The sequence below is a fragment of the Podarcis gaigeae genome (assembly GCF_964106915.1).
Source record: "Podarcis gaigeae genome assembly, chromosome: 6".
Lineage (NCBI taxonomy): Eukaryota > Metazoa > Chordata > Lepidosauria > Squamata > Lacertidae > Podarcis > Podarcis gaigeae.
The window spans coordinates 44,946,717-45,235,074 of NC_139682.1; the positions used below are offsets into that span (position 1 = coordinate 44,946,717).

General features: G+C 43.2%; 5 protein-coding genes and 2 long non-coding RNA genes across 17 annotated transcripts in view; 6 read left to right on the top strand and 1 right to left on the bottom strand.

The window, feature by feature from the left end:
• Positions 1-6,965: 6,965 nt before the first annotated feature.
• Positions 6,966-13,217, top strand: LOC310847372 (small ribosomal subunit protein eS10). The gene is made up of 6 exons (XM_083745118.1): positions 6,966-7,122; positions 8,439-8,588; positions 9,200-9,371; positions 11,316-11,393; positions 11,980-12,035; positions 13,122-13,217. Exons 2-6 carry the CDS (start codon positions 8,439-8,441, stop codon positions 13,161-13,163), a joined length of 498 nt encoding a protein of 165 aa, XP_083601244.1. The 5' UTR covers positions 6,966-7,122; the 3' UTR covers positions 13,164-13,217.
• Positions 13,218-22,831: 9,614 nt separating this feature from the next.
• On the top strand, positions 22,832-52,344 carry NUDT3 (nudix hydrolase 3). The gene is made up of 5 exons (XM_083745117.1): positions 22,832-23,555; positions 40,284-40,394; positions 41,201-41,245; positions 42,079-42,163; positions 44,551-52,344. The coding sequence occupies exons 1-5, from the start codon at positions 23,457-23,459 to the stop codon at positions 44,721-44,723; spliced, it is 513 nt and encodes a 170-aa protein (XP_083601243.1). The 5' UTR covers positions 22,832-23,456; the 3' UTR covers positions 44,724-52,344.
• Positions 52,345-56,497: 4,153 nt separating this feature from the next.
• LOC310847384 lies at positions 56,498-63,520 on the top strand. The gene is made up of 2 exons (XR_014565785.1): positions 56,498-59,137; positions 60,091-63,520. It is a non-coding gene; the product is annotated as an uncharacterized lncRNA (long non-coding RNA).
• A 1,945-nt stretch (positions 63,521-65,465) lies between these two features.
• On the top strand, positions 65,466-78,756 carry SMIM29 (small integral membrane protein 29). 5 transcript variants are annotated; one of them, XM_083745157.1, is made up of 6 exons: positions 65,466-65,627; positions 65,858-65,943; positions 69,964-70,139; positions 74,204-74,229; positions 74,698-74,803; positions 77,206-78,756. In XM_083745157.1, exons 3-6 carry the CDS (start codon positions 70,029-70,031, stop codon positions 77,266-77,268), a joined length of 306 nt encoding a protein of 101 aa, XP_083601283.1. In that variant the 5' UTR covers positions 65,466-65,627; positions 65,858-65,943; positions 69,964-70,028; the 3' UTR covers positions 77,269-78,756. The 5 variants fall into 5 exon arrangements, with proteins under 5 accessions (XP_083601283.1, XP_083601286.1, XP_083601284.1 ...); XM_083745160.1 differs by having other exon boundaries at positions 65,506-65,627; positions 69,968-70,139; XM_083745158.1 differs by lacking the exon at positions 65,858-65,943 and having other exon boundaries at positions 65,521-65,627.
• Positions 78,757-80,371: 1,615 nt separating this feature from the next.
• Positions 80,372-111,434, bottom strand: HMGA1 (high mobility group AT-hook 1). 6 transcript variants are annotated; one of them, XM_083745139.1, is made up of 6 exons: positions 110,971-111,388; positions 110,105-110,191; positions 102,174-102,282; positions 98,742-98,825; positions 87,752-87,802; positions 80,372-82,901 (listed from the first exon to the last, which is right to left on the bottom strand). In XM_083745139.1, the coding sequence occupies exons 3-6, from the start codon at positions 102,279-102,281 to the stop codon at positions 82,845-82,847; spliced, it is 300 nt and encodes a 99-aa protein (XP_083601265.1). In that variant the 5' UTR covers position 102,282; positions 110,105-110,191; positions 110,971-111,388; the 3' UTR covers positions 80,372-82,844. The 6 variants fall into 6 exon arrangements, with proteins under 6 accessions (XP_083601265.1, XP_083601269.1, XP_083601264.1 ...); XM_083745143.1 differs by lacking the exon at positions 110,105-110,191 and having other exon boundaries at positions 110,971-111,434; XM_083745138.1 differs by lacking the exons at positions 110,105-110,191; positions 110,971-111,388 and adding an exon at positions 110,402-110,542.
• A 6,650-nt stretch (positions 111,435-118,084) lies between these two features.
• On the top strand, positions 118,085-168,758 carry LOC310847392. Its single transcript, XR_014565793.1, has 3 exons — positions 118,085-118,201; positions 167,336-167,503; positions 168,634-168,758. It is a non-coding gene; the product is annotated as an uncharacterized lncRNA (long non-coding RNA).
• A 22,015-nt stretch (positions 168,759-190,773) lies between these two features.
• The window catches only part of GRM4 (glutamate metabotropic receptor 4), a 287,327-nt gene continuing 189,742 nt past the window's right edge, over positions 190,774-288,358 (top strand). Inside the window, exons 1-2 of one of the 2 annotated variants that reach the window (XM_083744949.1) lie at positions 190,774-191,800; positions 244,670-245,616. In XM_083744949.1, the coding sequence (XP_083601075.1) occupies positions 245,086-245,616 (531 nt within the window). In that variant the 5' untranslated portion in view covers positions 190,774-191,800; positions 244,670-245,085. Of the gene's footprint in view, positions 191,801-244,669; positions 245,617-288,358 lie in introns of those variants that run through there. The other variant, XM_083744950.1, reaches the window with a different exon arrangement.

A 288,358-nucleotide genomic window follows, 5' to 3' on the forward strand; every position in this document is an offset into this window, starting at 1 on the left:
ATTGGTCAGATTGTTAAGTATTTTTATTTATTTCCTTGATTTGAAGGAGGGCAGCTGCCCCTGGCTACACCCATGGAAAGGTTCACATCACCTCAAAAATGTTTGCTTCTGGCTTTGTTCTCTTTTGTGTCATGAGACAATGGTTAAATTGCAAAAACAACCAAACCAAACCAATTCAAATGACAGCCTGATATTTCCTGAGGCATATCAAAGCATTGACTATGTGGGAGTTGAGGAGATTTGATCCTGATTTAATCAAAGGTAAAAAGGAGGTTTGCTCTATAACATTTCCTGCACTCTTTACAGTCACCCAACTAAGTTCCAAACGGGAACAAACTTACCGTACTTAACTTGTCAGATATAGCTTCTGACCTTGATGGAAATGAGCTGCCTACTCTTGCCATTTCTTGCCATGACATCCACATTACTGCAGCCTTTCTGCATGAGAGTGGCTGGCTCATTTGCCATTAAAGACAAATGGCACCTGCCTCTCCACAGCTGCCTCTCCTTTTGACATGATGCTTGAGCAGTTCCTGTCTAGGCTGAAAGCAGTGGGGTTCTGTCTACCCAAGGGCCTTGTGTGCAGGCAGAAGTAATCTCCAAAACAATTTGAGGCAGAAAATGAACTCTGTGGGGTGTCCTAGAATCCAACCCACCGTACCTGTGTCCTAGCCTCAAAGGTCACTTCCAGACAATCTCTTTGTTATGTCTTCCTCCTCAATTTACGGTATTTGTTTATGGGGACGTTGAATGATGCTGGCTATTTAGTAAGCATTTATTCTGATTTGTTTGCAGGGAGGTTATGCAATAGTGCATGAAGCATTTGCTATCCTAATCCTGCACTTCCCAGTGCATTTTCCTGTCACTTTGGAGGTGGGGGTGGAGGAAGGTGGTTTGTTGCACAAGAAAACCAAAATTAACCCAAATTGCACAATCTGAATTTGGCAGTATGCGATTGAATGCCACCCCAAAATAGAGACAATCTGGAAGTTCCCTGAGGCAAAGTAAGGGCACTTACAGATGTGGCTCCCAGCAGTAATGATAGTGCTGAATCAGGAAGCACAACTGGAAGTACCTCAAAAAATGGTCGCTTCTATATATAGCATTTTGCAGGGATCAGCATTCTGAATCAGATTACGAGTCAGACAACCCACATTGAAGGTTCCAGCTCCTGTGCTGATTGCTCTTAGTCCAGATGGCCTGGCAGGATCAGCTCAGACAGCAAGAGTAAAAGCAGACGGAATAATGATGGTAGTTCTAAATTCCTTCAGTAACTGCATAGCCAGTGGGAAGCCCTAGAGAATACTCCCCACTGTGGAGGTTTAGAGGTACCACCACTATGTGAGGCATTACAGTAGCTTTGCCACCCATGCTGATCCTTCATATATGTCTGAACTTGCAACAGTTGGCTTAGGGACTGGCCTTGGGCATGCTTGTGACTCAAAGCGCTGCTTATCCACACAACACAATGCTGGGACATGCCCTAAATGTGCATTTCTAAAGTAGTCTGAGAGTTTGGGAAGGAACCATAGCTCAATGGTAAAGTACATAATTTGCATGCAGGAGACACCAGCTTCAATTCCTGGCATGCCCAGGTAGGGCTGGGAGAGACCCGTGTTTAAAATCTCAGAGAGCTGCTGCCAGCTCAGTGTAGACTATCCTGAGCTAGATGGATGAACAGTGTGACTCAGAATAAAGCAGTTTACTGTATTCCTATGCTCAGAAGCACCAGCAAAGCCCTTGCATCAGCTGATTGGTGGGATTTGAAAAGGGCAGCACATAGAACTATCATGCAAGACCCAACTATCAGCTGATGATCCATCCAGGCAGAATTGGGTCACCTGACATCACAATGACAGGTGTGTAGCACTACCCACTCGTCAACCTTGGCTTGTGTGGCTAGGTGGGGGTGAGGATAAGGATTTTGCCTACCAGTTGGATCCAATTCCCTATATGCGATTTGAAGTAAATAAAACATCCATTGGATAATGAAGATCCTTGCAAAGGTGAACATACAGTATTTGCAGGGAAAGGGGGATGTACATGTATGGCAACACCACATGCATTTTATCCAGAGGAGGCAAAAGAGGAGGCGGAAGGATTCACAGTAATAATTCTAGATGGGTGTAGGTGAATATATGAAGCAAGGAAAAGTAAAAGAGGGAGCACAGAACAGGACACAGATCCAAATGTGTTTTGCAGCCTTAGTCTGTGATGTTAATTTCTTCCTTTTACATTAGCATGGAGTATATACACTCACACCTGCCCTCTGGCATTGATTTGAGATGTTACAGACGTGGCTCTTTGTTGGTTGGTTTACATATGCCCCAGAAACAAGAGCATAGTTATTTGAGCTGGGACAGCATTGACAGTCCTCTGGAGAACCTCTCTCTCACTGTCTACTCAGCCAAAGCTGACTGCTACCCTTCTCCTGTATTATTCATTCTCTTTTACACAGTCCCTGATTGGTGGCATAGATGCAATGTGATATGTTAAACTGGTACATGGCTGTTGTGAAACTAGGCTGCTGTAGAGGAGCTCCATCTCTCCACTGCTCTGACTCAGACTTTTGAAAGGAGTTGCTTTTAAAACGGAAGGAACATGAATAGTAACTTTTAAGCATACCCCACACCATACATTTAAAGCACATTCAATGCTCATTTAAAGCACATGACTTCCCCCAGAGAATCCTGGGAAATGTACCCCTCACAGAGCAACAGCTCCCACCACCCTTAACAAACTACACTTCACAGGATTATTTGGGGGAAATTGGCTTTTTTGTCCAATCAGAAGGCTGAGCTGGATTTTAGGTGGAGCCACATGATGCTTGATTTGATCAGCAAGAAAATCTGCAGGTTTCCCTGTTGTCCTGGAAAGGTTGAGGAGTGGAAGCCAAAGACTATATCACTTAATCTGAAAGGTTCAGTGGCTTCTATTTAACATCTAGGGTTGCTACCTCCCCCCTAACACAGGTCTATCGCTCTTAAGAACTGCACAACAGACAGAAATGAGCAGGCACAGTTTTCGAAAGAGTGCAGAGGTGCTGGTATGTGGGAGAAGATTGGCTTACATGTACAAAACTATAATGAATAATGTTTTCAAGGCTTGGAAGGGCTCTTGTGAAGATACAGCTCTATGAATGCCATCCTCCAACTGAAGTGTGCTTAAAGTAGACTCTGATAACTCCCACCCTTAGGACCATTGTCAGATGTTGGTGTGGTTGCTCGAGAGCAAACAGGCAAGACTCCAACCTGTCTTTTCTAAGCTTTATTATTAATACAGTGCAGAACATCACACGTCCATGTCCGATCAGTCGCTAGCAGAATCTGGGCGTGGCCGGTCCTTGTACCTCCCCAGCAAAACAGTCGTGTGACCCCCATCCTTCTCCTCCCCTCTCTGCGCCCAAACCTCCTGCACAGAGTGGGAGTTGGCAAAGGGGTACTTCCCTCCTCTCTGGTTTGCTCAGGCTCGGTGTTGGGGCTCTCCCTAGCATCTTCTGGTCCCTGCACCCCATCCCCACTGGAGGCGGGGCTTTCCTCCTCACCAGAGGAGGAACTGCTTTGCAAGATCTTTGGAGGCTCCCTGTAAAACAACTGCTCTTTCACCTCTTGCCTCTCAGCTGAGTGCAGTTCCCTGACAATCATATGATTTATTTCATTTACGAAATGCCTCTGGTGAAGCAACCAGAAGCAATTAACAACAAAAACATGTAAATTACAATTTCTAGTCTGATGCAGATAAAGACTGGGATAAAAATGTCCACTTAAGAATGCTTGTTGGAAGAGGAAGGTGTTAAACAGTCACCAAAACGCTAATAGAGATAGTGCCTGTCTAATATTCCATGGGAGGAATTTCCAAAGGGCAGGTGCTGCTACATTAAAAGTCTGATTCCTACATTGTACAGGGCAGACCTATTGCTGGGATGGCATCTGCAGGAGCACCTCTTTGATATAGAAAAGGTGTAGAGGCTTCATACATTAGCACTAGTACCTTGAACTTAGCCTGGCAGCTCATTGGTAGCCAGTGCAATTATTTTAGCAACAGGGTTACATGATGGTGATATTCTGTGCCAACAGTCAAGCTTCTGGGTCAATCTTCTGGGCCAACCAGAAGATTTGGAGATGTTCTCAATCAAAGCTGGTAGAAGGCACTCCTACTTACTGGGCTCACCTCTAGTGACAGAGATGGATCAGTTAGCATCCCTAAACTACGAACCTCCTCTTTCAGAGGGAGTATGACCCCTTCCAAGCAAGTGATTAATTATCCAGACAGGGGTACTGCTCACCCACAATACCTGTGGCTTGCCAGAATTCAGAATCAGCTTGTTGGCCCTTATTCAGCCACTGGCTTGAATGGCTTCTCCTAATTCAAGGGTTACATAGAAATAAAACTGGATATCATCATCATCATCATCATACTGATGACACCTTGCACAAAATCTTCTAATGACAGTGCCCAATGATTTCATATACATGCTACATAGCACTGAGGAAAGGATGGTGTCCTGTGGCATCCCACAGCACAGCTGCCAGGGCCCAGAAAGAAAATACTCTGTGATATTCTTTGAAACCAAGATGATTCACAATTTTTAAAAAGCATGCTTTTAAACCTGTCACTTTTATTTTGAAGAAAAAGCAGTCATGGGGCCCTTATCCAGAATGTGTGCCTGAACTAGATCAAGACCCTGCACCAATTTCACTTCCTTAGCTTGTACTATTTGCAGTAAACATCTGTATTTTTATCCATTGCATTTCTTAATAACAATGAGGAAAAAATAAGTAACCATTGACTATGTATCTCAGTGACGCATTACACAAGTGTGAGAGTGGACCAGTAGAAAGAGGGAGGATACTGTATTTTGTTTCTACATCACTTTCTAAGAATCATTTAAGGCCCGCCTTGGTGAAAATTTCAGGAACCTAGTTTATTTTAATAATTACACTGCCCCCTTCTGGTCTTCTGTGGGCAGGACCATAGTTTATGAAAGTTTCCCATACCCCAGAGGGAGAAAAGGAACTTTTGTTTAATCTTTACATACAGAAAAGCATTTTCACACATATTTCCTTGGTAACTGTATTTGAACAATCATACCAAACAATTTCACCATGGCATCTCCATAAGAACTCGGTTAGGAAGTCAAATATGTTCAAGGGAGTAAAGAGAGCCAAGGTCAACTGGTTACCAGCTGTAGGTGGGAAACCTGTTCTTCATTGCACACAGCTACCTTATCTGAATAGCTACTCACCAGCAACAACAGGCCACATAACAGATATTTAAACCTAGGGATGAGAAGAGAATTTCAAAGACTACATTCCAGGGTAAAATTGTTGAATTAGAATATATTAAGAAATCAATAAAGAGTCACCTTTCCCACTACCAGTGTTAAATGATATAGCAAAGATGTTTGAGTTATCACCAATTATTGCTATTGTGAATGGTCAGTACTTAATTCCTTCAGTTCAAAACGTTGACCCTTGTAGGGATGCAGGATCTCATGCAGCTGTAGAGGCATAGACTCTGCAAAAACCTGTAGAGGCATAGACTTTGCAGACAATTTTTTGTTGCATTCTGTGTTTACTTGCGCAGCCCAATTCTCTGCATGCCCTGCATCCTGCATTTTTTCATTGTGTAATATAACACAGCAACCCTTCCATTACTTTTTATTTAAATGATTTATAGCCCACTTTTTAAGCACATGCTTTACAAAGCATCTCATAACATAAATGCAGATACAAAGCCAAACACAATAAAAAAACCATTTAAAATATTCATTTATAATAAGACTAACTCTGAAATGCATTGCCAAACAATGAAACTGTAGCAATAAAAATTCAGATGGCTTCAGCCTAGCGGCCCATTTATGACCCCAGCTTTTATTTATTTATTTATTTATTTATTTATTTATTTACTAAATTGACACCCCACCCTGCTCCCAAAGGCGCTCAGTTTGGCCCATCAAGAGCACCATGGAAAAAGTATGGTAGGTCTTCAAAGCTCACTGACAGGATATACGGGATAAGGCTTCTGAGCAGACTCTCTGATGTAGATTTTGAGGTACAGGTAGCCTGGCATTATTAAATGACGTTTAATGATGATGATGATAATCTAGGGTTGCCATATGTCTGGAATTTCCCAGACATTGCCAGGATTCAGCCATCGGAAACAGTGCCTGGGAGGAAAACACTTAAACGTCTGGAAAAATCCAGACGTATGGCAACCCATGTAGGACGTGTAGATTTTGGCGAATTTACTTAAAAATAGCTCAGAAACTTCTCTTTCCCTCCCTTGTGTCTGGATTTTCACTTTTTGAAATACGGCAATCCTAGGCCAGTGGTGAGAAACCTACCAGTTATTTCAGCCTGAGGGCCACATTCCATTCACAAGGGCCACATACCAGTGGTGTAGGCCTGGAAACGTGCTGGCAACCAGTGCAACTGACCAAGATAGGTGCAGCATGCTTTGACCACCTGGCACCCGTCAGGAATGGGAGCGGGGAGGGTGACATCTTGTGCCAGTTACGAGTTTCTGATCGGTCTTGAAAGGCAGCCCCTCGCAAGAGTGCAACTGCAGGAGCCCAATTGAAGGGCACCAGTGCGTGAATGCAACGTTGTAATTTATTTGCCGCACAAATACATCAATATAGAAAAAGGCCTCAGCAGCAGCCGGATTCTAAGCACAAAATTGATTCAAGCCCCAGTGCTTTCTTATCCCCCAGATTGCTTTAAAGCCGCAAATGCTAGGCCTAGCTGTCTTTTGCTAGGTAATGTATGAAATAAAGTGTACACAACACGTTAATTAGAGACATTGTTACTTATTACAGTTGGGTCTTCATTGTATATTTATGGTTTTTTTTAAAAAAAGAACTTTCACAATAAAATAAAGTAGCATACATCAGAGACAGCTATAATCACGGCTTCCCTGAGTAGCGATTAGACTAGTATTTCTAATCAGACACTTTCCCTATTTCCGGGTCCACGACAGTTGAGCAGGGACGCAGAGAACGGAACTCTCGGGCAGCGCAGTAGCCACCTCTTTAAACGCAAGGGTCCTTCTAAGGGAGGAAGTGCTCGCACTGCGCATGCTCCTTCCTTTCCAGCGTTCGAGCCTCTTGCCGCCGCCACGGTAAGGCCTTGCTCTGGCCGCCCCATCTTCCCCGTATCGCCCCCATCCTGTGTCTGGTCGGCCCGGCTCCTCACTCTGCTACGCCTGGGCGCCTTGCTCTTCCTCCCTGCCAGGCTCGTTTTGGCCGGAGGGGAGTCGGAGATGGAAAACGGGGCATGGATGCGGGGCGGGCATTGGGTGCCCGGCTGGAAGGCGGCAGTTTGTTAAGCCAGGCCGCGGCTCCTCTAGAGTTGGAGTAGGAGTGCGTGTGGGCTTGGGAGGCTTAACACTAGCTTAGCCCTCGCGCTCGTCTCCCTCGAGGACCATGTGCATGGTATATAATAAGTCGATTGTAAAATGGAAGTTGTGTGTCCCTGAATGTGTTCTGCGAAGAAGCAAAGCAGGGAGTGGTGAGAGGTCGTTTTAGGGCTTTAAATGAAGACAGAGTTAGGCTAATGATAAAAATGGGGACTTTGCTAGAGAAGCTTTTATGTGAAACTACCTTAATAGCCTGGTATTATATGCATATTTATTTGGAAGAAAGTTGCACTGAGTTGAATGGGGTAAATAGGTATACAGTATCCAAGATTACAGCTTTCAAGTCAAAAGTTCTCAATATCATCAAACTTTACTCTTGCTGTAATGGTTAGTGGAGGCTGCATAGAGCACCTGGTTTATATGGAACTTGCTTTTCTGAGTATTCTGCATGGATGTTGCCAGAGAAAGTGTAGGTCAGTGCAAAGGGTCCCATGTTCAATTCATATCAATATTTTAAAGAATCTGTTACAGATAGGTAGCCGTGTTGGTCTGCCATAGTCAAAAAAAAAAAAAAATTCCTTCCAGTAGCACCTTAAAGACCAACTAAGTCAGTTCTTGGTATGAGCTTTCGTGTGCATGCACGAAAGAAGTGTGCATGCACATGAAAGCTCATACCAAGAACTAACTTAGTTGGTCTTTAAGGTGCTACTGGAAGGATTTTTTTTTGTTTTAAAGAATCGGGTGGAAGATGATGAATAGAGAGAATACTTTCTGATGATTAGGGTTACTTCCTGAGACACTTCAGAGATGCTGCTACTGGACTAAATGGACAAAGTCTGATTTGGTATAGGGCAGTTTGCTATGACAGGTCTTGTCTAGCGTTGCTTAAAATTGAGGTATACAGCGTTTTAATGTAAGCTTAGTATGCATCTCTTCTTTCATACTCTTCAGCTTCCAACAGAGTAATATAATGTACTAGATTACTTTGTACCATTTTCTTGAGAAAACGTGTGTGTGTGTCTTAACTTTGAACTAAAAAAGGGGCGGCTCTTTAAAGTTTAATCTATAATTTCCTGCAGATGTTGATGCCTAAAAAAAACCGCATTGCCATCTACGAACTCCTTTTTAAGGAGGGAGTGATGGTAGCTAAGAAAGATGTCCATATGCCTAAACACCCAGAACTGGCAGACAAAAATGTGCCCAACCTCCACGTCATGAAAGCAATGCAGGTAAGGCACTGGCTTTCAACTGGTATGTTGCACCCTGACGTTAAGTGAGTTGCACCAGTGGTAGCATAACCAACATTTTCTGAATGTTGTTCATCTTTAAAAAAATAACTAACCAATCCAGGTCAAGGCTTCTGTGCTTCTAATAGTTGCATAGAAGAGGTGAGTGCAGGAAGTGCAACTTTGACCCCCCTGAAAGATCTTTGCAGTAAAGAATTTTAAATTGGGTCCTATGTTGCCAGTTGGAATTAAGAGTGAGTTCTGGATCTGAAAAGGTTGAAAGCTAGGCTAGTAAGATAGGGAAGCCTAAAGGTGCCTAACAGTTTTATTAACATTCTGGTAGGAAGAAAGGGAATACCAAATACTTGCCATATTTTGCAGAACACTTACATAAACATCTGCAATCTCATTATACAACATAATCCATCTTTTAAAACTGGTGATGATTCGTTCCCCTCTCCCCATCCCTAACGCTGAGCTTCCTCCCGCCTTTGCCACTAATGTTTGCATGTAGAGTTCAAGATGTAGAAACTTGTTAGTGTTAATTAATGTTAAGAATTGCTGTGAACAAATAAGTATTAACGATAATTATAACTAGACTTGTATCTTCTTAGTCGCTGAAATCTCGTGGTTACGTGAAGGAGCAGTTTGCATGGAGGCATTTCTACTGGTATTTGACCAATGAGGGCATCCAGTACTTGAGGGACTATCTCCATCTGCCGCCTGAAATTGTGCCTGCCACCTTGCGTCGCAGTCGTCCTGAAACTGGACGACCACGGCCAAAAGGTAAGCTTTAATTCACATTACTTGCTTGGATTTGCTGTTGACGTAGTGTCCAGAATTGCTTTCCTTGGATTAAGCATTTTGGCAAAAGCACTTCGATTTGTGAACGTGATTCTCACAAAGTCCTCTAACTCTTAAGACTAGGACACAAACATTTAAGTATTTCTGCTGGGATGTGCCTTCAACTGTGTGAATGCACCGTTACAGAAGGGCAAGTGTCTGATAGGTTGCAGGTACTATGAGTTCAACTTGTACAAATTACTAGGCCATTGACTTTAGGAATCAGAATTGTTGAGTTGGAAGGGACCCCAAGGGCCATCTAATCCAATCCCCTGCAATGCAGGAATGAACAGTTTATTGCATTCATTTGTATTTTGCTAACTAAGACTCCTTACCACTATTCATTTCTACATCCAAGACAGCTATATTTTATTGGAGCTAAATTAAGGGAGCATAGTGTTAAGAAGCCTGACTTTGCCAAATACATTCCAGGGCTGTAAATGGAGGTGTTTCATTATCCTTGTAGGTGTGAATCTGTTGGAGACATTGTATCTTAGAAAACTCTACATTTTAATGAAATGTTTCTAGCTTAATTTACCTCTAGCTTGTCCAGGTGAATCAGTCCTAAAAAGTCTCTTTGGTCATATAAGCACGGTCATAAGAATGATACTGGTCAGACTGCTAACTTTTGTTTTGCCTTGAAGAGAAAATAATTTAAACTTGCCACATCAAGGCCATGTACAGTTTTGAACTGTGACACATTCAACAGAGTTCTGTTTGAATTTATTTCCTATGGTTTTTACACATGCTTTGCACTCTCATGTTGACATATCGAATACGCTTACAGGCAGTTGTATACAGTCATACCTTGAAAGTTGAACAGAATCCGTTCCGGAAGTCTGTTCAACTTCCAAAATCTTCAGAAACCAAAGTGCAGCTTCTGATTGGCTGCAGGAAGCTCCTGCAGCCAACCAGAAGCCGCGGAAGTCCTGTTTAACATTCAGGTTCCAAAGAATGTTTGCAAACCGGAACACTCCTGGGTTTGCGGCACTTGGGAGCCAAAACGTCTTTAAGTACCAAGGCGTTCAGGATCCAAGGTACGACTTCACTTGATTAGGTGATTCTTACATATTTGATAGCACATTCAGTTATTAGCGGAGTGTTGCTGCTATAGATTCATCTGTCACAATAGCATAGGTCTCTTGGATCTGTTTTCAGGTTCATCCAGCTGTAAGCCCAAACATGTACAGAATTTTGACCATAACCGATACCCAATAGATGAAAATATAGTCTGGTTTTAAATGTACAAGGGAGGCAGCTGCTTGGGATACAACAGCCATGTACTGCCTTCTTTATGACAAGTGGCTTTGTGTGTATCAACTTCCCTTGCCAATAGAGAATTCACTGTAAGTTTAGCATTCAACACTACCAGGAATTCAGGCCCACAGGTTGAAGGCAGTGATGGTTGCTCATTCCTCAAATAATGCTTAGATCATAGTGAATGGTGGTTCTGTTTCTATCCACCTTCTTTCTAGTACATCTCATTTCATTCTCAGTTGTAGCCTTAGAGTAGTGCATTGAGTTGCCAAATTGTGTTGCTCAGGTCTACCTGGTGAGTTACATGTTTTGGTAGTTTGAAGCATAGACCTCCATTGAATTGAAAGAGGTTTTTTATTTTTTAGTTCAAAATGGTTAAGAGTGGTCCAAATGGATTTGCTTTCAGCTGAACTGTTAAAAAAATAGCGCTTTTCAAGGGAGAAATGTATTTGGTATTTTTGAAGTCCTTTCCCTTGTAATAAAAATGTTTTATCAACACACTGGTACACAATGTGGTTAATAAATACTACTGACTTAATTTTAAATAAGATATACATTTTTGAAGAACTTAAAACCCTATGACTGTTAAGCTGAAAGCTTGATTGATTTGTCCTATTTTTGCCTTTTCAGGTTTGGAGGGTGAGCGTCCTGCTCGCCTTACACGGGGAGAGGCTGACAGGGACACCTACAGACGCAGTGCTGCTCCTCGTAAGTGTTTAAAACAAGAGGTTAACCAGTCTCTGCCATTGTTTTCTTGTACATTTACCTAGCTTTTCATTTATTTAAAATGAGATAGTATTGAAGTTTGGAGGAAATATAGCACGTATTGGCTAGCCTTGGGAACCAGCCAAAACATGGTTGCTGGTACCTAAGAACCCTCCCGTATTGGGAGTTGGACAGTCTCTGAATATGAGCGCATGAGCAGGGTAGTGCAACATAGCCCTAATCCTGGGCTTTTGCGATAATCCCTCCAGTTGTGCTTTGGACTTGCGCTAAGAGAAAAAGTGAAGTGTGACATAATGGTACAATTCCCCTCTGCTTATATTCTAAACCGGTGGGAAGGTTGGCTGGGCTTGTCAAGCTTCCCAGAGTAGGAAAGGGATGCTGCCAGGGCAAGAGCATTTGTAGGGCAGGAATATTGTATTTATGCAATCAACTTGCATAAGTAACGTATGCCTAAATAATATCATGACTGTTAGCATTCTGATACATTAAAAATGCTTTCAAAGATTATAGATACATCTCTACATGGTACTCCTTGTCTTGAATAATGTGGAGTGTTTTTTCTTCTCAGCTGGTGCTGACAAGAAGGCAGAGGCTGGAGCTGGGTCAGCTACTGAATTTCAGTTTGTAAGTATATATAGAATGTTTAATTTTATGCAAATGCTTAAAAGAACATGTAAGCGCCTCTGACCAAAATCAGACACTTTCATATCTTCCTTGTTGAGTTGGCAACAGTATTGCAGGCACAATTACATGTATTTCAGGCTTCTGTTTATATTGCTGGGGTAATAATATGGATGGCACATGCTAATAAAGCTATCTTCTGAGTCCAATATGAATTCTAAAACAGCAGAGGGTGATGATGATTAGGCAGCATAGACTCCAGGCAAACTGTAGTCATGGGCAGCTAGTCCCACCCAGAAGCAGGCAGATGTCCCCATTCCATTGAAAAATGCATCTGGCTAGTTTGGGGTCACCAATGCAGATAGAAATGGGGAGCCAAATATTCATGGGCAGTAAGTGCAGGTGTCTTCCCATGTGAGAATCTCTCTTGCTAGAGTTGCTGGATTAGACAATGGGGACAGCTGCTGAATAATAAAATAATAGCAAAATAGCTGAATAATAAAAGAGAGCAAAATGTTGCCAGTGTAAATCTGGGATTAATATTGAGCTACCTAACTTTCTCCCAAGGTTTTTCATTTGTTGGTTTTTTACATTGTCACGTTGCACCTTGTAAACTCTTTATTTCCTGACCTAACACAATTTTATTTATGGCAAATTGATCCCTATGCAGTATGCATGCCCTGCCAGATAAATGCTGGTGTTTTTCAACTACTTGATAGCTTAAATGCATTGCTATGCAGTGTATTCACTTGTCCAATTTGGTGTAGAAATTTTGATAACACTTGATCTAGGCTCTCATTGACTAGAATAATTGAACTTGTGTCTGAGCTACAGCTTGCCTGCTTTTCACCTGCATGCTCTCCAGGCCTTCTTTATAGATAAGTGCCTTTGAATGGCCTTCTTGTTCATATAAATGATGTTTTGTTGCACTTTGGCCCCCATTTTGCCTATCTTAGAATTCAGGTAAATTCTGTTATTTTTAGCAGTGAGAAGAGGCAGTGATGAATCATGCCAATGAATGAAATGTGTTGTAGTAGTTGTTGTGGGTGCACTGATAATGTTTTCTTTTTCTTTTTTTTTTATTTACAGAGAGGTGGCTTTGGGCGTGGACGTGGTCAACCACCTCAGTAGAAATCTGTTGCTGTTTGGTTGCATCTTGTGTATAATAAATAGGTGAAAAATGCACTTTGTAGCTTTGAATCATTTAATTATGAAGCTTAATGGGTGAAATATTGCTTGTTTTAAAATGTGTAGGATAAACCCCAAAACATAATAAGAATGATGTGTAAGATGACATGTGGTATCTTGACTATTTACTTTAAAAGACAGATATCAAATTCTTGTGGCTCTTGCTAAGACTCCTAACTTGAAGAAAATTGGGAAAGGATTTCTTGATGTCAAAGGGATTAAGCATTAACTGTTGGCATACTTATCTTCCTTATCTTATGACCATTCTTCCTGATTATGTTCCCCATCTAACTGGAGTCTCCATATTAACCTCTTTGCATCTAGATGCAATCATCATTATCTTGCCTCCTGAAATTTGATTAAGTTGTGAAGAATGAATTGAAATTTTATATGCAATTTGTTCTGGGCTTAAATTTCAGGCTTGCATAGTTCACAACTTCGTGGATTGATGTGCCACTAGCAGTCAATGTAATCATAGTTGAGCACCATTGGCCCACAAAAAGTAAAAGCAGTCATTAACACTATTTCTTGCTTGACCTTGGTCCTGTTAGGGCAATAAATCATTAGAAAAAGTCAAACAATTTAACAATTTAATACTTGTAGGTATGTTTTGTGCATAGGATTGCTGTATTGGCTTGATAGTTGTTGTTTTTTTTATGAAAAGCTTTGATTAACAGGACAGGCTGCTATATTTAGCAAGCTTGTGATTCAGTCAACAAAGCATAAAAAGCTTTGCTATAGTATTGGGATGTATTTGTAATTGGGGGTTGTTGGAAGTATAGTCTCTCCTGTCTTGGTTCCATCCATTAAACTCCACAAAGGCTCACAGTCTCCACTTTACTGATGGAGAGCTGAAACTGAGATAGTGGACCAAGCATTTGCCAGTAACAACCATTTGGAGAGAACTGGAAGAAAAAGTGAGCAGCAAATATATGAAACCTTTTCTATTTATGAATTAGAAGTGTAAGGTACTATAGAATGCAGTTCTTAAATAAGGTTGCCAAAGATCTAGGCAGTTACAGATAGGTAGCCGTGTTGGCCTGCCATAGTCAAAACAAAAAAAATCCTTCCAGTAGCACCTTAAAGACCAACTAAGTTAGTTCTTGGTATGAGCTTTCGTGTGCATGCACACTTCTTCAGATACAGATACATCTAGGCAGTATATAGTTTCACCAGTAGATACTGAACAATGTGAAAGTAGGGTATGATTTTTTTATATATAAAATGAGTATAGCTGAGTTACGGCGTTTAGCATGCCAACTGTGTTTGCCTCTTACTATTAATACCCATTTTGCATAGAAGAGTGTGTGCTGTTGTAAAGCTGGAGGAAATAGGTCTAGTGCCTAATACAGTGGTACCTGTAGTTGTGAACATGATCCGTTCTGGGGTGCTGTTCGTACCCGAGAAGTCCGCAACTAGAGCGGCACTTCTGCGCAAGCACAGAGCGCGATAGAGTGCTTCTGTACACGCATGGACGGTGAAGGATTTGCCACATTTGCAAGCTGAAAAGACACAACACAACACAATGTATGACTGTACTGGGCAGTCCTTTACATGCTTCTTGCATATATCTCGAGAACCATGATACCATTGGTGCTAATGACCTGCTTTTTGCACAGTGTGGTGGTGATATCCTTACTTATAGGTGTTACTTTGTTCTGGGCTCTTTAGAAGTCTGGAGACATTATTGGAAATCCCCAGCTTTCCTTTTTGGTGTGACTTCTTCTGATATAAGGTGTTAAGGCGGAATGAGATCTCTGAAGACCATGCTCTCAGCCCTTCTGTTATTTTAACATTTATATTTCACATTTTCTCCAAAAAATTCAATGTGGTGTACATGGTTCTCCTCCCTATTTTATTCTCATAGCAACCCCGTGAAGGATAGGTTACGTTGAGAGACAGTGTCAGGACCATATGCTTGTGAAGATAGGCTTAAGTATGTGAGTAATGAACAGGGTTTTAGGACAGTAACAAATTTACAGTTGTGCATTGAGTACAGAATTTGGTGTCTTGAAGAAATTTGCATTGTCCTTTTAAAGGACTAGATAGAGGTTCCAGTGGTGAGGCAGGATTCTGCTGCTCTGCATAATTCCTGGTCCCTTCTCAAGACTTGCAAAAGCAGAATAAATTACAAAATGCATACAGTATATACCAGGGTGGGAAATGTAAGGTTATGGGGCCATATGCAGCCCTCCAGGCCTCTATTGGGAATCTTCCCAGGTTACGCCCCACTTTCCCAGACCACATCCCTCACAGACCATGCTAAGCTGCCTGATTAGAATGTGTCCTTAAACAAGCCTCCTGCTTGTCTGGGTGAACAATGGAAATATGCATGAGTGTAGAAATCTGACTTGTGTTGCTGGAATATCTGCTTTGACCCACACACTTTTTCTGTTAACCCTGTCCACACTGGCATGTAAAACCTAGAAGTTGCCCATGAAGGAATGTGGCTCTTGAAAAAGGTTTCCCATCTCTGATTCGCACATACACCTACCTCCCAGAATTCAGCTCTTTACTCTCCCCAACTTGCACAGAGCATAATAGCTCTGCTTGTTAACTTTTCTGTGGTTGGTAAGTAATGTTGTGCTCCAACGCAACAAATTTTATTCTTTTCCAGCATCATTACTGAATTGCAGTTAAACACAATATTAACGAGGCTATAACAAGAAGTCAAATATATCAGCAGGCAAACATGGTTTAATGTTTTCTCTCTGCATTTTGTATTAGGGCTAGTCAAAATACACAGTGAGCTGCAACTGTTTTCAGATTTGTGTTGCTAGTTTTAAAAATGTGCTCCCTGCTCAGATAGGGAAAGTTGGCATGCTTTCTAGTACTAGGTAATGAGATGGATGTCTAGAGGGCATTTCTTTTGCTGCTTTGTCAGTGACAATCTGGTGGTTTTAAGATTTTTTTCTAAATCTCAAAATGCTTTGAGCTTTTTGTGCTCATGGAATTGTCTACTGAATCAATATTGGGCTAAATATATATTGTGTGGATTGCATACTGTGGCGTAATGCTCCATTAGGAAGTGTTTCCACCCATCTCAGGATGTCACTGAGTTGCACTAGATAAACCCACACGTAGCATGATCTGAGGCAAATGAAAACATCCCCCACTTCCTGCAACACAACATTGATCTCCAGTTATTTTCAGAACAAGATGAGGGCCCATCCTATGCACTGGGTCTGCTTTCCATTAGGAAATGCTTCTCCCCCAGCTGGTACCTGGGCTTGTGGCCCAAAAGCCAGCTGGAGATGGAATTCAGAGGCATCCTTATCCATTAATGGAATCATAATCTGGAAATCACTTTGTTGGTGACAGCAACACTGAGCTTTCCAGATTATTTACAAGAACAGTCACAGTACTAAATTGAAACCCTGTTGGTAGGTTCATTTTGTAGACTCGGTATTATCACATCTCTTTTCCCTTAAAGGGACATGTGTTAGTGTGTTTCAAAACGTTTTTGGTACTTATTTCAAATTTAGGGGATATCTTGTACCTCCCAAGTTTACTGCCCTGTCCTGGCTAACATAGGGCTTCATAGTATTCAACAGTCTTTCCTTTACTCCTGGATCCTCAAGGAGGTAGCCTTTAAGAAATTTTACGAGGACTTCAGTAACTTTCATTTCCCCAGCAGTTCACACAAGAGATTCAATTACTGGACATCTCAGTTGCTTTCCTTTACCAAGTAGAATACACCACTGGATCCATTTGGCTACAAGACAATCTACACTCCAACTGCATATATTTTTCTTTCTTGGACAAGGACGTAAACTTGAACTCCTCCCACCCAAGTACTCTTAAAACTACACTGAATGATATTCAGTGAAAATGAATTTCAATGAAATGAACGAACAGACTGACAAAGCCAGATGAACCGAGGAGTTGCCTGCAACAGAACAGTCCCAAAGAGAAGGTGACAGAACACCATTAATCGCCTATAGCTTTCAGCTAAAAAGATTTTGACATCGGGAGCTCATTCTGTATAAATTACAGGTTTTGGGTTTTCTCACACACTCCCTTAATATTCTCACACACTCCCTTAATATAAGGTCAGGGTGGGGAACCTTTTTCAGCTTGAAGCCTGCATTCTCTTCTACATAAACCCCTTTCTATCCTCAGTCCAGGCAAGCAAGACATCAAAGTTAAAGGAGAAATTCAAGCAAACCAAAAACTTGAGTGTGTGAAGCAGGGCTGTAGCTTGGGGAAGAGATACCGACAGAGAGGCCTGGAGGGCTGCATTTGCTGACCCCCACACCCAGTCTGAGGTTCCCTACTGATGTAGGAGCTGGGCATTTTTTGTTACTTACTTTTTAATTGTGTACTGTTTTAAGCTATTTGTATGCTGCTCAGATATTTCATATGGTGGAAAGGCTGATATCAGTCTTGCAAAATGTCATACCATCAGGGACTCGCCTTCCAGTGTGAAATGCCACATCATCTACCAATAATGACCTTTTGCTTTCCTCACAAGTTACAAAACAGGTTAAGCTCTCTGAAAAAGAATGGACACAATAGTAATGTTCAGCTACCGGGGGGACATATTTAGGGTGGCCAGGGCACACTCGTGTCATGGGTGCTGTTTTAATTCAGTAATTCCTTCAATAGGAAGTTCTGGTATGAAATTGTTGAATTAGAATTTCACTAAATCTATTCAGACTCATTGAGGGTTGTGGGCATCATTCCTATTTAGGTGTTTGGTCCTAATGAAGGTATTTAGATAAAGTGTTTGGGGAAGTTTTTAATGTTTGAAGTTTTATTCTGTTTTTAATGTTTTGTTGAAAGCCGCCGAGAGTGGCTGGGGAAACCCAGCCAGATAGGTTGGGTAGAAATAATAAATTATTAACTATTATTATTCTTGCCCTATTGTAGATTACTGTTACTACCAGCTACTGTTGTTGTGACTGGATCACACTAGTCTTTCTTCCAAGTAAATCCATGTATTATTCTTTAAAGGTATACAAGCACACAATAGAAGTATTGTGGTATAACATACATAGGTAAAGGTAAAGGTACCCCTGCCAGTCTTGACGGGCCAGTCTTGACAGACTCTGGGGTTGTGCGCCCATCTCACTCAAGAGGCCAGGGGCCAGCGCTGTCCGGAGACACTTCCGGGTCACGTGGCCAGCGTGACATCGCTGCTCTGGCGAGCCAGAGCCGCACACGGAAACGCCGTTTACCTTCCCGCTGGTAAGCGGTCCCTATTTATCTACTTGCACCCGGAGGTGCTTTCGAACTGCTAGGTTGGCAGGCGCTGGGACCGAGCAGCGGGAGCGCACCCCGCCGCAGGGATTCAAACCGCCGACCTTTCGATCGGCAAGTCCTAGGCACTGAGGCTTTAACCCACAGCGCCACCTGCGTCCATAACATACATAGCTGACCTGAAATAGTCTCGCTGTCACTCAAAGGCAGCACTGCCTTTACATTGTGGTCAGCTAAATATAATTCTTAGTTCAAAAGTCTATTCTTACTTTACATTTCCCCTTTTGGTTGCAGGGTATACATGTATCATCACTCTAGATATAGTCTAGGATTTTAGTCATTAGTTATAAGTGCAATTGTTTTGACTGATGTTGTAGTTTATTTTTAGAATTCTTTGAGTTTCCCTAACAAGGTAAGCTGCTGTTCAGATAACATAGATATTATTAATGCTACCCATTTTGAACTTGCGCTTTATGAAGTCAACAAGAGGAACTGACACTTATAGGGCATAGGTAGTCAGCCCCTCTGACATGCATGGACACTCAGTGCTATGCTTTTGCAGGGAATTGAAGGCCTATGTGTATCCCTCGCATTCCTATCTCGCCTTCCCTGCTGTTCCTGGTTAAGGGACATGACATTCAAGCTCCTGTTCCTTGACTGAAAAGTAAAAGCAGGTTTAATGGAGAAATGGAGGGTATGCACAGGCTTCCCATTTAATATAACAGCATGATGCAGTGTCAGCATATCATGAAGGAAGGAGGAAGAAACACAGCTTTTACCTCCTATGCTATGGGAATCCCATCAGGTTTGGGCATTGTGTCTACAGTGGCAGAAGATTTCTTATTACTGGCAGAAGATTTCTTATTACTGATTTATATGGATGCCTGCAACAAAGTAAGGCTGCAATCTCACATACACTGAACCTAGGAGTAAATCCCATTTTATTTTAATAGGGCTTCAGGGTTGACACACTTAGGATTTCACTATAAGCCATCAGTATGTTAATGACACTCAGTTCTATATCTCCATAACATCTGAATCAAGAGCTTGTGTAGGTCCTGGACTAGTGTCTGGGTGCAAGGTGGGCTTGAATCCTGTCAGGATGAAGGTGCTGTGGGAGTGTGGTTCTTGTGATTCAGAAAGTGGCCAGCTGCTTGTCCTGGATGGAGTTGTATTTCCCCTGAAGGAACAGGTATGCAGCTTTTGGATCCAGCTTTGTCAATTGAGGCCCAGCTGGCCTTAGTGGCTAGGACTGCCTTCGGCTCGTATGACAATTGCACCAGTTGTGGGATAGCTTAACCACAATAGACAGGAACTACGGTAGATTTACTGCACAATGCTGCAGCCCAATTACTGACAGGAGTAATTCCTCCATCCACACTTGCTTGGAGAGCTACCTTGAACTCGACAGCTTGGGACCAGTTTACAAAGGATTGCCTTACCACATAAGTGCCCATTTTGATCTGTGGAAGTGATACATTTTGATAAATGTAACTACCTGCTTTCAAAGTTTTGAGTTTATTGTTATTAGGTATTTTTTTTGGTATTGCTTCAAGTAAACCGCTTAAGAGGTTTTTTGTTGATTAAGCGATATATAAATCATGTTAAATAATAAATAACGAAATGTTTGCAGGCTAGACAGTACATAAATCTGTACTTTAAACATGGGGCCATTGTTTCCACTTACATTTGGGGGGCCTTTTTGACCTATAAAGCCTTATGTGACTCAAGGACCACCTCTCACCAAAACCAGGCTGGACCTCAGAACCAACATGGACCTTGCAATCATCATCTGGGCCCTTCCTCATGTGTTCCCTCCTCAGGAACTCCATAGGGTGGCAACATGAGAATACGACTTTTCAGTGGTGGTAACCCACTTGTGGAATGCTCTCTCTGGGAGGCTTGCCTGGTGCCATTAATACATAGCTTTAAGTGCTAGGCAAAAGCATTTCTTTTCACCAGGCCTTTGGCTCTTATCCTGGCCCAACTGCACTGGCTACCAATTAGTTCCAGGCCAAATTCAAAGTGCTGGTTTTGACCTATAAAGCCTTAAATGCTTCAGGACTGCAAAAGCTCAAGGCCCACCTCTCTGCATATTAACTGACCTGGACCCTGCAATAATAATCTGAGGCCCTTCTTCATGTGCCTCCTCTGTGAGAAGTCTGGAGGGTGGCAACACGAGAACGGGCCTTTTCTGCGGTGGCTCCCCATTTGTGCAATGCTCTCCCCAGGGTGGCTTGCCTGATGTCTTCGTATACATCTTTAGTTGCCAGGCGAAAACATTCCTCTTCAAGGCCTTTGCCTAACTAAACAATCTATGGCCTTTTAAACTGTGTGTAGGGCGGGATTTTGTTGTTGTTGTAGTATGTTTCTTTTTTTATATTGTAAACTGCCCTATGGTTTTCAAATAAAGGGTGGTATAGATATTTAATTATTACCTGTAGCCTCCTTGAGTGGATGGGATATTTTAATCCTGCCTTTTAAAAATAGGATTCTCTTTTAGATTTGTCTTTGGTTTTCTTTTATGCCAGTTTTAATGTGTTTGTTTATATATTGAGTTACCTTGGTAAAAATGAACCAAAAAATTTAATAAATACTACTGATAATATAACTAATACTATTATTATTAACTGAGGGTTTAAAATATATTGCAGATATAATAGTAAACACATTGTTAATATTTTAAATTTTTATTTTATTACTGTTGTTTGCTGCCTTGGGCTCTTTTGGGAAGATGTGATAAAAATGTACTAATGCAAAAAAAAAAAAAAATGACATCTGCACACCTTAAGAAAATAAAGATACAAACTGGTAATAATACCAAATCCTGTCTCAAATTCTTTTATATGTGAGGACCATCAACCTCTGCTTTTAAAACAAATTCTTCTTAAATGCCTAGGCCATGCTTGTAACCATCTGCAGGTTCTTTCTTCATTATATGGCCTACACAGAGAGATTTAATAGTTTGTGTTGGAGATTTTCCAACTAGAGTGTTCTGTATTAAAGAAACTTTGCAAAGGAAACCCTTGCGAAGTTATCCTGTTTGCTACAGTGTGAACTTTTGGCTGTACACTCAGCTACTCCACACTAAATAGTGGTTTTCAATATTGGAACAGAGAACTGAATTGTACTTCTAACTATGTCCGCTCATGGCTTAGGGTAGCTTTTGCCTGAATGTTTAAGCAAATGAGAGGGTGGTTTGCCTGTGGCCCTGATGGATGCCAAAGAGGGAGGCACCTCAATTTGTTATGCTCTGTTGGGCTGCAAGAGTTTAAAACAAGCTGGCTTGGTGTAATTCAAAGTAAGTGCCATTTCTTCTAACTGTAGGAATGAATAGGGATCTGCAATGCAGTCTGAAGCATTTCATGATAACCTCTGATATCCCAATGTGTTCAGTGGGGCTTCCTTGCATATAGGACTATAGCTTGAAGATGTCAAAAGCAATACAGGGACTGAAATCACCCTTTAAAAAACAACACCATTCCCTACGGACAATGTAATAGAGGTCTGGTTTGATTTTATATGTCAGTAAAGAAGAGCACAGTTTGTCGCCATCCTTTCCTCCCAAGAACCAACCTGGACCTTGCGATCATCATCTGGGGCCCTGCATATGTGCTCCATCCTCAGGACGTCTCTCATTCAATTTGAATGTAATTAAATCTGTCCTAGTTGATGGAAGGTAAAATGCCATGCATTCTCTTCTTAGGGTTAGAAAGGAGTCAGTGTCCTGCTGCTTTTGTAAAATGCAGGAGAGTGTTAACTTTGTTCTGAGGGGAAACGTTTTTGTCAGGCCTATTATTTGTAATTGCATCCTAGGTATGTCAGCTCGGAAGCAAGTTCTATTGAGTTCTGTGTGACTTACCGCCTGCTAAGTTGTATAGACGGTGGGGGAGGCAGAAGAGAAAGACAACTTAAAAATAACATTTCACGCCGCTGCTCACCCATAGACATCCCTGTATCAATGACAGTCGCACAGAGCACACCTTGCAGTCAGTACTTGCTATATGCCTGCTCGTTCGAGGAGGGCGGGGACACACCATAACTGTGGCAAAATACTGCAGCCTGAGTGCTGGCAAAATACAGTATTTATTCGCAAAGGAGGCGAAAAATCCCTATAGTTTTACCTACTATGCGCCCTGGCTTCCAAGTAGGTGCACCTTTGGCTTAACTAAGAGGAGACTTATATTTTTTTTCTCTCCACCACCACATAAAGAGGAGACACCTCCTTCTTCAGACCCCTTTCATTTCACGCTCACAAGCCTGGCTACAAGACTTCTCCGCCGTTACGTTTTTGGCGTGCTGCTCCTCCTCACACAAGATGGGCATTGTTTCAGTCGGGCTACGCGTTTTACGCAGGGCCGCTGTCAGCCCTTGTGCAAAAACGTTGCGCCAGACATCTGGCTCAGTGTAGTTTCGGCGCGCGCAGGCTGCGTAAGGCTGCGATGGCGGCGGAGGGAGAAAGGCGCCCCTCCCCCTTGCTCTCGACACCGTTCCGCTTAGTGTGGCGGCGCAACCCTTGCGCTGGGAGGCGACGCTCTGTAACGGGTGTCCGGAACCGAAGGGCGGGGGGGGGTGCGCGCGCGCGAGAGAGAGAGCGAGCGATTCCCAACCCTCGGCTACGCCGCTTGCGCAGCGGCTCGTCGGAGGCGAGAAGCTTCAGCCAGCGCCTTTCTCCTCCCGCTGCCTCTGCGCCGTTGGCGTAGCATGTCCCAAGATGGCGTCGCGGTCGTCGTCGTTGGCGGCGGTGGCCGGAGCGCTGGCGGCAGCTGGGGTGCCGACGTGGGAAGAGCTGAAAGGGGGAGCGAGGCGGCGGACGGCGGGTGGTAGCATTAGGAGCGAGTAGCGGCTGCGGAGAGGGTTTCCCCCTCCCTCTCGGCTGGTGTGTGAGGCAGAGACTCTCCGGGATAGCGGGTCCCCGCGCCTCCTTCCCCCACCCCGCGGTTGGGAGATCCCGACCTTCTCCCGCGCGGAGCCGACACCCGTCCCTCGCCTGCCTCCCTAGTGGGTGCTCCCACCCCTTCTCCCGAGCGGAGGATGATGAAGCTCAAGTCCAACCAGACTCGCACCTACGACGGGGACGGATACAAGAAACGGGCGGCTTGCCTCTGCTTCCGCAACGAGAGCGAGGAAGAGGTGAGTGAGGGAAGCGGGCGGGCTGCGGCTGGAGGTGGGGGAGCCCAGCCGGGATGGGGGTGGTAGTGGTGGGGGGAACTGGGTGGCTATTCAGGGGGAGGGGCGCCAGAAGAAGAGGCTCCCTAAGTGTTGCAAGTGGGGGGGGGGCGGTTAGCAATGGCACACCCGACATGTAAGGGAGGCGGGGTATCAAACGGGAAGCTTCGAAGAAGCCGGGGGGAGATGGGGGAGGAGGCTAGATGGGGCTGCTGAAAGAGGGGCAGAGGATGAGGAGATGGGTGGAGCTTGTGTGGGGTGTCTATTCTTAAAGGATTCGTAGGGTGCGAACAACTCCCTTTCCCCAGACGGCGCTTCCCCAGACGGCGTGCCGCAGTTTGAAGGAGGACGGAGGGGCTTCCTCCTTAGTGGCTAGTAGCGAGAGTAACATGCGGTTGTTACTAGGCAAGAAGTGACATGACGCCTCTCATTAGCGCCTGTCTCCTGTCAGTGAATCGTTTGGTGCTGGGAGGTGGCAAGACACTTCCGAGAAGCAAAGCTTTCCGTTGTTTAAAAGCTCTGGCTGCACGCTTTGCGCCTCGGGCCCAGGGTGGCCAGATGTCCAGTTGCATGTTCGGTATCTGCACCTTTAAATAGTTATACAAGCTACACTTGATGAAATTCTCCTTCATAAAAGGTGAAAGAGGACTGTTCTCTTGTATCTGGCCATCTTTCCCGGAGCTCAGGAATGTGTGCAATGTAGACAACCTTAATCTCCTAGAGTAAGTTCCTGTGAAAACGAAGGGGGTCCTCATAGGAAGGGCTGAATTGTTACACGTCTGACCTTAAGTCTCCAGAGGCATCAGAATTAAACTCCCAAGACATAGACAGGCAGGTGGTGCAATAATTTATTTCTAGGGGCCAAAGCGAGGACAGTTGACCAGGGTTTCATACTCTTACCTCTACATCTTTTATGTGGGAAATGTGCAATCCCATGTATGTTTTGGTAACTTCCACAGTGTTCAGTTTGGGCTAACTTCCAAGTAGGTGTGCATGCACATAGGATTGCAGCTTGAAGGGGAGTGGCACAAAGAATCTGAAGTGCTAGCCTCTAGAAATTATGGTTAAAAGATCAAAGGTTGTGTGTGTGCGCAATTGTTGAAACAAAAACTGTTGTGGTTCTTTTCATGTAAAGAATGCTTTGCAACAAGTAAATGGTTTAGATTGCAAGTTTTTGGGAATATTGACCCACTTTTTCTGCTGATAAAGTTCCATGTGAATTGATTGGGCTGTATATCTAATCTGAACTGTTAAAAAGAATGATTACTAATCTTCTTGGTCTTTAAAAACTAGAAGCATGAGTAAGCAAAACATACTATGGTACAGGGTAAGTATATGATTTTTATAGGAAAGTAACAGGCAAAATCAAATTATCAAGAGCACCTCCTGATTTCTAGAGTCGCTTAAATGATGTGGATGAATGAAGGAATAGTTTTCTCAAGGCACAATTAAGAGGACAAGAGAGCTCAGTATTGTGATGGGATAGAAATGAGGAAAGCATGCAGAATGAAAGATTTAAAACAATGAACGGTGACATGAACTGGTGTGGCATGGCATGGCATGGGATTTGGCAGTGATCTGCTACCACCATGCTCAGCTAAGCACATCATATGACATGGCAGAAAGAAATTTGATTCTGGATTTATAAAAAGAAACTGGGATAAAAGGAACTGGTTACTTGCCAGAAATTGCCATTAGAGGGGCTTGTGAGAGAAAAAACAGGATTGAGAGACTGGTTATCCCGACAAGTCCCACCCCCTCCCCACATATTTAAGGGGGTAAACTTGCATTTAAACAGTTTATTTCAGTATAAAATTTATCACATATTTTAGGTTAAACATCAAGACATTCCTGTTAAACAACATGGCATCTTAGATGTAAATTTTATTTAAATCTAAAATTTATATAGTGTTGAAGTGTTCAAAGTGCTTAACATGCAAGTAATATATCATTAATCCTTTCAATAATTTTCTAAAGCAGGTTAAATTTGGTTATCATCATACTGCAGATAGGCAGCTGAGGTTAAACGAGAGAGCAGCTTCTCTTTACCTACATACTAACTTCATAACTGAGGTGAGATTAGAATTAAAGATTTATGGAAGTCCTAAGTAAATAGTGCAGTGTAGCAGCTTTCTTAGCTACCATTTAGAACTCCCTAAGTAAATTCTGTTGGATTGGGGTTGTCAATGCAGGTATTTCAGTAGGCTCCAGTAGACTTCCAGGTAGTCTCTTGCAGTTTGGACTGAGGAATTGGGTTGAAATCAGCAATTATAGGACATTGTTGGCCTCTCCAGTCACCTGATCTTCTGGACTAAAGCTTGCAGTATTTCTGCTGACCATCTGCAGGAAGGCTCTGTAGAGCAACAGATCATGGTCAGTAATTCCCTCTGCCTGCAAGCTGACTTGGTTGCACAGGGTATATGGTGCCTTGGCCTAGTTTCTGGAGGCTGTTGGTGGATAACAAGGCACCAATATTCTGTCAAGTTAGTTTTGCTCAGTTCTCTGTTACTTAAGTTCATTGTGTTGGATCCAGATTGCTGAAATTTATTTTCATTGAAATCAATAGGATTTCCTTTAGTCATAACTAACCAGGCCCTTTGATTTTATTGGGACCTACGTTAAACTAGAAGTTAGCTTGAATCCAATGTATTGTCATTCTCATTATATTTGTAAGTAGAAGAAATTGCCACCAGGAGGAAAATGAATTGGAGTATAGCCTTTTTAAGGCTTGTAGAAGCACTTACCATAGTTCTACTGCCAGAGTGTCTGTCTGTATATGGCTTGTATTTTTAAATAAAACGTGTACTGTACTATTATTTATTGCACTTATTAGCTGTTTTCTACTTTAGACGTTCCAAAGTGATTTGCATTAAAATCACAAAGCAAAATAACAACAAAATTAACATATCAAAATCTAGCATAAAAGTCAAGTCAAATCACAGAATCAATAAAAACCAGTATTTCTTATCTTACTTTATCTTTAATGAATTCAGCATGACTTACAGAAAATTATTAAAATAATTAAACTTCAGATTACAAACCAACAGAATGAAAGATAAGCAATAATAATAATTTATTAATTATAACCCGCCCATCTGGCTGGGTTTCCTCAGCCACTCTGGGTGGCTTCCAACAGAATATTAAAATACAATAACCTAAATTAGTATTAAATTTTCTATACTGCCCTTCATCTGAGGATCACAGGGTAGTTTATAATATAAAAACACAAAAATACATACCGTACCATAGTAATACCCGCCCACAGTTTAAAAGGTCATACATAGTTTAATTAACCAAAGGCTAAATAACCCCAGCAGAAAGAAAAGTGGAATGGCCTTTATTGTAGCAACTTAAAATCAGCAAATGTAAAATCAGTTTGTTCAAAGCCTTTTTGAAAAGGTTTTTGCTTGAGGCCAGAAGGTGAGCCTTCCTGGAGTGGTCATTCTATAAGGCTGACTTCATTTCAAGAAGGCACTCCTACACTTCAGTTGGCAGAGGCATTCAGAAGTCAATGTTAGAAACTGAGATATGAAAACTAGGAGCTAAATGGCTCCTTAAACCTAGATTATGGGCAGAACAATGAAATATCTAGGCACACTTTTTTATAATAAGAATACAATGCTGAAAAGGAATGAACTGCAGCTAAAATATTACCGTATGTTCATTTTTCACATGGTCTAGTCCTTCCCTTACCCACCCCCTTAATAATCTTGAGAGGGTCTCTTCTCCAGCCTTCAGAGAGTACCTGGAAGTGGGGAGGTAGAAAAAGGTCCTCCTTTCCTTCTACTTTGCAGTTTTAATCTGAAATCTTAGGCACAGTACTGTACCCAGAGATCAGAAACTGCTCACACTAAGGAAATTCCCTGTTGAAAAATGTGCAAGGGGAGTTTCAAACATTGACAGAAGTAGGACATCAGATGTTGAATGGAGTACATGTTCATTCATGTACAAGTGAAGGTGATCCTGTGATCCCAAATTCAGGTAGGTAGCTGTGTTGGTCTGACACAGTCGAAATAAAGAAAAAAAAATAAAAAATTGTCCAGTAGAATCTTAGGTAAAGGTACCCCTGCCCGTACGGGCCAGTCTTGACAGACTCTGGGGTTGTGCGCCCATCTCACTTAAGAGTCCAGGGGCCAGCGCTGTCCGGAGACACTTCTGGGTCACGTGGCCAGCGTGACATCGCTGCTCTGGCGAGCCAGAGCTGCACACGGAAACGCCGTTTACCTTCCCACTGGTAAGCGGTCCCTATTTATCTACTTGCACCCGGAGGTGCTTTCGAACTGCTAGGTTGGCAGGCGCTGGGACCGAGCAGCGGGAGCGCACCCCGCCGCAGGTATTCAAACCGCCAACCTTTCAATCGGCAAGTCCTAGGCGCTGAGGCTTTAACCCACAGCGCCACCTGCGTCCTAGTAGCATCTTAGAGACCAGCTAAATTTGTCCCAAGCCATACAGCAGCATAAAGTTAAGAACCAGCACTTTCAACTGAGCACAAAATAAACAGGCAATAATGGACCAGTCTGACTTTTTCAAGAAAAGGGTAGTCATTAAAAAAATTACTAATAAGGCAACCAAATACAGGTGATAGCCAAACAGAAAAGGGTATTAGACAGTATTTCCACCATTTGGTGGAGAGGTGGGTTTCATATTTAACAAACGCAGAAATATAATCAAAACTATTGTGACCATTATTCCTTTCTCTTGTTGGATAATGCTACAATGATTTGGCAGTGAACGGTTTTATACATTAGGAAACAATATTCCTTCAAGTGTTTTCATGAATATAGGTCAGCCGTTCTCTAAGAAACCTGCCTATTGGTATGCTATTCTACACAGGTTTACACCAGTAAAGTTGGATTTCAGTGAGCCCGTAACATTTCTGGCTTCATAACTGTTTATGTGGCTGCAAACACATACGGTTCGTTTTGCTGCTCCCTTACCTTTTTGCCCCTCAAATGCTGACATGGCTTGGAGATCCTGGTTTGTTTAAACCTGAGTTGCCTATTGGGACTAAACACTGGTTTAATGTCCATTTACTGAATAGGATATTAAGTCAGGATTTCCTTTCTGAAGCTGGTGTGTGAGAGGAAGAGGGAGGAGTACTTAGGCTCTATGCTTGTTCTCAACTTTGTGAGCCATAGATTTATGACTGGGATAGAGAACCTTCAGCCTCCATGCCATGTGGTTCACAGCCTAATTTTATGGTCCCACACTATTTTAGGATTATCCTTAACCTTCCTTTCACCATTTTTGCCTCTCAGGAATGACCCTCTTCTGTGAGCATGTGAGATGGCTTCCTCTTCTGCTTGACTAAGTGTGTGAGATGGCTACACACACAATCCTAAGGGACAAAGCAGGAATGGTGGTGGTGGAAGAAGGGCAAGTGAGCTCTCTTGGAAGGTGGCTCATTGTGGCAAAGAGCAGAACATTCCATTGAGTTGTTTTTTATTGCTTTCTCTCCTTGTAAGACGAAGAGCTTTGCAGAGAATGAGACAAATCATGAGGGATGAAAAGTGGGAGTAGAAACTGCTCTGTGGGAGTGGGAAATAGAAAAAAATTGAATGGCCCAATGCAACAATTCAAGGAGGCTTGGGTCATGTTTAAATAGATAGTGAAGCATGGGCGTAGCCGGGGGGGGGGCAGTTGCCCCGCCCATCAAGTAAAACAATAGAAATACTTAACTAACAGACCAATCACATCGGTTCTGCCACCCTAACAAAGTTCTGTCCCCCCCCCAACAAAAAATAAATCCTGGCTATGCCCATCTTATGAATTCATGGGATTCAGAAAAGGACATACTACCATGGTTAGCTATCAACAACTTTGGATAAGGGTCTGTTGGGTTCATGTCTCAACTTGAAAATAGGTCCAGTTACAGATAGGTAGCCGTGTTGGTCTGCCATAGTCAAAACAAAAAAATTCCTTCCAGTAGCACCTTAAAGACCAACTAAGTTAGTTCTTGGTATGAACTAACTTAGTTGGTCTTTAAGGTGCTACTGGAAGGAATTTTTTTTTGTCTTGAAAATAGGGGCAGCTTTGAAAGGGTTTGACATAATGAAAGGAAAACAAAGAGGAGGTAAAGGAGGAAATGTACCTTAATAGAAACTGCATCTATGCACCACAGCAACAGGGTTGAGTTTCACATGATCAGCTTTAGGACTGGTCCAAGCTAGGTCAAATGATATTCCCTCCCCTCCCCTCTTGATATAAATGGGTGGGTTTGAAGAGGTTCCCCACTTCTAGTTTATGAAGCCAGGAATGTTATGCCTGAATTAGCTCAATGAAGGCACATTTCTTAGGCATTTGTGCCTGAAATGGGTAACTAATATCATAACTGAGAGGTTGGCAATGCGTTTGGGGTGGGTCCAAGGTCTGTGTTATCACATTGTGGGTGGGGGGATGTTGCCATTAAGTGTCATTGATACTTATATACTTTCAAATTGGATTGTTCCTGAGACAACTCAGCACGTTACAAAAAAGTGATAAATTCTAATACACCCTAATGTAATCTTATTTTGAGCATTGTAGTGTTGGGAAGAGGAAGTAATCTTCTTAGCACTTAATCGTATGGTGAGATGAAGAATCCTAACCAAACTGAACTCATTTAAAATGTGTTTTTAAAGTGTGGGATCTTGAGATATTTCCAAATATGCATTTTCCCATAAATACGTTTAGTATAGTTTATCAATATCACATTTTTGATGACTAACCATCATGATGTTGCTAACACTAACACAGCAATTTTAACAATCCTAGCCAGTGGTGTCGGTGGACATGGGGTATTAGACTAGTACCCCGGGAAGCTTCTGCCCTGCTTAGGGAGGAAGGTATGATGCTTAGATGGGCCCAAGAGCCTTCCCACCACCTTCCCAAAGCCCACCCGGCTTTGAAGGAGTAAGATCCATTAAGTATAGTGGTGTTTACATGTGAAGAATTGTTCATAGAATTATGCTGTAAATATGCAGTTGTTGGATCAGGGTAGAAAGCATGCTGTTCAAAAGATAGTGAATTTGGAACTTTATTGAATTATGAAATGAAAAGTGCTTTTGCCAGGAAACCAATGAATGTAAGTGTATTCCGAAAAATGCTAGGAGGATGAGAAGTTGATCAAGCTTCATGGGAACAACAATAGCATCCATCTTTTTTCATCACAATGAATGAACTATTGTTATCTTATACTTCAAATAGTATTCTGCATTTTAATGTGTTATCTTTATAGCAGTTTTAAATCTTAAAACACATGTTACAATCAGCTTGAGTAGATACTAGAAAGCAGCAGTATCTACTGTAGAACTGGAGTACAAAATCCAAATGGAAACAGTCTAATTCATAATGCTTCTCCTGTAAAACATCCTGGACTTGTCAGCTGAAACTTCATTGGAATTTGTTCTTTGTTGTTTCAGTTCAGTCTCACACATGGTACTGGGGTGTAAGTATTCTTTTCTTGTCAAAAAGTATCTTCCCTAATATAGACACTGGAAAACAAAAAGCTTTGGAAATCTCTAGTGAAATGTAAATATCACAAATTTACATTGTTGCAAACATAAGCTATGGTCCACTTTCAGTCTTTTCAAATTGCTCCTTGCAAGTAAGTTCATAAAGTTGACTACGATAACGTGTGTTTTGACCACTCATATGCATGTACATTAAGACACTTTTGGAACATGAACAGTCTGAAAGTGGGGGCTACATTTTTAGCATCCCACAAAAAGTTTACTTGCCCCTGAGTTGGTGAGGCTCATCTGATAACACAAACTTGAGCCTTCAGTATCATTGGCCCAGTTGGATGAAATGTTCTTCCAATGAAGATTTGGCAGGTTTCTTGAGTATTAACTTTTTGCTGAAAACTTTTCTATGCTGCCAAGCATACATAGACAGTTAAAGAGGAAGGGAATCTTTTTTTTTAACAGTTCTGATCTGTGATTCTGGTAGTTTTTGTGGTTTTTATTTATATATGTTGTATGAGACTTCCTTTTTTTTTTTTTGCAAATAATGTTTATTCTGCCTATTCATAAGTACATGTGTTTGAGACATTTACAACGTAAAAGGAGGAGACCAAATATTATCATTTTCCAATTTAGAGGTCTTCATTTTTTGCTCACCTGGAACAGTTCTTAATTTTGACAGGCTTCCAGAGAAGTTGGCAATTTTCTCTTTCTTGAAATAAAAGTGCGTCAGATATGGGTACCTTATTTGTAAGCATTAAGCAAAAGACTTTTCCATGCTAGATAAACTATTCAGATTCTTAGTATGCAATCCTAACCATATCTCCTCAGAAACTTCACTGGGGCTTATTCCTAGGTAAATGGGATTAGGATTGAAGCCTTAGGGCTGTATCCAATGTTACATGGACACCCTCTTTTCTGTCCATGTGGCCCCAAACATAGAATGCATAGATGATGGCCCTAGGTTTGGGGGGAAATTGCCATGTAATAAACTGGCTGCATAAAACGTTCTATCTGATTTTAAGACCCTTGAAAGTTGAAGGTTTGAGGGTTTTCCAGAAAGTGGCATGTTCCTACTATTATATGATTTTTGAGAACTGAAGAACAATTGGAGCTTTTTGCTTTATAGCATATTCCGCAGTTTAAATATTACTTCAGAATGAAAAACATGACGCAACTCAATTGCTCTTTTAAAAAAACAAAACAAAAGAGGAAAGCAACTCCTTTACCCACCCGCTTTTCCATTCTGTGTATATCGTTCATACAAAGACCTGCTTGTTAAGCTGAAGGGAGAGAATCAAACTGTATTTTCCTCACTTTCCCCCCTTCCTTTGTTCCTCACAGTTCTTCAGTTACTTTTCATAATACCAGATACCTGAACTCACAATGGGTTTTAAGAAAAGGGAACAAAAAGAGTGGTGGTAGAATTGTTAATCAGTGTTATAAGAGAGATCCCAAAATAAATTGATTTCATGACCCTTTTTCTCAGAGTTTAGTAACATTGTTGGGAGGGACTTGGCAGATTGCTTTTACCACTTTCTCAAATGTGCTCTCTTTCTTTCCTATTTCAGTAAGTAGTAGTATGAACTGCAAGAAACAAGCCGCCTTATTTCTGCTATACCTATGTCATTTGCTATTGAACTTTGCCAGAAGCTCCTCCCCCTCCTTCACTCTTTCTGCCATTTGATCACTTTGCTGACAGATCATGGGAGTGAAGTGAGTATTAAGATCCAATTCCCGCTTGTGTTCTCACACAGTCAGTTGAGCAGTCTTAATAGGTTGTATACACAGTAGGATGCCTCTCACACTTCCCCTGAAGATTTAGAGAAGTGCTATTTGAATTTTTGTTCTGTGGAGCGTTTCAATTTAGCAGATTCCTCTAGGGAATGATCTATGCAAAATTAAAGTTTTTAAATAACTCTGGGTGAGATCCAACATCATGCCAGTGGAAGCAACCTGGGACTTCCTCATCCTCTTCTACCTTCTGCATCCGTAATCTGCTCTGGAGGAAGGGGAAGCCCTGTTTGTGCAGGCGAAAGTGTGTTGCACCAGTGGGACACCACAGTGGAATATCATCATTAACAGTATGCTGAGCACATACTTATTAATATGTATTGCATTTATTTGTTGCTTTATACAGAAAGATGGCTCAAAGCAACTTAACAACCAAATAAATTACAAAAATAGCTAAAAATTGATTTCTAACTATATAACAAACAACATAACGTACTTAACTATCTGCAGTTCATATCAGTGAGAAGTTAATGCTTAACTTAACTGGATCATGCCCTTGCTGTTTTCTGAATAATTACTTAATTAGAGCATTGCTTTCAGAATTTAACTGCTGAGTGGTTTTCACTGAGAAATAGCATATATGTTTAAACTTGTATGGAAATTTGAAAATGAGTTTTGCAACAAGCTTTTCTCACCCCATTGATTTTACCAATTTCAGAACTCTATTGCATGACCCTCATAGATGAAGAGACATCAGAGGGTTCCCCTTTTATAACCACAGTATAAGTTAGGACACAGGATTGTGACAAACCACCTAGCCATAAAGCATTAAGCTTTGATATGTTGGTTAAGAGTTCCTCTGTAGCAGGCTTTTACTATAGCCAACAAAATGAGAAAGGCTTCTTACTCTAGCAGGTTTTCTTATGGGCTGAAATCTTCTTTAGCAGTATATGCTCATGGGGGTGATTAGGAATATACTAGTAAAAATAGTGATGACAGGCCCCTAACAGTTATTGATTCACCATCTTCTGTAAATGAATCTAATTCTTTTTTTAAATTCTCTTAACTATCAAACTTTGGTTTAGAAATACTGCATGGTAGCATTTCCTGGATTATGTCAGTTCAGATTGCAGGGAGGTGGTCACATGTTTGAATGCTTCTGTAAGTAAAACAAATGCTTGCTGCAAAGAGAACAAATAAGTAAATGAGAAGGCTAGGCTGGAGTCCTTCTCCCCATGACAGCCTTTTATGTGAAGCAAGTTTTAACATAGGAGAGAATTCAAACAAATGAGCTGCTGCGCAACTTGGGACCTTTATATAATTCAGTCTTTATACCTGCATGGTTGGCTTCCTCCTCATGCACCCCTGACCTCACATTAGTCAACATTTTTTAGAAGGGGGAATGCTATTAAGTCTGGTTTTATTTTAGGGTCATGGTAGTGTAGTGTAGTGTAGTGTATGTAGTGTAGTGTAGTGTAGTGTAGTGCACTAGTCCAAAAGAGAATTTTTCTTTTACCACTTGGATCTTAAGTGTAGTTGGAAAATGTTGTGGACAGCATTTTGAAAATCAACTGAGTAGGCCATGTAACATTTAACCCTTATTTAGCAATTTGTGCATGAGCCTCTTTGAGCTCAAGTTCCCTTTCTTCTTCCTGCATGGGCAGGAAGACTTTTGCTGAGTTAATTTTCATTTTCATTTTCAAAGAATCTTGATTTAGTGTTGTGTACCAACTAGGGATCCTCCTTTACAACAAGTAATGGTCATTTGCAACCAGAGAACCAGACCATAGTTTTAACTGGATCTATGTGTCAGCATACCCGTTGATACTCCAGAAACTGATACTCTTGAAGATTGATGAGGCAATTTATTTTGCTTTAGAAATCATGCTGAGCATTCCATAGTAAGTCTTATATGAGAATTTGACGGCCTTACAGGCCTAAATGTTTTCTATGAATTTACCTAGAACGAGATTTAGGTTGACAAATTTGTGATCTTTGTTTAAATAACACAATTTTCATATTTAACAACTCCCAAGTGAATACCATGAGGCTTAGTGAGTTGTTACTTCTGATTCTTTTTCATTAGTTCCAAAACTACATCCTGTGCACTACATTGAAAAAGAAGTTTGCTGTATGTATCATATGACCATTTCTGCAGGGATAATGATGCAATGAATTCGTTCAGTTTCTCTTCTGTTCTATGCATTCTTCAGCATTCCTATTTTTAGCCACTTAGTTGTTTAACTGCTTCTGACTGATTTCTGCTTCTGCTTTCCTTATACTGTGTTCTCACAAAAACGAGTACCAGACAGTTGTATATAGAGTAGCTATTCTCTCACTCTACCCTTTTCTCTGCAGGATCCCATAGCAAAGTGATTAATTATACATAGGTGAACATCCTGTGCGCAATTTGTTTCATATAAATCAGTGTAGAATTGTATTGTATTTTGCCCTAGATAATGTTATTCAGTTACATAGTTTACAAGTGATTTTTTAAGGGCTTGGAATCTTGGAAACACTTTGGCTTAGTAAGGCTTATACTCATTTCATAAAGTTATCTGTGATCATCCAATTATTTATTGACTTTGTGCTAGTGCGCATTCTGAAGAGGTGGTGACAGACACTCTAGCTGAATGATAAGTCTGAAAATGGTTATCAAGCTTATCTAAAACCAAAACATAAATCATGCAGCGAGAGCTGACAACTGGGCAAGATAAATAACTCAAGAAAGAGAGGTAAAAGATAAAGGGACCCCTGACCGTTAGGTCCAGTCGCAGACGACTCTGGGGTTGCAGCGCTCATCTCGCTTTACTGGCCGAGGGAGCCGGCGTTTGTTCGCAGACAGCTTCCGGGTCATGTGGCCAGCATGACTAAGCCGCTTCTGGCGAACCAGAGTAGTGCACGGAAACACCATTTACCTTCCCGCTGGAGCGGTACCTATTTATCTACTTGCACTTTGACATGCTTTCGAACTGCTAGGTTGGCAGGAGCAGGGACCGAGCAATGGGAGCTCACCCTGTTGCAGGGACAAATGCAGGTGTCTGTATTGTAGATTATGGGCATGGCTATCAAATTGTGGTAGACGTTGAGACTATTTATCTGTTCTTTCATAGGGTTGCTACTGAATTATATCAATTGGAATTTGAAATAGATTGGGAGTTCTGTTGTAATGAGGGTTCAAATCAGTGTTGCCAAGAGGGTAGGGTACGGATAAAATTCTACAGGATGTGGTATTAGTGTGTGAAAACAGCCCAGATCCAATGATCCCCAGGCATGCACCTCCAAGATGGTGGAGAAGTAAGGCCCATCTTCACTTGGTCGCAAGTGGTTGATAGCCAGGTGCAAAATGCGCCCGGCATCTAGCTAATTTCCATTCCTGGATGGGAGCAGAATGAAATATGTGACAGATAAAAAATGAGATGGTCAGTATGTATGATGTAAGTCTGATGTAAGCATATCAGACTTGAGTACCTGAAGAATTCATAAGGCATTCTTATCTGCTGCTTGGGGAAGCCAATATGTAGAAATACAGTGCTCCAGTAGTAGGAACTGAACCCTGTTGTGCTACATTTGGGACTTGTGCAGCTCTTTCTGAAACTGGGAAATGGTGCTACAAGGGGGTGGTTCAAGTATGTGCTCTACTGGCATAACCCTTTATCCTGAAGTATGATGTTGGTTTGTAAACAGTTTAGATAGCAAGTGGGGCAGTGCTACATCAATGTGCTTAGTTTGAGATACTGCCTTAGGTAAAGTAGAACAACCGTAAACCAGGCTGTGTGGCATACAGATGGTTTTGTTACAGATCCTGATTTATGGTCTATAATGTGGAAAAATAACAAAATGTAAAGGTTATCCCTTTTTGTTGTTCTTGAATTCAGGACTTGAAAATAATGCGAATTCATTAGTGCCAGCATAAAGTTGTTAGGGCTTTCCTGCGCTTTTTGAGAATTTTCTTCACTCTAAGAACTTTCCATCCCTGTTTGAACTCATTATAAGCCTTACATTTTGCATTTTCACTTTTGTAGTCTGTGTTGTGACAGCTTGTTTTAACAGCATTCTGTTCAAAACATGCTTCCTCTTTAAGAAATAGTACCTCTTATGAATAGGCTGTAGGGTTGCAAAGAGATTTTCATTGTAAGTTGCTTCCTTCCTGGGGTTGCTTTTTTCCCTGGACTAGAAAAGTGGAACTCTTCCACCATACCAGAGGAAAACAAACCTATTTACAAGACCCTAGAAGAGGAATAACCAACTTGGTAGCCTCCAGATATTGTTGGACTAAACTCCCATCAGCCCCTACCAGAGGTCTAGGTGGGGGGGCATTTAAGGTTGGTCAGGGGGACGGATGGAGTTGTCTTAGTCTTCCATGCTTGCATCTGGCAAAGATTCCCACTCATATAAATGCAATATTCAACTTGGAATGGACATTCAGTGATCAAATAGTTCCAAATCTCATAGGTAAAATTGCCTTATAGAAGAGCTACTAGCCAAATAAAGCATCCTATGGAATTGAATGGTAGGATTCAAACACGCCTCTGCAAGGGCACTTGGATCAAGACCTAGTGCTGGGACCCTTTCCTAGGGCTGGTGCAGTAGCAGTTACTTAATACCACACTATCTCATATGCCTTGCACCCCACAGCTCAATTTGAACTTTTCAGATTCCAAACAGCAGTTCTGATTTGCGGCTGAATTTCTGAATTATATGAGGCCTCTTTTCTCTTCGAATTTTCTGTTTTAACTTGAAAGAGTTTCATATACTTATTTCCTTTAGAAGCTCTCCTGGAGAGTGTGGGATACAAAACTGTTGACCATAAAAAGTGTGCCTGCTGTCAGGACAATTAGTCTACAGAAAGAGAAAACACAACTTGTCAGTAAGACCAAACTTTTATGTAGCAAAACAAAAATGCAACAAGCCCGTGTTCTGCAGCATAAATTACTAAATTAATGTGCATTCTTCCATTGAAGGATTTTGAGTCAAAGTGATAATACAACCAAATACAACCATGTCTTTTGCTCAGGTGACATAAAGGCCTCATTCATAAAAAATGCTAAAGCATGGTTTAGCGTTATGAGAATGTGCTTGTGCATGCATCAGATTCTCACCCTCCCATCTTCAACGGCTGCAAGAATGAGTTTGGAAGGTTTCACTTCTGCTTTTGACTAAATGTGAAAGGGGACAAAATCTCCAACATTATGTGGCTTGGGCAAGTTCATTCCAGATCTTCAGTATGGACAAAGATATATGTATGTGTGCAGGATAAATGCTATGGAACTGGCACATGGATTTACTTTTTCTGAAGTGGTTGTTCTGAAGTGATTGTCTGAATCTATTGTAATCATATTGTCAATTTAATAATTTATGTTGAAATCCCCAGAGCAGCTATCTTCAATCCCTTTGATAATAGTTCTGATGGAGTTCAACATATTATAAGAGTCGTGGCAGGAGTTCGGAGTACCAAGTGCCAGCAGGAGTTTCTAGTTGCAGGGAATGGCTGGATGCTCCAACAATGCTTTTAGAGTCTCTAGTCAGGGTTAGGTTTACCACAATATTTTACTGGGAGAATGTGGAGGTAAAAGTGACAGTAAGAGTATTAATGTTTAAAGAATACTGTCATAGAACACCTCTTGAAAAAGGAGGTATCTTCAAGTTCCTTGGTGTAGTATGTGTGTTAATAACATGCAGGAGGTGAAAACAAAACAGACTTGCTTTTCCTGTTCAGATTAGTTCTTCTGAAGAGCCTGATGCACCCCTTGAAGAATGTCTTGCCTTTTGTTAAGACAGCTCAGCCAGATGCTCAACCAGCTGGTGTCCTCACATAGTGGGCCATGATGGAAATGGTTGGACTCTCGGGCTACTATCAGTGGAAAGGTGGATGTTGACTCCAGGAGCCTGCCCAGGCACTATTAATGAGAAACTCTCCCCCATTGCTCTTGGTAATCAGTAGGTGCATTCCCACTTGAGGAAGTCTCATACAAGCCTGTCCCTCTGGAGTGGTGAGTCAGGCTGTACTTCCAACATAGTGGTGGAGAAGGCGGTTGCCCTCCTCTGCACACATTCCAGCTTGTCAAGATCCTTCTTAGACTGTGGTGCCCAGAACTGGACACAGTACTCTAGATGTGGCCTGACCAAGGCAGAATAGAGCAGTACTGTTACTTCTCTTGATCAGGACACTGTTACTTTTTATGATGCAGCCTGGAATAGCATCAGCTTTTTGCTTTGCTGCTGTATCACACTGTTTGATCTACAAGCTCCTTTAGTACTCTTGGGTCAGCTAGCCAGGCACTGGTGATTTGAATTCATTTAAAGTAGCTAGGTGTTCCCTTACCACCTCTTTTTTTTATATTGGGCTTCAACTCCCTTCTTGCATTGTTTATTCTTTTACCACAAGGTTGGGCACTGCTTTTCTTTGGGGTGAAGAAAGAGGCAAAGTAGGTGTTGAGCAGTTCCACCATGTCTCTGTCACTGAGTAGCATTTCTCCTTCTCCCCGCGAGGGATCTGCTACTTGCTTATTTTCCCACTTACTTCAAACATAGTTGAAGAAACTTTAAAAATTATTTTTAACCTCTCTTGCAAGCCTGAGTTCATTCTGAGCTTTGGCCTGTTTGACCACCGGTACCTGCAACTGTCTTGGGACGCAGGTGGCGCTGTGGGTTAAAGCCTCAGCGCCTAGGACTTGCCGATCGAAAGGTTGGCGGTTTGAATCCCTGCGGCGGGGTGCGCTCCCGCTGCTCGGTTCCAGCGCCTGCCAACCTAGCAGTTCGAAAGCACCTCCGGGTGCAAGTAGATAAATAGGGACCGCTTACCAGCGGGAAGGTAAACGGCGTTTCCGTGTGCGGCTCTGGCTCGCCAGATGCAGCTTTGTCACGCTGGCCACGTGACCCGGAAGTGTCTCCGGACAGCGCTGGCCCCTGGCCTCTTAAGTGAGATGGGCGCACAACCCCAGAGTCTGGCAAGACTGGCCCGTACGGGCAGGGGTACCTTTACCTTTACCTTTTTACCTGCAACTGTTAACTACTCATGTATACTCTTCTTTCATGATTTCTCCTTTCTTCCATAGAACCACAGAATTGTAGAGTTGGAAGGGACCACATGAGTAATTTCTTATACATGCCCTTCTTACATCTCAGCTCATCTGTAAGCTTCATATGCAGCCATACAGTTTCTTTGGATGCTTACTTGTTGGAATTGTCTGCCTTTGTGCCTTCTGTATGTCACCTTTAAGAAACTCCCATCCCTCTTGGACTTACTTTTCTTTGAGTATTTCTGACCATGGGACTTGACCCAGTAGTTCCTTAAGCTTTTTCCTTTGCCTGTGTATAATGAAACTCAAGAGGACATGATGACTCCATAAGTATAGAGAGAAGATTAGCAAAAAAGAAAGTGAGAGATTTCTTATAGGAACTTAACCCCCACCCCCGTCAACAGCTTTCTTTTGTAGCAAGATTGTATTCTGAAGTTGGGCAACCATATAATGAAATAATGTATATATGCAAGTACTCTGTTTCCCCCTGGTAGGTGCTGTTAGTGAGCAGTAGTCGTCATCCAGATAGATGGATTGTCCCAGGTGGTGGCATGGAGCCTGAAGAGGAGCCTAGTGTGGCTGCAGTGCGGGAAGTGTGTGAAGAGGTAAATCTCCAAAACTTGCTTCGGACCTAAACTGTTCGTGCTGCTTATCAATTTCTTATTATTTTTTCTTGCTCTTCTCAAAACAGTCCCTCTATTGAAATTTTTTTCCAACCAATTAATAGTGTTGTGCTTTTGTTAACTCTTTATGAACAAAACTCATTGTTAGTTCCATCTGTGAGTTGAGATGGATACTGCTGTAGAATTTGCCCTAGTACTCATAGCTATAATAGTTATTATGATGCAGGGCAGGGATTTTTGAATACTTCACTGAGTACCTCTTTCAACAGATTGTTAATAGTATTGCCCGTTGACTTCAGGCACTGGGGTCTAGAGTTCATATATGTAGATATGTACTGTCTCTTGGTGATGTGCTTCCCTCAAATGTAGCTTTGAGAGGGTGTGGTGTGAAACACCAGATTACAAGCATACATATGTGCATTTAACCCCTCGTTTTCTTGGCCCAAATTTTCTCTCACCCCTCCCCTCCCCTGCTGGTTTTAAACACTTCATGATGTCCCTTCTCAAAGCCGCTTAACTCACAAACACTGGGGGACGGATAGCAGCTTTGGGGGCAATTGTAATCATGAAAATTACATGAGGAAAGGATTAAACATCCTCTACCCTAGTGCTGCTCTCAGAAGCCAATCCTCTCCCCCGACCCTCCCAGCTGTTTTTAAGCTTTGGATCTTCCATAAGCTTTTTCCGTCATAGACCTTCTACACCATGTGTAATTTGGCCCAGACTGAAATATTGAGCTGTAACTTAGAACATTAAATCTTTCTTTCTTCTCTTTGAATTTCTCACAGGCTGGAGTGAAAGGGACATTAGGAAGATTAGTAGGAATTTTTGAGGTAAGTATAAGCATTTTGAAGAGTTGATTAAGACTTTTCTCAATGGCCCTGTTCACACATGCCTGTAAGCTACAAACAGTGCTTGGAATGAACTACTGTGGTTTGGCAAAGTTCAATGAAAGTAGTTCCTATAATTGCTAGGTGAAGTGAACATGAATTAACAGTTGCTTTGCAAAGGAACTCTAGTTCAAGTTTGTTCTCTTATGTGTGTTTTTGACTCTTTAGACCAGGGATGCAAAACTACTTACAGAAGGATAAATTATAACAGGGTTCCTACCAATGCCAGTCAGCTGATGACTGCAGTCAGTGAGTCCCACTTACCAAGGGACAATCAGAAGCTGGCTATGTCTTTACCTGCCCCATAAGCCAGTGTCATATATGATGTTTGATGTCAAGTGTGGGACAGGTGGGTGTGATTTGAAGCCCTAGTGGGCTGGAGGTTCCCCTCCACCATCACTTCTGCCTTACTTTCACTTGCAGATGCAGCCATTGTGGTATCATGCATGTTACATTATTGCATTTTGAATACAGAGAGCATCCACTGAGACAGATTGTTCAATTTCCCTATGTTTTGTAGGTTTCTCAAGACTGAGGAGCTAGAAAACAGTAACGTTTGGCAAGATGTCAGGGCAAAATTAGTAAAATCTATGTTGGAAATGTTTTGACTTGTTTCGTGTTGTAACTACTTTTGAATCTTCATCATTTATCTTGGTAGGGCTTTGCTGTTGGTGGAAATGTTTTAACAATATACCTATCCCTACTTTCCTTAAGAATAAACTTTTGCAGGTATTATGAACCTTGGAACCTAACTTTAATGCTGCTCCTCCTTTTAGAACCAGGACAGAAAACACAGAACATATGTTTACGTACTTATTGTCACAGAAGTATTGGAAGACTGGGAGGACTCTGTGAATATTGGTGAGACACTTACATTCATCTGTATTCCTGATTCTCTGTAGGATTGTAATAGCAGAATCCTCTGTATTAGATTCAGCTTTATATCAGGTGTGGAGACTGCAATCCTCTCACCCTTTCTTTTTGGCCCTTGGGATTCGCCCCCAGGCCACACTTTTCACTAGCCCTGCTTCACACCCTCCTTTACTGCTTTTGCCTGGCTTCTTGAACTCTGGTAGATGTTGCTTAACCGGATGAATGTAGGGGTGTGGGTGGGTGTAGCAACCTCTGATTTTTGTGTGCCTGGAATGCAGCCTACAGTATAAGAATCGCATTTGATTCTCTGTCCACCTTTGTATCTGGCTCCACCCACCGCTGGCATGTGGCCCCTGGATGGTTGCCCGTGAGGGAATGCAGCTCTCAGGCTGAAAATATTTTTTTCACTCCTGTTTTATGTAGGTGATTGTGGCTGGGGTGGGGGGAAGAAAGTGTAAGAATTAGAATTGTACTGTTTTGTTTAAAGTAGAAAAGGACAACCATCAGCATACAGCTGCCAAAATACTCGTGACTTGGCAGCTCTTGTGAGACTCCTTTAAATTCCAGCTTCTTGTAAAAAAAGACAGATAAAGAATTCTAGTACTGATGATTTTAAAGAGAATTTGATTTAAAGAACTGAACAGTCACAAAGAGGGCTAAAAACCAGATTTTGGAAGTGGAAGAGTCTTAACTATCTGTTTCCATGATTATAATTTTTTTTTGCAGAATCACTGATTTTTTAATTTTTGTTTTCCCATGTATAGCGTGTGTTTTGAAAAGGAAATTTACTTTTTTTAAAAAAGGGGGAAAGGAAATTTACTAATTGCCCCTCCTATAGCAGTCTCAAATCATTGCAAAATTCATATTAATGTATTATTCTTTTCATCCGGTGCTTCTTCATGCCCATGTTTTGATTCACTTTTCTAAATAATAATAATAATAATAATAATAATAATAATAATAATAATAATACATAATTTTATTTATATCCCGCCCTCCTCAGCCAAAGCCGGGCTCAGGGCGGCTAACAACAATAAAACAGTACAACAGTACAACACAACACAAGACTCTAAAATCATTCATTATAAAATTAATTCAAAACAAACCACTGGCAACCGTTGGGCCAGAGCTCCGCAAAGATTGCCAAAGGAGGGAGTCAGGCTGTGCCCTGGCCAAAGGCCTGGTGGAACAACTCTGTCTTGCAGGCCCTGCGGAAATATGTCAAGTCCCGCAGGGCCCTAGTCTCTTGTGACAGAGTGTTCCACCAGATCGGAGCCACAGCCGAAAAAGCCCTGGCTCTAGTATGAGGTTATACATCCTGTAGAATAGCATATTACTTAGAAAATTGCTTCTTACCAAATTTATTTCCCAGCTTCAAACTAACCACAGTCCTAACCTTGTTTACTTAGATGTAAATCCTATTGAAATCAGTGGGGCTTATTCTCAGATAAGTGGGATTAGAATTGCTGCCTAAATTATTTACAGAATGGAAAGAGATGCATATATCTCTCAATGAACTTCACAGGCAACACAGTGATACACAGTTTTCCCTATAACTTTCCTTCTCCCATTGATTTTCTCTAAGAAAAGTGAGCAGCTGCATTCTGTTAGTCTCAGGAGCTTCCTTACTAAATGCACTATTTTCCAGCTCATTCTCCTTTAGAAGAAACAACTGAGATGTTGGTTTTATTTTAATTTTGGAAAATATTTGTTAAACTAAAGATTTGCTGATGTAATGTACTGTAGGGCTGAAGAACCTTCCTCCTCCAAGCGCCACATTCCTTTGGAGAGCTGGTTATTGGGGACAGCATATTGGCATGACTGGGGCCAAAGCCCAAAGTACACTACCAAAGGATATACATCCCATTCTCTTACCTTGCTTTTGGGCTTCTCATAAGCATCTGGTTGCCACTGTGAAAACACAATGCTGGAGTAGATGGGCCATTGGCCTGAACTAGCAGACTCTTCTCGTGTTCCTCCCATACATGTGCTGATCTGCTGGTAGGAGGGAAACTGCTCAAAGGTGGGGAAAGGAGAACCTGAAGAGGGTATGAGGTTCTAGGGAGAGGCTGGTGAGATGGTTGGGAAGGCCTAGCATTCAAAATTGAGCCCACAGGCTAGAGGTTGGTCCGTGTCCCGTCCCCGTCCTCCGGGTTGTATTGTGTGAAGTTAATTGTTACAATTGTATATTGAAGAAGTGAACATTCAGTGAGTCAACGTATCACAGGTGCCACTGAATTACTGTGTGCTGTTGCAGTGCATTTGCAGTAGGAATAGGCATACTATATGTCAGTGGAGATTATCTATAGAAGGAACTATAAAATCATCAATTGCTTTGCTGTGTTACTAATTTCCCCCTCCCTCTATTTCTACAGGAAGGAAACGGAAATGGTTTCAGATAGATGACGCCATAAAAGTTCTGCAGTATCACAAACCTGTGCAGGCTTCATATTTTGAAACCTTGAGGCAAGGCTATTTGGCTAACAATGGCACTCCTGTTGTGACCACATCATTCTCAAAGGAGAGTGAACTGTCCGACATCAGATGACTGAAGATGGCCTTTTGAGAGAAACAGATTTTGAAAAGTAGACTGAAACTTGGATTTCCCTTTCTCCCCTCTTCTTGCCTCTTTCACATGCTTCCTCTTGTCAGACACGACATCAGCGGCAGCCTTTGGCAGAGCAAATATTTGAGTGTTGCATTCTAGTGCAAAGTGGGGTTTTCTTGCTTTTTCTTGGATATGTATTTTGTAAAACACATATTGTGCATGAAGTGCCCCTTCCCTATTAACACAGTTTTGACAACCTGAAAGTCAAGGCTACTAGCTTCACCTCTGCCTTGTCTTCTGAAATGCCCCTATGTATGTTGTCCCAGCCATAGCTAGGCCTCTTTATGCTTTCAGTTAAAGAAGGCTGAAATGTGAGCTCAGTTCTTTTAAGTCTTAGATTTTGTACAGTAAGGTGCTGTTGAGATCTGTGTGGTGGTCACTTTCTCAGCGCATGCGTGTAACCTTTTTTTAGATGGAGAAGCCTAACACTTTGATTTTGCGGGATTTTTTTTTTTTAAAAATGAGCTGCTTCTGTAAAGGAGGGCTTCATAATCTTGTTTGCCTTTTGTTTTTTTAAAGAAACTTATTTTGTGACAGTGCTAGTGGCTGGGCCGGTTTGACTCCCTGAACCCCACTCCCTTACCCAAATTTAGAACAGTGACACATAGAGGAGGCGGCCAAGTTACAATACCCTGCAAGGCATTCTTGGTGCTCCGTTCTTTCTACAGGTTCAGTCAATATGTTGATCATCTTAACAATGAACAGAAATGCAAGGAATTTGGTCACCACTCACTCAACAGCATACGGCCTCAGAAACTAAATGAATTCCAGCCTCAATAAATAGGAATCAGGGATTCAAAATGAGTTTAAAAACTAGTGAACTGAAGCATCGAGCCACTGATGCTTTCTGCTGGTGTGGAATTCTTTCTCTACCTGCTGCATACTGCTGATATCTCTTCTTGTCCACATGCCTTACACCCTACTAAACTGGATGTTGTAATTTGTGCTACAACATTGGATTGTACTTTTGAGTGTCACTGCATGGTGGGACAGTTGCATTATGTCCCTGAAAAGAAGTCACAGGGAAAAGCTTCAGGTGTTCAATCTCCTTTGTAGCATTGCAGCACTTGTAAATGCACCACGGAGCATGCTCAAATGTAAACTTTATCCCTCAGTGGCAAAGGTACAACTGGCTCCCAAGCAGAAATGCTGATGTGGAGAACTGTGTCATTTAATAGGATACCTAACCTGATGCATTGGCACATGTCACATGTTTGTTTCTATTGATGTATGTTTCATGCTGTCTTGATTTGCCAACAGTGTTGTCTAGTTGGGAGATTTTGGAAAGGGTTGTGGGAGGGGGTGGGCCTGGGGAAGGTTTGGGGAGGGGCATTAGTTAATCCCTGGCTTGGGACAGGACCTAGTTGCTGTATTTGGTGACTTCTTCTTTGTCAGATTATAGCCAAGATGTGAAATTAAACCTGCAGTACTCTTATTTAATTTATCATTATCTCTTCCCATTATATACTTAACACCATAAAAAATATATGAAATAGTCATGCAGCATGAAGTAAAAGTATATTTTCTAATTTGGAAAGTTGCTGTCAAATTTGAGATACAATTCTGTTTATTTGCTTGAGTTCCCTATTTTTAGTGAATGGGATAGCATTCCATAGTGTGGGATCACAATGGCAAAAGTGAAGCCAGTGATCACTAATGCCAAAAGTTTTTACACAGGAGAAGGCTGAGAGGCATTATTCAATGAGTGGCTTAAACGTGAATGTCTAGAAAAAATCTGAAATTATGCTGCGCCACTTCGCTGCCCTTCATCTTAAAAAACAAAACAATAAAAATTTAATTCAAAGGGCTTGACTAGTGTCTTGAAGTGTACAATATAATTTCTCGTACTACGCTATATGTGGCACTTTCCAATATAGCAAACTGTTGCCTTCAGCTAAGGCGTTTTGTGTCTCATTGAATAGATTAGGCATGAAAGATTGAAAGAGAACTGAGATGCCTGTAAGGGTGACTGCAGTTTTAATATCTACAGCATGCACACTTTTATAAATAAATAAAAAACACTCTAAAATGTTTTTATAGGGCTGTTAAACTGACAGTTTAGAATAGAATATCGTTAATGATTTGCTAACGGCATTTTTTTTTTGGGGGGGGGGTGTCCAGGAAAAATAAATTGTGCCAAGAAAGTAGTTTAATGTGGGATGGATTTATGCTGTTAACTGCAGTGAGTGGCTGATGTTTGCCTTCTTAACTGGAAATGGAAGATGCAGCTCCTGAGGTTCAAATAGTCTGGAATTCTTCCCAGTTGTGTATTTTAACCCAGTCCTTGCTCCAGCTTATTAAGCCTCACCTTTTCACCTACTATTAATGCACTATAGAGATAAGTCTACAGCTTTCCCAGTATCTCAGGGTATTCTGTAATTAACAATTCATGAAACTTCCTTAGCAAGATAAATGAAAATGTCACCACATCAACTCACCTTTTCAGAGCATTTCTAATTACACTGGAACATTCTGCATTGGCAAACAATGCATCTAACATAGGGTAAGTTATGGGGTGTTTAGATTCAAGCACAACAGTACTAAGAAGGTAGACTGATCCTCCGTTAAGAGTTAAGAAGTCTTAATTTAGACTTCCTGCTGTGCTTTACCATAAAAATGCAGCTTTCTTTGGTCTCTAAATCCAAAAAGCTTTTAGATTTATATACTGTATTCAGGTACTGCTGAAAAGGGAGGTGAAAATGCTTAAGAATTATTTCCTTCCAATAAGCTTTAGATTTAATTTGAGGCTGAGCATCCAACATCCTGAAGACTGCATCTGCCCCTCCACCTAACCACCTGTGCATCCCATAGACTTTGGGAACCCCAGCTTTTATTTTATATGTAAATTTCTAGTCTTTAACAGTTGCAGAGAGGAGGTTAAATCTTTGATTGTGCACTTGAGTCAGACAAATGCTGGTACATCATGAGCAGTGTGATAAATCTGTTGATACATATTTACAAATAATTCGTTCTAACTCCAGATTTAATGCCAGTGTTTAGTGTATTGTTCCTCATTTAGGTGAGGTCTATGTTGGTTTTTGCATTGAAGCAGCCCTACTTAAATCAGGGTTGTCTTGCTGCTTAAAACTAGTTTTGGCAGCAAGTTTGCAAGTAACTGCTGGGTTTTTCCAGTATGGAGAGAGATGGATTTTCTTTGCTGGGAGGACAAAACCAGCTTCAGGCTCTCTGCAGTTTTATCTGTCATTCTGTTGCGAAAAACGCAATAGTGATTTTCTAATGACATCCCTTCTGTGGTTCAGTGTCATAGATTAGAAAGTGTGTGATGTAGAGTAAATAGAATATGCTGGAGTGTTTTGATGTATCTAATTAATATTTTTGGGTTTAACCTTGAATTAGCTCCCATTAGATCCTCTTGGAAATAGGGAAAAAAAATCTTTGTATGAAAGTTTGACCTGAAATTACCGTCATTATTTTAGATGCAGCATAGCTCTTATTTCCCAAAAAACTTTATACTTGTTGTTAGCCATATTCTTGTAATCACACCACTCTGTCGCCAACTCTCCTTTTTTCTAAGAAGCCCTCATTTTGTTAACTAGTTTAAAATTTTGCCAATAAAGAAATGGAGTGCCATTCTATCCTAGTTAGTGGTTATACTAGAACTTACAAAATAAGAGATTGTTGAGCTGCTTGTGTTCTGGAAAAAAAAAACCTTAGTTAATTCTGAGGCAATTACAATTTGGCTTACCCAGCCCTCTGAATACCCAGACTATCTTCTCAGCTACCACCTACCCAGCTCCTTCCCTCTCACTTAACCATCAGTCCCTCAGCCTGACTTGCTTTGCAAGTATGACAGGTAGCAGCAGTGGGCTGTGGAGTTAGGCAGGGAAGAGATTTCTTCATGTCCCCTTTCTGGCCTATGGTGCACTGCACAGCCACAAATAGCTCTGGGGTACAGAGTTTTCCCAAGGGCTGCTGGAAGGGTGGAATGCTTACCTCCCTTTCTTTCCTTAAAACTGTAGCTAGCTGCTGCCACCTATATCAACACCATAAAAAGGGCTGAAGGGAAGAGGGATTTTGGGGTGTGCATGTCTGTGGGCAGGTTCAAAAGACAGGAGTTGAGAGAAATTTGAATTAAAATTTGATCCAGAGAAGAAGTTGGGGGTTGCAATCCTTTTTGTAAATGAGCATTACACAATTTGGAGGATGAGCCTCCTAAACCTTGTTCTTCCGAGCCAAGAAGTACAAGCTCAGCAACATAACTTCTTCCAACTTGGGTGTCGTTTTTCATGAAAGTAAGATAATTGATGATTCAAATTCCTGCTGATTCTGAAATCAGATTCCATAAAATGAGTTACTCTTTAAGAATTAGAATTGGAGTATGTATTAGTGAAAAATTCCAGGAATCTTGTGTGGTGGTGACTGAATTCACCTGTTTTCTAACATTAAAAGTGCAACTTGCCTGAAACGGGAAAATAACAATTTAAATCAATATTGTGCGTATTTCATAATGCTTTGTTTTATTCATCTGTCAATATGGTTGTATCCAGACACCGGGCGTCTTTTGGTGGTGGGGTGGGGGTAGCGTGTGTGCGTGAGAGAGAGAGAGAGATGGCAGTGTTGTGGGCCTGTTTTACACTGGAGTGGTATGTAGGTATGTATGCTTTAATCTCTGTAATAAAGAAGCTGCTTTTGAGTACTATTTGCCACTTCTCATGACAACAGATTTTATTAGAACCATTAATACATTTTTTCAGTATGATCGTTTGCTAAGAATGAATGTTGAACTGTCCATGTAGTTTGATTGGCATTTTAGTCTTTCACATGTATGTTTGGTAAATAATGCAAGTTATCATTCAACAAATCTTGGTGTAATATCACAGCTACTTGCAAAAGCAAATAACCTCCTTGAAGGGGTATACCTTTAAAAAACAAAACAAAACCCAGACACACCTCCTACCATCAAAACAGTTTCTCCATGGTAGAATTGTGGAGAAATTTCCGTACAGTTCAAGCATGGTCCTCTACTTGTAAATTTAGGCAGGGTTTCCCAAACTTGGGTCTTCTACTGTTTTTGAACTACAACTCCCATCATCCTTAGCTAGCAGGACCAGTGCTCAGGAATGATGGCAATTGTAGTCTGAAAACAGCTGGAGACGTAAATATGGGAAACTCTGATTTAGAGGATACCAGTGCTGCTTAAGGCTTGTTAACTTAATGTCTCACATGACCATCAACAGTGGGGGATGCTTACTTTCGTTTGGCACTCTTTAAGAGGGAGGGGTAGGATCATTTATTTTGGCTTTGTTTGCTATAGTTAAATAGGAAGAGCAGCATGCTGGTGCACGTTGTTCAAAAGTTACAGTGATGCCAGTTCCCCTGCTTTGAAAAACAAGCCTGAGCTCGGCTTGTTGTGTTGTCAGAACCTGGGCATGTAGTTTGTTTCTCCTCAAATATACCATGAGCAGTAAGTCAGGAACAAACCTTGGTTCCACTTGTGTGTTTGGGGGATCAATCTGCAGGCACAGGCTTGGATGACATGGCAAGCCAGACAGGCTTGTTTTGTCAAGTGGGGGAGGAGCTCATTCACATTAAACCATAGGCAAATTGGGCCATTGTCTCAAATTTCTGAATGTTTGTGGATCTGTTGAAGAAAAGTTTATTTCCGAACCCTTACATCTCATGTTTTATCTATTGTCTTTAATTGCTTCCTGTGATGTAGGATGTGATAAAGTACCTGAGGACCATTCTGCCAAATGTCACCCGTGTCCCCTTTGACATGGCAAGAGGTAGCCTTTTATATTCTCAGTGCTCCACAAAACTCAACTTTACTGAGCAGTATAAAAAGAGGGTTTGCACAGTCTGACAATGTTTTTCATGTTCTAATTTGTACTTGCTGGTTCCCCTTTATTTTTGTTAAATGCATAGTATGAGAGATGGCTTCTTGAATAGTGACAGACTGCAGCTGAACTTGCGGCTGAATTCTGCCAAGCACTTGTCTCATGTTTGGATATTATATTTTAGTGTGCCCTCTGAGAAATGAAACTGTCAAAATGGGCAGCTAATTTGAGTATAGCAGGGTGCTGCTATTTTGGGACATGAAGTTCAATAACATATATGTCAAATGGCCCCAAGATGAACTCTTGCCCCATCCTTAATGTTACTGTCCTCAGCGAGGCACATCGGCTATGAGGCCATTGAGCTCTATGGACCATGTGATGTGTGAATAGAAAGAAATGAAATTGAACCTTTAATGGAAGATTTTTAAAATCATTGTTAATAATTGGAATTCTCCTATCATTAAATTAAAATAAAGGAATGAATAACTCCTTTGCTGGAGGTGAGGAAAGTAAACAACTTATCTGCTCTGTTTTTGTGCCTGCAAATGTGCATGGCTGCCCAACTGCTCAAGTTTGAGATAGGAATAGCTTCTGTTTTCAGCATAGATTTCAGGAGGCTAGGATTCTACTCCTAGTCCCAGATTTACATTAATTGTGATACTGAGTAGTTCACAACTATGGGCAGGATCCATAGTTACATTATCAAGGATATGCATTGTATGCAGAAAGTCCCAGATATAAAAGAGACATCTAGTTAAAGGAACTCAAGCCGTGAGACCTCTACTTGAGATCTGTTGCCAGAATAGAAAATACTGGGCTAGATGAACCAGTGGTCTGACTCTGTATAATGTATCTTCCTATTTGCTCTAACTCAAAATTTCATATGTATACGTAGCTATCTATGAAGTTTGTTCAGTTGATAAAAAGTTGCTAAGTGGGGATTTTTTTAGCACATATGTTTGTAAGTACAAGTATTATATTACAAAAACAAGAGCACTTTCTAGTTTAACACTGGAAGGAATATGGCTTAATACCATCTTTTGTAATAACTTGTTTCCTCTTAAATTACAATTCCTTTTATATGCTCAGCCTCTCTAACCTCCTTCCCCAATTCAGTGTAAAGGGCAATGCGTATACAATGCATTTATTGGAAATTATAGCAAATAATTCATTAAAACAACTAGTGTAATATTTACTGGCTGCTAAGGTAATCTTAATTGATCCCTTGAGACCATGGCCCATTTTAATGACCATCATTGAGGTTGAATAAAGGCTCTGACTGCTGCTGCTTCAAGCAATGCAATGATTGTTTGTCAAAAATATTTCAGGTTCCTAGCCTGGAGACTGTGAGACCATGGATTTCATTGCTACTATCAGTGGTGAAAAAAATACTAAAATGTGGGCTGAAATTGGTATGTAGTTAGGTTTTGTAGAGGGATTTCCTCTATTACATGCTAATGTATATTACACAGTGTCGTGTATTTAATGTCACAAACAGTGCACAACAAACACAGTATCAGAGTTAACTCGGAATCTTTAAAGATCGAGAATTCTTAAGATTTTAAAATTAAAAATGAAGATATTAATGAAAATGCATAATGAATCCTACTGTCATAAGCATTGCCTAAATGCCTAGGATCTGTAACCTGTTTTGTTTTTATTTACCACATAATCTCTAAAAGACCATGCACTTCTCTTAAGTGCCCAGCACAGAATGGGAAATGGCATCTGGAATATTTAATAAAATCTTCCCCATCCCTTTCTGTTCTGCAGCTCTTTCTTATTAGAGGTAAATCCTTTTGCGTATTCAGTGTCAATTGTAATTTGGGAAATAAGTTGATTCTTTACAATGGTGGTTCAAGAATACAATAGCTTTTAATACAAATGCGGTATACAATTGGTGGTTAGAGTGTGGCAAAAGAAGGTTTGTGCCTTTCACGTAGCACATTTAGGACCTTTAAGAGTTGGTCAGTGCTGATGCCAACCACATTTCAACCTGTGCATGACACACAAGTACTGTAGACTGGGAACTGTACAGCTGCCTCCCCCTGGTTTACAAAAGAACATATTTTTGCTGGGATAAGGAAATTTGTCTTGATGCTTTTGCTACACTAAAGACAACAGCAACATGGTTAGATGACGGTACTGGCACTGGAGCTGAATTGCTCCAAGTGTTAAAATGTTTAAAAGGTCACAAAATGGTGCAGCAAGAGGAAACATCTCACTCGTTCCATCACAGGTCATTCCCAGAAGGTGCTTGTAACACTTGTGAATCCATGACTAACAGTACTCTTTCTCGGGGAAGAATTGCATGTATCCAAAATATTGTAATGTGCCGATTGAGAAATGAAATGAAAAATCCCTTTACAGAAACAACATCTTGAGAAAAGGCATGAGAGTTGGGTATGGCAATACAGTTGATTGCACAGAGAGGCCTTTCGTGGTCCCATGCCAATCAAGGTGGAGGGTGACACCAGAGTCAAAAGTGGGTAGAGCAATGGATGGGACTCTAAACTTGTACCATAAGCTACATTGCAGTCATGCACAGAAGTCAGATTTCTATGCAGACACACACACGCACATAAACCTAAGCGGGCAAACGTCACATTTCAAAAAAACACTCCAGCCAGGCAAAGTACTTAAGGGCATGGAGCTGGGATGGTGGGAAGTGTGGCATGGGCAGAGGTTTCCCTATCTCTGATCTGTGTGTAGGAAAGCCATCACTTCATTTGGTGTCTTAAAACTACACTGCATTAGTGTTTTCAACAGTTAGAATTTGTACCGCTAGAACCTCGAGAGTTTTGGGTTTAGTTCTTTGTGGTTGTACCTCAATCACTCACAGTGCTTTGTGCTATCTTAAGGACATTTCACTTCATGGAAGTAACTCCCATGAATTCATTGGGGCACTTCCAAGTAAGTGGTCATAGTTTGTGGTGTGTGCATGCACTTGCTGTAAGACTTGGCTTGGAGTTGTATGTACCTTTTCCACTGTCCATATGGCCATGAGTTATATTTGGCTCTGGCTCCCAGGGGTGTGTGTATACATGCATGCTTATGATGAAATCAATGTGTGCCGCTGCTGCTGCTGCTTCAAACATTGCAGTGTGTGTAGCACTTTGTAATTTATGAAGCAGTTCTTGCTCAATTCATTACCTTGTGTGCTGTGCTTGAAAAAACGGTCTCCAAGCTCAAACAAAAGAAGAGTTCAAGAGAAAGTTTAAGGACAAAGGCAAATACAATACTGTATGAGGGGAAGCAACTGCACATTGTCAGTGGTTCCTGCTTGAGACACACAAACAATTTACATGTGTAGGACTAGCGCACTGCATTAATGTTGGAATCATGCCTGCCCTGAGGAATATATTGGCTTCAGTATTAGCATTCCAATGATTGGTTTTCAGTAATGGAGAAAGGAGTGCCTGGTAAATACCAATGCATATCAGAATAGGAACATGTTAGATGATACTGCTAATACACCACAGTTAGCCTTGGGCTGCATGGGACCCACAGCAGTTTTATTTTTAGCCATCCTGGTTAATAATAATTGATAGGTCTCTTTCCGATTAATTACTTCTCTCCATCAGTTAGGAGGGGGTGAAACTTGGGACATACAAACTGTGTGTATGTGTGAACTGGGAGAGGTTTTCAAAAAGTCAAAATCCTCTTGGTGATGCTGGTCCTATTTGAAAGCCAGGTTTTTCGGAGGCAGCACCTTAATAGAACTCTCCCTGTAGGCAAGTGCAAGTATTTTCAGTGCCACCAGAGGGCTGACACCTAGTACATAAGCTTTCCAGGGAGCATTCCTTGAAATTGATTGCCTTTATTTTTAGCTGCGATTAAATGGGAGGGAAAACCTCAGCTGTAGTTTTCTTCTATATGATGATAAATTGTTGATCTCATCCTCCTAGACTTGTTGGGTACTTGGCTGCAGTCCTCACCACCTCTTGACTATTGGCCATGCTGACTGGGACTGCTGGCAGCTGGGGGCCAACATCTGCAAAGCCACAAGTCATCCCTCCTCCCTCCCAGCCTTAACGATGGACATCTTCCCTGCTTTTCTTTAAGGGTGCATTTCCTCTGCAAACCTTCCTCTCCCTGTCCCCCTTTGCAGGTCTATTGACAGGCCTTCTGTTGCCCCTTCATGCCATATGCCTTAGGAATGGGGGCAGTCCCCAATCAGGGCACACGCCCTCTAGGGAGCCTTTTCAGGATCACCAGCAAGGGATGCCTGGCATGTTCCTCCAAACTTGGCTTCGGCTTCCAGCTGGAGAGCAAAGCTGGGGGAGGCCATCGAGAGGACCGGTGTGGGGAGGAGTTCTTTGGAGAGAAGAGTTAACTGCAAGTGGAGATCTGATTCCACTTAGGAGGTTGGCAAACTGTGTATATGGGCTGGGCGGGCTGAATAATACCTTTTCAGACAGAGCTGCAACTTTCGCGCCAAGACTTGTTGGCTCTTCCCTACTTTGTTGCCTGGATGGAGAGCAGAGGCTCTCTGCTGCCCAAACACTGGAGTTGAGAATTGGGTAGAGACTGCAGTGCTGGATTTACGTATAAGCTAAACAAGCTATAGCTTAGGGCCCCACTCTCTTGGGGGCCCCCAAAAAAATTAAAGGGAAAAAACCTGGATGTACATTCCAAAATATAAGTTCAACAATTACTTTGATAAAATACATATTTTGTTAAGTGCAAATGGCTTTAGATACCTGTTAGGTCCATAAATTATCATATAGCATATATTCAACACAAACAACAGTGACAATTTGTTGTTGACAAAGGACAGCTGGGCATATAAAGGGTCCCATTACCTTCAGTAGCTTAGGGCCTCATCAAACCTAAATCCAGTCCTGGTAGAGAGGCTGCTTACAACTTTAAAGCTGGGCACAGTGGATCTGGTTTTGATCTGAGCGACGGTGCTACAGGGTGGTTAGTCTTTCCCTTGTTTTTTCTGTTTCCTCGTCTGCCAAGCTATTAGTTACCCCGCTGCACTGGGGCAGGGAGGGGGAGGAAAGAGGAAAGAAAAAGATGCAAGCAGCAATGCCAAGCAGCTGTCAGGGCCACCATTGTTGGGGTTTGTGTGTCTGTTTGTCCAGCCTGCTAATCTATCACCACGTGTACGTTTATGTGTCCGACAACACCGCAACGTAGAGAAATGATCAAACCTTGCATCACTTCCACGAGGTCTTTGCGGTTTACAGCCTGACTTCTCAGTCAAACGATTAATGGATCTGTGCCCCAAGGTAATTTTCAGTTTAGGCGGGTTTCCCCACATATCCAGCACATACACATGTATAAATCAAGCGAGGTGGATGAGGAGAGTGGGAGGGAAACTACTGTAATTTGTACATTGATCATTGCTACTTTGGAGTGGAACGGGATTACTTCAGGTAGCTCAGCCAAAGATGTTTGCACACCAACCCCTTTCTCCAGAATTCCCTCTCTCTTCCTCAGAAGACTCCGTGCTGATGTGGGTAGTCCTCTGCACCAGGTTTGCAGGGGCTGTGGCTATTTCCTTAGTGTATCACATTTGTACTAGTGTTAAATATATCATGGGACGCAGGTGGCGCTGTGGGTTAAAGCCTCAGCGCCTAGGACTTGCCGATCGAAAGGTTGGCGGTTCGAATCCCTGCGGCGGGGTGCGCTCCCACTGCTCGGTCCCAGCGCCTGCCAACCTAGCAGTTCGAAAGCACCTCCGGGTGCAAGTAGATAAATAGGGACCGCTTACCAGCGGGAAGGTAAACGGCGTTTCCGTGTGCGGCTCTGGCTCGCCAGAGCAGCGATGTCACGCTGGCCACGTGACCCGGAAGTGTCTCCGGACAGCGCTGGCCCCTGGCCTCTTGAGTGAGATGGGCGCACAACCCCAGAGTCTGTCAAGACTGGCCCGTACGGGCAGGGGTACCTTTACCTTTTACCTAAATATATCATGCAACTAGGGCACCCCACTAAATGACCCTTGGGGTCCCTTCCAACTCTATGGTTCACTTATATGTGAACCAGCCTTAGCCACATGGATCATGGGTAGGGAACCTCAGGTCCAGAGTCCAAATGCAGCCCTCCAAGCTTCCTCTAGGTCACATAACTCACCCACCCTGCTCCATATTCCTAGGTGCTTTTGCCTGACTGGAATGCAACCTTGAACTGTGACAATGCCTCAGGCTTGCCCGAATGGAGAGATTTGTGTTTTGGGGAGGGGATTGTGACAAACAAGCAAAAAACTAAAATGGAATGGAACGGAAAGGAGGGGGAGATGAGGAGGTCATGACTCAAATGTTATCTACTTTATTAATGTAGAATTAACAGAATCATAGAACTGAAGAGTTGGAAAGAGGATCATCTTGTATAACCCTCTGAGATCAGCAGCTGAGGTGGGGTGTTCTCTGCCGCCGGGTGTGAGGCGCCTCACAGCCAGAGAGGGTGGGCGGCAGCATTGCCACCGACTCTCCTGCTCTCCTACCCTGGGTCATGCCTGTTTGCGCCCCCTCTCAAAATTGCGGCGCCACGGCACCCCCCACGCTACGCCTCTGCCTGCAATGCAGGAATCTCAACTAGATCATACAAGACAGGTGGCCATCCAAGCTTTGCTTAAAAACCTCCAATGAAGGAGAGTCCACCAAGTTATGAGGGAGTCCGTTCCACTGTCTTAACAGCTTCCTGTCAGAAAGCTCTTCCTGGTGTTTAGTCAGAATCTCCTTCCTTATCACTTGAAACCATTGGTTTGGGTCCTACTTTCCAGAGCAGGAGAAAACAAGCTTGCTGCATCTTCCATGTGACAACACATTTGTGTCTGTTGCCCCACTCATAATTGGCACTGACTCTGAAACCAGTGGCATGATGTGTCTTCTGGAAAGTTGCCCATAAAGAAATAAGGCCCTTGAGCTAAAAAAAAATTTCCCTACCCCTGTTTGTAGACAAAGGATCTCTACACAAATTTGCTGGGACACACAGCAGGACCTCCTCCAATTGAGTCAATACGCCTCTGAATAGCAATTGCTGGGAATCACAGCTGGGCAGTGTGCTGTGTGCGCAGGTCCTGCTTGTGTTGCTTCTCACAGGTATCTGGTTGGTCACTCTGAAAACAATGCTGCACTAGATGGGCCACTCGCCTGATCCAGCTGGCTTTTTTATGTTCTTTTGACCAGCATGTTCAAACAGAAGGAGATGGTTCTTTGTGCATGGTGGTCCTAAACCGTTTAATAAATGCAAGTAATCTGTGACTGAGCAAGCAGGATCCATGGTTGCCAAGTTAGCATGAACAAGCCCCTTGCGTGTTAATTCCACACTTGACAAATTTTGACTTTTCAGCCGCCAAGGAATCTCTGAAGCTCTTTCACAAGGCAGAGAACTTCCAAAAGTCCTTTGCTGTTCTGTAGCCTACAAATCATTAGGGGGTTCACAAATTCACTGGATTTCAGCAAAACTGTTGACTGATTTTACAAACAACAACAGCAACACTTTGTTTTCTGCTTTTATAAATGGAAAAATCTCTGTGCATTCTGTAAGTTTGGGCTTGAAGGACAAATGATAAATTTGGGATGATTTCTTTGGTGAATTGCCAATGGCTGCAGAAAAGTGAAGTCATTCTTTTGGCAGCAGAACCCTATTTGGGTATCCAAAGTGCTTCTGTCCTCTTGCTACATCTACCGTATATTGTCCTGTTGCCATGTACTAGCAATAAAGGCACAGTACTGTAAAATGCTTGTTTTTCCTGAGGATTTCTAAGGAGTTGTATAGAAAACACTGAAGGAAAGAAAACACTATGAGGAAATGTTAGATCTGTGCTAAAAGCATTAGCTGTATGCTCTGAAACCACTGCCAATGGATTTTTATTCTCCAACGCCATTGAGGTCACTGAAAAGATTAGATCTATTTCCAGTTCCCATGAATGCCTGTTGGAGGTGAGGAATCAACCCTGGTAAACAAAAAGCCAGTGACTGGGCTAGCACAAATTAGCCTGTGATGTTATATAAACAAGAGGCAGCTCATTTGCCTCCAAAGAAACCATGAGGTATGTTGGGAAGTATTTCCCCCATGCCGCTCTTTTGGACTATGAACACCAGATGATGTAGCTTCTATCCATGGACATAGGGGGCTGATTATGAACTTCCTGGTTGAATAACAGCAGCCAGAGTCTTGCCAGCCCATAGAATTAACTTATTTTAAAACTGGGAAAGGAAGATGTGTTTCCATTTCAGTTTTGCCCTAGGGGTTGTATACTTCCCTTGTTTCCCTCCTCTTTCAATTCTTCCTGTCAAGTACTAATTGCATTTACAATGTCAATTCTTATTATGATTCAATAGTTTTAACATTCTCCCACAGGAGCTGACAGCCTCCGCAACACGCTGCTGATTGGTGAGCTCACTTGATCCCTCAGCTTGGGCAAGGGAAAAACATCAGTAGGTCTTTAGGGTGTGGGGAGAAAGCCTTTATCACATTAACCTGGTTGGCAACTGTGCCTAAGATAAGCCACTGAAGTTATTCAAGGTGAATGCAGTTGGTGCTCAAGGAACTGAATGCCGCAACTGGCTAGAAATGTTAGCCAAGGACAGAATCTGCAGCCTTGTAATGAGCTTAGACTTATGTTTTTGCTGATAATACTTTGATATGGCAGTGATAATAACATTGCAAGCTGTACTTGTGGCAAAGTAGTTGCAGCAGTGTTTGGGTAATGAGAGACACAACTTTTGGGGCTGTTTCTCAGCTCTGTCCAAATGCTGCAACGCTGAAGCTTTGCATTCATAACGCTTTGATATGGTGATAGTAATTATGCTGTAAGATGTACTTGTGGCAATGCAGCTGCAGCAAGCTGGGTTATGACAAAGATCACCACAGAAGAAGTGTAATGGTCTTGGGCCGTTTCTCATCTCTGTTCCTCTGCTGCAATTCTGCAGCTTCATCATACCTTTCTTTTTCTCCCTGGGCTCTGCTCTATTCTCTCCAGTAAGGGAATTGCTGCTCCATTTCCTCTTTTCATTCTGTTGACACAACATGGGTTTAGTGCCTATGAATGTCACTTCTATGTTTATCAGGCAAGTAGCCATCATGACCATGTTGAGGAAAGGTGAAGTGGGTTGTTAGAGAAAGAGAGAATGTTGTGGCAATGATTTTTAGGTGTTTAGTGCCATCAGTTCTAAAATGCTGTGCTACAACCTTTTGAAACCCCGGAAGATTCTTTAAGAATTTGCTTGCACAGCTCCTGCCTGCCTTTTTTGTTCTTTTTCGTTGGCAGCACTAGGACACTTGACTGTTCAGGGAAGTTTAATGGATGGTATTCACCTAAGCTTTACTCAGTTTAGACTATCAAAATTAATGGACCTTAGTCATGTTCATTAATTTCAGTGGGTCTACTCTGAACAAAACTGAATACTACACAATGCTCCTAAGTAAGCTGCAGTCTTTAAAGGAATGCCGAGCTATGTAACGTTGGTTGTAAGCTATTGAGCTAATGGATCAGTTGAGATCATAAGTACTTGCTTTGGCTTCATCTAGCTGTGGTCTCATTTATCATGTTTTAGGTGTTGTGAAACAGGATGAAGCCCAGGCCAAACCCTACTCCCCTGAGGCTCCGAGGGTGGAGGAACTACCAAGAGGACCTCCTCAGTACTCAAGAGAGTCTGTAGGAAAGGATATGCTCTTTCAAATATTGGGGGCCTGAGTCATTTAGGGCTTTAACAACTAATGTGAGCACCTTGAATTGGGCTCGGAAACAAATTGACAACCAGTGCAGCTGTTTTAAAACAGGGGTTATAAACAGAACCCTAGCCAATAATCTAGTTGCTGCATTTTGGACCAGCTGAAGTTTCCAAGTCATCTTCAAGGGCAGCCCTACATAGAGAGACTTGCAATAATCCAATCTAGAAGTTACTGGGGCATGGAGTGCAATGGCCAAGCTAGTTCTGTCCAAAAGAGGTTGCAGCTGGGGAATCAGCTAGAGTTGAAAAAAGGCACTCCTAGCCACCGAGGGCACCCGAGCCTCCAGTGAAGTGTTGAATCCAAGGGCACTCCCAAACTGTGAACCTGCCCCTTCCAGGGCGGTGTAACCCCTGTTCAGGGCAGGCTGTCTCCTGGATGTGAAAACCTGAGACACATAGCACCTCTGTCTTTCACTCATTGGTGCTTTTGTATTTTCACTTTACTACTGATGTATTGCAGGAACAACCACTAGGAGTACTTTTATCACTGTGACAGCTGTACTCAAAATAATAGTACCTCTGGAAAATCAAGCACTTGTAGAACATTAAAACATGTGGTCCAGTCCTTATGAGACTGTACATTTCTCATATATGTAGGTGGATAACTGCTTGTTTGAAAGTGCTCTTAGCACCTCAAAGTTACCACATGCACATAAATGCTATGCACTTGAGAGAAGGTTACAGATGCTCCCCCCACTGTATACTTTGGGTGGTATATATAACATTTAACTAGCATTTCATTCTAAGCCTTTGCGGAAAGAAAATTGTAGGCAGTTGCAAGCTGTAAACAATTTTTGGCATTTTAGAAAGAAGCAACTTCCGAGTGTGTCCTCCTAAAACAGTATTCTGTACTCCTTTACTCGCTATAATAGAATGTGAGACACGATAATCAGCGTGGAAAGGGGGAATAACACCATATGGCTGAATCAGAAGCAAAGTAGTTACCATGGTAGTAGAAGCACACATAACCATTCCAGGAAGGAGAAATATTATGCAATCATATAATTAGAAAAAGTGGTTGGATTAAAAAAAGGTGCATATATGCAGAAAACTCAAGCATTAAATCCTATTATATAAACTTGCTTCATTGTTATAACAGAAAATTACCCATAACTTTTCATTTTTTAACTCCCTTATGACTGAGAAATTATTTATCTTATTTTTATTTGTTTACTTTTATATAAAAGGGCATCTACTATATGTATCATCCTGCTAGTGATATTTGAGGTGGAAGAAGAAGAAATAAACTATGTTGTTTTTATTGTAAATGGAAATAATATTTATGGCCATATGGCTAAAGATGTACTGTACTTTAGAATTGCCTTGTATGGTATGCATTTACCCTGTTCTTAGAAACAGACTTGTGGCTTCAAAGCTTGCTTGTTATCCTACCTTTTCTTTTCTCCTAGGGCCCCCTTTCCCCCTCCTAAGTCCCAAATTAAGACAGACGCATCCAGTGCTCTGTGCTACATTTGAATGGGTGGAGAAGGGTAGTTCCAAGTATGATCCATTTTTATCATTCTTGAAAAAACATTAATATTTTAATTGGGTTCTTCATTTTATCCAGCACATTGTAAACTGTACATCATGGCAATAAAGATCAAATTCCATTACACCAGTAAAATACAAATGAAAAACTTCAAAAACCAGAAATAACATTATCTGTGGTACACTACATACCAAGAGGGCAGATGACTGACAACCAACTGGAACATGGTGACTATTCCATATTTAGTGTTGCAGCAGTATGCTAAAATGTGCTTTTGTGTATGGAGACACTTATAAATGTACAAATGTTTCCTCACTATAAATTCACTGGGTTGTCTAAGCAAACCAGTCTCTGCATATATATTATTTGGAAGAAACTGATTTTCTGGATCCATTTCAATCGGGGTTTAGGCTTGGTTTTGGCACAGAAACTGCTTTGGTCGCCCTGTATGATGACCTCTTTACAGAGAGAAAAAAGGGAAACATGTCCCTGTTAATTCTTCTCGACCTCTCAGTGGCTTTCAATACCATAGACCATGGTATCCTTCTGGAACAACTCTCCAAACTAGGGGCGGGTGGCACCGCTTTGCAGTGGTTCCAGTCCTACTTGGATGGTTGTTCCCAGAGGGTGTTGCTTGGGAAATGCTTTTCAGCCCCATGGAACCTTCAATGTGGGGTTCCTCAGGGCTCAATCCTATCCCCCATGTTATTTAACATCTACATGAAACCACTGGGTGGGGTTATCCGGAGGTTTGGAGTACATTGTCAGCAGTATGCTGATGACACTCAGCTCTATTTATCCTTTACATCTGCAGGTGAGGCAGTGGAAGTGCTGGACCAGTGTCTTGCCTCAGTAATAGACTGGCTGAGAGCCAACAAACTGAAACTCAATCCAGATAAGACTGAGGCACTGTTAGTGGGTAGTTCCCTAGATCAGATGGGTGGGAGATTGCCTGCTCTTGATGGGGTTACATTTCCTTTGAAGAAGCAGAGTCACAGCTTAGGGGCATTCCTGGATCCTTTGCTGTTGCTTGAGGCTCAGGTGGCCTGGAGTGCCTTCCATCAGCTTCGGCTGGTGGCTTAGCTACGCCCTCATCTGGACAGGGATAGCCTAACTACTATTGTCTATGATCTGGTAACCTCAAGGTTAGATTACTGCAATGCGTTATACGTAAGGCTGCCTCTGTAGATGGTTTGGAAACTTCAGCTAGTGCAGAATTCAGCGGTCAGGTTGCTCACTGGAGCAAGACAGTTTGAGCATATTACACCAATCGTAGTCGGACTGCACTGGCTACCAATTAGTTTCTGGGCTCAATTCAAAGTTCAGGTTTTGATCTATAAAGTCTTAAAGGCCCAGGACCGCAATTCAAGAACTACCTCTTTCCATATGAACCTACCTGGACCCTGAGATCATTTTCTGAAGCCCTCCTTTGTGTGCCTCCTCCTCGAGAGGTCCGGAGGATGGCAACACGAGAATGGCTCTTCTCTGCAGTGGCTCCTTGTCTGGAATGCTTTCCCCAGAGAAAGTCGCCTGGTGCCTTCATTATACGCCTTTAGGCCCCAGGCAAAAACATTCCTTCTTAACCAGGCCTTTGGTTGATTTGATTGACATCCTATGCCCTTTTAAAATGTAGGGTTTTTTGGGGGTGGTTATTGGGTTGTTTTTATTTTGATGATATATTTGGTGGTTTTATATTTTAATTTTGTTTTGTGAACTGCCCTGAGACCTCCAGGTATAGGGTGGTATATAAATTCAATAAATTAACAACAACAACAACAACAACAACAATAATAATAATATTACATTATTTGACTTACCTGCCCTTCAGCATAAGGTCTCAGGCTGGGTTACAACAAATATAAAAATACAATATTAAAAGCCAGTGCAGCAATTTACATTCAGGAGGACAGGGTGCATCCTAATTATATTTTATATCTCAAGAGTCGCTTCTTCAGCCTCCAAGGAAAGCTATACAATGAAGGTGCCAGATACACCTCTTTCAAGAAGGAATCCTGCCCTCTCCTGGCCACAGCTCTTTCAGTATATGGAATATGGAGATAACAATAATAACCCACTCTGCACGGTTGAACATATTTTCAATTTAATGCATAGGAGGCGTGCTGAATATGACTTGAGACTTGCACCCTCTTGTGCCAGGGGGACATATTTCCTTTTTATAATCTGAAAATCTCCCTGTCCTTACGCTGTAGTCCTGTTACTCACTTACCTGGGAGTCTGCCTCACGGAACTCAAGGGAACTTCTGAGTAGAAACGCACAGCTGTGCGCCATTAATTCATTCTTTATTATTATTATTTTTTAAATACCATACTCTGTACAGTATACCCTGGCAGGTGAGGCTGAAAGGTCACCTGGCCTCTGTCTCCGCCGCATTTCTCTGCGCGCGCATTCCCCGCCTCCGGCTTCCTCGGAAGACAGGGCTGGGGCGGGACGAGGGGCTCGCGACTGCTCCTCTCCTCCGCCTCCCCTTTGTTGTACCGCGTATCCGTGGTGGCGTGGGGATGCGCGCGTGCGCGAAACGAATTAAGCGCCAGCTGCGTGAGAGAGGGGGCAACAGGGGGCGTGTCGTCTCGAATCCAAACCACCCCCCCCCCCCAAGAAACAACGTATTTTGTCTCCCGAACCATTGTTTTCCTGCCCCAACCTTCAGTCCTAGAATACGAGGAAGCGGAGACCACCGGCCTTTCCCCTTTCCCCACCTGCCTGGGACTGGGACTCACCTTGGCAGATACGTTTTCTTTGGTTCTTCACTTTTTTACGTAAAGCAACGACAAGTATGCATTTTAAATATAACCCTTTTTTCAGAGCCCCCTCTAAAGAAAATGCGTGCCTTCGCCCCTGTCCCACGCATTCACAGAGGCAGCCACCAACGATGCATAATTTCTAAAAAGAGGACCACGTGAGCTCTAGCGTAGGCTTTCCTCAGCCTGACGCTCTCCAGTTGTTTTGGACTACAATTCCCATCAGCCTCAGCTAACAAATGCAGGCTGAGGCTGATGGGAATTGTAGTCTATAACATCAGGAGGGCACTAAGTCAGGGAAGGCACTCTAGTGGCTGACAATGTGATAAACACACTGGGCATAAGAGATCCCAGAGTACTGTAGGAGTGTTTCAAAGCACTTAAAGGATTCAGGGCCCATGGAGGAAATGTCTAAAATACATCTGGGAAAATTAAGGTAGCAGGTGTCCCACTGGCACTGCAATTTGCAGCTGCCCTATGAGCAAAGTAAACAAAAGCACACACAGCTTGTTTAGAGATAAAAGCAAAGCTTTCAGGAAGGATCAGCTGGGATGGTGTTTAGGATAGCAGCAGCAGCAGCATCCTCTTCCGAATCCTCATTACTAGAGTATCATAGTAAATTGCCATAACCGAGTATAGTTGGATTACTATGTTAAGGTGTTAACTTGCTGGAGGCAAATCAGGAACGTTTTAAGGACTCCAATCCTTGTGAAGGTGGTTTGAGAAACAGCACATCAGGCCGTAGCACCTTCTTGCAAAATACGGTCTGCATACGCATTTCGGATAACATCGTTTGAACACGGATGAAAACGCAGTGAGTGCGCAGTAAACCGGAGTGTGAACACAACCTGAGTACAGCAATCTCAAAAAACCAGCCTGACGCTTTTCGTCATTACGGCCTTCCTTCGGGTTTATTCAGGCGCCTGCTGCCCTCTACCGTCCCCAGTTGCCCATGGCACGTTGTCCGGCCCACGCTTGCCCGGGCCCGGCTCCTCCTCGCCCCTCGAGGATTGGCCGCGGCTCTTCTGGCTCTGATCTACGCTGTCAGTCACGCGCTTCTCGGCTCTTCCTGGTGGCAGCTGTAGGGGCGTGAGCGGCGGCGGCGGCGCAGGTGAGGAAGCGATTGATCGCCTGGCCGGGGCGGGTCTGTTTGGAGCGATCGGAGGCGGCGGCGGCGGCGGCCGGGGTTGCGGTGGGACGGGGCTTGTAGCAATGAAAGCCAATGGAGAGGTGGATTAGACGAGAAGGAAGAGCTGGCGTGGGAGAGGGGACGGCGGAGGAAGCCTGGCGAGCAAACACCATAACCGATTCTTCGGCGCGCGGTCCTTTTCTCTTTCTTAGGTTCGGGAGAAAGGAAGATGGATCCCTAACTGGGGCCGTGACAGTTCCCGGAGCGGTTGTCGTGGGCCTCTGGGAGTGCTGGAGGGGTAAGCTGTGTGGCGCTCTTACTTGGAGGCGGAGAAAGGGGTTTAAATTTGCTGGGCAAGGCTTGGCCCTCCCCGGATTTTGGCCCCAGTTGCCAAGTGACGCTGCTGGGATTGCGCTCTCGTTGCGAATCGCTGCTCCGCGTCCCTGCGTAATTATGCAACCTAATCCTCTGTGCTGCTGCATGTTTTTACTCGGTTGCATGCGCCAAAGAATTAAGGGGGGCTTGTTCCCGAATAGAAAGGCGCACAGCGCGGGACTGCAGCCTTGGAGCCTGATTCTGAGCATGCCTACTCGGGAGGAAGTTGTTTGTTAAACTGAGGTTGCTTCTTTGCGTGTAGGATTGCAGCCTGAGAGCACTGGGAAGCTGGACGTGAGCTGGGGTGGAAGGAAGGCTGGCTGTAGGGGTGCCGTTTCTGAAATGAACTTCGATGGGAATCAACTAGCTAGCTAGCTGCACGTTGGTGAATGCAGATTTAAAGCCCAGGCCTGCCATAGTTCAGGGCAGGCCAATGAACCTGTGCTCTTGAGAGTGTAGTGGAGTTCTTTAGTGCGAACAGTTTAGTTCCTTTGGGAAGCAGGGCCTTGTTGCTCTTTGGATATACTGTTGAGGGACCTTCTACAGTCCAAGGGCCATATTCCTTCCTAGGGAACCTCCTAGGGATGCCAGTGGCGGGTGAGGAGAGCATATATAAAATATATATTTGCACAGTAGGCTTGTTTCTGCGCTGCACACACTCTCACTCACATCCTTCTGGTTTCCCCAATCCAGACAAGCAAGAAGCATTATCAAAATTCCATGAAGTGTGTGTGGGAGGGTGTTATTGGGGTGGTTTTTTTTGTTACTATGGTATGTATTTGTGTGTGTTTATATTGTAAACTGTCCTGTGATCCTTGGATGAAGGGCGGTGTAGAAATTTAATAAATAAGTAAACAAACGAATTATATTTTGTCACACTCGAGAGTGCAAAGAAGGGCTGGGGGAGGTTTTAGCTTGAGGATTATTATTAAACCAGCCTGCAAATTGTAGCTTTGTAAGGGGAATAGGGGTCTCCTAACAACTCTCTCTGCACTCTTATCAAACGGCAGTACCCAGGGTTCTTTAGGGGGTGCCATGGCTGTTTAAAGTGGTATGACAATGTTTGAAATGCATAGTGCAGATGGGGCCATAGTGAACTAACAATTTCCCCTGGGGAGTGAGTAGCTTTCCAGACATACGTTTCTCAAGCCACTCTGCATCACACTGGTATACGTGCAGGTCGGCTGGCTTGCAGGTTTTTGACCTCTGATAAGCCTTATAGAGTTATCTGCAATATTTTACTTGGGCGATAGCACATTACCCCTTCCCCAGTTTTAATCTCGTTGCACAACTGCCTGGTATTGATAAGGAGGAATGATCATCAGCACCAACGTTTGATGTGATATTTCCCTCGTAAAAATGTACTTGGGCTGGCAGGCTAGGACCTGGGTGACCAGATTTCAAACCTCCACTCAGCCATGAAGTTTACTGGATTGGGCCAGTCAGTCCCCAGCCTACCCTACCTCACAGGGTTGTTGTGATGATAATATGGAGGGCGGAGGAGAGGCATGTATGAGCTCCTTGGGGGGAAAGGTGGGATATAAATGGAGCAGCAATCATCATCATCATCATCCTCTTGAGAACTTACTCCAAAGTACCTTGCTGCCCATCCTAAAGCTTGAGGAAATGTGAGGAGACTGGGGTGCAAACTGTTTGATCAAAGGACTTGTGCCCTTTGGGGGAGGGGCTCCACATAGAACTTATGCCACACGGCTTACTGTATCTCATGGCTTGAACCAAGTCAAAGCTAGGTCGAGGCCATGTCTCAGGATTAGACCCATATTTCACTTGCATTTAGGATGAACTAGTTTTGGGGAAATGGCATTCTCCTTGCGGTGTCTGAGGATCCCTAAGATATGAACTGGTTCCTTCTGCAGATGAAAATCAAAATGATGAAAGGGGAGTCCTCCGAAAGCTTCTGAACAGGTTGTCTTGACACTGTGTATTCTCTGGAAATTTTAGGAACCTAGGAAGTGGCTTTATACTGAATCAGGACTTTGGCCCATCCAGTTTAGTATTGTCTTACCCTGGCTGGTGGCGGTCCTCCATGGCTTCAAACGGATGTCCCTAGAAATGCCGGGCATTGAACCTGGAACCATCTGTGTGCAAACCATGGGCCCTCCCCCTAAGCTTTTCTTAAGGCACAGCTGCCCTGCTCTCTTGGCAACAGGTCAGTAAGTGGTGACCTTCTGCTTAGCCAGTAGTACCTCTGACTGTGCCAGTAGTGTAGATTTTGAGGGCCAATAGATGTGCCCTTAAACACACAGCTTGTTCCTCCCCCCCCCCCCAATTAATTACAGGGCTTGGGGAGCCTGATTATCACTCTGAAGGGAGTCTTCACTCCTGCACTAAGAGCTCCTTGCCTACTAGGGGTGTACCTAGGGTTGGGTTGGCCCCTGCCAAGGGCACAGGCCCAGGGGGTGGCCAAAAGCACTAGGTAAGGTGGAGAGAGCCAATGGTTGCCAAGGGTGCAAGGGACTGGGAGTGTGTGTGATACAGCTCCTTGCTAAGGGTGCAAGGAAGTCTAGGTGCGTCTCCACCTCCATTGTTCTGCCCTGACACCGAGGTCCAGCACCGAGGGCCTTCTGGCGGTTCCCTCGCTGCGAGAAGCCAAGTTACAGGGAACCAGGCAGAGGGCCTTCTCGGTAGTGGCACCCGCCCTGTGGAATTCCCTCCCACCAGATGTCAAAGAGAAAAATAACTACCAAATTTTTAGAAGACATCTGAAGGCAGCCCTGTTTAGGGAAGCTTTTAATGCTTAATAGGTTATTGTATTTTAGTGTTCTGTTGGAAGCCGCCCAGAGTGGCTGGGGAAACCCAGCCAGATGGGTTGAGTATAAATAATAAATTTATTATTATTACTACTACTACTACTACTACTACTGGGTATGCCTCTGTTCCCTACAGACCCTCTTAGGTGCTGAGATTAGCAGAGGGTGCCCTCTTGGTCGTTCCTTCACCATCAGAGGCGTGGGGGTTGTGGCAGCTCAGGAGAGGGCATTCTGTGTGGTGGCCCCTAAGCTGTGGAACTCCTCTTTGCAGAAGTCCCCTTGGCACCATCCTTGTACAGCTTCCAGAGGGTGCTGAAAGACGTGCCTCTTTACTTTGGCTTTTGACACTTTAGTTATATCTTTTTAGGACCCAACTTATATTTGTGATTGTGAGTTGTTTTAAGCAGTGTTTAATATTGTGTTTTAATGTTGCAACCCACCCTGGGCCCTTAGGGTGGGTAAATAACAATAACAGTAACAATAATAGTTTGTAAGTCACTTTGGGTTGCACTGGGCAAGATAAAGCACGTAGCAACTTTATTTAAATTATTATTAATAATAATAATGGGGTTCCCTCCCCTCCCCTCCCCGGATTAGGAGGGCCCCTTTTTGCTTAAAAAAGACTTTTTGGTTTGGACTGGTAGATGGAGCATATTAAGATGACTGAAGTGGGAGTTGTGCTCTGTATACATTTCAGGGAGGTGCAGGTGGTGCTCTCCCTTTTCTCCTGCTCCCCCCCCCCCCCCCCGGCAAAACGAGCCAAACATGGCTGAATGGGCAAAACTTCCAGTCCTGTACTGCTGTGTTTGCAGTGCTCTTGTCCTTCCTTTCCATTGGAGCAGCTTCTTTCACATCAAACTGCCTTGGGGCAAACAGCATTGCTTAACAGAGCAGTAGCAAAGAACCTCCTCACTTGCCTTTTAATCCTTTATCTTGCTTCAGACACTGTGGATCCATGCCTCGAGGCTAAATACCACTTAAAAGGGTTTTATTCACCCCCACTGTAGTACCGAATCTAATGCGAAGGGGGGCGGGAACATGTGACTAGCTTGTGACTTAATGTACCGCCTCATGCGCAGTTGTTGGTTTTTTTTGGGGGGGGGAGGAGAAGAGAGGATCATGGCTGCTTGAATAATGTGTTTTAATCTTTTGACTGTTTTTGTGATCGCCAGGCAGACTGTCCGATGAAGACAGAAGCTGCTTCGCTGTTCCCCCTTGAGCTACAGCTTCCTATGCCATGAGTAACACCACTATGCCCACCTCTGCTGGGCCGCCCAACGACTCCTTGGTGGGCTATGTTCTGGTGCCATTTTTTCTTATCACTGTCGTCGGAGTCATCGTAGCTGTGGTGAGTTGTCTTGAATTCAACCAGATGAGCTCCAAATGCTGCACATTTATTTATTGGGTTACTAATACAGTCATTAAAAAATAATCTGAGAGCAGAGTGCAATCTAATAAACTCCTTCCTTCCTTCTTCTTTTCTTTTCTTTTCTTTTCTTTTCTTTTCTTTTCTTTTCTTTTCTTTTCTTTTCTTTTCTTTTCTTTTCCTTTCTCCTTCTCCTCCTCCTCCTTAATTTCCTTTATTAGTGGATAGTTCAGTCGGTTAGAGCATGGTGCTGATAACATCAACAATGCAGGTTCGATCCCCATATGGGATATATATCCCCATATATTCCTGCATTGCAGAGGGCTGGACTAGATTATTCCCAGGGTCCCTTCCAACTCTACAATTCTGTGATTCTATACTGAAAGAAAAAGGTCTCTAACTGACTTACAGAAAGGTTAAAAGCCAAAATGGCTTAACTTCATTAGAACTTTTCAGACAACCTAGAAACAAACCCAGCAGGAAAACTTCAAAAACAGCAGCAGCCAGAACATTTCATCCGATAGGCCATCAACAAGCTTGTCACAAACTGTCCAAATGCCGGGGAGATGAAATAAGTTTTAATCTGGTGCTGAGGTGGATGGTGCCGCCACTGGGAAGAGCATTCCACAGAAGGGGAGCCACCACCCAAAGCCCTTCTGTCTTGTTGCCACCCTCTGAACATCTCTCAAAGATGGCATCCAGATGAGGACCTTTTGGAGAAAGGTTCCTATTGGGAGAGATCCTCTAAAAGACATTGGGGTCCTAATCACAACCACTACAGTGGTACCTCGGGTTAAGTACTTAATTCATTCTGGAGGTCTGTACTTAACCTGAAACTGTTCTTTACCTGAAGCATCACTTTAGCTAATGGGGTCTCCTGCTGCCGCCGTGCCACCGGAACACGATTTCTGTTCTCATCCTGAAGCAAAGTTCTTAACCTGAAGTACTATTTCTGGGTTAGCGGAGTCTGTAACCTGAAGTGTATGTAAGCTGAAGCATATGTAACCCGAGGTACCACTGTACTTTGAATTGAGCCAGCAAACAGAATAGTACATAAGTTATATAAACCAAATCATACTTCGAAACATCAAACAGTAGCAAAACACACTGATCTAGTGGGGCAGCTTTGCCCATCTTTACCAGCAACAAGTTAAGCAGAGGCTTAGGTTCAAAAATGTATTTTTATTACAGCAATGGAATACATGGAGCTGCCCCTCCCACCCCGGAATGCCTCCCCCCCGCAAGTATAAAATCCCTGAGCAAATCTCTTGTAAAAGTAGCTGGTTCAAATCAAGCGGCTGGGCAGCTCGCTGTTGTCTCAGTATTTGGTTCTGGCTGCAGCTGCGCTTCCGTTTCTTAACAGCGGTGTTGCCAAATTGGTCTCAGAAACTGTTGAGCCTCATCTGGAATTAGCATGACATTTGGTGAGGTGCATGAGTGGGTGCAGTGAGGAGCGCTTGGTCTGTGTTTGGCTGATGCTTTGCTTGTTCTGTGGTGAGAGGAACATTTGACCGGTTGTAGAGCCCCATAAAGGGAGATGGGTGAATGGGGAAGCTCGGTCATTCACTGTGTCCTGCTGAGAGCCTTGCCACCTTTTCTGCCTTCTCACTTCTGCATTATAAAGTTGCACCTTCTTTCCAAACCATTTCCCCTTCCTGTTGAGCTAGAAGGCAGCCAAACTCCCCTGCCATGCACTACAATAACCTTTAGTTTTTACTTAACCCAACTGTAATCAGCGGGCTGCCTAGCAGAAGTGGGCAGAAGGTAGAGCTAGATTTCTGGATAGATCACTGGGGGAATCTGAATTAGATTGGCATGGGTTTGCAATTCCCAGCTGCTTAGTAATAGCAACATCAAAATGGCTTTTCCTACCTAGGTTAGGCTGCTGAAATGAAGAATGCTAACCAGTGTGGAAGAACAGTGAGTTCAGTTCAGTTCTGAAAAATAGAAGGCTGGTTTTGGAATGTGCTTAGAGGCCCACTGAATTCAAACATCACCTTTTGCAGCAGGCTCTGGTTGCAAATTAGATCCAGCAATTAGTTTATTAAGCCAGGTCTAGATAAAGTTCATGTACTCATTTAACTGGGCACCTGAAATTAGATACTGCTGTATAAGGGTTGCTTTCAGTGACGTAATTTGTAGCTGGGTGTAGGTACTTTGAGTTAAACTACATAATTGCTGATCTGGTTTTGAAGGATGCATTTTCTTTTATTTTAAGTTTGTCTTAAGAATATAGAAGGAGTAAACGGGAAAGGACTGGGCCCCTGTTTTGAAGTATTTTAAAGGCAGAAGCTCGACATGAGTGTGTCCTTCATAATTTACAGGGCATACATATTATTTATTTACTTATTTGAAGTGTTTTCATCCATATGGGCTGCAGCTTAGCGGCAGGTCCCAGGTTTGATTCCTTTAATCTCCAGGCAGGGCTGGGAGACGCCCTTTTCTGAAACCCCAAAGAGTTGCTGCCAGTCTGTGTCAGGCAGTATTGAGCTAGATCAGGGGTCTGCAACCTTTAAGACGAAAAGAGCCACTTGGACCCGTTTCCGAAGGAAAAAAAAACTGGGAGCCGCAAAACTCCTCATTATAAAAATATCTTTTTTGTCACTTTTTTATTATTTCTTTGTTTGACCCCTCAGAATTACTCCTCCTCATAGAAATAAACGTTAAATTAACAAGTTACCTTTTGTGTGTGTGTGTTCTTCACTCCCCTTCAAAACAGTGACCAGCGTCCATGCCCCCTTTCAATGCAGTGACCAACGTACATGCCCCTTACAATGTAGCGGGCGGGTGGGCCGGAAGGTGACGTCGGGACGGTGCGTGACTAACGCACGCACTGCCCCCATGCGACGTCACAGCCAGTACAGCGCCCGCCACAGTGGGGAGTGTCGGGGCGCACAGTGCGCCTCCTCCCCTCACTAGTATCTGCCCCAGAGCCGCGGCAAAGGTGTAAAAGAGCCACATGCGGCTCCGGAGCTGCGGGTTGCAGACCCCTGAGCTAGATGAACCCAATGGTCTGGCTCTGTCAAAGGCAGCTTCCTATGTTTCTGCTCCCAGAGTAAATTGCAAATTTCAGTAAGACACTCCCTGCCCTCAGGCGTACCATGATCATCATCATTTATTTGTACAATCTAAAAGACTCATAACAAAAGAAAAGCAGTATTGGGAGAGAGGAGGAATAAAGCACTTGAGTATGACTCTTGAGAATCTTGATTCTTTCCCTGCCCCAAGTGGAGGGAATTTGAAATATTTTCCTGTTCTATGTTAAACAGGAGCCAGATGGGCGTGGTATAAATAATAATTATTATTGGACAAACCCACCATTTTAATGTGTTAAATCTGGCCCTTGTGACCACCATTTCCCTTAAGGCTCCCCAGAAGCTGTGGACTTAAAATAAGCAGTTTCTTCTTTGGCCTTTGCCTTGCCTAAAAATGGATAATGGGATGAGACTTGGGGCTTATTCGTACTTCTGCTTGCGACATGCCTAGAAAGGGGGAGCAGTTTCCCCCTTGCCCTGCTTCTTTCTTAGGGAAAACCCGCTCTTTAGTGATAGTCCAGAACAAACAGCAATCTGGGGAAAACCCAAATTGCCATTTGCGCCGATTAAGTGCTGAAGAGTGGTTTTCCTGAGGGGAGACAAGTGTGGATAAGCCCTTTGTTTCCTTCCAGTGGAAAGGGCTAATGGGGCTTTGCGAAGCTCCCTCCTTGAGTGTGCTTTGCGAAGCTCCCTCCTTGAGAAGGGGTATGAAAATATTTTAAATAAATAAATAGATACTGTCATGGAGCGGCTTCTCTTGATATCTTTGTTGTCATCCAATACCGAGAGCCCAGGGGTTCTCATGCTGCAGCCTACTATCGTGTGACATCGCCATTGTCAGGTTTGCTCCTTGTCCGCGGACGGGTGTAGGAAATGCTTCTCCTGCTGCTGGCGTCTGTTGCCCTGTTAATCCTTTTCTTTCTTGTTCCATGCTTCATTCCTCGAAAGGAGAAATAATCCATAGACGCTCTGTATGCTTCTCTCATGGCTGTTTCTCTTTTCACATTGCAGATGATGTACATTCAGAAGAAGAGAAGGTAAGGGGCTTGTGCTGGGTGACCAATTAGTTCTCGTTGGGAATGGGGAGTTTTGGGTCATGTGGCTCTTCAGAGCCAACTTTTCTTTTCTTGCTCAAGAAAACGGCTTTTGTCTCTGCTTGAGAACACAGGAGCTTTTGTGTGCACGGCTATTAGCTGTATATTTAGCTGGTTCTACATATGATAAGTCAGTTTCTATGCTTTGGGCAGTTTATGGGATTATTTGAGATAGACTCATGCTAATTATTTGTGTGGGGATTAATAGTATTTTAACTATTGCATGCCCCTTCCCTTTCTACCTGGGGGGAAATGGTTTCTGGGAATAGGGGTGGCTTTCAGTGCAGGGAAACACTTTGCTCGCAAACTAATCTATCCACCTAATTTTGTATTTGCTCTTGTATAAAAGCCAGTTGCCACATAGGGAAGTGGGAAAGTGGTATCATTTCTTTCTGCTGATCTGTCTCTCAGATATGACCGGTTACGCCATCACTTGCTGCCGATGTACAGCTATGATCCTGCAGAGGAGCTCCATGAGGCTGAGCAGGAACTTCTGGTGGAGCCAGAAGACACAAAGGTGAGCTTACTTGGGACCTACAGAATTATAAAATTGTAGAGTTGGAAGGGTACCCAAGGGCCATCTCATCCAAGCCCCTGCAGGGCAGGAAGAAGTCTGATCCTGTATCAACTGAGCTACCCAGGCTCGAGTTCAAATTTTCAAGAACAAACTACAGTGGTACCTCGGGTTACAGATGCTTCAGGTTACAGACTCCGCTAACCCAGAAATAGTACCTCATTTTAAGAACTTCGCTTCAGGATGAGAACAGAAATCATGCAGCGGGAGGCCCCATTAGCTAAAGTGGTGCTTCAGGTTAAGAACAGTTTCAGGTTAGAAACGGACCTCCAGATACGAGAGACTTAGCACATACCTCTGTAAATCAAGAAAATCTTTAATAAAAATACATTTTTAAAAAAAGAACGGACCTCCAGAACGAATTAAGTTCTTAACCCAAGGTACCACTGTAATATGATTAATTAATTGCAGGCCCATGCAAAATACCCTTACCTCTCAAACCATCCATCCTTTAGGGCATTTCTTTCTCTCCACTCACATACCAACCATCCATTAATGCACCCACCCAGCTCCCTTCCTGCATTTCTTTCCTTTTCTGCATCTCAGGAGAGACAAGGTGTTTTCCGACGAACAAAATGGCACGGTGCAAAAGGGGGAATAGACCTGTGCAGCAATTTTGTTAGGCAGATTAGAGGGCAAGGCCTTTGGTATAAGGACCTCAGGATCCTTTCTGAAATGGGTTCACATAACTCTGTCGGGAATTTCTTGGCCCTGGGCAAGGAAGTATTTTGCAAGCATGAATCCAGTGGGATCCATGCTTACAAAGCACACTCTCTTCAAGTGGGGAGGAGGGTGCCTCTCCCAGGCAGGAAAGCTATGGGTGGAGCCTGCCAGAGATAACAAGGGCTGCATAGCATGCAGCTGAGAGTTGCCCCACACCTGGTGTAAGACGCATGTGCTTCTTAACTTTGTGGTTTTGTGATTTGGATGTGGATTGGTTCCAAGGCATATAAGCACTACATTTTAAAGCAATCTTTCACTGGATGGCTCTCTTTGGTCTTCTTCTTCCATAGATCAAAGATGACTCACTCCAATAGAAAAAATAGTAGCTGCACCCATTCTTAGCCTTTTAGTACATTAGAGTTGGGGTAGGCGTCTTTTGTGGGTCAAGGACTGCATTTGCACAGGGTTTTTGAAAATGTCCCCAAGTCTTTCCATCTTCAGCCTCTCATGTGAAAAATAGCAATGGGGAGGGGGTAGCATTTAGAAAAATGAGGTGCTTAGTTCTCTGGCATTTCCAGCTTACTGTTTGTCAGTTTCTGGAAGTTTGAGAACCATTGCATTAAGCCATTGGAATGCTACAGACAAGCACTACAGCTGAGCCACCATTTAAAGGGTGTGGTCAAAGCCTAAAAGCAGCCAAGCATATGTTTAATAATGCTAACCAACACGGAGTTTTGATGCAAATTGGGTCAGTGACCCAAGCAATACCTAATTTGTGCAGGGATTCTTCTAGCAAAGAAGTGTCTACAGCTTTTATGAGTAATCAGTATCTATGCCGTTGTGTTAATAGTGAGTTTGGTTTTAAGTTCATCTGCCCCTTTTCATAGTTACATAATGAAGACCGCAACCTGCTAACAGAAGCATGAAAATGCTTTAACCCTACTGTGGCTTGTGGGGAGTGGAGGAATCTCAGGTTCTTGATCATTTGGGAATTTTACTGCTTCTTCAACTGTGTGGAGGGCCTGGGGCACGTGTCTAGGACCCAGAAGCATTTTTGAAGCCTTGGTGTCATTGCCTTTTTTTATGAGAAAAACTTAACACGCCTGCACTGTCTGCAGAGTTTTGCTAGCTCAATGCGTTTTGGAAGATAGATGCAATACAGGCAACTGTGCGGTTGGTGTGCATGGTGCAAGCTCTCTTCCTGCTAATGTTCCACCCAAAGAATAAAAAATGGAAGTTCAGTTTCCATTGGTCTAACCACCACTTCTACCAGCAGAAGCCATGTTGTGTCTAGAGCTAGTTATGTAAGGTGTCCCATAATAGAGATGTTCAGCAGAAATTTAATTAGTGTGCTGGTAGAATCAATTCTCGTACTCATTTTGGTAAATGTCAATTGCCTTTTTTACTTTGAGCAGTGAACTCGCAGTGTGTCTGCTTTCTCTTTTCTGGCTCTGGCATGATGCAGATTTCCAGTCAATCAGCTGATTTGGCTCAAAACTGTGCAAGGAGAAAAACAATCCCTTTGAAACAGAAACTGCCAGCTGATTGCTCTCAGTTGCAAATATAAGACTGCTCTGTTGTGGGAAGTGTTTATTCTCAGAAAATGAGACGATTGCTGATGAAGGTATGATGGATGTACTTGATCGGGTGGATGCAATGAAAGTGTCTATTGTACGTTGCAGGTGATGCGAGCCTGGGGAGGATACCAACCCTACCGCCCTTCTTTTATGGACGTGAAAGCTTAATGCTGCTCAGCTCAGACCAACAAGTTGTGGACACATGACCTCATCTACTTGGCATGCATGCCAACTTTAAGTACTCTCAAGGGCCATTAAGTTTGAACCTACTGCCTTTCTTTCCACTTGAGAACTGTGTCCTTTTGCCTAGGTTCCTAGTGAGGGAGGTGAGTAGGTGTGGGTCCCTGCTGCCGACACACTTGCCCGTGAAGATTTTGTGCACAGAGCAGCCTAGAGAGCTGCACGTTTGGATCTGGAAAAGCTCTGGCTTGGCATGGCATTCCTATTTCATTTGAGATGGATATAGGCGGAGGTTCTGAAGTTCCTGAAACTTCAGGTACTATGAACTACAGTCCCGAAAGGCTCAGCTTTATGAAAAACAAACAAAACCCAACTGACCTCTGCTTCCTTTTGTGACAGCAGTGTCATAGCCGCGGCAGTTATGACATTACAGTGCAATTGCTAAATGCCAGCTATCCTAAATGTCTCCATACATAATGAGTACATCACTTGGTTGCTGGGTTCCCGTGACATGCCCCTCTACAGAGGCAGGGAAAGTGAACAAGTTGCACAGCTAATCTTTTGGTGTGTTTTTTTTGGGGGGGGGGGTTATAGTATTATCCTTCATTTTACAGTTGGAAACGTGTGGTAATGAACATATGCCCAACTGTGTATCCAGGGGGATGCAGTTTTGCTGGGAGCACCATGCAGGGAGCACAGAGTTGGGGAACCTGTAGCTCTCCAGAGGTTGTTGGACTCCCATCATCCCCAGCCAGTTTGGCCCAGTGGTCAATGGTGATGGAAGTGGTACCCCAACAATCTTTGGAAGGTCACAGGTTCCTTCTTCCTAGTTAGTATGTCAGTTAGAAGGGGCCTTAATATATTTCTTCAACCAAGCGTTTTAAGTTGAGTTGGGTACTTCTTTCTACAATGACGATTTTGTATCTGGGCACTTGTCTTTGTTTTGTAAATAAAGTTCGCCTTGAACAGGAGCATCTCTGGCAAAACTTCAAGCTTTTCCTGTAGCCTGTAATGCTTTATAACTTATCTTTAACCCAACTACAGCGGCTTAAGCAAGCGCTGGGGGCAAGATACATTGCTGGCCTTGCCGAAGCAGAAAACACATTGCCATTGGTTGGCTGCCAAGCTGGGAATTAGCTATTGAACCTAACCTATTGGCATGATTAAGAGCTTCACAGGTGACTTGGGCAATACATGTATTTGAACTGTTTTCTTTGCCTTTGCTTTTCTCTTTCCCTTTCTCTTGTCCCAACAAACAGTGTTTCAATCTTCAGCGTTCTCGCTATCCACTATGGTCTTCCTTGTATGCAACCAGTACTAGAGAGCAAGGCTGGTGCTCTATGACCCTGCAGTGCAAATGTCTTGACACCTAAAGATGCCTTTTTTGGTTCTAGATAATTTCTAGCTGTCAAGAGAAAAACAAAAATGAAGTCTGTGGATGTGGAAATAAAGAGACTTTAATTTGCACATGACAAATTGACTACTAGGGAACTTGTCATAGCGCACGTTGCACCAGTTGCCTCCTTGTCATTCTTAAGCACACACCTGGCTAATTCACATGTTGGTTAAACTGATATAACAGGTTTGGGGATTGAGTTTACCTGGCCTAAAATTGCATCCTACTAAAGCAGTAAGCAGTTTGCAGGCGTCAGAAGGCAAGAGCCTAATAAAGCAATCACAATGCAGTTTAACTCATTTGTACACTTCCAAGTGTAGCTTTTTGTCTAAGCTCCTCTGGATCTATTCAACCTATGGGCATGCTGCCATGAATCAACTTGACTGAACCAGCTCAGAAAAGAATCCCTTTGTAGATGGCCACCTTCTAATGATCACTTTTATTTTGGGATGTGCTGTTATTATCCTTCCTGTTTGGGAAACATTAATAGTGGCAGTGGGAGGGCAATCCCTGTTGACTTGAGTTCTGCTCTCAGGCAGTAGCTATATATGTGCACAGAAATGAAATTCCCATTTAGCTTAGCTTTGTGCCGTTACTGACCATGTGGAAGGCTTATTAGCTACATGAGCACTAGCAGGAGACGTTAGCTGGCCCATCTATCATGAGAGGGGTAGGCTATAAGATTCTCAAGTTACTTCAGAGGTGGTAGATTTAGCCTAGTACCCAACAGGAAGTTGTGGCCAAGTGTCTCACCACTTGAGATGGTTGTTTAGACACTGGTGCAGGCTTCCTCAAACTCAGCCCGCCAGATGTTTTTGGCCTACAACTCCCATGATCCCTACCTAGCAGGACCAGTGGTCAGGGATTATGGGAATTGTAGTCTCAAAACATCTGGAGGGCCGAGGTTGAGGAAGCCTGCACTGGTGTATGTACTAAGAACACTAAGGTGGCAAGGCTTACCTAGGGAGTCTATGGCTATTGAATGGGTAGTATACATATAAATCATTTATGTCTCTGCTTGTAGCCTGCTCTTGCTCTGTAGGAATTTTGTGCAACCTATTTCAGAGCATTTTGCCTTCCTGGTTTGGCCCTTAGATACATATATGCATACACACATTTCATTAACGTCTCCCTTTCAAATATACATGAGCAGTGTTTACATCTGTCTAAGAAGGATGCTGCATATAGTTACAAGCAAGCAGATCCAAGCTAGGTTTGCTCTTGAACTGCAGTCATAAGCAACTCTGTTCATAACTGAATCCCCATTCAGCTCAGTGGGATTTGAGTCTCAGATAAGTGTGCACAGATAAGCTTGTAGTCTTTCAGGAGGGCTATGAGCAGTTTGTTGGAAGGAGGGAAGTACCTGATTTGAGTTAATAAGGCCAGCTATTTCACTGTTAAAGCCATATCACATCTGGTGACGCCAAGATGTAAATCTAGTTTAGGTTCCAAGTACGCAACAGCAAGACGCAGCCCAATGCTTTTGGGTTCGGAGCAAAAGGAAGTGTGCCAGATTTAAGGCAGTGCCAAGGCAGGATTCCTTTTTGTGCCTTCTGGGGAAGCTCATTCAAGTTCAGATGTCTGGTTTGGCCTGCTGCGTGCAGGACTGCTAACCTGTCAGCTGTGGTCTTATCTACTCCAGCTTAGAAGGTAGCATTCACAGATGCTCCCGAAACAAAACACAAAAGGGAAGGCTTGAAACATCAAGTGTTTTATTCAAGTAAACTGCAAATAGGAAATCAAGAAATCTTTAGCAATGGATCAGAGATTCATATAGCAGCCTACAAACCACTGCTCACACCTTCCTTCCCCCTCTGCTGTCTGTTCTTGAGTAGCTGAGGCAAGTTAGACATTATCATAGTTCAGAACTCACATTTGATTTCAGACCCATGGCCTTAATTTGCTGAAAACATCAAGCAGGGTGGGGGGGAAAGGACCAACCAACTCTTTACATTTTAAGAGGCAGAAAAAAAGACTGTCCCTTTCTTCCTATTTCCCTGATACATCAACTATAACCTTGTAAAAATTTGAAACGGACAGGTAGCTGGTTAATGGTAAACAGTGAAGTTTAGTCTCTCCCCTCAACTTCATGCTAACATATAATTTAAGCACCACATTAATCCTCAACCTGGAAATTGAAGAAGTGATTTGTTCCAGCATTGTGCAAATCATGTTATCCAAGTTTAGAAAGATGTCTATTTCAGCAACAACAGGGCTATTACTGCATATTTCTAGAGCATTTGGGCACAAGAGAGACAGAGCCACTTACTGGTCTTGGAAGAGGAAAGACCCAGCAATTTTAAAGAATTATGCAGCAATCTTAAGCTTTCCCCTGGATAGAAAGCCCTGAACTAAGATGTTGTCAGGTTATGGGCTATGCATCCAGTCAGCAGCTTCTCTGAGCAACTGCATTATTAAAATCAAAGTATATGCATGTAAGCAACAGATACTAGAACCAAGTTAGGTTCTGGGGACAGGCGTGCAGCGCAGCCTCCAATTTGGACTGCCACCATGGTAATCACACTCATTTCCCAAGCTGAACAAGAAACAATCAGCACAGGAATTTACATGGCACCCCCTGAACAAACTGGCTTGTGGCTGTCAGGCATACTGATCAAGACCAAACGCACACCAAGCTCTTCATCCAGAAGCGCTCTTAAAATTTGAACCAACATTAAAGGCTATCCAATGCAGTCTCCTCTAGCCTTCAAGGATGGGGGCCTAAAGAAGCCCACACCTACAGTTTGTCAGAAGTAGCTCGCAGTTTTGGATAGTATGGTAGGAACCCAGTATTCTTCATGGGCAACCAACTCATGGAAATGAGGCCAGTCTGCAAAAAAACAAAAACCAAAAACTTTCCCCAATTACTCACCAGTCTGACAAATGTAGTATTTTTTCCCTTTTTAATAGCACAATTGTTTTAGAAAGTCAACTCAAACTAAATCATCTATAGTGTAAAACGTCAGTTCCAGAGAAAGAAACCAGACAGAACCTGTTGGAATAATAAAACTTTGTAACCGGTACAGCAGCATCAGAAGCAGCAGCAACCAAACAGCAGCAACTCCATGTTTTAAGAGAATGAAACTTAAAATTATCCAGAGGTAGTTGTGAATGAAGGAAAAAGAAAAAACCTTGAAAGACAACATGTTGTGGAAAGACAACTGTAACTAAACACACTAACTGTGCTATTTCCAATGGAGAAAATAACCCAAAAAGAGAACCAGGGAAGGGGGGATTCTGCCATCTTGTTTTCCTTGGTCTTGGCAAAGTCTTCTCCGGTTTCAAGAAAGATCCAGTAGTCCTGTGTGTGCAGAATGACTGAGGGGGGAAATATTTTGGGTGTGGGTTTCCATCTGCAAGACCCCTGAGCAGGAGCTGGGGCTACAAGAGGAGCAGATTGGAGGGGGACTTTTGCAGTTGTTGGAAAGAGCTTTCCCATTGGCAGATGAGAGCCAAACAAAGCCTCCCAACGTATCTTGCCTATGGCAAACCTAAACTGTTTTAGCTCCAAGGCAGCTGACTGGGGCTAGATTGCATTGCTGTTGACTAGAATGCATGGGGCCTACTGTGAGGAGCCATGTTGTTATTGACGCATAGGAAACTGAGCATAAAAACAGGCAAAAATCCTCTAAAACCATTAACCAGGAAAACAGCAAAAACTTATCATTAGCCTCCATTTCAATGCTTTGGCTCTTTCCAAAATGCCTACTTTCCAGAAAAATGCACACAATGCACAAGGGGAGATCAGGGTTGATAAGGAAAAACTAGACTGCCCCACTCTGTTCAACATGAATAAGTGGTTACTATAAAGATTTATATACTCCTTTCTCTACAAGGAGTGTAATTGAAGAGACAGGCCCAAACAAAAAAACCCCACCCTCCCCCAAACAACCAATATAATATAGAACTACATGAACTGGTAGGCTAAAACTTTAACCCTGTCAAATGAGAGGGGAAAACAAGATACATGGTTCTCCCATTGAACATGACACATCAAACGTGATGGCTGATTTGTTTTACACTGTACTCCAGTGTTGCCGTTTTGACTGTGAGAACATTGGGAAAGGTGGGTCAGGAAAGGGGTGAGGATTATTTGTTCCTTCCTCAGTCCCAGAACTTGACAAGAGACAGGAAAACTGAATTGCGAGGTAGAACCAGTTGACTATTTTCACTGCTCCTCTTCCGACGACTCCTGGGAGATGTTGACCTCTTCTTCATCCTTCTCCTGTAAAGGGAGAGAAAAAGGATTGGAAGAGTCATTTGGAGAGAGGTGTGTGTCTATTGTACGTTGATCAAGTCTAATCCACATTGTATCATCACCAAAGCATGTGTAAGAGAACTGCAGGAGATCAGGCCACCTGTTAGCCAATTCCTCCAATGCATACTCAAAGATGTGTAGGATTTGGCTGCATCAGACACACTCCTACGCAGTCTTATTCTGGAGCAGCCTTCTGCAACCTGGTGCCCTCCAGCTGTTTTAGATAGCAATGTCCATTATCCCTAACCATTGGCCATGATGGCTGGGACCAACAGGAGTTCAAGAACATATGGAGGACACCAGGTTGGAGAAGGCTGCCTTAAAGAACTAAAATTACTACTTTATATAACCCAGGACTGAACTATGGCATTGAAAAGCAGGTGGAGAGCCAATTTACTGCACTCTGGGTCAAATGGAAACCTGAAGGCCATGCTCCCAAGGGAAATGTTCTTATCCAGCCCTTTAAGTAGAGCTTGCACAAGTATTCAACTGGCTGACCTCTATATTTCACCCTGGTGCCACTCCTGTTCCTTCAAATCCATGCAGCAGCTAAGAACACCTGCAGTAAAACTCAATGTCTTCAAAAATTCAGAAAGATGGGCAGAAACTTGTAGAGATGCCCATCCTGCTAGCAATGATGGTACAATACATACCACCTTTGCTGCTAAATCAGCAGCAGCAGACACATCTAGAAACAGGAGGCTTGTATTGGAAGGAATGCTGGAGTGGAGTCTAGCACAGCATGCTCATTAAACTCCCCCCCCCCCCCCAATTATTCAAAGTCATCCTCTGGCTGTTAATGTATTCCAATACCATAGTACAAACTCTGCATGAAGAGCCTCAGATGTAGTGGTTAGTCAATATATCCAGTCTGCCACAAGGGGGACACAAGCATTAAGAAAGCCATCTAATCCAAACTCGCACTGAATCCACCATTTCTGCCCACTCAATGCGTAGAACCACTATCCACACCCATCCAACCCTAAAAAGCAATTGTTTGTGTTTGAAGGGAACATATTTCTTCAAGGAGGTCTTTCCCGCCTGCTCTCTTGAAAAAAATAATTACCAATGCTGTCAGAATGAGATGAGTCATGGCTGAGTGTGCGTGTGAGTCAGCAACCTCCACTTCCTTGAGTTTCATTCATAAAAATATACATTTAAGCCACTGTGGAATGTGCCTGCCAAGTCTGTACAGCAGGTTCCAGGGCTAGAGACCTCATTTAGCAAAGGAGGAAATGACTGATGCTACTTAACCTCTCTCTGCTTCTTGGGAGAGTGGGCTGCTAGCCTAAAACCAGAAAACGTTTGGCAGACTTGCTTAAAGAGAACTGGAACGGCTGCATGCAGGCATTGGACATTTGCAATATAAAATTTAGAGCAACTTAACATCTCCAGCTGATTTTATAGAAAACCATGCAGCAGCTTTAAGGACAACTGGAGCAATCCTTTATGTGTCTTTTTGAAAGTAAGTCCCATTGAGACAATGGGGCTTGTTCCCAGGTAAGAAGGTATAGGACTTTTCAGGTTTGCAGTTCACCGTCATAGTTGTGGGGGGAAACCCAATGCTATCATCAGCACAATGGCTACGCCCAGCACATAGCTCCCCAATAAAATATTATGCATTGTCAGCGACATGCAAAAACCTTTAGGAGATGTTCATCCAGCACAATCCAGTGTGAACTAGATAAGCCACAACAAGAAACACCTTCTACTTCTGCATCATCAGACAGACGAAAGCAAAAACAATCACCATCAGATTAAAACAGACTAAAATTTAATGCTGAACCATTAAAATACTAAGTTATTAAAAGGCCTGGGATAAGAGGAAGGTCCTTGGCATTCACCAAAAGCTTAGTAGTGAGTGCCGGGTAAGTTTCTTTAGGGAGAACATTCCACAAATGGGGAGCCACTACTAAAAAGCCTCTCTTTTGTGGCCACCCACCATGCTTCAAAATGTGGGGGCATTTCAAGGAGGGAGATCCTAGGGCACAGGTACATATGAGAAGAGGTGTTCTCTTAGGTAGCTCTGTCAACTACCCTGTTGGCTTCATTCTCACCTGCACAGGGTTGTAGAAAGAATCTTAAAGCCTATGTGCCATGACCCTCCACCCTACCAAGAAGAGCATGACAGTAAGAGGAGATCTGCTGGATCAGGCCAAGGTCCATCAAATCTAGGATTCCCAGAGTGGCCAACCAGATGCCCGTGGGAATCCAGAAACGCCTATAACTTCATCTGTAGATTTGAGCTCATGGGCACCCCCAGTCATCTCAGCAGTGTTGACTTTAGGCAGAAGAATGCTGCAGTTTAGCGATAGCAGAAGAATCCAAGGTCTCCATTCCTGTTGCCATTTTTTTTTTGGGGGGGGGGAAATTATAAAGGCCAGATGCTTTTGTCTGTATTGTTCTATGGCAGCGTCGGAAGGAGGAACAAACAAACCAACAAAAAACCCTCGCTGCAATTCTGGTGCCATGTTTTGGAAGGCTGCCTCTGCCTATTAGGAGTGTTTCCAGTCAGCTGCTTCTGGCAGGGTTGCCCTACATTCAGCTCATACTTTGGTGGCTGGGGACAGTTTTGAGTCGCGGCGTCATCAGCTACTTCTAATGCTCTGGGGGTAGGATGGAAAGAGCAGCGCGTTCTGCGCTCAGAAACACGATGGCACACCTGCCTCTGAATACTTAAAACGTTTTAAAAAAAATAGCAGCAGAAAAAATGTTGCCGTGTGCCAATATGCTTTAAAATGCTTAATAAGCATTTTATTAATTATGCCATTGCAGTGAGGTGGTTCTTCAGAACGGGAAACAAGTATTTGTTCCTTTGTCTTTAAACATCCCAGTTACAGAAAAGGGAGTGAAAGACTCATGGCACACATCCTGCAATCCTAATGCCCCTGTCCAAGATACTAAATTGAGGCTTTTGAGCAGATCACAGCTCCATCTCTCCCCTAGCCCCCATCTGATACTTAACAATCTATACTTCAGCCACTAACCTGATAGAGCCACACAGTCCACCCAACTTTGCTTTCCCAAAACAGAAGCAAGAGCTACCCATAGAAAACAGATGAGCAATCAATTATTTTAGTTTAGCTGTGTCCGGGCAGCAGTGTTGCTCTACCCCCTACCCCCAAAGTAAAATGAACAAAACAACAAGAACCCACTGCAAAAAGGGCAGGAGTCCCTGTCTGGCATTCAGTGTGACTCCAGAAGTTCCTCATCCAGACAATGGGGTGAATTATTTTACTTCTCAACTTTATAGGCTCAACTGACATCAATATTCCTAAGATGTATAAGTTCAGAGGTGATTTTACATGCCACATAAATTTGTATACTTCAGCATAGCCACCCATGTTCATGTAAACCGCTTCTTTATTTTACAGTGGTCCCATCTCATTACCAGAGCGTCAGGCATAGGAAGGGCATAAAACAGAGCTTCAACATTATCAGAAATGAGAAACAGCCTGAAGTTATAGTAAAGTCAGGCAAGTGACTGGTCCTAGTAGTACTGCTTACTGCATTTGGAAAATCTCATTCTGTCTGTGAATGCTTGAAGACAGTCCAGAACACCTTACTGGTGGCAAAATACAGTGGTTACTTAAAACAAGCAAGGCCATATGAAACTGTCTGAAACTCACTCTGCAGGAATGCAAAATGCCACACTTGTAACACCACATCTATGCCAGCTAATAAAGAACAAGCCACTTCCTCTTACTCAGCTGTGGGCAAGAGAGAGAACACACTAGGAATACTTATAAAATGGAAACATAGTGTGAGGAAGAAGCCCAAATGATGCTTTGCTTAAAAATAGAATATGCCATGAAGAAACCCCCAAGCGACCAAAGATAGAAATACCTGCGAGCAGCACAGCCCTTGGGGCTTCCAATATAGTCCCAACAAGCTCCTCCATGCTGCATAAATAGCTGCCATGCAAGACTAGGATCTATTGCAGTTTCTCAGGGCCTCCAGATCCACAACACAGTTGCATATTACCCCATTTGGCCTCTGAATTCAGAGGGCCACCAAACAAGCTCAAATACAGAGATGCTGCATCCTCTTTGTATCATAGCATTTTTTAACTTGGACTTTCAACTACAGTGGTGCCTCGCAAGACGAAATTAATCCGTTCTGTGAGGCTCTTCGTATAGCGGTTTTTTCATCTTGCGAAGCAAGCCCATTGACAGCTTAGCGGATTAGCGCTATTAGCGGTTTAGCGGCTTTTAGCGATCAGCTGTTAAGCGGCTTATCAGCGGATCAGCTGATAAGCGGCTTAGGAAAACGGGGGGAGGGGGAAAAACCCGCAGGAACTCGCAAGACATTTTCGTCTTGCGAGGCAAGCCCATAGGGAAATTCGTTTTGCGAAGCGCCTCCAAAACGGAAAACCCTTTCGCCTAGCGGGTTTTCCGTCTTGCGAGGCGTTCGTCTTGCAGGGCACCACTGTAAGCTGAAATTGAGTATTTCCCGTTTCCTAGTTTGCAAGATACACATCACTTCCTGGGGAAAATAGGAAGAGTATACCAGCCTCCTGCTGGCTGACTGTACTGTAGAGTAAGGAGATTCGTATGCGCATGCACTCAAAGGTGAAAGGAACCAAAGGTTCAAAAGCAATAGCAAACAGGTAGCACCAATGAGAAACGTAACAGAACCACGTGGTGTTCCATATACAATCTCTCCCTATCTAGAGAACCCAGTATTCAGGAACAGATTATGGATACGAAGTCTTATCTAGCTGCAGTGGCTTGAGTGTCTTAAAACAGAAACAAAAAAGTACACGCCATTTCTTCCAGTAGAAGTGTTATTTCTCTTGAAAAGAAACAAAAACTTACTGATTTTTTGGGCCGGCCTCGAGGTTTTCTCCCAGGTGTCACAGCAGCTTTCTGGGCAGACAGAATAGAAAGAGGAAAGCTTTTAAGATAACATAACAAGCCTTTGCCAGACACTCAGGCCTATTTCAGACCATTGTTTCAGTCTTTGGATCTTTTGCTTCTTTCTTAAAGACCAACAGCAGTGCAGGTTTCATGTTAACAGCTGGTATTCCTCAGAGAGGAAGCCTTTTGCTCTAGAACAGGGACAAGGAACCTCTAATCCTCCAAATGCTGTTGAACTATAATTCCCATCATCCAGACCAATGACCATGTTGCCCAGGGTTGAATGTTGTGGCTGAACTTCTGGAGGGCCACATGTTTCCAATCCCTGCTCTAGAATATGAAGGTGGTTATATGGTCCGATTCTTTGTTGTTATTTCTTTTATTATTATTTTTTTAAACCTTTTTTAAATTTTCAGAAGGTATACAAAATGCAAATGTTAAGAAACAACCAAAGGGATTCCCCAACTTCGAGAAAGAGGGTCATATAGTCCAATTCTGATTTAAGTGGAGAATCCTGTAAAAAATCACCTTGTACAGTTGAAGTGTGAGTGGAGCAGGTGGGTGGGGGACACTGACCAGAGTAGAGCGGGGGAGAAGGCGGCACCTGGTTTGGGGGCCCCTGGCTGTGTCTCTTTATATTCCAGCCTCCCCCAACCCAGTGCCATAAAGATGTGGGGATTATAATTCACATCATCCCTAACCACTAGCCATGCTGACCGAGGCTGATGGGGGTTGTAGTCCCAAACATCTGAAGGGCACCTGGTTGGGAAAGACTGGTGTACACACACACACTACACATTTGGCGACCTTCACAGCTGCCAAGGAAAATAAAAAACAAGACTCTTCAAATGTACTCAAAAAGGAGATATTACAAACACGCAAAATCTAATGAATTCTAAGTTAATCTCACAATCAGAGGATGTGACTCATGAGGGCTTGAGCATTTGGGGTTGGCAGTTGTCTCTTGGCTTTTCCTTTTGGGGTCAGTGCCACAAGTCCATCCCTTGTCATCCTTTACCATCACAGCCATTTCCAAAAGGAGCCATCTGGGCTCCAGCCCCATGACTCAGAAGCATGCAGGATATGAGTCGCGTGTTTTCAAAACAGGTTTAAAACCAAAACATACACACACCCCATTCTTGGAAATTTGTGAAAGTATAGTTTCTCCCTGAATATCTTTTATTGGTGCTTATTATACACAAAACCTTTAAGGGGCCAATGAAGAAGACTGACGTTTGATCCCTATCATCTTGGACGGACATTTTGACAGATGGTTCCCAGCTACAACAGTGATGGAGAACCTGTGACTTTCCATATGTTGCTGGGCTACAACTCCCATGATTCCCCTTTTTATATATAATGTTTATTAAATTTTCTGTTTTACATTTTAGAATATTCATTTAAACAACCTTAAAATATCAATAACTTCCCTTCTTCTCTTTCCATGGTTCATTTTGCATATCATAAATCCCTGCATATTTTACATAATTAAACCATTCCGTATGCCGTATTCCATTATTACATCCATCAAAACTTGTTTACACTGTTGAATTTATCTTAATACTGCCAACGTTTTCAAGTGTACACAATTCCCCCCCCATATATTCAATAAACATTTTCCAATCTTCTTTAAACATATGTTCTTCTTGTCCCCTTATTTTATATGTTAGGTCCACAAGCTGCGTATATTCCATCAGTTTAAGTTGCCATTCTGGGAACTCGCTCGTTTTCCATTTTGGGGCTAACAAAACACTGGCTGCAGTAGTGGCATACCTAAATAATGATTCCTGATCTCTTACCATTCTGGCAGTGGCTGATGGAGTCCAGCAATATCCGGAAGGTCACAGGTTCCCCAACCGTCAGGTACAGCATCCCAAACCATTCCTAACCTACTGACAGCCTAACTCTGTAGTTCCACTTTTAACTAGTTGGGTAAACTGTGGCTGTGCAATTCAAAGTACACAGGTGAGCATTACAATTCAGCACACCAAACACCTAAAGTCCCCAAGCATTTATGTGGGACTAGCAGGATCAGTGTGGGTGACCAAAGAACAGGAGAGCGACTGTTTTGGAGATCTCTTGGGTACATCATTTGCATGACATGTCCTTCCTGTTCTGGTTCGGTGATACGAGGAGAAACCAGCTATAGGGGAAGCGGTCTGGACAGGTGTTAAAGCAAGGCCACCAGGGCAGCCCGGTGTCAGTTTGCTCAAACCTCTGCTGCAGCCACTATAGATCCAAAAAGGCCCAAGGAATGGTCTGAAAGGACTTAGGTACCTGCAGAGCAATGCAAGTACCATCACATGATGTAGTAGGAAGCAACAAGAGCACCAAAAGCAGCTGCTTCAGTGCTGAAGTGGACTGCAAATCGGATGGTACCATTTAACCAACACAGTGAAGGAGGCATTCAAAGGCAACTAACGACAATATGAACCTATCAAGTAGTTTCTTCAAATCACTGAAATGTCGCTGCATCAAGCCTCTGCAGAAGCAAGATCCCTAACTCCTTACTTGGAGTCAGCTGACTATGCAAGAGTCTCCTTCACAAAGCCTACAAGTGAGAGGGGAGGAGGGAGCACAGCGGCTGTGGGGAGCCAGGTGCACAACAGGCAGGGGCAACTGTTTCCAGCATTTGCTGGATCCTCCCTTCCCTTTGCATTTATCACTGGAACAGATGGCGAAAGGGCTTGGGTTAAGCTGAGGTGTCCACTGAAATAACCTCTGCAGCCTGGCTGCCAATTCAGGACCAGGCATCTGCTGCTCAAAAGCAGCTGGACACTTAAAAAGATCCTTCTTGGTATCTACTTGTGGAAGGAGGGGGGAGGGAGGAAGAATAAGCTCTTTTGTGAATGAGTCCACTGTTTTGGATTTCATACACATACAAACAGCTGTCAAGTCACCAACTGTGGGGTCATTTGCTTACTATCTTCCCAACCCTCTCCCAGTTTCAACCACATGGGACCCAGTGGCATCAAGACTTTGCTCTCCACCAGCATGGAGAATGCGATGGCCAGGTGCCTGCGACACAGTATAACAACTGGGGCCAAGGTGTGAGGGGAGAACCCATCCCCACCCCTCGATTCCCATTAAAATAAGCTTTCCCCATTTTCATCCTGCACAACTGAATGGGGCATATCCCTTTCCGCTCTTTACAGCCATGCAAAATCCAGCTGCTAGGACAAATGGTCACAACAAACAAATGTCACCAGCTGTTCAGCTAATTCAAAAAGCTTCTGCACACAATAGCTGAGATTTGGATGTATGCAAGATTCTGGTATTCCTTTCCCCACAAATCCAACATCCTTTTTTTTTTAGTATAAATTTTTATTAAGGGTTTTTACAAAATAAAGTACAAAAATAAACAACCTTTCTTTTATCTCAACAGAGTTTCATGACTTCTTTGGACTTCCTCACATCTCCCGCTGCCATTTTCATCATCATAAATTTTTCCCAGCAATTTATCATCTAATTTGCATATTTTATAACCACTTATTTAAATATAATCCTCTGTAAATTAATTTCTCTTAATCTCACTTTACATCCCATTTCGATCCGATTTTGTGGTGGCCAATTATTTATGATCAAACATCCTACTTAACTTTCCACCAAATCACAATATTTTTGTAAATAAATCTTAAATTTCCTCCAATCTTCTTCAACCCTCTCTTCTCCCAGGTCTCGAATTCTGCCAGTCATCTCAGCCAGTTGCATATAGTCCATCAGCTGCATCTGCCATTCTTCCAGAGTGGGTAGATCTTGAGTTTTCCACTTCTTAGCGATAAGTATCCTTGCTGCTGCTGTTGCGTACAAAAAGAATGTTCGGTCCTTCTTTGGCACCATCTGGCCGACAATGCCCAGGAGGAAGGCCTCTGGTTTCTTAAGGAAGGTATACTTAAATACCTTTTTCAGCTCATTATATATCATTTCCCAGAAGGCCTTCACCCTGGGACAAGTCCACCAGAGGTGAAAGAATGTTCCTTCATTTTCCTTACATTTCCAACATTTATTGTCTGGCACATGGCATATTTTGGCAAGTTTAACTGGGGTCATGTACCACCTATATATCATTTTCATTACATTTTCCTTCAGAGCATTACATGCCGTGAAGTTCATCCCCGTGGTCCACAACCTTTCCCAATCCTCAAACATAATATTATGCCCAATATCCTGTGCCCACTTTATCATGGCCGACTTAACCATTTCATCTTGTGTATTCCATTTCAACAGCAAGTTATACATTCTTGAGAGTACTTTAGTCTTAGGTTCTAACAATTCTGTTTCCAACTTCGATTTCTCCACCTGGAATCCTAACTTTTTATCCTTTTTAAAAATTTCTTGAATCTGAGCGTAGTGTAACCAGTCTCGCACTTTGTCTTTCATTTTTTCCAAACTCTGCAATTTCCAATTATTGCCCTCTTTCTCTATTATTTCCCAATATTTCGGCCATTTGGCCTCCATATTGGGTCTTTTTCGGGCCTTGGCCTCCAGAGGTGATAGCCATCTTGGAGTTTTATTTTCCAATAGGTCTTTGTATTTTGTCCAGACATTAAACACTGCTTTCCTGACAATATGGTTCTTAAAGGCCTTATTGATCTTAACTTTGTCATACCATAAGTATGCATGCCAGCCAAATGCATTGTTAAAACCTTCTAAATCTAACACATCAGTGTCCTCTAGAAGTAGCCAGTCTTTTAGCCAGCAGAAAGCTGCGGCTTCGTAGTACAACCTTAAGTCTGGCAGGGCAAAGCCCCCTCTTTCTTTCGCATCAGTTAATATCTTAAACTTAATTCTGGGCTTTTTGCCCTGCCAGACAAATTTAGAAATATCTCTCTGCCACTTCCTGAAGCACTCCGTCTTATCCACAATTTGCAATGTTTGAAATAAAAACAACATCTTAGGCAATACATTCATCTTAATAGCAGCAATTCGGCCTAACAAAGAAAGCTTCAATTTTGACCAACTGTCCAAGTCTCTCTTAATTTCAGACCAACATTTTTCATAATTATCCTTAAATAGACTCAGATTTTTTGCTGTTATGTTTACCCCTAGGTACTTTACTTTTTTAACCACAGTTAGTTCTGTTTCTCTCTGAAACCGTTCTGACTCTGCGTCTGTCAAGTTTTTTCCCAACACCTTAGTTTTCTGTTTGTTTAGTTTAAAGCCCGCTACCCGACCAAAGTCCTGAATTAATTGTAACACTCTTTTTGTACTAGATTCTGGCTCTTGCAATGTCAAAACAAGGTCATCTGCAAAAGCTTTAAGTTTATATTGTTTCACTCCGATCTGAATCCCTTGCACCAACCGGTCCCCTCTAATCAAGTTCAAGAGCACCTCCAGGACAGAAATAAACAGCAAGGGGGAAATCGGGCAGCCTTGTCGTGTCCCTTTTTCAATCTTAAACTCTTCTGTAACCACATTGTTAACTATCAGTTTTGCCTTTTGTTCTGAATAAATCGCGTCAATCCCATTTTCAAAACCCCGCCCCACTCCCATTTCCTTTAAATTCCCCTTCATAAATTTCCAAGAAATATTATCGAAGGCCTTCTCCGCGTCTATAAAAATTAGAACTGCTTTAGTGTTAATATTTGTTTGCAAAAGTTCCAAAATGTCAATAATGTTCCTTGTATTAGCAAATAAATGTCTTCCTGGGAGAAAGCCTGCCTGGTCTTTATGAATTGTCTCATTTAAAACTCTTTTGAGTCTTCCTGCCAAAACGTCAGCAAATATTTTGTAATCCACATTTAAAAGGGAAATGGGGCGGTAGTTCTTAAGTTGTGTCTTTTCAGTTTCTGATTTTGGTATCAATGTGATGAAAGCTTCCTTCCACGATTCAGGCGCCTTCTTTCCCTCCATAATTTCATTGCTGACCTCCATCAGTGGTTGAATCAAATAGTCACTTAATGTCTTATAGTACTTGGAGGTCAAGCCATCTGGCCCTGGAGACTTGCCCAACTTCATATTCTGAATGGCCTGTTCTATCTCTAGTCGTGTTATTTTACTATTCAGGAGTGATCTATTTTCTTGTGATAGTTTTTTAAGTCCATTTTTCTCCAAAAATTTTGCAATCTCTTCCTCCTTTTGTGGCCCTTGAGTGTATAATTTCTTAAAATATTTCTGGAAACATTTTCTAATTTCCACCGGGTTCTGAATATTCCTTCCTTCTATTTCCAAATTTGTTACTATGTTCAGCTTTTGTCTCTTCTTCAACTGCCAAGCCAGCAGTTTCCCACATTTATTAGCCGATTCAAATGTTTTTTGTTTCATTGATTTAATCTTCCATTCTATTTCCTGATTTATCAGTTTGGAATATTGTGCCTGATGAAGTTTAATTTCTCTCAAAATCGGCTGTGACTTCGGGTTTACTCTTAGTTTCTTCTCTAACTCTTTAATTTTCCCCAAAATCTTGTCCTTTTTCTCATTTTGTAGTCTTTTCTTTATGGCGTTCTGTTGTATCAAGAACCCTCTCATCACAGCTTTGCTTGCGTCCCAGATTGTTCTTTTTTCCACAGCAGTGTTCAAATTTATCTCAAAATAGTCCTTTATTGTTTTTTTGGCCTTCTTAATAATCTCCTGATCTCTAAACAAGTTGTCATTCATCTTCCATCTAAAGGAGCCGGTTGGTAATAATGTCATGTCCATTTTCAACGCGTTATGATCGGAGCAGGTCTTTGGGCAGATTTCCACTTTCTTCACCTTAGGAGCCAGACCTCTAGAAATCCATATTTGGTCAATTCTTGTCCAAGTCAGTTGGGCTTCAGAGAAAAATGTTCCTTCTTTCCCTAAGGGGTTCTTTGTCCTCCATATATCAATCCAGTCCATGTTGTCTGTCATTTCAAAAAAGGTCTTTGGTAGTCTGCCTTCTTTAGTAACCTTTTGGCTTTGTGACCTATCCATGTTTGTAGAAACGATCCCATTCATATCTCCCATCATAATGATGTTATCATAGTCCAGATAATCCAGCATAATCTCATGCAACTTCTTGTAGAATTCTGATTTCCCTTCATTTGGAGCGTAGATTCCTAATATCAAAATTTTCTCTCCTTGGTGCTGTATTTCAATTGCCAAAATTCTTCCATGTTCATCTTTAAATAGAAATTTTGGTGAGAGGCTCTCCTTTGCATATATCACCACTCCTCTCTTCTTAACTAAGTCCGAAGATATAAATTCTTGGCCTAACCTTTTATTTACCAATATTTTTCTGTGGAGCCTAGTCACATGTGTTTCTTGTAAACAAGTAATGTCTAGTTGCTCCTTTTTTAATATGTGAAAGATTTTCTTCCTTTTTTCCGGACTGTTGCAGCCATTTATATTCCAACTTAAAAGTTGCAGAGACATCCTGGATAGATCTGTTTAGTTTCCTTGGGATGGTATTTTGTTCTGTGAGTCTTCAGGGTTCTGAGGTACAGGCACCTGTGGTGGTTCAGGCCCTGAGGGTAGTTCAAGTCCTTTATGAAGGTCCTCTCCGTAGGCAGTCAAAAACTTATCCCTATCTTCCAAAGTTCTAATTTTAATCTTCTTCCCTCTGAAGGTAAAAGATAGTCCTTGGGGAAAGTCCCACCTAAAGATGATTGAGTTGCTTCTCAGCAGTTTTACTAAGTCCAAATATTCAGATCTAAGATCCAACAGCTGTTTAGGAATGTCCTTAAAAATCTCAATTCTTTTGTCCGAAATGTTCAAAGAGCTTCCGTAGTGCAGGCCCAAAATCTTGTCCCTTTCCTCCTTTGATCTCAACGTAATCAAACAGTCTCTGGGCCTTTCTCTCTTTGTGAGTCTTCCAAGTCTGAAGGCTGACACAATTTTAAAATCTTCCTCCTCTAGACCCCAGAACTTGGAGAATTCTTTGGTCAGAAACTCAGCTAGATTACCTTCTTCCACTTCTGGTATCGATCTTATCCTTAAATTAATCTCCCTGTTCCGAAGTTCCAACATGGAGAGATAGGTCTGATGTTCCCCAACCTGCTTACTGAGCGGCCTTACTTCTTTTTCCAACTCTCCCACTCTTTGGCTGGTCTCTTCGGCCAGTTTCTGATTTTCACCTGCAGCCTCCTTCAGTTGTCCGATTGCTTGTGCATTCTGTGCAACTTGCCCAGATAATTTGTTTAAAGTTTCTGTATTAAGGTCAATTTTCGCAGTTTGTTGGTCAACTTTCCTCTCCAAAGACTCCAATTTCTCAAGAATTCTCTCTAATACAGAACCAGATCCTCCTGAGGCCATCTCTTCTAGTTGTAAATCCTCAGTTTCTTCCTCCCCTGCCTGTGACAGGGAGGTAACTTTTTCCTCCGAGGGCAAAGTGGGCACAGATGATCTGCGTGCTTGTGAGGCTGCAGTTACGGTTGTCAGAGTTGTTTGTCTGGTTCTTAATCCCTTTCTTTTTGCGCCACTCATTCCAAAGTTATCTAGCAGTCAAGGTCAAGCTGAGTTATTCCCATGGGAAAGCTACGGCCCAGATGGTAGCAATCAAACAGAGGGCCGGGAAATAGAAAGTAAAACAATGTTTTTGTTGTAAATCCTCAATCCTCTAGGGGGAGCATAAAATGTCCTAGGAAGAAGAGTCCATTCCACATACGAAATCTGAACCAATACTTAGGGATCTTCACAAAAGTAGTTTTAGCAGAGTTGGTTTTAGGTTTGCCACAATATTTCAAGTTGTGCTTACTGGAGTTCCAAAATGCAAGAACGTAACCATTCTGAACTCCCTCAGACTGTCTCAAAGTTTAAATAGAATGTATCCAAATTTGCAGTCTGACAGTTCTACTGCTCAGGCAGTTCTGACACCTGGGCTTCTTAAACAGAATTGTAATCCACAAAGAAAGGAGTATATAAGTCCTAATAAAAGTCCAAAAATCAATTGCTTACAGTCTTTAAAGGGAAAAGTAATTTCTGCGGGTGCTCAATCTGAGCTGTCAAAAGTTCTCTCTATGCCTCCACTCCTCCTGCTCTTTGCTTTAAAAGTCAATGGCTGCGGAGGACGGACTTCCTTTTCCTCGTCTCTCCGCTTTCAGCTTATTTTCAATATTTTTAGTCCCGAAATTTAGTAAAGTCCTCAATTACTCACGGGTTGTTACGTTTTAGAATCTTGTGTTGAAGGAAGAAAGGTCGGCGCTCACCGGCAACGGCAACGCGGCTTCGCTCCGCTGAATGCGCATAGACCCACAGCGCCGCTACCTCCTCTGCGATCCGGAGCCCCTTACGGGGTTCCCTCAACGTTTCGGGGGTAGCTCCTGGCGCCCGCCGGGTCCCGAGACCGCAGGCTTCCGCTGCCTGCGGTTTTCCAGAATGGGTCTCCGCTTCGCCGTAGCGGACGACCCTTTTCCAGCGTAGCTTCCCTCTCCCGGTTAGGAAAGGGCAGCCATTACCGTTCGCGCCGCCTCCGGAAGTGACAAATCCAACATCCTAGGCCTCTTTTTCGAATTAAGTTTTCAAGTCTGACACAGGGCCAAATGTATGGTCTCTAGTCTCAATGTTTGCAGAGACAAGCATTTACAAGGGAGGACTGAGTGCTCAAACACTCTTGCATCTACGGAGTCTTCTCTTTTAAGGCCCCCTCCATTTCCAAGAAGAGTTAAAAACTGATTTTTTTGGGGGGGGGGGGACTTCAGAGGAGAGTCAGTGGGCAGCTGGAGAGGAGTGAATACAGTGGTGCCTCGCAAGACGAAATTAATTCGTTCCGCAAGTCTTTTCGTCTTGCGAGCTTTTCGTCTTGCGAAGCACGGTTTCCCATAGGAATGCATTGAAAATCAATCAATGCATTCCTATGGAAACCGCCTTCAGACCAGGTCCAGGGACAGCTTGGAGAGCCCTCTGGACCTCTTCTGAAGGCCGGCGGGGGGGCAAAAGTCTTTGTCCCCCCTGCCTGCCTTCCCGGGGGCTTTTAAATCGCCCCGGGACAGCGGATGCCCTGCCCCCCTCCGCTGTCATCCGCTGTCCCAGGGCAATTTTAAAATGCTCCCGGACGGCTTTTGAAGGCAGGCGGGGGGGAGCAAAGACTTTTGCCCCCCCGCCCGCCTTCAGAAGAGGTCCAGAGGGCTCTCCAAGCGGCGGATAGCAGCCTAGGCGGGAACTCTTCTGAAGGCTGGCGGGGGAGAAGGGCTTTTCTTCCCACCGCCAGCCTTCAGAACAGCCTTCTGAATGTTGGCGGTGGGGAGGAAAACCTTCCTCCCACCGCGAGTCTTCAAGACAGGTCCGGGAACAGAGGAGAAGCGCTGCGCACCTTCCCCTCTGTTCCCAGACCTCCCACTGCAAGCCTTAGGACAGGTCTGGGAACAGAGGAGAAGGCGCGCTGCGCTTCCCCGCTGTCCCCGGAGATTTCCCTATGGGCTTTCGTCTTGCGAAGCAAGCCCATAGGGAAATTCGTCTTGCAAAGCCGCTAAAAAATCGGAAAACCCTTTCGTCTTGCGGGTTTTTCGTTTAGCGAGGCATTCGTCTTGCGGGGCACCACTGTACTCCACTTCTGATTCTGCCTGCAAATGTTCCCTTTTGTTAGGTGTTGGAAGGACTGGCCAGGCTTAGAACCCAACTTTCCTCTTCCAACAAGTTTGGTTTGCTCTTAAAACTTCAGGGGATTATATTTTAGTTCAAATGCCCAAACTGAACAGATTAGAAAACATCCCCCGCAAAAGGACAATAAGCAAGAAACCATTTTGGGGGGGGGGGGGGAATCCAGAATGAGAACGATGGCATAACTTTATTAGAACTACAGCTCACCACTTTGCTATTGTTAGTAGGTCCTAATAAAAGGTATCGCAATAAAATGAGTGTGGGGTGTATGCCACTGACACTTCTTGTGACTGGCTCATTCTTCCATTGAAAAGGATTTGTTCTTTTTGTGTGTGTCCAGGCAGAACTCCAGATGCAGCCTTAAGAGTCATCTTCAGTTGGGCAGTATAGAAAAGAGTACATGCGGGTGGAAAAGAACTCAAATTTGCTGCCCAGCCTTGAGAATACCTACCCTTCCCTTTGAAGTGGCCTTATTTTTGCTCCCCTTTGGTCTACCGCGTGGTCTCTTGGGTGTTGGTGCCTCAGTGGGTTCTTGCTATAGAAAGAAATAACATTATAGTCAGCAGCAGGCCAATAAAGAGCAGATATGCCTGCACATCATCCCAGGCAGATTAGGTTCTTTCTGATTCCTTCCCAGAAGCTTCAGTAACCAAAGTAAGAAATCCCACAAAACTACAGCAAAGGTTTTTTGGGTTTTTTTTTAAACAAGTGTGACATCTACTGGAAAATCACTACAAAGTAATTTCTGGTATTAGTCCATCTCGTTAACAGCTAGAAATGATGCAAAGCTTCACGTTAAAGTGTTAACGCCATACCTACATATCAGTCTTGGTTTAGGCAAAGAATGTGCCCCATAGTGCTTGAAGCACAGTGCTGGGAGATGCCCCACTGATGATTGCCTGCACACCCTCAGTAGCGTAGGACACACAGATTTTCCTCTCTGCACACTGACCAAGTTGGTGCTTTGCAATGCAGTGGGCACAGCCTTCGATTGCAGAGCTGTTTGCTCTGGGGCCTGTATTTCTTCAGAGTTCTCACAATGCATGGTGAAAGGCAAAGATCCACTCAGACTGCATGATGAATTGGTCACAAGACACATGCACAAGCTTCGTAACTCTTATGACACAGAAGGCATTGCCCCTTAAAAAAACAACCAACAACTTGGTAGAACTTTTTTGAATGGGAAGTAGTAGAGGGTGGAAAGAGACAAGCTGCTTTTCTATATAAGCCATGAGACCTTAAGACAAAAACCTTTTCTGTAAACTCAGGAGTGTACATTTATTACTTTAGACACCCACCCCAATGCACAAAAGCACAGCCTGGACACCTGGAGATTCATTCGTATATTGCGAATTATATCAATTCTGTCAAGTTAAGCTTCACACAGCTACTGTTTTTAATTTCCCCGTCACATTCCATTTATAGCTGCGGCTAATAGCCAATCAGCAATACACCAGCAGCCCTGTCTTCCCCTTCCCAAGAGTAACAGTCTCATTCAGAGAGCTCAGGCAGATGCAGGGTGGATAAAAATCAATGATTTTTAAAAAAATGTTTTTTTTTATTATTTAAATCAATTTTTTAATTTACATTGGATTTTTAAAATAAAACGCTTTTGGAGGAAAAAATCTTTCTAGTTTTCTATTTAAGTTACATTATAGTCCAAAGGCTATTCAACAGGAACTAAGGATTTGTTTTAAGTTTTTCCTGTGTGCTAAAACTCAGGCTAAGTTTTTTTTTTAAATTGTTTAACCACATCAGTTAACAAACATGGATACATATGTTATAATGTCATTGTTTTAGTTAAATAAAATGTTATTAAGGAAATGATTATTTTTCTCCTTCCAATAAAATACAGCAGAAAAGTTGTCAAAAAATAAACACTTAACTTATTAAACCTCACAATAATTTCATAATTATCTGTCTATGTATTTCTAATAATATAACCAAATCAGTATTTTTTATATAACTGTAAAAACTACTCTGGGAATTTATTATTCCAAAAATGAAACCTTCATCTGGTTGTAAATATTAAGATTATACAAGCAAGAATGAGTCTTTCTGTAAAAAAATTGATTTAAATCAAGTCTTACTGACTAGTGATTTAAATTGTGATTTAAATCAATCTGATCTAAATCAAATCCACCCTGGGCAGATGGGAGGAGGAAGATGGCACTGCTGCCTCTGACCAGCTAATAGAAATGCCAGATGTAGCAGCTAGGTTTTGGTTTTACTTCTTCCACATATGACCCACAGTAACAGAGGTCAGGACCCGATATTAGAATGGAGGAAACCACAAAAAGATTTCTATTTCACATCTATCAGAAAATAAATATATTAGAATATGGAGAAAACAGCAGACGCACAGAAGGATCCAGAAGACATCAACTCAGTGTTAAGAGTATCGCCACTCAAAGACAAAATTATGTTTAAGCTCCTGTGGCAGGTAATCAGTTTGATGGGGAAATATTGGCAATTCTTTCAACCCAGCCTTATTTTAACTCCAGCTACATACAGAAGTTACTCACGGGGCCAATGCAAGGATGAGGGACCTGTGGCCCTCCAGATGTTGGACTAAAGCTCTCATCACCCCTGACCATTGGCACATTGGAACACATTCTTTTAATACGTTACGAGCTGCCTTGGGAGGATTAGCCATGAAAAGAGGTCAACTAAAATAAAAGTGAAAAAATGAAATGCTGGAAAATGCTGTTGGGAGTTGAGTCTGGCACCATCTGGAGCCCTAATGGAACCCAATTCTAGAAGCATCTATACATTTAGATGAAAGACACCCTTTCAAACATACTGCAGTGAAAAGGTTAGTGCCATCACTGAGTGACAACTTGCTCACTTCCAATGACTGATAAGTTACCTAACACACATATCACAACAGGCTTGGAGGAGGCAGGAAGGGTCACAGTCATACAGGTGGCACATTTCTTAGAACGTAAGAAAACTAGTCCTTTTCACCACTAGAAAGCAGGCATAAAAAGGTACTGTGGGGCAGGTTTTATACGCCACTGCAGGCGGCACTGACACCAATCAATAATACCCATCAAGAAACCACAGAAAAGGAAGTCAAGAGGGACAGAGGACAGTGAGCTCAAATCACAGAATGATGACCTGAAATGATGAAGGCTTGTGGCAGAAAGATTCCTTCAGTTAGAACCTGGTCTTTTTAAGACTCACATAACAGGGGATCATGCAACTCAACACCTTGAGGAGCTCCAGAGCTGAAGCCATCTCTACAGGGAAACTCAATTTTCCCTAGAATGAATAGTTACGGTAAAGGGAGGAGGGGGGACCCTGCTGGGATGCAGAAGGCACATAAGGGTAGCAATATCAATTACAGGTAGGCCAACTATCATTTTGTGGCTCAGAAGTCTTCTGAATACACAGCCAGGGAGGACAACATTATGATGATTACAGAGCACCAAAGGATCCCCATGAGATTCTTTCAGGCAGTCATGTCCAAGGTGGAGAGGGGGTGGGAGAGAAGTCACTGGTTAAATTTTCTATAATCTGGAACGCAGGAGCGGGAGATGTGAGGAAGTCCAAAGGAGATAAGAAAATATGTCATGATATGTAATATTTTTGTTAGTTTATTCATATTGTAATTAAAAAACCCTTAATAAAAAAATAAAAAAGAGAAGTCACTACTTTGATTATTGCCAACATCAGGCAAATCTGCCCTTCCCCCCAGAGGACAATAAAAAGCTGGTGTCCTATTGATCTCCTGCCTCATACTATACCAACAACTTTCCTTTACGTGGTGGTAGTGCTCCTCCACATTACCCTTTTACCATGTTTTAGCTTTCTCTAGCCGTAGTCAATGAGACGTGATAAAGCACAGCTTGCAAAACGTGAAGGGAAGCTTTCCACAAACCTGAGGCTTCTTCCTGGGCCGCCCTCGTCCTCTCTTCTCAGTTACATCCTTGTCCTGTTTGGCAGCCAGGGGCTGGCTCGACTTTGCACTGGATTCACTCATCTTCATTCTTTTGAAAGGCAGAAATAAAAATAAAAGTTAAGTTACAGTAGGTGAAAACTCCCATGATGTAGACCAGTTGTACTCTCGGGGCCAATCCAGTCTCCAAATATTGGCCTGGCAACTGAAAGTAGATTTTGTCACACGAACTGGCCACCTCAGGATCATCAGACTGCAATTTATATTAAAATTGGCAGCAAGGGCCCCACTGTTGAAGCCTATGCACTCTGACACAGCTGAGACCTTATATAGAAAAATCCATGGAGATGAAGTGTAGACTTTACAATGTGAACACAGTCCCTCCCCCCTTTATGAGTAAAACAGCAAGTAGTATTTTTATTACACTGATCAAAAATCTGATAGACCACCAGTATCAGATAAAGTCGGGGAAGGAAGGCAGCTCAGTTGCAGAGTACATGCCTTGCATGCAAAAGGTTTCAGGTTAAATCCCTGGCCTTTCTAGGTAGGGCTGGGGGGGGGGGGGGACTCCTGTCTGAAAGTCTGGAGAGCCACTGCCAGACAGTGCAGATCATACTGAGCTCGATAAACCAATGGTCTAATTTAGTAAAAAGCAGCTTCCCATGCTCCAGAATCTGTATATGTGGGTCAAATGTTTTATAGAAAGAAATGGGAGCTCTAGAACAGGCCTGTATGACTCCAGACCCATGGACAGATATGGATCTTAGAGAATTCTAGTTGTCTGCAACTTGCTTACACCTCTCCGTGACACCTTCTGTGGCTCTCATATGCCCATTAACAGGAGGGAGTGGGGAAATGCTTGCATCACTTTGCCTCCCCTTTAATTCAAAGGCATATGGTAGCACTGTCCTGTTTTGCCAACCAGTTGCAGCTAGGTTCCCATAATTGAGAGCCTGCCTCCATCAGAGAGGCAGTTCACGTTGGGACTCATCTTAAAACGTAGTGCATGAAGTAGCCGAACATGTCTGCAAACACACCATCCCACTAGATACAAGATCCAGGACTGGTTACAACTCCCTTGACTGTAAACCTGGGTTTGCTACCAGTGGAAACATCTGGACTGGAGGAGGATTGGATTACTTATGGGCAGCTGTAAAGTTCAGTAGAAGACAGAGCAGAAAAGCACTTGAAGTCTAAAGGAAGAAAGCAGGGGTAGATAGGGATATAAAGAGACCTGTGGTAGTGTAAAAAAATAAGAAAAAGTGATAGGATAGGTAGAAAAGAGGAAGTTAAATAGTTCTGGGAGAGAATATGCTATAAGGAGCAGAGGAAAAGGCTAAGAGTGGACTCAAAAGAAAATATGAGGTTACAAGATGACAAAATTCCTTGTTCCGTTCACGCAGAAGGGATCCACAGAGTCGTGGCCCACAAATATAATTATTATTACTAATAGCTCATGATATCTTGAGAAAGCAACCATTAACACTCCAGCCATCAAAAGGATAATCTCAAGTTTCATGGTCACAACATTACCTTCACAGCTTCCCTCAGCACTCTGTGCCTCCTTCCTTACCACCATTGTCTTACACTGGAACAATGGGCTCCCATGAGTAATACCAGTAAATATTGTGGAAGCAGGCAATTACGATGGGGACTCACACCGCTCTTTGGAACAATGACCAGTGTTCCAAAGAGCGGTGTGGGAACCTGTGTGCCTCCAGATGTTGACGGACTGCAACCCCCATAATAACCCTAACAACTGGCCAGACTGGCTGGAGCTCAACAATATCTGGATGCCCCCATGTTCCCAACCTCTGATGTAATGCAAGACTCACCTCTACATAATGCACCCTAATGCAGCAAAACCCCTTGTTTCAAAGGAAGCACTCAGATTTGGACTTGCTTGTCACAGTAAGGAAATGCTCTAAACTGGAGGTCAGTTCTACACCCATGCGTGTGCCTTTTAGATTAAGATTAGGAACACTTTTTACTGATGATCTCGGGGAACAACTGGCACTAATGAGGGAGCTGGATGAGAAGGAATTGATGAGTGTCCCCTTTTCAACCCTACTGTTAGTTGGTCCTAATAAAATTGAAGGAAGAATCAGGCACAAGGCAGGGCTGCTGTTTTGAACTAGCCTAGGCTTATTTTTCTCTTGAAGGCCAGAACCCATGCATACACTGTGCCCACTATCACCATGGCAACACCACCTTGCTCTGGGTGGGGCAGGAGTCATACAGAGTTTATTGTGCCCCTGGAAGGAATGAGAAGAGGAAATTATCATGAGATTACTTTTTTGTGTGCTGTAGAGCTAACAGCTTGGGGTAGGGAAGAGAAGATATTTATTGGGGAAAAGATTTAAACCCTAGTCCCCCAAGTGCTCCACTCACAGCCTCCAATTTATGATAACAATGAATGTGTCAGGATACAGATCTAGTCATAGGCTTTTGTGTCATTTGGCCCTTAAGCACTCTTCCCCCATCAACTACCTCCCCCTCACCTCAAGAGAAGTCAGGATCAAACAGGGATCACAAATAGGGCCACAGAAATATTGACTACCTGCCTAGCAGTTGCCATGGTGACCCCTTGGACCAGGAGTCACTACACAGCAACTCCCACACAACAAATACCACTGCGTCAATCTGAAATGCTACTGGAGGAAGCACCACCCTGCTTCCAGTTCTAGAAGACTGGTATCCCCAACTTCACATTTAGTACTTGGTTAGCTGGACAATCTCATTAGCCAGAGGTGGTTTCTGGGCAACTGAAGTGCAGCACCTGAACAAAAAAAAGAGTAAACATGGAATTCTTCTATGAACCAGAATAGATAGAACAGCATTATATTCTCTTTTCTAATAGCATAGAGAAATTTCCAGCATTTGTACACATTTTGAGCACAGATGTGCTTATCTAGATGCAGGCATACAGATTCTAAGAAGAATGGAGAAAAAACATTGAGGGGGCAGCAGTTCAGAATGGCATCCTCCATCATCTTACTAGAAAAGCCTTATAGGAATATTCTGCTATAGCCGAGGAAACCCAAACCAGATGAGAGGGCTGTGATGACCAAGGAGAGTTAGGGCTCTTGGTATGCAGTGGTAAAAGATTTATAGGGGGCGAGAGATTTATAGCAACTGCAGGAAAGGGCTGGGCCAGACCCGAGATCCAGCCACAAAGGAACACATAAACTCGGCAGTGCCAAACAAAGGCTGTGTTGTGTATCACCTCCTTTTATTGCTACAGCAAACATGTAAAGAACTCAAGTCATATAATAAAAAATACACTAGAGAAATGGAACCCATGGCCCTGCAGATGTTGTTGGACTACAACTGCTGCCAGCCCTGACCACTGGCCAGGCTGGTTGGGGTTGATGGGAGTTGTTATCTAGAGGGCCTCAGGTTCCCTGTCCCTGCCTTACATAAATCAAAGTTTATGTCTTCAGTTGATGCTTAGTCTACGGCAAGGGCAACATGAGATGGGTTCTCCCCATGTGAAGGTTTGAAGAATGTGACTATGAAATCTATGAACTTTTGAACCGGATTCACAAACCCAGGTAAAGCTGTACAGTGGTACCTCGGTTTAAGAACAGTCCAGTTTAAGAACGATTTGGTTTACAAACTCCGCAAAACCGGAAAGTGTGTCTCAGTTTGAGAACTTTACCTCGGTCTAAAATGGAATCTGAACGGTGGAAGGGCATCGGCGGGCAGGAGGTCTCATTAAGGGAAGTGTGCCTCGGTTTAAGAACAGTTTTGGTTTAAGAACGGACTTCCGGAACGGATTAAGTTCGTAAACCGAGGTACCACTGTATTGCCATTCATTCAAAGCTGTATGGACTTTCCAAACTCCACCTGTAGCTGTCTATGGAAGCCCAACTTTTACATTTTGACTCTTATTCCTAAGTGTATAGCAAGCAGATAAAAAGGCTCCAACTATGTTAAGGCTAAGATTATGTTAATGAAACCGTCCTCACAGCTTGTAAACTAAAACGTTGACAGAGGTCCATTTTCTGACCAACGTTACATTTATTTTTAAACTGCAGAAAAATCCTAATCTGCCCATTATAAGGGCTTTTAACAAGGCTGCTAAGTGTTATTTCAGGACTTGGAATTGGCAGCTTGCAGGATGTAGATATTTCTAGGAATAATGTTTAAAAATAAAAATCTACCCTTGACAGACGCACAAACATTGAATACATAGTTTTTTTACAAATATGTAAATTGACTCATGTTCAGTTATGGAAGTGACTCATGAGTTTAAAAACATCCTCAAGATTGTTGTGTGTGGGGTTTTTGTTTTTTTTAACAAAAAGCAACAGACTCATATAAACACTCTTTTAAAACTTTAAATATTTAAAAGGCACTTTATGACTGCAATTCTACGAAACCTTATTATGGAGTAAGTCCTACTGAAATTAGTGGGACACTTTTGAGTAAGCTAGTTCAGGGTTGCACTTAAAGTATTTGCTTTCAGAAACTCAAATATGTCAAGAACATTGCAGTGTTATGGGTTTCAGTGCAGATAAATAGATCTGCTCATCAGAGACTAAACCACTGCCATCAGATCACATTCTGGAAGCATCAATACATCTTTGAGGAAGATTGCACACCTTCTATTTGAAAAGCCTTGCAGGCTAAGCTGCCGTAAGTGCAGAATGTTGCTGGTCCTATAAAATAGGTTTCTCCACAGTGGGAAACTCTTGTAGAAGACTGGGCAAATATGGTCTCTTTTTGCTGCAACTCACACTCAGCCCTGATCCTCTATCCACTGCCCACAAAGATTCCCTTCCTAGTACAGAATAAGAGACTCTCACAAAACTGAAGTATGCAGCTACAGTATCGTGACACTCTACATGTATTCTGAATAGAAGTGCAGATTGGAGATTGGGGTGGGGGGAACCCAGACAACTACAGTGGTACCTTGGTTCTCAAACGTAATCTGTTCTGAAAGTCCGTTCCAAAACCAAAGCGTTCCAAAACCAAAGCACGCTTTCCCATAGAAAAGAATGCAAAATGGATTAATCTGTTCCAGACCTTTAAAAACAACCCCCAAAACAGCAATTTAACGTGAATTTTACTATCTAACGAGACCATTGATCCATAAAATGAAAGCAAAGCAATAAAAAATGTACTGCAGTCACACAATCAGTAGCTGAACTGGGTTCCACAATGTCACACACAAAAAAACTGCAAAAACAAATACGCAAAATAAATAGCAAAAACAGACAGATCTCAGCATAACACTCAAAACGGAAGTGTGGCACTCAAATTGGAAGCATAACACTCAAAATGGAGCATGTTTGGCTTCCAAAAAAAACTTTGCAAACCGGGACACTTACTTCCGGGTTTGCAGTGCTTGGGTTCCAAGTTGTTTGAGTACCAAGGCATTTGAGAACCAAGGTACCACTGTAACAAGATATATGGGGCATACAAGCTGGACATAGAAATACAGTGATGAAGTTTATCCAAGAAAATAAACTCTGGTCTTTTGTGAACCTCTCCTGTAAGGAGTATGTGGTCTGAAGATTTTGTCAGTTCTTAATGAGAACATTACTATATTTATTACAACTATCATAATTGGCTTTAAATATTTTATAAATCCAAATAACATATTTGTCAACAGAAAAATAAATGTAATTGGGAGAGCGTTCTAGTGTCACGCTACCACCACAGAAAAGGCCTTGTCTTTTGTGCTCACAGTAACAAATTTCCTGAAATGATCAAAGTATATGCACAAGTACTAAGAACTCCAGACCCTCCAAGTGTCCCTATTTTCCAGGGGCTGATTTAGAGAAGCCAAATGGTATAATTATCATTATGAAATGGGATGTCCCTATTTTCATTGGAGAAATGTTGGAGGGTATGCAACTCTGATGGTAATTTCATTTGCAGAGAATCCATTAGTTTGTGTATATGTCTGTCTAGTGCCCATGTGATTCAGATAGAACTACAACTTCACTGCCTAGCAATATTATCAGTTAGTTAAAATAAGCTGGTACAAATAACTGCAAGTGAGAAGTGTTATCCAGATTTCTAGTATGACACGCTCAAATCAGCGTTATTGAGTTGAACTGTAAAAGCTAGTGCTATTCCGATTTGTTTCATATATGTAATTCTCTAGTAGAGAAAGAAACGACTCATTTAAAGTTAGATCATGCAGTTGCCTCTAGAACTTTGTTTCCTATCAGAAACAGGACAGTAAGCTCTCTAATTTCTACCTTAGTGGGTCTACATCACACTTGGCATCTCAACAACCACAATTGTCCTTGGGGTATAGACTAACAACAGGATTAGTAAGACTGGGGTGGCTGAATTGGTATAGCATGGGGCATTTAATATCAGAGATGTGGTCTTGAGACCCATGCGGGGCAAAAGATTCCTTCATTGCAGGGGGTTGGACTAGATGCCCCTTGTGGTCCCTTCTGAATCTATGATTATATGACTTGGTACAATGATTTATTTATTTATTTCTGCACTACAATACCAATATGCCAATTCTGTATTAACAGCACCCCACAAATAGAGTTGCCTTTGGGACCACAAGCAAACCACAGACCTGTTTTCAACATGGACTGCTGTCAGCATGCCTCCCACCAAATTTAGGATTACATTTCTTTTATAAAATTGCCCCTTTAAAAAAAGACAAAGAAGGTGCTAGTGCCAGGTCACATCATCCTCTTATCCACAAATCTCTGCATCCCTGGAGGCCAGAGAGAGAGCCACCTCCGCTCCAAAGGAAGTTAAAATGCCAGCAGCAGCCACAACCTGCCACCCTAAGGAACAACAATCCTCTGTTGTTCTTCCAACACACAAACCTGCCGATTCCACTCCCAGGTTCCCACGCCCCCTGGATGTGGTAATAGTTCACTTGCGCCATTAACTACTTTGCTTCTCTCTGCTGAACAGCCAAAATAAGTTTGGAAAGGCAAATGGTTGCTTAAACCCAGAACTCTTCAAGCCCAAGATGGCTGGCCCGATTCCAAACAGCGTGGCGTCCCGGGGACATCTCCTAAGGGATGGATCCGTTTCTTACAACACACACACAACACAACAAAAACCGAGAACTTGAAGAGCCTGTTTGATTGCGGAGGGCAGGAGGTTTTCCAAGGGGATTCTTTGAAGCCCCGGATGGTGGGCTTTCGAAAGCAAAGCAACTTACTCTGCTTTAAAACTAGCACAATAAAAGGAAGTGATAAGGAGTGGTGAGGAGGAGTTTGAAGCCATACAGAAAGGGTAACAACCCGAGACTTTAGGCGTCCTGCAGAGATCATAAATCCTGCCCCAGGAAGCCTAGATTTCATAGGTGGTCCCCCTCGTCAAAAAGGAAGCATCGGGTAAAGAATTCCTTTAAACTGTGCAGGAGGCATTCTAGGGCAGGAAAGGGAGAGAGGGAGGCTGAGCTTCAACAGTTACGGCTAATCCACCCTCGTTTCTGATATTAAACATGTCTTAAAGTGAAATGGTAGTTGGGGGGGGGGAGCACCCACAAAATCTCCAAGAGTTAGATGCAATGCTGAACTTTCCTCTCTCTCCACTGCCCCCACCCCACGGTTTAACCTCACTTGAACTATGAGTTAGCCAAGCAGCAGTATTAAGCCGGCCGGTCACACCGCTTTAATACTGGCCGCATTTTTAAAATTCTACTTTCCCCAGTATTTCCAAAGTGAGCAATCCACCGACTAAGATAGGCAGATACAGCAAAAGCATGCAATTAAAAGAGAGAGAGAGAGACGGGTGCCACCTTGCACCGAAGTCACACACATTTCATGGGCAGGAGAAGCGTGGAAACCCAACAATAGCAAACCAGTTGCTCAGGAATGCAAGCCAGGAAACTATATAGGCTATACAGCACAACGCCTTTTTTTATAAAAGAGAGAGAAGCAACTCCACCAAGCAGAAAGCGTAATCAAACCTACCAGCCGTTTTTTGACACTTGCAATGTTGCCGCTCTGATTATCATCCCGATTCTCTTTAAATGGAAAGGAATAGCTTGGGATCTGCCCCTTTAAACAAGAGCGGAAGGGGGTGTTTCTAGTTAGCTCAATGCACTACCTGCTATTTGCACACACACACAATTTCCAGATCTGCATGTCTATTGGAAGAAATATATTGCAAGAAAAGAAAGAAAAATTATTAAGTGGAGGAAAGTAGTGTCGCGCGATTTGAAAACGAAAGAGCCCCGCGTGCGAGAAAGAGGAGGGGGGCAGGGCAACCTGAAACACCAGCCGCCACAGCGGAGCGGAGCCTTGCAGAAGCGAGCAAGTTGGGAGAGACAACCCGGAGCCGAGCGCAACCTTCCAGGCAAAGCATTTCCAACCTTCACCTCCTCTCTTTCCGCACTGAGCCGGGGTGGGGGGGCAGGGGAGGCGGGAGAAATCCCATCCATCACACCGAGACCCGCGTCAAGCCGCCCACCCCCGAAAGAAAAGAGAACCAAGTGCCCTGGGATTTCGTATTAAAGGCAGGAGTGCTTCGCAGAATCGCACCCCGCCATCTCAAAAAGACAAGGCCACTTTGCCTCTCCCAACCCAGCAAGCTTTGCCAAGAATCCCCCCACTACTTACATATCCCTCCTCCACTCGCAATGCACGATGAGAATAAAAGGCAGGAGGGTGCATTATTCCGCATGCCTTACTTGCTTCCTATTGCAAATTCCGAGCACACACATTTTTCATATTTTTTTTGTAAATTAAAAATGACTTTGCAAAACGCAGTTATAAATTTTGCAAATGCTAATAAAATAAACGCAAACTTTTTCCCCCTTTAGAAATCAGAAACTTACAATTGCTCTTATTCGCGAATCTGTGTGTGTTTTTCCTTGTGTGTTGTGATGAAATTAAAATAAACCCCCCTTCTGGCTGCTGATGGTTGCAAATGCAGATCTGAAGCAGAAGGCAGAGAGACTCGCACGGGGGGGGGGGAGATAAAGAGAGAGAGCGCGAGAGCAGACAGGCCCCCTCTTATTTATATAAATAAAAAAAATTGTTCTAAGAGGAAGGAAGCTGGGTCAAAATCATTTGCAGAATTTTTTAAAAAAAATGAAAAAAGGAAGGGGAGGGGGAAAAAATACCCCTCTAAGTCTCACTGGAGAGAATCCAGAAGCTAAAAATAGCAAAATCACACTCCAAATTAAATAAGGGCAGGCTGGCTAAGGGGAGCTTAGCCCTTCCAATGGAAGAGGAGAGAGAGGAGAGAGAGAGAGAGAGAAGAGAGAGAGGGTAAAGGGGAGGGGGCGGAGCCACTCGGAGACTGCATCATCACCTGTGGGTGGAGGAAATGTAAAGAAAGCAGCAAGGGTGATTTAAAAGGACTGCTCCAGTTAGAAGCCAGTGCTGGAAAGAAAGGTGGCTGCAGGAGCCGCAAACTGTAAAGAACAAAAGGGGGGAAACAATGGCAGAATCACGACAGCCTCACTCGATGAGCTGAGCAAGAAATACGCAGGCATTCGCTTCCAAAACTTTTTAAAACAGGAGAAAGCTCCCAGCGTTAGGGCTTCTATTTATTTATTTAAAGAAGCAACAACAGCTACTCTCATGCAAATTGAGAAAGAGGGGATCCTAGTGAGGCTGAGTTAGGCTACTAATTCCCAGTGGAGGATGATTTGATGACGTGGGATGGGTATGATTTGGTCTTCTCCAAAGCTTAGGCCTCATCTGCACCAGGCATTTAAAGCAGTATCATACCACTTTAAACAGTCATCATGGCTTTCCTCAAAGAATCCTGGGAAATGTAGTTTGTTAAGGGTGCTGAGAAGCATTAGGAGACTTGTTCCCCTCGCAGAGCTGCAATTCTCAGAGTGGTTTAACAATCAATCCTTCTTCTCAGGGAACTGTAAATTTGCAGTTTTGGCCCAGGGCTGTTGAAGGTTGAAAGTGTGCTGTACATTTAATTATTAAGGTTACATTGGGGTGAAGGGGCATATGAACTTGAGTTCCTTATTCAGGTTCTGATACGGCTTTGTTGTGAATAAGGAATTTGGAAGTGGGAACCAGTAGCCAACTTCATCCTATATGGGGCTAACAAACATGGGACTTAAAAGTGCTTAGTTTTGGCTGGACCAAGTCCTTGATACGCAAATTTAAACAGACTTTTACTGGCTGGTTGAATTATTCCTAAATTATATCTGGGCACAAACATGACACCTAGAGCCAAAATTGTTTACTTGCACATAAGTTCCATTGAATTCAACTGGAGTGGCACATAAAGGTTAGTGTGAATAGGCTGGCCGTCTTCCAAGCTTTATAAATAAGTGAGCATACATAGAATTGGGCCCTTTACCCATGTTCTTGAAAGCAATTCCCACTTAATGGAATTAGACTTATTTCCTAGTAAGGGAACACATGCCGTAGTCAATCTTATTGAAATCAATGGGATTGCTTCTGAGTAAGCGTAATTAGGACTGGGTAATCATATTTACATCACAAGCCTATGCCTGTGTACTTAAAGTAAGCCTCATATGTTTTAATATGGTTTGCTGCCAGATACACTTAATACACTTAAGACTGCAACCTATGAAAATAGGTGAGAATTCCTTTAGGTGATTTTATGAGTGCACCTTCTTTTCTGCATTGTTTCCTTTTATATTTGTTCATTCTAGTGGTATTAGTAGAAATTGTTTCCATGGAAAAATAATATTGTGAAAGTATTTTATGCATTTTTAAAGTCTCTTAATGTGATTTTAGCAGCTGGAGGTTAAGAGAAGTCAATTCCATGTGACCAGTTATTTCTCCACAGAACAATAACCCGTGCTGTGCAGAATGATTGTAAACAAATCTGTGTTTTTTCACCTGTGTTACTATATTATACTATGTTGCTATACTTGCATAATAAATCTGCTAAGAAGGGATTGGATTTTTAGAGCTATGAATCTGATGGAGGAATGATTTAAACAGGGCAACTTGGATGTACCATGTACACTGGCCGAAAGTCTGATTATAAATTTATAGCCTTAAAAGTTGTACCTTACAGTTGTGGTTTTGCACTTTGTATAAAAGTGTATATGGAACAACAAGGTCAACTCTCTTTTAACATTAAAACTGATGTGTTCATTTCCCCTCCTTCAAAGAAATGTGTAAAACATCCCTTGCCGTACTTTGACAGGTCTTTCTTACAGCAATGATAATAATCATTTGTAAAAAATAAATAAATCATTTTAATGGTCAATATTCTTCCAAAATCTGACAGTTTAAGATTAGTCTACCTATCCAATTCCTTTAAAAAAATTCTTCCCCAAGTTGCTTAATTGAGGCCATGCAGATCTTTATTGTTGTTATTAGTGACTAAGTGATAATATTAGACTAGGAATATCCCTAATGATACAATTAATAACATTTTCTTTTCTTCTTTGTATTTGTTTAGAGAGTGAGAATGACCACAGTTTGTTTCTTGTGATGTCAGTCGTATCTTGCCATTCAATTAAATACTTCTGTACTCAAGATATTGGTGTGGATTGACATTATTTATTATTTATTCTACAAACTTTACATGCTGTTCTACTTGATTGTAAAAAAAAGCCTCTCTAAGTGGTTTGGAAAAATGTAAAAAAGAAACTAAGATTCTTGATTTAAAACAGTTAAAAACAAGTATTACATTCAAAAGATGACTAAAATCAACAGTAGCTAAAAACACATATAACTTCTACATGTCTGAATGGGCTTGCCTAAACAAAAATGTTTTAAACAAGTGCCAAAAGAATATAGTGGCGGGGACTTCCTGATGTCAGTAGGCAGTTGCTGTGTCATTGCATGTATACATCTATAACTCGGTCTCATAGTTATCCATATTCATTCCTTTTCACTAAGTGTTTTTTCTGATTCACCTGGTTTGTGCACAATACTTTGGTTGGTTTAGCCAAAGTGTAACTGCAGTTTGGTTTGACCGTCTCAACCCAGTCCAGCAGACTAACCATAGTTTGTCTTCTGGTAACAAACTATGATGTGAAGCCATGGTTTTTTTGTTGGTTTAATTTTTTTATTGTTTAATTTTTAAAAGAGTGTACCAACAATGATTTAAAATACAGTTAAGCCAGTCAGCTAAACCTCCCCCATAATATCCCACTTTATTAAATTCATAGTTGAAGAGCTCAAAGTATTCACAACACAGTGTAATAATTTGCATTTTCTTATCCTTTGTTACACCAGTGATTTGGAAAAGTCAATTTTTCAACAAAATAGTCATGCTTTTGTCTACTCTTTTGTACTCTGATTAAGTTAGTTTATCCATACAGGATATATCCCAAACTTTGGTCAACCACTTCTCCATGGATGGATGCCAAGTTTTATTCCTGTAATAAGCAGTAGTTATATGTGCTGCCCTCAGTAAGTAAAGGACCATCTGTCTATCATCTGCTGGTACTGCATCTTTAATATAGCAAACAAAAGGATCAATGGGTTCATTGGTAAAACATGTCCTCTGATTACTTCAAATTCTTTAGTACTATTTGTCCAAAATTTCCTTATTTTAGGATGATTCATGAAAATATGTGAAGACATTGGGCATCTTGCATCCTCGGCATAGACAGCTTGCCATATTATATATCTGGTTGAGATGCCTCTCTGTTAAATACCATCAAAACAACCTTATAAAAACTTTTCTTGAGACTTACGCTGATGGTATTCTATGGCACACCCATCGGAAGAATACTTTCAAAAGTTGCAGAATATAAAATAAATTCAGTTCTGAGGTGCAATTATGAGGCTGAGTGAGATGACAAGCTCAGCAATGGGATTTGGAGACAGCTTTTAGGGTGGCTGGGGTCCTGCACATCTCTTCCTTCCAGCTCCCCATTCTGCAAAAGTTCTGTAGCCAACCAGCTTGCTGCCAGCTCACCTGTCTCATCCATGGAACACTAAGCCTACACACCCTTTCCTCACTGGCTTAGTAGGAGAAGAGGGAATCAGAGCAGTAGTTGGGAAGACAGAGGTGAGACAATGAGGCAGTGGTGATTTTCTCTTTCTCTGCTTGGTTATTATCTTTACTCACTTGTCAGGGTCAGAGGATCCCAGTTCAGCAGCAGAAAATTCTCCTGTATGAAACCTTTTAGAGCAGCTTCCAGTCTATATAGACAATCCCAAACTAGATGGACCAATGGCCTGACTCAGTATAAGGCAGCTTCCTATGCTCTTAGAAGCCCCAATAGACTTATTTCTGAAACCGAAGGTGGGTCTTGTTGATATTTGCTCAATTCTGCCTTTGCTTAAAATATGGACCAAATTCCACACATTTTATCTTGGTTATAAGCAGAGCTCCTGAACTCTGAACAATCAGCAAAAGAACTGCATGAGCACCAAAAGTACACAGATAAAGTTCCGGAGTAAAGGAGAAGTATATGTGTATGCTTTAACATTTTCTTAGTAAAATGCACACTTTTGCATAGAGAAGCTTGGGAGTCAAATTTGAGGTAGGGTTGGGCGGACTAGGAGGTGGTCTCCCTACTTTCCCCCTGTAGGTATGCAGGAAAAAATGCATGCATGCATGCACGCACACATACTGGTGCAGATGTTAACAGGCATGGCAGATAATGAATGTTGCTGCTGTTCATTGCTAAGAACACTGTAGCACCTTGTTATATGGGGCAAGCCCCCCTGTGTTAGGTAAAATGAACCATGATTCAGACTAGCAGATGCTATGCCAGAGGGCTCAGGAGATGAAGATGGAAGACATCAAGTGGGAATGAGGGATGAGAAGGTAGCAAGGAGAAGGCATAGACCAGAAGGCATGCAGATTCTTGCCAAGTGCTTCTGTTGGCACCGGAGAAGGATATTGGCCTTGGAGATATAAACAAACAGCATTTCACTATGGAGTCGCTAGGAAGTCAAAGAACACAAGAGGTGAAGCCCTGCATCTCTTTTGCAAAATAAGCAAATGCTACTTTCACCTTTGTTAGGCAAATTGTAAGGTGTAGGTCCACCGTCCATGAGAGATGGGAAGCCTTGACCAAAGTGGTTCCTTCACTCCTTGCTTTGGAAATTTACTGTGCTATGAATTTGGCATATTACAAAACAGAGTTAGTTTATGCCCCTTGACTATTCTGAATGTTACTGTTTCTGGTCTACTGCTATGGGAATTGAGGGTTGCCTCCTTTGTTCCTGGCAGGTCTGCTGTGCCTTTAACAACTGGAGGATGGACAGCTATTCAGCATATGAAGGTTTTCCTGTACGAAGCTGCTCAAGGTACAGAGCTAGTATCAGGAAAAGAGGGAGCAACCTTAATTATCTTGAATTTTTCTGGTGCAAGAATTTGATGAGTCGTGTGGAGATGCACTGTCTTTCACATCATGAAGGCCTATGATTAGAATTTAGGGCAGGCCCCACAAATGGTTACACATAAGGAGCAGCTCATACATTTCTTGAGCGTTACTTCTTGCCCATAACAAAGTATTCACACAATCACTTCCACTTGGGCATGACTGAATCTGGGTTGATGTTTGGATTGCAAGTATGTGGCTGGCCATATCAGTTACCATTAAACAAGGCAGACAATGAAAAGTGCATGGAAAGCAGTTAGATATCCAAATTAAATACCAACTCTTTAGGAAACCTGACTTTCATCAATGTTACCAGGTTCTCTGCAAGAGCCACACTATGTTGGGTGGGGAATTGCCTCACTGAATTCGCTGGTTTACAGATCTGCCTTACAGGTTTCATCAAAACAAAGCTGTCTTCATACCCCTAGAGCATGGGTCACTAACATGGCACCCATGTGCACAATGGTGCTCTTGATGGCTTCCCTTCAGACCCACAAAACCTCTGAGCCCCCCCACCCCATTGTTCCCTTAATTGTGAGGTGGGGAGGGTGGTACCCCCTGCCCCACAAATAGTAGTTTCCAATTCCCTCTTTGAGCTCTATGTGGTTTTAAAGGTTAGATTCATTCAGATTCCTTGAGAAAGCGAACTTTGCCTGCCTGCCTGCCTGCCTGCCTGCCTGCCTCTCTCTCTCTCTCTCTCTGTGTGTGTGTGTGTGTGTATGAGAGTGAGAGAGAGAGCACAAGCACAAGGGAAGGGGGAAGAGCACTGACCAGGCAGTGCTCATGGAACTTACTCAAATACACATCATATTTTTCTGTGTATAAGACTAGGTTTCCCCCCTAAAAAACAATGTCAAAAATTAGGGGGGGTGTCTTATGTGCCCCTTGACCTAAAAAGCCTGGCAACTAGTGCCTTAGGAAATACTACCACAAGTTCATCAAGGCTAGTGATCTTTCTCTCATATTCGGTTGAGTATCAACAAGGCCACTGAGTTCCTATGACACCAGCACGCAATGCTCTAACCTCAGCGTGGGACAAAAATAAGGGAAGGGAGCTGGGCTTTCTTTCCCTTGCTGGGAGAATTTGCAGAGGAAATGTCTCTTAGAAAAACCTTGAGCCACACCTTAAAAAAATCTTCCTGTTTGTCTCTTCTCTCCCCAGTCCCTCATGCACAAACATGCTAGGTAAATCCCTGGTCCCAGGTGCTGATCCTGCTGAGGTCTGCTGCTGGCACAGATGCTTGTTTACTCAGGAGCCATGCTCTGCTTCTGAACACCTGTGCACTCCCTGATAGGAATTTCCCCTGGGAAAGAGGAGACCAATGTTTCTAAAGGTGTTGCTGGGAAGCGCACCGCTTAGCTCAGATTGAACAGGTGTTGCCGTCCTTTTCTTCCATGTCTTGACATGCATGTGGATGCAACTGATCACAGATATTCTAATACTAGCATGGCAAGATTTTGAAGAAGGGAAGTGTTAAGAAGGTACATAGGGCTTTCTGCTTCTAGCCCGTTACAAGAACTCTGGTCAGGCACTCTAGATCAACCATTTAATGTGGGGGAAATTTATTTATTGTTTGTTGCATTTACATCCCACCATTCCTCCAAAGAATTCAAGGTGGCACACATGGTTTTCTCCCTCCCCATTTTGGTTAGGCTGAGAGGCTGTCACCCAAAGTCACCCAATGAGCTTCATGGTGGAATGGGGATTTGAAGTCTGGTTTCCCAGGTCCTAGTCCAGCACTCTGACCACTACCTGGCCAAAAGGTTTGTAGCTCAATATCTGTTTAATAATATTCAACAAGGTTCTGTCTTTTCCTTTCCTAAAGTGAGCTGTTTCTGGTGTTTAATGTTTTTTCTGGGTTGTAAAATAGTTGTTCTCTATTTGGCTTAGAGTAGGGGTTGTCAACTGTGTTAGGGCCTGTGGGCCCATGTGGAATTCTGGGGAAGAGTCCTGGGTAAAACGGTATTTTAAAAAAGCACCACAAAGAATCAAGACAAAAAGGAAAACAGTCTCAAAGTTTTCTAGTACATGACTCATTTAGCTCTATGTAGAGATTCTCCTATAGACATGGAGAAAATAAAATTTTGCCTTCCCACTTTTTCAAAAGTGGTTCTTAAGTTCAGGTTTTAAGAACAAGGTGTCTCTAAATTTAAAGAACTTGTGAGCTTTTGAAGCTCCTGAAGAAGGAATGTTCCACTCTGAAATTCATAGAACTAAAATAAAAAGCTTGTACTGGTGCCTGATCTTTGTCTTAAATAGTCATGGGCATCTGTCAAACGCCACCCCTTCCCAAGAAAGATTAAAGGGCTCCAATTGCCACTAGCTTGATGGCCAACCCCCCACATAATCCCCCCATGCATACATAAAGCCCATACCACACATGTAAAGGTAAAGGTAAAGGGACCCCTGACCAGTCGTGGCCGACTCTGGGGTTGCGGCACTCATCTCACTTTATTGGCCGAGGGAGCCGGTGTACAGCTTCCAGGTCATGTGGCCAGCATGACTAAGCCACTTCTGGCGAACCAGAGCAGCACATGAAAACGCCGTTTACCTTCCCGCCAGAGTGGTACCTATTTATCTCCTTGCACTTTGACGTGCTTTTGAACTGCTAGATTGGCAGGAGCAGGGACTGACCCACGGGAGCTCACCCCGTCGCGGGGATTTGAACTACCAACCTTCTGATCAGCAAGCCCTAGGCTCTGTGGTTTAACCCACAGTGCCACCCACGTCCAATACCACACATGTACATGCACACAAATGCATACAAACAACAGACATGCACAGTCATTCATTCCTTGGCCCCCAGCAATTAGTCTTGGAAAACAATTGTTGTAAAAGCAAAACTTGGCTTGGTATGAGGCCTTATTGTCCAGCCCACCCCGCGCCTCATTGCCTTGCCACACTATTCGGTAGAAATGGCTCGCTTGGTGTTGGTGCGGTTCTAGCAATAGTTTCCTAGCAAAAGTGTCCCTATTACTTACCAGTAGGAGGAGTGGGGAGAGGCTGGGTGGTAGCGAGGTCAGGGCTGCACAGTGGACACACTGGTGGAGCCAATCTGGAACTCCCGCCTGAGTCTCCGCAGAGCCCTGACCTAGAGTGTCCAAGTGAAAAAGGGGACAGGCCTCCTGCACTTTTGAACATCTAATTCTCTTCTGCATTCCACTGTTGATAAACCTTGGTTATACCCTGACTCCTGGCACTTTCAATGCATTCCTTGTCAAAATATGCAAAGCATGAAAACACTGTAACCAAAATAATGTGATTTCAGCACAAACTCCTAGGTCATATTATTCTGAAAGCACTGTTCCGACCTCTTGGTAAAAAGAGCTTTACTGTACCGTATTTGGTTTTGGTACCTGGTCTGCCTAGCTGCAGTTCTGCTTCCCTGCAACATCCCTTGCCTGGCACCATGCTCTGCTGAAAGCTTGACACCCTGGTGGCCCATCATCACTGTGTTGTTGGAAGGAGCGGTCTCAACTAGAAAGCCGTCTTGCCAAGCACATCTTGTTTGCTCGGTCTCCCAGTCACATACACAGGGAGAGGAAACATTTTCAGGAACACACGTGAGCGAGCACGACAAGAAATCAGTGTGTGCTTGTGACTTACGGTATTAGTGGACTGATAAGTTTCATTAAGATGATTCAGAGGGGCCACCCAAAAAAGACTGGAAAGAGGCCCACAGATAAGGAAAAAGGTGTTACTGATTAACTAGGGTAAGGATTCTCAATGAGAGATATGAAGAGTCATTAAATAGGGCTCACGTTGCAGGAGCCCATCTGGCAAGCTCTTCAATCAAAGTCTTAATTGCAATGGGTATTCCTGCCACAGAACAACAGTAGCAAATGCATGGAAGGCAGGTCAGTGATCACAACTATTGTTGGAGATCTTCCCCCAAAAGTTGTTTTGTTAACAGAACTTAGTTCTCAGGACACCACTCTGCCTGCCCCCCCCCAACCCCAGTCTCTTATAACTTGTAAGTGAGGGATGCTGCAAAGCAGTGTTGCTGAGAAATTGTAATATCAGTGTTGTGTGTGGCTTTTGTCGCCATCTCATCACTTTGTGTGAATTGTGCAGTATACGTAGAGACAGGGAAGCAAGGATGACTGTGGCTGCCTACAGACTGTCACTATTTTGTGAGAGGTATGCAGACGCTTATTAGAAATTAAGGTTTGTGCAATTAAAGTGGATCAAAGTGTTCTGGGGCAACAAATCCACTTTCAAAAAAACGACTCTTTATGGTTAGGGAAACAACAGGGAAATGCACTAAAAAGTGTGGGATAATTATCGTTATCACTGATTGGAAGACATCCAACCTCCCATCAAACAACACAGAATGAATGCTCGTTGTTGTGTAACCTCCCAACAAACAAATCAGAACAGATGCTCAAGCAAAGACTGGACATCCTATAACTTTTGTGCAAGTAAATCAGGAGGCAGGCACAAGAGATCGGCTTCTCAGGAGGTGCCCTGTGAATAGGTGCTGTGAGGATATGCAGGGCTGGCATCCTCAGGCAGTTGTTGATGCTTTGTTCTAGCTACCCCACCCCCCACCCTGCTCATCTATTTCCCCCTGCTTGGTTTTATGTAGCAGTGGGTGTCTCCATAGGGAAATTGGCAGAAAATTACCTGCTGCTATTGTGGAGGTGGTCCTGCTGCTCACCATCAGTTAAGCCCACTAGGGTAAAAACTGGAGACACTGCTGAAAGTTGATAGCCAGTATGGCAAAAGAGGGGTATGTTTTTCTTCCTTCTTCCCAGCTGGGCGGAGGTGTTACCCAGGAGTCTTGTGACAAAGAGAATAATAGACTGGCAGCTTTGTAACTGCAAAGTCAGACAGAGAGAGGCTGAGTTTTAGACTTTGGATGAAAACAGACTTTGGGGGATTTGAAGAAGCTGTGAGCTTTCAACAACCATTGGAATTAACTGTGCATTTCCATTTATGTTTAACTTCTGTGTTTGTAGCTAAATGCAAACATTACAAAATGCCATACATCTCCGGGGACCTGATTCAAAAGGAAATGGAAGCTGGAGACGCATTGCACCCTGGAGTTCTCACTGCTGGGAAAACTGGGATGCATATGAGAATACAATTGGAAATATTCTGTTGGAGAGAAAGCAGCTTGGGGATAATTTGGAATGAAAAAGCTGCTGCAAGGGAATAGTTTAAGCACCACTTCCAAAATGCTGCTTCTCTCCAATTTCCTCTATTCTGAAGCTGTTTTTAAAAATGGGGATGAGACGTGTGTATTTGCATGTAACTTGTAGGTAGCCCTTCATTCTCAATAGTGCAGGAGTTTTAAAAAACACTAAGGATTTAAGGCCATTTTATTAAGATGTCATAAGGGTGTAAATATGACCATAGGCAATTAGGCATGCTGGTAACACCATTTGCTTGCATCCTAGACGCTGCAGAATAAGCATGCCTGAAATACGCCACCAATGGCATGATCTGGAAATGATACTTGGAAGGACTTTTCTTTTCAAAACCAGCATTTCTAATAACCATTTGCTTTACAGCCAAATAAGGGGGTGGGGGGAGGTGCTGGCCAGTGGTCATAAAGACAGACTTGTTCTATGAAATGTGTGATTTGCCACAAAAAGAAACTGTGTAGATCCCTAACCAGCAGCTAATATTCCACCATACTTTATTCTTGTTTTAACTATGGACATTTTTTTAAAGCTTAACAAGATAAAGGACAGCAGATCAATGCAAAATAGATGATTTTGTCCATCCAATAAAATGAAGCAAGAATAAGAATAAAGTAGAAAGATGGTTAACTGTAATTAATTCCTGAGTCATTATTGTGTTTACCAAAGCGATGAATATATGTTTTTATGCGGAAGAAAATTCAGAAAGATTACCAGCCTAAAATAAATAATAGCTAAAATAAAACAGCTAAAAGTTGTTAAAACAACGAAACCAAGCCGTTTTTGTGAAAATTAAATGTTTTTGCATGCATGTGGGAGTTAGCAGCTGAGGTGCCCAAGGGACACAGTAGTGGCTGGTCCATTACAGTACAGTGGTACCTCTGGTTACGTACTTAATTCGTTCCAGAGGTTCGTTCTTAACCTGAAACTGTTCTTAACCTGAAGCACCACTTTAGCTAATGGGGCCTCCCCTTCCGCCACGTCACCGGAGCACGATTTCTGTTCTTATCCTGAAGCAAAGTTCTTAACCCGAGATAATATTTCTGGGTTAGCGGAGTCTGTAACCTGAAGTGTATGTAACTTGAAGCGTATGTAACCTGAGGTACCACTGTACTGCAATTGGGACACTTCCCCATCAACCACAGTCTGCCCTCAGCAGCCAGCCCCCACTTGCCTGTCTTTGTACTTACATCCAGTCCGAAGGCTCACACTGCCTGTCAGCTTCCTTCTCCTTAATATTGTATTTGTAGGATTCAGCAGGGAGGAGGATGGGGACAAAACTAGAATTACTTGGCCCTGTCTGTCATTGGCTCTGGCTCTGGTTACTGTAGGCCTCCCTGCCTTCTGCCCCACCAATCTCAAGAGGACCAGCCAACACTATAGCAGAGACCTTCACAGAGCCCATTGCTGCGGCCCATATGTTAAGAGCCCCTTTGCCAGTGATCTGGAGTGAGAGGCACAAACCTATACATCTTGAAATTCAGGGTGTTGGCACTAGCCTGTAAGCCCCTATATAGCTCAGAGGCAGGGTGCTTTAGAGACTCCCTTACATACTTCTGCAGGATATTTTCTCCTAAAAATTCCAAAGTGGCAAGAATCTGGCTCCACAGTAACTTGGAGCAGGGCTTTTAGCATGGCTGCCTGTGTTCTGCGTAACAAACAGCATTCCTTATTTTCTGTGCTGTTTTAAGTTGTTGTTTTTATATTCACTTTGAGACATATATGTGGAAGGTGATATAATAATAACAGTAATAATAACTTTTTTCTCAGAAGAAAGTCTCTTGGTTTTCATTTTTCAATGGCACTTACTCCCAAGTAAGTGTATATCGGATTGCAGATTGAGGTATATAATCATGATCAGGCTCTACTGCTGTTCATACAAGGGAGCAGAGGAACACTGTGTGTGTGTGTGTGTGTGTGTGTGTGTGTGTGTGTGTGGTGAGGAGCTCACATAAAGTCCTTGATACATAGTAAGGGAGAGGTTCCTAGAATGCAGAGCTGTGCATTCTAGAGGACACCTATCAGGAGTGCTGCAGCAACATATTTCCTGCCTTGGTAGAGGCTTGCCGCTTGACCTTTGGGCTCTGTTCCTCTTCCACAGCCTGATTCTGTGAGGTCAGGCTGAGCCCCCATCTTCCTCTCTCCCATTAGGACTGCTCTCTCAAAGCAGTCCCGAGTTTTAGCAGCAGTGGTAATCCTGGGGCACACCAAAAGCATAGCATCCAAAGAATTTGGGAATGGTCGCTGCTGCTGCTCATTTTCCACACACTAATCTTAAGCATCGTCTGTGACAATTCTCCAGCAGCTGTTCAAGGCCTGCTGTTCTTTTCGAGGATTTGGACGACGTCAGTGGCACGAGTTCACTGTGGTAAAGGGAAATAACTCGGGGAGATATAGCAGGAACCTTGTCCTTGCTCCAAGGCAACCTTCTCGGTTGCCAACATTCCTTGACAACTTTCCCTTTTACTCAGCTCCGGTTTGAAAAAGTACCCAGTTGAGGAAGGGACTTCCCTTTCATGACTCACATGTCGGTCATACGCAGCGGTGACTCAGCAGTGTTTGACACCAGGCCATATGTTCTCACGGGATCTGAAGCAGGAGGGGAGGAGAAGGCGAAATCAAGGGCAAACAGCACAGGAGAGGGCAGAGGGAAGAGACAGAAGGGAAGGAGAGAAAAAACTGCCAGGGATTCATGGCAAGAGGACTGGGTACTGTTTAAACACAAAGCCACCTTGTAACGGGTCAAATTATTTGTCTATCAACTGATACAAGGGGAAAAACTGCTCCTTTTCCCTTATGGGGTACCCAAGAGCCCATATAGAGTCCTCTTTTAGGTTCTCTATTGGTAGGAGAAAATAACAGAGGCAAATCAGAGAATATTGAGAAGCAAGGCAGCTGTAAGCCTGATCTTTATTAAAGCTGTTGCAACAGGGTGCTCCCCCCACATGCAGGAGAGAGGAGGGACCCAGAACAAAGGTGTGGCCGCCCTTATATAGACTTTTGGAATTGCCCACCCTCAAACTCCAGACCACCCCCAGAAACATCATACATACATCACAGAAAGGGTGTAGCCCAGGACCACCTCCCCCAATACATCATTCATACATCACAGGGGGTGGTCTAAAACAGAATCCTGAGTGTGTCGTTTATCTCCTGTCTGTCAGGTTACCTGGTTCTATTATCTGGGTTTTGGCCACTCTTTTGTTATTACAGTGGTACCTCTGGTTGCGAGCGGGATCCGTTCCAGAGCCCCGTTCGCAACATGAGCAGAACGCAACCTGCGTGTGCGCATCTGCATGTGCGCGGGTCATGATTCGCCACTTCTGCGCATGCACGCAACGTCATTTTGACCGTCTGCGCAAGCGGTGAAACCCGGAAGTAACCCTTTCCAGTATTTCCGGGTCGCCGCTGGACGCCACCTGAAAAGATTTAACCTGAAGCAAACGTAACAAGAGGTATGACTGTATAACTACTTAATTCCTGAATCCAGGTCACAGGCTCACCCTATTCACACCTTAAATGTGCCCTTAAGGCAGGATTTGTGAGCACAAAGACAATGGGGAGGTTTTTTCAGTTCTTCCCTCCTTGCAGAGAAATATTTGGTCAGTTTGGGAGAGTCAAAATGGTTTCAGGACTGTATTCCTGTACTGTTTCGGACATGTGGTTTATGTATTTATTTACGTGTTTGCCTTGTACATTCAATTTATATATTTGAGACCTTAAATTCTTATAAGACAGCCCAGCATTGCTTGTTATACCTGGCATTGGCTCTCTGGCGCAGAGGGCCTTATTACTGGAGATGGCAGGTGTTAAGTTGTGGGTGAACATATCAGACGACATAGCGATTCTTCAAACAGCTCTTGTTTATTCACAGGCCAGGACAGAACTGAACTGAAGGGTTCAGCCAGACTGCTTATATGGAGCTCCAGTACAACGTTACTGTAACAACTTTCTAAAACTATCCAATCACTGAACGTCACTTTCGATCCCTTATTTGCATAACTATCTACAGTATCCCCCTGCTGGTCCAGGGTGGGAACTTCAGTACATAACAGCAGGGATTAAACCTGGGACCATATACATATAATATGCTCTCAGTCTCTGAAAGTTTTTGCTGTTGCTGGCCTCCCTTTGTCCTTCTGCCACAAGTGTCTGGCGCTCTCCCCTGTGGCTAGAGAGTAGCGATGGGGAACCTTTTCCAGGGCAAGGACTGCAATCCTTTTGGACAATTAACCAGGAGTGATATGCCAGTGGCTCCAGAGGCAAAAGTGGACATGGCCAGAGAAAAATGTGGCCAGAGCAATGAATGAGAAATTTAATTCTGTGCAGTATTCAGGCAAACAAGAAGCACTATCAGGGTTCACGTATACATTCCAGACAGGCAAAAACATTTGGGGAAGGCACAAGAAGTGTTGGCGAGGTGATGCTGGCCAGGGCTTTTTTAGCACTGGATGTGGCTCAGGAGATTATGTGGCCTGGGAAGAGTCGTAGGGGCCAGAAGCCTTGAGGTACTCCATTCCTGCTCTAGATATTTCGGTGTGCTGAATACAAGACTTTCATTTCAATCTAGACCCAATTTACTGAGGGTGCCTCCCTCACGACTCCCCTGGCCATTGTATCCATTAAGCCTCAGCCAGATGCTTTTCCAATTCCAGAGGGGAAATAGTTGATGGTTGCTTAGCAACACCAGACACTCTCCTCAACATGGCTCCGGGTAGAGGCCTAGTACTCATTGCTCTGTCCAACAATAGAGATCTCTGCGTTAGCATGTCCTAACTGTGAATTGCTGTCGCTTGTGTGAAGCTGTTCAAAAGGTACTCTGCTCCAGTATTGTCTGATTTTGACTTTTAGGAATAAGTTCTTGAGAAATTAGTCCAACCCCGGCAATGCAGGAATCCTGCCCACAGCTGTCCCTGGGTGGGTTTGAACCACCAGCCTTCTGGTTAATAGCCAGACACACTGACCCATTGTGCCACAGAAGGTGTAGGTAAGAACCCATTTACTATACCACCCACTTTTGAATCTAGCTCCACCCACCTGCCAGTATTTTAAAACCAGTTGCCAAACTGCACCAGACTTTGGGGGTAAGATGGTGTTGGTGATACTATCTGTGCTAGCCAATTGGCACTACCTCAGCTAGTGTGTTCCCATTCAAATTGCACCACTTCATAAAGCTGCTGAACCGGTTTCCTCAGAGCTCTCTTTGGAATAGGAAAAAAAAAAGATACCTTTGGACTGGTCTCAATGAGAGAGGTAGCAAAACATGCCATCTGCTCTACAAATGTGACATCTGTCTTTAATCCTACCTAAGCTGGAACAGGACAAAGGCTGTCAGGAGGAACAAAAGGCTCTCATAAAGGGGCTACAATAATGAGGCTTTAAAAAAATTAACCGCTATCAGAAAACACAGGAAAAAGTTGGAGTTGTGGTGCCCAATAAATGTTTTGCAGTGGGCTGTGAAACCAAGGAGAAAGTAGCTACAGGCAGTGACCAATGGACAGCAGGGGTTTTATCTCAGGTACAGTTGCAGTCAACTTGGGGTGCTGCCACTCACCTGACCTCTGGATGGTTGCATCGCTGCGATGGAGAGTTTGCCGCAGTGCGAATGCATTGGCAGGATCACCGGATTGGTTCTTCCACTGTGTTTGCATCATGCTGACCTAGCCACCATGTTATAACTGACTGGAGGTCAGGTGAACGGCAGTACCCCCATCATACTGTTTGCTACCACCCAGGTTTCATTATCATCCCTTGGCTAGCAAGCCACAATTCACAAGTGCATTTTAAAAGTGATGTCAAATTTTATGTTTTTAAAGAACCATATGTACCCATATGTGCTCTTCTGCCATTGTCCACACCAATCTGTTTAGGACATTTAGAAAGCATTAATAATTCAAGGTTAGCTTATAGCTTCTCAGGTTTCGTCATCCCACAGACCGGTCTCCAACAACTCTCCACAGTTCTCTGTCTTGAGCAAGTCATTGCAAGTCAGCATACGTCTCCACCCTTTTCCTTTATCTTAATATTATACCTTCCCAGTTCTTTTGCATATTGGGTGCTTTCTGTGGTTGTGTACAACTGGGGTATAAAGCAAATGTCATCTTGTGGCAGCTTGTAAGAACATACGTAAGAACATACATTTTGTTCATTTAATACAACAGCACTGGGGCGGAATTAAACTTGTCAGTGTTTGATTATAGAATTTGACTTCCGGGACACCACAGCCCATGAATTGATTAATGCTTATCCAACAACAAAATATCTCTTTCCCCACTTACCACTGGATGCTCGATAGTACCAGCCTGCAACTTGGTGCTCATCCAAACCTTATGGGACTACAACACCCATCTCCACTGACTATTGGTCATGCAGGCTGTGACTGATTGGAGCTGGAGTCCAACAGCATCTGGAGAGCACATGGTTGCGGAACTCTGTACTCTGCTAATACATTCATGGCCCAGTGTCATCACCTCCCCTACTGTGTACCAGAGATCCTATTTCTTCATGCTATTCTTCCACCCTCCAATAGCCAAAGCAAATTAGTGGCTAGAGAGAGCCTAGCAGAGAAGCAGTAGCTGAGGTCCCTCAGAAATGCTTCTCCCACCAGGACATTTATTATGTGTACTGGCTACATTTCTATGCCATGCTTTCTAGGCGGTTCACAGAATATTTGTTTGTTTTCTATACTGCCCTTCAGCCAAGGATCACAAGGTGGTTTACAATACAAAAACACAAAAATACATAGCATAGTAACAAACAAAAATAAAAGCAATAACTCTCTATCAGACTAGAGAGTCTCACAATAAAATATAACGAAAAATCTAAAAAAAATTAAATCAAAATATTCCTGGAATAAAACTAAAGCAAAACCAACAATTGAGGACAATGGCAGCGTAAGGACTGGAAAAACATGAACACATTTTTAACAATAAAGGACATCTGGGATTTGAGCTTGCTATGCAGGGGTCAGATGTGTGCCAGAGAACTTTTGTAAGATGCGTTTGTGAGACTGGATGTGTGTTTATAGTGCTTTTTCTGGGAGCGCTCAAGAGTATGCAGTACTGGCACCTTTTTTCTAGAAGAAAAGCACTGTGTGTTTACATGGTGTGTTTGTGTGTATTAATGAGATATAGGGAGAGAGAGAGAAAAGAAAAGAAAAGAAAAGAAAGAGGGTTTCCAGGCCAAATGGGGACTTAATATTGTAAACTGGTTGTTGACATCCCTCAAATGGGTCTTGGCCACAGCACTGGTCCCCCCCCCCTTTAACTCAATGGATTTCCCACACAAAAATGAGGGGGGAAATATGACCTGTTATTTTGTTGCCAGCATTAGGTACCTGCTTTTTAGAGTCAGACCACTGCTCCATCTAGCTCAGTATTGTCTACACTGACTGGCAGAGACTCTCCAGGGTTTCAGGCAACGAGTCTTTCCTAACCCTACCTGGGGATGCTGGAGATTGAACCGGGGGCTTTCTGTATGCAAGGCAGATGCTCTACCACTGAGCTACAGTCCTGCCCCACACATAGTATGGGCACTGCAAGCGTGAGAAGCACCAGCTCCACAATAAACACCCATCTAGAAGCATCCCGGTGAAATAATACAGAGAAAGGGTTTATTTAATAAGTAAACTCAGACGCAACATTTCATGGATTTCCACTGGTTGAGCTATATTCTCAATTAGTAAGTGAAGGTAGCTCCATTTCAGTCAATGGATAAGACCTTTGGCCACCACAAAATCAATGCTGCTGCCTTCAAAGTAATGGGATAGGTTCCAGCAGGTATAAATGACTGCAGTGGCATTTATTGTTCCCATGCAGGCTTTCTGCACCGATATCTGAGGAGCTCAGAGGAAACCATTTCCATGGGCTTTCTTACCATCGTGTGCACAGAGACACAAAGGGACAAAATATATTTTCTTTCTGAGCTGGTAGAGATCCCTCTATACATGGGCGTATTGTACCTTTAGCACATTTATACTTCTGGGCTCTTTACCAGAAAACTCAAAAGGGTGCCACTAAAGTTGTTTTGTCTGACACACATGAAACAAGAAGATGGCACCCCTCACTGGAGGCATGACTCAACAGGCTCAAGACAAAGCGCTGTTTTCTTTTTCCTTGGCTTCTAACTTGGATATGATAAGAACATATTGCTGAATAACTTCATTTCCCCGAGTGGTGAGAAGAACAGAATTTAAGATTCAGAAAGGACTGTGTGGATCATCTACTCCAGGCACCCCCAAACTCGGCCCTCCAGCTGTTTTGGGACTACAACTCCCATCATCCCTAGCTAACAGGACCAGTGGTCAGGGATGATGGGAATTGTAGTCCCAAATCAGCTGGAGGGCCGAGTTTGGGGATGCCTGATTCTACTTTAACCCCTTGTTTTGTACAGGAGCTACAATGCAGGATGTAAATACGGCAGATTGCCATCCAGTCTCTGCTTAAATGCCTATTGTGCATGTTGAAGGCAGAAAGAAGGAGGAGGGGACAAGGGTAGGAGGCGCAAGAGCCAGTAACAGGCAGAGTTAATTACGGTGCCATCTACACGATACTTTTCAAATACAGTATCATCCCACTTGGCATGGCATCCCACAAAGCACCCTGGGAGCTGTAGTTTAAGGGTGCTGAGAGTTGTTGGGAGACACCCATCCCCCCCACAAAGTTGGAGTTCCCAGAGTGGCTTGGGCAGCCAACCCCTCTTCCCAGGGAACTCTGGGAACTATAACTACATGGGGTGGCCATGACCTCCCGGCAACCGAGTCTCTGCTGCTTATTGGGAGGGAGAGTGGGACATTAAGCAGTGGAGAGGTCAGCACTGTGCAAATGCATCAGCAGGAGCACCTGTGGGTGGGACTGCACAGTGTCAACCACCCTGCCACCTCACCCCTCCCACTCTCCCTCCCCGTACGCAGCAGCCATCCTCTGTCACACCCACCCCATTGTCTGCTGCTATTATCAATCGCATGTAGCATACTTCCAGAGTAAAAGTATAGTAAAGCACTGGTAGAGAGTGAATGGATAACCTGAGGTTGAACATTCTAGGGCCTTTTAAATGTGTTTGTGGGAGGGGGGGTTATTATTTTGTTTCTGTTCTTCTTTTATTATGTATTTTGTGTTCTGATTTTGTATATTGATGTTGTAAACCACCCTGTGATCTTTGGATGAAGGCTGGTGTAATGGTTCTAGGGGTTGCTCATGCGTAAGTTGCCGCCACTCCTGGCTAGGTTACCTGGTTGAACCCTTTCTGTCTGGACAGCCTTTCACTTCGTGGCTGTCTCAGTCGCTGGCAGAATCCGTCAGTGGGCATTTCTTGAACTTCTTCCAGCAAAGAAGTTCTTTGACGCCAAGTCTCCTCCTACTCTCCCTGCGTGGAAGTCTTCTGCGCAGGGAGGGTGTGGGCAGCGGAGTACCCGTGCTCTCCCTGCTGGTCTCCGGTGAAGAGTCCTGGAGCCTCCTCTCCGATTCCCCCATCTGCCCCCCTTCTCCACTGGGGTTACGCTGATTTCCTTCCCCAGCAGATGGGCTGCCTCTCTCCCTACTGGGACCCTCTCCGGCATCCCTCTGGAGCCTTCCCTCCGCCTCTAGCTCTGATGGCAGTTCCCTGACAGCTGGTGTACAAATTTAATCAATAATACTAAATATTGGCCCCTGATTGAGTCAAACAATTGGTATACCTAGACCAGTGTTGTCTACTCTGGCAGTGAATGGCACCCATGGTCTCATGCAGAGGTTGCACCCAGTCCTGCTATCTGAGATCTGCTTTTAATTGGAAACCTTCTTCATGCAAAGCTGGGGCTCCACCATTAAGCTATGACCCCATCCCAGATTCTTACAAATTCCGCTGAAACAGCTGATGGAGCACCAGTGTGACATACTATCCTTTTGTTTTCATGGTTGACGCCAGCCAACAAAGATCTTAAAGCCAAATCTGGCCACAGAAATGCTTCCCATTTGCAACTTGAAAGACAGGCATTGGGCGGCGAGAATGATGGATTTGACAATGGGATTTTAGGGCAGTCTGCTTTGCAGATGGGTGCCTTGGCCCACTGCCGTCCATCCCATCCTTGAAGCTGCTGCTCTGTAAAACTGGTGGCTGATCTGAGTTCTAGGTACAAACAAGTCCGAGGTCTGTGGCAGGCTTAGGTGATTTTGTGGCAGAATAACCATTACCTTGGGAGGGACGCGGGTGGTGCTGTGGGTTAAATCACAGAGCCTGGGACTTGCCAATCAGAAGGTCGGCGGTTCAAATCCCCGCGACGGGGTGAGCTCCCGTTGCTCGGTCCCTGCTCCTGCCAACCTAGCAGTTCAAAAGCACATCCAAGTGCAAGTAGATAAATAGGTACCGCTCCAGCAGGAAGGTAAACGGCGTTTCCGTGAGCTGCTCTGGTTCGCCAGAAGCGGCTTGGTCATGCTGGCCACATCACCCGGAAGCTGTACGCCGGCTCCCTTGGCCAATAAAGCGAGGTGAGCGCTGCAACTCCAGAGTCGGTCACGACTGGACCTAATGGTCAGGGGTCCCTTTACCTTTACCCATTACCTTACTAGTGAGATTTTTGGGATAGAGAAATTTTCAGGACCGCAATCCCATTCATGGATTCAGTGGGATAGCTCAGTTGGGAGAACATGAGACTCTTAACCTCAGAGTTGTGAGTTCATCCTCTGCCGACTTAGCTATCCCTAGGAATAGTACTAGAGCACCACAATATCTTACAACTAGGTAGTAAGCCTGGGGTCTCTAACATGGTGCCCATGGTGCAAAAGATTCCTGCATTGCAGGGGGTTGGACAAGATGACCCTTGTGCTCCCTTGCAACTCTACAGTTATATGATTCTATTTCAAGCAACAGACTTGCAAGGTGTCCTTGGGTAAGTCCATTTCTTCCTCCTTTCCCCCCACAATTTGGGATGACCATCAAAAGTAATTGCATGCAAGCACCTTGACTCACTCACTACAGACTGTCTTGTATCCATCACAGCGAGAGGCTGTGACTTTGCTTTAAAGGGAACTTGAAAATGCTACTTTATGTTCAGTGGTACCTTGGTTCTCAAACTTAATCTGTTCTGGAAGTCCATTCCAAAACCAAGAGGCGCTTTCCTATAGAAAGTAATGCAAAATGGATTAATCTCTTCCAGGCTTTTAAAAACAAACCCCCAAACAGCACTTTAACATGAATTTTTCTATCGAACGAGACCATTGATCCATAACATGAAAGCAATAAAGAATGTAGTGCAGTCACACAATCAGTCAATCTGTAGCTGAACAGTCACAAAAACAAAACAAAAAAGAGCTGCAAAAACAAAAACGCAAACTAAATAGCAAAAACAGATGGACCTCAGTGTAACACTCAAAACAGAAGTGTGGCACTCAAAGTGGAAGCGTAACACTCAAAACGGAGCACATTCGGCTTCCGAAAAAGGTTTGCAAACTGGAACACTTACTTCCAGGTTTGCAGTGTTTGGGTTTTGGGTTTGAGTACCAAGGTGTATGAGAACCAAAGTACCACAGTACAAGCAATGCCTCCCTCCCAAGATTGTGGGGATTTGCTGCCATCTTGTGTGCAGCTGGAGCATAGTGTCTAGTAGATAATTGTATTCAGGTAGGTAGCTGTGTTGGTCTGATGCAGTCGAAATATATATAAAAATAAAAACTTGTCCAGATAATTGTATGGGAGGCTGCTGTGTAATCATCACCTTGAGACTATGCTGCATCTGCCTTGAATGACTGTGGGTAGAATATTTTGTTTCTTTGTGAAGTGGGAACCAGAGTTTCTGTTATGGAGAGGGGAATAAGAGAGCATTGCAAATACATTTTAAAATGTTTGACTGCTTTCAGTGTTGCAAATTTGAAACAAGAAAACTGTTCTGGCAAATATTTTGCAGTGCCTTGTATTCTAGGAGGTGCACAAATGTTTTCCTGCTAAATAAAACATGGAATAATGTACACGTATAACCATACTGACCAGTTCAATTTCTGATATACATTTGCAATGATGCAGATAATTCTATCTAATAACATCAAGCAGAAGAAGAATGTAGGCTGTCAAATGGGTTGAACAGTCAAACATATTTATTCAGCTTTTATTAAATCAATTTCTTTAAATTCAGATTATGATCCTTAATAATTGTCTTTTTTCTGGTGTTTGAGTTCATGTATACACATCTGAAGCTTTTTTCCTGCTGCTATTAAAAGCTATAAAGGTTTAAGCCAGTGTTTCCCAAACTTGGGTTGATGGCTGTTTTTGGACTACAACTCCCATCATCCCTAGCTAGCAGGACCAGTGGTCAGGGTTGATGGGAATTGCAGTCTAAAACCAGCTGTCAACCCAAGCTTAGGAAACACTGGTCTAAGCAATTACAAGCTATAAAGGTCTGAGAGTGCCCTTGTACAATCTGTTTTCATCCTTATAAAATGAAATGTGCTCACTGCACTCCCTTCCTTGTGTCGCCAATTTAGTGGGAGTTTAAAATTGTGCTTCAGTTCACCAGGAACTGATGAATTACTGGTCTAGCACTAGCTTTTTAACGTGTGTATATATATATATATATATAATATTGTTGCTGAACCCAGAGGAACAACAGAAGGAAGCTTGTTGTGTGTGAGACAGAAATGTCATGTTACGGCTGAATTAGGGGAACACGATTCAGAATAAACTAGCAGGAATTAAGCTTTCTGAGGGCAAGCACAATACGCTGAAAAAATAAGTGATATAAATATTCAGCAGTGTTCTCCACTTAGATTCTGAAACATTAAGGGTATGTTCCTCTGGGAACTTATATGCAGGCTTCATTTATTTTCAAAATGAGAAAAATGGAACCCAGAATACAAAGACAAAACAACTTCAGTAAAAGGGTATTTTCAGCAAAAGATGCTAAGCTTTTGAACTGAGGAACTCATCAGTGCGTATCTTTGAGAACAAAATTAAATTACTCAATAGGGATGAGCGTGATTCTAAAATTGACCAAATTAGATAAAATCCTTGCCTAGTGTCTATACAAATATTTGGATAACCATTTTAATCAAGTGATAAGAATTTTAAAATTTAAAAACCAATTTGAGTCTTTGTGTGTTTATGTAGTCAGAAGCTCACCACGCACTTACAACGGACAGAAGAATATTGGCAAAGTTGGGGTAAATCTAAGGTTTACAGATGTCTGAAAATCTTTAGGGGGAAAAAACCTAAGGAGTAAAGTCAGTGGTGTGTTTCTAGAAAAAGAGGTGGCAGAGCTTGCCATGAACACCTCCCTTGTTCTCTTATAATGGCAATGGCACCTACCTGAGGTGTGCTGGAACTGAGTTGTAGTGAGGTCTGGCTGAAAAAAAGCCCTGGGTAAAATCCATACCAAAAGGGCCTCATTATAACGGAGACATTTTAATGAGAGGGGTAAACAGTGGCGTAGCGTGGGGGGTGCAGGGGGGGCCGGCCGCACCGGGCGCAACATCTGGCGGTTAGGGTTAGGGGCGCAAATCCACGGGTTAGGGGGCGCAAATCCACGGGTTAAGGGGCGCAAATTACTTGCCTTGCCCCGGGTGCTGACAACCCACGCTACGCCACTGGGGGTAAATCCTAACAATTGGGTGGGAGGAGAGAATAGAATAGAATGGCTAGAAAAGCAGAAAACATGGTGCGTGTGATACATGAGAAAGACTAGATGGGTCTTTTAGACTGATCAAGCAGGGCTCAGTGGGCAAGAAATGCTGACTGACTGATGGAGTGGGATGAAAACTGAAAGTGTGTGTGTGTGTGTGTTGGGGTGGGGGTGGGGAATAAAGTGTCTGGAATCCTGTACAAAAGCCCTTCACACTACAACATTTTGTTTCAGGTTCCCTTCATTCCCTCCACTTTTTATGTGGAAACTGTGAGTGTCACTGCTTATGTTGTCGACATGGTGCCATCCTCACACAGCAGGGAGGTATCTTCATCTGGCACCTAAGGTTTGCTGAAGAACAAAAATCCTTTCCAGGAAAAGAAATACCCTAAAGGAAGGGATCACAGAACAGATCAGTGGAGGAAGAGTGGGGTGGACGTCACATTGCCTCTGTGAACTGCTGCTTTCGCCATGCCCCTGAAAGGCTGAGTCAGTTCCAGCTCTTTTTTTTTTTAAAAAAAATATTTATTGAAGTTTCAATTAAAAACATATAAAAACAATACAACAACAATAAAAACAAACATAAGCAAAAACAACAAGTATAATTTCAAACCTTATTTTCTCAACCTACTTTCCCCGACTCCATCATACCTTCCCGTTCTGTATTCTATTTTCATTATCCAGTCAGTAAATCCATTCCCTTATTTACCAAAGTTTTTTGACAATTCCATTCCTTTTCTTATTTAGCATCTCTGAACACCGTATTATTTTCCAACCCATGTCTTTCTAACCTTCATTAATTTTATAATACTTATCAAGATAATCTTTAAATTTCTTCCAATCTTCTTCCACTGTCTCTTTCTCCTGGTCTCGGATTCTGCCCGTCATCTCTGCCAGTCCCATGTAGTCTATCATTTTCATCTGCCATTCTTCCAAGGTGGGTAGCTCTGATGTCTTCCAATACTTTGCAATAAGAATCCTTGCTGCTGTTGTAGCATACATAAACAAAGTTCTATCCTTCTTTAACACCACATGGCTGACCATGCCCAGGAGAAAGGCCTCTGGTTTCTTCAAGAAGGTATATTTAAATACCTTTTTCATTTCATTATATATCATTTCCCAGAAAGCCTTAATCCTTGGGCACGTCCACCAGAGGTGAAAGAATGTTCCTTCAGTTTCTTTGCATTTCCAACATTTATTATCGGGCAAATGATAGATTTTTGCCAGTTTGGCTGGGGTCATGTACCACCTGTAGATCATTTTCATAATATTTTCTCTTAAGGCATTGCATGCCGTAAATTTCATCCCGGTGGTCAGTCAACTTTTCCCAGTCAACAAACAAAATGTTATGACCAATATCCTGTGCCCACTTAATCATTGCAGATTTAACAGTTTCATCTTGTGTATTCCATTTCAACAGCAGATTATACATTCTTGACAAATTCTTAGTATTGGGTTCTAACAGTTCAGTCTCTAACTTTGATTTTTCCACCTGGAAGCCAATTTTCCTATCCATCTTATAGACTTCCAACAATTGATAATAGTGAAGCCAATCTCGGACCTTACCTTTTAGTTTCTCAAAACTCTGCAATTTCAGTTTATCACCCTCCTGTTCCAAAATTTCCCAATATTTCGGCCATGTACATTCCATATTAAGCTTTTTTACTGCTTTGGCCTCCATAGGCGAAAGCCACCTTGGGGTTTTATTTTCCAGTAGATCCTTATATCTAATCCAAACATTGTACAGTGCCTTTCTGACAATATGACTTTTAAAACCTTTATGAGCCTTAACCTTGTCGTACCATAGATATGCATGCCACCCAAAAATATTATTAAAACCTTCCAAATCCAAAATATCTGTGTTCTCAAGACGCAGCCAGTCCTTCAACCAGCAGAAAGCTGCTGATTCATAATAAAGTTTCAAATCTGGCAGGGCAAATCCCCCTCTTTCCTTTGCATCAGTTAAAATCTTAAATTTTATTCTGGGTTTTTTGCCCTGCCAAATAAATTTAGAAATATCACGCTGCCATCCCTTGAAACACTCCATCTTATCAATAATTTGCAGTGTTTGGAATAAAAACAACATTTTAGGCAATACATTCATCTTGATAGCTGCAATTCTACTTGACAAGGAAAGCTTCAAGTTTGACCAAATTTCCAAATCTTTTTTCACCTGGTTCCAACATTTCTCATAGTTATCTTTAAATAGATTCATATTTTTAGCTGTCATATTGATCCCCAAGTATTTTACACTCTTAACCACAGTTAAACCAGTTTCATTCTGGAACTTCTCCTTCTCCATTACTGTTAGATTTTTCTCTAATACCTTAGTCTTTAATTTATTTAATTTAAATCCTGCCACTTGACCAAACTCTTGAATTAGTTCCAAAACCGTTCTAGTGCTGGCTCCTGGCTCTTGTAATGTAAGTACCACATCATCTGCAAATGCTCTCAACTTATATTGTTTCGCTCCGACCTGAACCCCTTTAACCAGCTGGTCTTTCCTTATCATGTTCAGCAAAACCTCCAGGACCGAAATAAATAGTAATGGGGAAATTGGGCACCCCTGACGTGTCCCCTTTTCTATCTTAAATTCTTCTGTAACCACGTTATTTACAATTAACTTCGCTTTTTGTTCAGAATATATTGCGCCTATACCGTTTTCAAACCCTTGGCCTACCCCCATCCCATGGAGATTCTTCTTCATAAAGGTCCAAGATATATTGTCAAAGGCTTTCTCCGCATCCACAAAAATCAGGACAGCTTTTGTGTTTAAATTCACTTCTAACATTTCCAAAATGTCTATTATATTCCTTACATTGTCTGACAAATGTCTTCTCGGGAGAAAGCCTGCTTGATCCCTATGAATCTCCTCCATCAAAACTTTTTTCAGTCTCTTAGCCAAAATGTCAGCAAAAATTTTGTAATCCACATTTAGTAACGAAATTGGGCGGTAGTTCTTAAGTTGGGTCTTTTCAGTCTCTGTCTTCGGTATAAGCGTGATATAGGCCTCTTTCCACGTTTCAGGTGCTTCTTTCCCCTCAAGGATTTCATTGCAGACTTCTTTCAGAGGTTGTATTAACCATTCTTTTAAGATTTTATAGTATTTGGAAGTCAGTCCATCAGACCCCGGAGATTTGCCCAGTTGCATATATTGAATGGCACCTTCTATTTCTTGTTCGGTTATTTTCTGATTCAAAATTGCTTTCCCTTCTCTCGAAATTTCCTTCATCCCATTTTTCTCCAAGAATTGTTCTATATCCATATCCTTTTGCGGCCCTTGTGCATATAGTTGTTTAAAGTATCTCTGGAAGCAACTTCTAATCTCAGATGGATTTATAATGTTCTTTCCATCCACTTCTAAACTTGTCACTGTATTTAATTTTTGTCTCTTCTTCAGTAGCCAAGCCAAAAATTTACCACATTTATCTGCAGATTCAAAAGTTTTCTGTCTCATTTGTTTAATTTTCCATTCTATTTCTTGATTCATCAATTCCATATATTCGGTTTGATATAATTTAATTTCTCTCAAGATCTCCTGAGACTTTGGTTTAGATCTTAATTTCTTTTCTCCCTCCTTTATTTTTTCCAGGATCTTATCTTTTTTCGCATTTTGGCTTCTCTTTTTTATTGCATTTTGTTGTATCAAGAAACCTCTCATGACCGCTTTGCTTGCATCTCAGATTACTCTTTTTTCCACATTAGTCCTCATATTAATCTCAAAATAGTCTCTTAATGTTTTTTGGGCCTTTTTGCAGAATTCTTTATCTCTGAATAAGGTGTCATTCATCCTCCATCTAAAGGTGCCAGCTGTTGTTTGATTCATTTCCATCTTCACGGCGTTATGGTCGGAGCACGTTTTTGGGCAGATTTCCACTTTCTTTATCTTTGGTGCCAGTCCTCTAGTAACCCATATTTGGTCAATTCTAGTCCAGGTCATTTTCGCTTCAGAAAAGAAGGTTCCCTCTCTTTCAAGAGGATTTTTTGTTCTCCAAATGTCAACCAAGTCCATATTGTCTGTCATTTCAAAGAAGGTTTTTGGTAATCTTCCATCTTTGGAAATCACTTGTCTCTGTGCTTTATCCATGTTTGTGGAGACTACTCCATTCATATCTCCCATCATGATTACGTTAAATTCCAAATAGTCCAGCAGTATCTCATGCAGCTTCTTAAAAAATTCAGATTTACCTTCATTTGGTGCATAGATTCCTACGATCAAAAATTTCTGCCCTTGAACTTGTATTTCTATTGCCAAATATCTTCCTTGTTCATCTTTAAAAATCAATTTCGGCATCAAACTTTCTTTTGCATATATAACCACGCCTCTTTTCTTGACTTTGTCCGATGAAATGAATTCTTGTCCTAATTTTTTATTGGTAAGTAATTTTCTATGTGATCTCATCACATGTGTCTCTTGTAAACAAATCAAGTCCAATTGTTGTTTCTTTAATATATGAAAAACGTTCTTCCTCTTTCGAGGCATGTTCAAGCCATTGCAGTTCCAACTTAATAATCGTAAAGCTATGATGGGGTTATTTACTCACTCCTCCTACTGCTCCCAGTTGTTGCTCTTCGTCCGTTGGTGGCTGTAATCCAAATGACAGATTTGCTATGTCCAGTATTCCTTTTCCCAATGGTGTTGGTTCCTCACCGGTTTCCACTTCCTTCCAAGTGGAAAGGAAGAGTTCCAGCTCTTTTAGGGAGTGGATAGACTAAGGAGAAGGCAGCAGAAGGAGGGAGAGGCTGTTATTGGGTGCTCCCAGAGGACACTGAAGAGAGTGCCTCAGCGCCCACCCCAGTAATTGCACAGAGTGCAGTGGTGTGCCCTTAGCACTGCTAATAACAAGTCCAGTGGAAGTGATGATATTCCAGCTGAACTATTTAAAATTTTAAAAGATGATGCTGTTAAGGTGCTACACTCAATATGCCAGCAAGTTTGGAAAACACAGCAGTGGCCAGAGGATTGGAGAAGATCAGTCTACATCCCAATCCCAAAGAAGGGAAGTGCCAAAGAATGCTCCAACTACCGCACAATTGCACTCATTTCACACGCTAGCAAGGTTATGCTTAAAATTCTACAAGGCGGGCTTAAGCAGTATGTGGATCGAGAACTCGCAGAAGTGCAAGCAGGATTTAAAAGAGGCAGAGGAACCAGAGACCAAATTGCAAACATGTGCTGGATTATGGAGAAAGCTAGAGAATTCCAGAAAGACATCTACTTCTGCTTCATTGACTATGCAAAAGCCTTTGACTGTGTCGACCACAGCAAACTATGGCAAGTTCTTAAAGAAATGGGAGTATCTGATCACCTCATCTGTCTCCTGAGAAATCTCTATGTGGGACAAGAAGCTACAGTTAGAACTGGATATGGAACAACTGATTGGTTCAAAATTGGGAAAGGAGTACAGCAAGGCTGTATATTGTCTCCCTGCTTATTTAACTTATAAATAAAGGCTGGACTGGTTGAATCCCAAGACGGAATTAAGATTACCGGAAGAAATATCAACAACCTCCGATATGCAGATGACACAAACTTGATGGTAGAAAGTGAGTGTTCTTGAAGCTACTAGCATGAGTTTGACCAAACTGCAGGAGGCAGTGGAAGACAGGAGTGCCTGGCGTGCTCTGGTTCATGGGGTCACGAAGAGTCGGACACGATTAAACGACTAAACAACAACAACCACAACAGCAGCAGCAGCAGCAGCAGCAGCAGCAGCAGCAGCAGTGGTGTGCACTCAGTAATGCACTCTGAAGATCAACAAAGAAAATGCTGGTGGAAAGGAGAATGGGACTTGCTTGAGCAAAACCTGATTACTTTTTTTCCCCCTTGGACTCATTGAAGTGACTCAGAACTGTGTCTTTAAGAGCTTGCTTTTTCCTCCTCCCTCCGATGGCTTTGTTCTCTTGTGCCATGTCCTTTTAGATTGTGAGCACCTCTCCTCTGCTCAGGAAGGATGGGAGTATAATCCTGGCATCCAGTGAAATGGATGGGCATGTTTAAGGGGATGTATTCAATGTAGGGACGCAGGTGGCGCTGTGGGTTAAAGCCTCAGCACCTAGGACTTGCCGTTCGAAAGGTCGGCGGTTCGAATCCCTGCGGCGGGGTGCGCTCCCGCTGCTCGGTCCCAGCGCCTGCCAACCTAGCAGTTCGAAAGCACCTCCGGGTGCAAGTAGATAAATAAGGACCGCTTACCAGCGGGAAGGTAAACGGCGTTTCTGTGTGCGGCTCTGGCTCGCCAGAGAAGCGATGTCACGCTGGCCACGTGACCCGGAAGTGTCTCCGGACAGCGCTGGCCCCTGGCCTCTTAAGTGAGATGGGCGCACAACCCCAGAGTCTGTCAAGACTGGCCCATACGGGCAGGGGTACCTTTACCTTTACCTTATTCAATGTAGGAGAGGCTGAGCTAGCGCAAACAGGAGCTTGGGGCATTTGGATTTTTTTACTGAGTCTTTTTGTGGGCACTCAGTGTGGCTCATGCCCACTAGACCTGGTAGGGTGCTAGGCAGTCATGGAGACATAGCCAATGAGATCATGGGGGCATGGCCAGTTTTTCTGGTCCCCCCATCCTCCTTTGCAATGGTACTGTAGACAAGCATTGTAGGATGAAGAGTCACTCAGGTAAGGTGTCAGTGGTGGAGAGCGAGAGATGGAAGGGTAGTGGTTAATGGAAGAAAGCATGAGATACTTTCAGTCCTCTGGTGATGGGTGGCAGGGAAGGGCAGAGAAGGAATAGAAAGGGGGTGGGTGGAAATGCCTGGGTGGAAAGGGGGCATTTGGAGGGAATAGAGAGAAAAGGAGATAAGTCAGAGTGTGCGAGAAAGAGAGGCAGAGAGACAGAGAAGGAGGGAGGGAGTTTTATGCCTCTGGTGACAATCAAGAAACAAGCTACATGCACTGGACCAACTCCATCATGTCAAGAGCAGCATCCTCAACTTCAGAGTTGCCACAGAAGTAGGGTGCCCAGGGAAACCAGCACCAGCTACACCCCAGAACTGTAAGTGGAGATCTTCAATATATTTTCAATTGTCAACCTAGATTTTGGCTCAAAGCTTTCTTTGACCTGTAGGGTATCACTGTTTGTGCCTGACAAAGCAGCTAGTTTTTCATGTTATTTTTCATCTCCTTGTGTTTGAACAAATGCATTTGTTTTTGTGTGTTTCAGGTGTGTGATAAGGAAAGTATTTACCCAGATCTTAAAAAATGGGGTCCACTTTTTTTTTTTGCGGCGGCGGCGGCAGCAGGAGGGGGCTTGAGTCAGTAGGGTTAGCAAGAAGTAACTTCTTGATCTTTGAACACAGTCCTTGGTACTAATACAAAGTTTGCAACTAAGTCTTCAAAAGCAAAAACATTTCCAAGAATGTTAAACTTCAGTTATTATAATTCGAACACTGTGCCTTTCTCTAAAGTGCGTGACAATGACAAAAAGGGAAGAAAAACAAATTAATGGGAAATGGTGAGGAGAATTTATGGACCAGAAAGATTGAGGAATTTTATTGGCTGTATGAAGAACAGATATTGTTGCAAAGACTAAATCAAAGTGATTAAGATGGATTGGCTGCATTTTAGGAATGCCTGCTGAAAGAAAACCATGACAAATTTTTAGATGCATTGCTATAAGGTAGAACTTCAGGATGGCCTTGACTAAGATGCATAGATAAGATAGAAAGTGGTTTTTAAATGAGTAGTGTGTTTACAAACTGGAAGAGAACATGCCTGGAAAAAGAATGGAGGAAAATTGCTACCGTGGCAGCAAAGAGCCTATATTGAGAGATGTTCTTTATGCAGAAAAACCTCTTATAATCCCATTAGTCAAGATGTATGGAGTAGCAACTAGACGCGACAGTGGGAGATCTGTTTTGGGCTGTAATCTTATACTCACTTTCATGAGAATAAGCTCTATTGAACTCAGTGCAACTGATTTTGGAGCAGGGGTATATAGGATTGTGCTGTTTAAAATGTACCATAACAGGACCTCTATCTATCTCAGCCTCCCCCAATTTGGTGGTCTCCAGATATTGTTGAACTACAGCTACTAGAATCTCTGACTGAGGCTGATGTGAGTTGTAGTACAAAACACTGGGAGCAGGGAGGGCACCAGGTTGGGGAAGACTGGCCCATGCTTCCTCCCCATGGGGCAAATTGCAGTTATGGGATGAAAGTGGTGTGGTATGAGGGTGAATCTCCATTTTACTAGCACCATGACCCCAAACTGAATAATGACCTTATGCTTGATTATACTTTTGAAAAACTGTGGAAAAGAAGATCATGGATCTTTCACTTAGTACAATATAGTATTTTGGCTCAGATAGTCCAGTCCTGTGGGTGATGATGTCTACATGGCAATGCATAGGACAGGAGTCAGCAAACTTTTTCAGCAGGGGGCCAGTCCACTGTCCCTCAAACCTTGTGGGGGGGGGGACTATATTTTAAAGGGGAAAAATGAACAAATTCCTATACATCACAAATAACCCAGAGATGCATTTTAAATAAAAGCAGCTATGGCCACCCCAAAACTATCCGTGGTAATTTGGGGGCGCTGGGCGGATATTTGCACCCCAGCGTCGCATCTGCTAAAGATGGCCCTGGCCTTCCTCTCTCAATTAGCCTTTTAAGTTTATATCTTTCCCTGTCTGCATACAAATTAGAATTTTTTCAAATAAAAATAAATAAATATATATGGCTTTCTTAAATTTCATTTATGTTCCCATTATTTGTCTGCTTTGATTTAACTAAATCATTCAAATGTATTCTACTTTTGATCTGATTCTGGATCTTTTTTAAAATTACCATTACTTTGCTGCAGGAGGTTCAGCAAAGCTAAAAACATCTATTTTCAGTAACTTAACTTCCCTGGCACTGAAGAAACTCTCCTTTGGTTTTTCTGAATGTACGAGCTTTCAGGAATGCTGTGACAGAATCTGAAGAAGCTTGGAAGCTGAATGAGCTCCACAGAATGCAAAGATTCTTGTGGGATTTTGTAACTTGAATTGTGATCTATTTACCATTGTTAATAGCACATGCAAAATCTTTCCTTCCCTCTCTCTGGGAAGCCTTTTGTACTGTGCTTTACGGGTCAAATTGTGTTATTAGCAAAGGGCCTCTAGAAGGAGCTGTTGCTCTTTCCAAGTGACCTCCAGAGAAAAAAGAAAAAAGTGCTCCCTATTGAGAGATGCTGGCTGCCTTTGTCAGACAACATAGCCCCAATTGGAAAGACAAAATGTGAAGATGAGAGAGACGTTGGTCCTGGAGGTTGGGTTTGAAATTTGACTCATGTTATTATATTTGAAGCCTCATTTCAATAGCAACTGGTTGCCACAGTCAAGAGTTTCAGATTTATGGTTTGAAACAGACTTATGAAAAGGCAAAATCAACAAGGACTCTGGTGGCACCTTAAAAAATGAACAGATTTCTATTTTCCAAGGCTAGAGCCAACTTTTCATGCAGTTCTTCAGCATGGTGAGCCTGTCTCCTTCCAGATGTTATTGAACTAGTAACTCCCATTGGACATGCGGACTGAGGCTGATGTGGAGGTAACAACATCTGCAGGGCACCAGGTTGGAGAAGATTCATATAGTTAAACTAGACCATCTGAATGTCTGGAGGCAAATGAGTTCCAAAGATAAGAAGCCACAGAAGAAAGTGCATGGAGTTGTGAGACAATAGATGCTGGTTTTTGTTCTAAGGGCTAAAGCAGATATGATCTGGTAGGTGAGCCAGGAGTGTCTTTCTTTAGAAAGATGCCCTGTGCAGATTGATAGAGATGGTCTCAAACCCCTTGTATGGAAAATTATAGATTTAGCTTAGAAGTGCCATTTGCATTCAACCACAAAAGACAGATCCCTCCTCTGAAGAGCTTACAACCTAATTTTAGATAGATGGGAAGCCCACAGAGGGCAAGGTGGAAGAAAAGCATTATCCCTAAATGAGAAGGACCACATTCCTGGGACTGAATGTCCAGTGTCAGCACCTGCTCTGCAGAAAATCCTGGAGATTAGGCCGATTCCACTGTGCACTCACTATACATATTAATAAGAACCTAACAAGACATGGGTTGTTGTTTCTCGTTTAATAGAAGCCACAGGGACCCTTGAATTGAATCAGGACCATAGCACTGAAGAATGAGATTAATCCTTTATTCCAATTAGGCCTCACTGCCTTCTGTAGTTTACTGGTACCGAGGTATCCATGCAAGATCTGTAAGTTTTATTCTGCATGGCGCAAATAGAAGATATGGGCAAGAAAATTTTAATCAGAAAAATAATATGGAGCTAACCCTACCTATTCTAGTGTCATATTCCTAATCTAACCAGTATCTCCTCTTTGCACCTATCTTTTTAATGCAGGAGAATCATAACTATCCCACACTGCATCTAATTTGGGCCTAAAAGACTGACTTTAAAAATTAGTAGCAGAAAAACACTGGGCAGAGGAAAACTTCTCCTGTTAAAAAATAATTCATGGTTAGGTAAGACATCTATGGAGGAAATCAGCAGGTAGCTGGCCTTGCATATGCCTTGCTAGAAAAAGCCACTTCTGCCTTAAGGAGGAGGTGGGGTTCCACGTGTCCAGGGGGTGGGGAGGCCAGCCCCTGAGTGATTGGGGGGATTCCCGGCCAACTGGCTTGCTCCGGGGGTGTGGCCTGCCCCTTAAAGGCAGGACGCAGCTGGGGATCTCCCTCTTTGTGTGCCTGCCAACTGCTCCGGTTTTCCTGCCCTCCCGCCATCTAAGGTTTGCTCTCTTTGACCTTGCTATTGGACCTTGGTTGGTCGCCGTTGAAGGACCTGGTAGGAATTTTTCCACTTGGCAGATTGGCACCAGCCACTTGGTTTTCGCCTACCTTGTAGCAAATCACCACAACTTTCTGGGTATTGGCACTTAGGCATTGGAATAGTTCTGTAGATGGGGAAAAGGGGAGGTAGCGCCGCCACCTGCCCCACATTTTGAAGGGTAGTCTGTTAAAGGATTTGGGTGTGTGTGTGGCCCTGTCTGAAGCCTAGGGAGGTTAGGGCCTAAGGCATGCCCCCTATTGGTGACCCCGGGGAGCTCCTAGTTGATGTGCATCAGTAGGACTCCCCCTACTGGTGTTAACCCTTCCCGGATTTCAAGCAGACGGGCTGGAGTCAGATATAGTCAGTTAGGTTCAATGCCTAAGCCAATACCGCTCATCACCTGCAACCAATAAAGTTGTGGCCTTCTTTAGCCCATTAACCTTAATAAATGTGTCATTATTTCTACTGGGGGGCAGGCAGGTTGGGAACTCGACATGCAACTGGCACATCAGGAAACTTGAATCTTGTGGCCAGAATGAAAAGCGAAATTGTCAAGAATGGGATGACATCAAAACCTTCCACCTAGTGCACTTCCACAGTGTGCATAGTGTATAAACTGTATGTCAGGACTGGAAATATTGGTGGCAGAAAGGAAGGCGGGACTACCACCTTTCTTGGTATGATTTCATGTGGGGTTTATTTTGGGAAGCACGTTCTCACTTGTCCCACATTACATTGCTCCCTGTGATGCCGGACTCCTGCAATGATTAAAAAAAAAATATAGGGAGTAATTTACTGCAGGACATATACAGACAAAGGCATCTGAAGCAGGCGACCCTTGCAGTAATAATTCCCTCAGTAAATCTGGTCGCAGCTGTTCCTGCTGATGCACTGACTCATGGGTGAGATCAGAGCGCAGTAGAGCAGGGCTGCTCTGTGACTTCCTGAGTCATCAATCAGACTAGAAAGCATGTTGACACTACTAAGCTAAAGGACAAGAATCAGTGACACCTTGGCGCCTCTGCACGGCATAGGCTTGTTCTGTTAGCAGTCCCAGGGGGTTCTGGTGTCTCTGTCTCTCCTAGCTGTTGTCAGTCTGCCTGGCACCTGGCACCCTTTTCTCTGGCATTGGCTTCCACTGCTAGGCCTTCTGGCACGGTATGCCGAGCCTTCTTTTCCCAGATCCAATTGCTGTCTCATGCTCTTTCCAAGCCAAGGTGTCGCTAACTAGCCCCTAAAAACAGCATATACCATCTCTGACGCTTCTTTTATCAGCTGCTGTTTCCATGTTCAGTGCCCATCTTGCAAATGTTGCTGTCTGCACAGTTATGTTCCAAACCTCTTCCTGAAAGTAAAATCCTGCCCTCCTTTTCCATCACCTTATTCATAGAATGGTTTGACCCTGTGAACCCCCCCGATGCCCGTGGAGAGGAGCATTGGGCTGGAGTGCCATGGTGGGGTTGCCCCTTGCCCACCTCCCTCCATCCCTGCCCACTCACTATCTAGGGAGCATGCCAAGTGAGGAGAGACTGAGTACTGGCTGGGCAGCCATTCAGCAAGGGGGCTGGGGACGTGGCGGTGAGGCCAAGCTGGGCTTTGGGTCCCAGAGACCCCCCCAGGGCAGACAGGGAAGGATAGGGAGCCAGGGACAGGGCCCAATGCACCTGGGTGGGCCAATGATCCCCACAGCAGCCCGTGTCTGCGTGGGGGTGCCTAGTTTGTGCCCCCTCAAAATTATGCGTCCAGGGCCATGGCTCTCCTGGTCCTCCCGCGTTACGCCCCTTGGGTACATGTGGCTCATGCAACCACATCTCAGGATGTATCAAGGATTGTTTTTGCATTAGAAAGGGGTGCCAGCTATATAGGAAAGGTCCTACTGCATGGTTGCATTGGGTGTATGGAGCAGTCAGCCATGCGGGATCATGTTATGGAAAAGGGTCTCTTGTAAGTCTGCTCTGCTGCATTTGAAGGACGTCTCACCTGGGCAAGATGTATTGACGAAAGACACCCTTTTCCAAATGTAGGGTGCTATTTGGCTCCTCTTATGAGTGATGGTTAGAGTACCAGAACACAGTACTCTGCTGCACTACATTCTCTCCCCATCCCCCGGCCTCTCTGCTTCCCTTGAGTTTTACAAGCTGTGCCCTGGGTCTTCATTCAGCTTCTTTTCACTTCTGCAAATCTCGGCCTCAAGGCAGAACAGGAACAGGAGCTATGTGAAATAGCTTCAGGCACCTGCCAAGGCTTGGCTCTTAATTTTGGATTTCCCTGTGCATCAGTTTCCCCAGATCATTTTTCGTTGCTCGGGAGGAAAACTGATCCATCAAGCTCTTTGCTTGTATCGCCTGTGGCATTGTCTAATTTCACACCCCCTTGTCCTACTCACAGCATGCTAGACGGATCTATCCCTCTTTGATTTCACATCTGCTGAGTCTTGGATCTTTTTTGCATTAGAGGTGTTGAGGACTTGATGCACTTCCTGCTCCTCTTATTGGAATAACCTCCAGCACAGGCAGCCTCCCCTTTAGGATGCTGTCACTGAAGCTGCTTGATAGGGGAGCGAGCTAGATGGTTTTGTGGCTGCCCTCTGTTTACACATGTCCTTTGAGTGCAAGTCTGCTCTTGGTTAATTGCAGCAGGGCTCATGTCAGAGGCACTTTTTAATTGGCTTATGGTGTAAAACCGTGAAATCTGGGCCATGTTTTATTATAGTTCCTATCGCTCTGAACAAGATGGGAGTAATTAAACTCATGCTGTCATTTTAGCTCAGCTCAGCTCTGTTCAAAGCAGGGTTTATTTTTAAGCATTATAGATACGGTGCAGCCTTCTGATAGCAAAGTCAGGGATTTTGTGTGTGCACATTTCTATTCTCTGCCATAACCTGGTTGGTCCTGCCGTCTATGCGCTAAAACAAATGGGAGCTTTAGCCTTCCTACGAGTTTTGTAAGAGAAGAATTTGTTGCTAAGCCGGTCCCTTCTAGTGCGTGGAGTTGCTTTGCAGCTGCTAAGTGGACTTATCTTCCAGACACTATAATGTTTTTGTTCTGATCACTAAGCCAGTGAGGAGTAGGCCCTTAGGAATGCAGTTTTGAAGGGTAAGAATTTCATTTCCTACTCAGCGTCACAGAAGATGCCAATCCCATTTTCAGGGCATACTTTTGAGCCAAGGCTCATCAGCATTAAGCCCCTGAATCTGCTTTGAATGTCAGGGAATGTCAGCGTAAAGTGATGGCAGTGGGTGCCTCTGAGTACACGCAGAGTGTCACCCCCCCAAGGGATTTCCCCCTTCTCCTCCACCCATGTGTGCCCAGCATCATCCCCAAATCTGCACCAGAGGGTTGGGGGAACCCCAGAATGGATTTAGGGGGCACTCAGGGGGAGAAGAGAGGGAGAACTTTCTGCTGTGCAAGGAGAACTCTTTGTGCTGACAGAACATTTTGCTTGGTGCTGCACTGGATATAATTCATTGGCTTGCACCCTTTCTGCCTTCCTGCCCCTTATTCCTGGAACTGTCCTCCAAAACACATCTATGTGACCACTACACTCTCCTCAAAGCTGATCTTCTCCAGGACATTTTTGGAACAACTTCTTGGTCCCAATACTATATCACAACTAAGCCAAAATACCTGTATTTAAAATAATTGTATATTCTTTCCCTGTTTATTCCTGTCTCCATTTCACCCCTTTCCTCTTTGTTTTCCACATGCCTTTTTAATGTTCGTAAGTCCTCTGTGACATGGATTTCTCAAACATGTTCTTCGTAAAGCATTATGTATATAGATGGTGGCGTCCTCATCAGTGATGGACTTGGATCCAGAAGATTTGGGTGGCCTTGGAAAAGTCACTTTCTCTCAGTGTAGCCTACCTTGCATGGGAGCTGTGAGGGTAACTCTGGAGTCCCTTGAGAAAGTATGGAAAACAAATATGCTAAAAATCACATCTCTATTCCATGGAAGCATCTTCTGCGTAAGAATTTGGCAACGTGTGAATTGGTTCTGACAACAGATTCTGATTCCACAGTAGGTCAGAGGATCTTGCTTCAGGCAAAATGTTGTGTCTTAGGTTTTTTTTGAAAAGTGGATTTAATTAAAAATTAATTGGAAACAAGTTTAACTATTAAAATGGCACTGCCCTATGAATAATGGATGGGATTTTAAAACACTGCCTTCTAACTGCCCAGCAAGAGCATACGTCTGCAAACTGGGGTTTTATGGGTCATGCATTAATTATTATTGTATCTGCTTCCTTTCACCCCCCCTCCCATTCTCACAGAGAGCAGCCACTCTAGGATTTTTCGTCAATGGGTTAGCAGTGGCACAGTAGAAGGTCAGCTGCAAACCCCATGGTGTGGGATGGATTTTCTCTCCTTGAGCACAATGTGGTAGATCTAGATGCCAGAGGATGTATGAAACCCAGGCTGGCGGATGGGACAATGTTATCTGTTCAAATAAATGAATGCTTTGATGCAGGGCTTGAACTGAAGGGGGGAAGGATTTGTTCCGACCCCTCTGACAAAGACTCAACCTCCAGCAGAGAAAAAAAGGCAGGCACTATGACCCACAAGTGACCAGGAGGAAGCTGAAGGTTGGATGCACTGGTAGAAGGCTATGTCTACTGCCTTCTCTTCCATAACACTGGACAGGGTGGCTGGAGGCTGCCGTTTGAGCAAACCCAAGAGCAAAGTGGCCCTTCACAATTGATGGAGCTTCTCAGAGCATTACTTTGCCAAACCAACCATGTGAGAAGCGGACCTCTGAATCGAGCCATCAAATGCTAACCCATTTGGTCACTAGAGGGAGATAGAGCCATTTTTGTCTTTCAAAGGCTCTTAAACTCTACAAGAGTGGTTTTCTTTGGTGCCCAGCCAAAGAGTCTCGGAAAAGAATTGTCTGAATGATTTTTGAAAATTTAATTTCTTGAATGTTGGAGAATTTCAGCTCTCCCCCAGAGAAAATGTCCCCTGAATCTTGCCACCCACAAACAGTGCAGAGAACGTTGGCAGGCCATTTCCGCCCAGTCCATGTTTTATTGCTGCAAAGAGAGGATTATTATGTCCTTGGCGTGGTCAAGGGGGAACTAGACTGCAAAAGCAGAATCAGGCAGCTGCTCTTTGGGTGTAGGGAAAAGCATTGTGCTGTTTTCTTTCCTGAAGCACACCTGACAAGCTAAATCGATACTGAACATAATGACTTGAACAAAGGAAAATCCATGCTAGCCTTGAATGTTCAGCCATGCTCCAAGGAAGAATATGTTTCTTACTAAGCATCATCAGAGCATAAATATTTGATGGCTGAGAGGAGGCCACTGTATGAATTATGGAAAAGTTCCAAAAGAAACACAAGCCATTATTGCTGGAAGGCCATATTGCTGCTGACTTGAGGAACAAACACCTGCTGGGCAACCCCCTCTTTTCTCTGCAAGGATGTGTCATGGGAGTCGTGGTCCATGTTAGAGCAGAATCTGTGTGGTGCTTATTGTTGCTGTCTTGGGAGAGGGAGTCTCTGCCCCATCAAAGAAGCGTAGTTCACTCCTAAACATGTTTATTGAGAAGCAGCTCTGACGGAGTCCAATTGCGGCTTAAAAAGGTAAAGGTAAAGGTACCCCTGCCCATACGGGCCAGTCGTGTCCGATTCAAGGGTTGTGCGCCCATCTCACTTAAGAGGCCGGGAGCCAGCGCTGTCCGGAGACACTTCCGGGTCACGTGGCCAGCGTGACAAAGCTGCTCTGGCAAGCCAGCACCAGCGCAGCACACGGAAACGCCGTTTACCTTCCCGCTATAAAGCGGTACCTATTTATCTACTTGCATTTAAGGGTGCTTTTGAACTGCTAGGTGGGCAGGAGCTGGGACCGAAAGATGGGAGCTCACCCCGCCGCGAGGATTCGAACCACCGACCATGCGATCGGCAAGCCCTAGGCACTGAGGTTTTACCTACAGCGCCACCCGCGTCCCTAACCAATTGGGGCTTACTCCCTGCCAAATATGCTTACGGTTGCAGCCTTAGCGGCTAAGTTTTGCTTGCCTCAGAGCCTTTTGATGCAACCAGCTATTGGTACAATAGTGGCAAGTTTTACACAGACCATATGCCTTCCCTCAAAGATCCATTTCTGTGGCGAGAGCATCAATTCTTCCCAGCGATCCAGCTGCAATTGTATCTGGGAAAATACAAGACTTCCCGCAGCTAGCACGCTTATTTGTGATTCTGTTAATGATAGCACACCTCCCTCCCCATGTCTGTGACCTCATTTTTGTAGTCTCTCTCTTAAACTGCTATTCTCCACAGTCTCTCTTCCCACTTGCAACTTCAGCACTTAAAGGCTCATCCAGCAATGTTTTTTTAAAGATTTGAAAGACAGCAGCATTAACCCTCTGCAGCAACACCCTGTCATTTTTTAAACCTTTAATTCCAGGTGTTTATGTATAACATTTCTCAGTGGCCTTAGCAGTAATTCACATTCTGAGTGGTGTTTTTCACTTTTTTATGCTTTGCACTGCAATATGATGACTTTGCAGTTCATGTTCTGTGCGTAGTCCTCTCTTGCACATGAAATACCCTTGTTGTCAAGATAGTAAAACGTGGGGTGGACAGTACCACTGTTTGGTGGACCAACAGCTGGTTGGACAACCATACCCAATGAATGCTCATTAAAGTCTCTGCATCTTTGGTGGAGTGCTGCTGCTCTGTCCTGCAACTATTCAGTGACAAGGTGAGGGTCCATAGCTCAGTGCTGTAGGACATTTCTTGCATGTATCAGGTCCCAGTTTCAATCCATAACCTACCTCAGTTACACGGAGAGAGAAAAATGACCAAACTCTGAGGATGCATGAAGTAGTAAGGATTATCTTCCTTACTTTTCCTGCCAGGGAAAGCAGGGGATATGACCTCACAGAGTATTCTCTCTAGGAATTTACAGGGGAGAACTCCACGTGTCTTAATTCTTTGCTTGTCTAGCAAAGCTTGAAGTTTTATTATGGCTGTGAGATTATTTCTCACAAGATGGGGTATAAATGTAAAAACTTACAAAAAACATAAGAAGAAGCTGCTGGATCAGGCCAAAGGGCATCTCACAGTGGTGAACCAGATGTCTGTGGGAAACCTGTAAGCAGAAACTGAGTGATAACAGCACTCTCCCTACCTGCGATTTCCAGCAACTGGTATTCAGAGACATACTACCTCTGAGGTGTTCGGAGACTTAACAAATGTGCTTTGCATGCAGAAGGCCCCAAATTCAATCCCTGGCAGCTCCAGGTGAAGGTCCAGGAAGAGCAGGAGATGTGAAAAAGGTCTCTGCTTTGGATAACCCAAGGGCAAAATGGACAAATAGCCTGATGCAGCTTCCTATGTTCTTAAATAAACCAGGATTCTTGTTGTGTTGTGACCATTTTTTGTTTTCTCCAGGCAAGGTGAGCTGATATGGTGTTGTTTTGTGTGCTCGCATGTGCCCTTGAAGTTTTCATCTTATGTGAAGATAGGTATATTGACTTCATTATTACATAATAGATACAATAAACATGACTGTGCTTCTTTAGGAGCCAGGTCTGTGTGACACCATTGCTTCATCAATAGGCAAAGTACTCACATGGGTCCATGCCTTATTCTCATGGTCCTTCTGAACGGATCAGTGGCGACGTAGCAATTAAAGCTAATTGGATTTCAGTTGCTGGCAACATGCAGTAGCTTTCCTGTGCGGATCTGAACAATTTTGCAAATGGGCAAACACCAGGGAAAAGCTGCCGGAGATAGTGAAAGATTAGTTTTATCTGCTGCATCTTCTTCTTGACAACACGGCTTCCGACGATCGAGGAAATGAGGTCAAGGTAGCTCAGCAGGTAGGCTTCAGACATGTGCCCTGCTAACCCACTAGATGAGTTTAGCGGTGAAGGCCATTTTTAAATAAACCTGTGAAAGTGGCAGATCTCCAGGCAACAGTATGAGAACCATCTAGTGCTTTGGAAATGTTTGTGCTGTCCATTGCACTCCAAGATGGCAAAGGGCCCATGTTATGTGCATAGGTGCCAACTCCTAGGGGTGGAGGTGTCTTTGGTTCCCTGAATATTTGTTGGCAGGGGGCTGAGCCCCACAATGTTGAGGGGCTGGAGGAGGTTGCACAGAGCCATGCACAGAGCCATGCAGCATCAGTGGCTGGCTCCTCCTGAGCACAAGAGACAAGGAACCACTGGACATTGAAGCTGCATAAGCGCTGGACTGCATGCTCAGCCTCCTCTTGACGATGTGCATGTGTGATGTCACAGGTATGTGACACTGTTCATACATGCAACACTGGGCCCCTTCAATAATGGGTGCAGTACTGGTTGTGTATGCCATTAGTGAGGCAGGAAGTTGTGAGATAGTGGAACACAACTTTCAACTATATGTACCTCCGCAGCCACATATAAACAGTGAATGTGGAATTGCAGCATAAAAACTCTGGTGACTGAGAATCTACTATGGACCAATGCTTGCTAATACAAGATTTAATGAAAACATACATAAAATACAGAAGGTACATGTAAATGTTGCTTGCTTCATTGAAACGATCTTATTATGCTGTTCAGATAATGACTGCAGTAGTTTATCAAACACAGTGGGAGTTGACCTTTTAAAATATCTATCATAATGGGACTCATTGAAGTGTTTCACTGTTTTTAGGAGGATTCATGTAATACATAGTGGGAGATAAGGGATGGAGACAGGGCAAATCAGGACCCTGAAGGGCTTCAGAGAGAAGCAAGAGGATAGCTGCTTTGGCTAAGACAAGATGTCCAAAACTGAAGTCTTTCAAAAAGCAAGATGTCTATGCTATTCAATAACCTGCTGCAAAAGATTTGTGAAACGCTTTGAGGTCAAAATTGTTCAGATATGTGCTGAATCTGATGCTACAACTAGTCCAGGTCTGTTGGAGGGCCCTGGAGTAATGTTGATTTTCAACCTGTGGGATCAGTTTCAGTTGTTCCAGCCCAATGACATGGACAGGACACTAGTTCCCCATCCATGGCTGTTTCTGGACCAGAAAAAGCTGCCCTTAGTAGGTCTGCCTCCACTTCTCCAGCCTCTAAAGGCTGCAAAGCTATAAAGAAGGGAAGTTCATTGTATCAACATTTGAAAAATGTAGGGACTGGAATATGAGTGATTAGACCTCTCCTTGGTAGCATTTGTTCTTGCTAATATGTGAAAGATTTTTCTCTAATCGTCATGTCAGGAGCAGAGAGAGCATGTGCTTACTATCTGTCACAGTTAATTTCACCACCAAACAATTTCATAAAGGAGTGAAAAATAGAGATGGCTTAGTATTACCAAATGATTTTGGAAGTTTAAAAAACCCTCAACACATTTCAAAATGTGAGCTCTAAGAATGTGTCTGTTTCTTCCTCCCCTCTGGAAATCATTATATCTGGCATTTGCAAACATGATCACATTTCTGGAGTGCTGTATGTCAGTAGAAGGAACCAGGGCACATTTTTTCTTTTTCAACTTACCCTCCAGCTACGTGTAGAATAACAGATGGGGCTGCAGTGAGATGCATGCAGGAAAAGGAATTTCCTGGCTCAATAATTTGCTCACTCTCTCATATAAGAGCATTTTATATGATGTAAAGGACTCCAAGGCCCCAGCTTATCCTGTGGTCTAATGCAGGCAGGGCTTCCAAATGTGTTTATAATGCAAAAGATAAACTATGCTTTAAACTCCATTTTACAGATGGGAAACTCTTTGATTCATCCAAAATTATATGGAACGAAAAGGCAGGAATTACATCAAGCTCACTTCAAGTCCCCAATCCGGCAGTCTTAGAAATATGTCCTTGGAAAAACATAATCACAGAGCCTCTTGAGAAGACTGTGTGTACACCATTCTTCTGCAACAAAGCAAAATGAAATAAGTCAAAGGCTTTTCTTTGGGCTGGTAAAAACAACCAAGAGTCTTGTGGCACCTGAAAGGCTAACAAATGTATTATGCCTATGAGCTTTCTTGGACTACAGTCCACCTTATCAGATGCATAAATTTTATCCTGAGTTGCATGGGTATATAGAAATGTGATTTGGAAGGCAGGGAGGTGGGAAACAGTGAGGTCAGAAGAAAGTGAAATGCAGAAAAGTACAGATATTGATTATTATGTTGTTTGGTTGGTGTTTCTCGGAGCATTTGCTTCTTCTCTAAAGCTGTTGATGACAACAATAATTGGTGTCTCAACTTGCTGTTCAGCAGAAAAATGGTCTTCCCTCATTCTATTATTTGAACTGATATTCTTCTGATCTACAGCCATTGTTTCTTCTCTGCTATCATCAAAAAAGGTGAAGAATGGACTGCTGACATTTTCTTAGTTCATGTTTGCAGATTTTAAATCTCTGATCTCTCCCTAGCCTTCTGAAGGGTGAACACTCCTGGTTATTACATCTCTTTTGTCTTTTTCTCATAGGCTGTGCTATGGCACTTCCAGACTGTTGCTATTTTCTGCTGGGGTTCAGTTACATACTGGCAAATTCAGTTTGCACAATTAATTTGATTTGGTACTCTTGTGCAACAAATCTGCCCCCATCAGTCTTTTTGTGATAAGGAAAGTGATGGGAGATGTTTCATACAACATTGAATAACCTCCTAGCAAATTAATCAGAATGAATGTGCAACAAATAACTGATGTCGCCTAACCTCCCTGTAAACTTTGGGCAAACAAGTCTGGATGAATGCTAAATAAAGTATGGAACTGATATCAATCTCCTCTGAACCATCCCCAGTTAGTGGTATCCAAAGTGAACATGATACTGCAAGGAAGGTATCTCTATTGCTGATATTTCATTTTTGTGAACTCATACCAGAACAGCAGTGCCTGTTTCGTTCTGTAGCCTCTTACTTTTGAGATCTAAATTATTCATTTGCTGTGAATACTTTACCTCCGTTTGTGTCTCTGTGTTCGCACGTGTGCATGCTCCAGTATGGATTTCATTCATAATTTCCTCTTGGCTAAAAGAAGGTTGCTAGGCTTCTACCAATAAATGTTGGAGACAACACACCATTTACAAATGGGGCAATTACTCAAGCATTATGTAGAAGGGTACCTCTATGGGTCAGTCCTTGTCCACCAAGTTATATAAATCAGGGGTGGGTAATCTGTGGTCCTCCAGATGTTGTTGAACTGCAGCTCCCACCATCCTTGGCCGTTGGCATGCTTTCTGGAGCTTATAGGCTCCAGAGGATGCCAGTTAGCCACCTCTGTTCAACATATTACCCTCAGGACTCAACTAAGAGCTTATCCACACTTACTTTTTGCCCTGCTCTTTCCAGGCAGAGGTCTGCACTTCAATGCATTTTGCATTTTCTTTTTTGCCCTGAGCTTTCCAAGCGAAAACTTGAACTTTAAAGCTGAATCAGAGGAAATGTTCAATCTGGGTTTCTCTGTCTGTCTTCTGCCAGAGTAAATCAGTAATACAAATAAGTCTGAAAATAAGGTCTGCATCACCTTTCTAGCAATGGTGAGAGCAAGAAAGGACAGGTTAGTAAGGCAGAGGAACATAGGAAACAACTCTATGCCAGATCATTTCTCCACTAAGCCCAGTATGGTCTGCTCTAACTGCCATTAGCTCTTGAGGGTCTTAGGCAAATGCTCTTTCCCATTTCAGTCATATAACCAGAGATGCTAAAAATTCAAACTGGGACCTTCTGTTTGCAAAGTTTTTTTTTTTTTTTAAATATTTTTATTGCTTTTTAGAAATACAGAAAAAAGAATAAAGAGTGGTTATAAGAAGATAGAGTATAAGTAACGAGTTTCCATAATCTTTTTCCTTCTATTCTATAGGACTTCCCCACATCCTCCGAACCCTGCGTTCTCTGTCTTATAAAACATCAGCAATTTGTTAACTTATTTCAAAACTTATTGTAACTTCCATTTTATCATGTTCCCTATTTTCAATTTTACTGTCGCTCGATTCTTATATGTTTTATATTAAACACAATAAAGTTATTTCATTATTTTACCTCTGAATTCTTATGTCTTAATTTTCATTCCAATAACTTACATTTGCTGAAGCTAGAATTTCCTGAAAGGTGCATTTTTTTTTTAACATTCATACAACTTATAGTGTTTTTTCAAATAGTCCTTAAACTTTTCCCAATCCTCCTCAGTTGTTTCTTCTCCCGCGTCTCGGATTCTGCCAGTCATTTCAGCCAGTTCCATATAGTCCATCAACTGCGATTGCCATTCCTCCAGCGTGGGTAAATCTTGTATCTTCCAGTATTTTGCAATCAGGATCCTTGCTGCTGTGGTAGCATACATAAAAAAGGTTCTGTCCTTCTTAAGCACTCTCTGGTCCACCATGCCCAGAAGGAAGGCCTCTGGTTTTTTAGGTAAGGTAAATCTCAATACCTTTTTTAGTTCATTATGGATCATTTCCCAGAAGGCCTTCACTTTCGGGCAGGTCCACCAGAGATGGAAAAATGTCCCTTCCGCCTCTCCACATTTCCAACATTTGTTGTCAGACAGATGATATATCTTGGCTAACTTGACTGGGGTCATGTACCACCGGTATACCATTTTCATAATATTTTCCTTCAAGGCAGTACATGCCGTGAATTTCAAACCGGTGTTCCATAACCTTTCCCAGTCTGCAAACATAATGTTATGCCCCACATCCTGAGCCCATTTTATCATAGCGGATTTGACTGTCTCATCCTGTGTATTCCACTTAAGCAGCAAGTTATACATTCTCGAAAGTAGTTTACTTTTTGGTTCTAACAACTCAGTCTCTAATTTCGATTTTTCCACCTGGAATCCAACTTTTTTATCTATTTTAAATACCTCTTGAATTTGCGCATAGTGCAACCAATCTCGTACCTTAGTTTTCAATTTCTCCAAACTTAGCAACCTCCAATTGTCTCCAGTTTTTTCAATTATTTCCCAATATTTAGGCCAATGGGCCTCCATGTTAGGTCTCTTACGTGCCTTGGCCTCCACCGGTGAGAGCCACCTCGGAGTTTTACTCTCCAATAAGTCTTTGTATTTTATCCAGACCCTCCAAATTGCTCTTCTGACAATATGGTTTTTAAACAGTTTGTGCACTTTGACCTTGTCATACCACAAATATGCATGCCACCCAAACGCATTGTCAAACCCTTCCAGATCCAGGACATCAGTGTTCTCCAATAAAATCCAATCTTTCAACCAGCAGAAGGCTGCAGATTCATAATATAGCCTCAAGTCTGGCAGGGCAAATCCCCCTCTTTCTTTCGCATCAGTTAATATTTTAAACTTTATTCGGGGCTTTTTGCCCTGCCAAACAAACTTAGAAATATCCCTCTGCCACTTTCCAAAACATTCCACCTTGTCCACGATCTGTAGGGCCTGAAACAGAAATAACATTTTCGGCAATACATTCATCTTTACCGCAGCTATTCGGCCAAACAAGGAAAGTTTCAGTCTTGACCATATATCCAAATCTCTTTTGATTTCTAACCAACATTTCTCATAGTTATCTTTAAACAAATTCAAATTTTTGGAGGTCAAGTACACCCCTAGGTATTTTACTTTTTTAACCACATTCAGCTCCGTTTCTTTAGAGAACTCATCTGTTTCTGTAACTGACAAATTTTTTGCTAAAACCTTGGTTTTTTGCTTATTTAACTTAAACCCCGCCACCCGACCAAAATCAGAAATTAATTCTAACACTCTTTTAGTGCTGGAGACTGGTTCCTGAAGTGTTAATACCACGTCATCTGCGAATGCTTTCAATTTATATTGTTTCACTCCGACCTCAATCCCCTGGACCAACCGGTCCTTTCTAATCATATTTAGCAACACCTCCAGGACTGAAATAAACAATAGGGGGGATAGGGGGCACCCCTGGCGTGTCCCTTTTTCAATTTTAAACTCCTCTGTCACCACATTGTTTACTATCAATTTAGCTTTTTGTTCTGTGTAAATTGCTTCTATACCATTTTCAAACCCCGGCCCCACTCCCATCCCTTCCAAATTTTTCTTCATAAACATCCAAGAAATATTATCAAAGGCCTTCTCTGCATCCACAAAAATCAAAACCGCTCTGGTATTCAGATTTGTTTGTAGAAGTTCCAAAATGTCAATAATGTTTCTTGTGTTATCAAACAAATGCCTACCAGGGAGAAAGCCAGCCTGGTCTCTGTGAATCACTTCATTTAATACTTTTTTAAGTCTATTTGCCAAAATATCTGCAAAAATTTTATAATCCACATTTAGGAGTGAGATGGGGCGGTAGTTCTTAAGTTGGGTCTTTTCAGTCTCTGATTTAGGTACCAATGTGATGAAAGCTTCTTTCCACGTTTCCGGTGCCCTCCCTCCCTCCATTATCTGGTTGCAAACCTCCATCAAAGGTTGTATCAAATAGTCCTTTAAAACTTTATAATATTTGGAGGTTAAGCCGTCCGGGCCTGGGGATTTGCCAAGTTGAAGATTTTGAATGGCACTTTCAATTTCTTGCTGTGTAATATTACAGTTCAGGTTTGTTCTCATTTCCAGGGGTATTTTTTGTAATCCATTAGTTTTTAGAAATTGATCCACCTCTGAGGCTTTTTGCGGCCCTTGTGTATAAAGTTCTTTGAAATACCTCTGGAAGCACTTTCTGATTTCCTCGGGTTTCTGAACCATTCTCCCTTCGATCTCTAGATTTATAACCGTATTAAGCTTTTGTCTCTTTTTCAACTGCCAAGCTAGCAGTTTCCCACACTTATTCGCCGATTCGAAGGATCTTTGTTTCATTTGTTTAATTTTCCATTCCACCTCTTGATTTATCAGTTTTGAATATTGCGCCTGGAAAAATTTCACTTCTCTTAACACGTCCTTCGACTTAGGCCTAGATCTTAATTTTTTCTCTCCTTCTCTTATTTTCTCCAATATCTTCTCCTTCTTTTCATTCCAGAGCCTTTTCTTAATTGTGTTTTGTTGTATTAGAAACCCTCTCATAACTGCCTTACTTGCGTCCCAGATTGTTCTTTTTTCCACGGTGGTATTCAAATTTATCTCAAAATAGTCTTTTAAGGTTTTTTGGGCCTTCTTCACAATCTCCTGATCTCTTAATAAGGTGTCATTCATTTTCCATCTAAAGGTACCGGTTGTGTTAAGTCTCAATTCCACTTTCAAAGCACTATGGTCGGAGCAGGTTTTTGGGCAGATTTCCACTTTTCTAGTCTTAGGTGCCAGTCCTCTAGTTGTCCAGATTTGGTCGATTCGTGTCCATGTCAGATGAGCTTCAGAAAAGAAAGTCCCTTCTTTCCCTAGAGGGTTCTTAACCCTCCAGATGTCCACTAAGTCCATATTGTCTGTCATTTCAAAAAAAGTTTTGGGTAGTCTGCCGTCTTTCGATATGTTAGCACTTTGTGACTTATCCATATGTACAGAGACAACCCCATTCATATCACCCAGCATAATGATGTTGCTATAATCCAAATAATCCAGCATGGTCTCATGCAGCTTCCTGAAAAATTCCGACTTTCCCTCATTTGGAGCATATATTCCTAATATCAAAATTTTTTCTCCTTGTGTCTGTATTTCAATCGCCAAAATTCGGCCATGTTCATCTTTAAATAAAAATTTCGGTGACAGGCTCTCCTTTGCATAAATCACCACTCCTCTCTTGACTTTGTCCGAAGAAGTAAATTCTTGGCCTAGTCTTTTGTTAATTAACACTTTTCTATGGAGCCTTGTCACATGTGTTTCCTGTAGGCAGATAACGTCCAATTGTTCCTTTTTCAAAATGTGAAAGACTTTCCTTCTTTTTTCCGGGGAATTTCCGCCATTTATATTCCAACTAAGAAGCTGCAGAGACATCCTGAATCAGTTGACGGGTTCTACAATGGGGTATCTAAGCTTCCTCCCGATCCCGGGGGAGGTAATGCTGGTCCTGGTCCTGGTGGTATATCTCTTGGAGATGGTCCCGGTAGTGGTGGAGGCCAAGAAGCTGCGGCTCCTTTTTGCAGGTCCTCCTCGTGGTCGTGTAGGAACTTCTGCTGGTCTTCAGGTGATTTAATCTTTATTTTCCTTCCTTTGTAAGTAAATGAGAGTCCTTGTGGAAACTCCCACCTGTAGGGAATTCCGTTGTGTCTCAGCAATTTGGTCAAATCTGTATAGGTAGTCCTAAGTTCCAAGAGATATTTAGGTATATCTCTGTAAATTTCGGCCCTTTTACCTTCTACCTCCAAAGATTTCTTAAAATGTAGGCCTAGTATCTTATCCCTTTCTTCTCTTGATCTCAGAGCAACCAAACAGTCTCTGGGCTTATCTTTCTTTACTGATTTTCCCAGCCTAAAGGCTGTCACAATTTTAAAGTCCTTTTCTTCCTCAATTCCCCAGAATTTGGTGAACAAAAGTGTCAAAAATCCCTCTAAATTATTTTGTTCCAATTCCGGGATAGCCCTTATCCTGAGATTACTATCTTTACTCTTCAATTCAACCAATGCCAGATAGGCTTGTTGTTCCCCTACTTGCCTTCTCAAAGGTCTCACCTCTCCTTTAATTTCTTCCACCTTTAAGTTCGCCTGTTCTGCTTTTTGGTTGGCTTCCACAGCTAATTTAAAGTTTTCTGCCGTAGCTCCTTGCAATTTCTCAATTGCCTGAGTGTGCTGTGAAACCTGTTCAGTTAATTTGCCAATAGAGGATGTAGCTTGGTCAATCTTTGATGTTTGATTGTCCACTTTTTGGTTTAAGACTGCCAATTGTTCCAAGATTTGCTTTAAAACTGTTTCAGATCCTCCAGTTGCCATGTCTTCTGCAGCAGGCTGCACTAGTTCCACCTCCTGTGCTGTCAGCACAGTTGGGACAGATGATCTGCGATGATGAGTTAAAGTTGTTTGCAAAAGTTGCCCAGATTTTTTCTCTTTTTCTTTATCTTTAGCTTTAGCTGCTCTTGTTCTCCCTGTGCCGCTCATTCCACACCTGCCTCTGTTCAAGGTCAAATGGTCTTTTGTCCCATGAAAAAAAACAAGTCCCAAATATAAATAAAAAAAACCACAAAAGATTTCAATAAAACTCAGTTCCCATGCAACTATATTTCCACAGTCCTATAGGGGGAGTATTCCAAAGCTTCGAAAAAGAAAGGAACTATTTTCCGCCATTAAAGTTCCTCAATTCCCCATATTGAGTTTAGTAATTCCCAAACACAAAAGGAAGGCTTCCAGGACTTCTAGTTTTTTAAAATCCAGTCATAAAGTATCAATACAAGTCCATGTAACAATGTTCAATATTAGTATCTCAGTCTATGCAACAATTTCGATCTCTGCAACAATATCTTCAGTTTGACAGCAGTTTGACAGTTCTTTTTCTATGCACTGGCAGCCCGATGACGGGGTTATCTCTTTCAGCCCCGTTTAGCCCAAAGATTGGAGGATAGTTCTAAAGAATAAAAGTCTATACAACCACAGTTCTTTTCCTTTTTAGCTTCAAAATACACCCTTTCTTCCACTTTAACGATCCCTTTTTAAATACTTCAGCTCGTTTCCGAGCCCTTGCTTTGATCTGATAAGCAGAGTCGGAAGGCGGACTTCCTGTTACTCGCCTCCCGCTTTCGGCCGAATTTCTTCAATTTAGTTGAAAAATTTAGGACCCTTACTCACGGGTATGTTGCTCCAATTCCGATAATTTCAAGAAGAAAGGTCAGCGCTCATCAGCAGCAGCAGCGCGGCTTTGCTTCCACGAAAAGAGCGATGAACTCACAGCGCCGCTCCCCCTTTCACTTTCCGGAGCCTCTTACGAGGCTCCTTCACAGCTTCTGGGGGGGCTCCAGGCGCCCGCCGAGTCCCACGGCCGCAGGCTCACTCTGCCTGCGGTTTTTCTTGATGGGTCTCCGCTTTGCCGCAGCGGACGACCCTTTTTCGCGGAGCCCCTCTTCACAGCGTAAAGAGGACCGCCATTGCTGTTTCGCGCCGCCTCCGGAAGTCGCTCTGTTTGCAAAGTTTTTGTACCATTGAGCTACAGTCCCTTCCCCTGAAAGGGTTACAGAAAAGAACAGGGTCCATCACCCGCATTCTAATCTAATGCTGATATGGAAACAGTGCTAGCTGACATCTGATGCCCACTGTCAATTTGCTATTAGGCTGAATTTGGCCCTCTGTGTGGTTCATTCCTCAAACGACAATTCGCTGTTCATGCTTCCTTTGTCTAGCAAGAATTGCAGCCCTTCTCTCTGTTTGCACGTGCCGTGCACCGTGCAGAAGCCTTTCTGAAAGCATAAGGCCCTGGAATAGAGCTCTTAGTGGAATTTTGGCAACCGGCATGCCTAACAGATTATTTTTAAAAATAGGCTGGGGAAAAAATGCCCCCAGTGACAGCCGCAAGCCTGTTCTAAATTGGGATTAAAACGGATTTTGCTTTGTACAACATTTAGCCTAAAACAAATGGCACCACTAATGACATTAGCATGGCCAACATTCTCTGCTTATTAGGCAGCTCTGTGGCTTGGGCATTGCAAAGAATCCCTCCAGGGCTTAATAAGCCTTATTGGCCTCATGTTATTACTGTAACAGCATGGCTCCTTGAGCTCTGAGCCAAGGAGATCAGAGAACACAAACGATTCCAAGCTCAGCAAGAAGATGACACAAAGAAACTTATTCAATTTGTTTCAAATTTGGATCCATGCGTGACCTTGGGCAAGCCGCTTAATTTCATTGGTTTTCCATCTTTAAGATGGGAAATGAATATGCTTCTTTGACCTGTCTTGGGTGTCTCATTTGTAAGGCTTTAGGACAGGGATTGTTTCTCACTCGAGCTGAACTAAGCATTCGCAGCACAACTCATATCCATCGAAATTAGCAATTTAGATCATCTTAATCTGGATATAGAACTCTTCCCCAATTTGAAAGGTCTGCCAGCTGAGTTGTGGCTGTTGCTTAATGAACTAAAAGGCCAATGGATGAGATGAAATATGTTGAGCCAGAGAAAGTGGGCACACGGAAGTGGCAAAATGTATCAAGCACACAACATGACTGTGCATTACTATCTTGCAGACAGATCAAATGTGAACATACCAAAGTTTCTCTGTTCACATATCCTCCACATACAGACTGACATACTCAAGGGAACTAAAGCCCGCAGAACAGGAATGGGGAACTTGTGGATTTCCAGATGTTGTTAAACACTGATCAGGCCAACCATATTAGCACTTTGCATAATCAGAATCCAGTCTCTGCCGAGCTGGTAATTTAATGGTGATGACAATATCAGATTTGCATGGATATCTGCAAATCTGATGTCAATATCAGATTCACCATTGGGTTCAGAGCAGATGATATGAACGTTCACCCAAAGATGTATCACTTGAGCTATGGGAGCAACGAATGGCTCCTTCCCAAAGCATCCAAAATATTTCCTCATCTCAGGTTCAAATTTTCAGCACTGTCTTGTGTTGTGACCAACAAGTGAATGTTATTTTGACCCTGTACCTTGCACTGAGAGCTAATCCCCAGAGTAGATTTAGGGGGCTGCCTTATACAGAGCCAGATCATGGGTCCCTCCAGATCAGTGTTATCTGTGCTGACTGGCAGGTGCCCTTCAGGACTTCAGACAGGTGTCTCTCCCAGCTCTGATTGGAGATGCTGGGGACTGAGCCTGGAAGCTTCTGGATGCAAAGCATGCACCTTTCCATGGAGCTCTGCAGAGCACAGTACAGACTAGGCAAAACACACACACACACACACACACACACACACACACACACACACGACTTTGCTTCCATTTGTCAATGGAATTAGCAGGCCAAACCCAAAATAAATTCCTTCTTAGGCCTTTACATGACCATCTGCTCCTGCATTGTGATCCAGGTGGCTGGATGCCAAATCTGTTCTGAATATGCCAACTGAGTTGTGGGCATTGGGCTTACAAAAAAAGAAACACAAACAACCTCTTCTAAGCCTTGCCCTGTCCAGCTCCTGACATCCCTCCCCACATGAGATGGATGCAAGGCTGCCAGACCCCAGACCCATTTCAAGGCTTGTGTGCATGGGGGGGGGGCAGCAGGGGTTGAAATTTTGTTAGGATGATGGTCTAGGTTTTTCAGTTGGAACAGGCAAATGCTTTCCAGTAGCATCTTGAGTTTGTCTCAAACCCATACTGATGTTTGCTTGATCTTATTTAGGTTTCTTTCCCCTCCTTTGCTGTGCATTCAAGGTGTGTTGCAATATATTATCACTTGATCTGCTCACAACAACCCTATAAAAGGAAGGTGAGAGCGTGATCTACTCAAAGCCACAAAATAAGGTTTGAAGGTGGGGTTCTCGTGTCTAATCATATGATTTTTAAAAAATAAAACAACCAACTTAATTCAAAGTACCATAATCAAACCTCACCTTAATCTCAGCAGCTGACCAGGATGACTAGGCTATGCATTGGACAGGGAGCTTGGAGCTTCCTGTTCCAAATGTGCTGGCAACAGCCCAGAGAAAACCTCCCAGGTGTAGGAGAGTGTAGATCAGGTGAATTCACTTTGAAATGCAGACCCAGCAGATTTGTTGAGCATCCCTAGCTGACATACCTTAACACGAATCCCCCCCTCAATACAAGTAACAATAAAAATCACACAAAAATATCAGTAAAAAACTATTTCCGTCTACTGCCTCACCTAGTTGTTAATGGCAAACTAAAGACAGGCCAGCGGTTCTTATTACTCAAAAGTTTTCTTGAATAAGTGGGTGTTGCACTATCTCTTAGAAATCAGAACAGAAGTAAACAATCATGCCTTGCATCACTGTATTTTATGTTCAGCAACCACGGGTACTCTTTTCTGGAGGGATTCAAAGCATTACAAGTTATTACACATCAATCAATTTTCTTAAAACGTGTGCAGTTACAAAATCAGCAAGCCCTTGATTGCATCTCAGGAATTTGGGTAGTGTTAGCGCCTGTCAATCATGCATCCTCCATAACTATATGGTCTGTTTAAAAACTCCCTTGCTATGTAAGGCAGGGAGCAATCAGATCTTCTCTCACTGCCTAAGTAGGTGGGAGCCGGCCCCCTTTATATATAATATGCATGAAGCCCTGGGCAGACCATGATCTGCCCTGCTTTGAGCATGACAGAGTAATCAGCAGCAGAGTTGAAAATTGTTTTAATTGCTGAGTGTAGGCTTTCCCACCGTGCAAAGTATTATGGTGACATGTCCTCTCCCGCCCCTCATCTAGCTTCCTCTGTTGCTGGGAAGGTTAATTAGTGTAAGACTGAACATCATCTCCTTTGATCTTCCAGCCTTGATTCCTTAATTTTCAAAAAGAACCAATGGTGAGAGCCAAGAGGATCCTCAAATCTCATATTAATCAACCCCCCCCATTCCTCCCATCAGTTTTTGCTTGCTCAGAGATGGATGGATAAACGCAACATTACTGTGCTCTTTTCAGTAAAGTGCTAGGCGGGATTCCATGAAAGATTCATTTGCTCTTTCTTCTTTTACATAATAGGTAGTGAGCGAACATCTCTTCGCTGTGAGGAGCTGCAACATAAAGAATCCCACCAAGAGGGAGAACCTTGTATCTTTTTGATATTGGGTGAAAGGCACACTTGTGAATAAATTGTTCCATGGCAATTTTGGCTATTGACAACGTTCTTCTTCAGCGCAAACAACTGATGCAAGTAAGGTGTTAGTTAGTTAGTTAGGTTGTTGTTTTTTTAAAACTCACTTACTCCAAAATGAGAACAGTGAGACAAAGTTGGAAAACTTAAAGCCTTGACTTTAAGGCTCCTGCTTCCTAGATAAACTCTCTTTTAACAATACGTCTGTGATGGGACAAGAGAAGAATGGTCCAGTGAGTGCATGGGCTGCAGCATCTTTAGTGAAGATGGCATTCTCATGCCTCACATTTATATTCTATGCCATTCATTATTGGAAGGTGGGAATGGATCGCATGGAATAGGCTCCTCTCTTGCATGGATAGGGAACCTGTGGCTCTCCAGATGTTCATAGAATTGTAGAGTTGGAAGGGACAATGAGGGTCTTCTAGTCCAACCCCCTGCAATGCAGGAATGTTTTCCCCAACATGGGGCTTGAACCCACAACCCTGAGATTAACAGTCTCATGCTCTACCGACTGAACTATTGGGCTACAACTCCCATTATCCCTGGACCACTGGCCATGCTGGCTGGGCTTGATAGGAGTTAGTTGAGCAACATCTGGAGAACCACAGGCTCCCCATTAGAAGGTTCTATTAGCACATCATCTGACAATGGCCAGAGTCAGGGGCAGGAGGAATCACTGATTTGGTTCAGAAGGCCTGCTCTTTATCCATGCTTGTTTGCATGACAGTAATGGCCACATATGGCATTACACAAGTGATCTTTTTTCTAAACAGCTGCAGATGCTTTTTTGTACTATGCGTGTATTTTGAGGGTTCTGAGTTGTATAGTTATTTTATAGTTATAACGGTTATTGTTATGCTTTATTTATGGTATTATTTTGTATTTTATACCCTGTTGTACATTGCCCTAAGCTCCCTTAGGAGGAAGAGTGATTTAGAAATGTAACAAACAAACAAATAAATCTGTCTCTTTTTCCATTCATTTATTTGCATTATCTACATAGAAAAAAAGTTGGAACGAATATATCAAACCTGCAAGTCTTGAAGCAGAATCTATACATCATGAACAAAAATGAAAGAGGGGGAAATGGCTATGATTTATACAAAGGTTGCATATTTAATTTAATTTAACTTGATTTATATACCACTCAATCAACAGAAATACATATGTGTTTCATTCACAGGTGACTGATTTCAAGTTTGGAGTGGCCTTGTGGGAGTCTTCAGCAACTGCTTTCCATTTCAAGTCTCTGTCCGTCCCCAATCTGAGTTGAAATCTGAGTCCAAATAAAAGCCTATTGACTTGGTAGCCTTGCCTTTCTGTCTTCTAAGGCACTATGAGGCCAACTACGTTATCAGCAAGGATCCCGGCTGCAAGTGGTTGGGCATGTGGATGGGATTATGCCATTGAGAGAGAGAGATGGTGCATTGTAGTTGAAATAAAATATAAGCAAAGAAAAAGTGTGCTTGACTAGGTGAACATCTGGCTTTGATTCTGAATCTAGCTTGTTTGTCAGGATCAACTAGGATTTGAATGGTGACTTCCTCATTTGTGTCCTGGTTTCCTTTGTAGATGCAGAGTAGAAAATCAACTGATTTAGCCCTGCTCTCTCACGTTGCAACATGGCTCTGCTCACCCCTTTGGTACATCCTGGCCTGCTGTGTACTGTATTTACTCAAATGTAATGCACTATCAAATCTAATGCACACCTCGGTTTTCAACACCTTGAAACCAAAAAAGTATTTGCTGGTGAAGTAAATGTGCCATCAAATCTAAGGCCCATCCTAATTTTCATGACATAATTTGGCCAAAAAAGCGCACATTACCTCTGAGTAAATACGGTACTTCTAGTGCAAGCCTTGATCTTTGCTTGATCAACAGTCAGTCTCTGATCTTGAGCCCCAGTGCCTATTTCTGTTTCCTGCTTCCAGATTACTTGGCTCGGATTTCCTACTATACCACCTACCCAGTTTCAGATCATGTTTTCCTGCAACCTCTACCTTCATATTAATGCTCCTCACAACCTGCCCCATACACCTTAGGTGTCTATCCTTTGTAGAGTTTCATGTCTGCTCTATTTCATAGGCCCCAGCACTGGCATCCGTATGATAGAACTGAAGTCTTCCTTGTGGGCTTCCCATAGGCATTTGGTTGGCCACAATGAGAACAGGATGCTAGACCAGATGGGCCTTTGGTTTGATCCAGCTGGTCCTTCTTATGTTCATATGTTAAAGCATTGCTTTTGGAAGCACCATAATCCAACTTGATCATCTGTGTCTTGACAAAACAAACATTTTAAAGCAGGAACGCATGAGGAACAGAAGCACACTTTGAGTTTCCGAGAGAACAATAATTCCACTGGCTTAGTTGCAATCAGCATGATTTCAAGTAGTGACAGACCACTGCCTGTCCAGTATGTTTCCAGTCTGAATGTTCCAGCAAACTACGCATGACTTCATGAATGGAAGGGTTGATTTCTTCAGGTGCTTAACAGACTTCCATAGGCATTGTTATTGCCAGATAGGTACCCAATCCAGCCACTAGAGAGAGACAACCGACAAGAGACCACACACATTAGTCCAATATATAAACGGTGATTTGCATGTGTGTTCTGAGTGGCCACCGTTGTGCTAGAAGATCTTCAGTATAACTTATTCCTGAGGAGAAGGTAGAATATGCTATTAAAGCATTGGCGTGCATAGCAGTTTGATTTGTCTGTCAAGTAAGGAGATAGAAATAAGAAAATAAGTGGCAATATAGAGATGAAAGGTCATACTGCTTTGTGATTTAAGCTGCTAGTTCAGGAGAATGTGAATATGTTCGGAGCCAAGGTAGGAAAGTATTGACGTACGTGGGGGAAGGAGGGAGAAGTACAAGGAATGCAGTGGTTTCAGCTGCCTCATCTCACACTTTTCACATCACTCTGCCACCGTTTCCTCGCTGGAAAGATTTCTAGGAAGCCGCAACCTGTTCCTCTTTCTCGATTGCCCCCATTCCAGTGTTAGAATGGATCGGAACTGCAACTAGCAGGGTGGAATTAGGGGGCACCTATCCCGGATGCAATCTCGACAGGGATGCAAAATAGACATCATAATCATGGAATATATTTAAAGAGCATCAAGTTATGTAGCCTTTTCTTTTTAGCATGCTTTTTAAAAATCAGATCTCAGTTTGCTCAGAGGCTTTGTAAGGACAGAAGGAAGGGCAGTGCCAAAATGGGAGAGAGCCTGACACACACATTTATGCAAGCAGTGGCAGACCTTGGCATCTCAAATTTCAGTGGTGCCCAGTGTAGCACCAAAATCTGGTGCCCTCTGCCTCTTGCCTTTCATTGGACTTCAAAGTTGCAGCTCCTGTTGCGGTTCCCCATAAGCTCTGTTCCTGGTGTGACCAAATTGGTCATGCTCCCCTACATCTGCCTTTGATGCAAGCATTTTCCATGAAAATTATTAGTTTTATATCAGGGGTCTGCAAACTTTTTCCGCAGGGGACCGGTCCACTGTCCCTCAGTCCTTGTGGAGGGCCGGACACTCTCTCTCTCTCTCTCTCTCTCTCTCTCTCTCTCTCTCTCTCTCTCTAAAACCGAATTCCTATGCACACTGCAAGGGGGGCAAGTAGTTCCCCCCAAACCCCAGCCGCCTTCTCAGTTTGCCGCCTGCCTCATTTGCCAAAGGACTGGTGGCAGTGGTGCGAAACGGGCTTCCTCCCTGTTTAGAGAAAGAAGGCACTGTGCTTTCCTTCCCAGGGGCCACCGCCGCTGCCGCCACCACCACTGCTGCTGCTGGTGAAGCGGGTAGGCAGAGCAAGCTTGTCCATTCCGCTCTCTGGCCCACAGGAGCACCAGGGTGGTGGCGGCAGGGGCAGGAGGAGGAGGCTAAGCCGTGGCAGCTCTGCCAATCAAATCAGGCGCAGCGTTTGATTGGCAGAGATGTCCCTGTGCTGTGCTGAGCTAAACCAGGCACTGTGTTTGATTGGCAGAGCCACTGCTGCTCAGCCTCTTCCTCCCATCGCCATCACCGAAGTCACAGGTTCGTGGCAGGTTCTGGCTTCACGGCGTGGGCCGGATTTACAAGCCTGGGGGGCCGCGTCTGGCCCCTGGGCCTTAGTTTGCCGACTCCTGTTTTATATGCTATTTCCACACTTTCCCATAATATACATATTTCTGTACACAACATGCATTGTGTGAACACAAACAACTATTTAAGGAGTGGTATTTGCTGCAGAATAAAGGATTCTGGGTATCCTTACCAGACTTTTCTTCCAAATTTTATTTTTCCTTCTGCTGTGGGATGAAAAATGTTACCAAGAGCATGCAATTTCCCACATTGGAGAGGGAAACCATTTCCTGAGTGATCCTAGTGAGAAGCTCTAAATATTGTTTCATCTCCACATGTGGTTTTGCAGAATGATTTATAGCCTGAGCTTCTAGTTGCAGGAGCAAACTGGTGTTTTCCTTGTATTCAAAGAGCATGATAGCCAAGGATGGAACCAGTGGCATAGCGTGGGGGGTGCAGGGGGGGCCGGCTGCACCGGGCGCAACATCTGGGGGTTAGGGTTAGGGGGCACAAATCCACGGGTTAGGGGGCGCAAATTACTTGCCTTGCCCCGGGTGCTGACAACCCACGCTATGCCACTGGATGGAACTCAAGCTACAGGCAACACTGAACTGCTTCTGAACAGCATAATGAGCAGCAACACTTACCCATGTTATGATGTCATCACATTGTCCTCTACATCACTGGCTGCTGCTAGCATGGGTAGGAAAATGCACAACAGGGTGACATCGCTGGAGAAAGGGGGAGAATGTGACACAGGGCTCTTATTTTTTTGGCAGCATCCCTGTGCCAAACCGATGACTATTACTTGCTTCTCTCTCTCCCCCTGCAGTTGTTACACTTTAGTTTGAGGCAACGTTATTTATAAATGTATTATTCATCTTCCTGAAATGATTGGTACATGCAGTGATGCTGGTTCTTTAATAATGTGATATCCGACATGTTATGGATTGCATGGGTAATAAATGCTGAACAGATGACACTCTGAATGACAAAGAGTTCTAAAGCAAGATGCAAGCACCATCCATATACAATGTCTGTGAGCTTACAGTCAGCGTCTTATACGAGGAAGCTGCCTTTACAAATTGAACACTTGTCCCATCATCGGGGGCTCTGTACATGATTAAATGCTTCGTGGATTTGTTAGGATAGCTTTGGATTTCTGGCCTCATAGACTCATACTTAAGAGAATTAAACGTTTTCTTTATAAAGAAAGGAATGCTTTTGCTTCTGATTATCCTGCTTCTGCATTTTAAATTGTTGTTAGTGTTTGCTGGGTTTTTAAAAATAATTTTGATTTCACGTGGCTTTTAATATTGTATTATTATTTGCTTGTAAGCTGCCTTGAGGGCCTGACTTGGGTCAAGAGATGGGTTAGCAATTTAAAATAAATACAGATAATTAATATGCTAGTGGTTAGGGCCCTGGCCTAAGTAATACGTTTGGCTAATTTCCTAGAATGCTGTTGTGCTCAGGTCCTGCTTGTATTCTTGCAGTGGCCAACCAGCTCATGGGCAGCTGGTTGGCCACTGCAAGAACAGGATCCTGGTCTAAATGGGCCACTGGCCTGATCCAGACCACATGATACATGTAATGTGTAAAGTGACTCTGCTGCAGACCCCAGACATGTAAGATTGCTTTGAGAAACAGCACTTCTCATACTGCCATGGCTATATCAAAAGCAGGGGAGGGTCAGAGGTCAGTGGCAGATCAATGATTTGCATGCAGAAGATTCGAGGTTTACTCTCCAGCTTCTCCACATAGAGCTGGGAAGACTCCTGTCTGAAACTCTGCCAGTCAGTGTAGACAAAGATGAACTAGACCAGGGTTTCTCAAACTTGGGTCTCCAGCTGTTTTTGGACTACAGTTCCCATCATCCCTGACCACAGGTCCTACTAGCTAGGGATGGTGGGAGATGTAGTCCAAAAACTACTGGAGACCCAAGTCTGGGAAACCCTGAATTAGGGTACATTAGGATTTGTTTCTTTTTCAATATACAATTTTGCCACTAGAGGGAAGTGTTGGAGAAAGGAAGTTCTTTGCCTTCTTGCTCCAGAGAATAGAAAGGTGCAACAAAATTATCTCTGATTCTTCTGTCTTTTGCAATATATGTGGCAATTGGCATACATGTTACAATGAATGAAAATCAGCAAAAGGAGATGTGTGAATTTCCTACCGGCTAGAATAAAAAAACACCCTGCTGCTGATTTAAAGGAGACTGTGGCAGACTACTCAGGAGGAAGGTGGGGATGGTTTTAAAATTAGAACAATGCTCATCTTTATGACTGGTGGGTAAAGGAAGGGTTTGACTATTGAAAAATCCCTGAGGGTGCAGTGTGATTCTTCTCACTAAGACATACAGTAATGCACTTTTCTCCCACTGTGGGGCTGGGCCACCTGATGCCAGAGACTGAGGACATCTTTACCTGCAGAACAACAACATCCCCAAGCACAGCACCTCTTTAACATTTAGCCACACAAGTTAATGCTAATCATTCCTTATAGTGCATGTAGGAATGACACCAGTTGAGAAGGGAGGCTATACCTTCTCTTTGCAGCTAATCACCCTAGTCTCTGAGAACTGAGTGTTGATCACTTTATAGTCCCACTGTCTGCAAAGCTCCATCCTGGGTTTTGATTCTTGGTCATGCTAACAGTTTTGAGAGAGGAAACCATGTTAGTCCATTGCAGTAGCAAATGTCAACAAAGGATATCTGGGCACCTTTTCTTTATTGTGGCCATAAGCTTTCATGGACTGAAGCCCACTTTGCCAGATCATATACTGTCAGTCTCAGAGGGGAAATCCTGCAGAAACCCTCTCATTCAGTCATCCTGTTGATACTAACATTTGTAGGGCTTTTTAGAGGAAATAGTGTATCTGCTAACTTTTCAACCTCTTGTCATTTTGCCTGTTCCTGTAAACTGCTTTGAGGCCTTATTACAACCCAGCGGTGTATAAATCTTTTGAAACAAGCAAACAAATTGTCCGCAGTGAAAGCATGTGACTTGGCCTGATTTCATGAGTGCCTATCTTTGTGCTTGTAAAGAAGATAACCCCCAACTTGAGCAGATGAATGAGCTATGCAAGGCTCATCAGGTGCTAGTGCAAGGCAACCACAGTTGTATTATTTTCCAAATCCTCATTCCTACTATCTGACTTTTGATTGCTTGTGCCCTTTGGGAAGCTGCAGCTCTCTTTCATTCCATTTTCCCTCCTCCTGTTCCCCAGTGGCAGAAATAAATCAGTTCACTGGGATGGCTTTGGAAAATACAGATTGTGCATCAGCATTTCGTAAGATTCTCCCCCCGCCTCAAATGAAAACATCTGCTGGGGGAACAGCTGCAGAGGATGTCTGTGTCTATGTGGGCTCTCCTCGCTTCAGGTGATGTGCTTGCTCGAGTGAGCCAGCCGCCCAGCCAGCCAAGCAGCTGTTGCTTCAGCACTAGACGGCGCCTCAGTCCACCAAAGGAGATCTTTGCTCAGCATGCTCCAGTGAGCTCTGGCGGCATCCGGATATTGCAAAGTAACATAAGCCCGTGGAGTCGAGGAAAATAAAACCTCCCCAGAGTTCTCTGCATGGCCCCTTGCACTTGCTTGGCGGAATGTTGGCACAGCAGTTTGCAACTAGCATCTCCAGAACAGAAGGCGTCCCTGCCTAATAGGAGACTGTCATGTCACCCCTCTGTGGTGTTAATTCCTTCTTACACATCCCCATGCCTTTTCACAGAGCGCAGTTGTAGGCAGGAGACATATAATGAGGTGGTGCGTGATATACAGTATAAAAGGCCTGACAAACAGCATCTGACTTCTTCCGGGGAAGCATCCTTTCCCATTTTGACTCGCTGAAATTTCATGCCTATTATTGGCAACAAGCAGCTGGCTGGTGTGTAGGAGGGTTTTGTGTGTGTGGCAAAATGCAGCACTGCAGCCTTGCAAAGAACAATTTTAAGCGGGCACCCACAGCCTGCTCCTCTCACCTGTGGGGCTCCTCCTCCTCCTTCTCCCTTGCTGTTCCCTCACCTTGCTGTTGTGAGTCATTTCCCCCCTTCTAAAATATCCATGCTTGCTTCTAAAATATCCCTGCGTGCAGCTTCTGCAACTCCTGTAGTATTAAAGGGCTTCTAGCTTTGGGGGCTAGGATAACTGTACAGAAAGCCACCATGGTGCTGCCCTCCTCTTGCAGCCTAAATGGGGGAACCTGTGGCCCTGTAGATGCCATTTGACATGATTTCCCCACCATCTCTGCCCATTGGTCATGCTGGCTGGGACTGCTGGGAGCTGGAGTCCAACCCCATGTGTTGAGCCACAGGCTCCTCATCTCTGCCTTTAAAGAGCAGCTGTTGCAGCCATATGGGCAGCTACAAAACAATTGCATCTTCACAGAGGAAGGAGCTGTGGAAGGCATATTAAGTTTGCCATTGAGGTGCTTTGGGGGAATCAATTGCTTTTCAGCCCAGCTAAACATAAGAGCATAAGAGGAGCCTGATGGACCAGGCCAATGGGCCACCTAATTCAGCATCCTGTTCACCCAGTGGCCAACCAGATGCCCCTGTGGGAAATTGTCAAGCAGGACCCAAGCACAAGAGCACTCTCCTCTCCTGTAGTTTCCAGTAACTGGCATTCAGAAGGATTACTGCTTCCAACTGTGGAGGTGGAGCATAGCCATCATGGCTAGTATACGATAGCATTAGCCTCCACAAATTAGTCCAGTCCTCTTCTAAAGCCATCCAAGTCGGTGGCCTCCTGTGTGAAGGAGCAAATTCCATAGTTTACCTATGTACTGCACAAAGAAGTACTTTCTTTCACCTGTTCTGAATCATCCACGAGCCAGCTTTGTTGGGTGTCCAAAAGTTCTAGTATTATGAGACAGGGAGACAGTGCTATGAGAGAGGGAAGCAGCAGTCTAGCCCAGCATCCTGTTTATAGCAACAACCAACTAGATGCCCCTTGGAAGCCCACAAGCAGAGCTTGAAGGTGATAGTCCTCCTATACTGTTGCTCTGGGGATGCGGGTGGTGCTGTGGGTTAAACCACAGAGCCTAGGACTTGCCGATCAGAAGGTTGGTGGTTCGAATCCCCGTGACGGGGTGAGCTCCCATTGCTCAGTCCCAGCTCCTGCCAACCTAGCAGTTCAAAAGCACATCAAAGTGCAAGTAGATAAATAGGTACCGCTCTGGCGGGAAGGTAAACGGCATTTCCATGTGCTGCTCTGGTTCACCAGAAGCAGCTTAGTCATGCTGGCCACATGACCTGTATGCTGGCTCCCTCAGCCAATAAAGCGAGATGAGCGCCACAGCCCCAGAGTCGGTCATGTCTGGACCTAATGGTCAGCGGTTCCCTTACCTTTACTGTTGCTCTGAGTGACACTGAGGTTTCCAGTGGCCACTGAATATTAATGTTCCAATAGCAATTGATAGATATGTCTTCCATGGATTTGTTTAATCCTCTTTCAAAGCCATCTAAATTAATGGCTACCATCACATTTCATAAATAAAGAAATCTGTCTTCATTTAAGACCATTGGTTTATGTAGACCAATGTCCTCAAAACCGATTGGCAGTGGCTGTCTAGTGTTTCAGGCACAAACATTTCCCAGTCCTAACTGGAAATGCTCAGGATTAAACCCAAATGTATGCTTTCTACCACTGAGTGTCATGAACTGGCAGGATGATGGGGAGGAGGAAGAGGATCCAGGACTGGAACACATTGGGGCAAGTCATGGATGGGGAAGGAAGTACTGACAGGATGGCCGAGAATGACAAGGGAATGGGGGGTCAGTGCACAGGAACCAGAGCAGCAGGACCCATCACTGGAGCCAGAGAGGCCCTTGTCTCCACAAACATGGTAGAGTCTAAGACATAGGGAGCAGTGGGAGTGGCGCTCTAGGAGGCTCAGGCAAGGACCCACAGCCCAACTCCCTAGCTGGCCAGGTGGGGCTCACTAGCTCTGGGAGAAGGTGTGTGATTCCTCAGCTGGAGAAGGCTTGGAACAGGTGAGGGTTGCATTCCTCATCAAGCCCAGATGCTGCAATCAGCATCCAAAAGAGAAGCAGAGCTGAGGTGCTGTGCTTGCTCAACTGCTCATGCTGATGGACCTTGGCTTGGATGTGCCTGGACCTCTAAGGGGCTGTGCTTTGGGTTTGACTCTGGACTGTGTCCTGACTGCTGAACTGCAGACTTGGCTACTTGGATCGTCCCTGGACAGCATTTTCTGACTCTTGCACTTTGGACTTGACACACTGACTTGCTGCCAGGTAGGTTCTACCAGTTTTCTATATCTTTGTGATGCTTTCATTATGTAATCTGTTCATGACTGCCATTGTTTTAAATATAGAGTCGCATCTTCCTGGAAACTTCTTTAATTTCTGGTTTGGCATTCTAATGATTTACCAGGTATATGTGAAGCTACCCCTGAAAAAAGAAATCACCCCAGAATCCTAGGTGTAACCTGGTGCCTACAAGCACCTAACAATGACTAATTCAGTCTGCAGTCTCCATCTTTAGATTGAGTCAAAATGCAGACCTCAATGCTTCAAGATTCAGGCCAATCTTTTCATTTCTCCTTCACATCCCCACAACACTTGCTTTTGTGTAACATCTCACCTGAGCTTGCATATTATTTTGCAACATGTTGTTTGCCCACCTATGGAATTTGGAGTGCTTTTCCTCCTTCTTATGGACTAACATGGTTATCTTTGCTTTTTATGAAAAAATAAAAAGGATGTGGGTTTGCAGAACATCATGGCTACATCATACCTAGATTATGCTGCCAGAACAACATGCACTGCTTTTATCATGCTTGTGCAGCATGTGCAAATCAAACCACAGAGCTTTTGCATAGGACATATGAAAAATGTCCCTATTCAGTCATGCTCTGTCCCGTCTGAAGAGCTTCTTTATTATTCTATCACATGGGCTGGTAAGTACATGCATGGACACCACTTGATTCATATCCCATTAGTCAATGATGCTCATCTGAATGTGTGAATGGCATCCATTGATATTGTATTTGAGAACCAACATCAGATGTGATATGTGAGATTCAAGGCGTCTCTTCTGGCTTTTTTAAAAATTGAAAAGCAATTGTGGAGGTTGTGAATTGGATCACAGCAGCAGTGTGGCCCCCTCCCTATGGGCTATTTTGCAATCAAGTAGTTTTCCCCCCTGCAAGGGGGGGAAAAAAGATGAGATTCCTGTACTTTCCACCCCAGGGTGGAGAAGTGGTTTGGGGGAATGTTTTTTTATTTGAAAAAACAGCCTTCAGGGAACAGGTTAAGCACTTCCTCTTCCAATACCACCACCATAATCAAATCTGAAGTGCTGCGAAGCTTTATATTACAGTAAAAAAGAAAGAGAGAAGTCAGAAGACTCATCAGTCTCTCTTGTTATGTGTAGTTTAGACCTAATGGTAACATGAAATGATATGAGAATTCTGCTTTTGGTGTTTCAATCTGTAGTGCAGTGGTGGTTGAAGCCAATTGGTCTCCTTGTCTTCTGCCTACCAGTCCCAAGAGAAGGTGGAGCTGGAGCCAATGGCAAGCAGATCCACCCCTAAATGCTTGTAAGTAAGAAGGCAGGCAGCTGTATGCTATCTGAGGGAAGTCTGAGGATGGTGGGGCAACGTTCCATTCATAATGGACCAGCCTCCACTGCTGTAGTGGCTGTTTTGCACATAAACTTCATCCATTGATGTTGTTGTCACTACGTCGTACCCAGGCATGTGAACTCACCCTAAATCTTCCAGTGTCAGCCAGCGGCTCCTCCGTAATGTAACGACTGCAGTACAGCCTTGCAAACAAAAACGTTTCTGCAGTTTGGAAGAAAGCTGTGCTGGTACACATGCTTAGGACTGTGAATGTGCTATCTGTACCTTATCTGAATCTATCTGTACCTTGGAGGATGAATACATTGGAATGCAGCGAACAGCATGCCATGGTAATGGGGCCATATAAAACTGATAGAGCTCTGTGTGTTGAAGTATGTCGGCTGAGGATTCTGTTGGGGAATTTCATTATACTTCCTAGAGTTGTGAATTGTTGCAGCTTTAGTGGTTTATAATAGCTGAAGATCTATTCTCTCTTTATTTTCTCTCTTAAATGGAGAACAGGACAGAAGAGCCTTTTTCTCTCTTAGTAATCTTTTTTCCCTTCTCTTTGGGAAGAGGCCCTTTGAAGCCTGCTTCTTCATTGTTGTGCAACATGGGCTTTGAGCAGAACAATACCACTTCTTCCTCATTTCTTAGTTATGATTTTTAGAACCTTGAAGATGTGATGCTTTTGGAATTTTTTGTGCGCATGCTGGTCTAGAAACAGGGTGCTACAAAAGGCGTTTCTACTTTTTTTTGTCTGTCTATCGTTTGTGGTGTCTTCTTTTTTGTCTCCTCCGGCTGAACTTTTTATGGATTTAGTTCTATAGACATTACAGCTCATTAGAGTTTTACAGATATTTCAGTTTGATGAGTTAAAGATGCCCAGCCTAACACCTTTCCTTTAGCACAAAGAGGAAATTTCAGCTTGTACCAGATCAATTTTATCTTTGTACCATTGTACCAATAAAACCACAAGTGCTTTGTTAAATACATGTGGTGGCTTTCTTGTGCAGAATATGTTGTCTTAGTGTTTGTTTGTTTCAGTAAAGGCATCTGTATTGTCTTCTTCTCACCCCCACTGCTATAGCAATTCTGGCCAATAGAGAAAATGACCTTCGTGACTGGAAAAAGGCCAACAAACTGGAGTCTTTAAGAGGATGGCTATTTTCTTTAAAAAGGATCAAGAGGAGCTATTGGCAGTTAATCTGCACATTGTAAGGAAGGGGGAAATGATCTGATGGAGGAAGTTTTGAGGCCAGCAGCTCTATGAGAGATTGCCCTGTGTCATTTCTGGCTGAAATAAATAACAGAACTCTCTTAGTTTTGCATGTTATGGAGGAAGAGCTGGTCTTTATGTGACTTTCAATTTGTGCCTTTTCGAGTTTCTAGTTGGGAACTTCTGTATTTCCACCATATAACCCCTGCATGCTTAAGGATTCTAGGATGTGTTCTAAGGAGTACACTCAGTTCAAATGGGGCACTGGGCAGACCTGTTGGACCTCGCTGCTGCTCACCTTGAACTGGTGGTGTGATCTAGAGCCAGGGTCAGCTAAAGATATTTGGGTGGTTGAGTTGACGGACAAATATGGCATTCTCCATTCTGCATACCAAAGCTGGCTGGACTGGCAGCTCGGGAGAGCATTCTCACGAGGGCAGAAATCTATTTTTAGCAGTGCTGAACAGACCACCGCTCTCTCTCCCTTCCCCCAGTATCCTTGCCTAGAGCCCACCCAACAATAACTTGGAGTGTCTCAGGAAGATTAATTGTGGTGGACAAGTGGGTCTTCAGAGAAACATGTTTGCTATTGAAGACTGAAGAAGTCTTGATGAGCTTCCAACCCACCACCCCCAGGATTCCCTGTAACACAGTCTGGTGACCACTGCAGCATCCCCTCCCACTTGTTAGCCCTGAAATCATTCCCACCTCAGTTGTATCCATCAATAGCTTGCAAGGTCTCTGAGTTGTGACTATGTCACTTCTATGTGCTGCTTAGCTTCAAGCCACACTGCCAATAAATAAATAAATAAATAGCAGCAATATTAGTTGCATGGATTATGTAATGTGAAAAAAAAGGCTCCAAATCTCCACCTAGGATTTAGACCTGTCATAATCTGTTAGTCCAGTAGTGGAGAACCTCTGGTCCATGTGTTGAATGCATTTAAGATCCGTTTTTTTAAGTGCAAGCAATGTAAGATTTGCCCCAATGGATCAGGGCAAGACTCAACTAGTCCAGCATTCTGTTTCCAGGAGTGACCAGATATAGTTCCCTCTGGTTGCTTACAAGCAAGGCAAAATATGATGGCTTCCCTTTGTCATTTGCCCCTTGTACCTGGTTTTTAGAGGTATGCAGCCTCTGATTTCAGTGGAGGAGTTCTGCACATGGAGTTCCTTCCCCAGTGAAATCATTTGGACTTGTGAGTACTTTAGCTGGGTCCTGTCTAATAGGTTTAAACTACAAGGAGGAAGATTTAGGAAGGGACATTCTAATTAAAAGAGCAATTCACCAGTGGCATAAGGTGCCTAATGAGACTGTGGAATCATCTGTTGTGGAGGCTTTCAGGAAAAGATTGGACAAGCATCTGGCTGGAATTCTTTTTGGCATACCATGACCCATTTCTGGGCAATTGGTATGTCTATATAATTCACAGGATCATGTCACTTATGTGATTTCAAGGCTTGTCTAGCACCCACAGCCTAAGTAAAAATATTGCAAATGATTATTGCAACTTTTGCAAGTAGCCAAGCCATGCCCAGGCCTTGCTTTCATCCACAGCATATGGCTGACTTCCTACAGTCACAAAGGTTGACAGAATTCTGCACCTGTGCAGACAGCTCTCCAGGTAAATGGTCTAATTCAATATAAGGCAGATTCCCTACCTTGAGCAAGTTGATATTGCTCAACTGCCGCACACAATTTTGATACTGTATTCAGCAGTGCTGGGAAGCTGTTTCTTAGGTATTTTAAAGGCTTCCAGTGACTGCTCCTCTCCTTTATGTGATGAGGGCAAGAGGTGAGTTGTTCAAATCCCTCTTGTTTGTCTATGATGAAGCTGTATTGATTCCTGTGAATGATAAATATTGCATTATGTGCTGCTTATGGCGAGCCATTTGCTGACGGGACTGAATCATCTTTGAGTATTTCATCCTGTCTCCCCATCCTTCCTCCACCCCACCGATGACCAGCTGTCTAAAACACCAGATCCCCCACCCTGACAGTCTTCTCCAGCAGGCATCTTTGCATTATTTGATAAATGTCTGCAGTTTGCTGCAAACAGTGGAGGAGACAAGCACAGCCTGCAGAACGGAGGACAATCGTGATCTTCAGGCGTCCCTCCTCTCAAACTGCTAGAGTTGGCCCTAATGAAGCAAATGCATTTCATTGTTACAGCCAATTTTCCCTCTCCTCCTTCCCCTGCCAGTCACTCTGGTAGCTAAACACAATTCCCTCTTTGATTGTCACACACAGGTCTCTGCTGGGGAGGCAGAATGCCATTCAACAGCACAGCGTTGGCTGGGTTGAGCTGGGTTTTTAAATGTTAATTGTATTTTGACATTCCTGGTTGTGACACACATTTTGATAATGTTTGGCTCCTGGGCTGACAGTGAGAGGCACATGGAGAGAAGGATAAGTCGCACAGTTATTGTAAAGGCAGCCACCCTGACCAGGAGTTAGGGAGAAAACAAGGAAGTGACGCTCATCTATTCAGCTACAGAGTCACAAGGGCTTCTAATTATAAGCAATTCTGTTCCTAGGAAACTAAGAGACTAAATCAACACCTGCATGGCTCCATAGCTGCAGCTAGAAGTACAGTCGCATGGCTTTCTCAGAGAATTGGGTCCAAAGTGAAATCTCAGACTAGGAGCTGTTCCTTTATGTCACCCACTCTGTGCAGAATGAACAAGCTGCACTGTTTGGGGTGAAAAGAGGCTGGGAAGGTTGATGACTGAAAGGGAGAAGAAATTAAGGCTGTGGCTGACAATCCTCTGCATGCTTCTTTGGACTTCAGTGAGGTTTAAGTGTATGTTACCAGTAAAACTGTCTACACTTTTAGAAGATGACATGTTTAGGTTCACTGTTCCTTTATCCAGAAAGCTAGGTGCAAACAATTGTAGGATTTTCTGTATGCTTGATTGTCTGATTTAGAGGTGCCTTAATTCTGGCTGCATCTGCTTCTTTGAGAAAAGTTAACTATTCCCCTTACACTGTGACTGACTAATCGTCAGTGAAATGGAAAACCTCTTTTTCGTCTCCCTCCCCCCCACTGCCCCAGGTACTGATGCAGGTTTCCATAATCACCTAGGGTTATTTTTAATGGGTGGAGATGCTATTTCACATGCACACAAAACGAACTCACCAGTAATTGTAAATAAACTTGGCTGCCCCCTTTCATAGTGATAGGGAGGCTAAAGCAAAATATTTTTAGTGGTCTTAAAGTGACAACCCAGCTGATGTTTATTATGGTAGAGTACCCAATTGCTCTGAATGAATGGATTTAGTTGGCACCTAACTAGGTATTAGATTCTTGATCACAGGTAACCATGATGCCAAGAGATCTTTTGCTAACCGTGCTACTGCAAGGATGAGGGAAATCTCAATCCTACAAACGACATTCATATAATAGATGCCTGTATAATTCAAAGGGCTGATTTATACATGCATGGCCAACAATATGAAGACTACTATGCTAACAGTATGAAGAATTCAACATGTATAGTTCAAACATTTTGCTGAACCGTATCAAGTAATGTGCACACACATGAGAATCAGCCATTGTATGCTATCCCAAAGGGTTGGTTACTTTTCCATATTTACTACCTTGATGTATTTTCTTTTTAAAAAAGTTTGGCAGAATAGAAATATTTGCAAATAAATAAAACATAAACATTAAAGTTATTTTTATCAAAGCGGCAACTGATTAACCTTTGGTGATGAAATAAAGTCAACCTTGGTTCACCAGAAGTGATTCTAATCTAACTGGAGCTCATGGAATCACTTTTTTTTTTAAAAAAACTATCGTATATATGGAAAAATCATGCTTGCTAGAATTGGTTAGATTGATTAGATGGTTTGATTGATCTTACGTAATTTTTCTAGAGATGTTCCTGTGAGCAGAATCAATATTAGTTTCTTTTTAGCTGGTCATACCTTAAAGATTTGTCACCAGATAAATTATGCAACTTTCCCCTGCTCATTTTGATAATTTCAAAGCAATCCCACAAGGTGCAAAGCACTCGTCTGGAGTAGAGCCAAATAAAGAAAATGCAATTTTACCTAGCTGTAGTGACAGCAAAGTCGAGTCCTTTGGAAGGGAGCAGATGCAAGCCCCTGAAGGTTGTGGCCAGATGTTGCAAAGACTCCTGACTGCTCTCATAATATAACTCTGGTGACTGATTAAAATAAAGTAAAATCAAATAAAGGTATGTTCCCTGTTGCAGACAGTTACTGCCTTTGTATGTTGAGAGCTGAGCCATTATGTCTCTTAAGTTTCTTATTATATCCCAGGCTTTTCACTTAGTTATATGCACCCTCGTGTTTTGTTGAATCAATATAATTAAGATTGAGAGAAAGGCAGTGGTTACAGCTTATGCTAAATCCAGTGTATTGTCCAAATACCACCATTTTCCATTTCAAATATGGGTTCATTCATGCATCTTTGCAATTTGTTAGTCTCGGAAACCAATAGTATAGGTCTCATACATTAAACAATTACCTCTCTCTGAGTCAGGGTCTTCTTTTACCTTTATGGGAGGGAACAATATCGAGGACCCATGTATCAATGTAGTACAAATGCCAAGTTCCTTGGGGAAACGAGGCTGTGTACGAACCTTAGAAAAATACCACCTTTGATATTCCTTTCTCATTGGGTTTCCTGGCTTGTTGTTGTTGTTTAGTTGTTTAGTCGTGTCTGACTCTTCGTGACCCCATGGACCAGAGCACGCCAGGCACTTCTGTCTTCCACTGCCTCCCGCAGTTTGGTCAGACTCATGTTGGTAGCTTCGAGAACACTGTCCAACCATCTCGTCCTCTGTCGTCCCCTTCTCCTTGTGCCCTCAATCTTTCCCAACATCAGGGTCTTTTCCAGGGAGTCTTCTCTTCTCATGAGGTGGCCAAAGTATTGGAGCCTCAGATTCACGATCTGTTCTTCCAGTGAGCACTCAGGGCTAATTTCCTTAAGAATGGATGCGTTTGATCTTCTTGCAGTCCATGGGACTCTCAAGAGTCTCCTGCAGCACCATAATTCAAAAGCATCAATTCTTTGGCGATCAGCCTTATGGTCCAGCTCTCACTTCCATACATCACTACTGGGAAAACCATAGCTTTAACTATATGGACCTTTGTTGGCAAGGTGATGTCTCTGCTTTTTAAGATGCTGTCTAGGTTTGCCATCGCCTTTCTCCCAAAGAGCAGGCGTCTTTTAATTTCGTGACTGCTGTCACCATCTACAGTGATCATTGAGCCTAAGAAAGTAAAATCTCTCACTGCCTCCATTTCTTCTCCTTCTATTTGCCAGGAGGTGATGGGACCAGTGGCCATGATCTTCCTTTTTTTGATGTTGAGCTTCAGACCATATTTTGCGCTCTCCTCTTTCACCCTCATTAAAAGGTTCTTTAATTCCTCCTCACTTTCTGCCATCAAGTTGTGTCATCTGCATATCTGAGGTTATTGATATTTCTTCCGGCAGTCTTAATTCCGGCTTGGGATTCATCCAGCCCAGTCTTTCACATGATGAATTCTGCATATAAGTTAAATAAGCAGGGAGACAATATACAGCCTTGCCGTACTCCTTTCTCAATTTTGAACCAATCAGTTGTTCCAAATCCAGTTCTAACTGTAGCTTCTTGTCCCACATAGAGATTTCTCAGGAGACAGATGAGGTGATCAGGTACTCCCATTTCTTGCCATAGTTTGCTGTGGTCGACACAATCAAAGGCTTTTGCATAGTCAATGAAGCAAAAGTAGATGTCTTTCTGGAACTCTCTAGCTTTCTCCATAATCCAGCACATGTTTGTAATTTGGTCTCTGGTTCCTCTGCCCCTTCAAACTGCAGCTTGCACTTCTGGGCGTTCTCGGTCCACATACTGCTTGAGCCTTCCTTGTAGAATTTTAAGCATAACCTTGCTGGCGTGTGAAATGAGTGCAATTGTGCGGTAGTTGGAGCATTCTTTGGCACTGCCCTTCTTTCTTTCCTGGCTTAGGAATGGGTAATAATGCTTAGCTCTTTTGTATCCTATGTGACCTATCTAAAATGGTCCTCAGTCAGCTTGCTGGATGTCAAGCAAGCACACGAAAAAGTGCCCTGTTGATGGTTTTCTGCAGACATGTCAGTGGATGGATGGGAGTGAACAGGGAATTATCCACTGACCTTTAGAGGAGTTCTGCATCTGCATGGCAGTAATGGTCACACTGCACAGCAACATTGGAGGACTAAATCATATTTTCTGCCACAGGTTCAGATCAATAGAGATGAACCCCACTCTGAGCCAGGTGTGAAGGTTTGGCTTCTTCAAGTGAGGATGTTGGTGTTTTAGCACAGGGGGTCTTGAACAGTATGTGTTTTGTACCCTGCATGTCTTACAGACAAATATTGTCCTTGAGGCTCTGTAGCTGTCAATCAAACCCCAGTATGGCTTTTATAGCAGCTGCTTCTATATTTAATTCAACTGAAGGAAAGGACCAGTCATCTCTCATAAAACATATTTTAAACTTAGAGCTGCTGTTGTTTTTGTGCTATCATTTCCATCCTGCCAAGACTCAGCATATTTTTGAAAGGCTGCTGAAAACCATGATGAGAAGCAATTGGAGAAACTGAGGGGTGGCTGGTTTGGGGGACTGAACTCAATGCTTACACAGTGCTTGCTTATATGTACTCTAGCTACAAAGGCTGAATGTGCCTAGAGACCCTCTAGCTGGGAGTCCTGTCAGGCCTGGTCCCTGCTCTCTGTCTAGGCCATTTCCGCCTGGGAAGTGGGATGCTCTGAATGACTTTAAGCAACAGAGGTTGCTGCCACCTAGAATGTATTGTATATATTTAGGGAAATGTTGATATGAATGTTTTCTTTTCAATTTGCTAAGTGTGGAAATATTGTAAATAAGAAATGTATCTAGGCCTATGTTTTTGATGTAACTGTATACAGTGGTACCTCGGTTTACGAACTTAATCCATTCCGAAATCCATTCTTAAACCAAAGTCGTTCTTAAACCAAGGGACTTTCCTTAATGAGGCCTCCTACTGCTGGTGCCCTTCCACCATTTGGATTCCGTTCTTAGACCGAGGTAAAGTTCTCAAACCGGGACACCACTTCCGGTTTTGTGGAGTTCATAAACTGAATCATTCGTAAACAGGATGGTTCTTAAACCAAGGCACCACTGTACTGACTTGTTTGCAGAGTAATCCTATCTGTGGTTGGGGAACAGCAGGGGGGAGGGAAGCAGTGGAGCACGTGAAATTCTGCTGGCCAGGCAAAAGGGAGGTGGCAGTTCTCCACTTTTTTGCTGCACAAACTCCAGGTTGGTGCAGCATGGAAGTCTGGGTTGGGCTCTTCTTTGAGTGCAAGACAAGCCCAGCTTCACCCTACCCCTGAAACATGTGTTTTTGGGGTCCAGTACCAGCAGTGGTCTTGCCTTTATCATACTTTCCATGACTGCTGGGGGGGGGCTTCATGGCGCTGGAGCACCTCTGCATGCAGAGACTGATAGAAGGGAATGTCTGCTGGATGCTAACTTCCTCCAGGAGCAAAGATGCGGGTAGGATTTCACCATCACTGCTCTTGTGAGTCGTTTTGAGCTTTTTTTTTTAAGTGGCATATAAATAAACTTTATAAAACCTTTACTCAATCTTTTCTCTCCCTCAGCTATCACCTGGTAGCAGCCACTTCATCAGGCTGCAGAACAGAGCAAGAAAGGCAGAGCCATTCAATTGGCTTTGGTGAGAGACGAGGTACCTTTGGCTCTTCCTCAACTGTCATCTAGAAGCAACTATTGTATCGGGCTATCTGAGCAGTGCTCATCTCAGCTGGTACCTAAATTTGCTTTTTCTTCTTCTCCCACCCAGCCCATTGTTCCTTTTGTGCTGTGTCTTTTAGATTGCAAGCTGCTCTGGTAGACTGTTCTAGCCACAAATGCTGTGCAACACAGTCAACCTTACCCTGCATTTATCATAGCTGGAATGGAGCAACATAGGCGATATTCCATCCTCCATTCCATGTGTATATGGCGGTTCAGAATAAAAGTATTCCCTATTCCCTTGGGTAATAGCTTGGTCCTGGTACTAGCACAGCAACAGTCCTTTCCCTGGCATGACTGTTCTAATCAAAGTGCCCTAATGGAAAAGGGGAATGGAAGAGGCAGAACCTGTCATTTGGCAATCCGTCATCTGGCATTTGGTAATTCTTCTCAGGGTAAACCTAACCCAATAGGTAGTACAGGCAGTTGTCTGGGATAGCAGAATCTCAGGGGCTCTAAACTAATTGGAAAAATAATCATGGGTGAACAGCATCCTCCCTCTTAGACCTATGGGGCAATATGCTTTAAGGTATTGGAAGTCAACTATGCATTCATTTTCCAGTTGCAGACCTTCCCCTTCATTCCATGCAGACAATGGAGTAAGAGTCCTTTACTTTTGTTTCTTTGCATAGAAAGCTAACAAGGCTGCAACGAAGAAAATCCTTGAAGAGGAAACACAATCCCCCCTCCTCACTACATAAAACAAAATGTTGGGGGAGGGGGAATTAATTTTTGCCTAAGGCAGCAAAATAGCCGGAGCCAGCTCTGACTCAAACAAGTACAGTAATAACCTTGATGATGCAGAATTCATCTTGCCCATCTGCATCTACTCACTGCATGCAGCTAGTTGTTAATTTCCCAGGGAATTCCTTGCCTTTCGATCACAGCTGAAATAACCAATCTTGATGATGTACCATGTTTCTACAGGAGTGCTATAATGTGAACAGTTGAGAGAAATCCTGAGGGGACAATCAATACCATTAATCTACTGTTGGTGGGGGGGGGGGATGACTGTGTGGAGGAGGATTGTGATTACTCCAAGCTTTTCAAAAGTAGAAGCTAACTCTGCCTTGTTCTGTTGAACTGTGTGAACGATCATTCAGGGGCTAGGATCCTGCTCCCTCTCCCTAAGGTCATTTCATGAGCTGCAGATTTCCCTGCATATGTGTGTGTGGCTGCAACCCATCAGTGGAATTTTGCCATTGATTTTAGGGTGGTGGTGGGAGAAGGAGTGGCTTGCATCCAAAGATTAGGGGATCCCTCGGCTTAAAACTGGGATTTGAGCTTTCCAAAGGTTCAGATATGCAGCCCTCTTGGAACGTAAAACAAAAGCAGAATATGAAACTGGATTATTTGTACACAAGGAACACTTAGCACAATTAGGTGTAGCTGCGCCAGCCTCAATCTATCAGCCCCGAGAAGGTGACAGTGTACAATACTCTTCAGATAGATTTTCATGACCAATTTATCTATCAATCATTATCTTGATGGATTGGAGTAGTTAATTGTGTCAATGGTGATTTCTAGAGGGCCCAGTTTTGGATTAATTAATTGATAGGCCGCAGTGACTACTTCAGCACCACTAGGGTCTGCCAGTGAGTCTGCTCATTAGCACAAGATGAGTTACAAATTGAGAACTATGCTGACTATGTGTGGGAGAAGCATATTTATTCTTGATTGTATTATGCACAGTGAAGCTCTGCTGTGAGCTTCATGTCATACAATGGTATACAAGGTCACAGTCTAGCACACATATATTCTTTGGTGCCCACTAAAGTTAAGTGAAAATCCTATTAAACATTACAGTGTAGGAAGACAGCATTGTAGACGTGTGTGTGTCTGTGTGTATGTGTGTGTGTGTGTATAGGCACTACTTTTTGGTTTGGACTGTTTCTTGAATATTTATATTCATGATTTTGCTAAACATAACAGCTGCTAATGATTATGATAATTTGACCACCATTCATCTGAATATTTCAGAGCCCAACAATGCGTTGCAGTTCCCTGAGCCTTATCTAGTCCTGTTTTATAGATGGTGAAACAAATATATAATTAGGAGAAGCATATTTGATGATGATGTTCATTTTCAGCAATGAAAGGGTCATGTATGAAAGAAACCATTTTTTATTATCCTTAATATTGGCAACACTGTATGTTTCTTAAAATGTAAGATTACAGAGGGTAACTGAATGGGTGATAGATGTCATGATAAAAAGTCAATCAGTTCCATAGTCCTTATCCATTGTGTTTATATCACAGTGTTAAACACATAATAGGGCTAACATCTATAATGTCGTCTGTGCCTATAAATACATCATGTCATCATGTCACATCTGATCTCAATATTCATTCTGCTGCTTTTTACATTTCCAAGGTTTGCATTTTAAAACATTTATTAAAAAAGTAGGTGGGGGGGTCTCTCTCCGCCCCCCCCCGCCAAGCCACATCTCATTGTTCATTGTATATTGTTCATTGTCCAGTATATGCAGGGAAGCCAAGAATGGCCCTATATAGAATTGCATGAGTTCCTAGGATCATTTTCAGCTTCCTTTGCCACCATACCAAGGTGTACTAGTTCTTTAAAAGGCTGGCAGAAATCAAAGCCTTGAGCTTCGCAGCAGCTCTTAATGCAAAACTTCCAAGCCTCCCTCCTTTCTGGCTGCTGTGCATGCTGTTCAGCAGATGTTATCAGATTGAATTTAGTTTAGCGTGACTGTAGATCTCCCCCCCCGCTCTTTCACTCTGCTTCCTCTCCATATATATATCTTTCCGTCCAAGGACCATTCTCCTCCTGCTGATATCCCCAAACGCCGAAAGAACAAGAGAGGACTTTTTGGGGAAGGGGCTTTTCTATCTCCCCTGAGTGACAAGAAGGATCGCGTTTTATTCAATACCGCACGTTCAGGCTCTCTCCCGGCATGAATTAATGTGTTAAAAGATTATAGGATTTCTTTGAAATTGAAAGGGGGGGCAACTGGATGGTGTGTACTGTCGAAGCCTGTTTCAGCTTCGTTGACCCTGGAATACAGCTTTCCTTCGGCAAGATCCGAGGAGGATAAGAGTCCCCGTCCCCCCGCAGCCTCTAGAGCTTTTTAACGGCTGGCTCTGGAACGGACGACTTTTTCAGCACCATTCCGAGCGGACAGCTCCTTGGGGCTAGCATTGCTTATCTAAGGCACTTCGAAAGAAGCATTTTTGTGTGTGTGTGTGTGTCGGAGGAGGAGGAGGAGGGGGACTCAGACCGCTAGATAGCCTGGTTAGAGCCAACAATATCCATTAATTATATCAGGAGGTGAAAGAGGGAAGCAAGAAACCTGCAACAGTCACAGGCTTGCCGTATCCCACACAGAAGGAGAGGGGCTGCACAACCTTCCGGCTATGTTTAGGTGAAAGACAGGAGGGAAAAGAAAGAGCGAGAGTTGCCATCACGAACTGCCTTCTAAACTATGCAAGACCCATCCTGATTTTGGACAGAGGAAATAGACGCGTCCAACCACCGTGTGATCTATTCGGCTACTAGGCGGAAGGCAAGGGAGAGCGAGTTTTAAAAGCACAACACCCGAAGGAGTTTTGCAGCACAAGCACTGGGAATAGCTTCGTGCTCAGCTCCTCAGGAAAGTGAAGCTTGCAGGGAGTAGGGAAAACGTGGATTTAAAAAACGCAGGGATGGGAGGATCTCGCCCAACTTCGCCTGGTTTCTAAGGGTGAGTCCTGCGATCTGCCTTGATAGCGGTGAATGGGGTTTGAGGGGATCTCCCTCGTATTGGCTGGGGATTTATGTTCTACCCCTGCTTTCTTTTAGCCTTCCCTCTCCGGCAAAAACTTGAAAAGCAGGCAATTGCCCTATATTCCAGGGCTGGAGGAATGCACTCCCCACCCCCTCTTTGAGAAAATACCGGATCCCCAAGATTGCAGCTAACAAGGGGCGTGTAGCTCTGCATTTGTGTGTCTCCGTGGCGAGCTATTAGCCCAGCTTTCTTACTATAGCGAGGGAAGAACTCGCCACATGTGAGGAACTTTGCTGTGGGTTGAGGGCTTTGATGTTGGAGGATATGCTAATGAACGTCTCAGCACTGCCAGGGGGATTGGATGGGGCGATGAAGGATGAGCGCCGGGGTCCTGCTAATGGTTTGCAATGAATCACTGGGATTGTAGGGCTGAACTGGGAAGGCGAGATGGGAAAGCATTCCCCAGATGCCGTGGTCAATATAACAGGACTCCGTTATCATGGAGGGCAGGCGGGGAAAGAGCTGCAGCAGAAAACAGGGATATTCTATCAAATGATCAGGCACCGTTGCATTTCCCCCATTCATTTCTGTAATGCATCTGCATGCACATTTTAGTTATTGTGTTTTAAAGCGTGAGCGGTTCATCGGCGCCGAGAAAGGAAACCTGCAGCAATTTGGGCTGCAGCATTTAAGAAGGCATTTAAACAAAACAGTTTTTTTATTTTTTTTATTTTAAATGAAGCCAGAACAGCGGGGAGTGATGCTTTTCGCTGCTGGGTGAGCAAAGGAAATAAGACGGGTGGGGGATGGGGAGGAAGATTATGAAGAGAGACCCAGACAGCACCTGGCGACGAAGTGCTGTGTGATGCTTATTCATCATGGTTTAGATTCCTGGCGAGCTGTTTCAATTCCTTTCCGTTCCTCTGTTTCTGAGTTAATTGCATTAATAGTTTTCGTTTGCAAACCCTAGATCACGGTGGATGGATCGCTTCTTGGTGCTCTGCTAATCTTTCCCATGATAAGCTTTCTTTCTCCACCCCTTTTACTATATGCCACCCCTCAGAATGGGAAGATGGTCCTGATGTTATACTGCCTTCTCGAAGATAATGCGCGCGCTCTCTCTCTCTCTCTCTCTCTCTCTCTCTCTCTCTCTCTCTCTCTCTCTCACACACACACACACACACACACACACACACTCTTCTACCTCTAAGCTACAACCTTTGGCTCTTTTGCTTAGGATATTGAACAACAAAAGCGTCTCTTTAACTCCTGTCCACCGAGCTCAGGATGGAATTGTTTTGCCGCTTTGGGGAGGGGATGCATTTTTAATACCTTCTGCAGAAAAGATAAGTCGCGGGTGAGAATACACCTGAGAAGCAAAGAGCTATATGCAATGGTTTGCAGCCAGCTCCTTTCTACTCAGAGTAGACCCACTGAAATAAATGGACTTGAACCAGTCATGTCTATGGATTTCAATGGGTCTACTCTGAGTAGAACTCATGTTGGAGACTACCCAATACTGTAATGATAGCCCACGCAGGGAGCTGTACAAGGTAGCTATATCCATTTAGTCACTTGTTCTGGCTAGATCTTTCCTGGAGTTCACTACATTGCTACAATGGTCTCTTTAGCCCTCCTGGCTTCTCAGGAGGAGGAGGAGGTACTAATAGCTGGCAGTGGGAAGGAGAAGACTAACAAACTTCTATTTGTATCTGGCTTCACTAGCAGCACAAGACCAAAGGTCTGTGTGTCCACTGCAGGCAGTAAATAACAGCTATCTATGTTGGGGCAGCCTGTGTGCTCCAATTTGACTATAAACTGATGAGGGAGAGGCGAAGAAGCCTCTCCACTTGGTGGGATTTTGAGGTTAAGGGCAAAATGAGGAAGGCCAGGCCACCTTCCCTCCTTCACATTTGTTTAAAGTGTTGTTGCTCTTGAAACACATCTCAGGACACCAGGCTGAGGCATTGTTTGTGCAGTGTAGTCAAGCATAATTGGTTGTGTATTTCCCTTTAGGACAGCTCTCTGAGCAGTTCTTTTGTAAAAACGGATCAGGGATTTCTGCATATAAGGAAAGCTGATGGGACATAAAGTCTAAACAACAGTTTCTAGCCCCCTCTGAATCTAAGCTTCCACACTCATTTGTTTTGCTGTAATAAATTTGCCATGCCCATTTCAGCCCTGGCGGGGAGCCACTTCCTATCAGAAAACCACCACCATCAATTTGATTATATCAGCACTTATGAGGCTCAAGGATGAGTCATTGCTGTTGTTGACTCACCTTTGGCTTGAAGAGTTGAAGAGGATTTTACAAGGTAGCACTCAAACAAACAGGAGGCTTCATAGCATAATGGATTATCTTAAACACAACCTGTGGATAAAAGACCTATCTGGTACCTCAGCATTAGGACATCCCTAATTCAGCTTTGAGGTTTTTTCCTACCATCAAGCGGTATATAATTTTTATGAAATAAATAAAATGTCATAATTTCTACCTTTTCCTACCTAAATTCCAGGGATAATCTCCAGATCTATTTATCTGTTTTGCCACTGTATTCAATGGCAATGCAGAGGAGCTCAAGATTTCCTTTCTTCAGGACCTCCTCATGTTCTGAAGGAGGAAGAAGCCCAGAAGATACCTCCTGAATGATAGAATCATCACATTTGTTTCCCAATATTTGTGTCCCAATCCAAGCTGTTGTAGAAGAAGGGTAGTGTAACTGCCAAATCCTACCCCACAGTTTCAAGGCTTCTGGCTACCAAATAGCTTCACGGATAAGATAAAGCTATAATCACTCCTCTTTTTCCACCAGGACACGCAAAGCATAATGCTCATGACCATAGCATTTATTTTTGTTCACCATTTAGCTGGTTTCTGAAGGGAGTCTAGAGGATGTGATTTATAGGATGTAGCATTTAGCTGTCCATATTGGCCATCTGGCCATTCTAGGCCCACAACCTGTAGGGACACCATCAGCACCATTAACTGTGGGGGAAGTATAGGGAAGCCAAATCAGAATGATGCTTCTTTGAAGTCATATTGTTTCCAAAGTGGCTGTTAGCGTGCGTGCACGCACGCACGCACGCACGCGCGCACACACACACACACACACAAATATTAACATGATAAATGTATATTAGCACCACTGGTTGTGTCGTATTAATACAGTGGTACCTCGGGTTACAGACACTTCAGGTTACAGACTCTGCTAACCCAGAAATAGTGCTTCAGGTTAAGAACTTTGCTTCAGGGTGATAACACAAATCATGCAGTGGCGGTGCAGCGGCAGCAGCAGGAGGCCCCATTAGCTAAAGTGGTGCTTCAGGTTAAGAACAGTTTCAGGTTAAGAACAGACCTCCAGAACAAATTAAGTTCTTAACCTGAAGTATAAGTCTGGCATTTTTAAGCTCCTATCAAACCCTGACAATATTTACAGACAATTTATTTATACCGTTCTTGGGCTGGCTTCTGGTCAGTGCTGGAAAACAACCAAGGACTAATTTTTGGTATCTCTCCCACTGGCAAAACCCCAAAACTGTTGCCACTGAGCACCAGAAAGATGCATAGCTGAGATATATGCAACTTTTCTGTCGAGTAGCCCAAGAACTCTTTGTGCCCCTTTTTCAAATATGTCAAGAGAGAACTGCTGAAGAACAAACAGCCATTTGCAAGCCTTCCACCTCCACCTCCATTTCCACTTGTGTAATCTTTGCTGCCCAGCTGAGCATGCTCATTGCTGCTTTGCTCATCTAGTCTCCTTTGCTTATTGTTATCTTGTAGCAATAAGAAAATCTTCCCGCTGAAATTAATGACTTAACATGCACATGCATTACGCATCATGGCCTGGGAAGAAACTACTCTGGGGATATCAAGAGCTGCTCCACTGAAAATACTTTGCATATATCTCAGCCCTAAAGATTCTTAACATTGGTTGGTTTGAAAAGAAGGGGTGCCAGGTGTTCCGCATGCTGCTATCCTGGTACACAGATATTGAAGTCAAATGCAAGCTTTGTTTGAAGATCCTGGGCACCTATTTTTACTTTGTGCCTCCTTACAACATGGGCATCACTGTCATTTGGAAACTGTGCTGCCCTAGTTAGAAAGAGGCTATCAAAAATTCATTTCAAGATTTCATTGCGTTTGGCAAGCTCAGGAATAAAGATGGACTTTCCCCCCTCTTCCTTCCTCCCTCTCCTGACTGAGATGTGCTGGGTGAGTTTGTTTACTAGCACATGTTTGCTGCCAGGACAAATCCGTTGCTTTGCTTGCCTTTCCACCTGTCACTCTCGTTGTAGAATCCTGTGATCTGTCTATCATGGTCGCCCAATTCACAGCGCTCTTAATTTTCAATGTGAGAAAAAAATGGTTTTGCTTTAGAAGATTGTGGCAGAAGGCTGAGTGGAAATGCTGAATAGAGCAGGCAGTGACAGTCAGGCTGTGATCAGTGCCACCACTAGAGGCATGTCATCCGTTTCTTCCAAAACTCTGTGGAGCTTTGAGCCAAAGTCTTTGCTAACCACCTGGATTTAGTTAAGCAGACCCTGCTCTAGGCAATGAAAATGTTCTTCTTTAAAAGTCTGCACTGTGAGGTCAATTGTTATTAATTGGCAAGCTTATGATTGGTTACAGGCTACCCCCCCCCCTCGTGGCCTTGAGCTTTCATAAGAGATAGGAACATCGGGAGCATCAGGAGATAACTGTCATTAGCTGGACCACATTCAGTGGTGATAACTGTTAACTGGCTTTTAATTGGGCCATGATTATATAAGAGTTCATGCTAATTCATATAGGCACCAGTGAATTAAGGCTGTATTTTAATCATTTTATAACGTTCAGGCTGTTAACTTGCTGCTAAGAAAACCATCCATAGCCAGCGGATTAAAGGTTTTTAAAGCAGACAAACAATGTGAGCTTTATTTTTCGTGAGGTGGTTTAAAACCAGCTCCCCTTCTTTTTTGTTCTGCTGTACTTAAACACAGTCTTTGCAATAAAATCCACAGCCAAAGCAAGGTCCCCTATAATAACCTCTCAAGTGTGCATGTGTGTGGAAACCAGTGTAAGCTAACCGGAGTATTATGCTGATATAAGACTGCCCTTGCTCTCCAGAGGATTAGTGCAGGTGGAGGAAATGGTCCTGAATTAAAGGGGAAGAATAGACAGGGATACAATTCACGACTGCCAGAGCAGCAGAAGCAAGGTGGTAGTTCTGTCCATTTGAGCTTATCAACATGGGAAATCAGGTTATTTAGGATTAATGGGTTTTAATCACTTTATTGGCAGGTTCTGTTTCCTGGGTGGAGAAAAGGGACTGAGAAAGAGAAATTACAGCTGGTTGGTTAAGGCTGTAGACAGAAAAATAGGATTTCTAGATTTATGCCACATTTGAAGAGGAAGGGGAAAACATAAAATGGGGAGGGGTCTGTAATGGCTCTTCTACACATAATATAATTCATGTGTGAGTATTACATCACTTTCATACATATTTTGCCACAGGCACATATCACGCCAGGCCAAATGTGGAAGCAGGTCTGTCCAGCAGATTTGGATAGCAAAACACAGGTTCATTACACACACCAGTGTACATGTACTACACACACCAGTGTACATGTGGGTGCATGCAAATTTTCTGCATTGAAGTGACATCTGTGTAGAAAACCCTGCACATGTGAACTCAGCCCTCTGTTGAACAGCAAATTGCACATATCTTTTGCAACAACTTTGTGCCGCCTTTTACTCAACTATAAAATGGGCAGGTATTCTTTATGCACCATGTGGATTTTCAAGAGCTTCTGTGATTCATTGTTACATCATTTCAATCCTGCTGTTCTTCAGACTAACATTTGGGGAGTCTAAAGACATTTTAATAGTGGGGTTAACAAGTGAAGCTGTGTTGTGCAGCAGGAAATGAGACCGCCTAATCTACAGTAAATACCACGTACGATAGCATTTTCAAAGTATGCAAAACAAGTATGCATTCTGTAGAAAACTTTTGTCTTTGTATCTTCTTTGGCCTGTCATTTGCATGCTCTTAATGATACCTCTTAATCAGGGAATGCAATCAATTTATTGTAGTGTCACTGTGAGTATTTACACAAAAAAGCTAGATCTTTAGGTGACATACACATATGTTTGGGCAATAGTTCTCAGAATACTATTAAAACAGTATCTGGGCACAACACATGTCTAATTTATTATTATTATTATTATTATTATTATTATTATTATTATTATTATTATTATACAGTATTTAAGAAAAACAACTAGGAGTGATTTTTCACTTTGTGACACTTTAGGTACCATTTTGCCATGGAATCAATGCTGGAATGAATAAACAGACTAATATTTTATTTCTCTACTTTCCCCCTTCATCTGTGGGGTAATGAAATTATATTCTCTCCTTGCCTATAGTGAAGCTGCTTGAAGTTGTTTAGCTTTGACTTCAGCAGCATTTATTAATGAGTTCCATTTGTATTCCATGTTCCCATCAAGGAGGTCAGGGTGGGAGGCATTGAGATTATCTCACAACAAGCAAAGGAGGTAGATTACCGGTAAGTGGAAATATTATGATGGGCCAAAGCTTACTGGTGGGAACCTAGGTCTCCTTGGATCAATTCTGACTCTCTCCCATGTTGGTCTCTTCCATGGTTATGGTCATAAGTGGATAAACTTGAAACAACATACCATGTCCAACCGAGCTTTTTTGAGGACTTATTTTAGATGTTCATAGTAGCACAAGAAACGAGTTGTGTCTCTCCTAGGGCTTTATGCTTTGTTTTGCTAGGCTTTCTTTTCTCCTGAACTCTCTTTCTCTGCTTCAGTTCTATTGGGGCTTATAGAACTTTTCTTCTATATCAGGGGAACTTCTCCCCTGAGAGCCATTCTTCCCTCCAGGCAACCTTCTGGGGGCCACATGACAGTGGTCACCAGAGGCGCTAGCTTGAGAGGGCAAAGGGGGAGGCGACGTCACACATGCACAATGTCCCAATGTTGTGCACGCAACAACAGGATGTCAGGGGTGGAGCCGAATGTGGCAGCAGCATGGTTTCAATGGCCAGTGGCCCCCTCTCCTTGTCCTCCTGCCACTACCAATGGCAGGGGGCTCCTTTGACCCTCCTTCCCCATACCTTTTGTACCCTTCCTCTCTCCTTTTGTACTTGGCTCCACACTTAGTCCCCTCCACCCCCTTATTTTTTTGGCCCAGCTCTCCCCAAAATATTGAGGAGCCCAGTGGGGTCAGAGGCAAAAGTGAGCAGAGCAACTCCTGCTTTTTTTTAACTGAATACTTAGGGTAAAAAACCCCAAGTCAAGAAACTATGAAAAGGCAATATCCTCTTTTTCTGTGGCTCAAGTATGTGTGTGTTATGTGGGGCACTGTGGTTGGGAAACAGGAGGTTCTTTGAAGAGCTGTGGTTGCAATGTGTGGTTTGCACTCTGAAAAGTGACGCAGTTAAGGCAGATACTGTGGCATAATATTTCTTCTTTTCCGCACCTCTCAGATCATTCCATTAACATGTCAAAAGCAGGCCACAACTCCACCTGACACCTGAATAACCCACCAGAGAGTTTCCTGACTAGTACATAAACACCAGTATTAAAGATGCTGCAGTTAGAATTTGGCTAGCATTTGATGGATGGCCCTCTTCTGCAAGAACCGCGATCCCGGTTTGCTCTTTATGGCTCTACTGGCTCAGTGGGGCTAATGAGTAAAGTATGTGAGAATATTCAGGAGATGAGGCCAAATCATTTTATAGTCCTATACTTTATGTTACAGGTGCTGATGTAACACGGTACAGTTATATGGAAGTCAATAGAGCTATAGTAGTTTAATGGATTTTTCTCTTACCCCATCCCGCCAGCATCTGAGTTGCATTTTTCTGCTGGGTGAAAGCAGGTTCTTTTGGTTTATGAACAGCCTAAAATTAGTGCTGTGCCAAAATCTGTCCTCCAATTTCTCTCATGTTTTCTTCTCCTGCGAAAGAGGCTTCCATTTTTCCTCTTCACTTTAGAGGCACTTTAGAATTTCAGGGGTTTCTTAGACACCCCTAACATTGTGAGGTGGCTGAAGGTGGTATGCTTGTTTTCCTTTTCCAGCAAATATTTCTCCAGAACACTGCAGCCTCCCTGGCTGCCTACACTCCCTGATCTGGGAGGAGTTAGTATAGGCAGGAATTTGGTAAAACCTGGCCACAAGTTTACCACTGCACATGCTGTTTGTGAGAAGCCACCTTAGGCTTGTGGTTCTTTAGATCTGAGGATATGATAAAGAGACCATAGGAGAGATGGGTCAGCTGTCTTGCAGCAGACGGTTGTTCATTTGATGCCTTTTTCTTTTCATCCAACCCAACTTTAGGGCTTCATATCTATACCTGAAGGAGCGTCTCCACCCCCATTGTTCTGCCTGGACACTGAGGGCCAGCGTCGAGGGCCTTCTGTTGGTTCCCTCACTGTGAGAAGCGAAGTTACCGGGAACCAGGCAGAGGGCCTTCTCGGTAGTGGCGCCCACTCTGAGGAACATCCTCCCATCAGATGTCAAAGAAATCAACAACTATATGACATTTAGGAGACATCTGAAGGCAGCCCTGTTTAGGGAAGTTTTTAACATTTGATGTTTTAATGTATTTTTAATTTTTTGCTGGAAGCCACTCAGAGTTATCCAGATTCCTAATGGACAGCTTTCTCCATCATATTGTCTACTTAGGCCAGACTCTAACTACAATAAGGTTTTAAAAAATATATCTAATGAAGTATGAGCTGGATAGATACCAGCCCCTTCTGGGTGCTAAGACAGGTAGCAGGACTGCTTGCAAGAACAAGAAGCTGGTGATCTTTCCAGAAGCAGTGGCATGCTGGGGTTCAGCAGCTCAACTGACTGTCACCTGGCTGCATCCCTGAAGCATACTAGGACAGAGAGAGGGAGGTTGGCATGGTGCAGTCTGGTGTTCCTGCCAGTGCATTGCACTGCACTGACCTCATTGCTGCACCCCTCCCCTTCTCAGTCTCTTTTTTTTTTAAAATTAATTTTTATTCAAATTTCCAATAACCAATCCATTTATAATTAAACATCCAATTTAACTTATACATTCTTTTTGACTTCCATCAGCCTATCTGACAATTTTCATATTTATCACAACTTCTCACATTTCATACATTTATGTTGCACTTTGACAATCCCTATTTTATCTTCTCTTTTAAGCGACATTCCAGTTTATTTTTTCACAGAGCTTCTTGAAATCCAACAAGCGTTATTTCCTGATTACATACAGTTTTCATATACTCTGTAAATTTGTTCCAGTCCTCGGTGAATCTCTGATCGCGTTGGTTTCGAATTTTCCCAGTTAATTTGTCCATTTCTGCATACTCCATCAGTTTCGTTCTCCATTCTTCCCTCGTTGGCATTTCTTCCAGTTTCCACCTTTGGGCCAACAAAATTCTGGCTGCTGTTACTGCGTATCTAAATAACTTCACATCTTTCTTTTCAACATCATTCCCTACTATACCAAGTAAAAATGCTTCTGGTTTCTTTACAAAAGTATATCTCAACATTTTTTTCATCTCATTATAAATCATTTCCCAAAAGCATTTCACTTTCTTACATTCCCACCACATGTGATAAAATGTCCCTTCTTTCTCTTGACACTTCCAACATTTGTTACTAACTTTGAACATCTTTCCAAGTTTCACAGGAGTTATATAACATCTGTATATCATTTTCATAACATTTTCCTTTATCGTAGTGCATGCGGTGAATTTCATTCCTTCTTTCCAAAGTTTTATCCACTCCTCTAATTGTATATTGTAACCAAAATCTTTGGCCCATTGAATCATTACCGTTTTTACTCCCCTTCTCAGTTTCAGTGTGCTACCATTTCTACAGAAGTCAAGTGACTGGCATAGCCTCACCACGCTATCTGCTGTTGCTATCTATTCTGAACAAAATAACACAACATGATGGCCAATAACAATGACACTAAACACTATTTATAGACTAATACAAATGATCAGAAATTGCAACCAAAGTCTCTAAATCTTCTTCACCAGTTGTGGTAGAATAATTCAAAAGTTCAATATATACATAATCTGTCACCAAATATCGCCGGAACAGAGTTTCCGGATAACCAATCTGTTTCGTTCAATGCTTCATCAGCCAATCTTGATCAATTTTTCATCAGCCAGACTTGTAAGAATTAATATGAGAAGGATGCAGTTCAATTTCTTAACAAGCTGAAATTACAATATACATGCGATGAAACCTGCGTCTGTATAAAATAAATTGCATAATACAATATATGCAACTAAGATACATACCCAATCTTACATATAAGTAAATATAAATGCTGTAGAAAGCAATGATCCACTGACTGGACGGGGTACTGTTTTCATCTGGTTGTCAGGCATTCTTGCTGTTAATGTTGTGCTGCGTCTTTAATTTCCCTTACTGTATATTAGTTTCACCTGTGGCTAACTATATTATGTTCTTTACAATTTGTTACCAGCATCAGTGACTACAGTATAATATGAGTACTGATCCAGAGCATATTTTCTACAGTGTTTACATTTACTTACATGTAAGATTGAGTATGTATCTTAGTTGGGTATGTATCTTAGCGTTGAACGAAACAGATTGGTTATCCGGAACTCTGTTGTGCTCTGATGGTGTTTCCTGCTTGGCAGGGGGTTGGACTCGATGGCCCTTGTGGTCTCTTCCAACTCTATGATTCTATGATTCTAACTCTGTTCCGGTGATATTTGGTGACAGACTACGTATATATCGAACTTTTGAATTATTCTACCGTGACTGGTGAAGAAGATTTAGAGACTTTGGTTGCAATTTCTGATCATTTGTATTAGTCTATAAATAGGTTTTAGTGCCATTGTTATTGGCCATCGTGTTGTGTTGTTTTGTTCAGCTTGTCTATATTGCAACACAGGGGTCTGTTTATGGATTATTGTTGCTATCTACTCAGCAAATCAGATTGGGAGGAAGTCTGCAAAAAGGAAACCTCATTTTAATATATCTAATTTTCTTTGTAGATCTTGCCAGGTAAAATGACAATGGTCCTTGCAAGGTGAATTTGTGTGTATGTGGTGCCCCTCTAGTCTCACTGATAAATCTTTTGAGATGTTTGGATGAAAGCTGTGATGCAAGATGCTCTAGGAGCAAACAATTTGAACATGATAATTAAAAGGCTAATATGGACCAATGAACTTACTCGCCCATACACCCTGCAAATTACAGATATAGCCCAAGGCTGTGTAAAATAATCAACATAAGGCTGATTTAATTATATAAACAAATTCAGGCTAAACAATTATCTTTAATATAATAACAATAATAATCCATATGCAAACATTCAATTAAATTCTAGTAAATCTGAGCAAGTCAGTAGAAAAATTCCAAATGTAACCAATTTTACTTGATAGCTAACAGCCACTGATGAAAAGAGGAGTCAAAATGCATGTGGCACTTTTGATTGGACTGAGCTGATTTGCTTCTAAGATTGCATGAACTTGGGACTGTTTGATTGCTTTGAAAACGATTGCCTCTAAGATTGGTTACATTTGGAATTTTTCTACTGACTTAATAGGCTTTACTTAGATTTAATTGTACGTTTACTTATGGCATATTATTATATTTAAGACAGTTGATTAGACAGAATTTGTTTATATAATTCGATAAACAATTATTGGGCAGTGGGTTCATTTAGTTCAGTCTCTGAAGGAGGATTCTTTGATTGTAGTTAGCTCTCTCAACAGTACTATGCTGAAAGTAGACAGTGCCTCTCAACTCTTGTCATTGGAATGCGAGTCTGGACTGAAGCTCAAATTCACAGTCATTTATAGGGCTACCACAGCTTCCTGTGCTGTGCTTCTTCCTTGTCTTACTAGAAATAGGGTGCAGAAGGTGAGGTTGAAGGTGGGGAAGTTCCTGCGTTGGGTGGTAGCCCAGGTGTTGACAATAACCACGTAGGCTTTCCACCTCTTCCTGTTCTTGTAGGCAAGAACAATCCTATTCCTCACCCCTTGGCCACTCAGAGTGAGGGTAATGTCCCCTCACTCTGAATTGGCGTCATCCACCCTCTGTAAGGTTACAGTGCCAAATACAATGAGCTATTTTGTATTGTGATCCACAACATAAATCCATGATGTAAGAAAGAAGGAATCCTGATATCATTATCTGAGGCCCTTCTTTGTGTGCCTCCTCCATGAGAGGCCCAGAGGGTGGCAACACAAGAACAGGCCTTTTTCTGCACTGGCTCCCTGTTTGTGGAATGTTCTCCCCAGGGAGATTCAGCCGGCCTTCGTTATACACCTTTAAGCACCAAGTGAATGACTTTCTCTTCAACCAGGCCTTTGGCTGATTGATATCCAATGCTCTTTTAAATGTGTTGTGGGAGGGGGTATTATTGGTTTGTTTTTTATCTTATTTTTATTATGTATTTTGTCTTTTTTATATTATAATTTTATGTTGCGAACCACACTGAGGTCTACAGATATATACACATTTTAACAACAAATGGCACTGAAGCAGCAAAGTGTGGACTAGTAGGTGTGTAAAGGTCATTGTTAATTATACTTTATTTAACTAGACCCCCCCCCTTTTGTATAAAGTGACTAAGTGATATTTAATTGGGGTCTGCATCAACTCTGTGTGTACCTCAACTAATTTAGGTGCAATGGGGTGATTTATGATAGTCTTTCAGATAACCAAGTCAGATCAAGGCATGTCATAGTAGGTGGACATGTGCCAACCTTCCATGTAGATCTGCTGCCTTGTTGTCCCCCCCCATAAAGTTAAACACACAACCATTTTCTCCCCCCCCCATTTCTTTTCTGATAGATTGGCTCCTCTTAGTTTAGGTCAAGAACATGCAAGCTGAGAAACAAAAACAAGCTGCAGGTTGGATCTGTCCAAAATATAGCATACTTGATCCACTCTGGAGGAACTCCTCTGCCTGTAAATGCCATCCATTTGTGTGAAAAGGGAGAAAAGTTACGGCCACTTTTAGATTCCTCATTACAGTTATTGAAGGGGGCATACCAGGGCTTCAGATTTAACCCATCAGACTTGGACCCGAATAGCAAATCTAACTGAAACAAGACAAAGTGGATCTGAAGCAGACCGGGCTGCTTCCAAATCCTTCTGGTTCAGATAAAAAGAGAAACTTGTGGTCATTGCATACCTCTAGTATTTACAGAACAATGCTGTTTTAATTTTCCTATTGTCTAACACCACTATAGGCAAGATTCTTAGTACTCAGTTGGGTTTACAGAAAGAATAGTAATCAAGGCTAATGTGCAGATTGGCTAACGATTACTTCCTTCAAATAAATCTCTGTAGGGGTAGCAACTACAATAAAATCAGCAGGATGGATAATGGCTTATCTAAAACAAATTGTTTCAGATAACCATAGGCCACATCCCATTTGTCCTTATTGAGCAAATGGCATTGGATTGTAAGAGCTCAGCCCTGTCATCTGGGTGGGCCTGGCTGCTAAAGACTTCAGAAATGTTGGCATAAGCACTTTGGACAGCATGAATAAATTTGGTCCCAGGGATAGGTTAAGTGAACTTGATAATTTAGAAGAGTAATTGGGAGAATTGGGAGAGCAATTCACCTGCAGTCCAAATCAATGGCAAATTAGATCATATCCCTGCTCTAGGTATCTATATGAATTCTACTACTGTAGCCAGATTTTCCTAGAAACCCTAAACTCAAGCCACACCATGTGGTCCCTCCCCCAGAGGAAATGAACTCTAATGGTTAACAGGACAATTCTATACAATTCTACTCAGAAGATAGCCACAGTAAGACTTATTCCCAGATAAGTGTGCATATAGGAACCCACATATTTTTTTTTTATGGGAAACTTTCTTGTTCTTGTTTGTTAAAAAGCAAAATGTATGTATGGGCTATTTGAAAATAAATTGAACCATAGTTACTTTTGTCATTAGTTATCGCTTGGCTGAGTGAGGCTTACTTGAGAATTAGTTATTTCTTTAAAAGTGTGTGCATGAGATATCTGCATCTATATCTATCTGGTTCAATATACTGTATTTTTCTATTTTACCCAGGACAGATTTTATAAAATGTACTTGTCCAATTTTAGACAGAACTTCCTATTGTCAAACACGGTCTCCTTATTCTGGTACTTGTTACACATGGTTTACTCAATGCACACTCTCCTGAACAACTGTACTGATCAGGGTTACCAAGCTATGCTACATAAGAGAAAAACTGGAGAACGATAAAATATGTGTTGTTAGCTGGAAAACTTCAATGAAACAATTGGTAATTTCTTCTTGTTCTCCTTCTTGAAAACTTTATTCACTGTTTCTTCATCTTTAATTTCAGTTTCCTCAATCAATCTGAGTGAATGTGTTTGTTTCAGGAGATCTACCACATCAATGTTTTTCTCCATTTATAAGTAGAAATCCTAGCATGTATTATTTTCTGATGCCCCTTCATGAGAATCAACACTGCTGTTCTTACACAGCTTATGTTCTTAGACTAGTGCTAACAGGGACATTTTTGTGCTTGCTTTTCTTCTTCTTCTTCCAGTACTTTGGTACCTTCATGATTAGATGGGCAACTTCCTTCCCCTTCGCTGCTCATGCTGGATTGAAAATAAGATGAGGTATTTCCTCCCAAATTCAGTTTTTCTAAACTGTCCTGCAATCAATACTGAAGGGCAGAGGATATATGTATCATATAGGTTTGAAAGCTAACTTCAGAAGGAAGATGAGTCACCTCTAAGCCCCCAGCCCCTTCCCCCTACGTTTCCATCAGTCCTCCAAACCCTTTCCCTCTTTACCATTCATCCCACATGCTGGTAGTTGATGGTTGCACTCCAGCATCAGCAAACCATGGGGAAACGAAGGGAAGTGTCTCCATTCTGCATACTATATCTCAAGGCCTTGCTGTAACCCAATTCCCAACAGCTCCAACAAGCATGGCCAATGTCCAGGGATGATGAAAGTTGTCATTCAACAATATTTGGAGTGTCAGAGGTTTCCCATATCTGCTGTAGCCTCTTGAAAGTGTAGCTTTCCCAATGGCTTATTGGCATTGCTACTTAAGTAGCCCTTGCATCCAGATAGTCAAATAAAGAGGCAGACGCACAAGTTGGGGTTGAACTGGGCCCCTTTTATTTAGAACTTATATTAAAATCAGCAGAGGGAGATGACTATGCGATGGGAACTAACTTAATTGGATAACTATAGCCATTGGGTGACCCACCCTTGCCTAAGGAATTAGGGCACAGCTCTCTAGCCTGCCCTGTTTCCTGGCCCATACTCTGAAGGTGAGAACGGAGACTTTGCCTCATCATGCCCCTGGGACTGCAGAGCTCCTAGTGGATGAGGAAGTTTGGTCTCAAAGGAGGCCCCTATCCCAACCACTGAACTGTGGAGTCTGAGAAGTGAGCCTCAGGGCTGACCCATCCCTTGAAAGGTGCCTAAATGGTGTCACTAGCCTAAACCAAACTATTTCTTTTCCTGCAGCTACACTGTCCAAAGCAGGCATAAGCAAACTACAATTCCCAATATCCCTGACCACTGGTCCTGTTAGCTAGGGATGATGGGAATTGTAGTCCCAAACATCTGGAGGGCTGGAGTTTGCCTATGCCTGGTCCAAAGTGACCAAATCAAGAAGATTAACCTACTGAAACAACACAATAGACCATCTAACACTCTGTCCCATTATTCAGTGCGAAATAGGCAAAGAGCCAATTTGCGATCCAAAATGCAGATTGGGGAAAAATCCTATGTGGTGACCCCAAAGCACACTGGGAGGGAGGGAGGGTGCTGCTGGAGAGAAGGCAGACCATCCTTTAAGTAGGGATCAAGCCCTGCCTTCCTCCTCAGACCATCTTAGGAATGTGCCAAATGGCACCAAGGATTTCCTCACACTGCCTCTCTTGCCCCAACGGCCCAGAACAGTACACTGCTGTCTCAGTTCTTGGGGAAAATGCACTTCCCAGGGGCTGGGCACATTGCCTTGCACATCACTATGCACCAGCCAAGGGGGGGGGGAGAGACCTTCTTCCATCTCCTTGCATGCTCTTGGGGGAATCTGAGTGCTTGCTCTTTGTTTTCCTGTCATGTGCCAAGCACTGGCTATGGAGTATGCCAAAATATGCTTCCCATCTCATGCTCCAGATCCAAGCTGGCAGAGTCTTTGCTCTATGAAGCATGCCGGATTATATTTTTACATGCTCTAGAAATCCCACTGGACAGAAGAAACACTGCTTTCCTACCTTGCCCCCTCCCCCCTCCAAAGTTTCTCTCTCCCTGAAAAAAAAGTGGGGAGCTTCTCCTCAGATTACATCCCCCTCTGCCATGCCCTGAGCTGGTGAATTAACAGCTGGTTGAATTAACAATTTTATCAGTTGTCACAGTTATTTAATGTGGAGAAAACGGAACACAATCTTTTCTTCATGCTACTCTCCCAAAAGGACAATCTGCAATTTGTTTCGTCACTTGCCTGATATTGCTGGTAGGTTATTTTAATTAATATTTAACTAAACTCTACTTTTCTCAGTGTTCTCTTTTACTGTTATCCATCTTTTTTATTTGAGCCTGTTAAATATTTGATGGTTATTCTTCTTTTCCCAGACTTGCCAGTGAAATTCAGAATAAATTGGGCTTTGGGTTGTTTTTGACACTTTAGACAATTCAGAATCCTGTTTTGATAATGTTGCAGCCACAGCAAAGTCTGGTATACTTTTGATACTACATGTTCGTCAGGACCTTAAGAACATAAGAAGTGTTTCTGGATCAGACCAAAAGTTCAGCTAATCAAAGCAGTACAGTAGGCAACCCGATGCTTATGGGAAACCCATAAGCAGAACTCGAGTGCAGCAGCAGAGTCACAGCAAAACTCTCCCAACTTGTGCTCCCCAACTACTGGCTCCCACACTGGTAGTAAGACACAGCTTTTGTGGTTTTTTACCATCACTTCATCTTGCAGAAGCAAATTCTATAGTTTATTATGCACAATATGAAGAAGTACTTTTGTCTGCTGTGAATCTTCCAACATACATTGTCATTGGATGGCCCCCACATTCTAGCATTATGAGAGGGCAATAAAAACTATTTATCTTGTCTGCACAACACATAATCTTATACACCTTTATCATACCTTCCAATACAAAGTGTCCCCAAACCAGGGTGCTATCTTCTGGGGTCTCACTCCAATGTCTGTCATGTGACCCACACGAGATTGCAGCACAAGGTTTTTTTGGGGGAGCAATCTTGCACATGTTTTGGGGTGGTGTGCAAGATTGATGTCCCCCAAAAGCACTTTTTTCAGGGCAAGAGTGCAGCCTGAAATAGCATAAGATTGCTGCAGCCATTTTGGCCCCCACCTGCTTGTGAGAAAAAATGGGACGTCCCATTTTCCAGGACAGTTGTTGGGTATGCTGTAGTATGCTCCCGTAAAGACTGTAACCATTTCTCACAGGGAAAAGTTATATTGTTGACACAGTAGTATGAATGATGACTATATATTCTCATTGTATTTTTCTTTCCACATTACCTAACCTCCCCCCAAATTATAAGCATGTTCATGATATTTTAGCTTCTGAGACCAAGCATGAGTATGACCTAAGAGCCAAATCTGCACTCTTGGACGACAAAATGTTTTCAAAATAGGTATAATTTTTAATGTTAAGGTTAATTTTTTGTGTGTTGATCCCAAGCCAAATATGCAAGCAGAACAGCAAAGCATTTATGCCCTCTTGTGACTACAAAATCATGATGCAGTAGGACTGCATTGAAAAACATGCAGACAATGTATTTCTGCAACAGAACCCACAGAAGGACTTACCTCTGCAGCAGCAAGGAACGTTGCAGAGGAACAAAGCTACAGGTACAGTAAAAGGATTTAACGAAAATGCATAGTATGGGCTCCATCCTTTTCACGAGCAAAAATCTACGTAGGAGTTGAACTTCACATGACACTAATTGCAACCTCACAAGGAAATAAGACAATGGGCTAGCCACAAGGTTGGGTGAATGGCCGCCACATTTATTGATTTAAACAGCCACAGATCGGCAGTGGTGACAACTGTGTGGGATTCTAACTAACTGTGGGTGAGCCCACTCTGGTAAGAAAAGGAGACGGCTGGGTGGGGTGCTATTTTCTGTTTTGCCTCCAGCAGCAAAATGGCTTCGGACGGCTCTGCTTACCGCCTCCAACCATGGCCTCCTGCCACAGTCACAATGTAAATTGCCTACCTTCCACCAAGAATATGGCATTAGCAGGACTATTTTTCCTAAACCTAACAGTTTCCCCTAGAAATAGTCTCCTTCTGTATTCGAGAAGAATTTTCTAATAGTTCTTTGAATGAAGTAAGGCCATTCCTTTTAGATGGCAGCTTCTCAGACTCCCAACTGTGTGGCGAATTTCATTGTTGGTTTTGCTGCAGTGGAGTAATGCTGTTGCAGCCTGTGGAAATTCTGCCCTTTCTCCTTTTTGAAAACCTCAGTGTTTCCATCAGCAACATGCCTGTATCTGCATACATGTCTTTTTTCCTAGGAGCTCCTGCCTTCATCCAGCAAAACACTCTTTGCTCAAGCAGAACAAATAAGCAGAATAAATAAAAATGATGGATCTATGTACCCTGGGGTTGGCTCAAACAAAAGACACACAGGCATTCTTTGCCATCTTTGTATCAGGCTAGTATCAGGTTACTCTATGAGCCTGACTGATGTCATACAGGCCCTTTTGTGGCCATCACTCCAATCCTCCAACTCTAAATTAGTTATTTGTACATGTACAATAAATCCTCTAGTTTTGATTGGACTCAATTACAAGGATGCTAATTATGTGTGTCGCTAGCTCTCATCATGCGACTGAAGGTATTTTAGGTAGTAAGTTAATTATTGTCTAAATCTATTGGGTACAAAAGTGTCAAGGGCCTTGACGAAAGAGGAGTCACTGGCGTTCATCACCAGTGAAAAGATTTTCATGCTGCTGAAATTACGGATGTTGTGTCATCCTTTTTCCTGGAAACGGCTCAGTGACAGTGATTTTGGTAATTAGGCTTATTTCTGTAAACCCTTTTGCTTTTTTTTTTTTAATTTGAAAAAACCCGCTGCTGATTTACACAGCAGTGCACATAGCTGTGTTCCATGTGCTCTTTTCAGTAATTTCCCTTGCAATCTGGAACCATATCTAGCGTGCCATATCTTGGGGCAATACTATGTGTAGAACAGCAGTGGGGAACCTTTGGGCTTGTGGGTCCAATCTGGTGCACCAAGCTTTCTCATCTGGCCTGTGAGGCCACTTTGGCAAAGCCATGCCCATCTGCCCTATAGCCAGTGCCTCCCCCACCACCTAAAAAATGTTTAGGGGTATGTGTACCCCTGCATCCCCCCAGAATAAAAGCACTGCCTATAGCCGATGTCATATATAATATCAGGTGTGGGGCAGGCAAAGAGCTGACTGGCACTGACATATTCCAGCACTACCAAACAGCTGATCATCAATGTTTGCAAAGTGTTGTGCCTTTGCACAGTTTGATTTCAAAGGAAAAATGGGTCACTGGAAGTTGCTGTGTTTTCAAGTAATTGACAGGTGGGCCCTTAGTTACCCTGAAGCAGAGGCGTAGGAAGGTCAGGTGGTACCCGGTGCAAAAAAAAATCTTGTCATCCCCCCCACATTGATTTTTTTTTGCCTGCAAAAATGGTTTTATGTTATTTCCTGTTTTCTTACAAAGGAATGTGGATCCTGAGCCTCTGATAACAAGTAGCTGACTATGGACAGATACTTAAATTTACAGGATGGATTGTGTTTTGGCTTGCGTTATTTTATTTATAGTTATATTATTTATTTTTTAAAACCTGCAAAGTGGTTTACCAAAACAAGAAACAAAAAAACCAACAGCACAGCAGTAAAATCAAGAAAAATTAACAATCCTACTTTAAAACATACAAAAGCTAAAATATTAAGATTAAAATTACTTCAATTTCCTAAGCATCTAGGTATGCTTGCCTAAAAAAGAATGCTTTTAGCAGGTGCCTGAAAAGAGTCTAGCAAAGGCACGTGCGTTGTTGAAATTTCAGCCTTCATGACATAGAAAAGTGGCCAAGTAAACAGCTATTTTCATGGACGAGGGTCAAGATATTAACTGATATGCATGAAATTTCATATGTAGCTATATAATCCCCAGTGTAGTAAGATAAGACCTTTAGAGCAGGCATTTTAGGAAAAAAAAGTTTTTTATGAACCGCCCTAGTAGGGCAGTAATTATTCCTTGATAATTTGTCACCTGCCTCCATGATGGCACTGGGGTGGCCCACACCCCGTCCCCCCTTTCCTACGTCCCTGCCCTGAAGAGCTGAGTCTTAAAGCAATGCAGTGCCTTTTCCTAATTGGCTGGCATTGCCCCATTCTTAGAAGGAAGAGGAACATAACAGAAGGGCCTTCCTGAGGTCTCAGCAATAAAGAAAGACAAAACTGGCACCAGGATAGTGTGTTCCTTGCATTCAGCATCTCATGCAATGTACCAAACTTCTTGGTTCTCTTCTCTCTCTCTCTCTCTCCTCCTTGCCTGTGCTCTTCTCCAGCATTGTTTCATAGGAAAAATGCAAATGCCTGAGGATAATCGTGTTTGCAGCACAATGCAGTTTACAAGTACGAGCTCAGCAGCAGGTTCCCCATGCAACGGATTGGCCTGTGCTAATGTGAATGTGCTCACCTCCCCTGCTGGAGCTGAGAGACAGTCACAGCTCCTAGATCTTCATTTAAAAACTGTCAACATTTTGCATGCACTTTCCAATGGGTTGTTTTCAGCACTGCCTGCAGAAAACACCAAACTGTACACTGGAGGGAACCAAAACTGCATCCAGGGGGCTGTTTTACTGAGCATTTAATGAGAGACGTTAAAAAAAACAATAAGCTGATGTTTCCACCTCCCTCACTTTGAGGGTATAGCCATCTCCCACTCCTGGCAGTCAAGCACCATTCACCTACTACTGTGCCCAACACATGGAGTGTAGCTTCTGTTTCATGGAGTGCTCTCAAGGAACAGGCAGAGCAAATGGATTTGGTTCAGCGTTTAACTCTTGCTGGCTGGGGTTGATGGGAGTTGTGGTGCAAAATATGTGGAAGGTACCAGATTGGTGAAGGATGGAGTAGTAAGATAATGTGATGGGAATTAGGGAAGATAGACAGCATGTTGCATTTCTTGTGGCACCTTTGATCACTTGCAAGGCTGGTAGATTTATTTCTCTTTGTTTGGCTACTCCAGTTGAGAATGAAGGATAATAATTAGCTTCCTTGTAAAGTGCAAGCCTTCAAAGGGAAATTAGAGTGGCAATCCTATTCTTGCTTACCTGGAAATTAGTACTATTGATCCTAACAGGACTTTTTTCTGGGTAGGCATGCATAGGGTTTAGGGACAATAGAGGTATTTCTATTAATTTTGATGTGAACAGATCAGATTGGTTTCTCCTAACTAATGTGCAGATTGGGATGTAATAATAATAATAATAATAATAATAATAATAATAATAATAATAATTTATTTATACCCCGCCCATCTGGCTGAGTTTCCCCAGCCACTCTGGGCGGCTCCCAATCAAGTGTTAAAAACAGTACAGCGTTACATATTAAAAACTTCCCTGAACAGGGCTGCCTTAAGATGTCTTCTGAATGTCAGGTAATTGTTTATCTCTTTGACATCTGATGGGAGGGTGTTCCACAGATTATCCTTCAGATTTTGCAGTTCTCTGGATTTTGCAATACAGTTTGGTCTCAAAGTTTTAATAAAATGCAGCTGAAATGCATATTTTAGGAAAAAAATGGGTGAGATTTGCCTAAGGAGCTCCATCATAGACACCTGCTTGTACAATGGGCCTTCTCCTTCCCCTGCATGATCCATTCCTGAAGTTGTTTGTATGTGTGTATGTATGTAGGATCATGGCAGCAGGTCCCTCTCCTGATCAGCTCTTCTGCACAAAGCCCGCTGTCAAGATCCTGCTCCCCTCTCTATGTTTAGTATCTCCCCTCTGATCATAAGAACAGGGCTCATGATGTAGAAATCAAAACCACATTTGGTCATAGGGGTCTCACTCACTGGCTTTGCTTATGATCATCATAGTTCTAAACCCCTGGCCTACCTGGCAGCAAGTCACTATGTCAAAATTCAAAGCCCAGGGTCCAAAGGTCAGGAAACATGCTGGCTGCATCATCTGGGCTCGATGAAGCATGTGACCCTCACCTGTTCCAAGCCTACTCCAGCTGAGGAATCACACCCCTCCTTCAGAGCTAGCGAACCCCACCTGGCCAGCTAGGGAGCTGAGCTGTGGGCCCTTGTCTGTCTCAGCCCCCTAGAGTGCTCCTCCCACTGTTGCCTACAGCTCACAGCCCACCATGTTCATGGAGACAGGGCCCCCTCTGTCTCTAGTGATGGATCCTGTTGCTCTGCTCCCTGTGCATTGACTCCCATCCCTTCACCATCCTCCATCATCCTGTGAGTACTTCCTTCCAAATTCCCTGCTTGCCCTGGTGTGTCCCAGTCCTGGTTACTCTGCTTGCTGGGATCCTCTTCCTCCTTCCTGTCATTCTGCCAGTTCATAGCATCCATGCACTCAGGTGAAGGCATGAACAGGGTTGCAAATGTACAGTGTATTGTTGTGGATGAGCAATTGGGGTCCATGTCTTTGGTGGGGTTCCAAAGGCATGGAGAACTCACGCATGGACAATGCCACACAACAGGCTCTGGTCAGACCTTTGCTTGTGTGTGTAAAGGTTGGGTGCAGGAGCACTGGGTACAACCCCTGTTCCACTTACACAGCTGTGAAAAAGGTTTCAAAGGATTTAAAATGGTAGAGTTGGAAGAGACCTAACATAAGACCATGATTTGGTCTTATCAGTTGTTCAATAAGCATTTCTATGTTGTGCTGCACTGCTGTTTGTTGAACATTCACAACACCGAAATAGGTACTTTGCCAAACACATTGAAAAAGTCAACTCACAAAATGGAACTTTTAAGAGAGAGAGAGAGAGAGAGAGAGAGAGAGAGAGAGAGAGAGAGAGAGATATGGTGGCAGCAGCAGCATGCAGAACCGAATGCTAGAGGTAACTGTGTAGGCGGCGATGCAAGAGAGGTTGTCTGTGAGAAGGAGCACTGGTTTGATGGGCAAGGAGGTTGTGTTTGTGGTGCTGAGTTAGTGAGGAAGTGGAGGTTGTGCCCTGAAGTGAGGAAATCCCCATCTCTCTCATAGGGTCCCAATTTCATCAGAATGCATTCCCTTTTGCATCTAGGCAGGCAGCCACAGTTTCTTCCGTTGTACTTCCCAGAAGGAAAAGAAACACGATTCTATCACCCGCTTCCAGGGAACATAAATAAGTCTGTAAAGGTGGCCTGGTTTTACAGGGGCCATATATCTGACTCCAACGCTACCTCATTAGCTAAAGCATTTTATGTTGCTATCAATAATGCAGGTTGCTAGTCAGGTACTAAACCAAAGTGCTGGAGGAGGATGGCATGGGAGTCTGCTGAGAGAGTGTATTTAATGCTTTAGAGATATCAGATCAGAAACAACAGGCCTGGGAGATCCCTGGCTAGTTCCATTTCAGCCTCTAGTCTGAATTGTTATAGCTGTTGACTGGCTCTCGAATCAACCATCCTCCAGGACCTCTAGACAGGTTGGTCTCTCCAGGCAGCTTCAGTAGCTGGTTATAAGAATTTGGGAAAGAGACATTATAGTGGAATGGTACCACAGATTCAGCGAGAAGACTTTCCCCCCAGAAGCTGGGGAAGACAAGGGTGAAGTGAGTTATGGTGGTGACAACCTCAAGATACATTTGCATTGGTGCCATAAGCAAATACCTGCCAAGGTGCTGACCCTACCATTAGGCAGAGCACGGCAACTGCTTCAGGTAGCTGATTCTGGGTATCCTCAGAAAGCAGCAATTTGTATTTAACTGGAGAACCAGTGTGGTGCAATAATTAGAGCGTGTTGACCAAAGTTCAAATCCTCACTCGGCTATGAAGCTCACTAGGTGACCTTGGATCAATTAATGACTCCCAACCTAACCAACCCTACAGGCTTGTTGTGAGGATTAAATAAGGAGCAGTTTCATGTTTAGAGCAGGTCTTGAGTTATGCACTTAGGTAGACTCAGCCTGGACTTCATAGTCTTATAGGAGGTTTCTTTCTTCAGATGGTGATGTATTTTCTTTAGTTGCCTGGTGGCAAGCCAGTTCTGCTGCATCTGGGGGCCTCCTACTCATTCTGCTGTGCGATGCCATGGGCTCCTGCCCTGATGGTGCCCCTTCACTTTACACTAAAACCACAAACAGTGTTGTAGCATGGGGCCTGTGTCCTCTCTACAGAAACTCCCATTTGGTGAGGGCTGCTGCTGTGTTTGGGAAAGGCGATATCCAGGAATGGCTCCCATCTATGGCACCATTCCCTTCGGCACCTTGCTTTCCACGCAAACAATGACACTAATGGGTGCTAATTAACCAATCGATAGTATTAAGCTATCCAGTGTCTCTGAACATGCTAATTGACTATCTGCTTATGGAAAGCCAGTGCTGGCAGGCAGGCAGGCAGGCACTGGATTTCTCAGAGGTGGGCGAGTGAAACTGGCAGCCTGCTGGAAGCATAACAGATAGTGCAAGTGCATGAGAACTGGCCAGCAGCACCACTACTGAGGCCTGGAATTCCTGCAACTCTTTATTTTGGCTTGAGTGAGGCAGGGCGAGATTAACTATGGCTCAGGATTTATTACTGAGGAAGTGGTAACATGCTGCCATTACGGCTCCGTTCACAAGGTTCCAGCTCCATTCTTCCAGCCTGGCAGGAGGTGGGTGCAGATTTCCATTTGTTTCAAAGAGAACAAGCTGTTGAGAAGGGCCAATGCGGTGCTTGCCAGGCACAGAAAGATGTGATTGTCAGGGTGTGTGTCTGCACACTGCTTCCATCGCATTAGGTGGAAACAGACTCCAGCTCGGTCCAGGCAGTTCATCTAACTGCAGAATGTGCTGATGACAGACAACGTGGGAGTATAGCCAGCCATATACTTTTGCTGCATAGGCTGTTATGTGCTGTTTGTTATTCAAAGCATAGGATAATGACAGCGCAATGGTAATGATCTTGAAATAGTAGAATACAATGGAACATGGGGAGGGTAGCCATCTCAATTTGGTTTTTCTTGCCTCAAGGCCACCCCCCTACTCTGTTCTATGGATGGGAAGTGGATCAGGATGGGGGAGGGAGGGGTTGTAGCTGCTGTGTGATTTCAGGGTCTTGGGACTCTTCCATAAGTCTCTACAGAGACTCTACAAGTACACCGAGATCAGTTTGATTTTCCACTTAGGGTCTATTGAGAAATTTCCTATGCAATTATATGCTGCCAGGTGAGCTCTTGTAATACACTCCTGGGTTCTTGTGATGCTTTGGGAAACATCTTCCACATACTTCAAGACTTCGTCTGTACCAAAAATTATTTTCTCCCAGGCTGGACTATTATTGTTCATTCAATTCTAAGTGGACATGGCATGCCATGAGTGGGAGGATGGTTTATTATTTACAGGCAAATTCACTTCTAGGGAGGGTGCCAGGTGCCTGGGCCCATGGATGATGCCTTGCTGAGGTCCCCCCCTTGATATTTTTTTCTGACCCAGTACTCCGAGCGACATGAGGTGGCTAGATCTGGTCACTCTTTTCACTTTCCACAGTGCCCCAATCCTGCACTGGGACATAGTGGGAACTTAGAAGGGTGGCTAGACCCAGCCACTTCCCAGCACAGTTTGGGAGCAATGACATGGCAAGTCAAAGACCCCTGACAAAGGAGGGGTCTCACCAGTGGTAGCCTTTTCAAACCTGGAGCTGGCCCTGTCTACATCAGGTTTAAAACCTCAGCTATAGCTAATGCAAAGCCTGCATTTATGAAACAGAACCCCTTGTCTTGTTATATAAGGGACCATAAGATGGATCTTTGACCAGGAGTGAGTTTTAAAAATGAACTTTGTTTCTTTCAAGATCATCTGCCTGGTAGCTGCAACGATTCTGTGTGAAGCTTCATTCATGCTATTCTTAGCAAATATTCCCACTCTCTTTCACTTCCAACCAGCAGCCTTAGAGGACACAGAAAAGTCAGAGACCCCATGAAGTTGTACGGCCTGTACGCGTCCAGAGCTGCCTCTGTTCTTCAGCATCAAATTCCAGTTAAAGAATTATGCCTTTGGGCAAAGGCGGGGGTTTGCTTTGACCTCTAGAGCCAAGAATCTCTTTCCCCAACTTCGTGTCATCCCATGAGCATGCTTCAGGTGGTCAAGAAGTTAACTGCCCTCCACCTGGGAAACATGGGGCTTTCCACGGAGAAGCGACTCTGAGCGAACTGCAAAGTGCATTAGCATCAAAGTGACGGTCTAAAAGTAAGTCAGGAATATGTAAAAGGATAATCTAACCCAGGGAAGGAATCCCCAGGCAGAGAGGATGCACCAGAAAAGCTGTTAGCAGCTGAATTATTCATCCGCCAAGCTTTACCCCCATCTTTCCCTTCTGGCTCACCGAGACGTCAGAATCAGTGGAAGCCGGCAGGAGAGAGTGGGGAAGGTAATAAAGAAAGAACTGGGACAATTAGCAGAGGGACACCTGGCTGCTATTTGCTTTAGAAAATATTTGGTGATGTAACTGGGAATAACAGAAGTAGTATACCGGCTGTGTGCTGCCTCCACTATTGAAGGTGGTGAATGCCAGTTGCTGGGAACTCCAAGTGGAACGAATGCTGATGCACTCATGTCCTGCTTATGGGCTTCCCACAAACATCATATAGGCCATTGTGAGAATAATGGGCAGAACTAGAGGGGCCTCTCGTCTGACCCATCCTGGTTCTTCTTAATTCCTACTGGTTTACAGGGAAGGAGGAAGTTCTACTTTTTGCTTCGTGGAGCTGTAAATGTGGCAGGGAAGCATGCTTTCTAGAGTAGAAGTTGAGGTTGGCAAGCAAGAAAGGATCTTGCTCTGCTCCTGTAATGAGAAGGCATCCACTTGTCCTTATCTGTCTGGCTGCTGTGAGCAGGAATTCTTTAAACTCTCATGATTTGTGCTTCCTAGTTACATGCTACTATGTTTTTTGTTTTTTTTTAACCTGCTGTTTGCTCAGATTGCAGCGCAATGGAAGGAAGATGAGGCACAAACAAAGAGAGGAGAGCTCAGCAAAATATGTGCAGGGGACCTGCTTACCAGTTCTCTGAGGGTGCTGTAGGGATTCCGTACTTTACTGATTTTTCCCTTTGTGTTCACATTCCAGGGGTCCTGCATCTGAGTCCAGGAGCAATGAGTTAAACAGGAATACCCCTCCCTCCATGACAATGTTCAGCAATAACATGCATTAATCCTGCTCACTTTGAACTGGTGACCATTTATATGGGCTCTCTTCCTTCCAACAATACATTCAGAAATGCTGGATGATGTGTAAAGGATCAGACTGAAATATTCTTGGGCACTGTGCAGAGCACGCATAATCAGACACCACCTTGAGGCAATCCAGAGTTCTTGCCTCTAAACAGGGAACTGTTCCTGCCCTCTGTGCTTCTTGAGCAAGGACAGATGCCATAAATACTACAAGTTAGGGTCATGGATGCTGGAGCAAGTCTCATTTGCTGGACATTGTTTCTCACCTGCAAAATGCAGCATTCATACGAGAGGCAAGGAGGCACCCACGAGTCCAACCCGGGAAATCTGTGTGCATGGGCACCTGCATGAACCCCATTCTAAGTACCAGAAGTCTTCTAAGCAGAGGCACGTGCCTTTTTAATATTCTTGAGCTTTAAGTCCATAAATCCATTGCAGTGCTGAAACCATGTGATTGATTAATGCAGAGCAGAGCTTCCCACTGTTGCAATGTTCTGAGAAGATACAGAAGATGCACATTCTGCATTGGTCAGCTTGTTAGGCAGATGCTCTTTTCCTTTCCATGCATTAATAGCCAGGCACTCCCCCCCCAATCCCATTTCCCATTCTTACGCCATGAAACTCAAAGCAGCGTACCCTGGATCATCCTTACCACAACCCTGCGAGAAAAGTTTGTGGTAGACTTACCCAAGGCTACCCAGTCAGCTTCAAAGCTAAGCAGGTCCCCTGGGGTCCCAATTCAACACTACCCACAATACCACACCAGCATTGCCCATAATGACAATGGGCTCAGATGAGTAATTATCTTTCATACACTGCCTCAGTGATTTGCAGATTATCAATCTCATATTACTTAGTTCAGTAGGATCTATATACTGTATTCAATTCCTTTATGGTTTCCATGAATCATAGAGTTGGAAGGGACCCCAAGGATCATCTAGTCCAATGCAATGCAAGATTATGCAGCTGTCCCATACAGGAATCAAAGCTGCAACCTTGATGTTATCAGCACCACGTTTTAACCAACAGAGCTATAGCCCTAAAAATTGCAGATCAACTTACTTGTGCCACTTCATCAGCATTCCCCCCCCCCCTTTTTTTACTTTCTCCAGGTTGGGATGAGCAATAGATGAATTATTCCAACGCTGCTGGTCTGCTAGGCTTAGCAACTAAGAGTACTTCTTAGTTGCTTCTTCAGCTTTTGTTCAAGTGCTCAATATGTGTTAAAAGTAGCTGGTGCATCACTTGTACTCCTGGACCCGGTGTTATGTATGGAAGCACAGGTGACCTAAGTGGCCTGCTTTGGCTGATTTGCTAACAGTGACCCTATATGGAGAAAATGAACTTTCCCTCTGTTACATATGTACTGGCTATATCCCAGCTAGATACAGTAATGCTCTACATATAGGACAAAGGCCAGGGCAAGAGTTGCGTAGGCATGAGCTGGGCTCCAAGCAGGTGACAGGCAGAAGCCTAAGAGTGAGAGCCATGCTTGATTTCTGCTTGAATCCAAGGCTGCAGCTATGAGATAAGCAGGACCACCTGGGCTGTTAATGCTGTAAGTCCCTGTCCATTGTAGGCTCGGGTTGGATGTATATTGAAGTAAACCATAAATCATAAAGACACCACAGTCTCTGCTGCCCCTCATTCCAAGGGAACTGAACTCTGGCCAGCACCTGGGACCCCTGGCATCTCACACCACTTGGGGACTGGGATGGCATGCAACAATTTGTTTTTAATTTGACATTGTTTTGTTTTTAACTGGTTCATCATAAGTCACCTTGTGAAGACTTCTCTTGAAAGGCACAGTAGAAATATTGCAAGCAAACAAACAAATCCTCCTGTTCATTGCAGGGGGCACCTACAACTGTTCCTGGAATCCATCATGGCCACTACACTGGCATACAAACCGCCACAGTGATCTCATTAATAGGGGTCAAAGCTGATGTGAGAGCAGAAATGGGAAGACCTTTTTGTAAGTACACATCATTTCCCAACTGATTTGAGACCATCTCCCAGCTGCTGCAGAGGTCGGAGGCAGCTGTGAATGGGGAGGATGGGTGGGTATTAGCAGAAGCCAATTTGGGGGATCATTGAACTTATTGTCCCCTGGCCAAAACACACCTTCATCTCCTTGCTTCCGGAACCCTCGTCATCTGAGCATTTTAACATTGTGCCAAGGCCACTTGATATGCCTTTGAAATGGTGATCAGTCTTTCGGATGCTTCAGCACCACTTAAATCTATAGTTCGCATATTCTGGCTCAATCCATGTTTCAAGTGGTTTAAGAAATCCACACTCCCAAGAGACTATGCTAGGGAGCATAGCGGACAAGACAAGCCACCGTACCAAGGCGTTCGACTTCAGATGGCACCGCGGTAAGATCGAATGAAAAGCCCCAAAGCCCTTTTGGTTAATTTTTAATGCAATAGATAATCTCATTCAGGTTTATGCTTAGATCATACCCTTTACCTAGGCTGAATTGCGCTGTGGGAGAAGCGATTCCTGTTGCTTTCCCTTTTCCCTTTCTGTATGTCACCTGCAGAGCATTCATGCAGCCGTAAATGCTACACTGGAGAATTGAGTTAAAAACAATACGATGAAAGGATGTAATTACATATGTTAAGAGCTGCACACATGCAAGAAAAATACCACATAGGCGTCCTTGCCTAATCATTAGGCCCTAATGTGAAATGCTGCACAAGGTGCTTGGCTGAATATGAGTGTAAGAGAGCTACCTCATGATTGCTTTCCCCAGGTTTTAATTGGAGTGAGGGTGGGTGAGTATGCAGCACCTGAGATTGGTGCATTTTTTTTTAAAAGCCTTCTCTTTATCTTTTTTTTTAAAGCCGACTTACGAAAATGTCACCCCCCCCAATTATTTTTGAATGCAATTTATGTTATTATTAATTGATAAGGCATGGTTTAAAAATGCAGGAGAAGCATTTGGCACAGTGCTCCAAATTATGCTAGTGTCACATTTTTCAATGACTTGTAGAAGTTTTTCATACTTCTACTAATGGCACCTAAAGCATAACTGCACCTATGTTTTTGCATCTTTAAACTGCAATGCTTCTGGGCAGGAATCAGGTCACTTCTGCATTCTCTATATATCACATACCTAGATGATGACTCTTAATAATATATTGAACAATGGCTATATTCAGACATATTTTAAGAAGTGTTTTTTAAAACAACAGCAATATGAAAACCATGGTCTTTAGGAATCCAGATTCCTTAACCGGACCCCAGATTTCCCATGGAAATAAGAGATAATAAATAAGACTTAATTAAGAGTACAGATTAGGTTAACTATCAAGCATTATCATAATAAGATTTGGACAGGAGCATAGATTACTAAGCAAGTGTGTGAATTCTCTGTTGGATGCCATTAAAAATATGCACAATAGTTACTTCAGATGATTTGCATATAACTGACTTTGGATAGAGAAATAGAACTATTTAATAGGACAATGTCAAGGGTTTTAAGACTGTGATCCACACAGAGCACAGCATGCTTATGGATAGAATTTGACATCTATTTAATTTTCAACTTGTTGAGATTCTGTCTAGACTGAAATGTGTCTTTGAAAAGAAGCACTGAATCTTAGGCGCATTGGTATGTTTTCCCTTATGTTGTGGTTCAGGGTTCACCAGACCATCACTGATTTTTGCCTCACTTTTATAACTGTAAAAAGGGAAAGATGATCGATCCTTTCTGTCATTCTCGCTGTCCATTTTGAACATCTTTTGTTCTGTTTGGTACCATTGCTTGTATCTTTAGCGCAAGTGGATCCAGCAAACCCTTGCAATAAATGGAACTGGCCCAGCATGCAAAGCAAGCTGGGAAGAGAAAGGAATTGCATACCTGGAAGCCATTTATTATTATGATCAATGCAATGAATATTTATCTACCTCAGCCTTGCAAAAATCATGTGGAAAATTTACCAGTCAAGGCACAGAATCTCTTCAGCTACTCTTTTACAATAATGATGAAAGGAAAACTAATAACATTTTACTCGCCTGTCATAAAAATATTATTTGCCAGAAGTGAGCTAAGTTCTGCAACACTGCGCTACCTAGAGGAGACACGAGGAGTTCAGAACAGCTTGAACAGGTAGAAAAGAGGAAGGCATGGACTGCAATGAGTTATAAAATGTAGAATCTCGGATGCTGCTGAAAGCTCTGGGGCAGAGATGGGGAACTTGTGACTCTGCAGATGCTGTTGGACTCCAACTCCCATTAGCCCCAAACAGCATGACCAATAGCCAGGAGTGATGGGAGCTGTAGTCCAAACAACATCTGGAGGCCCACAAATTCCCCATTCTAGTTCTATGAACTTATTGTGGCCATTTCCCTTTCTTCCTTCGAATTTGTAAGGATCTACAGAAGTAAAAGAAGTGACAGCTTTCTTTGCTTGGATTCAGATCCAAAAGTGGCCAAATGGCATGATATGAGTTTGTAGATCATTGCAATGTCTGAAGATTGAATGTTGAGGCCTGATTGTGGTAACAGACTCTACCACTTTGCCATTTTCTCCATAGAAATTTCATATTCCCCATAGGCAACACAATAAGGCTCACTAGCTAGTGTGAAATTAAGAATTACCTAAAGTTTTTTTTAAAGGGTTTTGTTCAAAACAGAATCAAATGTATAACTAGATGTGTAATAATATAAACAACAACAACAAAAGAATTCCAACATACCAGAAGGTGGTAAATGTAAAGGCCAAAACACTCAGGACTGATTCACATGATACATTAGCAGTGTGGTAGGTCTCTTATAATAAAACTGTTTAGATGCTGTAACACTTTATGAAGCTGCTTGTGTGAAGGAGCCTTTTCAGCCAAGTTACCACCATAAATGAATCTGTCAGTTTCAATTTTTCTCAATCTTTCATAAATCTAGTCTTAAATTCAACTTGCCATGGGTGGGTTCAACATGCCACTGGGTGCAGTCAGGGTATAATGAACACATCTCTGCATGAGAATGTGGTGCTATTATCTATGATGCTATTTAAGATCCACATGAAACCATTGGGAGTGGTCAGCAGCAGTTTTGGAGCAAGGTGATAATCAGGATACCTTGACCGCAGTTTTCCATGCATTGGTAATCTCATGGCTAGATTACTGCAATGCACTCTGTGGGGCTACATTTGGAGTTGGTTGATAGGTTGCTTGTGGTGGCAAGTTCAAGGTGTTGGTAATAACATACAAAGGCCTGTGAAGCTTAGGACCAGGTTACTTGAGACACTTTCTCATCCCTTATATAGCCAGTAGATCCCTGTGGTCTGCAGGCGAGTTTCCAGAGATCTCACATGCCTTCTCTGTAACAACTCTGAGTAGGGCTTTTAGTGTTGCTGCTCATGTTCTGTGGGATAACATTCCTGTCAAGATGGGACAGTTTTCCAGTAGCTGCACTTTCCAGAAACAATGGGTGGGTTTTTTTTTGTTTCAACAGGATTTCTCAGCTGGATAAACAGGATTTTACCGCAAGTGACTGCTTTGTATCATTTTAGTCTTGCTTTAAATGCATTTGCTGTTTTTTGTTTTTAACTGTCTTTAAATTGCCTTGAGACAGTTGCTTAGAAGGTGATTTATAAATTGATAATATTTACACATCAATTTGCATTTTTAAAAATAGTTCCTCAGGTAAATTCATCAACATTTTAGTGCACAGTTCTACTAATATACAATTTTATGTATGCAATTCCCCTAATGCAACACACCTCTGTATATTATTGTCACCAATAAATGCATTATAACACACATTTTCCATTAATAAGTGCATTTGTGTACACATCTTAGGGCTCACCTGCACTTCTTTTTGTGCTATGCATTCTAGGCACGGATCTTGGATTTCTAGGTCCCTGTATGAGTGGTACTCTTGTTGTTTTTGTTCCTCTACTTTCCCCTGGAAAACCTGTTGTCTACTGCTGAATCAGAGAAAATGGCAATTGGGTTTTCTGTGTCTTGTCATTTGTTCCAATTCAACAGTAAACAGCAGGTATTCCCAGGGAAAGTGGTGGGACAAAACCAACCAACGAACCAACCAAAAAATCTGCTTGGACCTGTTCCCAGACTGTGTGGCACAAAAGGAAGTATGGATGAACCCTTTTGCCTTGTCCCACATTGAATTTTAGTTTCTCTCCTGTTTTTTTGTTTGTTGCTGAGTGTGCCCTGCTCATTGACAGTATTTATTATTATTTTATTATTATATATTTATTTACATCCTGCCTTTTTCACTGACAGGGACTCAAGGTGGATTACAAATAAAACAGAAACAGCTAAAAACATAGAAAAATAAAATAAAAACAATGAAACATTAGTAGAATGAAAACACATGCACACAATTAAAACACACAGATAATTACAACAAAAACAACACAGCGCAGCACCAGTCCGGTTAATTAAAAGTAGTCAGTTCTCAAAAGCCTGTTGGAACATGAAAAGATAACAAGGAGGGAGCCAGTCCAGCTTCTCTAGGCAGGGAGTTCCACAGTCTGGGAGCAGCCACCAAGAAGGCCCTCTCCTGTGTCCCCACCAAGCGTGCTTGTGAGGATGGCAGATCCAAGGGCCTCTCCCAAATATCTAAAAACCCTGGGATATTCATGTGAGGGAATATGGTCTTTCAAATAGCTTGGACCTAAGTCATTTAGGGCCTTTTAGGTCTTCACCAGCACTTTGAAAGGTGTCTGGAAACAGATGGGGCCATTGTAGCAAGGAAGTCATCTGCTCCCTATAACTAGCCCTGGTCAACAATCTGGCTGCAGCTCTTTGAGCCAGTTGAGGTTTCTGGGCTCTTTTCAAAGGCAGCTCCATGTAGAGTGCATTACAGTAATCCAAAAGGGATGTCACCAAGGTGTGTGTCACTGTGGCCAAATCAGGAGCAGGCTCAACTGGCACACTAGCTTCAACTGTGCAAATGCACTCCTGGCCACCACCAGGACCTGGGCAACGAGGCTCAGGGATGGGTCCAGGAGAGGACCAAACTACGAACCTGTGTCTTCAGCTGTTGCACTGCCCCATCCAGCACAGGCTGAATCCCTGTTCTCTGTTCTGCCTTCTGACTGACAAAAAGCATCTCTGTCTTGTCTGGATTAAGTTTCAATTTATTCACCCTCACCCAGTCTGTTACTGATGACAGGCATTAGATTGGAACCGAGACAGTGTCCTTGGATTTAGGTGGAAAGAAGAAATAGAGCTGGGTGTCATCAGCATACTGGTGACACCAAATAATTACCACCACCACCACCACCACCAGTGCTTTTTATTTTTAGAAAAAAGGTGACAGAACTCACCATGAAATTGTTACAGTAAGTGCCACACTTTTAACATTTGAAAAAAAAGGTGTCAGTACAGTCGTACCTTGGATCCTGAACGTCATGCAAGTCGAACGTTTTGGCCCCTGACCGCCACAAACCTGGAAGTGAGTGTTCAGGTTTGTGAATGTTCTTTGGAACTTGAATGTCTTCCTGCAGCCAATCAGAAGCTGTGCTTTGGAAGTTGAACAAACTTCTGAAGGATTCTGTTCAACTTCCAAGGTATGACTGTACTGTGTATCCTTGAGTACCCCCAGAAAAAAGGCAAATTTAATAATATAATATAATATAATATAATATAATATAATATAATATAATATAATATAATATAATATAATATAATATAATATGATATAATAATATAATATAATAATGCTGTCTTCAAAGATTTTGAGTGCTAGGACTTTTTGGATAGTAGTTGCTGTGAAAACTAAGGCAGGGCTGGGCTGGGAGCAAGTGGCCCGAGAATAAGAGGTTTTCATGCCACTGTGCTTTCGAGGCCCCTTCCTTGTTAAAGCAAGCAGCTTGGTTCTGGGTAATTCTGATTGCTTAAAAGCCCCAACTGTCAGAAGCACTTTGGAGTTGGGCCTTCAAAGTGGCTTCGACAGGCTCCGATGTACATAATTTATCAGGGTGAGTTCAGGCTGGGCCCCTCCCATGCAAGAAAGCCACAGATCAATGGAGCCGAGGAGAAGCGCTCCTCAGGTGGTGTAAACTGTGGAGTAAGGCAAATTCCCCAGCAGGTGAAAACTGGCACTTTCACATTGACTTTGGCAGTGAGATGAGCGGAGGTGAGGATCTGGCCCATCCAACAGAAATGTGCTCTCTAGTTCAGTACAAAATGAGCTTAAACTAAACTATTCTCCGGCACTAAGTACTCAATAGCCTCCCACTTGGGGAATGCATTTTGCCTCCACCTCCTCCTCGGTAATAATTTTCTGTGGCTTGCATAAATAATACAGTACCCTTCTATAAAAATACTCACGCGTGGTGCATCCTTAATTCTTAGAGGTAGGTGAGAATTGCTTTTCCCATTGTATGACTGGGGAAACTAAGGCATAGAAAGGGACGGGGGCAGGGAATGAACAGAGGCAGGCATCTTTAGCACTGGAGCAAAATTTTGCCCTGTTTTCACTCTAATACTTTGGCTTTTCAGTTTAGCTCTGTGCCTCCACTATCTTAGAATCTAGAGCATGGCTTGATCAGGTTCTAGGGAGTTGTTAGGAAAAAAAATGGTTCGGTTATCACTGTGCTTCCTTGGCATGTAAAAAGCTGAGAGAACCTGTTTTGCTGCATGCCCTAGATATATCCCATTGTGCAAGGCAATTGAGTTTTGGAGCCAGGAAACAAAGAACTTCCTACTAGGGATGTTTCCATGGTCAATGAAAATGCACAAGACTGCCTTGGATAAATCCTGGTGAAATTAAACACCGTATTTTTCACTCTAGAAGATGCACCAGACCATAAGACACACCTAGTTTTTGGAGGAGGAAAACAAGAAAAAAAATTATTCTGAATCTCAGAAGCCAGAACAACAAGAGGGATCGCAGTGAAAGCAGCAATCCCTCTTGCTGTTCTGGCTTCTGGGATAGCTGCACAGCCTGCATTCGCTTCATAAGACGCACACACATTTCCCCTTGCTTTTTAGGAGGGAAAAAGTGAGTCTTATAGAGCAAAAAATACGGTAGTTCCCCTTTGGAGCACAGAAACATATGAAGCTTCCTCCTGGCTAGTTAGAACATTGGTCCATCTAGCGCAGAATTATCTCTATCAATTGGCAGTGACTTTTCAGCTTGAGGTAGCTGTTTTTCCTAGCTCTACCTGAATCTGAGACCCTTTGCACGCAAAATGTGTGCTCTACCACGTAGCTATGGCACTACCCATATTCATCAGCAAACAACAACAACAACAAAACTAGGCATCTGTCACTGAAGCCCACTTAACTGGTTACATCTGCAAGACATAGGGAACTTCTATAGGGGCATATTGCACAGACAGGCTAGATGGGCTGTTTCAGTGTTGTGGAGAAGTGTCTTTGGTGGTTGTTGTATAGATGTGAAGGAGCTGATATGCAGTTCTGTTTCCCTTTCCTACCTGAGCAGCATTAGGTGATCCCAACAATGATCCCTTGGGTTTTGTCACTGTGTGCCTAGCCTTCAGCTTAACACCCCAGCACTGCAAGTATCAGGAGCTGCTGGAGTTGACAGCCCAGCAGTTTGGAGCCACATGTATATGAAATGATTAATAGCCATGGGATTTGGGGAGGAAAAAGTGATCTCAAGTTGGTGTAATGTTTTGATATATGTAGTGCAGCACGGAGGAATAAGTCTGCCCTTTGGGAAATTTAAACTGCGGAGGTGTGTGAAAGTATGGAACAGGAGGGAGCTGAAATGGGACTCACTATTCTGTGTCCTTTTTTATTTTTGGTTTAAAGATATTCTGATGTGTTACTCAGACTAGCCTCCCAAGTAATTTCATGCTCCAATCCTCACATCGGCATGACATTTCTGACTTATTTTCCATGGTAAATTTGAAAGCACTGGTTCTGGATTCTGCTGTACCTGATATTGCTGTGAAAAACAACTGGAGAAAAGAAACTTTAGCAGCTCAATGAGTACATTAATGGCAAAGATACTCATGTGCGTAGTTGAGAGCAGCTGTGGGCAGCCATCGGGTTTGTGGGAACGTCTTTTATTTTGTAACTAGTTCCCTCAGATCCATCAATTGGCGTTCACAGTTTGCACAGTGTCTCAGTGGAACAGGCAACATGAAATAAGGGGAAAGAGTAATTCTGAGCCCACGATCAGCCCATGAATTAGTTTTCATTACCAGAGCTGAGCTCTCAGGCATTTCACGCACACAAAAACCAATCCTGGCCTCCCTTCTACCCCACCTAAATCGTCTTTGTTTTTAGCAGACTGAAAGATTTTTAAAGCCCATCCATACTTTGGCTAAATGTGGGTTGTGAAACCCTTGTGTCTCCCTTAATCTCCCCTTGTCTGTGTGGCATTCTGTTCTAACTACTACTGTTCCACACTTTCTCCTCATTAAATCTGGAAAATCTCCATGCTTTGAAAAGCCAAATAGGAAGAGAATGCTATATGGATGTGGGGAGATTAAAGAAGGCACAAGGGGTTCACAACTCACATTTAGCTAAGGTATGGACAGGCCCTTAGTTGTTGCTGTTTTGTTAAGCAGCTGGAAACCAGACGCCCTGGTTGCTATATTGCAGATTGCTCAGAGACATATCAGAAGATCTTGATCTTACCTTTTGCCCATTCCTTGTTTAGAGTGCTTCTATCTTGGATGCATGAGCTGCAGGAGAGTCTTTTGGGAAACAGAACTGTGGAAATGTTAAGGACTAAATTTTTATGCACAAGTACCTGCCTGGGAGCAAAGTCCTGCTGAACACAGTGAACAGGATTGCTGTGTTAGTATTGTAGAATGCCATCCCAATCTTTGAGTGGTGCGAGATTCCAGGGGTTGCAGGCACTTACCCAGGGTCTGTGTTTCCTTTCGGAAATGAGGCATAGGGGAGACTGTGATGTCTTTAGGATGTATGGTTTATTGACATATATATACAACCCGAGCCTACAATGGAAGGGTTCACAGCATTAACACTCCACTTAACACTTATTTATTATTTCTTTTTTTCTTATTTGATGTCCTCTGCTCAGGACTTAGGGTTCAGGGATTGTACACTCATGGGGGTGGAGGGACCCTGGGTGGGAGGCAGGGACCCAGGGTCTCCCAGGATGAGAGGGGAAATTGAAGATCCCAGGGAAAGCTGGGAGGGGCTACCACCTTCTCTGCATGGTAAGGGTTAAGAACTACCTTTAAGAGAAGTCTCTGTTTTGGGGTTGTTGTTTTTTTGCTCCTTCTGTTTTTAGTTTACATTCATTTTCTACATCTTATTGTAGTTTTTAACTGAAATAAAGATCTTAATGGCACAGAGCCCACTCTCTTTGGCTTTCCTAAGGGCCTCTCACCTTTCTTTTGTGCCTCCCCACCTCCCATCTATGGCTTTCTGGTTTGATTTTTTTGTCCATGTTCATTGATGGAGCTGCAAGTCCACCCTCACCACTGCCACCCACCCACCCAGAGAGAAAGCAGGATATTCCCTTGTAGGAGAGCTATTTTAAATCTTGAGCATCTTGGCTCAGGAAAGATAAAGGTTATGAAATAAAAAGAGGCACTGCATTTTTTTTCTTTCTCTTGAGTTGGTAGTCATTGTCAAACATCTTGTCAATTGTTGCTGGGCCCTTGTGCAGAGTTTGCCCCAGTGATACGTGTGGGCTGTCCTTTTTGCAAAAGGGAACTTTGGCAGAGATTGCCGGAGTCTCATATCCTCCTAAATGGTGACCTGCAAAGAGCCCTGCAGCATCTGGACCGATACAAGCCTTGATGTTATAGTATACAGCAGGTATAGCTTTATCTTGTCTTGTTGGTTCCGAGTGTTTGAAGGCAACCATGGAAGCCAAGGAGTGCCTGTCATTGTTACTTATCTACATCTGAAGTTGAGTCATTTGTAAAATTTGCTTCAGAATCTACTTTGTTATATTAGAGTCTAACTTTATCCTGGCAGTGTTGAAAAGAAAAGGTTGCAGATGCTCTATCCTTCAGGCTGTTAGCTTGGGGCTTCGCCTGGATTTGATTCAAGCCTGGTGCTTTCAGTATTGCACAGTTCCCTGGTGTCTTCTATAGCTTGTATGGCATCCTTTTCAGCCTTTTGCTTTCACCCACCACTGCAGTCCTCTGACAAGAGAGCGCCCACCCTGCCCCAATCTAGCCTAGGCACACAAGTCCTTCTCTTTAATGAAAATGGCAACCCTAATTCTGATTCCCTGTGATTTTAGCTTTTTCTCTTTCTTGGCTTCCCACTTGCGATATGGGGACAATGCCCTACTCTCCCTCGCAGAGGTGATTATAAAAAGAAATTGATGCCTGCTTGTGATGCGCTGTCAGGTATATCGATAAAGTGGGTAGATAAGTGCACTTGAAAGGGAACCTGATGTTCTCTGGAGGCTGGAGGCAGATCCTCTGCTGGGGGTCATCTTGCAGCTGCAAGTCTTGTTGTACAACTGCTTGACAGCAGGAACCTGGAATGTGAGGGTTGCTTGATTTCCTCCGGTGGGGACAATAATAACCAGCCTCCTTGGGAGACATTTCTGGACCTGGGGATGGCACTGGGACCACTCATAGTACCTTACCAATATGTAATTTTTTATACTTTTGATCTGTCATAGAATGGGGGGATTTTGTGACCTCAAGACAGGGTGGGATAGGCTTGATTTGAAACCAAAGGGAGAGTCAAAATCATTGGTCAGAGATGAAGGTCAAGGCAATCTGGATGGCTGAGGGAGGTGGCTAGAGGAGACCAGCCAGTGGGATGCAATAGAAATGTAAAGAGAGCTGCATGAGGATATGCCTTGTTGTATAGACAAAGACGCAGGTGGCGCTGTGGGTTAAAGCCTCAGCGCCTAGGACTTGCCGATCGAAAGGTCGGCGGTTCGAATCCCTGCGGCGGGGTGCGCTCCCGCTGCTCGGTCCCAGCGCCTGCCAACCTAGCAGTTCGAAAGCACCTCCGGGTGCAAGTAGATAAATAGGGACCGCTTACCAGCGGGAAGGTAAACGGCGTTTCCGTGTGCGGCTCTGGCTCGCCAGAGCAGCGATGTCACGCTGGCCACGTGACCCGGAAGTGTCTCCGGACAGCGCTGGCCCCTGGCCTCTTAAATGAGATGGGCGCACAACCCCAGAGTCTGTCAAGACTGGCCCGTACGGGCAGGGGTACCTTTACCTTTACCTTTTATAGACAAAGACTATAAAGGACATGGGTGGTGCTGTGGGTTAAACCACAGAGCCGAGGACTTGCCAATCAGAAGGTCGGCGGTTTGAATCCCCGCGACAGTGTGAGCTCCCGTTGCTCGGTCCCTGCTCCTGCCAACCTAGCAGTTCGAAAGCATAAAGTGCAAGTAGATAAATAGGTACTGCTCTGGTGGGAAGGTAAACTGCATTTCCGTGCACTGCTCTGGTTTGCCAGAAGCGGCTTAGTCATGCTGGCCACACGACCCGGAAGCTGTATGCTGGCTCCCTCGGCCAATAAAGCAAGATGAGCGCCGCAACCCCAGAGTCAGTCCTGACTGGAACTAATGGTCAGGGGTCCCCTTTACCTTATAGACAAAGACCCATTTATTTAGCTGGGAAGGCCCTTTGAAACAAAAATGTCATCCATTGTTTCTGGAAAGTGCAGATACTGGATACATGTCCTATCTTGAGAGGAATGCTATGAACAGGGGCAGCAACACTAAAAGTCTGAGTTGCTATAGAGCAGGCATGTGAGATCTTTGAAACTTTCTGGGGAAACTCCCCAGCAGACCACAGGGATCTACTGGGTATATAAGAGATGAGGCTGTGTCTCAAGTAACCTGGTCCTGAACTTTATATGTCAGTATCTTAAATTTGGCCTGGTAGCAGATCGGCAACTGGTGCAAGGGGGGTGCTATATGCTGGCAGCCATTTGCACCTGCAGGCAAGTAACTCTGGCAGCTGGACAGAAGATGTGAAATAATGATGATGAGAATTTGCAAGACAGGGAAAAGAAAAATTGAAAGGTTGGAAAGCAGGTAATTCCCTTCTACTCAACCTTTCCCTAACATCTACAGTAAGTCCAGCACTATAATGAGCCCCAGGGCACAGGTGGCAGATTGGGAAAGGTAGGAAAGCACCTGTTCACTACTGCCTCCAGGTGCCAGCCCATCCTCTGCTTCTATCCTACATTGAAGCTTCAGACCACCACCACCAGCCATCCTGGACAACCTGTGCCCCTCTCCCAATGCATTGCCTCATTTCTCACTGGGCATTGCCTTCTGAGAGATCTCATATAGTGGCTGCCTCCTCCTGCTAGTCCTGTTTTAAACAGCCATGCAGAGGTTGGATGAGATAACCTGTTCACTAGGTGGAGGGAGAGGAGACAGGTAATGGGTCAGGGTCCAAGGGCAGTGGTCTGAGAGACATGCTTTGCTCTCTCTCTTGGACAGCATGTCTTGGACAGGCCCTGGCCAATAGCATGGCAGGGAGGAGAGTATGGCAGAAGGTATCATCTGAATTTTGATGGATGGGGAAGAAAGAATAGCAGCCCATCGCTACAGCTGAAAAATATGGAAATGCCTCGGTGTGACTTAAGCAGTGGCCCAGGCGAGATTCACCTTGCCAGTGTATAAAGTCAAACAGAGATCAGACACGGGTTTAATAGAATCATAGAACTGGAAGGACAAAAAGGGTCATCTAGTCCAGCCACCTGCAATGCAGGATTGGAGAAAATGGAAACTAACCGCTTGCGAAATAACAAGCCTCCAGGCTGGTATGTACCTTGAGCAAACATGTGAGCTGATAGAAGTGAAAGCAAAAGTTTTAATTGGTTGATTCATTGCTAGACCCATTGGCTATGGCTGTACCGATGAGTGGCAGAAACCCTGATTTTGGCTTGGCCAGATTGACTCCCGTTAAATGATCTAATTGCTCAATTTGTACTTAATTGCTTGCAGCAGCAACCCTTCAGAGGAGAAAGGTGCCATCTTACCCAATGGATATGTATATCAGACATTAACAATTTTCCTTCCAGGACAGGCACAGTAAAACAAAGGAGCAAGGTCCTAATCAGGCACATGACTCAGCACTATAGGACGGTTAGCTAATATGATAACCATTCTAATTTTGTGGCTCAGGTAGCTCCCAGGTGTTTCATTCCCTCCGGTGGAAAATTCCAAGGGGAGAACAATGTCTGCAAAGTAGTGAGCAAGTGCACAGGGAAAGAAATATATAATTCACTCCTGCAGCACAGAGACCTGTCTTCTCAAAAGATTACTCCCTAGCCCTTTCATCTGTGGTAGACCATTTTTGATGACCCGAGGGTGTAATTTGTAGAAAAGGGCCATAATTCAAATGACAGAGCATTTGATTTGCATGTCCCAGGTTCAGTCCCTGGCATCTCCATGTAGGGCAGGAGAGACCCCATCTGAAACCCTGGAAAACCTCAGTGGTCTGACTTCCTGTGTATCCAACCAGATTCCTATGTATGGCAAATTCCTATGTATTTAACTAGTAGCCCAGCATCTGGAAGAAGTATTGCATATTGCAATAATCTCTGGCCCATTTCTACGTGCAACACATCTCACAGGCCTGTGGGTCAAATTTGGCATACTAAACTTTTCCATTTGGCTTGTAAGGCATTTTGAGCAAGCCATACCCAAAATACAAATGTGGCAAGTGTGGGCTTGCCTTTGCAGGCTCTGCCGATTGGCCATAAAAACTAGCCAGGTGAATTAGCACAGTCCAAGCACATATTCCATCCATGCAAAAGCACTTGAGGGCATGGGATAGTGTCTGCAACGGAGATGGCATGGGGAGAGACCTCAGGGCTGGATGGTGAGGCCTGGAGGACTATGCTTGACCCACAGGCTTTCGGCCCCCTGAAACACAGTGGTACCTTGGGTTACATACGCTTCAGGTTACAGACTCCGCTAACCCAGAAATAGTACCTCAGGTTAAAAACTTTGCTTCAGGATGAGAACAGAAATCGTGGTCTGGTGGCGCAGCGGCAGCAGGAAGCCCCATTAGCTAAAGTGGTGCTTCAGGTTAAGAACAGTTTCAGGTTAAGAATGGACCTCCGGAACGTTAAGTACTTAACCCAAGGTACCACTGTAAAAGATAACTGCACCTAAGTGTGTGCAACTGAAATAATCACATGCTGTTCCTCTTTGCCACCCTGTGGTCTGTTGTTTCCCTCGTGTGATATTTTAGTTTGTAAGCTCTTTGGGACGGGGACCCATTATACTCTGTCAAGCTCTTTGACTAATTAAACAATCGATCATTACCACTGATGGATTATCTATCAAAATGTCACCCATACATGAAGTTGTGGGCAGGATTTGAAATATAAGCAGTGGATTACTGAAAGAACTAATGATAGTGAAGTTTAGATAATAAAATCATACGTTGTGTAAAGCAGCTAATAAGTAAAAAAGAAACATCATGGAAACGAGGGGTGGGAAGTCAAGAAGAAAATTTTTGTATATGACAATAAATGTTTTGGAATATTTTTGGATCTATCTATCATCTATCTATATCTATCTATCTATCTATCTATCATCTATCTATCTATCTATCTATCTATCTATCTATCTATCATCATCTATCTATCTATATCTATCATCTATCATCTATCATCTATCATCTATCTATCATCTATCATCTATCATCTATCATCTATCATCTATCATATATCTATCTATCTATCTATCTATCTATCTATCTATCTATCTATCTATCATCTATCTATCTATCTATCTATCTATCTATCTATCTATCTATCTATCTATCAATCATCTATCTATCTATCTATCTATCTATCTAATCTATCATCTATCATCTATCTATCATCTATCATCATCTATCATCTATCTATCATCTATCTATCTATCTATCTATCTATCATCTATCTATCTATCATCTATCTATCTATCATCTATCTATCTACAGATAGGTAGCCGTGTTGGTCTGCCATAGTCATAGCTCATACCAAGAACTGACTTAGTTGGTCTTTAAGGTGCTACTGGAAGGATTTTTTTTTGTTTTATCTATCTATTTATCATCTATCTATCTATCTATCTATCTATCTATCTATCTATCTATCATCTATTATCTATCTATCTATCTATCTATCTATCTCTATCTATCATCTATCTATCTATCATCTATCTATCTATCTATCTATCTATCTATCTATCTATCTATCTATCTATCATCTATATCTATCTATCTATCTATCTATCTATCTATCTATCTATCTATCTATCATCTATCTATCTATCTATCTATCTATCTATCTATCATCTATCTATCTATCTATCTATCTATCTATCTATCATCTATCTATCTATCTACCATCTATCTATCTATATCTATCTATCATCTATCTATCATCTATCTATCATCTATCTATCATCATCATTATCATCATCATCAATTAAATTATTATCTTTTAATCTGTGGAAGTGGGTGTATTGTTTTCATCTGGTACTATGTTATGTATTTTTTTGTTTTTATATTGTAAACTGCTCTGTGATCTTTGGATGGAGTGCAGTATAGAAAATTTAACAGCAGCAACAACAGCTGAGTAGGCAGCCCATACCCAAAGGAGGGGAGGCACCAGGCATATTTATTTGATGGCTGCCTTCTCCTTTTTTAAAGTGAACCTGCCCTGGTGGCCTTTATAGGTTAGGGGAGATCTGTCCTATTTAAGGCTGTCCCAACCCATTCTCTTCCATTCAATAAGGGAAAGAGATGCAAAACTGTCAATCCTTCCATGTGAATCTGAGTGCAGTGGTATTTTCCCATGCAGCTAGTTCAAGGCTCACAAGAAGCTGCTAGTCTAAGACCCCTTTATATGGACTTGTGTGGACAGAAACCAGGCTAGTTCTCCCTTCCACAGATGTCAGGAATATAATCCCTGGGAAGGATCTACAGGACAACAGCTCTCGTGCTGCAGAGGTAAAATAGGAACAAGCCCTTAAGTCATAAACAAAAATTGCAGATGAGGGGGGATTTTTTAAAACCTTTCAAACTGAACAAAAATTACTCAAAAGGTAATGAATGTGGAACCCCACGTTTCCATATTCCGAAAGCTGCTTTTCAGCACTAAACGGCTCTTTAATTGCTGCTCTTCAGGGGACCAACTGCTAATGCTAACATCCTTCCAATTTGAGATTCCTCCCCCCCTTTCCTCTTAACCTTTCTGTGCCTGGAATACTAATAATACTTCGTGTTCTTTCCCTTCCTTTTGGGTGCTGAGAGACTGCAATGGGGCCATCTAGCCTGGTCATGCATTCCCCCTCCTAACAGACCCCTTGCTTCTTAGTTCCTGTCCTAGGGAACCTGGTTTTCAGCCATAGCAGGCTTTCTCTGGATGGTAGCAAGCTGACAGTTCTCCTTGGGAGTTTCTGGCTAGGCAGATGTTTTGCTTAATTGCCTGCGGTTCCCGCTCCCTTGTCCTGACTGTATAGCTGTGGCTGTTTCAAGCGACCCCTTTAGTCTGATTCATTTCAGAGCTTCTCTTCTACTCCTGCTACCTTTGGAGATATTCTTTCAGAGAGGCCTCTGTTGTGAATAGCTTGGAGTAAGTGATTTGAGGACTGCAGCCTTAATTTTGTACTGGTTGCCTATTGGTTGACAATAATAAGTCCCTTTGCTCATGGCAGCTTTGATTTTAGTACACAGATGGGGAGCTTGTGGCCTTCCAGATGTTATTGGACTCTACCAGACAAACCAGCATGGCTGATGAGCGGGGATGATCAGAGCTGAAGACCAACAATACCTGGAGCTTCACAGGTTCCCCACCCCTGCTGTAGCATATGTGAACAATGATATATCTCAAGTTATCCTGCCTCATTCCAATACTTCATTTGCCTCTCCCCCCAAATTCAGTATTGCCAGTGTTCTGATATTACCCAACATGCAAGACAGTTCCAGCCTGGCCTGTGGACATCTCTGTGAGCACCGACTTCTTTCTTTTAAGTTTATTGTGAATTCTGTGAACCATCACCATATCATTCAACAAATTGTTTTCCCCTCAGTTTAACACTATGGCCTGGCTGCTCATGCATCATAAATCCCTGACCTAACTGCATATTGACCCTTAATTAAAGCTTCAGCTATCACCTAGCACCGTTACTGAGGGCTTGTTTGCATATTCAAGAGTTCCAGAGTTGATTCAAAGGATGTTAACATGGGTTTGTTATTGCAAATTAACAACTGCACCACTGAGGCATAATCATTGAGGTGATTATGAGTTCTGTAATGGGAGAGATGTCCTGTGTTGCTGTGGCCTACCTAGAAACAGCAGCTCTTCAACTCTATATATGGAACAAGAGATGGGACAAAGAAGGGGAGAAGAAAAGCTTGCTGTGTAGGAAAGCCCATTTGCTTGCTTTTTTAAAATGATAAAACACAGCGAGGGGCACTTCAAAGATGAAACGAGGCAAGGCACATCCTTAAAAGGAAAACAAATCAAAAGGGAAATAGCTCCATTTGTGTTCACGCTTTGGGCCTAAATGTGTAGTCCATGTTTAGCATGAGACTGTGTCACAGGTATGAAAGCAGAAGAAAAGGGACACACCTTTGCACATCCTGCTCACCTTTTCAGAATTTTCCATGTGGTGTTCTAGCACTCATATATGTTCATATACGCACTGCTAAGAGGTTTAGGATTATTCTGGGGCTCTTGGTTTTTATCACCACACTCAAATGTACCTCCACTTATGTAAGTAGTGGCAAGTGTGGCCTAGTGGTTAAAATGTCACACCTTAGGACTGGGGTGGCTCAGGTTCAAATTCCACTCAGACACAAAGCTCACTAGATGACTTTGATTTAACCACTCTCCCCCTCTTTTTCTCAGCTCAGTGTACCTCACAGGATAAAATGGGGAGGGAAAACCATGCATGCTGCCTTGACTCCTTGGAGGAAGGGTTTGTATAGATAGATAGATAGATAGATAGATAGATAGATAGATAGATAGATAGATAAAATAATTCCCACAAGCCTTATGCTTGTGGTGCATGAGTTTTGCCACAAAGGACACTTTCAGAGTGTTGCTATTTTTTGGATGGGATTCAATCACATATTGGCAAATTCAGACTGCACAATTATTTGGTAGGACTTGTGTAACAAGCCTACTTCCCCCAAATATATGACTTTTTGCGATGGGGAAATGCACTGGAAAGTATGAGATGACACTTGTTTTGATGCAACAACATCCTTGACCTGTCCTGTAAACAGAGGTGCCATCTGTTCAAGTTTGTTGGGCCCAATGTGATGTTCTGGTGTCGCACACATGACGTCGTGCAATGCCTTGACATTGCCTGCATGATGTCATGAGTAGCCAGGGGGCATTGCTGAATGCACACTGAATGTTGAGGGGGTTTGGCCCCCTCAAAAAACTTTGGGGGGCCTGAAACTGCCTTGGCCTCTAGGAGCTGGTGCTTATGCCTGCAAACAAATTGAGATGAATGCTCATTAACTAGCCAACACCATTTAATCTCCCTGCAAACAAACTAGGATGAATGCTCAATCAGCAGGTTATCTGGAAGTGTCCAAAGTCAGTGCACACTTTTGCATGATAAAAATAAAATAAAAACCTTCCTAAATAGGGTGATGAATGGTTTGCAGAATTGCTGTTTGGGCTTGAGATGCATAGCTCACACAGCCAATTCAATATTATCATATTTTGAGCTGGCATTGAAAACATGCAGCAGCCAAACAGAGTTTATGTGAATGCTAGGATCATGGCGTGAACTAAAGGACTGGCATCTCTGTGTAAGCGATTTCAAAAGCAAGTCGAGTCATTGCTTGTTGTTGGCTCAGTAGATGACGTACAGAGACACTGATTAGACTCACGGTGCTTTTCGGAGCCTAAAAACTTGCATTAGCGATCCTTTCATTCAGCCCCTTTTCGCTAAGTAATCTTGACATTTCACAGGTTAGTATTGAAAAGTTATTTGTTTTCTAATACGAATATATAATGCAGGGCTTTTCGTTTTCAAAGTGGGTTACAAACAGCATGCAATTAATCCGCACAACAGCCCTTGTGAAGAAGGTAAGCAACAAACAATTATCTCTCATTTAGGCAAGGGGAGAGAAATGGCTTGCCTGGGCTAGAGCACAGCTCTATATGCGCCTGATATGCGGCTTATGAGTACAGCCTCAGGCAAGTGCTTGGTGGATTATAACTAGGATACTGTCAAACTCTACCAATCCCAGTTTTGGGAATTCTATCCTTTATGGATCAGTTATGAACCAGGCTTCAGACCATCCCAAATCCAATCAGAGGTATATTCAAATCAGCACCTAGAAGCCTTTAGGACCTGGAATTTAGCAATGGCACTATTGCTGACCTGAATTCTACCTGCCTCAAGGGATGTCCCATCAAGCACCTCCTCTTATATGACTTCTGCCAAGCATCTTTGAGTGAGGACTTGCTCTGGATATCTTTGCTATCAGAGGCAAGATTCGCCATTGACGGGAGCAGATCCTTCTTTGTAGTAGTATCCCTCTTAGGACAAGCAAAAAGACTCTGTTTGCCAGACCTTTGGGACTGAAGGGCTAAGAAACAGAACATTGCATGTTACTTGCATGACTGTTTATGCAGCAGTTGTAAACCTATGGATCACAGGCTTCTCAAGACCTCCTGTGCCTCCCCATTTGGCCTATAGGGCTGTTTTAGCCAAGCCTCAGGTGTGGGGCCATTAAGGACATGGCTGGGTTGAGAGGGGGTTTGCAGAAGGCACCTTCAAAGCCCCATGGACTGAGATTCATAAGGGCCTACAATAAGCTCATCACTGGGGACTGCTTAGTGCTGTGCATGGAAATCTCCAGGTTCTGACTTTTTCCAACACTGCCATGCGGCCCCTTATGCAATGTTGTGCTGTTTGATCAGTTTTAACTATGAGACTTTCTGAATCCCTGATGCTCACTTTCAGGTAGTGTATGGATGAATACCTGGAAGACGGGGGATTCCAGATATATTCTGCATACCAGCTCCTCTCTTTAAACTCCCAGCTATTCTTTGCTGGGAAAGAGCTGTCATGTTAGAAGTGTTTGCACATTTTAATCAAACAGCTTCAGGAGGTGCTTCTTCCCTTGAGGAGGAAGGCCAGAAGGTTGTGGCCTAAGAATTGCACTCAACTGTTAATAACAATCTCCCCTCGAGGGAGTTTACTTATACGGACAGATATCAGCATTGACCAACAATCCTGTTTCTTTTCCTGTGCTTTCCTGAGCTTTTATTAGAATTGGTTGTGCAATTTTTGTAGAAAGGCATTTTCCAGGAGGACATCACATTATCAAGATAAATGTAGTGATACTAGGGATGCGGAATGAACACTTGTGACCCATGTTGCTTAAATGGGCTCTTTGTTTGTTTTATTTATTTTGCAGAGGTAAGGAACTGCTATTATCACATTCTACCAGGCAGAGAAAATAGCAGCATAATGGCTTGCCCAAGGTCAGGCAGGATATCCACTGGCAGAGCAGGAAGGGTGGGGTAGAGAGAAGTAAACAGTAGGGCCGGGGCCAGCCCAATATATTTTGCTGCCTGAGGCTATGGATAAGATGACACTCCCTCCCCTGCACCATTCCATACACAGAAGCCAACTGGACTGGCTGTTGGCTCTCACTTAAACACTGGTGACAAGACAGCATCCTTCATTGCATCAGAGGACAGCACACTAGCTAAGAGGGCCTTTGGTCTCCACTACATCTGCTTGCTCCTCCTGGTGTCTGCTTGCTAATGCCACAATAGCAGTAATAGCCACGGTGCAGAGTAGCTTGTACAAACATGTATGGCCTCAGTTAGCTGTCTAGCATGGCCACTGAGTGTTGGCTCAGGAGGATGGGAATGACTGGAGGCAGGGAGGGTCTCAATGCCTGTGGTGATGTCTTCACTTTGCCTAATGGAAAGACCAGGAACTGGGAGAGGTTTAGCAAGGCCAGGGAGTGAGGCAGAAACAGGCAAGAGTGACATAAAAGAGAGGTGTCTAACCTATGGTCCTCCAGATGCTACTGGACTACAGATTCTATCATCCCTGGTCACTAGCCATGCTGGCTGGGGCTGATGGGAGTTGGATTCCAGAAACATTGGGATGCAGGAGAGAAACACAGGTTCCCTAATATAAATAGTTGAGTCTGAGCTGCACAAAGGAGTATGCAACTGCACAAAGTCTGCTGCTTACAGGAGGGGGATGTTATATAGCAGTAAAGGACAGTGCCCAATTACCTTGGGGATACCATCACAGGTCTGATGAGGCTTCGGAGTCCTAAATTTTCATGCAAGAAGGGGTAGCTGAGGAAGCATGGCTCTAGCTTAGCCCCCAGAGGGTCCTTGGTTCAAAACTTACTGTGGATGATGCTCTTAATAAATGTGTGAATAAGTTAGTGTCTAGGCTGCAAACTGCAAAATCTATCTGTCTCAGCTTTTTTTTATGATCGGCTCTACTCCTCTGTTAAAAGGAGTGTGACTGTGACACCTTCGGGATACACTGGAACCCTGAAATTTATGATGAAATGATGAAATTCTAAATCTCCATCCTGATCATTAGCTTGAAACCAACTTCAACTGGCCCAAAAGAGCCTCAGGAGTTTAATTCATAATTTAGTTTTTAATTGGCTCACCATTTTTCTCAGTGCTCTGTTAAACCTATCTGTCACACACACACTCCTATTCCTATGTCTCTGCACTGTAAAGGGCTGAAGAGTACATGCTTTGCATGTCAAGATCTCAAGGTCTGGCCCTGACATCTCCAGGTAGGACTGAGAAGGACTCAGGTGGGCTTGAAATCCTGGAGGGCCACTGCCAGCCAAAGCAGAGCAGGAGTGGCTAGACTTCAGGCTTTCAGAACCTACATTGTTGTCGTTGTTTTACTAACCTCCCCCCCCCCCCCAAGATCCTGAGCCACCACTTCTTGCACAAAACTGTGCAAGGTGCAAACAACATTTGTTTACCATTAAATATTTCTTAGCCTGGGGATTCATTCTGAGTGTCAGAACTGAATAGAGCACACAGCCCTTCCACACAAACCCCCACTCCTAGTCATCCCAAACTCCCTTCACTTCAGCAATATTATTTACAGCAGGGGAAAATAATTTATCTGCTGTCAGAAATTCAAAAAAGCCTTGCTGATCTACTGGAAATTACTTAGAGATCTACTGTAGATTCAGATCTATCTTCTGCCCAAGCCTTGTGCAGAGATTACCAAGTTTGATGGACCAATGATCTGACTTGGTATATGGTGCAACTCCTATGATGGTATTCTTCTTCTTATTGTTTATATGAATATTTATATCCTGCCCTCATCTTAATGGCCACAGATAAAACAAGTACACACTTAAAAGAAAATATATTTATAATCACAACAGCTATAAAGTGCAACTTCATTAAAAATGTGCAATGGGAAAACTCATCAAATTCATCAGAACAATTCTACCGCTTTCCTGAATATTGGAGAAAGAGTTGGGTCTTTACCTATGTAAAATAATGGAGTGAGCTGGCAAGATAAACCCCAGTGTGGTAGGAGTTCCATATACCACTGGAATAGCCCTTCCCCAGGTTCCAGGCTTTGTATCTCATCCAATGCAGGGACCATTAGGAGGGCCTCATTTGCTGACTTAAGGAGACAGGAGAGTCAATAGGGGAAAAGACACTTTTTTATCTAGCAGCTGGATAATGGGGACCATGACAGTCATTAATGTTTTCGCATGTGATGAAAGGAAAGGAGTCTCTCTGACTTGCCTTCATTTCAATATAAGTAGTCACTCTCAACCCTCCAAATAAGTTCACAGCAGCTGAGCCCCATGGCCAATGAAAGACTGCATTTCTTTCTTAACATCTCTCACTCTTTGGCAGTGGAATTTAGCTGCCCTGATGATGAACACTACATAATCTGCTCTATGCCAAATCAGCCCAGTACAAAATTGTACTTTACCCATTTTCTCTGGGGTACTTATCCTGCATCTATTAGATGGGTGTATTGATTCAATGAGTTAGTATTATTTTTCCTGTACTTCCACTGTGTGCTAATCTTGCTGTTCAGTTCTGGTTGCCAGATGGAATGAGCAGCTTTTTGAAATCAACAAAGCAGGCAAATGTTTCCCCTTTCCCCTTTCCCCTTGGTTGTTTTTTTATATATATATAAATATGGTTGTTAATAAGCACTTACAAGGTAAAATGAATTTATTCATCCTTTCCTGCCAAAGGGGAAAGCAAAAGTTGGCTTTCATGGATTTGGGTGTGTTATGTAGCCCAGCAAGTTCTCAGTAGTGCAAACCTGCTTCAAATCTGTGAATGAGATACAGAGGTTAGGCATCTTCAAAAACAATGTTTCTCCCCCCTCCCTCTCTGTGTTGCTTTTGTACAAACATGGTCTCTCTCAAAGCATAATGAAATAAGGGTGATGAAACTGATCAAGTGAATCCTGAAGCTTTTTGTACAATAACTCACACCATTCTGTCAAGCTCCCTGATAAAAAGATCTGAATAGCTAATGTCCTTTTTTATGCTTCCATTTGATTTTCTTTCTGTTTCTCTCTTTCCCTTTCAAGGATTGTGGAGAAAGGAACAAAAGGGATATACATCTCCATGTGAAGTTATGCAAAGCCTGAAGCCCTTCTTTAGTTGCTTGGCTGCAATCCTCCAGAGGACCGACAAGGGGACCTTGTAAACGCCTCCGAACTCTGCACTTTCTTCACCACCTGCCTTGGAATGGATACTGGAGTAGACTGGAAATCTTGACAGAAAAGCGACAGGGAAAAGAACCATGGTTTGTCCCCTCCAGAAGACCACTGATCAGTTTCCCCTTTCAGTATTGGTCCTTTGAAGGTTATTCCTCTCCCCTCTCCAGAGTTCAATGTGGAACCAGTCTCCAAGCCAGCAAAGCTAAGTGGTTTTTGATGACAAGAGTCCCTGATCTCCATGGGTCTTTAGGTTGGAAGGGTTGAGTTTCAAGGGGTCTTTGGCAATGATTGGGAAGAACTGGGGATCTTTGTGCATGGAGCAACTCTCCTTCTGTCTATTCCTGAGTGTCTGCTGTGACTGGTGGTATCATCCAGTCAGCTCAGCTAAACCGAAAGGTCAAGGACATCCCCACATGAACTCTATCCGTCTTGATGGGGATATCACCCTTGGAGGCCTCTTCCCTGTCCATGGGAGGGGCTCCGAGGGCAAGGCATGTGGTGAGCTGAAGAAAGAGAAGGGGATTCACCGCCTAGAGGCTATGCTTTTTGCTTTGGATCGCATCAACAACGATCCTGACTTACTCCCCAATATCACCTTGGGGGCTCGCATCCTTGACACCTGCTCTCGAGATACCCATGCCTTGGAACAGTCCCTCACCTTTGTCCAGGCCTTGATTGAGAAGGACAGCACAGAGGTGCGCTGTGTCAATGGTGGGCCACCTATCATCACCAAGCCAGAGCGCGTGGTTGGGGTGATTGGCGCTTCCGGCAGCTCCGTCTCCATCATGGTGGCCAACATATTGCGCCTCTTCAAGGTAAGTGAGTGTGAGCTTCCTCTTCTCCTTTTCCACCTCCTCCTTTCACTGCACAGGATCATTTGCAATTCAATCCTTTTTCTCCTTCCCGCTGCAGCTGCTAAAATCACCACCAGCGACTGTTAAGTGGAAAAAACATTAAAGTAGTTTTTACAATAATTATACAGGCTAAGTTCTTGCTCCCTGGCGGGGAAAAGGGAGGAGAACAGAATCTCTTTCTGCGTCTCTGTGGGTGTTTAAAGAGCTCCCTGTCTCCCTTGGGGAGGCTGACCCTTCCTCTCCCTTCCAACCATGATATTTTGAGCAGGGTTTCTCCCCTCCCCCCTTCTGCATCTGCCACTTGTGTGAGGGAAAGCTGGTGAGCCGATGCCATTAGATATTGTGGGGAGGGCGTTCTTCACCGTGGAGAAGGGTGGAGGGAATTATATGGTTCATTTTACAGCTGAGAAGAATATTCATGCTGCGTGTATCCCAGAAGCTGCTGTGGGAGGGTGAGGGGGTGTGGAGAATGAGAGACTTGCTCCGTGAAAGCGTTTATAAACCAGCATGAGGGGAAAGACCTTCTTCTAATGCACGTGGTAATTTCTAACCCTGGGGGGGGGGGGTGCAGTTGGCTCTAGGGGCATGTGACAGACATCTCCCTGGCCTAATTTACCTCAGAATATCCAGCACTAGGCTACCCAGAAGAATTATCCCATACCTCTCATTCCAAAATTTCTCAGTCACATTGGCAGCAACATATTCCCCCTCCCCACTACAATTTTGTTAAAAAAAATAGTGCTGGGTGGAATTGCAAAGTGTATCATGAGAGGGTGTGTGTTCCTCTTAAGAGAAAATAATTGTGTTCATGGAATTACTACTCATGTGGCAGACTCACTGTGTAAGGCAGCACACCTGACATTGCTGATGTGTTTTAAATTCCAATTACAGATAGGTAGCCGTGTTGGTCTGCCATAGTCAAAACAAAAAAACTCCTTCCAGTAGCACCTTAAAGACCAACTAAGTCAGTTCTTGGTATGAGCTTTCGTGTGCATGCACACTTCTTCAGATACACATCATACCAAGAACTGACTTAGTTGGTCTTTAAGGTGCTACTGGAAGGAATTTTTTTGTTTAAATTCCAATGTAAACCAGTGGTTTGTGTACTGTAATACCAGTATCTATGGGTCTAATGGGAGCAAGTGGCATTTGGCAAATTTCATATCAGGAGTGGGAAACACTTTTCAGCCTGAGAGTCAAATGCCTTTCTGATCAACCTTCTGAGGGCCGCATGCCACTGGAGGCTGCCCTTTCACCAGAGGCAAAAGTGGGCACAGCAATGAATGTAAAATTTTGCCTTTATGCAGTATGCTTTCTTCACATGGGATGCAGGTGGCATTGTGGGTTAAACCACAGAGCCTAGGACTTGCTGATCAGAAGGCCGGCGTTTCGAATCCCCACAATGGGGTGAGCTCCCGTTGCTCGGTCCCAGCTGCTCCCAACCTAGCAGTTCGAAAGCACATCAAGTGAAGTAGATAAATAGGTACCGCTCCAGCGGGAAGGTAAACAGTGTTTCTGTGCACTGCTCTGGTTTGCCAGAAGCAGCTTAATCATGCTGGCCACATGACCCAGAAGCTATATGCCGGTTCCCTCGGCCAATAAAGCGAGATGAGCGCTGCAACCCCAGAGTCGGTCACGACTGGACCTAATGGTCAGGGGTCCCTTTACCTTTACCTTCTCCACTTACTCTCAGAAAACCCTCCCTGCTTCCATCCAGGGAAGCAAGAGGATCTGTCAGAGTTCAAGGACACATTCCAGCCAGGCACTTGAGGAGGGTGTGGGGCAAGGCCAGTGGGGTGTGTGTGTGGTATGGTCTGGGGAAAGTCCCAAGGGCCAGCTTGAGAGCCCTGGAGGGTCACATTCAGCCCTGAAGCCTGACGTTCCCTACCCTTGTTTTAGCTTAATAGTCATGAAGCCCTGTTACACAAATGTCTGTGTGGAGTTTGGGTGTGGATTGTGTAATGGATACGATGGGTTCAGTGCCCAACCTCTCAGCCCTTCATTTAAAAAGGTTTTAATACTACTTATTAATTTGGTCAGTGGTCAGTTGATTTCCTGCCACGTTCTTCTTCTGTGTTGGAGCTGTCATTCTGTCTAATTCCTTAAGGCAGCTGTTCTTGAGCTCTTTTCCAGTTTGGCACTGGAACTGTGTTTGTATGTATCAGTGGCACTGTTAGGTATGGGCCCCAGAGTAGAAGATCAGAGTAGTGCCACTCCAATGGATGATGTGGGTGAGGAGGCATCTGCAGCAGCATGGGGAAATGTGCTGTGAATCACTGTGCCAGCCAAGGCTGAAGCCACCCACCATCTGCCTCTCCCCCAGAATGGTTCTGGACTCCATGTGGGAGGAGAGCAGAATGGCCAGGGTGGTGTGTGAGAGAGGGGGAGAGCAGCCAGGCATCTTATCCAGGAAGTGCTCACATTTGACAGCAAATCTGGTGTGTGTTGAAGGGACGGTGCCTCTCAGCCTCAGGGAGAGTTTGGTCCTAATAATAATAATAATAATAATAATAATAATAATAATAATAATAATTTTATTTATACCCCGCCCTCCCCAGCCAAGGCCGGGCTCAGAGCGGCTTACAAGCAATAATAAAAACAAGATGAATGATTACAACTTTAAAAAGTTGCCGCCCACTGTTGCTCTTGACTCTTTCTGGTGGAACGACATGGCTACCTGCAACTTTAGTAACCCTCGGGATGTGGAATGCATTCTTTCTTTGAACGGAATTATTTTTCTCTTTTTACTCTGAATTGTAGCTTGCCAGAGGTCTCCTGTGACAAGGCTAGATCTCTCCTACAGACTGCTGAACTGGTTGCTTAGGAGTACAATTCCATGTAGATGTCTTTGTGGTCCTGCTGAACTAGGCAATACTTGCATGAAACTTGCCCAGATGTTTCATTCCCAGTAGCAACACTTTATACACTTGGGCAAATGCTCAGGTGCATTCAGCAAGTCACCTAAATACTTTCCAATGGCTGCAAATGCCAGAAGCAGCCACTTTCCATCCCCAAAGGGGATGAACTTTTGTAATGAGTAACATTACTGTGGCTACAGTGGCTCTAAGGACCATTCAGGAAAACTGGCAAATACTTTTCTCTTCTGCCAGCTTCCAGTGCTGAGAACCTTGGATAGTTCCTATGCTGTGGATTAGAACTCCCTCGCTGAATGGTCGTTTCAAGGGTATCATTTTAATTAATATTGTTCTTTATGTATTCTGAAGATGTCAAAGAAATATTAAAATATTTGCATTTCTATTTACTGCCTCTATTTGCATATGAAAACAAGACACAGGGTGCAAGCATCATTTGTTACTAACAGAGAAATTCCAAGCATATGCACTCAGAAGGAAGTCTGATTGATGTCAATGGGATTTACTGCCAGGTAAATGTGCAGAAGACTGCAGACTTCCTCTCTCTAGAAGTAAGAGTAGCAAACAAACAAATAATCATTTGATACCTTTTGACATATGTATTGTGTCCTGAGCTTTTGTAGGCATGAGTTTACTTTATTATTTGCATGAAATCTTTATGTGTGTAAGTCTACTAAAGCTGAGAGCCTTTGAAATGTCAGAACATACATTTCCCAGTCTTTCACCATGCTATTAGTCACCTGTACAGAACACATCCAGGATGTTTGCAGAATCTTTTTGGGAGGGCGGATACCTTTCCAGGTTTGAGAAGCAACTGGATTTTGCTGTGTTGCAATCTATTTTCTCTGGCACTGAACCAACATAACGTAGTGGTTAGAGTGTTGGACTAGGACCAGGGAGACCAGGGTTCAAATCCCCACTTGGCCATGAAGCTCACTGGATGACCTTGGCCAGTATTTGCCTCTCAAACTAATCTATGTCACAGGGTTGTTGTTGGAGTTAAATGAGAAGATGAGAGCCATGTACACACACACACACACACACTTAATTGAATGGAGTATGAAAAACTTGGGGTGATGAGAAAAATGTCCTTCTTACCTTCCCTAAATGGACCCCTGTAGAGCATGTAAGCCCCTTCCTAGCTGCAAATAATCAATGTCTCCTGCTGATCATGCTTTCAGAATTAGTTCTATTCCATGGATCCAGTAAAAGCTTACTCCCAAATTTTCCTTTAGCTGAAAAGTTAGGCAGTTTATGTTGTAAGTGGGAAGTGTTCATAGATCTGCGTTGATTCTTGCTGTGAGGTTCCAAAGTGCATGGATTTGTTAGACTGTAAACTGAGAGGTCAAGAAGCACACACCTCGCCTTCAAACCTATCCTCTTGCGGCATTGCAGTGATGTGAGAAACTGTTTGAGGGAAGTTTGATGTTCCTTCTTTAATAGGCATTTTGTTGCATTGTTCACAGTGCTGCTTAATTATTATTTTTTTGGCAGACATACCACCCTGTGCTCTAATTTACCTGCTAAACAAAGCAGGATAGAGTCTGGTGTCTGGCTAGTGGGCTGTACTCACATACGCACATAGGTGTATTCTCAAGGATGCCACGGGAGGTGATGTAAAATGCAGGAAGCAGAAGCATTTTTAGCACAGCAAGTCTCCATAGTATCTTAGACAGAGTGAGCCATTTTGCCAGGTGTCAGAGAAGTTCGAAGGCAAATCCATCAAGATAAAATCCTTTGGATGGAAACTTACCCCATACATGTGCTGTGGATTAATGTCCTTGTAAATTGTGTCTCACAGTTCCATAGCGGTGGAAACAGCAGCTGTAATGCAGTGGTAAATTCTGAAGTGGAGGAACCCTCCATAGTCATGCCCCAGGGAGACAGAGAATCCATAGCCATGCCAACTGTAGGGATCCATATGTTATGAATACAAATATTATTAATTTGTGTCGGTGAAGCCATTAAAAAAAATCAAAATACATAACACAGAATAAAATGCTTTACACAGTTAAAGTGATGATTAAAACCATGCATTTTATCAGATAAGAGTTTGCTTCCCTGAAGAATTTAATTTATAATCCCCACAAACCTTTCCCCTTAAAATTGCCACTCTAAAGGCAAAACAGCCAACTTTTCAGAGGTGTAGGGGGACCTGCCTCTAATAAAAAGTTAATCAAATATCCAATTGATTTCCCAACTGGGATATTTAAATGTTTGAACTAGGCTGCTCTTATATTATTGTAGATTGGGCAAACCTGTAAATAGTGAGGTAAATCTTCAGTATCTGTCCTCCAAGCTTATAATCCTGGCTAATACTGTACCAGCAGATGATGCCATCACTCCTAGTGTGGAAGAGGAATCAGAGTGGCATTTCCTGAGGTTCCTGCTGGCTGGAGGAGAGATACCTGCAAAAAAGTTCAATTGCCTCTCCATATGGTTTACTTTTTATGTTTATATATACATCAGGTGTGAGGATCCTTTGGCCATCCAGATGTTTTGGATGTCATGAACTGACATTAGGCCTGACACTCAGCCAAGTCTGTGGAGATGAAAATCTTCCAAGTCTGGTTTTGATAATAAAGAGGTAATGCCAACTTTGGACTGTGTGAGGAGTGGCTGGCACACTCTGTGACACCAGCAAACAGACCCCATCCAGTCCAAAGCTGTCTCTTTCTTCCCTTGCTAAAGCTGTGCTTGCCCCATCCTTTAAAGCAGGAACCAAGGGAATATGTCACTCGCTGGATCAATGCCTTAGCTTGCTTAGCCAGACATACTACCTGCTCTGCCTTTAGCTGTTGCATTGCCTATGTAGTGTACTGATATGAGCATTAAAGTTTTTGGCAGAAACCAGAATCTGAGTTCGTGGTCTTCATCCAGTGAGAGACAGGACATTAGAGGGAGTAAAGTGTGTGCTAATTGAATACTCCTTTTGCTTGCTGTATGCATACAGAGCTGCAAAGTTCTCGCATCCACATGCAAACTAGTATAAGATATGGAGCTGCCTTGCTATATCTTTTGTTGTCGCACGTTCTTTCTGGAAGTGCTATCAGCCATTTCAAATAGTTCTGCTCTGAATGGATACTTACAAGACTCAAAGTACAAAGGGCTGCAAAATAGGAAAAATCCAGATGACTCTTTCACAGTGGGTTGTTTAAAGCATTTGAAAGAGTTCTGGTGGGCAGTGGAGTTTTCATCGATTCAACTCTTACTATTGCATAAATTCTTTGAAGGTCACGGCCACTGTTGAATGAAACATCCCTTTTCATTGTGTTCTCTGAATTGTTTGGCAGATGGGGATACTTTGTACAGTCGGTGACCCTTTGTGGGAGAGGGAGCAAGTACATATAGAACCTTTCGAAATAACAAGGTAGATTATGCCGTTGTTATGGATGCCAGCGTTAGACCTGCCTATGTCAGGCCCACCTTGCAAAAAGTACTCCAGAGGAGCGGGAGCAAGAGAACGCTTCCAAATAGTATGTTTTTTTTGAAATGAGTTTTAGGGGTTCTGAGATGCAGCATGTCCGACATCTTCAAGCTATGTAGGGACTGTACTCTATTTATTATGATGATTTATTGAATTTGTTAGTTGCTTTATCTTGCCCAGGGCAACCCAAAGTGATTTACAACCCAAGTCTCTTGGGAGCTGGAAATATTGCCATGGGCTCTAGAACAAAGCTTATGGGGAATGGGTGAAGTTAGCTGTAGCCAGGTGTGCCAACTCTAGGCGGCTGACGTGTCTCCAGCCCCCTTCATCTTTGTTGGAAAGGGGCCTGTTGTGCATCACACACATGCAATGTCACACATAGGGCAGCCAGCCAGCTCCAGCAAAGTGCTCAACCTTCTCTGGATGATGTGATGCCACTTGTGTGTCGCTCACATGACATCACATGTGCATGAAACGCACCCCCCTCAATCTTGGGGACAACCTGGTGCCTCTGACTCTAGTTGATAATATTTTAAAATTTAAATAATAATGTTTAAATTAAAATTCAATACGTTCTGTGCATACCAGCACATAAGTACCCTTCTAAAAGGAGGAAAAGAAAATGTCCCTGCTTCCTGCCCCCCACCGGAACATTTCTGACACAGGAGCAGTGGCAGCAGAAACACTGGGAGCCAGTGTGGTGTAGTGGTTAAGAGAGGTAGACATGTAATCTGGGGAACCGGGTTCGCATCTCTGCTCCTCCACATGCAGCTGCTGGGTGACCTTGGGCCAGTCACACTTCTTTGAAGTCTTTCAACCCCACTCACCTCACAGTGTTTGTTGTGGGGGAGGAAGGAAAAGGAGAATGTTAGCTGCTTTGAGACTCCTTTGGGTAGTGATAAAGCGGGATCTCAAATCCAAACTCCTCCTCCTCCTCCTCCTCCTCCTCCTCCTCCTCCTCCTCCTCCTCCTCTTCTTCTTCTTCTTCTTCCTTGCAGGTGAAAAGTGTGAGAATGTGAAATTCTCAGCATATCAGCAGAACAGAGCTAGCCATAGCATGGGGACTATATACAGTGGTGCGGCTAAGTAATTTTAGACTCTGGACTTAATGGTCTTCTGGCTCCGCTTCTTTAGATGATAATGTGTATTACTTCACACTTCCTTCCAAATGTGCGAAGCCAGCCCTGCTGCATTTGGAGGCTCACCAATTCATTTTGCTGAGTGGGGCTCTGGATATTTGCCCCAAAGTCCTGACCTGATGGCACTATGACCAGATACTGTATTAGTAGTGTAGAATGGAGCTAGTGCTGGTAAAGTGTCAGCAAAACAAAGCACCTTGCTATTTGTTCCTGTGCCTAAAATCAGGTGCATGTGTGTATGTGAGGAAGCTGCCAAATGGATGCAGTGCTGGTGCTGTTATTATTATTAATTGCCTTCCTGCCCCCAGAGTTATAGCCAATATAAAACAAGCAATATGGAAACAACCACACATATGAAAGCATTAATTAAAACAGAAAAAAGCAAATATAAAGGATGAAGTTTAGAATCCAGCAAAAGCCAGGCAGAAAAAAATAATGTTTACAGCGCACTTAAAGTTAGGTAAAGATGGAGCAATCTGACCTCTCTCCAGAGAGGAGTTCACAGCTGGGGGGCTACAGCAGGAAAAGCCCTGTCTCAAGTAGGGAAAGGAGGATCTGTCATTTTCATTTTTCCAGTGTTGAGTTCAATTCTCCACATTTTGCAGCCATCTGTATTTATTTATTTTTTTAAAAAACTGCATGAAATTCCACCAGCATTTTAATTTTTATCTGCAGTTTTGACTGCATTCCAATATAGGTAAGTTCAGCTTGTTGGGGTACCTTATTGTTATTTGTGCTCCTGACAATATATCTGGAATGAGCACAGGATATGTGAGCAATCTATAGCAAGCAGCTGTGCATTTGATAGGAAAGAGCAAGTTGAGTGTGACATTAAGAGAGTCCTGCCGTTCAGTGGATTGTCTTACAGAGGCTGAGTTGTAACTTACTATGCTGATGTGGTGCTCAGCAAGAATAAACAGTATGTTGTATGTGCTGCGACTGAGAGATTAATGCTGCCCTCTCCCAACTTAGGCTGAACAGGAAAGATGGATAAGAAAAGTGGGTGATGGGGAGGGACAAATATCTGCCTAGCCTTATAACAAGATGATTGGGAAATGAGGGGTGAGTTGGGGTGTGTAAAAAAATGCTCCCCCTTTGAAGAAGGGTTGACATTCTGAGAAGCATTGTTGCAAAGAGCATTTTAGGGAACTTGTCCCAGGTTGCACAGTGAATATATGGCAGGAGTGGAACTGAGCCACATAAATAATCCAACAGCCAATGGGAACACTCTTTCATCAGTTGAATTAGTTGCTAATGGTGAATGACGACTCTTTCTTTCATAAAATATAGCCTGATGATAAATCTCAACCATCTTTCACTTCCGTTGTAATGTTAAGATATGTTCAGAAGCCTCTGCGTGGTTGTCTTGTACAGACTAATGCTCTCAACTTATCTGCTTTCCAACCCGTTAATAGATAGTATATGAAACCATATTAATATATATCATCCTGACACCAGATATTGCAGATGATTGGATAATGGGGCTGCGGATTATACACCCAAAGTGTGAAATCACATCTTCTCTCAGTTCCTAATAGCTGAATGATTGCCATAGCTTGACACGTTTATCATTCAGAACAGAGGCAGCTACCTGCTAAGTAGTCATGGTACAGACGTTATTGCCAAACAAATAGGAATAAAGTGTGATTGGTTGATGCAACGTGAGATGTCAGGCCCATAAGAAGTGCTTATGTGGCCTTCACCTTATCACCTCATCATTTCTCAGTATATTATATATTATTTCCTGCACCATATTCCAATACTTATTCCAGACGATAGTGTAGGAACTACAGCAACACTGGGAGATGGGCATGTGTGTGGGGCAAGTAATATGGGTTTCTTTGAAGACCAGGGGTGGGGGAGATCCATACCTCCCCCTCTGTGGACCAAGTTTGATGGGTGGCCTCACTGTCAGCTGCTTGACATCACTATCACATCAGCTGGTCCATTTTCCTTTGCCCAAACAGTTTGAAATCAAACTGTGTGGATAAAAGAGCAGTGCTTTGCAAACGCTGACAACCAGCTGATCATCAGCACTTGGCAAGCATTTTCCTTTGCCTCTGTAGGACTTTGCAGACCCCGTTGATGAGCGGCACATGTAAGCCCTGCCTTTTTCACCAAGTTGAGTCTTTACCTGAGCCACACACATATGATGTCAGGTATAGAGCAGGTGGCGTGCTCAATACAACCTTGTGAGCCTAATGGAAAGGCCTGGAGGGCGTCATTAGGCCTGTCTGCTGGAGGTTCCCCACAGCTGCTGAAGGCTAAGCTAGTGATTCTGACGCTGCTTCCTTAAGATTGGTCAGTATTAGAGCTCATGGGAAATGGCAGCAAGGCAGGTCAGTTGACACAGCACCATGGAGAGCACCAAGAGAGCAACTTGACCCAAGAATGGTTGGAGGTGAACTAAAACCTTTGGGACCTCTACTTCTACCCTTCCCTTTTTCTGAGCACTAGAGCTCTTGAAGGGTCAACCTTGAAAATGGACACTTCTTCTGCACTCATAAGAGGCTGCTGGATTAGGTCAATGAGCCATCTAGTTCAGCATCCTGTTTCCCATCCAGATGCTTGTAGGGGAACCCTAAAGCAGAACCCAAGCAGAAACTGATATTCAGAAGCAATACTGCTTCTCACCTCTGATTTTGACTTCATGGCCTCCCACCTGGTGCACTCCCAGTGCTGTTGGACAAATGAGGCAGCTTGGGAGGAAATTGGTTCCTTAGGCCCCAAGGAGGCACCCATGAGGATCCTAGTGCCACCCAATGGGGGCTTGGGGAGACAGCCTGAAAGTGGCCTCTGGCATGGGAGGGAACACCAAGTCTCCATACTCTCTGGGGTAACTGTGCCCCTGAAGGACCAGGTGCACAGCCTGGGAGTCATTTTGGACTCACAGCTGTCCATGGAGGCGCAGGTCAATTCTGTGTCCAGGGCAGCTGTTTACCAGATTCATCTGGTACGCAGGCTGAAACCCTACCTGCCCGCAGACTGTCTTGCCAGAGTGGTGCATGCTCTAGTTATCTCTCGCTTGGACTACTGCAATGCACTCTATGTGGGGCTACCTTTGAAGGTGACCTGGAAACTACAACTAATCCAGAATGTGGCAGCTAGACTGGTAACTGGGAGCGGCCGGCGAGAGCACGTAACACCGATCTTGAAAGACCTACATTGGCTCCCAGTTCGTTTATGAGCACAATTCAAAGTGTTGGTGTTGACCTTTAAAGCTCTAAATGGCCTTGGCCCAGTATACCTGAAGGAGTGTCTCCATCCCAATCGTTCAGCACTGAGGTCCAGTGCTGAGGGCCTTCTGGTGGTTCCCTCACTGCGAGAAGCCAAGTTATATGGAACCAGGCAGAGGCCTTCTTGGTAGTGGCACCTGCCCTGTGGAATGCCCTCCCACCAGATGTCAAAGAGAAAAACAACTAGCAGACTGTTAGAAGACATCTGAAGACAGCCCTGTTTAGGGAAGTTTTTAATGTTTAACAGACTATTATGTTTTAATGTTTTGTTGGAAGCCACCCAGAGTTATTGTTACTTGGGGGTCTAGCTATGCCAGCCTGTGTCTCCACTGGGGTTCCTCCCCCATCTTTCTGAGGTTTTGATATCCACCCTATCTTTGCTCCGTTCCTTCTGCCCCAGGCTAAACCCCCTCATTTTTTATAAGTGGAGCCTCCTGGCAGTGTCCAAATATGGCTTCCTCCAGAGCCTTGCCTGGTGTTGCAGATCGGGACTTACTTGAAGGGCCAGATGCTAGCAAGGACCTAGTAAGCCCCAGTAGCCCACTTTATATAGGCACAAGCATCCCAACATGACTAAATAGCCAAGCGCAGGAGAATAGCTGGGAGCACAAACTTTTGTAAGATTTTAATAATTCTGATCAGTCGGGAATTTGTAGGACATAATATGATATAACAAAAATGATAGATTCTTTAAAAAGTACATTAGAAGGAAGAAAGCTGCAGGAGAGCTGTTGTAGCTGTGACCATCAGGGAGTAAAATGTGCACTCAATGAAGATAGGAACACTGCAGAGAAAGTAAATGAATTCTTTGCTTCAGCTTTTGCTGCAAAAGGCATTGGGGAGAAACACACCTGAGCTATTCTTTTGAAGTGATAAATCTAAGGAATTGCCAGAAATTGATGTGTCAGGTTTTAGAGCAAATTGATAAAATGAACAGTAATAAGTCACCAGGAGCACCGGATATTCATCCTGGAGTTTTGAAGAACTCAGATATGAAATTGCAAAACAACATCGTTTGCTGTGCTGTAACCAATCACTAAATCAGTCTCTGAACTGGAGGACTGAAAGGGAGCTAATGGGACACCAGTCATGTAAAAGTGATTCAGTGCGGATCAGTGGATAGACTAGTGAGCTGACACTTGGGTTCAAAGCCCACCTTTTAAAGCTGCAGAAAATGGCCGTTCCCTTGTAGATAGGCAGAATTAAAGCTTTAATGCAGCCAGGATGAATATAGCTTGGTGTGAAAGGGTTATAGTACTGCGACAATGGATAGAGTTTGGTATGAAGAATAAGATTATTCTGACAGTGAAAAGGTTTAAATAATCTGAATATGCAAATGTTGTGGGGAAGACTATGCAAATACCCATGAATGCGATTATGGCTCTGAAGCCAATTCATTGATAACATGGCAGATTCTGCCATTGTTTTTTGGATGAGGGTGCAGAAATGACCGAAGAGCAGTATTTGACCCAAATACCAGCATTTGAGCATTTTGCTGTCAGGTTTAATCTACTCTAGTTTGTGCCCCCACCCCTATACAAGCTGAAAGAAATAAGAAGACTTTATAATTACCATATTTTCTTGCTGAGCACCTATTATACATAGGAACCTCCCTAGGCTAGAAAGTTTGTTTGAACAAAAAACCCCTTAGCAGCAACACAGATACAGGGAAAAGCATAGATAAATGTAAATATCATGCAAATGCTGAAGCAGCTGCAATGTAATATCCACAAAGCACAAGCGTGTTCTCTGCCCAAGGTGCACAATTTCAGCATTAGCAAATGGTATCTGTTTCTTTCTAAGACATCATTTCCCCCCTCTTCATGATTTTCTCTCCCCCTCCTCAATCCCTTTACCCAGCAAGCAGCAGCCAAACGCTGGGTCTCCTGGGAGAGCTGGAGGCTGTTAGTTGAGACAGAAAAACAGATCACTGATGGAGTTTGATTTTCCTAGGTCCCTTTTAAAAATGCGTTAATGTTCCAGGCGATGAGTGAGAGGGCTATTCAATAATTAAAATAATATAAATTAGAGGGAACGAGAGGAACTTAAAAGCCATTTGCTGAGACAAAAAAGATTGAGTATGCTTGCTTCGCTGGGAGATGGGGTGGGGGTGGAAGGGAGAAGGTATGAAAGCAGGAGAGGAGGAGGAGGAGATGCGTTAACGTATTTGCTTTTAAATGGCTTTTGGGGGAATTTAATTTTAAACCTCAGATAGCTGATTTTTTTTTTAAATGGAAAGCACCTTGTGCAGTTAGCATGAAAGGTGTTACATGAACTTTAGGCTGGGGACTTTGGTGGAACGGGGATGTTGCCACACATAATGGACAAATCTGTCAGCTTTGGTTGCTCTCTTTTTCTCATTTTTTCAAATCTTAAGTTTGGTTCAGCCCATTTCCGCATCAGCTTGTGACTTTTTAAAAAGTCCTTGTGAAAATTCACTAGAATTTTAGTATGTATTTCTCCCAATAGCCACATTTGCATGCAGTTTTGACTAACATACACATTTTATGTGATTCCATTTCCCCTAATGTAATGTGTTTTTGCATTTTCACTAATATTCTTTTGTATGCATTTCTGTACACATTCTTTGGTTGGAGAACTCTATTGCAAAATTGGGAAGTACAAATTTTGATGGGTTCACATACTGTTTGGGAAGCACAATTAAGGTAGGTTGTTATTAATATATATGGGTGTTATTAATATATATGGGAACTAAACTGAATTTCTCCCCATTCCTATATACAACCATATGGACCTCTTCAGTTGCTGGTGGCAATGGCTAACACTGCTTGCCAGATCCAAAGACTTATAGAATCATAGAATCATAGAGTTGGAAGAGACCACAAGGGCCATCGAGTCCAACCCCCTGCCAAGCAGGAAACACCATCAGAGCACTCCTGACATATGGTTGTCAAGCCTCTGCTTAAAGACCTCCAACACTCCTTGGCAGCAAATTCCACTGTCGAACAGCTCTTACTGTCAGGAAGTTCTTGGGCAGGTGGGATATTTTAATGCAACCAGATAAGTGGAATATCCTTACTGTCACCTAAATCTTTAAGGGTGGCAAGATACTGCTGTGTATGTATCTAATGGTGGATGAAGAACATGGGACTGTGGCCAAATAATGACAACTTTGTGTCAAGCACCCCCATCATCACTCAGATGACTCTGTGAACTGGATGGCAAAAACCTGCTTGTAATGCTTGAAGTCCTTGGGCAGGTGTAATGCTTGAAGTCCTTGGGCACAATGGCAGCCATCAATGGCTCTTGTTGCATGATATTTGTGTTATGGTATAGGTATGTGTGCATGTCATCTGTTATGGTTCTCACAACAATTGACTCTATCCTGGGTAGGTAGGAGGTAAGTACCAACATTCCCATCATGGATCTGGACTACAAGACTTATTACATGGGTAGGTGGAGTCCCCCAACCCCAGGCAACCCCCAAGTGGAATAATGACTCAAGACAACGTGCTATGGGATTAAAATTGGCCACTTTATTAAGTTTCGGATCTAGGGAGACCTTGGCTCAGGCATTGGGCATTTATCCTTCCCAGTCCCCAGCCGGGGATCTGGGAGACATCAGGGTTATCCAGAATGTGTGGGGATTGGGCTGGCTCTGGAGAACATATGTTCAAACAGAGAGCCTGTCCCCCGTTTTGCAGGGGAGAGCAATGACAACCTCTTGGTGTATGGCCAATGCCTCCCCTCAAGACCCCTTTAACGGGGAACCCTGGGATCACCGCCGCAAGGGGGGGTGGGTCACAGCTTCATGCCCCCCCCATTTAGGAAGATGGTTGTTGTTGTTTAGTCGTTAGTTGTGTCCGACTCTTCGTTACCCATGGACCAGAGCACGCCAGGCACTTCTGTCTTCCACTGTCTCCTGCAGTTTGGTCAGACTCATGTTTGTAGCTTCGAGAACACTGTCCAACCATCTCGTCCTCTGTCGTCCCCTTCTCCCCTCAATCTTTCCCAACATCAGGGTCTTTTCCATGCAGTCTTCTCTTCTCATGAGGTGGCCAAAGTATTGGAGCCTCAGCTTCACGATCTGTCCTTCCAGTGAGCACTCAGGGCTAATTTCCTTAAGAATGGATGCGTTTGATCTTCTTGCAGTCCATGGGACTCTCAAGAGTCTCCTCCAGTTCCATAATTCAAAAGCATCAATTCTTCGGCGATCAGCCTTATGGTCCAGCTCTTACTTCCATACATCACTACTGGGAAAACCATGGCTTTTACTATACGGACCTTTGTTGGCAAGGTGATGTCTCTGCTTTTTAAGATGCTGTCTAGGTTTGCCATCGCCTTTCTCCCAAGAAGCAGGCATCTTTTAATTTCGTCACTGCTGTCACCATCTGCAGTGATCATGGAGCACAAGAAAGTAAAATCTCTCACTGCCTCCATTTCTTCCCCTTCTATTTGCCAGGAGGTGATGGGCCCAGTGGCCATGATCTTCGTTTTTTTGATGTTGAGCTTCAGACCATATTTTGTGCTCTCCTCTTTCACCCTCATTAAAAGGTTCTTTAATTCCTCCTCACTTTCTGCCATCAAGGTTGTGTCATCTGCATATCTGAGGTTGTTGATATTTCTTCCGGCAATCTTAATTCCGGCTTGGGAATCATCCAGCCCAGCCTTTCACATGATGAATTCTGCATATAAGTTAAATAAGCAGGGAGATAATATACAGCCTTGTTGTACTCCTTTCTCAATTTTGAACCAATCAGTTGTTCCATATCCAGTTCTAACTGTAGCTTCTTGTCCCACATAGAGATTTCTCAGGAGACAGATGAGGTGATCAGGCACTCCCATTTCTTTAAGAACTTGCCATAGTTTGCTGTGGTTGACAGAATCAAAGGCTTTTGCATAGTCAATGAAGCAGAAGTAAATGTCTTTCTGGAACTCTCTAGCTTTTTCCATAATCCAGCGCATGTTTGCAATTTGGTCTCTGGTTCCTCTGCCTCTTCTAAATCCAGCTTGCACTTCTGGGAGTTCTCGGTCCACATACTGCTTGAGCCTTCCTTGTAGAATTTTAAGCATAACCTTGCTAGTGTGTGAAATGAGTGCAATTGTGCGGTAGTTGGAGCATTCTTTGGCACTTCCCTTCTTTGGGATTGGGATGTAGACTGATCTTCTCCAATCGTCTGGCCAATGCTGAGTTTTCCAAACTTGCTGGCATATTGAGTGTAGCACCTTAACAGCATCATCTTTTAAAATTTTAAGTAGTTCAGCTACTATTTAGGAAGATAGACTAAAGGATTCTGCCCCAGGCCTGAAACTGCCAAAGTTGTGACGTTGTGGTACGGGAAAGGCAAAATCAGCCAATGCAGGAAAATTCCTTTCCAGCCCTTCAACAGCGACCATGATGTAGCAGCGCCCATGTACCTGTGGAGAAGAGGTTAACCTACAAAGAAGGCTTAACTGAAGGAGGGCAGAGTGGGAGAAGCTCTGGAGCCAACTGATGCTTTGCAGGTAAGATTCACCTTCTGTTGTGCGGGCAGGGCGGTCCTCCCCACCTGGCCGATCCCCTGGCAATGCCTCCCCAGGCAGGATTGGGCGATTGGCTGAGGTAGGAAGAGACCTCTAGGTATCCAGCCTGGGGAGGGCGAAGCCAGCTCGTACTACCGGGAGCTACACTGGGTTCCGGGGGGCTGCGCGCGACCAAGCAAAAGGCGCCCCCCATTTGATGTGGGGAGCGGTCATTCTGGAATGTTGACATCTTTGAGTGATTTGCCAGTTTCCTTGTGGTAAACTGGTCCCCTTTGAATCAAGCAAAATAGGAAGCATATGCTCCAAGGTATGCCTCTCACAAGCAAACAGAGAGCAAGGTTGCTTCCATTGGCTTTCTATCCTCTCAGCAGTCAGTGTAAACACCTTGTCTTTCAAATTCCTTCATAGTTTTTCTCTAACATGCCTTGTAGTCCAAAGTTGTCATGAGAGAAACCTTGAGAGGATACACTACTGGGGAGCCATCAAGCGCAAAGGTTAGGAAGCCACACTTCAGCTATTGGGGTTCATTCAATCATGACTATACCTTAGACCAGGAATGGGGAACTGACTTAGACCAAGGGGAAATGATCCCCCTTGTACCAATGGGACAGGGTGTTTCAAGGGCAATGCTTCATTCAAATTGTTTCATTGCTTTTCTGGAGTTTCCAGTTACAGCTCCTGATTGCTCCAGGATTCAAAACTTTGCCAAGCCTGGTTGTTTGTGGCCTTGAAGGTACATATTTCCTCTGGCTGAGATGCTTTCCAAATAGATTGCTGGCAGCAAAGAAGTGAAAGAAGGGAATCCCCTGGGAGATAGCTAATGTTTGCTTACTTCGTCCATATCCTTTCAGCCCATGATGATAAAAGGGCCATTTATGCAGATGGAGAAATTGGTCTAAGAAGCAATTGACTTGAAAATAAAACAGAAAGGAGAACCTTGGAGAAAACTGTGCTTCTAAATTGAGCTGTAAAAACCAATAAACAAAAGCCCTGTTGTTGTTCAGCTAAAAGGGTGATCCTAAAGAGGCAACTTCCTTCTTTTGTTCCAGGGAGAATCTTTTGTGGTGATTTAATTAAAAACAAGCATTTGGAGTTCATTTGTGTTTTGTTTTGGTTTTTTTTTGTTTTTTCGCAATGGGAAAATATAATTACAAACTGAGTGTTGTTTTGAGGAACCAGAGCTTCACCATGACATTTTGTTAGCTGCATTTTCCCCAGAGAAGGTTATGTGAAGGAGCAAAGGGTGGCGAGCTTTGAGAAATGAAAAAGCGATTCACAAGTGACAAAAGTAATTGTCTCATTAAATGTTTGTGGCCCACAGAGGAAAAATGTATGTTTGCAGGTGTGATTTAAATCCCAACCATGCCTGCAAAGGGATTTCAAAGGGGCTTGTTTAACTATTGATCAAATCAATGATTACATTGAACCTCTTTGAAGGTGTGTTCTCAGTGGCAATCAGATGATTGGCACTGACAGCAAACTTTCAAAGAGGTGTGCTCTTAGTGCCAATCAGTTAATTGACTCTGAGAGTGAGCCACTTTGAAGTTGTTACCAGATGTCATAATATCTGACCACCTATCAAAGTTGGCCTGTGGGTGGGTGGAGGAATGTAAGAACCTGGCTTGCAGACCAGATCTAGTTCCTCTAGCACTCATGTTTACATTGAATATGTATACATACACATTTCATTTTAAAAATAGCAGCTGTGGGGATTCCTGTTTGGGAACATGGTTCATAGTGTATATATAGAAAGGGGTCTTACTGCCTGTACTGAGGTCCTGGTGGACCCAACTTTCTAAGCTGCTACCTGCCCTAGGAGGGAAGTTGCCAATGGGGCTGGATTATCACCAACCAGAGTTTCTCCATTACATTCTTCCTTTTCCTTTCTCCATTTAAAAAGGCCTCATATTTTGAATTGGCTAGTTGCACGAGTTGCCTGGCGTGCTCTGGTCCATGGGGTCACGAAGAGTCGGACATGACTAAATGACTAAACAACAACAACAACAACAGTTGCATGAGGAGGAATGTCTGCAGTAAATCTGTGCCCACCTGGAAGGCCTGTAGACCCAGTGGAAGGAAAGGTGTTTTGAGATAGGGTCAGGACTCAAAGAGTCATGATAAAACATATTCTCTGAGCCCAAATAAGCTTTAGATGTCTCCTCTTGAGCAGTAACCTTTCTGCTGCTTTTGAAAGTTAGGAAAGTTTTGTAATAAGGCATGCTGAAAGCTTCCACTAGGCACTCATGTATGAACAGTGTTTTGGGTGGCAGCTTAGCAGCTAGTGCATTCGGGTGAATGAGGCACTGCACCACCAGCTGCCCTCAACCAGCCCTCACTTGCCTGCCTTCTTACTTACAACCCTGCCAGCTTCCTCCTCAGTATTACTGCTGCCCAAGTAGATCTCAGCAGTGGGTAGGATGGGGACAAGACTAGAATTAGTTGGCTCTACCGCGGGTGGCACTGTGGGTAAAACCTCAGTGCCTAGGACTTGCCGATCGTATGGTCAGCGGTTCAAATCCCCACGGTGGGGTGAGCTCCCGTTGCTCGGTCCCAGCTCCTGCCCACCTAGCAGTTCGAAAGCACCCCAAGTGCAAGTAGATAAATAGGTACCGCTTTATAGCGGGAAGGTAAACGGCGTTTCCGTGTGCTGCACTGGTGCCGGCTCGCCAGAGCAGCTTCATCATGCTGGCCACATGACCCGGAAGTCTCTCCGGACAACGCTGGCTCCCGGTCTCTTAAGTGAGATGGGCGCACAACCCTAGAGTCGGACACGACTGGCCCATACGGGCAGGGGTACCTTTACCTTTTTACCTCTCAATGGCTCTGGCTTCTCTTACAATACCTCCTTGCCTTCTCATTTACTACTTCCAATGGGCAGCAGCCACCACAGTAGCTTCAGGTGCCTTGCCTTCTGGGATTGATCTTGGGTGGAGCTGATGGGAAAGCAAAACACTCTTTGTCCTTCCTTTCCTAACTTGGGTTAGACCATAACCAGAGTTTTTGGCAAATGTATGTGCCTGAAAGAGAACTTAATGGAAAACCTGTAAATCACTTAAAAGGTTCTGTTTACAGTCAATAAATATATAAATGTTGATAAATAATAAATAACGAAATAACATGCCAGGAGTCCTCAACTCTCAAATTAAGTTTTCCATCCCAACTGTTCATTTTTTGAGAGAGAGGAATCCCTTCCCTGCATCTAGGTGATCCAGATGTTTTGGATGGAGGAAAGAGCAAGTGACATTCTCTGATGTGCAAAATATAGCGAGTAGGAACAGGTGTTCAGAGAATAGCCTCTTTTGTCATTAAAATTAATTTTGATGTGCTGGCAGTCACAAACCCACTGTGCTTTAGTGCCGAATGCGTGATGGGATGGCAATTTGTGAGTCTTTTCAAGATACCGAGTCTGCAGTCCATGGGGAGCTGCAGGGGCTACAAAATTCACTGTGCGCTCTCTGCTTTTTGACAAAGTTGGGAGGGGATTGGTACTTTTATTGCTTTGTGCTGGTAAGAGATCTGAGCCTCTCTCAGAAACAGGATATGGAGCAATGTACCATTGGCCCTGTCTGATGAAGCTGTGGGGTTTTTCTTTTTCTTGGTTGTGCTACTTTCATTGGTGGCTCCCCACAGCCAGTGAAATCCAAGAAATTAACTGGAATGTGCTGTTCTAATCAGACAGAGCTCTTGATGTACATGGATGCTAGCTTGGTGACTTCATTGATCCTTGGTGCTTGGCTCCGGCATCAGGTTTCTTTCAGCAAGGCAATCCCTGAGTGAATCATTACTGAAGCTCTGTAGTTTGGGAAAGCAGATGAATGTTTCGAGAGACAGGCAAAACTGGGGCAAGAGTCTGGCACTCAGACGACACATGAACGCTGCAGACTAATTTGCTGAAACATGGGCTTGCAAGAGGCGAGGTCTGATTTTTAGAACAAAAAGGGACATGAGAGTGAAGGGAGCTGAAGTCTCCCTTTGCCCGCTGCTCACCATAGCATCTTCAGTAGGGTAGTGGTAAGTGTAGGAGCTCATTATAAAGGCCCCAAAGACAGTACATGGTGACATCCTCATATAGGCAGTGGTATTTTTTTTATTACATTTTCACACATGTGTACACACACACACACACACACACACACACAGAGAGAGAGAGAGAGACTCACACAAACCATGGAGCACCATATCCAGTTTCTTAAGACTGACTTGACTGCAACGCTATGCATACTTTCCCAGAAGCAAACTCCATTGAACACAGTGGCATTTATTTCCAACTGCAAAAATATGCTGAGCTTCAAGAAAAGATCTTCAGCTAGCTGAAATGGAATCTTTAGCTTTTAATTAGAAATGCAAGCAGTCGTGCAGATAAAGTGCTATTATTGGACCTGCTAGCATGAAGAGGGAACCCCATCAAAGAAAAGGAAAGAAATAAGCAACCTCTCCTTCATTATTGTCCTCATTCTATAAATTCTTTTAGGCAACCCTGCCACAATCAAACATGAAGGCCTCATTGTCATCTCATTCACCTTCCAGAGCAAGGATGGGCCTGCACATGGCCTCGTTGCTATTGCTCTGAAAAAGTGCTGTGCATCCCCTCAGTGTTACTCCACCTCTATACCGCTGAGCTTCTTCCTGCCAACCCCTCCCCAAGTTCTTTTTCCCTTGCACAGTTCTCTTCTTTTATTGGACTTTGGCTGAGAAGAAAAGCATCCAAGGAGACTTTCTAGGGAGAGGTTAGTTGTGGGTATGAGATATGGGAAAGTTTTACTATCCTTCACTTTTTGTGCCCCCTTTGCTCTAAAATTGGGCTCTCCATACCTTACCTTATGCCCTTCATTGGGGCAGACTTGCAGTGTACACACCAAGGGATGTTACTATTATTATTATTTGCAGCCCTATACCTGTAGATCTCTGCCATATAAAAAGCACAAAATAATAAGAAAAATAAGAGCAAAAACAAACATGCATTTAAAGAGGGTATTGGATGTCAATCAGCCAAAGACATGGGATAAAAGGAATGTTTTCACCTGGTGCCTAAAGGTATATAATGAAGGCGTCAGCTGAACCTTCCTGGGGAGAGCATTCCATAAACAGGGAGCCACTGCAGAAAAGGCCCGTTCTCGTGTTGCCACCCTCCAGACCTTCCGTGGAAGAGGCACATGAAGAAGGGCCTCAGAGGATGAACTCAGGTGAGGTGTTGACAGGCAGGGATGTATTTATGCAAAAGTGTTCATGCATTGGCTAGAGGCAATTTAGGAATGGATTAAGGACTCTACTTGGTGTGAAGTTGGCTTGAGAAACAAAACATCAGATCATAGTATTTTATAGCAAACTACACAATACACCTGCATATAAACATGGATGAAATACCTAGCACTGGAAGTGCAGCACAGTAAACAGGAGCATGAACACAGCCATAACCTGCCTGAAAGCTGTGTTTGCTGCTGCTCCAGTGGCACAGCCTACAAAGAGCAATTTTAAAAACAGCCTTCCTGTAGCTGTTTGCTCAAGTGCCTCAAAGGTATTGCCAGCCACTTTGAAACGTAAGCAAAATAAGAGAGGAGTCATGTAACCATAGCATAAAGCAGAAAGAAGAAAAAAAATATATACCGGTAACTAAAATACTGGAATTTTTTTTTATCTCAGAACTTTAGGGTGCAAATAGATGTACACAGTTTTAGATCTGAGCCTCTTCTGGACTTGCGCTCACCTCATTTTGGGCACTTGTGCAGCCTTCCTTTCCAGACTGAGCATCTTCCTGTGTTTTTCATCTTTCACTGTGTATATTTCTTGGTTGAAATGGTTAAAAAACACACCTACACTATTAGGAATTGTAATTAGTAAATGAGCAGATAACTCGGTTTGGCAGCTTTTCTGAATTTATTAACCCAGAAGGCAAGTTTGTGGTTTTTGGATCCCAGCTCTCTTCTGGAGAAACCTGTAGAATCTTGGGGGATTATTTACCAAACCCATCACTGTGTGATTTTAAATATTGAACCAAACATCTCCACAGCAAGCACCGTTCATGAGAGTACTTGTCTTTGACCCCACACTGGGGTTTGGCAGAAGATGGGCTGTGCCTTTCAGAACGTGTTCTTTCAAATACCCTGGATACGCCATAGAACGACCTGTGAGCTTCAGGTAGAACAAGCCACTTAATTCAGAGCTAGGTACGTGTGTGCACTGCTATCACAAACCATTAGGTTTCTCCCTGAAGCTGGACGGGATTGTTTACTTTGCATCAGACTTAACTGTATTTTCATTTGAGAAAAGGTGATGATATTGGCGTTTTAATGTGCTGTCCTGGCTTTCATCTTCTTTCTCATTTAGCTTAGAGGCAGTGCTGTAAGTTCCTTTGATGGCAGAATGAATATCCTCCAAAGGGTACTGCAGTCACGCTTCTCCTTTCAGCCCATCTGGCCTTGCGTATGTTGTTCCATTTGTCAAAAATGTAGCTCTCTGTCTGGATCAGGGTGCCTGTGCTGGAGTTAGAAGAGGAGGGTTTAATTCACAAACCTGGCTGGCTCAGTTTCTCTGGGCTACCAATACCCCCCTTTCTCCCCCTGTAAGGTTGGGATGACCACACTATCTCACAGAGGGGTTGCAAATCCACAAGTTTTTTAGGCCTATTGTGCAAAGAAATGCATATCCAAAGCTGTGATGTCAGATGTTGCTTCTGTGAAGACAGATTGCCAATGTGTCAGGATGAAAACATCTCAAAATCCTTGATATTTGCAGGTGTTCATATATCTTAAAATTATATCCTGGTAGTGTGTGGACCAACAGCAGGACAACAAAAATGGAGTTTACGAGCTCCTACTCTGTGACTGGAATGATAAATACCATCTACTATGCAATGGTATGAAGACCTTAACACCCTTGCTACCTTCAAAGGTACTTTCTATAAACACCAACTTCATTTAGATACCTATTCCGACATTTGGATGGCATATATTGATCTGCAGGTGTAAATTAAGATGGATGTTTATTGTATTGTGAATGTGAACTGCAGGTTTTTCCCCTGTTCTGTTGCCTTTTTTTGTCTCCGTCCTTTTGTGTGGTTTTTTTTCCATTCCCTTTTCCTTCCTTCAATAAATTTGCAAGAAATAAAAATAAAAAATAAAATAATTATGAAGACATCTCCCAGCTTGGAGCCAAAGTAGTTAGACCCAATTTGCAATTTACACAACTGTGGCCTTGAGGAGTGCATTCTGTGAGTACAGAAATGGGGAACGTGTGTCCCTTCAGATGTGGTTGGCCTGTGCTTAACCTGAGGTACCACTTTAGCTAATGGGGCCTCCCGCTGCTGCCGTGCTGCCGCCACACGATTCGTGTTTTCATCCTGAAGCAAAGTTCTTAACCCAAGGTACTATTTCTGGGTTAGTGGAGTCTGTAACCTGAAGCGTCTGTAACCTGAAGCGTCTGTAACTCGAGGTACCACTGTACTGGTACTGGTACTGTATGCCTTCTTTTACTTTGGTGATGATTGTGAGAGTGTGTGGACAGGGACTTTCTCTCCTGAGGCATCCATTTTGAAGGATGCCTTTCCTTGGGAGATTCAGCTGGTATCTTCTCTATACACAGTTTTCACCCTCAGCAGAACACACGTCTCCTTTCTAAGGCATTTATGCTGAGTATGCTCAGTTTGGGAATTTTATGCCACAGTTGTTGTACAATTAGTTTTTTAGATTGTTGATAGTGTTCTAACTTGATGGTTTTAGATTTAATTGTATTATTGCCTTGAGTCCTCAGTTTCTGAGTTAGAAAGGCATCTCATAAATATTATAAAAAATAAATATTTTCATCTCTGAATCATTAGGTATTGGCAAAGGCTGCATCAACCACAGCTAATTCTGTGCTCAGTAATGATGTCAAGTACTGCCAGTGAGGAGACTGGATTAAAACTCTGGATTTTCCACTAGAGTGTTATAAGAGCTCCCTAATTTCTACAGTTTCTTGGATTGCACGATGTTATTTAAGGTGCTTTTGTTCCCTCAGCAGCCAAAGGATTAAACTGTGGCCAAAATAGCATTCTTCTCCCACCTGAAGAGATGGCATTATTTATTGGAGCAGGGGAGGAACAAGGCTGAGGAACAATGTCTTCCATTTTTACAAAATCTATTATCATCACTGGTTCATCACATTAAAAATGAAAAAGAATGCAAATTCCATTTCATGCTGCCAGTGACCTTTAAGTTGCAGTGCTGAGGCTTAGAACTTCATTTTACCCTTTGGAATCATAGAAAATGATGTGGGCCTGCTGCCTTTTGCTCTGCTTTTCTCCCTCTCAGGGGTCCCATGTCAAATCATGTACTTCTATTAGCCTTGACAAACAATCCAGCTTTTACAGTGCAGACACAGTGGTACGTAATCAGCTGCATGGCACAGGTGGCTGGTGACATGTTCATTGCCCACAAGACACACAACTCTCCCCTCCTGTTTCAGAAATCTCCTATGGGCCTTAATTACAAATGCACAATGGAAGCCACATGAACTGCAATGCAGCCCTAACATGTAGGCTGGTAAACTACAGCTGATTGCAACTGGGGAGGGGATTTGTCATCAGCATTTCAAAATGTCACCATGCATTGTCTTTCAAGCCTGCTGCTTTGCTAATCTGGGGCTATTTGCTATTTACCAGTTGGAAAATCTGAATATTAAAGTACGAACAAGTGTCAGGATGCCTGGGATGCATTTTGACATTCTTAATGGTTGCTGTGAAGGAGAGGGGAGGGAAAGGATCTTGGGTTTCCAGATATTAAAAGTCTACTCGAAGTTGGGCTCAGAAAAGAGCTTTCCAGATTTCAGGCGAACCATCTTTGCTGTCACAGTTAACGGTTCAAACCTAGAAACTAGGAGTGGCCAGCACGGTGGGGCAGAACAATCCTCATGATGCCACCATCACTGCTACTTACTGGGATGGTGCGGGAACATGTTCCAGGACACACAGGCAAAAGTGGCTCCACCAGTACACCCATGCAGCCTCAATATCACCACTGCCTTGCCCCCTCTACCAAGAGGACACAATCCCAGAGCATGGATCCATATGCAGCAGAAACCGTACCACCCACCCACAAGAGGAAGGTATCAGCGGGCTTGGGGGAACCCAAAGTTTACAATATTACAAAAACTCTTTAGGAAAAGCTGCTGTATTGCCGAGGGGGCAACGGTAGGCAATTAAGAACACCAAATTTACTCTCTAACAGATTTTATATGCTAGCCTATGGTCTGCAATTCTCACTAGGCAGGGCTGCTATACTAGTCAGTGCTAATTAAGGCACTGATACCGGCTGCTATTCCGGTTATGTAAGTCACATCCGGTATTTGGGGAACACATCAGTCTCTCACTAAAGCAGAAGACCATTTTATAATTCACAGCTAGTGTTTGAGTTTTCCCACCAGAGTAAGTCACACCTGCTGTTTGGGGAATACAACGGTTTCCCAACAGAGTGAAAGGCTAGCAAATACTTGACAGATAACTCCCAAGGCTATCTGATGCTCCCTATACCAGGTGCCAGCTGAAGCCCTATTTTAGAGATAAACATTCCCATACAGTGCCGTTCCAACATATCTAGGCATGAGAAATTTATGGAATAAACAGAGTTAAAGGCCCACAGGATTTCTAAGCAGCATAGGGCATGAGAAGGGCAATTGCTAGGCACTACCCTGATCCCCTCAAGTTGTATTCTGCCACATGGTATCCCTAGGGTGGTGAGAGAAACCTATACAGTCCAATGTGAACTGAGCATGTTCAGTTGTCATGGAATGCTGATTATTTGTTGAGTGGAGAAACAGAGAAATGAGTGGAAGAGGAAGAATGGAGTATCCTGGAACCCTGAACACGATCACTTCACATAGCAACATTTTGTTGGCAGTGCCACTTGCTTTAAATATTCAGGTGTGTTAAACCTGTGGTGGAGAACCTCAGGCCAAGGGAACCAAATGGGTCATCCAGGATTCTCTAGTCCCCAGGACTCTTCACAAGTCATGTCTCTGTTCTAGGTCATCCTAGCAGAAGCCCACACTGTATTTAGGCTGGATGAGTGCAGTAAATTGTAAAAAGGAGGAGCAAAGTTGTAAAGCCAGATTCTAACCTGTTCCTGATTGGCCATTGGACCACACAAGGGTCCATCTCTCAAGCTGCTCTCTTTGGGAGCCATTCTCCCATGTCTTCTTTGAAGAAGGGGCATGTGCAGGCAAACATACTCCCCATTACAAGAGTGGGAACAATATTGGCCCAGAATAGCTTCCATTTTATCTACAGAGAGGGTGTCTCCTTCCATGGAACACAGAGAGCAAACACATGTTGAGGGCGAAGGTTTTGGTTAATGCATTGCAGAAATAGTTTGAAGGATTAATAAAACTGCAGGTCATTGTTGTATGTTGAGAAGGATACTGAAGAAATATGACAAATCACAGAGACGGCAAGGATCTTTAGCAGTTGAGAGCAAAGGGTGGCTGAGGGGAAGCAAGTGAGAAAAGAATAGTGAGAAACTCTATTATAATCTCTCCTAAGAAATGTGTCTTCAGGCTGAATCTGCACTGTACATTTAAAGCAGCATTACACCACTTTAAAAAGTTATGGCTTCCCACATAGAATTCTGGGAACTGTAGTATTTTAAGGGAGCTGAGAGTTGTTAGGAGACATCTATTCCCCGCACATATCTACAATTTTCAGATTGATCTAACAATGAATTCCTCTTCCCAGGGATCAACTCTCAGCACAAACTGGAGATTCCCAGGATTCTGTGGGAGAAGATATGGCTGTTTGTTTATTTGTTATTACATTTATGTCCCAATTGTTCTCCAATGAGCTCGGCAGCCCTGTGAGGTAAGTTAGGCTGAGAAACTGTGACTGGCTGAAGGTCACTCAGTGAGTTTCATGACAAAACAGGGATTTGAATCCTGGCCTCCCAGGTCCTAGTCCAACACTAACCACTACACCATGCTGTCTCTCAAAATAAGTATTGAAGTGGTATAATACTGCTTTAACTGTATAGTGTGTATGGGGCCTTATGAGGAAACCTCCTTGTTCCTTTCCTTACAAATTCCCTACTGCAGAGTGTTTAGCAGTTCCATTCTTGTTTGAATGTAGCTGTGTATGGGAGTGTGTGTGAGAGATGGGGGCTTTGTCCTAAATTTGAAGGGTTAGAAAATGTTAAGTGGCTTATAAGTACTTTGATTATTTTAAATTGCTTAAGTGGTTTTCTGAGATGGTCGTAACACATCCCCGTAAGTGACATAGGCACAAAATCAATTATAAAGTACAACAAAGTAATTTAAAGAAAACAGCCTTTTTCTCCTCCTCTGCTTTTAAGTATGCAGAAGCTCAGAGCTGGTCTGGAGGGAGTGGCTTTAGTCAGCATTTTTCCAAGAGATTCTTGGCCTTTGGGATTTGACCTGAGTCCAATCAATAACCTGAAAGAAAATTGCAGCCTGCAGTTTTCCTCTCCTTGTACCTGAAGTCAGTACATTGCGGGATGAAGTGGTGGAAAATTCTAGAAAAGTATTTGGTAAAAAGAAATGTTTCTACTTCTTCAGGATTTGTAATAGGGTGGGCCTCTCTGGTTCACACCAGAAATAATTTGGAGAACCTTAATTAGGCGGCCAAAGAGGAAAAAAATAAATATGGCCACCTTATTAATCCTAGAAGAGATTGGGTTGCAACAGGAGTCCCCTTTCCCATTCGCTTCCCCTTTACTTATCAGTGGGGGCAGGCACTGCAGTAGTGCCGCACATGGCAGCGTTAGAGATGTAGGAACCCATGGGAAATGTAGTTCCTATATTTCCCATCCATACAGACACTGGCAGCATGCTTGCATCAATATTTAGAAAAGCTGGGAACCGTGGAAATGACATTTCCTTTGATTCCCAGCAGATCTGAATGCTGCTATTCATGCTCCAAGGAGCAGCTAGGATCTAAAGCACCGTAAACCTATGACAAGTGCCAAATCCAGGAGCCTTTCCTTAGGCACCAAGGCACGTTTGGGATAGGGAGTGTCGGAGAGGGCTCTTTGTGTGGGGCAAAATGTGCAGAACCCTACATTTATCCCTATTGGAACTCATTTTGATAGATACCCACTTAGGAAAGAAAGGAACCAGCTTCAGTGAGTTTGTTGTCTTCTGTCTATAGTACTTAATCACCTCGCAGATAGTTTCTCCTCACAATTTTTCATGAGATGTGGAAGGGCAGACTTAATTTTTAGGGTGTCTTTACAGAGGACTTTCTTTGTTGGGCAGTTCTCTCTTTGAAAGTGTCCTCTGCCTGAAGGGCTACCTAGTGCATGGCCAGTTTACAACTAGGAAGGGGAAACAGAAGCCTTGAAGTTGCCCAGCAGCAGTTTACACTGGGATAGTAGTCTCCCCCACTATGGAATTGTATTGTCTTCCCATTTAAATAATAGCAATTATCTCCCAAGTTTGCATCTATACATGTCAGTGAGCATATGCAATTTTTTATTCAACTCTGTACCGTGTTTTGCTCTTGTCTTCTGGTGATGGGTAAGTGCACACCTTTTTTTGGGGGGGGGCAAATTACATCACGAAAATTAGGGTGTGCATTAGATTTGATGGCGCATTTACATTTGTCAGCAAATACTTTTTTGGTTTCAAGGTTTTGAAAATTGAGGTGCATATTAGATTTGATGGCGCTTTAGATTCATGGAAATATGGTATTATCCAAGTTCAAGGACACATCCTGGCCAGGGAAAAACACTCAAGGAAGATATAAGCTGGGTCAATGGAGAGGGGTGGCCTGAGGAGAGAGAATGTGGCTGAAGAGGCAGTGTAGACTAGGGATTCCTGGGGGCCAGATAGAGAGGCCTGGAGGGCCACATCTGACCCGCAGGGCTGAGGTTCCCTCTTATTCATGCTACAGGTAGGGGGGGAGAGACAAGACAAAATTACTTTGTCTGTGGCAGAGAATGAAATTCAATTTAAATGATGGTAATTATTTCTATATTTGCATTTGCACATGCAAATCTGTGTTCTATTTTGTCCTTGTTTTTGGTGCTGGGTAAGCGGCTATCCTGTTTATTTTAACAGGAGGGGAGTGAAAATTATTTTGTCTGTGATGGAGAATGGAATTCAATCTGAATCCCCAAACTCCTCGGCAAAACTGTAACTGCCAGAATAATTGTCCTTTCTTTGCATCATATCTTCACGCTTTCTAGAACCTGTTCTTAGAACTGAGGTATTCTGGGTAATGTCATATTTGGTGCCATCCTGATTGGTGACAGTGGAATCACCAGTGGTTGTACCTAACCCCTGTTTAGCATCCTAAACCCAGACCCACTCCCTGACTCAGCCCCACTGTCCTGAAGCTCTCACAAAATTATGTTAATCCCAGCCTGTAAATCTACCATTTGTAACTAAGAATGAGCTTTTATTTCTTATCAATGACCTCTGTCCTCATGCTGCTCTGTAAATGCAGACCCATCTCCTGGAACATGCACTTCTTTTTTCATTTCTGTAGTTAAATGGCATACATTTTCTCTTAATCTTTGCTTTCCCCACTTGAAATGACAATTTTTTTAAAAAAAAACCCCAACCGTTATTCTGCATGTTCTTTAAATATTCATTGAGAGGACTTCAGTTATGCAGAGTGCATTCTGTCATTTTGCTGGACTAAAGAGCTGCCCTTTATTAGATGCCATAGACTAATTAAAGTTGTACATCAGCAGATCAGTCTGCAGATGGGGCACTGTCTCCCAAACGCTGACTTGTATTGGGCTAAAGTTCTAGCTGCAGATTTGCAGCAGCCTCTCTGTGCCTCCATATACTTGTAGGATTCTTTCCTGGAAACTAATCTCACTGCATTTCAAACAGCCTCCTTTAAGCATCTCAAGATACTTTTTTTTTTTTAAAAAAAAAAAGCTGTCTTCATATATGACACATTACTAAATGTACAGACTGGGAGGTAGAGTCAGGGCCAGTCCATCCATGAAACGAGGTGAAGCCATTGGCCTTGGGCAACAGATTCACCCCCTTCTTGTCTCCACCACTGCACAACTGCCAGCCCTGCTGGGGCTTCACCCCCTGTGCCGTTTCCCTCTGGCTATGCCCAATGCACCTGCTGCACCCTCACTGCTGCAGTGTGGCAGCAGTACAGGCATAGCTGCAGGCAATGGGGCAGTTGTAGAGGCAGGGCTGGGGGCAGTGGGGGAAGGGAGGGGCAGGGAAGGGGCATGGATCTATGCAGGCAGAAGCATGCGGAACATTGTTGGGGTACTTTGCCTTCAGCAGCAAAACATTTCAGGCCAGCCCTGGGCGGAGTGTGTGTGTGTAGGGGGGATAGTGTCTGGTTACCCTGCCTCTATCCTCTACATGCTAACTAGAGCCTATTCATAAATGTAGCCTCCATTGAGAGTTTTGGATGAATGTGTATTGATGGGGATGGGGGACAATAGACACAGTTCTGTTCTCCTTCTGTGGCATTCACATCCCCAAATATGTCATGTAAACAGGGCTTATATGTTCCCTTCTTGGAATTCTAAACCAGGACTAAACTGACAGCTTCTTTTTCCTGGTGTGATTGCAGCCGAACGGGGATAATGTAGTAAGCATGATGATGTTGTGATGCCACCTACCAAATGAAACCACTAAGAGTCTGGACAATATGGTTTAGGAAGCATTGCCCTCACTCTGAATTGGTTTGGTTTAGTGATGTTATCATGTAGCCATGTCTATGAAATGACATGACTTCCAGTGGAAAACAGATTAATCACGTTTCACCTCCTTTCCTGAAAAATTGCCAAATCAGGACACTTTTCAGTGCTACAGCAAATGTTTGTGAAAAAGAGGCCCCCTCCACCTTAGCACTAGCTGGAACCAGTGGAACATAAGAACAAAATTCAAATGCTTTATGTCCAGTGAACCCTATGGCAATTTTGCCAGTTTTCTCTGGATTGTATCTAGTGTATTTTGTGCATGGTGTCTGGAACACAAATATAACCCAGAGGTAGCTAACACAGTGCCCTCCAGAATTTGTGGACTACAACTCCCATAATACCAGACCATTTGCCAGGCTGGCTGAGGTTGATGTGAATGGGATTCCAACAACATCTGTAAGACACCACATTGCCTCCCTCATATAACTCATTGAATCTGAACAAAAATGCAATTGTTGTTTTGAAAAAGCAAACTAAAAAGGTTACTCTTTAACATGCCCTGATAGGTGTTAACCTTTTTTGTTCTAAAGTGACTTTCAATATGCTCAACTACCAGCCTACTCTTAATTTAGTTGTTACAAAAGTGGGATATCACCTATTCCCAATGATGCTAAGTAGTGGATGATGATAAATTGTAGCTTGTTTTTCAGTCTGGCTAAATAGCTAAGGTGTGGAGATATTATGCATAGAAGCTATCTCATTTCACAACTAGAAGACAAAAGAGTCACTAAACATGGTGCTGATCTAATGGTTTCTGGCTGTGTGATGTCCTTTCTGGAAATGACTTAGCTTGACCTCTGGATTTAACCTGTCACTCTTGGTCTACTGGCTCCCTTGCCTGATATAATCTGTCCTATGAACAGAAGGGAACAAATACCTGAAATTGCAAGATGCTAATGCTGGTGGGGGATAATTGGAACTGTAGTCCAAAGCATCTGGAGGGCACCAGGTTGGCGAAGGCTGCCCAACAGATTAGACCAGTAACTCTTGGTGCTAGCATAGTACAGAGCCACATGGATGCAGGAAGCAAGTCCTAATGTAACGGGGAGAGTATAAAAAGCTTTACTTCAATGGAAAAAAAATTGGATCCTGGTGTTTGCATGATTCGGGGAAACGCAGGCCATGATGGAAGTTGGTTAAATGGGTTAGTACATGGTATTTCTTTAAAAATGATGGGTTTTAAAATTGGGAAAATCACATTTGGAGTTGTATACAAAATAGCATGAGAGCATGATTTTCCTCTTGGGACAGTTGGCAATTACATATGTATGATGTCCATTTGTTGCAACAACCAAAAATGAAATGTATGCCCGTGATAGATTGGAGATCTTGATCCTGCTCAGGAAAGGGTGTTGTGAGTGTTGGGTGTGTCCTAAGACCCTGCCAACAATGGAATGCCTATGGGATAGATCACACCCACCATGACTCTTGACATCTTTCTCCCTTCCCTTATGTCATAGCATGCTCAGCCATGGGATCTTGAGTGCCAGTTGGAAAAGAAAATTGAAATGGGGTCAGAAGTGTAAATCAGGCTGCTTGAGCTGCTTGCATTTTATAGAATCCTCCAGAATACTTTTCATCTACAAAGAAACTGGGAGCCAAAGCAGAGATTATTGCACATGGTTCCCCCAGATACATGTTTTAGCCATCAATAGTGTGGGGAGACTGTGAGTTAGAACAGAGAAACTGGGCTCATGGAGAAAGTTGGGGTTCAGCCCCTTTCTTTTCTGTCCATTGCCCCACTCAAAATCATCCCCAAGCCAACGTTCCCTACATGTGAGAAAATATATCCAGGGGTGGATGTGATTTTGAGTGGAAAAGGCAAAGTGTTCATCATCTTCTCCCTCTGCTATTCCTTAGAACAAATTCACAGTCTATTGAAGGCACTTCAGATTTTTTTAAATAGCACTCACTCACTCACTCCCCCTACCTACTTTGAACCTAAGGCAGAAGACCATTTGTCTTATGCCTCCCACTGTATCCCACTATCCCACAGATCACTGTCTGGGGGTATTAGTACTCTCTGTTGTAGGTGGGTGAATTTTTCCTCCTTTGCTTATTTTTGTATGATTAAAGCTGTATTCAGATCTCTCTCTCTCTCTCTCTCTCTCTCTCTCTCTTTCTCTCTCTCTTGGAAGAAGGCAAGGCTGATTCCAGTTTTTCAGCTGGTGTCCGCTGCTGTTAATGTAATGTAGGCCTGAAATAGAATTGTGTGCATAGGGTTTCCAGGAACGTGAGGCTTAGGAATAATGCTGGCCGTGGTCCTGAAATAGCTTCTGCTCTGCTGGTGCCACTGCCATGAGGCACAGATGCAAGCTGGAGGACTGTCAGCCCAGCTGGAAGAGGGCAGAGATCCATGGATGTCCAGAACACTCCTGTGGGAGTGGAATGTGGAGCCGGAAGAAAACATGTTAGACAAATAGGCACTCTTGATGTTTTAATTGAGGCCTAGAGACACAGTTGCTATCTTTAGCATGCTAACAATGTATAGAATAAATAATTCAGTTAATGGAGGCATTTGCCTAGTGTCTGCATTCATAGGAATACATGCACGTAGGGAATGTTTTGCAGAAAGGTTTTATCCAGCACATAAGCTAAAAGGCAACAGAGGGCAGCATCTGGGTTAAGGGTCTAGTCCTCAAGAGGACTAGGTCTTCATAATCCTGCCCGTGATCCTAACTTGCCATATTAGCAAGATGCTCACTGTGTCTCTCTTCAGAATGTACTGTCACAACCATTGCATTCAGCAGATAGTGTAATCCAGTTCTTAGTCACGTTAACCAGTCACTTTTCCTCTTCAGGGTGTGCATATTTCTATATGGATTATTCATATGTTTCATTTCAGGCCTGCCATGGGTGGGTTAGGGATTAGGAAGCCAAAATATGCCAAGGGACTCCTCCCTGCTGCAAATCCTCCCATGCAGGGTTTGCTAACTTCAGAAGCAGGGCCCAAATCAAGACCCTAAGCAATTTTTTCCTCGACCCTGATTTGGGCGGTGGTAGGGGGGGGGGGGAAAGGAAAGTTAAGCAGAGGCAGTGGTGAGGTAGGTAGAGAGGTTAACATTTCTTCACTCAGCCCAGTGCCCTTACATGAATAAGAATCATCTCCTCTCCATACATCAAAGTGATCAGCTGCTTAGTTGGGAGGGGAACAGCTGATATACTCAAATGATATGCACAGGGCACCTGAGAAGGGATGCTGTGAGTGAAAGAGACTATAACACATCCACTGCTGACATGTGGCCCTGAGATCGTCTGGCTACAACTGAATGCAGTTCTCTGGCTATAAAAGGTTAGCTGCTGCTGCTTTAATGTCATGTGAGTCTCCTGTACATATTGACTCTTTACCAAGGGGCCTCTTGCTTGGCATTCCTCCTATATATGGAACCTTCAAGAAGTTCTGTGCAGGTCAGAAGGGTGAAGCTGTGTCTGCATGAGTGTGTGGTGTATGTGTAAACCACATAGTTACATTACTCTGTGCAGAGTGAGGGATGTTTGCCCACCTCCTGTGACCATGCTTAATATATTCCTATGTGGTACAATGGAGCCAAACATTTGCTTTTGTGCCACTATTGTAAGCAGATCAACAACAATATATTGGTATGGGAAACAGTTCTTTATGACTCAGAGTGTTTCTTACACAAACAAGAGAGGACTCAAGATCCACTGGGGTACATTTCCCAGTATAAATCTGCTCAACTAGTACTGCCAGTAAAATGTCAGGAACTGGCAGGGCGCTGATGAGTATGCACTGGGGGAAGGGGGGAGGTTGGAGTCTGACTCAGAAGAGTGGGGCAGTGGCTTGTGAAGGCTTGGACCAGCCAGGAGGCAAGAATCGGAGGCAGGGGAAGCTTCAAAGCTAGAGGAAGAGGTAGGCCTGGCAAGTGAATGACTGACTGCTTCCCCACCCTCTCCTGCGCCTCTATCTCCCAGAAACAAGAGAGAATTAAAGCAGGAAGAGCAGAAGCAACTTCCATGCAGGCATAGTCTCTGGCGTGTGTGCAGTCCATTGGAGGCAGGTACAAAAACTGGTGGTTCCCTAGTTGCTGCAGCTGCTCCATAAGAGGTAGGCATGGGAATAACTGCCTAGACACTAGATTGGTATGCTATGCTTAGGTATTGCCAGTGACTGTCAGTTTTATCTTTCACAACAAAGAGTTAACTCTCTGTCGTGTTAATTCCTTTGGCTGGGAAACACCCTTGACACAAAAACCAAATAACTACAAGTACATTTTTTAACCAGCTCTTTGTCTCTGTATTCTGCAGCAGGGATAGGCAATATGGTGCTTCCCAGAGGATGTTGTATTCCAGTTTCCATTAGTCCCAGCCCCACCATGGGAATCATAAGGGATTCTTTGGCCAGAGGGCTGCAGAATCATAAAGGCATTACATAGTCTTTAGAAGCAAGATGTGTAAATTGTGGCTCTTCAGTTATTGCAGGACTACAAATCTCATTATTATTACTCCTATTATTCCTGAGCCCTGGTTGTGCTGACTGGGGCTGCTAGCAGTTGGAGTCTAACATGGTAACATCCCTGCTTAAGAGTCTCTGTAGGTAGGTTGGGTTTTATAGCTGGAGGCTGCTATTTTCACACCTGTTGTGGCCTGTGCACAAAACGGGAAATCCAAAACTCCAGTGTTTTTTACTGGCACCCCTGCAAATGTCAATGCAGCCTATCTTCCACTAAATAACTGGAGTATTCATTACAAAGCTCTGTAGTCTTGTGCTTTTAATGAATTGCAGCTTGGACTCATTTTGAAATGAATATAAATGTCAAGAGCACATTGAGTTCCTCCCACCACGTCAGAGGATCAAGGTCCCCCAGAATCCTGGAATTGTGTAAAGAGATAATCCATCTACAACACATGGCCTTACTAAGTGGTGTGGGGCAGACAAAAATCACTTAATTTGATTCCGCATTTTATCACTTAGTGAATAAATAACCTTCATTAAGATGGGAAGGTGGCAATTGTAAAGGGAAAACTTTGATGAATCTCTAACTCTGTTCTCACTTGTTAATTTCCTGCCTGTTTGCTGGGATTATTAAAACAAATTACAGCTGCATTTCTCCCAAGAGCCACTCTCCGAAGATCAGACTTTCTTACTTCCAAACAGCTTCCTTGCAACTTTTTGCCGGCTTTTGTTTTCCTCTCTTCCTTCTGACAAACAAAATCAGCTGTGTGCCTTTGGAAAAAAAGAGAGTCCCCACTTGCCTGCCCACCCGCAAGAAACCTTCCATGTCATCTATTCCACTTGAGATCCTGTGGAGGATAATCAGACAAAGAAGAATGAAGCCTTGATTAGCTGAGAAACAAAGCAGATGGATACACTGCTCAGAATGCAGATCGCATGCTCTACACCTGCCTGGGCATCCCAGGTGTCCTACAGAACACCCCCCACCCTCCCCGGATGGAGGCTTCCCGAGGTGTGGGGAGGGGGCTACACCCCAATACAATAGTTACAGCTTCAGAGCTTTGATGCTAAATATTTTACACCAGCCTCTGTGTGCTGTACTCACATCTAGAAACCAAAATGTGTTTGCTGTATTCCTGTTGCCTTGAATTCTTACTCTGTTTACTTGGGTTTAGCTGACCTAGTGCCTTGGCATATGGGGGGCATGTACACTGCCTAACCTTTTTGACAGCTTCTGCAAAGCTGACGACAGATGTTTTGGCCTGTCAAAGCTTGTGTCGCAATAAACTAGGTGCCACAGAATACTTTGGCTTTTAGATGGTTAATGTATCACTGGAAGTCATGGGCAGGGGGTAGGGTTTTGAGCAGACTAATGGGGAAAGCATTGCGAATTGGTGCTGAAATCTACAGTGAGAAAGTGCAGAACTGAAATTGGAGAGCCATAGCTATGCAGTTAACCCCTCCTTCTCATGTTCAGTGCAGCAGGGAGAAATAATGGAGTGAACTCCCTATTCAGGCTTGGAATTGAGCTTAGAAAACTGAGCATTTTTTCTTGATCTTGGAAAATAGCTCAGTTTATTCCAAGCCCACAAGGAGTGAAAGAGGCTCCAATCTTTCAGGCCACCCCTCTCATCCACCTACTGGACCTCCCTTCAGATGCCCTCCTCTTCCTTTATTCCTCTACCATAGGATGGGGATACTTGTGACCCTCTTGATGGACAACTCCCACCATCTCTGCCCTCTGGCGATGGTGGCTGGGACTGATGAAAGTTGGAGTCCAATAACATCTGGATGGTCAAAGTTTCCTCACCTGTACTCTGGCAGTGGAAAGGAGGACGGGAGTCAGGTTTCTTTCCTTGCCCCTCTGTATTTGGTCTACTCTTGCAGCTAGGAGCTCAATACCAGGAGCACTGGCTGACATTAACATTGCGACAACCGTATTGCTACATGCGATCAGTGCTTGCCTTGCAACTGGAACAAAGTGCCACTCATTGAAGGGTGGGGGAAAATCTCCCTCCTTTCCCCTATTCCACCTCCACCACCAGAGTAGCAAGAAAGTCCTAGAAGAAAACACATTAGGAGACTTAGATTTCATTATTAATGTTACAGCACTCTATATTTAACTGTGAAGATAATTTAGATTTGGGAGGGTATATTAGCCCCCAGGATAGGAAACACACCTTGGGGGTTTGGGGACCTTTCCTGCTTGATCCCTATAGATGTTCAGAGAACATCCTGAAAACCTTAACATGCACAGCTTCAGATAGAGTTTTTAGCTTGGGCTATAAAAGGATTATAAAAGGTACTGCTGGGGAGGTTAATGGGCCCATTGCCCTTCTAATAGGAATTCTTGTTTGGCATGCTCCTGAAAGATGGGTTGGTTTGATGCACCAGAAATGTATCTCTTTGCTCAGAGCAATTCTTTTAACTGGCTGGCTTCTGTCATAGCACTTTTGCTTTGGTGCATTGCAATGGAAATGTCATAACTTTTTTATTCTTTTATCATTCACTTGTTTAAATGGGGCTATATTTCATATGGCTTTACTTGGCTCTTACATTGTGCACTTGATCTTCAAACATGAAAGTTGGAACATTTCTCTTATTTTTTTTTTTAAAGGACCTGCCCCAGCTGCTGTGATCCACACTGGAGGCTGTGTTCTGTTGTGTGATGATGGTAGCCATGCACTCTTATAGACCGACTAGCTATAGTATCTAGGTAGGACATTTTCAAAGCCCAAAATTAACTGAGGGTTTTATGGAACAGGAGGGGTAGATGTGAGAAGCAATCAGATGAGAAAAACTCAAAGCTTTTTTCTAAGAAAGGAAGAACCCCCGAGTGTTTTCAGAATTATTGGCAAAGGAATAATAGGCTGACTTCAGTTTCCAATTACCTTAGCTCTTAATTATAGATCAGACCACGTCAAAATCAGGCCTTCACAGACTAGCAGTGAAGCACTGGTGCATGGTAAACTGAAGGGAAAATTGACAGGGCAACTCAGAAGGCAAACTGATCAGGAGGGTTGATGGGTACCCACAGAGGACAAAAAACAAGAAGGAGAATGAAGAAGGGCAGTGGTAGAAGTCCTTGTCTTATTTCCATGATCAATGCTTCATGTGGAGTCGATTGTCTCACTTCTGTGAGTCGATTGTCTCACTTCATTTGGCTTCCAGCAAAAAAGTTTGAGAATCAATTCTCCTGGCTGTGACAGTCATTCTTTCTTCATCCTTATGGCTTTTCCTGCTCTCTCAGTAATTCAGGGTGAAAGCATATGAAAGGGAAATTGAGGTTTAAGGAATCACACCCTAGCGTTTAGATACATTTGTCAATCCCTTCTCCAACTCCCTTCCTTGGCTTTTGTTCTGTGATGAACATGGATATTTATACCCTGGGCACATACATCATTCTCCCACAAGGTCATGTACACCATGACATCCATCAGTGGTGCACTTCTCTGGTGTTTTGGAGAAAGAAGGGCATATTGGGAATCTTAGGTGAGATACCTATAAACTGGAAGTTACCCCCAGTTCCAGTCACCACACAGAGGCAGCTTAAGGTCTAAAATAGTTTACTGCTGCAGAAGATCAGGCTTCAGTAATACAGTTCCATATATACATACAGTTTGTAGGCTTTGCAGATACAGGTACAGATATGTATAAGTGGAAAGTACTTCTGTTGCTCCAGATTCCAACTCCTCAAGCCTGACCCTGACACTCGACAGACTCACTGACTGACTAATGTGATGACATGCCTCAGTCACTTATATAAATGGCACTGGACCATTGCCACAGCAAATGGCTTGGCTGACCTTGCACCTCAGACCATGGGGGTGGTTTCTGCCCATGAAATAAATTAAACCCTTCCTCCATGTCCAGTTTCTCCAGCAAGGCATAAAGGAAGGCACCTGGTTTTCCTTCCAGAGTAGGATTCTCAAGGAAAGCTCCTCTTTGGCTTCATTACCCAGCTGCTATCTTCTGGGAGCTTGCCCTGGGATGATACAATGGATGCTCAGCACTTTGAGAATTGAGCATCTATTTTGGTTTTTAATTGGGTGCTGACCTTCTTGAAATCTGACCCTCCAGATCTTGTATGGATTCTGAGCTCTCTCTCAATTGGGAATACAAATGTGATGCTAACACCTGGTGGACAATCACCACCTCCGCCTGCTTCACATAGTAGTTTACATTTGTTCTCCACTTTTCTTCTCTCCTTTTTAAATCATTGTAAGGCAATTGCTGAAATGCACTTTTGCATTAGAAGCCATCAGCATAAGCTGGGGCCAGCAGATGGCTGGGTGCCCTGCTGCAGGTATGCTGGCGGCTGGTGAGATCGTCCTGTGACAGCTATAATTGTTTGCCATTTTATTTTGTTAATAGCTCCCATATAATTCCATGACTTTCAGGCCCCCAGGTGGCTAAATGAAGTAGCTCTATTGAAGTCGATGGCTTTGTACTAGCTGAGGTTCAGACTCTCAAATCCTTATCGAAGGCAAGAAAACAACAACACAAATCAGTGGCCTCCAGCGCACGTTTAAGAGAATTGGATCAATATCTGCAATAAACTGTGCAGAAAAGATGTAGTTTTCCTTGTATATCCTTTCACTCAACCTCTTGGCATGCAAACCTGGGTTTGGACTGACCCATGACACAGGGCAGCAAAATGTATTGGTGATTGTTCCTAAAGGAATGCGTTGTCTCAATGGGACGTGAGATGCAGGGATTTATCATCTCTGCCCTTCCTTAAATAATTGTCGTTGCTCATGCAGAAGTGGTTGCATTTTTGGGTAGGTGGATTATGTCATGTAACAACAAGACTGAATAATATCAAACCTGTTTTGTATCTATTTACATGTAATAAATAAAGAGTAGGTCCCTTGCTTCAGGTATGTTCCTAACTCTTTTTCATAAAAGGTGCAACTGAAATAGCAAACACCTTAAGTTACAGCTGTGGTTCCCAAGAACCCTCTGATTTAATCAAATAAAATTGGCTCATGATCATAATTATCCCATTATCCCTATCACATCCTCCTTATAACTAAAGGTGGTTTTTAAAAATCCATTCTTTCTGGTTGAATGCATTGGTAGAAAATTTTTCATTATGCTTAGGAATGCACAGGCTCCAGCTACTGCTAGTTGGATTATTTCCCCAACCTCTAGCAGAGAAACCAAAATGTATGTATTTATTTTTATTTAGCAAGTTTTATATACTGTTTTAAGATTTATATACTGTTTTAAGGGATGCGGGTGGCACTGTGGATTAAACCACAGAGCCTAGGACCTGCCAATAAGAACGTCGGCGGTTCGAATCCCCGCGATGGGGTGAGCTCCCGTTGCTCGGTCCCTGCTCATGCCAACCTAGCAGTTCGAAAGCACGTCAAAGTGCAAGTAGATAAATAGGTACTGCTCCGGCGGGAAGGTAAATGGCATTTCTGTGTGCTGCTCTGGTTTGCCAGAAGCGGCTTAGTCATGCTGGCCACATGACCCAGAAGCTGTACGCCGGCTCCCTCAGCCAATAAAGTGAGATGAGCGCTGCAACCCCAGAGTCGGCCACGACTGGACCTAATGGTCAGGGGTCCCTTTACCTTTACCTTTATATACTGTTTAATCAAGAAAGTATATCTAAGTGGTTTACATAAAATGATAAAAAATACCAATAAAACAGACTTTAAAACAGTAAAAGTAATAAAATGATTACAACATAAATAAAATGAACAGATTTTAGAAACAAATGTACATGTTAAAATTATCTGGATAGGTTCTCCTAAACAAAAAAGTTATTAGCAGGTGTTGAAAGCAGTACAATGAGGGTACCTGCCCAATATCAATTGGCGGGGAGTTTCACAGAATAGGTGCTGCCATGCTAAAAATAACACTATCTCACAAGTATGAAACAAACATTAAGTGGCATGGTGAAAATGTCAGTTCCACATACTGAGGCACATACTGTAAAATCACACCCACTATTGTAGGATTCCTTTAAATTGGTTTTAATAGTTTAGTTTTTTTTAAAAAAACACACACACCATAGAATTAAATTTGTACTTGTTTCTGCAACAAAGCTCAGAAACCAGAGTCACAGTATTACCCAAAATGATCTTAGCCCAATTTATTTAGGGTGGTATTCAGTGCTAGTCCTACTCAGAGTAAACCTGCTGAAGTTAATCACCATGACTAATTTTGGTTCATTAATTTTAATGGGTCTACTCTAATCAGGACTTAGTTGAATACAACCCATTTTTTGGGTATTATTTGCCTTGTCATTTCTGGTGTCATTTTCCCTTTGTTGTCATTTTAATAATAATAATAATAATAATAATAATAATAATAATAATAATAATAATTTTTTATTTGTACACCGCCCATCTGGTTGGGTTTCCCCAGCCACTCTGGGTGGCTTCCAACAAAGATAAAAGATACACTGAAATGTCACATATTAAAAACTTCCTTGAACATTTGTATTGTTGATGCACATTTATTATCCTCCCCCCACCTTAATTTCTACATTTCCTGTGGAATACAAACTCACCAGTGCCTATCTATTTCACTCATGATGATCATTCCAACAATCCAATAGCTTCTTGCAATTGCTTCTTGCAATCTGCCCAACAGCCTCTCTTATTAAACCCAGTGCCAGCAATCCACAATTTACACCAATACCCCCAAATCAGATCACCACTTCAACCCCTTATGGGGGCTGCTAAAAATAGCTTCCCTGTGGTGGCTGAAACATTTGCAGCCCAATTGCACTGAGTGTCTTCATGCCTGAAGTGCTTTCAGCTGACTGCCACATGGGAGCTGTAACATAGGAAGTGATCCCAAGCTCTTCATTAGTTAGTTTCCAGTCTGTTTGAATAGAACCTCACTGTCTATTTGAGCCAAACTGTAATTTAAGTCATTGTTTATCATTGCTTATCTGTTTTCCTTCAGGTTTAAATATTCCTTTTCAACATTAACAATCTCCTCTCGGAAAAGTTAAAATAACTTGCTTAGTCCAAGCATTCCTTACTAAGTAAGCTGATTTCTCCAATTCTATTGTTAAAAGATCAGATGCGAAACATAACACCGGAAAAAACAAAGGACAATTTCAATACAAATTAGGCCATAACTACAATTTAAAATTGGACAACATGAATAAAATTAAGTATTTGCCTTCACCTGCATGTTGACATTGGAAAGCTCTTGTTTTCTGCGCCTGATAGCGGCTGCACAGAATTTAGCAACATTGATCGTGATTGCAGGAACCTTATCTTCTACCAAAGATCAGATGCATTTCCATTTATGCCTGCCTGGGTATAATCCATGAAACTATGATGCATTGAATCCTATGTGGCCTTTTCCTTAACTTATAGGATTGACACATATTCCTAGGCATCTGCCCCCTAGAATAGGGGTGGGGAGTGCTTTTTTAGCTTGAGGGACACACTCACACTTGAGCAAACTTTCAGGAGCCATGTGACTCTGGTTGTCAGG

Excerpts from the sequence above, each read along its gene's own strand:
- LOC310847372 (XM_083745118.1), top strand. The coding sequence starts at position 8,439 with ATGTTGATGCCTAAAAAAAACCGCATTGCCATCTACGAACTCCTTTTT. Across the intron at positions 8,589-9,199 it reads ACGTCATGAAAGCAATGCAG|TCGCTGAAATCTCGTGGTTA; the intron begins GTAAGGCACTGG and ends GTATCTTCTTAG. Across the intron at positions 11,394-11,979 it reads CAGACGCAGTGCTGCTCCTC|CTGGTGCTGACAAGAAGGCA; the intron begins GTAAGTGTTTAA and ends TTTTCTTCTCAG.
- NUDT3 (XM_083745117.1), top strand. The coding sequence starts at position 23,457 with ATGATGAAGCTCAAGTCCAACCAGACTCGCACCTACGACGGGGACGGA. Across the intron at positions 41,246-42,078 it reads GATTAGTAGGAATTTTTGAG|AACCAGGACAGAAAACACAG; the intron begins GTAAGTATAAGC and ends TCCTCCTTTTAG. Across the intron at positions 42,164-44,550 it reads GGAGGACTCTGTGAATATTG|GAAGGAAACGGAAATGGTTT; the intron begins GTGAGACACTTA and ends CTATTTCTACAG.
- SMIM29 (XM_083745157.1), top strand. The coding sequence starts at position 70,029 with ATGAGTAACACCACTATGCCCACCTCTGCTGGGCCGCCCAACGACTCC. Across the intron at positions 70,140-74,203 it reads TCGGAGTCATCGTAGCTGTG|ATGATGTACATTCAGAAGAA; the intron begins GTGAGTTGTCTT and ends TTCACATTGCAG. Across the intron at positions 74,804-77,205 it reads TGGAGCCAGAAGACACAAAG|GTGATGCGAGCCTGGGGAGG; the intron begins GTGAGCTTACTT and ends TGTACGTTGCAG.
- HMGA1 (XM_083745143.1), bottom strand. The coding sequence starts at position 102,281 with ATGAAGATGAGTGAATCCAGTGCAAAGTCGAGCCAGCCCCTGGCTGCC. Across the intron at positions 98,826-102,173 it reads GGCCCAGGAAGAAGCCTCAG|CAAGAACCCACTGAGGCACC; the intron begins GTTTGTGGAAAG and ends TTCTTTCTATAG. Across the intron at positions 87,803-98,741 it reads AGGCCACTTCAAAGGGAAGG|AAAGCTGCTGTGACACCTGG; the intron begins GTAGGTATTCTC and ends CTGTCTGCCCAG.